Source organism: Lonchura striata, chromosome 2, assembly GCF_050655825.1.
Source record: "Lonchura striata isolate lonStrDom1 chromosome 2, ASM5065582v1, whole genome shotgun sequence".
Taxonomy (NCBI): domain Eukaryota; kingdom Metazoa; phylum Chordata; class Aves; order Passeriformes; family Estrildidae; genus Lonchura; species Lonchura striata.
In genome coordinates, this window is record NC_140704.1 from 31,505,860 (window position 1) to 31,782,161 (window position 276,302).

Here is a 276,302-nt window from a genome sequence, read left to right on the forward strand (position 1 = left end):
AGCAAATTGTCTGAAAGTCCTTAAGGAATTTAAAATAAATGCTTAAATGAATCTTTCACTACTGGCATTCAACAAATGCCCAGATGTATTCATAGTGATGCGCCCAATTAAGTTTAGAAGAATTGCATGAGTTCAGTTTCAGCAGATTCCTATTGATTCTCCTAGTTAATAAACAGTTAAAGGATGAAGTGAGTTTTTAAAAAATATAAGTGCTTTAAAGGTGCTAGAGAGGAAAAGCATAGTACTAAGTGGTCATGTGGCTAGTGCCATTCATCTTGGTAGTGACTATCTGTCAAAAGTGGCAAGAGCCCTGTTAACAGCCATGACCTGTGCTGTAATGAAGGGAGAGTGCACAGCAAAGTGTCCATTATCAGGCAGTTGGGAGCAGTAAATTTGTGCAGTTTGCCTCAATCTTGCAGCAAGTTGAGATGTAAGATAGGTGGGGATCAGCAAGCAGCAATTTTATCCTATGATCATTTTTGTCAGATCGCATCAGAGTAGGAACTTACTCAGATTCATTATTTCAATTAAATAAGTTCCCTCATTAAGTGACCACTGCCATGAACATCATCTGCAGTGCTGTATTTATAATTGCATAAACACACCTGCTAATATTTGGACAGGGAGCAGTGATGGAGAAGCACTAAGGTAAACGACACATTAAGATGATAGTCAGGTACAATCAAACAAATCTTGTACCCTCTCTACAGGGCTAACAGCTTGCAATAAAATAGGCAACCTCTGTTACCTATACACTAACCTAAGGTGCTTACATCCAATTCTAACCATGAAAATTCATTTCAGACTCTTTGCAAAACAGCAAAGCACTCAAGTAAAAATCCACCTTTGTTCAATCCCATGCAAATGAATTGATGCTATTAACACTTTCCTGGGGAATAAGCCCAAAACTCCAGGTGACAACCAATATCTGCTCTCAGATACATGGAGATGAAGAATTCTGAATGAACTCTTAAAATATCAGGCAGACTTAACCCTTAGGGACCCTCCAGGAAACTAAACAAGCAAACAGAAGACAAATGTACTTGTCACCACCACTCATTCACCACTTTGCATCAGCAAAAGCCTTTTAGATCAGCCCATCATTCAGGCACTGGATGTATTCCTTAATCACATGTTGTCCCTATTCCTACCCCATAACCTTAATGAGGAATACTAAAACTTCTGTAGTTCTGTAATTCCTGTAATTCTGTCAACCACTTAATTTCATGTTTCTGTCAAATTCTTTCCCTATTGTGAGAGACTTGTGCTTTCCCTGCCAGCTCCCAGCCACACAGGTAGTTTGGATGGTGGGCAGAGAGGTAAAGCTCATGTCCAAACAGCATTATATTGCAAATGGTCACAGCTTTACTCTGTTCCCCAAAGACCCCACACCAGCACCATCCACATGTGGGCCAGTGTTATAAAACTGAATAGCAAATGTGGGTTTTTTCTTTCCATATCTGTATTAAATCAACAGATGGATACTTTTTTCTTTCTCTTAGTCTATGTCAGCAGTGCAACATCCAACTCTAAAGGAAGGACTCAGCTTCTGTTACATGTTAATAGAGACCCACAGCAAAAAAAAAGCTTTCACAACCTTTAAGAAGTTGCATTTTTATCTTGCCTACCTCAGCAGATTTTTAAATTGGATAAGGGACCAGGGAAAATGTGCCTTGACTCTCCTTTTGTTGACAGTTTTATATTTTTCATTTCAATGCCAGAGGAAGATTTCAGAGATGAAAAGAAGGAGAATATTTTGGCCCTTTGAAGTCCTCACCATCAAGTGAACTGTGAAGACCAGCTTCAAGGATGGGCAAGCTGCAGCCACCTGAGCTGGTAAATGCAGGGATGAGTTTGAGTAATGGCAACAAATAGAGATGATGGCAATAAATTAAAAATGTGCTGCTGAGATAAAGTAGAGGTTGAGGTACATTGTAGAATGTGGATCTCTCCTGTAGCCCTGAAATGTGCTTCCCAGCTCTCCCTTGAACTCAGGGCACAAGTTAAAAAGACTGCTGATAGCCCTAAAACAAATAGGGGATATGTAGTAATCAATTCAGAAGAGGCTTAATAATATTAACAGTTCTCTGGATATTTTGATAGATTTCAGTATACCTGTTAGGAACATGGCCTGTTTATCCATTTTTGACCTTTACCTCAAGTTAAGGAAAAGAATACTAAAAAAAGAACAAAAAACCCTAACAAAACAAGGAGGGTCAGTGACAGTGCTAAACTACTCCAGGGGACAATACAGGTTCAATCAGATAACAATATGAAAAAAATAGACTGAAATGCAGATCTAATCTGTCCAAATGTAGGGTGAAAAATAATTTCCTCTCACATATTAGCACAAGCCTAACTATGCACTGAACTCATGTTGATGCTGGGATCCAAACCTGCAGGCATGCTGAACTTTCTTCTTTATTTTTACCTTTCTGCAAAGCTGTAAGCATTTCTTACACAACTTCCATGTGCTACCCAAGCAATAACCAGGATTTTTATGTTATAAGTATTGGGGTTGTATAAGGCCTGCAGAAGAGGAGTTTTTGCTTGTCAAGTGAGGCTGGTCGTTCTCACAGGTCACAGTGTACTACCAGAAGCTGTACTACGGAGCTGGAGACACAATGGAGAATCACAAGTGATGAGATCACCACTGTTCACATAGCAAGTAAAAATTCATTTTGGAGGGGCTGGAACCATCTGTTACTACCTGTATAATGGCACTTCTTACAACTTGGCAGCAAAAACCAGGCTGTAAAGAGGGAATAGAACTGCAACTTTCTCCCTGTGTTTTTTCAGGGTGGTGGGAAGTGAAGGGAAATAAAATTGTCCACATTAGTTGATACACAGGCAAAACTGTAATTTTGGAGGGAGGGGGATTGTTTACCTTAAAAGCTGTGTAAATCAGCTTGAAACTGAATTAAACAGGTGGCTGACCACCTGTACATAATTATTAACTATGCTTACAAAATAATTTATGTGAAAATACTGTCAAATCCTGATAACATCACATCTGCTACTACTGTACTATTGTGCAGAATGTTTGTATTTATTATTTCTTTGAAAAAAACAGTTAGGTGTTGCTGACCTTTCTTCCCTGTTTTTATTTTTTGAGGTAAAGTATTTGTACCAGAAAGTTTAATATTCTTTCTACTATTATAAATTTTGAAGTATCATATTTGTGCATATTTAGCATTTGAACAAAAATTATGTGAATTTAAGTATTGAAAAGTACCTGAATTAGTCTGATAAATCATTACATTTTTAACACTAAAATTGTTATTGAACATTTTACTACATATAAGGTATTTAAAATTGCTGCTCTGCTTATATTTAGGCATGCTGGAGTTTTCTTTACCTTTGAGAAGATTATTAACAACATGCTTTGGTCTTTATTCAAATTTTAATTTTTGCAAGTAGAATCATATTCTTGCCAGACACTATTTTTTAGCAAGGAGTACCTTCAGTTCTGGTAATTTACACTGTCAGAAGCAAAATCAGAATGTGACTGCATGGCATGTGAAAGTCCAGTGTTAACTCAGCACTGGTGAATTTTGGCTGATGCCATCACCACACCACTCATCCATCCAACCACTCAAGTGAAAGACTATGAAAGAGCTCCAGAGACCATGCACGTCTACAAAGGAGAAGGTGAAATTTGTATCAGTTTATTATATATAGATATATATAGAGAGAGAGAGCTGAAGACAAATGATTTAGGACTTGCTTCATGAGCTTTTCATCCAGTCCTCTTTTGAAAAGACTTCAGTTCCCTCAATGGCCATTCCCAGCTTATTGTCCAGTTGTACCCAACCTCCATCACAATGAGAAAATTCAAGTTTTGTGACTTTCTTACATTGAACATTTCAGTTGCTGCACAATTGGAGGTACCGTAAAATGTTTGGAAATGGCAAATCAGATTCAATGGATTAGAAAAAATACTAACCATACATTTTTTAAAAGCATTTAATATTATTCCATTTATATCACAGCAGCATGTTCAATTCATTGTACCTTTACATGTCTGAAGGAAATCAGTCCAGGAGTTTTCAAATTCTTCATTAGTTATCTTAAATTCAAACCCTGAAGGTACGTACAAAACTTCTTTTTGCTTATTTCATGTCTTCATTTTAATAAGAAAAAAAATCTCCAATTGCAACCACATTTCTTTTCCTAGAAAAGTATAAAAGAGAGTAATAATGTTCTTCCACTATACCAAAAAGAATTATGTATTTTTCCTAAATTATTCCTAGTAACTAATATTAGAATGCCAACAGACAGATTCTCATCTGCCTGTACCCCTAGAAAGACCTTTCAAGGCAATGACAGAAGGAAATTTAAGGCTTCTGAGAATGCTGCTTGTAAACTCTAGGTTATCAGAACAGGCCCAGGATTCCCCTTGACACCAGCATCCACAAAAAGAGGACCCATATGCACCACTTCATCAGGAACTTCTCACAGAGTTGCCCGCTTGCCACTGTGCCTCTCCTGTTATCCACAGCTCCTGTTTCTGTGTCACTGGTTCTCTGCATTCACAGTAGAACAAATAGCATAACTATCAGTTAGGAGAGCTTCAAACACCAATTGCAGTGGCAACATTTCTAGTACGATTAAAATTCTAGCCTAACTCACATTTGATTTGGGGAGTCACTACTTCTTAACAGGATAAATGGAAGAATCCATTGAAAAAATACATAACATGTATTTTCTGTCTCCAGCTGAGTCTATATAGTCAGTTGGCCTCTGGACCCTTGGATTTTATATCTATCCCATCACTTTCCAAGCTATAATTCACTCCTTGTCTTTCAGCACTATGCTAACATGAACAGGCTTTTTTTTACCACACAAAATCCTCTGACAAATACATTTGATGACTCATAATTGTTCTGCTTTGTTTCTTGCAGGGATGCCAAGAGCATTATGTCCGTTGTACAGGAGTTGACTGAATTTATTAACACTTACCATTATTATTAACCATATCCTTCCATAAAAAATAAAAATCACCACCACCATTGTAAAGGATTTCTTTTTTATAAAAATATAGAACAGATGTAAATCTAAAATAAACCACTCAAATATGTGTTCAGAAAAGATTAGAGTGGGAGGTCTATCACCCTTAGTAAAAGCCCGGTTTGAACCCCATGTTTGCCCAAAATCACAGCTCTGCCCCTTCTTTTTTTGGATGCCTCCACATGTTCAAATTTTGGAGGAATATTCCATGAGCATGGACTGCAGGTTAAGTCTCTTCTGAGGTAATTTCTTTCTGTTACACAAAAGGTAGAAAAGGTCCTGCTACCCTAGCACTGTTGTTGTTTCTAATTCATACACATTGCATGAATTTTGCTCTTCCCATATTTGAGGAAGAGGTTAATATCTGCAGCACCCTTATCACACTTATGTCCTGTTCTCCCATTGAGACGCCCCTTTTCTCTTGAAACTAGCATGCCAAATCATTAATGGGCTGCAAGGCAAAAAGTACAGCAAAAAATGGGCTGGTTGTATAGCAGCTCTGCTTGGATTGAAAAGTATTCCTTTCATTTAAATCTCCCCAACTCTAGTACAATGTCTTTTATTAAAAAAAGGCTCTTTTAATTTCCTCTGTTTCTGTGTGGTTATTGCCCCACTTGATGTCAGATGTCATGCCAACAGGGAATATTGGCAATTCTGCTTTTAGGTAATACAGACATGTCTTTATTGATATATAAAGAAGTATTTGTAGTGCTTGTTTTGGCAATGTAACTAATAACAAACACTCAAAAGCTGCAATAATTTGAAGCAGGAGAGAGCCCAGGACACAGAGGTAGGAATCACTTTCTTCCACTTTGCAAAGCTGTCTGTATGTACAACTGTGTGTGCTCTGGGAGGCATTCATCTCACCATTTCTGTCCTGGCCATGATCTGCAGAAACATAAATAAAATCAGAGTTTACTTCAGATTTTGACCAGGATTCCCTTTTTTAAACAGTTTTGTTACCTCTGTTTGTATTTTGATTTTTTAAAAAGAATCTGGGATCATCCCCATCCACATTTTGTGTTTGCCATAAGGGCTGGTGCAGAGAAGACAAACACACTGGTATAGCTGCTTCATGCATGATCCTTTTCCCAGCTGTCTTTGGTTCTGAATCAAAGTACACAGTGATTCAAATACAAATACAAATAATACAATACAAATATGAAGACCTAGGGTTTTTGTTCTGGTTCCTAGTGATTTTTTTCCAGACACCACCAGGTCCCCAAAGTAGTACATTGTGTAGTAACCTCAGCTGGTATTGGGACAAATATTTCTCTCACAAGCTAAGATTCATCTCATCTGACTGTAGATGTCTCAGAGACAGATGCTGAAGTCTACACCAATTGTTCCTGGTTTCCTCTAAAGCTAAAGAGGAGCAGTGTTCACAGAAGGGATTTATTTCACACACATTTTAAATATTTTCATTAAGGTGGAGCAAATCCCCATTGGAATCACTTTTTACTTCTGCTTAACTGTAGAAAGGGCCAAGGGTGACAAGGGCAGACTTAGATACCTGGCTTTGGAGATGCCAAAGAGAGAAAAATAAATCCCCAATCCAGACTCATAGTCCTAAAGATTACAGAGAAATTCTAGGAAACTGCTGAATGATGGAAAGTTGGAGGCAAGACACAAATCAGTCTATCATGCTTCAGTCATCTTCATGAGCCTTGGAGGTCTTATGAAGAATTTATTTGGAAATATATTAAAAGAGAGGTCTAGAATGAAGACTGGTATGAACAGCCAGTAGTATCTGACAGCTAGGGGAATTACTGTGCCTTTCACTGGATACTTTCCGGTAATTGCTCATTTTAAATCGGAGCAATTTCTTGATAACACACATAAAGATTATTTTTCTAAAATGACCTCTTTAGCTAATGACTTAGATGAGACATTTGTTTGCATTTGCTGCACTCATTTTCTTTCATATTCAGTGACTAAGTTCCTGCTGCCAGCATGTGAGTTCCTATGTGCATATCCCTAACAAAGAGATTTGGCAACAGATGCAGTTTTGATCAGATTTTTTCAATTCTGCCTTTAGCATACAGTCACTCAATATTTAAAATTAGGCAATGAATGATGTTAAAATATAACAGCACTTTTTTTCTGGACCTTCATATATAAAAATTTTGGGACCATCTGCCTCACAAGCTTCTTGAATCAAAGACATTCATCTTTACGTTTTTTGTTACTAAGTTCCGGTGAGCACTGGATTTATGAAATCAGTGAGAAACTGAAAATGTTCCAATATATTGGTTAGGACAGACATGAAATCCTTGAATCTGTGACTCTTTATATTTTGATCAAGTTCTGCATTTATAAAAATATTTTTTATTTCATTTTTCTGTATGGAATAGTTCTTGGTGTTGTATGGTGAAGCTGACAGACTGGAGAACAACATTGCCATAACATGGTTTGCTTCTGGTAGTCTTACCAGGGTCACTCAGTTAGTTATTCTACATTTTGTGCCTGTTATTCCTGATTTGGATTCAGCTGCCTAAGGCAACACTGACTAAAAAGGAGATGGTCCTGAGGATCTTTCCCATTACTCTATACTTTATTTACAATAAATGGCTATATGCATGCTGAATATATCCACTTCATACCACCTTCAGTCACCCTAAACAGGAGGTTATTGCCACACACTCCTTTGATGTGAATATTAGACTTCAGCTAATGCCACTTGAATCCACCAGCATTGCCAACAAGACGTAACTTCAAAGAAAGTAGTTGATGCAGACATCATACCTCCCTTTACAAATGCTTCCTTTGCATACTCAAACCAATGTTATTTTCTACATGGTCTTTTAAGCAGAAGTTCTGTCCTTTGTGTGCTAAGTAGGATTGATTCTTGCAACCACATTTGCTCTGAGGAGAGACATCTCATTTGTGCTCTCCTTCTTCCTTTGTAATAAACAGGACAACAAATTAGCACTATGGATTTCTCACCTATATTTTTTAGCATCTTTAACATGGGAATATAAACAAACAGGCAGTGATCACCCATGTATTTTATATGGGAAAGAATACTTGTCCAGCTAAATACTGGCTACAGGGGATATTGTCCTGAAAAAGTTACTCTGTTTTGTGAAAAATCATTGGTTTGTGACAGTGTAGTCACAAATCATTTGACCTTATGCTTTAACTATTTGAAAGACTAATGCTCATTAATGCATTAAATATCTAAGAGTCTGCTTTGTTGTCTCATAATTTCGCATCATAGAAGGTTTTAATTGTATTAGGGATATCAAGGTCCCATATTTTCAGAAGATGAGTTTTTAAAACATTTCTTAGGAGGCTGGCTTCAGCCTTCCCATTTTGAACACCAAGCTCACAGATAGGTCTTTTTCAGGCTTTTGGTTAAAAGATGCATGATTTTAGAGTATGGGGGGAAGGTCTGCCCTATGCAAGTATGTGTGGTGCACAGATCCCCATGAAAGCACTGGCCAGGCTATCTCAAGCCTAGAAGGCTGTTTGTGCAGACCTGTGCTTGGAGTCAGTGAGCTCTGTTGTAGGCAGGTTTTAGTAAATCAAGTGATTGAGCACAGACAAGTCAAGCAGTTAATTGTTACATTGAGAATAACTCTGCTGCCTACTCGACTTATGCCAGAGACAAAAACAAACCAAGTTGGCTGATGCTTCTGAGAAAGACATCAAAGATGTGCTTCATCCTTGCAGCCTCCCTCTCTCCTGCCATGCTTCCTTCCTCCAGAAGCAGCAGCAGCAGCAGTTTCCCATTATTCAGAGCTCTCCTCTTCCCAGGCCAGGAGCAGTCTGGCTCCCAGCCCCTGGCAGCCCCTGTGCTGATGAAATGATCTGAGCCAGCCTTTCCAGAGTGACTATCTCCACACAGCGTTACTCTGAGCCATGTGCATGGCACACATCTGTCTGGAAGAAACTTTACTGTGCAATGTAGAGAAGTGCCCTCAAAGACACAAAGAGTTAACACAGTGTAATTTTCCAAATAAAACTAAAGGCAGTACATCATTTTTTTTTTATAAGCTATGGCAGGCTGTGTGACACTATGTAATTTTTGAGGAATTTTATACTTTGTAAGAAAACAATAGCCTGTGTCTTTTTAAGACTGTTTTTTTTTTTCTGCCAAAAGCACCTGTTTGCTTTGTTCTGATTGCAGTATAAATATTGTGGAGAAGGCATTTAATGATGGCTATAAAGATTCTTTTATTTTACCTTGTGAAGGGACATTTCAGAAGTTTACCAGGCATATTAATCTCACTTGAATGAAAAATATTATGCACACTAGATTGCTGAAGTAGACCCTACAGGAATAAATGCAACAGTAAAACATTAGTGATAATTAAGACATGCAAAGTATCCCAAATCCTTCTATGGCCTGTTTGGTAAATCAGTAACAGTGTGGCAGAGATAGACAAAGGTAGGAACTCTTAATTCTACAAATAAGGGATGGTATGAACAGCTGAAGCTCCGGCTCTCCCTTGCTGGCTGGCTGCATGTGTTGAGAACCACAAGCAACACCACTGAGTCTGATACAGGAGAGACACCTGCCTTACAGACACTCAGGACAGGGTTCCCTCCAAAGAAATCCTGTATCTGCTTGGAAGTACAATCCCCCTTTGACCTCCCAGCTGGAATAATCTGCTTATGCTTCTGCACTTGCACAGTCACAGGTAAAATTTGTCCCAGTATGATTAAAAGACAAACCCAGGACTGAAATGCATGATGATTGGCCAAAACCAGCTTCTCTTCAGATTCTCTCTTGCAAATAGAACATAACTCAGTCCCTGCTGCTTAGGTCAGGAAAGTTAAAACAAATTACCTTTTTAGAAAGTCAGTTTTCCTTATTTGGTTTAAATAAGAAAAATGATCCCAGGTGTAGGGTCCCCTCTAGCAGTGAGAGGACTAGGAATAATGTCCCCCGATCCCAGGGACTAGGGCCTGATCATTGCTTTAGGCTAAACGCTGCAGCTTATTCTCTAACCATGGTTTCTCCACATGCTAGGAATGACTTATCTGCAGATTCACTGTGTGGCCACCTCCCCCTCTGAAGGACCACCACAGCCCTGTTGCTCTGTAGCCCTCAGACAATCTTCCTATGAGGGGACAACATCTTACTCCAGTTTATTTTCAGCTCAGCATCTCATTAATCATTCTAAATTTTTCTATCAAACTTATTTATTTTTTACAATACTGTCTCAAAAGCATACACCTATTTTCTGTCTCTGTGTAACTGATTTAAATGCTTGCTTTTCTGAAGCATCCTACACCAATTTAGTGAAATTCTTGGCTACTGCATCTGCTAGTTATTGTTATTGCTACATTGTACTTAACTAGATTTTTAAACTATTTTCTTATTGATGGCTATTTCAACCCATTCTTTCACATCTATAAAGGAGGCAGTCAATTGTGATAGCAGTAATGTAAGATAAATTTCATCTTTTTGAAGAACAAGATAAGAAAACACATTGCAATATATGCTCAGATTTTGAAATTACAGAATATAAAAATTGAAGTCTCATGAACTTTAATATTACTAACAGAAAGTCTACTTGGTTTTTAATGTCATATTTTTCAAGGTGATATTGAAAGGGCAGTAAGCAGAAGGCATAGCCAGTGCTAGACACTTGGGAGCAATGTGTAAGTGTACACAAAGATGCTTTGAAGGTTAAACAGAGATGTATGTTGCATGTGATTAAAAAAAAAAAAATCTTAAGTAGATTTTGGTGGCACTGAGTCATGTCTATAGATCCCAGCGGGTACCTAATAGCATCTTTAAGCATCTAAAGACATTTATCCAGCTATGATGGAGGAGTCCTGTTAAATGGCAACAGAGAACTTTCAAGCCCCTGCTCACCCTTTTCTGAGAGACACCAAAGGGCTGAACTAATAATGGAGAGTTTGAAATGACATAGAAAAAAAAGTAGGCATACAAAAAAGATGAGGAATTAATGCTTGTGTACATGTATGTATGTATATCAATGCCCAGACACATTTAGACCTAAAGTTGGGGCAGTATTTAAGTTTGCATGAAACCAGAACAGGAATAGGAGGTGTTTTATCTGACTGCATGCTTGACTGCCAGAATTATTATAAATGAACCCTCAGGAGCACACAGCTGACAGGATGATCCATTTGCTACTTGCCATGTTATCTCTGCTAAGAGGTGTAAATGAATATGAAATTCACTTCTACATGACTCCTGAAAATGACAAAGAATTTCTTATCCAACCATGGAATAAGAAAGACGATCCAGAGTTACTAATGGTACTGATGTGCAATCTTGTCTGACATTCCTCCTACAAGTATTTATTAGTAATTTGCTGAAGAGAGGACATATGACTAACGGGGGTCAGTTAGTCATTGAGTTTGGCTGAATTTCGTATTTGGACTCTGTAAAAGGCTGATCTCTATCTTTGAAGCATTTAAATACAAAGTAATCACCAATGGCAACATAGAGGAAGAACCAGCTCTTGTTTATCACATTTATTTCCTTGTGTGCATAAGCACTGCTTCAGCCCAACCCCAAAATGATTAACTTGTTTTCAAAACTTCTTTCAAACTTGTGCTATAGTTTGTTTTTTTGGTGGGTTTTGTTTTTTTTTTTTTTGAGGAGGAGGAGGAGGGGAGGGGGTGGAAGACAGGGGGAATGATGAGTGATGTAGAAGTTTACCATCCATTTCCTTTTCCCCTTTTTTAATTTCATATTAATTATCAGAGAGAGAGAGAAAAAAAAGCACATTTACCTCTTGGTCTCCTAAAAGCACAAAGATTAAATAGATACTAAGCATTTTTCAAAAAAAAATCCTCTGAATAAATAGGATTTAGAACACTACACTATCTCTAAGCTTTCTCATCCACTGAGGTGACAACTATAGTGGTGGGAAAAGTAGAAAGACTACCAACAAGGACTTTAACTCAATTCCTGTTCTGGTTCTTTGCAGCAGCACAAAGAGGAGATGCAAGAAATTATTGTAATATGAATCAACTTAACTCATTCCTTCTTGGAGATAGTGCCTGTGAGCTGTACCCACCATGATGAGTGTGGGAGTAAGAGTGGCTTCTTGGAGTGAAGCAGTTGGTGCAGAAGATGTGAAGATCTCCTTATTCATAATTTAGGGTTTTTCCCACCTCTAACATGCTCTAGTCTGATCCCATGGTCTGTGTGCTCTCTCCGAAGGCATTTGCTGTGGAGAGACTAGGAAGTAAAGGCTCACTTAATGAAGACAACGAGGAAATCTGCTGTAGAAGCACAAACCCCAGCTGAAGTGTTGATGTAACACACCTCAACTGCACAGCCTTGGAAAGTGCTCATGCTTATCACCCTAATTCAGAGACCTTTTATAGTGAGGGGCATTTGAAACACTAGGATATTTTCCTTTGTTGGTCTTGCATCCCTCAGGAGCTGAAACTTAAACATTGGCATTACATGTCTGAAGTCTCTTCTGAAGTGGATGTACAAAACCTTAAATGTTTTTCTGGTGTTGGTGTTGGTTTTATTTTTAGGATTTGGGTTGAGGTTTAAGTTTTTTGTGTTTTTCTAATGAGTTTCAGTGTAAATTAAGGCACGTTCTTCTAGGACAGAGGGCATGTTGAAGATGTTCAATGGGAATTATCATCTTCCATTACTTTTTGCATGGTACTTAAAAGGGTAGTTATTGTGGGCTCATAATGAATGTTGACTCACAGCACCCATCAAAAAATTTCAAGTTCTTTCAGATTATCTGCTTCCCTATTCTCAACTGGTTGCAGGAAGTCAGCAGGATCTATTCAGGTCCCCTCTAGATGGATGGATGAATTTATGCTGAATTTATGTTACACTTTGTGAGGAGAGGAGTTAACAGTGTTGAAGTGTAGAATGCAAGTTTTAGGTAGTCTTAAAGTGTTTAAGCAGCTTTCTAAATAATCTTAGAAGAATCTCCCATTCCTATTGGAAAGAAGTTTTTCTAGAAAAAATGGGGAAAATTTAGGAATTGTGCTAGAATTTAATATACTTTTGTCACAGATGGGATCTCTGAGATACAGAGTAGCTAATGAGTAGCCTGATGTCATAAAGCAGCTGAGGGGATGGTTCTGGAAACCTGCTACCCTTATGCTCAGAATTGCTATTTTGTCTTCCTAAAGAGCCTGCTGGAGCTGCCTCTGCTCTGAGCAGGAGATTGGCACAGATGATCTTCAGAGAGCTCTTCCAACATCAACTACTTCATGATTCTCTCACAGTTCCACCATTTTTCTGTTTCATTCACCAGCTTTAAAGTTTTGAAAGAAAATGTGATAAAAGTCTAACAATACTTTATTTGGTGTTTTTTAAAGTTAAAAATACCATGCAACACTTCTCAGTGATACACTGAGGCTATAGCCTTAGGCTCTTGAAAGTCACACACAAAGAATTCATCTTCCTGTGGGTCCTCATAGAGCCCAGATTCAGAGCCCTATAGGAAATGTGTGTGCTTATGAACACACTTAAATGCTGCAGGGCCAAGACATCCTTCCTGATCTGCCAAGATCTGAGATCTGAGACCTGCCTCAACTGACATGGATGAAGAGACCAGATGTTAAAACAGGCAGGAGAAATAGAGGTTTGGCTTAAATATGTCACCATCCTGTACCCAGACCTCATGTGATAAGGTCAAAAGGAAGTGAGAAAGCTTTATGACTGCTAAAGGATATCCATGAGGCACAGAGTGTAGTGTACATTCAGGTACTAGCTTGGTTTCTTCAAAGATTATATTTATTTTATATAGTATCTCTATTTTGATTCAGAGAGCAATCTATTTAAATTGTGCCTAGAAGGAAAGCATGCAAAAGGAATTTTTTTGGTCTACATTTTATTACTTCATAATCTGATTTAAATCTACTATGACTTATTAATATCTGTTACATCCTATATGTTACTGACAATTAGTACAATCTAATTGATGCAACTTCTCAATGATTTAAGAAACTTATGAGTTACCATTTACATGATGAGGTAGCTCATGTTTTCTAGTCTGCATAATCTTTTTTTTTTTTTTTAGTATTTTAATTATTATTACAATAAAAAAACTATACCTAGTTGGAAGAAAAATGAGTCCCTTCAACTAATAAAGAGAAACTAAATAAATCAGAAATTAAGCAAAAACTTGTGACAATGCTGTATTCATGTTCCTTCCTTTTAATTTGAAAGAATGCCCTTTTTGTGTTGATACTGAGGTTTACAACCAACATAATTAAATGTTTCATTAACATGAGACTAACCCACTATATAAACGCTACCTTAGTAGGAGGTTTTTGCAGGGTTAATCAGTTCTGTGGTATTCCTTCTAACTCTGTTTTTCCTTTTCATATCAGTTATTGCATGCTTTCACATATTTATCCATTACAGATTAAAAAGAGAAAATACAATTTTTGGATTGCATTGTCTAATTGTGTCTCAATTACACACAGGTTTTTTAATTGGCATCAGTACCTCTGCCATGTTTTTCAAAATATGTAGTCTAACTAATTCTTGTTGGAAAATAATTGCATCTTATTTTTCATAAGCAAGGAGCTAAAGGAGAAATACCTAATACCCCTCTACTGCTTTTTGCTATATCACTGCATAACAGTGGAAAACACATTGAGAAGGAGCGTCAGGATCACTGCTGTGTTCTTTGAATCTTTTTGAGACTGAAAAAATACTTCACATTTTTTCATGTAAGAGAACTTTGAGAGAAAGGAAATTAATTTTCTCACCAAAATAATAAGACAACACAAAAAAAAAAAAAAATAGAAATTGCACCTGGAGCATTTGCAAGGCAATGACTAGATGGAACTCCATATGATGGAGCCACAAATGGCCCTTGGGAAGGTCAAACTGAGAGCTGAACTGCATGACTTGTGATCTACCTGTCCTTCCACATAAGAATCACTACAGAAATTCAAGACTAAATGAAATAACTGTACTAGTGTCTCAATCAAATGAGTTTTCAATGCTCTTGATCTTGGAATACTTAAGAGATAATGATCATTAGACATGGTAAAAAATGCCTATTACAACAGCAAGGCACTCAAACTTAATTTTCCTCTTAGGAGTTTGTTGCCTAAATAAATTCAGACAATGTAATCCAGCAAGATTATGAAGAATTGTAGTGTTTCTAGAAAACCAAGATCCCAAACTCTAGAAACAGAAAACACAGAGTGAAAGACACACTTGTTTATGTTAGGGAACTGCATTCAGGGGATGCTTGCACTTAACCTTTCTGAAATTCTCCCTAATGAGCATCTAAACACCTTTGGCTGCACTCTCTGAAGCAAGACATCACCCTACAGTGTGACAGATCTACAGCTCAAAAAGTTTTAAGTCAAATATTGTGGGTTTTTCTAAAATAAGATCCTATTCCCTCAGTCTTCTGGTGTTCAAAAATAAAATGTCTTTCATATTTTTTAATTTAAAAGAAGCAATCTCAAATCTCAGTATTCTCTAAATATCACATATTTGTCTTACTATTAATATAGTACAGAATATTTGGATTCTTCTTTTATTTAGTATATAACATTTTTACAAATAAGAATCATAGTTAACCATTGAAGAATAGTAGACCACTATTCTAGCTCCAGTTTGCAGAGCAGTGAGTTAAAAAATAAAGCACAGCCTCAGTCTTAAATTTCATAGATATGCTGGCTTTGTGGAAGTCAATTAAAATTTTTTCATTGATTTCCAATGGTAAGAGTGTTCCACAATACATGTCTGGACTGTAAAAGTAATCAATACTATTTTGAGACATTTACTGGCTGAATCCTGTTTATTTTTAGTTCCCTTGATTCCTTCATGTAGACCAAGAGAAATTAATTCCAAGGTCTTTGCAGACTGATAGATTAATGAATATGATTAAGCTATCAGTCCACAAACTAGTGGCAACAGCCTAAATCATATGACATTACTTTTAGTTTTCAAACTTCCCTTTTATTATCAAGGTGGGGTTTAACATAGCCAAATGAAAAATTGACACACAAGTCAAAGAATATCAAAAAAAGATAAAACACATAACCCAAATACTTTGTTGATAATGATCTGATTTGGTGTAACCACATAGTGTACAGATATACTTTAGATAAAGCTGCCCTCTCCATCGTCTGAAAATGAGCAAAAGTGAGTAATTTTAAAAGAATTTTCAAGAAATTGTAGCAGAGATAATCAGCTTGCAAGCTGAGCCATTACTTGCCCAGTTTTTGCCTAGAATAATTTTCTCCAACAAAGTTAATCATGCCTGAAAATATTAGTTTAAGGGATGCATTGAAATAATGTAGCTGTATCTGTACTTTACTAAGTTGGTATGAAATGGAGCTTGTATTTTTACTTTACAGTGTTCTTATTTTCTGATTTACAATGTACTTTAAAAAAGCATAGCAATTTTACGCCTAGTTTCAATTAAAGGAGATTATTTAGTTCACAATATCTTTGCAGCAAGAAGGTTGGGTAAATTCACACACGGCATTTGATATGATATGATTGCTTAAGCTGCTGTATGTCAATATGGATATATGGATATATGGGATATAATTTTATAAAATTAAAAGGAAGGCATTTTTAAAATTTGGAGATATTCCTTTTATAGCTTTTCTTTTAAGTTCTTGGAAAGCAGTTTGGGTCTTTTCATATTTTATAGAGTGAAAATGTGTTTATCAGTATTAAATGCAGTGCAATATACTCTACATAGTGACATACAGAATAGGCATGTGTGTATTGCATGTTAGATAATATAGTTTCATAATTCATCTACATGGTGTATACAATTTTCCTCAGAGAGAGAATATACCCGATGTGTTCATGAGATTCATGCACTCCTTCTGAGATGTTAAGGGAGTTACCTCATGAGACAGATCACACGCTCTTGTTTCTGTGCAAAAATTAGGTGGTACCTAATTAATGCTGAATTGCAGCGGAATTCCATGTGAGCACTTAAAACACAAGGCTACAGAATGAGTTAATTATGATCAGTGTTATTACAGTGAATACTAAATAAATTAATAATGCTGGCACACTTAAAATGAAGTGTTAGCCAGGACTGCGGCAGAACGCGTAAGGTTAAACAGTATGTGATGAAAGGCATTACGTGCTCAGCGGGAGGAAGCAAAGTCAGTCTCTGCAGCTCTACACTCCCAAGCACAGTGCCTGCCAGCATCACACACACTTCATATTTGTCCAAGTCAAATGCACACTTTCCTGCAGGGACAAGTGTTCAGCAATACTAGGCAGAGTTAAAATTTCCAGAGGGAAAAAACACATCCGTAGAGAAGAAGCATTTTGTAGCAGCATTCTGAAGGTATCCTTCTCCTATAGACAAAATTTTTCTAGGTATCTATAACATTAAAAGAGTTCACTTAAATGAAACTGAACACAGAAGAATACCTGAATCTCCTAGAGTGTGCTGCTGTCCTGAGTTGTGCTGTCACTTAGCAGACACTTTGTGCTCTATCTGGAATGAAACTGTGAAAAACCATGGCCTTACCATACCTAATAAATTATTGCTTTATAACCTTCTGAAGATAATCTGCCTGGAAGTCATAATGAAATTTTTGTTTAGATATAATATATTGCAACAATTCATATCTACTATACATTTAAAAGGTGTGAAAGCATAAATGGATTTAATCAGATGTAATTATTTTTATGCCTAGTACTCAAAAATATGCAGAAATGAATTTATGGTAATTTGGCAGCCAGTGGGAATTGTGTTTATAAATGTTGAAACAGCTGTTGGCAAATGTAAGTGTTGAAGCAAGGAAAACAGCTTTTAACTTCCAGGCATCAGGTTTGCACGAAAGGAATCCTCTCTCCTTGTGAGAGCTGGGCTCTGATTGACACACACTTCCAGCTGCTTCCCTCAATTCATCCCACACACATAGGCACAGAAAAGAGATAAGAACTTGCCCTCTAAACTCTGACTGGTTCTTCACTGGGTCTCCTACTGTCTGTAATTACAAGCACATGTTACACAGTGATTCTCGGGAGGGGGGTTACTATAGGAGGGATGGATAACATGAGGACCTACTGCACTTCTCTCTGCTTTAACTTTTAGCATCTTCCCTCTAGCTGGAAATGCCTGTACTGCCCCACCTTTACACATATGAGATCACATGCTTGAAGGTTTGTTAAAAAGAAACATGCAACTTCGTAAAGCTGTGTCAGTGCTTAACTCCTGTGCTCTCCCAATTGCTTTCCCAATTTTAGTTCTTGGGTTTTATGCAGAAAGTCTACTTTATAGAAATACATTCATGCTACCTTCATGTGTGATACTTTTGCATGCAGTACTCCTGCCAAGTCCTTATAGCTTGGCTTCTGTATAAAAATCTCAGTTAAAGTAATTTCTGAAGTTTTACATATCAATGACTAATTTTGTTCCGTATCTTTATTGCTTTATTTCTATGCATTCTAGATAGACTGGCTAAAAGTACTTAGTTTGCTCTAACAAAATTGCCCTTCAGGTTCTAATCCTAAATGCAATTATTTTATTTGAAAATAAGTGAACAGAACTAAATGTGGTCAGTAAAGTCAACAGCACAAGGTAGGCTGGTGTCAGGAAAGTAACCTATTTATGAACTGGAAGAAATAACCTGTATGAACAGCAGTGGGGACTGACCTGTCAACACATAGGATATTCAAAGTCATAATTTTTAAACAAACAGCAAGGGTAAAACACATCATTTCTGCATTACTGGGTAAGTACACTTTTGACTCAGTATGTTACAACTTTTCACATAGTTTCCAATTTTGAAGATGTAACTAAGAGGTGGCTGTGTACATCACAGCCTTAATCCTAGTATCTGACTTTATCAAATGATGGGGTTCTTTTTCAGTCCTGTACTCTATGTTATTGTGGAAATCAGTAGCATTTCCAATAAATTATAGATTGACCAGTACTAAAGGCTCTTTGAAAACCACACTGAGTCATCTCCTACTGAACCTTTCTAAGCTTCTATTAGGCTCCTTTGAAAACCATAGAGTGCCCTCTGTTGACCAAAATATATTTCTTTAACATACTAAATATTTCATACAGAAGATGTGACACTTTCATCTTTTCTAAATGTTTCACTTTAAAAAATGCTAATTTTGCAAAAGTGAATGAATCCCCTTAATGACTGCTATTAGAATGCAGAAGTATAAAAACCCCCAAAACTACAATTGACTTCATTACTAAATATTTACACGGTAGTGATGATTGGAAAGATACATACCTGGCAACACTAGCTGAGAGCAATTTCCTTCCCTGTGTATGCACAGGTATGCACGTCTGTTCATTGGTGCCTACTGTCCTGAACATGCACCTTTCTATTAATACAATGAAAAGAAAATAGACTTAGTAGACAAATAAACACAGATGCTGCATGACAGAGCGCACAGTGAGCAACAGAAAATGTGTGGTAAATGGTGATTGCTTAATCACACCATGTTCTCCCAAAAAGCAAAACAGCTGAGTGCAGATTTCAGCTCACATATGACACAGAAAAATTGATGGCTTGGCTTGCTGGTGACTTTGAAATAAGTTCCAGCAAGCCTTGATAAAGCAGTAAATTTTATTGCAATTTCTGAGCAGGAATTCATAGGAGGATGAGAATAGTTCTGGGATTTTTCCCATCATTTTTCCTTTCTCGTCTGTCAGCTGAATGAAATCATTGTTATACTTAGGACAATTTCACATGTTAATTCATCGACGATGTCGACACTGAAAGTGATTGACTTTCATTAAAATATCTTCTAAAATAACATATAAAACAACATCTGATATACTTTATTTAAATGTTAATAAAAGACTCACATTTCATGATGAACATTGAGATAAGTATTAGTTTATATTTAATTTAACCAGTTAATGAAAGAGTTCCATTTATACTGCATCATACAGATAATGACTCATTTTTGAAGTGATTGTTCTGTGATATTTTATAATAAAGGAAGAACAATTTCCATTATTTTGTGTCCATTTGAATGTGTAGGGAAAAGAAATAAATGGTTGTGTAGTTAGATTTCTCTTACAGTATAAGGATTTTTGTTTCAACTGTCGAAGAAATGGATCCTTGCGCTGAATGTCTGTGTATTGAGAAATATGCTGGCAGCTATAAAAACACATGGACAATTCACCTGTTAGATCATGTTAAATCACTAGTAAATAGAGTAAATTAACACTTACTTCCTAATGTAAAACATACAGACTTAAACCAGGTGTCTGGACATTAAAGAGGAAACATACAGAAACACAGTTCTTCACTGATCTTGGCTCTTTCTTGCACTGTATTTTTCTGAAAATTTGTCTTTTTCCCTAATCCTATAAATAAACCATACATTCATTAAATCAAGGTTTTATTAAGTTGAGAATATGGCTATATAATTTTTAAAAGTGCATTCATCATTATAATTTTTTCATAAGATCTACATTTTGCCAGGCCTGGCAAGTTAAATTCAGTTGTGCAATGAAATATAGCCAATACATTTTTGTGGAGAGGAAAAAAAAAAGTAAATGTCAAAAAGAAAAAAGTGTTTGGAAAACACAAGAGTGTTTTGCAAAATTTGCGATATAGTTAACTAATTTATAAAATAAAAATTAGTAGCATGCAGAAATAAGGGAGAGAAAAAAAAAAAAAAAAAAAAAAAGCAAGAGTAACTAGACTAATGCGCCTTGCATTTTTTTAAAGGAAATTCTGACAGCCTTGAGAAATAATATAGCATAGAACTGCCGAAGTGGAAGGCAGTAAAGCACTTTGGATCGTGTGCATTCAAAATGAGTTTTCCTGGACTTATGCGAACAGCTTTTACAAATTCCCTTAAAAATGATGGAATTAGGAAGCGGAAATGCGTTCCCGTGCAGAAGGCCCCAGTTGCAGAACATTCCCATGGGAACCCAAAGGCCGGTCCCGCGCGGGTCCCGCCTGGGCCCGCGCCACACGAGGGCGCTCTGCCGCTGTTCGTAGCGCGCTCCAGCCGCTCCGGGGCTCGGGGTCTGCCCTCGTACAGACACTTCTGTCTTTTTTGGTCTTTTTGTCTTTTGTCTTTATCTGTTTGTCTCTTTTGTCATCCCATTTCAAACATCGTACATTTTACCTCTTTATATAACGAGGTGATGAAATGATGGAGCCAAAAATCCTTGATGTGTCACTACACTTCTACAGCCACTGGCTCAAGTTACGTCTCTGTATTGCCATTGCGCTGCTCCAGCACTCACAAACTGTTTTGTTCTGTTGAGTACATGGGATACACCCAAAGCCACCACTAAAGAGATTTGTTTCATGGACAGATTGAACTCTTGGGCAGCGTTAAAGAGAAGCAGAACTCACCCTTCTGAGTCACAGCAGAAGTGGGTGCAGAGCTCCTGTAGTACCTGAGAAGAGGGACTACACCAAAGGAACATGGTTTGGGTCTAAACACGCCTCCATGAAATCTGTTTTTTCAGCTGTGCATGAATGCAACAAATTATAGAGCCAGCAGATAGTTGTAAGTTGTACTCCTTGTACTCGACCCTGAAATATCTACTTATTTTAAATGTGATACACAGCAGCATGGAGACAGAATTTTTTTCAATATTTCTTTTCTGTTGGAATAAATAATATTTTCTGCTGTGCAGAATAAGTAAGGAACATTAACAAAAGTTTACAGGTATATTTATAAATTAGACACAGAAGACTACCTTGTTATTTTCAGTACCCTAGACCATATATAGCTTTAGACCAAGCAAGACTAATCTTCTAAGTAGATTTCCAAGTAAGCTCTCCAAGAAGAAAGCTGTCCAGGAAAGGCATAGGACAGTCCATTTTGTGCCCATGCATCACTCCTTTTTAGAAGCACAGGGTGCTTTTCCTTGACATCTGCATCACAACGAGGGGAGGGATCTTTTCCAGTTTTTTAGACTCGTGACAGTCCATGTCCATCTGGATGGCTTTTCTCTGCACATCATCATTAACAAACCACAAGCAAGCTTGGTCCCTTTAGATGGGCCTTTTTCAGGCCCATCCTGGGTGTTGGTATACAGTGACACCAGAAGGATGGATAAAATTCATTCTGTAGATGTGGATTGTCTGTGGCATGTTTTGGAAATTAACCACCTTTCCACATTCAATTTTTAGTCCTCTTTCCTTCACCTTTACCACAAAAAACACAACAAGTGGGGGGAAGCTTGATTTCCTTCACTGCAATTTTCATGCCCTGCACTCTTTGAACGAAGAGGAATTTTCCCTGCATTACTGCCACTGCATGTTTTTGTATAATTGCGCATTTTTGATAAAATCATCAGGAAAGGGCACACTCTCAGCAACAGCTACTGCCTTGGTGGCAACTGCTGGAAGTATGCTGAATTAGAGGTGCCAATCTGTTATTCTCACAGATAAATCTTTTCTCCTGTTTGAAACTGGAAAACACACAGCTGAATATTGCTCCTGGCTCTAAGTAATGAAAACACAATATATTCTCTTCATGCTGAATCCATCACAAGGTAAAAGTATATTAAGTCTCAAGTCAAATGACTGCCCAATTAGCCAGCCAGGTTTGTATCCATGAAAAATGCAAATTACAGATGAGTGATGAGATCTTGTATGTGTTACTATTTTGCAGTCTCAGACTTTTTAGCTGGAACGGTAGTAATAAATAATGTTTCTGACTGCTCATGCTGTGAAATTGCTTACAGTTGTGAATACATCTCTTCACTACCTGCAGGTGCAACAGTGAAAGTATACGCATTTTTAATCACCCTCAAAGCAATGAAAAGGAAAAAAGTAAAGATCTTTCCTGATAATGTCTTTCATGTGAATCCAATGAATCTAGATAATATGTTCTCTTCAGGAACTCAGCAGTGCACCTGGTTAGAGGATGGATTTGTCAGATATCCTCTCCTCTGTTCTAATCCCTTCCCTCTCCTCCTGCCTCTTAGAAAGGTCTTTATTTCATACAGGAAAGAGGTCTGACCATTTTTAGAGTGAGCAGGCAAAGATGTTATCACGTAGTCCATGAAGGTCCATGAAAGGACCAGCCCTGCAAGCTCCAGACAGCCCTTCCCTGCAGGCAGATGCTGTTGGTGGCCACTACCTGGCTCAGTAGTAATTCCTTTCCTCAAGGGTGCTGAAATGGGAGCCTTGAAATGTAAGGCAGTTTACTCTCCCCTTCAAGGTGAGGGTATCATGCAGAAGTTAGAGTTAATACAATTTTTGTTGCAGATATTTCTTGTGCAGCACATGAAATATTGTAAATATATCGCGTGTATTACAGAGAAAAGTTTTACATAAAAAATGTCCATCTTTAATTCCTTCTGATGATGATCTGTAGCTGACTCTCCAGTTAATTTTATGCCATTGTCTAAACCATGCCCTCCTACCTTGTTCCTGCTCTTAAGGGTTTCAAGTGGAATGTTGTACTATGTCAGATAAATGGGAGCAAAAACATTTGGCATTTTTGTAAAGGGACAATACAACTTATAAAATGTCTGAGAGTAGCAACCTGAACATTTCCCTCTCTATTTTACAGTTTTTCAAGGAAAACTTGTGTATTCTCTGCACAACTGAGGAAACTGCCTTATAAATACAGAACAGTGGGTAAAATACACAATTAGTTGAAACAGATGTTGGTCCTTCTGGGTTTCATGTGTTCTACTTGGTAGCTTTTTTCATAGTTTCTCTAGCTGTAACACAGGAGTGAAAATATTATGAGCTTAACACATTGGTCTGATGAGTTTTATTTCAGTTAGTCTTGCAAACAGCTTTAAGAACCTAGTTAATGTCAGCAAAAGACAAGAGCAGCTTTTTGTCCCCTATCTTTCACTTTTATTGTACCTGGAAATCATAGTGTTGCAAAAAAAATTATATTCATGTTTTCTTTGAAAATAAAGAAAGAGATGGAGTATTTTGCAATTAAGATCCTTTCCATTTGTGAAATTCACCAGCAATCAATCCTCACACAGAGAAGAAAAATCATGTGATGTATCTATGACAGTTACACAAAGAAAAATAATTTAATTTATCTTGCACATAGTTATTGTTCTCCATTTGAAACACTTCTGTCAGCTGTATGTGATAACATCTCCTGTCTGTGTATATTGTGATAAAACAAAAACCAGACTAGAACATCTACATTTCTATTATCTCAATAAAAAGCTGATTTTTTTCCATTTTTCCATTAAAAAGAATAGGTCTGACTTAGCTGAAGGATTAGGTAGTGCCATCAAAACACTCATTGCTGCAGTAGCAGATGTTCTGCTGTGCACTGCATGCTCTTTCCTTTCCTATTTTTCAAGTAGTACCATGATAGTGCTACCCAGATTATGTACTTGAGGTACATTTTTTTGGTAAAACTGCAGAACTGAAATATTAGCATCACTTCTTGGCATTCATAAACAGCTAGAGAATTCCTAAAATTTTAAAAATGCATTAAGCACTAGAAGTATATGAAAATGGAAGTGGAATAGACAAATATTTGTAAGGAAGCATGAAGCCACTAACAGGTTGCAGTTACCTCCAAAAGCAGAAATGTTAAATCTTACCAAGAAATCATCAAATTCAGTTATTGATAGTTCAGTTTAAAAGAAATACAAGCTCATTGAATTAGGAGATATGAGATTGAAGCACCCAAGTGACCTGGGGTCTGCTCTGCTGTGGCTTTTAGATGAAGACTTAATAGCCTGGAAAATGTTGTCTGCTGCTATTTCTGCCAGATCACATCTATATTGCTATATTAAGACTTTTCGCTTCATGAAAAACAGTCTCATGACCACAGCCACTCTATTTTCAAAGGTGTATTTTCAGAACTGGAGGTATGTGGCCAGTAAAACTAAGTTACTGAGGAAAGCAAAGTTGAAAAGATGTTAAAAGCTATTTTCTTTTAGAGATATTTCTTTGGCTAATTTTAAAAATATCTGAGGAAAGTAAAAGTTGTTGTGCTGTGTTTTCTGTTTGTACTAGTTCTGTTATGGTTTGTCCCTTTGTCCCCATTTTTCCCCAATGGTTTCACCCCAAGTTTTCCCATCTCGTCCCTCAATGTCCATCACCCAAAAGTGCAAAGTTATCCCCCTGTCCCCTCCTCGGTACTTTGTCCATCACTCGGCTCCCCATCCCGCTCCTCCAGAACCTTCTACCCAGGGCATCAAGTGATTGGGCAAGAGACCTCCTCTGGATTCCCCCACTGGACTTTGTGTCTGTCTGTTCCCCCACCTTCCACTCCCCCAAATCCCCTCATGGTTGGTGGGTGATCCCTTCCCATTGTTTACACCCCAGTTTATAAACAGTTGTGAGAGCCCAGAGCTCTCTTTCAGCTCTTGGATTCCCTGGTGTGTGGAGCTCCCAGAGCCCTGCAAGGTAAGAAACCTTGGACTGTTACCCCAGTCCTGAGCCAGCCTCCTCTTCTCCTCCTCGGATGTTGCCTCTCCTCGGTCCCAGGGTTGGTGACAACCCCAGCCGCTCCCTGAACCTCCTGAGGCACAGAGGAGTGTCCCCTGCATCCAACCGTGCCAGAGCTGGTCGGGTCAAGCCAAAGAAGACTTTAGGTGGGCACAGTGGCAGTAAAAGTGATTTATTTTTTGTGATTTATTTCTACAAAAATGTTTCCACACTTACAGAAACCATTTGGGAGCAAGAGGAATAGGACAGGAAATCTGCAAATAATGCCAGAATTCTGTTCTAAGGATGTTAAGAAATGAAAAGGAAATAATGATATCTTCTGTCAAATTATTTTTTTTAATATTATTTGCAAGTTTCACCACCATGAAGAAATTCAGGAGGTTTATCTCATTACCTATGTTTCAAAGATACAAAAGTCTTAGGAGGACATGTAAAAGAGAGGGTTCTGCCAGTTTTATCAGGAAGATGTGGAGGCTGAAAAGATATGTGTTGCAGATGTGACTCCCTTTGATATATAAATCAAAGTCTTTTACTCAGATCTTTCATAATTTCTCTTCTTTGCAAGCAGGCAATGAAATATTGGTGGAAGAGAGAGCAGGGGAAGGAGGAATACAAGTAAAGGCTGGTAATTATCAGCCTAACTCCCTCTTTCCTCATAGGTTGTGTATAGGGTTTATACTACTTCAGATGGCTGCCTTCTGTATCTGCTGAGAAAGTAAGTCTCAGTCAACATTTGAATAAATTTTTTAAAATTATTTTATTTCATCTTGCTTAAGGCCTATCTGCATGGCAGGGTTAAGAAGAAACATGCAAGGTTTGGTTTTTCAACTGGAATATAGCAACTCTCATTTCTCAACTGCTTATAGCAACTCTCATTTGTCTTTGATTTTGTATTTTTCACAGGATTAAAAATATATTTCTCAGAACTAGGTCATGCTGAACTTTGAAATATCTGTGACGCTATATCAAAATTTTATCAAATGCAAGACACAAAATCTCACTGGTCACGCTCTAAACTGACCCAAAATCCAATGGCTGTGGTGAAGTAGTGTCAAATCAAAATGAATACAGCCTGTTGCTCTGCTCCACACAGGGGTACGACTGCAGGATGTTATGTTCAGACTCTGCATGCTCTGAATGAAGTCACACAGTCTCATTATTGAAAAGTTATCTGAAGTTTGTGAGTGGCAGCTGGATTAGATGATCATTAAAGGTCTCTTCCAATTGAAACCTTCTGATTCTCTTCTCTTCTCTTCTCTTCTCTTCTCTTCTCTTCTCTTCTCTTCTCTTCTCTTCTCTTCTTCTCTTCTCTTCTTTCGTCTCAGTGGATTACCCAGAACAAACACTATCTTTAGATCACTCATTCTAAGATAGGGATTTTCTTTAGAATTGTTGACTCTTCAAATGTATAAACCATGACAAACATTACATTTCCAGAAACTGATTATGAAAATTCAGGTGTATAGTAAAACTAACAACTAAATGAACTGCATTTCTTAATAAGGAAATTTAATTTAACTGAAATATCTGTCAACATTTTTTCCATGATTTAAAACATAAGTTCAGTTTGTATGAAAGGCTAAGCATGATGGATTCTTATGTCTTCTAAGTTCCTGCTTTCTGGAGAGAAATAGATTCAAAATATTTGGATATGAGAAATACGCAGGAAACAAAACATGTGAACCAATCATGACAAAACCTGACACAGAGAAAAATTTGCTAACCAGATGCTTAAAAAAAAAAGATACATCCTTTCACATCTCGAAAATTGAAACATTAATTCATTAACCACTTATTGGAAATACAAATAAAGAAGTCTGAGTCTAACTTTCTAGCATCAATCTCTTCAGTTTACTTTTCTCCCTTTAAGTTTAGACCATATATTTCAATAAACTGATTCATACAAAAGCCATTTACACCACCAGTCTGAAACTGGTATGATACTTATACCACCACTGGCATGAGGTGAGTTGTATGAGGTTCAAGAAGGCCAAAGGATGGGTCACAACAACTCTACAGGCTGGGGGCAGAGTGGCTGGAAACCTGCCTGGTGGAAGAGAACCTGGGAGTGCTGGTCAACAGCAGCTGAACATGAGCCAGGAGAAGCCAAGGTGGCCAAGAAGGCCAACGCCTTCCTGGCTTGGATCAAGAATATTGTGGCCAGCAGGACCAGGACAGTGATTGTTCCCCTGCACTCAGTACTGGTGAGTCTGCACCTTGAATCTTGTGTCTGGTTCTGGGCCTGTCACTGCAAGAAAGACATTGAGGCGCTGGAGCGCGTCCAGAGAATGGCAATGGAGCTGGGGAAGGGTCTGAATCACAGGCAGAGCGACTTACGGGGAGTGGCAGAGGGAGCTGGGGCTGCTTAACTGAAGAAAAGGAGGCTCAGGAGGGACCCTCTTGTTCCCTGCCTGAAAGGAGGGTGTAGCCAGGTGGGGGTCAGTCTCTTCTCCCAAGTAACAAGTAACAGTACAAGAGGAAATGGCCTCAAGTTATGCCAGGGAAGGTTTAGACTGGATATTAGGAAGAATTTCTTCACCGAGAGGGTTGCTAAGCACTGGCTGTCCAGAGAAGTGGTGGGGTCATCATCACCAGAAGTATTCAAGAGGCATGTAGATGTGACTCAGGCCCATGTTTTAACAGTGGACTTGTCCGTGTTGGGTCAACAGCTGGACTCCATGGCCTTAGAGGTCTTCTTCAACCCTAACAATTCCATGATCCTATGAAAAGTCAACAAAATTCAAACTTTTTCCCGTTCCATTACAGAATGATTAGACAGTGATATCAGATACTGTATGTACATGGACATTTATTTAAATTATCATATATCTAACATGGTTGTTCTTATTCCCAAGTTTCATATTTTTTCCTCTTTACATAGTAAGAGATTATATAATTTTCATATGGCTTGAACCAACTGTGTTTGAATGAAAATTAGGTTTCATTTTAAAATGACCCAAAAAAGAACCTGAGATTGTTAAGTGAAGGTGTGCATATGCAAGAGGAGAGGAGAAAAAGTTCAGTACAACATATTGTTCTCTGATTTACCAAATGAAGCATCATGTAATTGAGAAATCCTTTTTTCAGTGTGTCCTTCAGGATTTCAATATTAGTATATTCTCTTTTATTAACTATCTGTAGGTAGAAAGAGGACAATGGCATTATTCCTGCTTGCTCTGTCAGATTTTCAGCTTTGCATGAAGTAGAAATTAAATAAATCAATCCAGTACAATATTCCCTCTGTTTCCCTGGGAGAAGCACTGTGGCTGTCCAAAGCCTGTTTGGTGTCTCAGCAGAAGTCCATGTGCTCACCCAAGGCCTCTGAGGGGGGCTGTTGTCATAAAACTCTGGGTCCCTGAATAACCTGAGAGACAAAAAGAGCTGTCACATACATAGTAATGTATGTCACTTACATAGCTACAATTCCCCATTAGCAAAGATTTTCCAGGAGCATAAATGCACAGTATCTGACAGCTACTTCTGCAATACTAGCTGAAAATGATCTTCCAGTAAATCTGAAGGAGATCCCAAAATCAGTTTCAGGACAGGGATTAACAAAATACAAAGAATTCCAGGGGACCCAAATGAGGTTTTACAATTTTAAAATCTCCCACAGCTTTCTTTCTAGAGTCAAAGATTTGTATTGCAATCTGTACAAGACATAAAATACTTAATACATGATCTGTTCATTTTTTAAATTATTTTTTTAAGGCAGCTCATAAATTTATTGCAGTCTTATGGCATACTATTCAGATTGATTTATGGGACACAGCTCAGATTTCTTATAGCTGAATTACCAAGTACAAATCAGGTACACCATCCCATTAAAAATGAATTTACTATGGGAACTGCACATTGAAAGTTAAATAATGGCTTGATTTTCAAGCTGAAACTGAAATATTTGCTTTTCTGCCAGCTAATCCAAAACAGTCTATGAATAATTGCATTACCTTTGCTTTCAAAATGTTGTTTATTTTCACTGAAGGTCATAGTCTTTGGGGAAAAATTTCAGAATAATGAGCATTGTTTTACATACTCTGACCTGTAGTGTCACCACTGTCACACCTGTGCGCTGAAGGGTATGTTTATCTTGGCAAAAAACTTAATTATACTGAAGGGTATTTTTACAGATATTTTATTTTTATTTTAAGGGAAATTTTGTGTACGTATACATACATGTAAACATCATTAATTCATAGGAACTGCAAAATCATGAATGAGTTCCAGATAACAAAATCTAGAGGAAAATATTCTTAATCCCAGAAACCATATCATTATAAGTTAACTCACATTTCTTAGGAAGTAATATTTAAGCTAATGTCCTAAAGTGTGAGGTTCTCCTTATTACATTCTTTCTTCCACCAGTCTGATAATTACAGAATCTATGATGTTAAGATAATGATTCAGTGTAGATATTTCCCAGTGTTTCCATTCTGCATTCTATAAGGGTAAAAGTGAAAATACAGGGTCCCAGCCTGAGCTGCAGACACACTCCTCATTTTCATGTCTAAAATTTTATGAATGTCAACCTTTTGATGTTCTTAGGATTGAAGAGAAGATTCACTTTGAAAAGAATTCCTCTACAGAATCTTTCATCAGATGGTATGGAAACCTTGCCTAACATATCAGAAGTGAAGAAATAAAAACCACCAGATTTTGATGTATAATGGCTCCTAAAATAAATTAAAACTAAAAAGAAAAAAGAAAAAGAAAAAAAAACAAACAAGAAAAAAGAGAAAAAGACAGAAAAGAAAATTTTTAAAAAATAAAAAAAAGAAGAAAGAAAAATAATTTAAAAATTAAAAAGAGAACAAGACAGAGAGTAACAGAGAGTAAATGTTTCTCTCCTTGCCATTTGCAATTTTATTTGCCTGGGGAGCCATTTGGACTTGTAAGCAAGTTATGACAGTAACTAAGCATTTGAACTGTGGTCCATTTCATAATGAAATATCTTGTAAGCTGAAAGGATCTTTTCAGTCTCCACCCAGAACCTCATTTTGTTCATGCTCATGAAGGCTTGGGAGACCAGAGGAAATCATTATGTGGTTATACTTACACACAGGTAGGTCATGTTTAATTTTGGGTTTCCCTGTTAGACTAAGCCATTCATTTATGCACATGTGACCTGCAGTCCCCTCCCACATCCTCCTCCCTACACCAATTTCAAGCACCCAGTGCCCATTGGCAGGGCACAAAGTGGAGCAGGTGCTGACTGAAGGCAAAAAAAGAAGTTGCTTTCCCAGTTGGGCACAATGGAGCTGAACTGAAACACTGCAGAGCCCATAACAAGGAGAGTGACATCTTTACCCTTGCTGTGTGCTGCTGGCCTTTGGAGGAAGTGCTTGTGTGTCACTGAAGTACTTGTTTAATCCCACTTTTTCCCTATCTGGCATATACCCATGGAAGGTTTAAGTTAACTGTTCAAGAATATGCTTTGTGCAGAGAGTAATCAGCACATTATAGGCAGAAAGAGCAATTCATTTATGTGGGATTTGCTTTATTTGTAAGAATCAAAAAAATGCAAAGTCAGCATTGCCTGATCAAGACATGGTTCCTTCATCCAGGTTTTCCTCACTACTGGTGTGGAGTGGTTTAGCTGTCCATTTGGAAAGCATCCCACATTACCCCATGTTTATGACAAATGTTCTGCAGTCCCATTGCCAAGCACTGTATATTGCCAGTAAAAAATTCACTCCAAACTTCCTAATGCAGGGCATGGAATATAATTTATGTTAGGCAACCCACATATTGTATTGAAAGGAGACCATGGGAAAAAGGGCCAAAAGCTGAGAGATTTTTGTGATAAAAGACTAGGACTAAGGCAGCTACTAGAAAATGAACCGCATAAAGAAGCACATCTGTATTTGTCTACAAGTTTTAGAGTGTACAAAAGAACATTCATAAAATGTGCAAGTGTGATGTGCATGCGGGTACTGAGTGCTTCTAACACATTGATTTATTATACCATTTGACAATAGTTTCCCAGGAATGGATCCTAACTGTTAGTGATGATTTTAGAATTCAATTAGAATGAAAACAGGCCTTTGTCTCTTTATTCTCTTTTGAGTTACACACCACATAAGAAGTAATCACCTGTACTGTGGTATTCTGCAACTGGCCAGTGGCATGGCATGTTCTACACAAAGAATGCACAGACCAAAGTTATTCCATACTCTCCAGCTTTCCAACTGGTTCACAATTTTACATTTATGTGTACATATTCTTTTCAGAGGTACTAATGGCTTGATTTTTATTTCCTGAGAAATTAGTGCCAGGAAGTAAACACAAAACAAAAAAGCTTTATTCAGCCCATTTATAATTAATGACAGTTTAGGTAACTTTAAAAGTATTGCCCCACATTTTGTCTAGTTAAAAACTACTTCACACAGACAGAAGTTGCAAATGAGTCTTTCATAATGTTTAACAAAAGGCATCTGAGTCATCTACTCAGTGAATGGGGTGCAGTTCTTAGGAAATCTGGAGCTCTCAGACTCAGGTGTACTGAAGAGAATGTCAGTGAACCTCAAGCAAGTGATGCTGGAAAACCAGAGACAAAGGTCAGGAACCAATCGCTGTGCAAACAGAGGGTTAGTTCTATTTTCTCAATTTCTATTGCCAAGTCTTGCACAAATTCTGAGGAGGAAATCATAGAATCATGGACTTGTTAGTGTTGGAAAAGACCTATAAAATCATAAAGTCCAGTCATTAATCCAGCAGTGCCAAGCCTGACACTAAGTTATACACCTAAGCACCTTATATACACATCTTTTAAATACTTTCAGGGACAGTCACTTCACCTGTTCTCTAGACAGTCAGTTCCACTACTTGGTGCACTTTCAGTGAAGAAATGTTTTCTAATATCCAGTTTAAACCTTCCCTGGTTCAACTCCTCTTATCTGGTCTCTTGTTACATGGTTACACTGACCCCCACCATGCCACAGCCTCCTCCCACGCAGCTGTAGAATGCACAAGGTCTCCCCTAAGTGTCCTTTGTTCCAGGCTAAATCTCCCAGTTCCCTCAGCTGCTCCTCACAGGACTTTTGCTCCAGATCCTTCCCAAGTCTCCGTTGCCCTTCTCTAGACTCATTCCAGCACCTCAATGTCTTTTTTGAAGTGAGGGGCCCAAACTGAACTCGGGATTCAAGTGTGGTCTCACCAGTACAGGAGGTCAATTATTGTCCTGGACCTGCTGGCCATGCTATTGCTGATGCAGGCCAGACTAGCATTGGCCTTCTTGGCTACCTGGGCACACTGGGAACTCATATCCCTCAAAGAACTACTGATGGGAGTGAAGAGAGGATAATGTTTTCAGGAAAACTAGATTTTCTTGTATATATAAAGAAGGTAGTAAGGTCAAAAAGGGTAGAATTCTATATATAAATATTCACCCCAGAACTCAGTTTCACTGTCTACTTTCCATCATCAACATATAAAATTCATACTTTTAAAATATTCCTTACCATGAAAATAAAGATCAACTTAAGCAAAGTTGATGGCAGCAGAGATCAGCAGAAGAGGAGATGGGGCACAGTATACTGGACACAGAATTTTATTCAGAAAATGAGAAAATTTTCTGATTAATTAATTTGGCAATTAAAATGACACACACCAAATTGCAATAGAAAGAGAGCATCTCATCCACTCTCTTTCTTTCCTGGCATCATCTTGGTAGCTATTTTCTTAAATATGTCCAACTCTTTTTTTTTTTTTTTGCAGGCTTTAGCTCATTTTCAGAGTAGAAGGCAATGATTTCTTTCCAACTCAGTTTTACATCCACAGTCACCAGAATGTGAGAAAATGCTCATCTGTCTTGGGATATGCCAGGTATTAGTTCTTCTAGTTACATTACTTTGTTGAATAAAGAAATGTGCTAAAGTGAAAGTCTCCCATATGGTGTGCAGGGGTGAACATTAGTACATTATGCCCAAATCTCTGCTCACTTCCTCAATCAGAAAGAGAGGGTGACCTTCTTTTATTTGTTAAACTGTCCAATTGTAGTTTGAACTCCCATTTCTTACTTTTGCAGAGCAGATCCACTGCTTTGTCTGCTCTCATTTGTTTCAGTTGCTTTAGCTAGTTTTCCTTATGCGTAATTCATATCTCATAAAGCATTTTTTTTGTGGCGAGAGAACCCGTTCCCAAGCGCTAATGTACAGCTGATTAGAAATGAGCCGTATGCTCCCCTCAATCAATAATTCTGCTTACTAATGAGAAAAGCAGAAACAGCGTTGAGGACTCTGGGTGAAATCCTCATACTTTCTGCTATGGTCTATTTAGAAGTCAGAGCAATGGTCTTGTTCCAGGCCCCTGCCCCAGCCAGCCAGCAGCGCGGCCGAGCCGTCTGTCCAGGACCCTGGAGAGTGCCACCCCCATCCCTGCGGGACCGCCCGCTGCTCCCAGGGCTTGGGGGGAAAAGATTTCAACACACGTCTTTTCAGAGGAGGGGAAAAGTCTCTGGGTTTGGCTATCCATCCTGTTAAGCGAGAGACAAGGCAGGTATGTGTGCTGGTGATTTATGGGAGAAATTTCCCTCGGGGAATGTTTTTTTTTGCTCACTGTACATTCCACACTTCCTGTCTGTTCTTTGCCTGTAATGGGAAAATAGTTTGTTTAAGGAGATTTTGTATAGACAGTCCTTATTTTTTAGGTTTTTTTAGAGTTGTTTCCCAAAATAGGATAGCACAGAAATGTCTCTGAGTCCTTCCTTCCACCCTCTGAGGACTGCATAGAGACACTTTACCTGTCACTTACATTTGCCTGCATTATTTACATCCCTCAGCCATGGTCACACAACTATCTCGTGACAACAGCTGCACACACGGGCAGAGTTTTACAGAAAGTACAAGTGTTTTTACCTGGCAGCTGCACTGGAGAACGCTTCTCTCCGAGGATTGTTTGCAACACTTTGCAGATAACAGGGTGAAAACTTTGAAATAGCAGTACAGTTTGAGTATAATTGTCTCTGAAATTGGACTCTACAGCCTATTCTGGTTTTGGAGTTTCTTTCCCCAAATAATTTTCCTGATACGGATTTTACTAAAAATCTCATAATTGAAATGACTTGATAGAATCCTAAAAATAAGTGATTGAGTGGATGTTAGCATACATGTTTGGAAATATGTGCTCAGTTTTAAATTGAAAAGTATAATTCAGATCACTTTTCATCTCACAGTTTCATTGTGATGATCAGCTGGGAGAACTGAAGTGTCTCCTGGTTTTTAATGACTTAGGAGAATAAACTGTGCAGAGAAAAGAATGCACAATGGGATTCCTTTTATTATTTAATCAGAAAACAAACCCACACTATTCCTTACCAGAGGTGTTATTCTTCACCAACACAAAGCGCAGAAATTGCTTTAGGCATTCTCATAAAAGCAATTTCAGTTATAAAGAGAAACACAAGGTAAGGAGGAAATGTTCAAGAGCTGATGTTTTCTCTCATTTAACTGACAGGTTTCTTGAATACTTGGCTGGGTTTTTATTTCGTATCTGTCAGAAAAATTATATTTCAGCAGGTAAGATTTCTGAACAAAATAAACTTTGAGCAGAATATTTGTTTATTAATTAGATACCAAATGGTTGACTACTTATTCTTGCACATGGATAACATGAAAACACACATATTATACATATCAGTAAGCTTGTGGGTGGAAGATGAGATGATCATTTTACATTAGTTCCAACATTCCTTTTTGGTGACTCTGTCTGTGAGAGTGCACACATCCATGCATAAAACTCTCATGTCGATGAAGGATAGGACACGACAGGCATTTAGTTACAGGTTATTAGTGATTTGAAAGAGTAGGTGTAAAATGGGGCTCTAAGAACAGCTGCAGAAAAGATTTTTTATTTTTGTAGAGAAAAAAGAGAATGCTTCATAGTACTAGAAAACAACAGATTTGAAAAAGGTCCAAAAGAATATCTGAAATTCCAGATCCTTTCTAAGACCTTGAGCAAAACCCTCTTTGTGGTTGCTGGCATTAAAGACATGCTATACAGCTTGAGCAAACCTAATGCTTCTATTCAAGACTGTCTCAAAGGAATGAAGCCAACTAAAAGATTAGATGGAATCTGAGTTTTAGACCAGAGATTCATTTGTAACAGGATTCCCTTTAATAGCAAATGCTATTTAATATTATTGATGTGGGCATTACGGTCCCCAGAAGCATGTCATCTCCTTGAAGAGCTCTGTAATTCCTTTGGTAAGATGACTGTACAGAAGTCCCCTTCCCTTTTGATAACTGACCCAGAGGGCATTTACTGAGTTCAAAGAGAAGGCATATTTTTTTTTTTTTTGCCTTGCAAAGGCAATCTATATAGAAGAGAGAGCACAAAGGATTTCACTATTTTCCCAGTCTATAGACACTTTATTTAATATGTATATTCATTAATAATGTTTATTTTTATAAACTGTTGACTCATCTTTTCTTAGGTGCATATTATCATACAGCATTCTGAGCAAGTGATGGCATAACCTTATTGTTACATAGGCTTAGCCCAAATAACATTCTTTTTGAGTCAACTGCCCCAGAGACCAAAAATAATGGCATAATAAAAGATACAGATGACATGGGTGCTGACTTGCAGGTACAAAATAACTGTACAAGTTAATACAACAGTGCATGGACCTCAGTACAGACATGTTTTGTGATTCTATGATTTTAGCCCCAAGAAAAACATAAGACTAAACCCTTGAAATTCGGAATGAATCTATGATTCTTTTTTTCTTTTTTTGATTCCTGAATATTGGTTAAATCTCTGATATGTTCATATGTCTGGCTTTCCACAGGGATATGGCTCATTTTCTTCCTAATAGCTGGTACAGTGCTGTGTTTTGGATTTAGGATGAGAATAGTGTTGATAAAAAATTGATGTTTAGCTCTTTCTCAGCAGTTCTCATACTTCTTCAAGGACTTTTCCGTTTCCAATGCTCTCTCTGAGAGCAGGGACAAAAGAAGCTGGGAGGGAACACAGTCAGGACAGCTGGCCCAAACTGACTGAAGGGATATTCCACACCATGCCTGGGATATAAACTGGGCAGGAGCTGGGCTGGAGGGTCTAATGAATGCTTAGGGCTGGGTTGGGCAGCAGTCAGCTGCAGTGGTGAGCAATTGTATAGTGCATAATTTCTCTTCCCTGAGTTTTATTACTGTGTCTTTTGTTGTTGTCTTCTTTTTTGATTGCAACAATTATTAATATTATATTTTACTTTATTTCAAATATTACACTGTTTAAAAACCTGTATTTAATTCAAATTTTAAAAATAACTTACAATTAATTTAAAGTATATTGTGATTATTTCTTTTTAAAGGGAAATCTAAACTTTATTCCTTGGTTATAATCTCCCCATACCAAAAGTTTTTACAGCAAATCTAACATTGTGTGGCAAGAACTGCAGCATGTGTTAATCCATTTATTTTTTCTTAATGCTGTCCTGTGGCACATTCATCACATATGCAAGCAGAATTTGAATGGAATTAATGAAATTTAAAGCTACAAACTTTCTACTTACAATTCAAGAACAGTACTCAATTTCAGGTAATTAAGCTTATATTTCAGGTTTTCATGTTTAAATTTCCACAGACCTCATTCCAGATTTATGCCAGAGATTAAATGCAAAAAGGCAGCATAAGTAATTTTCAGTTATTATTAATATATTTTGTTTCTTATCCTCTTCATAAATACTATATTAAACATATGTAACCCATGAAAGTATACAGGCTATAAATTTTCCTGTGGCAAAGTGCATTAAAACTCTTCCTGTATATCTTTTTTTGACAGGCAAATTAATAAGACTTTTTACTACTAGACTCAAATAGTGCCACAAAGACTAAAGCCACTTCAGGAAAGAAGACATTATTTCAAAAGGTCATATTTTCCATTTTGCTAAATACTATAGATTTTATGAAGCTTTTATTGCAATTTACCATTCGTCTGCTTTAAGGGTAAAATTCTCAGCTGAGAGGTCTTGACTGCCACTGTGGCTGTGTCAGATTTAATGGAAACAGGTGGTATTCATCACCATCCTGGGGGAAGAGTTGTAGAGAACAAAACACAAATCACTGCATTTCTCTATAAACTCTGTAACCTCACTGGGTTTTGAATCAGATCGCACATAATCTAAGGCAGGAAAACATTTCAATTACCTTTAAAAGGTAGGTTTTAAACAAACAACCAAGCAAAAAGGCCAAAGTAGTCTCAGTTGCTAAAAGGAGTCTGACACCCAGTTCCTGATCTGTGCTTAAGCACCTCCTGAAATAGATCAGTGTGTTCCTAGTACAGAATTTCCTGGAGTAAAATAATCACCTTCTAGAGGTGCTAATTTAGTCTGTACAGGTCTATAGCTGCACCTTCCCTAGTGCATACAGAAACATCAAGTACCAAAGACCAGACAGCTGTACAGTTAACAGCTACTTATCACCTGTCTATCCATAGGTGGAGACATAGATCTTCCAGGGATCTCTACGACTTTGCTGCTGTAACTTGGTTTTTGTAAAACAGAAGTAACACACACCCTCAGTAAAGTTCATCTTCTCCCCTGATGGTCCTTTCCCTGTAGCAATGACAGATCAGGTAAAATGGGTAGCACTGACCAACTTCCCCTTTTCTAGAAAAGGGGAAGATTTTCTAGAAAAGAAAAAGGCAATAGATTTTTATCATATACCTTTCATATCTTCTTCACCTTTGCAAGCCTTTCTGTGGTTTCCCCAGCTTTAATACATGCTCCTACTCCTTTTCTGCTCCCACGCAGTCAGGGGTTCACAGCTCACCTTGACATAAGCAAACTATTTTTTCAGGAAGATTATGATATTTACTTCAATATTGGAGGTAAATGCCTTAATAACACATTAAGCAGTAAGAGTAAAGTTAAAGATGCATGCTGAAGACACGGAAAAATTTAGATGACTAAACTGAAGCTAATGCTTCAGTTAATATGCGTGGTTAATTAGTGATATGCCCTCTCAGACTAGGGGGGAGAGTTGTTGGAAAGAGCTGTCATTCTCTCCTGCTATAGCCTGAAATAAACCAGCTCATTCTTCTGCCTTCAGAGCTTGATAATGACTGATAGGTTGCAGAAAAAGGAAAGAGTTTGGGATTCAATCAGGAAACCAATAGTTTATATTTCCCCAATTTTACAGTCAAATGTAGACTCTTTGATCTAGGCTACTAGAAGACTAACACTTTGAAGAAGACATTAGAAATTTATAAAGTATCTCAGAGATTTGATGTCAAATAACAGGTAGCATTTATGCAGCAATTTTAAAACAAATAATCTTTCATTTCCTTACAAGCTTCCTATAGAAATTAACCCCATTGCTACTAAATTTTAAAGCCCATTTGAGTAGCTTGTGTACCTTCTCGTACATCTATCTTTTCACATGTTAGTCAAATTAAATATTTAGGATAAATGTTTATCATATAGTAAATACTAACAAAAAAAGGCCCAACTAACCTTTCAGTTTTATATATCTTGTTTCTTATCCTCATCATAAATACTATATTCAACCTTTTAGCTTTAAATATACTTGTGCTGTGCTAAGGTTAGCACAGACATGAGGCTTATAAAAACCATCTTTATAATAAATTGAAACCAAGTTTGCTTTGTTAAGATGAAAATAATGATGGTAACTGTTAAAAAGAAAATTTTTCAAAGAAAGATCATTATTTGTCTAGCTTGAATAAATGTAAATTATTTTTGCATTTTGAAGGGTAAAAATTGAGATAAAACCTAGTTAAATTTATGCAGTGGTGTCTGTGGCAGACTGACAGGTGTAACACAGCATGAAAACTGAGATATTTAATAATTCTAATCAATTTAGAATAAAATTCTTGCAATGTTTATGCTGCTAACACACATGAAAAATACAGAAAAATTGCAAGATTGCTTATGCAGAAGGAACAAATTGTTGCAGTAATGTTATGAATCATCTTTCATGTATACATCACCTTTTTGTGACATCTAGTTTTCCAGGTTACACCCATTTTAAAATATATATTTATGAAGACCAAATGATTTGTGTTCTGCCATGAACTCTTTAGCTCCTTTTTCAGCTGAGACAATTTGTTGCAAAATTTGATTGGGAAGGAGTTGTTTTCATCTGTGGCCTCATGGTGCCTGTGACCATGGAAATTCCAAAGTTTCTGATATTCTATGCTACCAAATGGTTAAAGAAGAATAATGTATTGTTTACCTGTTTTCAATATATTTTCCTCATCTGCCTGGAATTTCCTGCAGAAGACATCTGTTTTATTTCTCTGAAATAGATGGGAATGCTAAGGCACATCCTTCCAAGGGGATGCTGTTCTGGTTCTAGGTACTTAAAGAGGTAGGTTTAGGTTTTCTTTCACAGAAACACGGAATCACATAATGGGAAAGGTTGGAAGAGTCATCCTAGAGCACACTGCACAGAATTGCATCCAGACAGTGCTTAAATATCTCCAGTGAGGGAGACTCCACAACACCTCTGGGCAATCTGTTTCAGTGCTTAGTCACTATACAGTAAAGAAGTTCTTCCTTGTGTTCAGGTGAAATTTCCTGTTCAGCAGTTTCTGTTCAGCACCCCCGAGAACAGCCTGGCTCCATCCTCTTGGCTCTCTCCCTTCAGATACTGACAGACATTGGTGAGGTTCCCTCTCAATCATCTCTTCTCGAGGCTGAACAGGCCCAGCTCCCACAGCCTTTCCTCATAACAGAGATGCTCCAGTCCCTTAAAGATCTTTGCAGCCCTCAGCTGGACCTGCTCCAGGAACCCCATGTATCTCTTGTGCCAAGGACCTCAGAACTGAATACATTACCACGGGAGCAGGGTCCCCAAGGCTGAGAAGAAGGGCAGGATCACCTCTCTCAACCTGCTGGAAATCCTGATGCCCCCAGGATTCCTTTGGGTTTCTGGGCCACAAGGGCACCCTGCTGTCCTTACAGTGGCAACAGATGCAGAGCTGTGGCTGAGGAAAGTCTGGACAGATCACCTTGCTGGAGGAAAGCTGGAGAGCCCAAGGGCACACTGTGGTTACTAAGAGTTCTGTGATGCATTTTCATCAATGGCAGTTTTGCAGGGCCACATCACTACGTGCCTCATTATCTCCTGACCACTTCCTCGTCTTTCAGCTTCTGCCACCTCCATCTCCTCACTCAAGACTACAATTACAACAAATGACTATGACTTCTGATGCTCCTTTGCATCCGGCTTGAGCAGTATAGGCAGGTTATTAAAGGAAGCTCCAAAAAAGCTGTACACACCTACTGACTATGAACAGGTTTTACCTATGCAGCAAATCAGAGCCTATTCCAGCATCCAGGCTCTGATCAGAACCAATTTAAGCCTAGGCTGCATTGGAGAGTATGTCTTAGCTTGAATAAAGCAGGGAAGCATGAAAAAATTAAAGAATTATTCTAAGTAAAAGTCTTCATATTTGCCTCATGCAAAGAGTACAATCTGAAACTAAACACAGCTCAAGCTTGTGGTTTTTTAACATGGTTAGCTCAATCTCTCTGTGATTGTTGCTTTTATAGCCCCTGAAGAAGTAACTGAAAGTGTTTTCGATATTCTCTAGAAGCATCTGCCACATAAAATTAAAACATAATGTTTCCAGAAAACATTGGTAAATTGGCTTTGCTATCTGTCATTAGAGAATAATCTATTGTGTTATTTGCAATCTGATATACTTGTAACTTTCTTCTTCATAATAATAATTGTTCTTTTTTCCACCTGAGTAAGCTAACAGAAGGATCTGGGGTTTGAGCTTGTCATTCTCTCTTCATTCACTCTTCCTTTCAACCAGGCACACAGAAAAATAGCTCTTGTTCAACACCAAAGTACTGGATCCTATCTTTTCATTGCTGAAAAGAAAAACCACTGACTTTTTTTCTTTTAAAAAGTCACACTTGTCATTCCTCCTGTTCAAGCCTAATCACAGATATTTAAGGTGTCTGACAGCCACAAGTGACATTGCTTACAGTCTCTTGAAACATGCACTTCTTAGCTTTAATATCTTTTCATATAACTGTTACTTGTTGCTTCCATTTAAAAGAGAAAAGTGCTCATTTTTCAACAGTACTTCATTAATGCAAAACAATCTTTTTGGATTTGGACAAGATATCTGTTTGTAAACCTAGCCCCTTCTTGTGTCTTCTGTGCAATTGGCAGGGAAGCTAGCTGGAAGGGTCAGAGCAGGTCACCTTTCCACAGGCAAGAGCCCAGATGAGACTCAGATGATGCTTTGTTTCATTTATTTTCTACATCAGTTGGAAAGGACCTACAAAGATCATCCAGTTCAACTGCCTGACCACTTCAGGGTTGACCAAAACTTAGAGTATATCATTAATGGCATTGTTCAAATGCCTCATAAATGCTGACAGGAATGGGTGATCCACCATGACCTACCACCTCCCTAGGAGGCAATGAGAAGAGAAGAGAAGAGAAGAGAAGAGAAGAGAAGAGAAGAGAAGAGAAGAGAAGAGAAGAGAAGAGAAGAGAAGAGAAGAGAAGAGAAGATGTTTGTGTTGGAAAGGGACCTAAAGGATCATGTAATTCCAACCACTCTTCCATGGGCAGGGACACCTTTCATCAAACCAGATTGCTCAATGCTCCATCCAACCTGGCCTTAAACATTTCCAAAGATGGGGCCTCCTTAACTACTTCTTAACACGTTCCCATGTCTCATCACCCTCACAGGAAAGATTTTTTTTCTCATCTCTAATCTAAACCTACTCCCTTTCAGTTTGAATCCATTCCCAATTGTCCTGTCACAATATGTTTTTGTAAATGATTCCTCTCCATCTCTCTTGTCTGTTCCCTTCAGGTACTAGGAGGCTGTAATTAGGTCACTGTGAAACCTCTTTTCCAGGCTGAATGAAGCAGAACTTTGGCTCTGCTTTAGCTTGTTTTCATGTCTTTACTGATGTATACTTAACATTTATCACTGCCTGAAGTTACAAACACCTTTTCATTCTGAGCAGTGATGAGAGGCTAGTTTGGGAGGAGATGAAGGAGCTGCTGTTTCTAGCACATGGGTTGGAAGGAACAAAACACATCATTCTACATGGAATGGAAGCTAAAGATACTGAAAAACATCTCTGCTTTCTTGCAATTTCAATTTCCCAGTTGCTCCAAACACCAGCTATGTAATTAGTTCAGTATTATCCAGGGGCTAGGGATACAACCTGGTAGGGGCTCACTGTGGTTCGAACACTACTCTTTGAATAGATGGTGACACTGATAGGAGAAGACTTGCTTATCTTCAAAACTTTGTTAGGCTGCTGTGAAGATGCTGTTAGTTGTGTACATTAACAAAATCTCAGAGAGCTAAAAATCACTTCTGTTAGGAAATGTGGGACAGCCTCATTAAAAAAAAAAAAGAAAAGGCATTGCTTGTTGTAAAAAAACTCATCATTAGAAAATCTCCAGCTAAATAATTTCAGAATAAAGCTGATCAAACAATTTATGATACTTCTTATTGGCTAATTCAGTACTATATTAAATGCCATATCAACACAATGCCTTCATTATTAACAACCATTGCCATGGTCGTTATTCCACTGGGAGTCACACAGAAGCTACAGTCCCTCTAGGGGTTTCCCTATCTGTCTTCACAATAATTGACCTAGCAAAAAAACCCTTTCCTTTTTCACTAAATGAACTAGAAGTTACATTAAACAGGGTGAGCTGATGAAACCACTCCTCACCATGAAAAAGGGAAAAAACACTCCTTGTGTTTCCCCTCCTCTCTGTCCCCTAGCTCCTGCTCCCACCATTGTAGGTAGCACTTGGCTCCTCCTTGTGACCTATTCATCTTAGTAATACAGCACACAAACACATCAAAAGTGAACATTTTCTATGAGCAGTGAGCTTCCTGAGCAGTGAGCTCAATTGGCTTGGGGAGGGGGCTGATGAATATTAGAGCAAGTAGAGAAGGAGAAAGAACTCTGTAGGAGCCAACAGTGCTTGCAACTAGGCCCTGTGAACACAGGAGGAGCAAAACCTCCCCTTCTCGAGGGACAGCAAAATGTTAGAAAAAGGGATTATGGAAATACATCTCAGAAAATTTTACCCTCTGTTTCTTTCTCAAATGTGTGAGTGTTTACTTCTGTGAGTCTTATCAGGAATACTAGTCAAGGAAAGGAAGAAAACTGAAATGCAGTGGAAACAGATTGTTATTTGTAAAATCACTGGAACGGTATTACCCAATAATATGGGTCTTTAACTCTAGCATTTATAACTAGTTTCCAGTCATTCAATCAAATACTCTGAACATACTGAAGAGAATAATTATAACACATATAAATAGCACATTTATACAGACTGTAGAAGAAAATATTGTGAACAGAAAATACCTTACTCATGGAACCAGTAAAATCGCTTGAATACTCATTTTTCAATATACAGTGCATTATATAAAATCAGTTTTATTAATAAAATGTCAAAATAAAAATTGAAAGTTGAATTAAAATATATGAAAATATAAAAATGTGCAAAAATATAAAAAGTTCATTAAGTGAAACTATATTCTAGAAAGTAAGACTAGTCAGACTAGGTCATGCACAGACCTAGTCCAGTTCTGTTACCAGTGATACTTAAAACTCCCAGAATAAGGCAGGTCATTATAAAGTATATTCTGTCTATGCCACCTGTTGAGAATTCACCTTCTTTCCTTCCTTTAGGCTCATCTCCTATATCAAGCACAGGAGATTAGAGGTCTCACCAAGAATTTATTTCACATCAGGGCAAATTCCTTTGGAAAATATTGGTTCCTCATTTTATGCACTTCAATTTAAAATTTGCTTTCTTAGCCATAAAAATTACATGCAGGTCCACTAATAATATCTCAACCAAACTGGCTTCATATAAAGTAGTGCTACACAATTTATAGACATGGTTACACTCATAAATGACTTAAACACTAAGAAGTAATTTACCATCAATACACCAAAACAAGTCTATTACACACATACAGCATCTTATTTCTTCACATTTAAGACATAAGCTAAAAATTGATTATTTTATATTTTTTTCCATGCTATACATTCTAAGTAGGTGCACAGCTGTCAGCACACTGGCTTTCTAAGTAACAAGATCTTGTTCTAGAGCAATGCTAAGTTAATCTATGGAGTACCTCCTTTATTTTTCCAGAGGAATGACTATTCTCTACTGACTTCAATCCTTTAGGGCTTCAGTATAACCCAGTATTCCTTAGTTTAAGCTTGTTTTTCATGTAAGGGATAAAGTTTTTTTCCCAAAACATTAAAACATTACAGCTTTCATTTTCCTTGCCCATAAAAGCCATCATGTGCATCAGCAGTTATTTTATATCCTTTCTGCCCTCCTATGACCTACATTCAAAACTTTCCTTAGAAGAAAATCTTTCTTCCCACTCAACAAGGTACTCTAAACCTAGCTTTAAAGAGCTCTTTAATGCAATCTTAGTGAGACAGTAAAGTCCAGTAGTAAGGAAGATCCTCCTGGATTTGGCAAATGCAAGTTCAATGCTTGCTCCACAAAAGATTTTCTTAGCACTCTAGACAGGTCATCTAGTGGGATCCATGATCTTAAATAACCTTTTTGAGTACAGACTTTAACATCTCTGTGCTTTGATATCCCAGCTGTAGTGGGAGAAATAAAACTCCCTGTTTTTACCTGAGTGCTGTAAACATAAGAATGTAAAAATTAGAGGGCTCTTACACATCCTGGAATAAATATTTAGTGATAAGATCATCTTTATGAGCCTTGCAGGGATCTCATAGATGACAGAATTGAGCAATTTTTCAGAATGTGTGTATACCAGAATGTATTCATTTTTTACAAACAACAGGAAGATCTTGATTAAATTCTGGTGCAAAATGTAAACTACACAAAAAAAAAAAAAAAAAAAAAGCTACACAAAAATACACTCTTGCATTATTAATTAAGAAATAGAAGTAATAATTAAATTAAATAGAAAAATTAATACTACTACAATCAGTGCACTTTGTACTATTAAATTATTAAATGCCATAAATAGTTCAAGATTTCCTTAGTGTTCCAATTAAGTTTCAACTGCATATTACTCCATTATCAGTGAGATACCTGCAGCAAAGGCAGGCTTGAAGAACATTACCTTCCAGTCTTTGCCTTCATTAGTAATTTTAGCAACATTGTTAACCAGAGTTTATAGAACCTTATTAGTTTGTATTTCCACTGTCATTAGTTGCAAGACAGACTGTTCATCTTTGAGGGATGGTTCCACAGCTCTAGGAAGCTGACTCAACACCCCTCCACAGCTGATGTACACTGCTACCTGCCCTTCCCACCCTTCCTTTCTGCCCCAGCACTGACCACTCACTCCTGATGCTTGCACCATGCCAGCTCCACAGCTAATGAGTTCTTTTTGGGAACCACATTCAGTCAGCAGTGGATCGTGTCAATTCACAACAAAGCCTGTTATAACCTGAACGAGGAAGGATGGGTGCTTGAGGAGACAAGAACACAAAGATCAGGAAGGATGGGAGCAAGAGCATAGGGAGCAAGGATTTCTTGGCCACTGAGATAATTTATAGTCACTTCTGACTCTTGCCTTTAATGTGTTCCTTCACTAACAGTAAAATAGGCTGAAAAGTTCAGTAGGCAGGGCAGGTTCATTCATACTAAAGTGATACTTTCAGTGCTTCTTTTCTGGAGTGCATTTGGTGTCTGCTGAAGAGTCACATCCCAGGAACATTCTTCAGATGTTTGGGTCTTCTTCTGCTGAAATTAGAAGATCAGACACTTGGGCTAAAACCAACAGGTTCTTCACAAACTATGGCACAGCACACATCTATTGGTATAAGCACCCTCTCCTCAAAAGCCAAATAGCAGAATTGGCAACAATGGTCATTAACTTGTGACTGGAAGGTACTGGGCTTGTCAAGAAACTTTTTTTTTTTTTGAAAAAAAGTAAAAAAATGCCTGAAATAAAGAATATTTTTTTTTAATGATGATATAATTTAGACTTGAAATTCTTTAAAAATATGAAATGACCAGCCAAGGAGATTCTACAAATTATAGAGTACTGTGAGACTTGTAAACCCAGTGAAATGGTAGTGCCTGATTACTCAGTTCAGCTTTTGGCTTAAGACAAATGTCTAGGAGAAAGGCCAAAGAGGATACTAGTCCAACCTGCCTCACATGCTATAGTAGCTCTCCAGAGAGTGTTAATGTATGGCACCAGTTAAAGCAGTAGTACACCCTCTTTGTAAATATATGCATCAGCAACATGATAGACAGGGGATCAACTTTCACAAATGCTTTGAGAATGGTGACTGTTTCATCCTTTCTGCATATTTTCAGGCTCATTCACATATTCTATGAAACTTTAATTATATGCTTTAAAATCGCTATGAGGCCACCACATGTCCTGATGCTGCTCATATACCATGTCTCATGCTGAGTCCTTGTGAGACATTTCTCATTCTCGGGCTTATTCCTTCACTTATTATAAGTGAAGTCACTTATAACTTAAGCTATCTCCGTACTGTGCATCCCAAGGTCAAACTAATTTCTCATGTTTGCATTTCTGTTGAGGTTTTCCCTCCTAGTACATCAGTCAACTTGTCCCTGTACACAGGTTAAAGTTAAAAACTAGTGTGGATAATTGTAGAATCTGGGCTTGAAACCTGAGCTAAGTAACAGCTATAAGGTGTTCATGTGGATCATGCTGCCAGCAAAGGCAGCTCAGGAGTCCAAACATCATGCCTCTCTTTCCAGCTATGAAACAAGCACAGCCTCACAGCATTGCTGAGCCTCTTACAAAGGAGAGAAAGAAGAAGGGGCCTCATGAAAGCAAAGAGAATAGTTGTAGAGGTGTTTTGCTACCCCACAGTGAAGAAAACGTGTCACAACTCTTGTATCTGACATCCACTGCTGCTGAAAGGGTGCAATTCTAGTTTGTGCCTGGCCACATCTTCTCAGCTTCCCTTGGTGTTGGGGCTGTGCTGCTTCATCACCACAGTCAGCTGAAACAGCTCAGCTGAGAAAATATCTTTTGTGTGACTGTTTTTTTCCAGTTGGGTTAAGTGAATTTCTCTGAGTTTCTGCATGGCCACACTGGTACAACCACAAGGAAATCAATGGTGATGCACATCTGGGCAAGAAAAAGAAGAATCATTCTTTTTGGAAGTGTACCTTCTCAAATTGGCTAAAGACAGTTGTGAAGCCACACAGCTGCATATGAACCCACCACATGTAAGTACCTTGCTGTGAATCAGCACATAAAACTAATTGCCAAACCCAGAAGACTTTAATTAGTTAGTGTAACACTGCACTTGCTAATGGCTAATGCTGCAATGACCAGTGAGATCAGTATAGACCACCATAATTTGAAAGATCATGGCTTTTCTGAGACAAGCACTGTCAAGAACAAGCAAACTGAGAAAAAGCACAGATGTTAAATGTTTCTGAAGTCTTTCTGCAATTAAAAGTAGGAGATTACAAACTCTGTCAAAACAAAAATATTTTTTAAAATAAAAGTCAAAAATAAAGAATCCACAATATGTCCTCTGATACAGAATAGCAGAAGGGATCAAACTGGCATAAGCTCCAGCATTCCAGTTTTTTTGCTTCTAGAGCTGCTATCTGCTTTACTGTGCCAGCTATCTCAGCTTTATACAGAGACTGCAGGAACTTTGCACAAGGTTTCCAAACTTTGCACTGATCGCATGAAATAGAAGGTGTCAGGTTTGACTTTGGTTATCCCAGTTGTTCCCCTTCTCACTCTGAAGCATGAAAAAATAGCTAGTGTCAGCCTTTGGGTGTGGACCAGGGAATTCTACTTAGAATAAAATTTATTGCTAAACTGACAAAATAGTTTAGCTGTTCATAGCCAAATATTTCACCTGCACCACTGTGTAGTTTCAGCAGCCACTGTCTGGCTGTTTTCACTGTCTGGCTGTTTTCTCTCCCTAGTGATTGAATGCATATCTTCCCAAACAGGGAGACTTAATGGTACTCAAAGAGTTTGGCACTTCATTCATTCATTCATTCTCTTTAGTCATCTCAGTTAAGCAACAATGCAGAGCTTACTCAAGAACTGTGAGGTGCCCTTGTGAAGCTTCAGAACAGATGTTACTTCAGTGAGAATATCTTCTGTTTTTTAATATGTAAAATATACAAATTAAACCAGAAATCTCTCTCTTTCTCTCTCTGTTAATTATGTTTTAGTTATTATTTTTCAGGTAAGTAAAGAGAGAAGCAATTTTCATATTATATTTTAATTCGACCTTTAGTCATTTGTTTGGAAAGTTTAGTGTTTCATTGTAGGAAAAAAAAAAAAACAAAACAAAACAAAAAAAAAAAAAAAAACACCCAGACGGTATCTTTCATTATCTAGCAACTGAATTTAGCAGCCCTCATACATTTGTCATTGTCAGTATGTATTTCATCAGGAAACCACATGAGATGAATTCGATTTCCTGTTCAGCTTAGAGAGCAGCAGAAGGCATCTAGCCAGTGCACACTTGTTATCCACTGTTACAAGAGACATAATTCTGACATTACAACTTTTTAGTAACTCTTTATGTGGAGACTAACATGAATGGGCTGCCTGATGTCACACTGGTTCTGTCCACTTCTGTGAGCTGCTTGTTTCAACATACAATAAATTCCCCGCCTAGAAAAGTTGTCTTTCATGCCAGACAACTGTGTCTGTGCTCAAAAATATAAATTTAAATATACAGCTATAAATGAAGGTGTTCTTCTAAGGCAGATGGAGAGCTGTTCATGGCCTCATTCTTCTGATAAGAAAAACTTGAACTCTGCAAATTCTTAGCAACAGCTTCTATGAGCATCACATAATTCCAAAGAGTATCCAAAAGCAGCTCTCTTTTTTTTTTTTTCCTCATTTTATAACTGAAACTTGATGAAAAGAGAAGAATTTTGTTATGATTTAGAATGTGACTTTTAATTCTTTGGAAGTTAATCTTGGCAATCTACATGAAGCTCCTTACAAAAAAAGAAATCACTTCTTCTATTTCTATAATAATTTAACTCAAAACCAAGGTAAACAGAAAGCCACCAAAGAAAACATAAAAGTATGACCAATGTAAAATGGCACTTCTTCACTGTTTTCTGATATTTTCTCCTTATAAGAGAAGAAGGAACAATTTGCAGTAATCACCTCCCACAACTCATAGCATCAAATATATATATTTAAAAGGCCAACAGCAAATCAGTGCTCTCCTCCAGAGAGGTTTAAATTTCACTAACAAAAATCAGTTACAATTGAAAGGTTATAACTATTTGGTGGAAGATGGGTGGTTTTTGTTGGTTTGTCTTATTACTATCTGGAGTGCTATCTGTGGCAGAAGAGCTATTCAGTTGAGTGATAAAGCTCACTTGCACACCCACAAAGATGCTCAGAGAGACAGTGGAAGGATGGGGAACCCAAATCATACCCTGTTAAGCTATCCTCAGACACATCAAAGAAGCCATCAGACCACTGAGGATCAATCTCCGCAAGTCCAGAGGAGTACAGGGAAGGCAGAGTAGCAGGCAGGAAACTAGAATCATACAATCAAAGAATCATTTACATTGGAAAAGACATGTAAAATCATTGAGTCCAATTGTTAATCCAGCACTGACAAGTCCACCACTAAACAATGTCCTTAAGTGTCACATCTACATGCCTTTTAAATGCCTCCACAGATGGTGATCCACCACTTGCTTGGGCAGCTTGTTTAAAGTCTTGGCAACTCTTTCAGAAAAGAATTTTTTCTTCCTATTCAATCTAAACCTTCCCTGGTGCAATTTGAGGCCTTTTCATCATGTCCTATCCCAGATTATCTGGGAAAAGAGGCTGAACTCCACCTGGCTACAGCCTCCCTTCAGGCAGGTGTAAAGAGCAGTAAAGTTCCTCCTGAGGCTCCTTTTTTCCAGGATAAACAACCCCAGCTCCCACACAGGACATGCACTCCAGACCCTTTCCCAGCTCTCTTGCCCTTCCCTGGACACTCTCCAGCACCTCAGTGTCTTTCTTGTAGTGAGGGGCCCAAAACTGAACACTGGGTTCAAGGTGTGGCCTCACCAGTGCAGAGTACAAGGGGACACTCACTGCCCTGGTCCTGCTGACCACAGCACAACCTGAACAACAGACTACCAAGAAACAAATACTTTATTCAGGCCCCTCCCTGAGTCCAGGTGGAAAAGCCATCACTATGAGGTACTGCAAGCAAGCACCTCTCTAGATCCCCTTTCAGACCAAGAAAAGGTGCTGCCTAGGGCTGGGGTACATCATTCAGTGCAGGAGAAAAGCCGTTTCAAGTTGTACAGGATTTACTACATAATGTTTAGGGGAGGATCCAGAGGCAGGAAAAGGGAGATGTTTAGGTGATTTGGGGAGGAGCAAGAGTGGGAAAACTGAAAGGTAAGGGGATAAAAATGGACAGTTGTGTGTAAATATAGTGTATTTCAATATTTATATGTCTCACTATCTCCATTCTTTTTTTGTTCACATTTTAATTCTTTTCCCACTGAATTATTTCAAAGAAGCAATTTGGCAACCAGTAATTTATTATAACGTAGTTTGGATAGAGAAAATTAGTAAGTATCTATCTTCTTCCAATAAGCTTCTGCAATATTTAGAAGGAAAAGTCTATTAAAGCTACAAAGAATACTAATAAAGTAGTTATATAACTTTCCTTCTGAAAAGTTATTTTACTTTATCTTGTCTTGTAAATTTTGTATTTAAAAGTGTTTACTTAATTTTCCCCTTTTGAAGCAACTGTCAAATATTAATATTGAGAACAGAGACAATTTTTATGTTCACACAGTATATAATATTTACCGCAGATATTTTCTGTGAAGTGGTCCTAGAATTAAAACATTTATAACACTGCATTGCCATCACTGTTTTCAAGAATTCTTGAACAACAGGTAGTCTGAACAGGGGAGAATAAAATGCCATCTTCATAAAGGAAAAATCAGCAGTCAACATCATTTCAACATCAAGAACAATAATCTAATAAATTATTAAATTGACACTTTTAAAGCACCTGGAGGGTCAGTGAAAAAGAAACAGGCAGGAAAATTTTTTGAAAAAAAAGTTTGATAAACTGCTGTGTTTTCTTTCTTTAACAGATTATCTGGCTCATAGCAGACAAGGCAGCAGAAGAGATGTGTATTAACTTACAGGAATTACTGGGCACTATCTTACTTGACATTCTCATTAACAGGGTACAGAAACATTTTGTCCTGGGCTAACTTGCTACACACATTATGTGCACAATTGCTTGTAGAAAATACTCCTAGACTTATTTTATTTTGCTTTCAAATAGAAAGGATACATAAGGATATATTCTGTAGAATATATCCTATATTCTATATTCTATATAATTCTGCTAGGGTCTGGCCAAAATCTGACCCAATGCAAAATTTTCACTTATGACTTGGTTGATAGAGTGCAAAGCACACTCAAAAAAAATGCCAAAGAAAAGGGGTGCAAGGGAGCGGAAGGATTAGAATTCAAAATGAATTTGATAAATGGGAGAAGTGGTCTGTAATCAATAATATGAAACTCAATAAATACAAGGACCAAGTACTATACTGAGGCTCGAAGAAAATCAAATGCATAAATACAAAATTGAGAAAATTAACAGCTCTGTAGAAAGAAACCTGGCTGTTACAATAAACCACATATGTAATAGAATCAATGATACCACGCTCATGGAAAACCAGAAAAACTCATCCTGGGACATTGTAATAGATATGTAATATGTAAGGAAGGATTAGTAATTGCTTTTCTTAATTTACCTTTCAGAAGCCTCTGTTTGGGGTATTCTAATACCTTTACTTTAAAAATACTTTTTAAATGGTTTTAAATATGGAAAATTATTGGAAAAGGGAGAGGTAATATTTGCTCTAAAAATAAAGGCTGGTGGCAGGTGTGGAGGTGATATCTCAACCCTCCAATATGTAGAGAATTCTGAAAAGCAGAGATCCCTCTTCATGATTGTGCTTCATGACACTGAAGGCATGCCAGAACCTTGCTAGCTTTAATTGCAGCTGGAAAAGTTTAGGATAAAACAGGGAAAATTCTAAGGATAGCTACAGACAGAAATAGGTCACCAAAAAGCTGAGGTATAATCACCATTCAACTTTCTAAGAAGAGGTTGGAAAAATACTCCTCAGAGTTTCTTCATTCCTTTGAGGAAGAGGCAAACAGTGGATCCTGGTGGATTTTCATTCTTGCTACTTTTGCTACAGTCTCAAAGAAACAGAAAGTTGTACCTTAAATTAGCTATTATTTTTTAGTACTAAATATTTTCATGACAGTTTCTGACAGCCTTCCAGAAATTCATGCCCTAGTGGTCTGCTAGTTTTAAACAGTAACATCTGCAGAGGTTAGGTCTCTTGCTGTCTTCGATCCATTCTCTCAAGACAGCTTAATGTATCTCTTGATGCCTGCAGGTCTTTGATTCCAAATATTTATCTTTTTCGGATTTATTTCTGACCACTTGAATTTTACATTTCCTCACAGAACCTCTCTGACACATTTATCAGCTACAGAATGCAGATGACACTGTTCTTGATGCTTCCCCCAGCATCATAGGGGCTGCTTTTAACTCTTTATAGGCTTATTTATTACTCAAATAAACTAGCTAATGCAGTATGTTTGTTCTTTTAATCATTATACTATAGTGTAGTTAAATATTTACCAGGTTGATTTTAAGGTTTTTATTTTCTAAAATACTTTGCCTTTGATTTCATGGTTTTATGCCTCTGGACACTCATTCTACAGTTAAGATTACTACACTAATCTTCACTATCTTGCAGCTACTGTGACAGAGAGAGTCAGCATAATTACTTCTTAAATCAGATCTCATTTGTTACTTAGGACTAAATCTCTTGTGCACCAGCAAAGCTACCTACTGCTTAAAGCAGTCCTTTGTGATAACAAGAATTTGCTACTCTTACCTATATCCTTCAGTGGTATTTCAGCCATTAATCCTGGGTACTTGAAATTATCTATTACTACAAGTATACTTCTATCTGGACCCTTGTTAGGGCACTTCTTTTACAAGGGTTATTCTTCTACAATAAAATCCACTGAGACTTGGAGCTAGGTAAAAATTCAGTCTATGGCTCAGGTTTTTGGTTCCCTCTCCTCAAAAATGTAATGAAAGTAAAACTGTATCCTATTAAAGAACCAAGGTTAGAAAATATATTTGAGACTGTAGAATGTGCTTGTTTCATCTGTTTTCTTTTCTATTAGAGTTCAAGGAGGAAAAAAATCTCCCTCCCATTCCCTCCTCCATCTACTGTACCTGCAGACTTTAATTTCCAGGTACATTAATTGATTTTCTCAAACAAGAACCAACATTGTAATTGGCATGTCCCTCATGCAGCTTTCATCTACATTTACTAATACAAGACCTGTGCAGAACTGGGTCACCAGTGCCATGTACAAAATTTGGATTACAAATTGTAAATAACACAGAACATAGGGTGTCCTGCTTATGCCTATACATATTACAGGCATGTTAATTAGTATCCTGGTTGAGCTTCATCCCACTTTCCCACCCTGGTACTTTGTAAACTCCCAGCCTGGATTCAATGCAAGTGAGAGAAGACATGAATCCACGAGTTGGACTCTATGATCCTGATGGGTCTCTTCTAACTCAGCATAGACCATGATTCTGTCTATGAACTGTTTAAATTGAACAACTTTAAACAACTAATATAAAATGTCTTGGACCTATCACCACATCTGCCATCACAGTGTCTCCATTTTTGGAAAATGAACTGAGGAAAAAGCATGTATGTGGGCAGAGCAGCAGTGCTTTCGGTGGCAGCACAGATGCAGGCAGACTTCCTGAGCCAGAAGAGTTTCCTGTACACAATGGGCCACATAAAATAAGACTGCAAAGCTGGTTACATCAGACACCACTTTCTGTGTACTCATATATTGCCAATGATGACAAAGACAGGATCCATTAGAGCATCACATCTGGCTTCATGAGAAGAGTTCTGCAAATACAGGTGGGGCAGCTCAGCAGCAAAAAGAGAGTTCTAGAATGAGAAGTACAATGTTAATGATAGTAAGTTCAGCCTTTTTTTTTTGTGAGAAGACTAGTGTGTGAGCATGTTGTTGAGCAAGTAGAGGAAATAACTAGTGATACAGAGACCCAAAACACAGTTCCCCTATCTCAGTGCCCTGGCAGCGTTTTGGGACTGGAAAATCAACAGCAAGCGAGGTTATTTAGGAAATGTAAACAATCATTTTAGTAGGAAGTGGTAGTAGACTTGGATACATACTCAGCTGCACTGATGGGGAAAAAGTTCTCTCCACTATTGTGGCTGCTGCTGAGATAGAGTTATTTTTTTTTCCTAGTAGCTGGTACAGTACTGTAGGGTATGAGAACAATGTTGATAACACACTGATATTTTAGGTGCTACTGAGAAATAATTACTCTAAATCAAGGACTTTCAGGTTTCCCAAGCTTTGCTAGTGAACAGGTACACAAGAAGCAAGAAAGAAGCACAGGCAGGACAGCTGACCAAACTAGACAAGGGGATATTCCATACCACAGGATACCATCCCCAGTACATAAATGGATGGAGTTGACAGGAGGAGACAATTGCTGCCCAGGCTCGGACTGAATGTTGGTTAACAGATGGTGAGCAATTGTATTGTGCTTCATTTGTCTTTCTTGGGTTTAATGTTTATTTCTCTGTCTTTGTTGCCAACCTTTTAATTATTACTATTATTATTAGTATTATATTCTATTTTATGTTTGATGTCTAGTGTTTCAGGTTTTATTTTAATTTTTAAACTGTTCTTATAAACCCAGAAGTTTCTCCCCACCATCCCACCGGGGCCAGCGGGCCATGAGTAAGTAGCTGAGTGTTATTTGCTGGCTGGGTTTAAACCACCACATCCACCAGTTCAGATCCCCAGGCTCTAGATCAAAAGGAAGGAGTCACTGTGTTGCAAGCTTTGGTAACAACCATGGAAGATAACACTAGGGTTAGGTGATACGTGGAGGTACCTTGTATCTAGGGTGTCCCATGGCTCTGTCTTGGACATGCTGACACAAGAAGACAATGGTCCCTCAAGCTCCCAGCACACTGAGATCAACAGACTGACCCATTAGGGCCACTGAGGACCATGCCTACACCCTGGCAGTCAAGGTCATGAGCTCATCCATTGGCAATCTTCACTAAGACCTTTTCAATTAATGATTTAATTATTTTCAAGTGGTCACTATGTATTGTTGTCTACCTCAGAAAAGTCCTTGATTTTCTGTCAGACTTTATTCTACTCATAGCTTTCATACATTTTTTGTTACATATTTAAGGGTATCTATCTCCTCATCAGAAGGTATTGTTTCTCAAGGCATTTCCTTCCCTACTTAATCTAGGACTGATGATGGTAGGATATGTCACACACTTAGCCAACAGGTACTCTCTGGCTTTGGAGAAAGGAGAAGGCAAGATGTCTGCAGAGACTTACACTTGCCGGAAGCTTGGGATAAGAGGAGAAAAGCCAAAAATATTTCATAGCAATGACAAGTAGAATCAAGTAACTCCCTGAGTTCAAACACACTTCAGGCAAGGCTTGATTTCAGTTTTCGAACTTGTGATAGATTGGGCATACAAAAGAATATAGAAGACAATTACCAGTCCCTTAAGGTATGCAGATCATCTCTGTGCTGGATGGCATGAATCTGGGTGTTGGAAAAACACATTTTTGACCTAGTAGGGGAAGCTCCTCAGTGAATGTCCTGAAGACAATTTCCACACTGTGTCTTTGGATATGCTGAAGTCCTGGATTGCAGCTATCACCTGTTACTGTGACAAGAAACAAAGTCTGATGTCTTGAGTAATGTCAGGTGTATTTCACTTTCCCTTCCTAAACTAAAAGCTCACTTTCCCAATGTCTGATACAATGTCATCCAATAGTCAGAGCTGATACAGTAGCAGGGTGCAGAGTGCATGGGCCCTGTCTACAGCCACATGAATCCTGTTCAGAATAAGTGTTTGATTCAGTGCCTGAGACATACCTGCTTTCTCATAGTAACTGCAACACAACAATGACATGAAAAAATGCTAGAAAATCAGGTGAGTGAGAAGCAGGTACAACTGAATGCAGTACAAGGAAGGGGAGCTTTGTGTTTCAGGCCTGGAGAAGTTAGGGCCATGGCAATCAGAACTGAAGCATTCATTTTTACCACTCGTCTTCCTGAAGGCAGGATTATTAATCCTGTGCTGTCTGAGGTCCCCCAGGCTGATACATTTGCAAAGAGAGGATGCTACCAAAAAAAAAAAAAAAAAGAAAAAAAAAAGAAAAAAAAAAAAAAAAAAGAAGAAAAAAAATCATTCCTGAAGTTCCATGGTGTTGTCAATATATATTTTCCACAGAATCCAAATAGATCAAATACCTCTTGCTTGGTTCACTTGGGATCACTTGTTTGGTTCATTTGTGCTTGCTAAGCACACAATTTCCACTGTGGCTCTGGTCTAGTCTCTGTCTGATCAGTAATGCTACACCATCACCAAAGTATAAGAGTGAATATGCACCCAAACCTGCATATATTTATTGTGAAACATTTGAGTTCCATGGCAAAGTAGCACCAAGAGCACAAAGGGAACACGAAAGAGCTTGCAAAGGAGCCTTTGGGCTGGGAAATTGGCTTCATTCAGAAATATGGTTTCCTGATTCTTGATCTTACACAATTCTGGCAGAAAAAAAATCACTCTTTCATATATTTATATAAATATTCTCACCACCACCCCCAGCTTCAGTCAGTGTGGTCTTATAGTAGTTCAGTACCTTGTGTCTAAGGGCTGCAGCATTTTTAATCTAGTACAAGCTATTCTACAACTGAACTTACAGTTTTGTGAAGCCACCATGTCATTACTGTCCCTGCTGTTTGCAGCTGCTGGCCTCTTGTCTCTCTCTGTCCAAACGCAACCTATGTAAGTGCTGGCAGAGAGCACAGAAGGGAACCAATGAAACTGGAGCACGCAGACAGCTGTCTTGCCCTCCCCCTTCACGCCCCCTCTTTTTTTTTTTTTCCCTTTGTAAAGATATTTGATGTTGTTTTGTTCAGCATTACAAGCCCCACCATGCTCTAGAGAGTCATGCCTAAATAGGTGCAAAAATATCAGTCAGTGTGTTAGGTAAAAAAATCAATGAATGCTAAAGAAAGTTAAAGAGAAAGAAGTAATAAAGAAGAGAGTTTTGGAGCTTAAAAAGGGGGAGAAAAAATAATATAAAAAAATATAAATATTATATATTATATATTATAATATATATATTTATAATATATAAAATATAAAGAAAGAATGCAACATACAGATGGGGATTTGGGGTGAAAGAATATTTTTGAGGTGGAGAAATGGGTGGCTATTAGAACAAGGAAAGAAAGTAGCAAAAATAATGGGAAAAGGAAGACCCAGGGAATTCAATTCACACAGGAAAAAGTAAAGAAAATGAAAATATTAGGAAAACAGAAACAAGACACAGAAGAACTGACAAGCAAGAGAGACAGAAAACTGCACATATGGATAGAGAAAAAGGATAATTAAAGTATCAAAAACAAGGAGCTAAGCTCTTTGTAGTTAAAATATATACACGCTGTGAGAGAGACAAAGCAATAGAGACTCAGCATTAAGTGGATTTTCTTAGTTTGGGCTGTTGTGCTAACCAGCCACCCGCATGTGATACTATGCCTGAGCTACATCTTGCCAGGAACCTCGTATTTCAGTGGGTCTCTGCTCACCCACACATTTCCATGTTGTGCTCTTTTCCTGGGTGACAACAGGCTTCTAATGTTCTGAAAAAAAGTGCTAATGAAAGCCTTTTACTTATTTTTTTCCTGTTTCTGATGTTTTACTTTCATAGATTCTCATTAGCAGTTGGAACTCCTGTACCAACAGACATTCATCCTCAGACCTTATCTTTCTTTCATATAACTCAACAGGTGACTGCTGCTGACTTCAATCAAAGCCCACAGAGAACAACCATGTCAGGGTGCAAAGGGAAGGTACTGGTTCATGTGGGAACAATGCTGAAAGGGGCAGACTCAGAAAGCTTAAACTGGCAGAAAGAATTTAAGCAAGAGTGACATTTGGAATTTGGGAAAGAGTAGGTGGTATAGGAGTAACTATGGATGGTAAAAATAAAAAATGAAAATCATGGTGCCCCTACTGAAACCACCTACACCACCACCACCATATTTTATCCATCACTTCAATCACTTGCTGAGTTGAGACAGATTTTACTCTTTGCACCCTAGAGCAAATTTTTCAAAAGCACTGTACCTACAGCCTCAGATGGAAATCCAATAAAAGTTTAAAAGATTATATAGGACTTAAAACCTCAATCTCCCACAAAAAAAAAAAAAAAAAAAAAAAAAAAAAAAAAAAGAGTGATCTTGATAGCACATTTGCCTGTTCTTCATACATCCCCCTCCTTCAGGAGGTGCCCCATACTCTGCTTCCCAGAGCTGAGTGCACAGGAAAGCTCTGATGCTCTGAACAGCCTGACCATACACTCCCACACACTGTCCAGGGGCTGGAGCTCTCATGGAGCTCAGCCCCAGGGCTGAGCCCTGCGAGCTGGAGGTGGCCCTGTCTCTGGCCCTGTGCTGGAGGTGGCCCAGTCTCCTGCTCATCTGATGACCACTGGATCACCAGCAGGTCCTGTCACTACCTCAAACCTGCTGGGATGTGAAGGGTGGTGTCCTGACCAGGAGAGCTTTGCCCTGCCTTGGCGGTGGACTCTCTAAGGAGGAAGCCCTAGTCTTGCTGCTCTCTGGCACTGACTAGGAGGCACTGGGATTTGGCTGAGCTTTAAACTGTGAGCTACCACCACTTGCTTGTCTGAACACAAATAATTCAGCAATTGTCATGATCCCTTTCCAACTGTTGTTGCTGTGAAACAAAAGAAAACAATTGCCACAAAGATGGAGCAGGAATCCAAGCAGTTTTGGGGAATTTACAGATGAAAGAATGAAGCTTTAATTACATTTTTTAAAAGCACAATAGTGGGATGTCCTTAGAATCCCAATTCACAACAACTGGGCTGGACAGTTTGGGGGAGCAAGAAGTGAAGATACACTTACACTGTAGAAAACAAAGAAGAAACAATCTTAACTATGTTATGTGTGATACTTTTTCTTTATACCTTTCTTTGGTATGTTATTAGGAAATGGGCCAATTTCAGGAACGTAGTTTTTAATTTTCACTACTACAGTGGGAAAGCTTTGAAAAAGTATGGAGCAATGCTCTAGGGATAAAACCACACCACAGTGACTGACACAAGAAAATAGCCTCTTTAGAAAATAGAAACCTTTAGAACTACAGAATTGTGACAGAATTCAGAAAATTACTCTGTGTAACCCTGCACTGAGGTGGAATCAAATACTCCCAGAGCAGCCTGGTACATGCACATTCTAACTCCCAAAAACTTCCTGTGAAGGAAGTTCCTTTGGCCCAACAGCTGGTCTGTTTTTGGTGTCTCGCCACTACAATACAACATAACGGAGCAGAGATTCAGAGCATGGCTATGTTATGTTCATAGTAGGGAACAAACATCATTCATTCACTGCTATGACAATGTAACACTTGAGTCGGATTCAATGATCCTTGTGGGTCCCTCCAACCCAGACTATTCTGTCCTGTAATTTTCTACTTGTGCCCCGTGTTTTCTGTCTGTACAATGTCTGAAAACAGCCCGTATCATGCTTATGTCTATCACTTTCTTACTCTACAATGATATTTCTACATTTTCTCTCTTCCAAAGGGTTTATTGGAAGTCTGGAGTAGGGATTGAAGGGAGGGTGGCCTCCTCCCTTTTAAGAATGAAACTGTTGAACAGCTGGTAAAGAACTGCTCTGGCACTTTCGTCTTTGACTTAGCACGAAATCATAGAATGGCCTGCATAGGGAAGGAACTTAAAGATAATCTAGTTCCAACCCTTCTACCGTGCAAGATTCATTCCACTAGGCCAGGTTGTTCAGAACTCCATCCAGCCTAGCCTTGAACACTTTCAGGGATGGAGCATCCACAACTCCTCTGGGCAGCCTGTTCCAGTGTCCCACCCCCTCCACAGTAAAGAATTTTTTCCTAGTATCTAATCTAAACCTACTCTGAGACTGAAGCCATAACCCCATTGTCCTACAAATACTTCTTCTTGCAGATAGTCTCTCTCCATCTTTCTTGTAGGCTCCCTTTGGGTACTGGAAGACTGCAAAAAGGTTAACCCTTAAGCTTTCATTTTTTCCAGGCTGAAAACCCCCAAATCTCTCAGCTTTCCTTTGTAGGAGAGGTCTCTGTGCCACCAATCATTACAGAGGCTGGTAATTTTGCACTTGACAAGTAATTTGGGCATATAGTATAAAAAATTTGAACGGAAAAAATTTGCACAGATCCACCAGTTTTTTTTCCAAATCTGAATAAGGCAAACAGGCTTTGCCATGGAGGTGGTTATTGTAGATCTACCATAGCTGCCACGACCGGCTTCGGCTTGCCCAGCTATCGCTCCGAACCAGTCAGGCAGAGCGGGGCCGAAGCCGCAGGGAACAACGGCACAAGCATCGCGGGAAAACAACAGCAGCAGGGTGATTTATCTGGTTTTAATCCAACAGCAACCAGTTTAGTGCAGCACAGCGTGCCGGGCACCGACTCCGGCTCGGTGAATCTGCAGCGAGGCTGAGCCCCGCCGCCTCACGGCTGGCCCGCCCCGAACCGCGCCGGAGGCACCTGCCGGAACGGCCGCCACGCATGCGCGCTCTTCGCCACGGCCTCCCAGAACTACACATCCCGGCGTGCCGCGCGAGCCCGCCGCTGCGGCCGAGCCAATGGCGAGGGAGGAAGCAGTTCCCGCCTCCACGCAGCAGGTGTGGACGCAACCCCCGAGCCGCCCTTCCCCCGCCCGCGGGCGGAGGGCTGGCGCGGGAGGCTGTCACAAAGGAGCACAGGGGCGGCAGAGCGAACGGGCCCCGGCTGCCGTGCGGAAGCCGCAGGGGCGTCTCCTCCCCGCTCCCTGCGCAGCCGGGGAAGCGGGCGCGGGGGCCGCGCCTCAGGGGAAGCGGCGGCGCGGGGGCTTCCCGCGCGCTGTCAGTTACGAGCGCGCGAGGCGGGCGGGCACCACCGGGTTGGCCGGCGGCCGCGCGCGGCCCCGCCCGCCCCCTCGCCGGATTCGCTGGCGACCGGGGCGCGCGCGCCGTCCATCCTCGGCCCGAGCCGCGGCGGGACCCGGGGCCGAGGGCTCGGCCGGGCCCCGCCCCGCCCCGCCCGAGGCTCCGCCCCACGCCCGCCCCTCCGCCCGGCGCTGTCAAGCGAGCGGCGCGAGCGCGGAACCCGGGCCGCCCGCACGCCCCCGCCCCCGCGGAGCGCGCGCGCCTCGGCGGCCACGCCCCCTCCCGCGCGGCGCGGACGGGCCGAGGACCGGGAGGAGGAGGAGGAGGAGGAGGCCGAGGGCCCCGGGCTGCGGCCCGCCTCCGGCCCGCCCCCTGTGCCTGCGGCGTGGGGAGCCGGGCTGAGGCGGAGCGGGGCGACCGAGGGGCCGGCGGCTGGGCTCGGTTTCCTGCTCAGTGGGCGTCGTTGGGGCCCCGGCGGGCCCCGCCCCCGCGCCGCCCACCCCGGGCCCCAGCTGTCACTCAAGGCGGCGGGCTGAGGCCGGCGGCGGCGGCGGGCGGAGAGAGAGGCAGCTACGCCACAGCCCAGCGGCGGCCATTCGTGGAAAAATAGGCCGTCCCGCTCCTCCCAGCTCCGGCTGCGACCGGCCTTCTCCCCGCTACCCCCACCCCACCCTCCGCCTCCTCCTCCTCCTTCTCCTCCCCCCTAGAGCGGCGCCTCAGCGGGGCATTAATGCGGGATGAGCGGTATGTAACCCCCTCCCTCTCTCCCTCCTGTGCACACCCCTCCCTCCCTCTGCTCCTCCCTCCACCCTTCATCCCCCCTCTATCCCGCCCTCCCGGGTTCCCCCTTTTCTTCCCTCTGTTCTCCCCCTTCTTACCCCGCTCTTCTCTCGCTGCCCCTCCGCCCATCCGTGCTGCTTCCTCTTATGCCCCCTTTCTTCTCCTCCTCTCCTGCCTGCCCCTCCGGCTTGCCTCCTCCGTACCTCCCTCCTCCATTCCCCCTTTCTTCGCTAACCCTCCCTCCTGTGCACATCCTTCCCTCCTTCATTCCTCTTTTCCTCCCTCTTTCCCTCCCATGCACAACCCTCCTCCTGCCCCCTAAAGCATCGGCGGCCACTCAGTGGCCGTCGATGCTTTAGGGGGCAGGAGGAGGAGGAGGGTTGTGGGTGGTTTTTTCCTGCTGTCTCTGGGAGAGGAAACCAAACCTCCCCTTTCTGGGTGTTAACTCTCCAGCCCCCATGGGTTGGGTTTCAAACCACGTTTCTTAGGACTCGTTCTTTTGTAATAATGATTTGTACTGTTGTTTTTATAAAGAGGCAAAAGCGACAAGCTGGGAATCGAAAAGGATATGCTCGCAGGTTTTGTTATTGTATAAATGAAGGTGAATAATTAACCTGTTACACTTGATATTTTTGCAGATCAAAAGAAGGAGGAAACTATGCCCACGGAGGGAGAGAAATCTCCCGAGGCAGAGAATAACAACAATAATAATAAAAAAGGGAAAACTGGAGGCTCACAGGTAAAGAACACACACCCGAATAGGGAAGTGCCCAAACTATTAGCATTTAAAATGAAATGTTCAGCTAACATCATTTCCTGCTCAGGGCATCTTTCTTTGGGTTGGATGAAACACAGTTGGTTGGGTGCAGTGTTTTTACTGCCTGGACATGTTTGTTTGGTTGCATTTTGCAGTGATCAGCTGCTTTCCATGTAATAGAAACATTTTAATTTTTTTTCTTTATTTTGAGGGGAAAAAAAGACTGAATTGATGATGCAGTTGAGGTCTTTGCTGTCACATAATCATTGATAATTAGAGACTTTTGAGAGCACTATGTTTAAAGATTATTTACAGCAATTCATAATTCCTTATTCAGAGCTGTATCATTGGTCTCTAAAGCACCTTTTTTTTTTTTTTGGGCTTCCTGTGCTGACTAATTAATGCTGACTTCTGGTGCTTCATACTTGCACTCTTGTCCTGAATCCTTTTTGTTTTCTCTTTTTATGGATAGGATTCTCAGCCTTCACCTCTTGCTTTGCTAGCAGCCACTTGCAGCAAAATAGGAACTCCTGGTGAGAATCAAGGAACTGGACAGCAGCAGATTATTATAGACCCAAATCAAGGTTTGGTGCAGCTTCAGAATCAGCCACAGCAGTTGGAATTGGTAACAACTCAGCTTGCTGGAAATGCTTGGCAGCTCGTTGCCGCTGCTCCTTCTGCTTCAAAAGAAAATAATGTTGCTCAGCAAGGATCTTCTGTTGCCTCAAGCGCAGCAAGTCCCTCCAGCAGTAACAATGGAAGTACATCTCCTTCAAAAACCAAATCGGGCAATTCTTCTACAACGACCCCTGGACAATTCCAAGTCATTCAAGTACAGAATCCAAGTGGTAGTGTCCAGTACCAAGTGATTCCACAGGTTCAGACAACGGAAGGTCAAATCAATCCATCCAACGCTACTGGTCTACAAGACATACAGGGTCAAATTCAGCTTATTCCTGCAGGGAATAATCAAGCTATCCTCACAACTGCAAACAGGACAGCTTCAGGAAATGTTATTGCTCAAAACCTGGCAAATCAGACAGTTCCAGTCCAAATTAGGCCCGGTGTTTCCATACCACTGCAACTGCAAACTATTCCTGGTACTCAGGCACAAGTTGTAACAACGCTGCCTATAAACATTGGTGGGGTAACCCTGGCTTTGCCTGTGATTAACAACGTTGCCACTGGAGGAAATTCGGGGCAAGTTGGCCAGTCTACTGAGAGTGGAGTTTCCAATGGAAATCAGCTGGCGTCTACACCTGTCACTTCTGCCTCTGGCAGTACCATGCCAGAGTCTCCTTCCTCATCTTCAACTGCTACAACCACTGCCTCAACATCTCTGACTAGCAGTGACACACTGGTAAGCTCTGCAGAAACAGGCCAGTTCACAAGCACAGCAGGCAGCAGTGCAGAGCAGGCGACTGAAGAACCTCAGACAACTGCTACAGACTCCGAAGCCCAGAGCTCCAGTCAGCTTCAGTCCAATGGACTACAGAATGTCCAGGATCAGTCAGGTTCCCTTCAACAGGTCCAGATTGTAGGTCAGCCTATTCTGCAGCAGATACAGATCCAGCAGCCTCAACAGCAGATTATTCAGGCCATTCCTCCACAGTCCTTTCAGCTCCAGTCAGGGCAGACTATACAGACCATCCAGCAACAGCCTTTGCAGAATGTTCAGCTACAGGCAGTGAGCCCAACTCAGGTGCTCATCAGGGCTCCAACTTTAACACCATCAGGACAGATCAGCTGGCAAACTGTGCAGGTTCAGAATCTGCAAAGCCTTTCAAATCTGCAAGTTCAAAACGCTGGGTTACCCCAACAATTAACCATTACTCCTGTGTCTTCAAGTGGTGGCACAACCATTGCCCAGATTGCTCCAGTGGCTGTTGCTGGTACCCCCATCACTCTGAATGCTGCCCAGCTTGCTTCAGTACCTAATCTTCAAACAGTAAGTGTTGCCAACCTGAGTGCTGCAGGTGTTCAAGTTCAAGGAGTTCCTGTTACCATTACCAGCGTTGCGGGTGAGTGGTCTGACAATGTTTTGGGATTTTGCTTGTTTGTATGGTTGCTTTGTTTTGTTTGTGGTGGTTGTTTGTGTCTTTGGTTTGGTTTTTTTTTTTTACTATTATAAGAATACCAGATGATTTTAGATTAGCACTCTTCCTTCAGTTTTCTGTAATGAATGTTAAATCCTTGATTATGAGGAAATATTTACCACTAAATTTATCACTAAAATTCGGATTTTAAAAGAGCTGACATTTTTTGCTAAACATTGAATTAATTTTACCAGTGGTGTCAGTTGAAATGGAACTGTTTGTGTTTGATAAACTATACTTAAATATTTCTGTCCTACGTCTTACTAAAGACTTGTAGGCTCCAGAAGTGAACATGAGACTTTACTGTTAGAGCTTTGATATGTTTAAATCAGCACAAAAAAGCTTTTTCCAACCAGGCAGTATTCCTAATCTTCTTTTGGGGATGTAGAATGAGAAGTGACAATATATGAGCTGGGATACCTTGTGTCCTGGCATGCATTCATATGGAACTACTCATTGCATTCTGCACTAGCTCATAAAGCTGTTCCCTTAAAAGTTTAAGTTCTGCAAACAGATTGAATGGAATAAGGTGCGCTTGCACATAGTTTCTGTGGCTTACTTTAAAATAAAAAAGATAAAACCAACTGGTGACTGTACTTCAGTACTTGCTGTTGAAGTTTTGATATGTACTATGAAATGCCTGTTTGGTTATACTGGTCTAATAGTTGGGAAAGGATCTATTAAAAGGTTCTAGGCTGGATAACTGAGCTTAGTTTTATGGTAAACTGTGCAGTCTCTGCAGTGTCCCACAAGGACACCTCTTTATGTAAAATTTGCTGACTTTTAATGTTACAGATAAAACTTGATTTGGGCAGGAGTTGTCTTTGTCAGCTTGATAACTACTTACCTAAACTTGGGTTTATGTCATAGAAGTAAAAGTTTTCTACTGTAGTAGTTACAATAAGCTCTTCTCCACAACAGCCTGATTATAGGCCCATTTTTTACTATAAAACTTAGGAAAAACACATCATGTTTAACTGCTGTCAAGTCTGCATAAGCAAACATTGGTATCATATTGACTCTTTAAATTGGCATCATATGCTAAAATGACAAATGTTTAACTGGGTACAGAATTATTCTTTTTGCTTGAAATGTTTTTGAGGAGAAATAACTACTAACGTAGTTTAGTAGTAAGAAATTTGGTATTGGGAGAATTTTGACTGCTGTGGTACTTCTTAGCATGGCATGTTGAAATACTAAGAGTTAGATTAACTAAACCTGGCTTGTTTAAGGAGTGTCATACAAGCATTAATTGTATGGGTAATCAGAATTAAAATCTTGACCTTGTGTTTAGCTGTAATGCTTTAGGGAGAAATTTGGTTATTTGTAGCTGAGCAGCTGCAGTCCTGTTTACCTTGGAACACTTTTTTTTCTTGATAGGAAGGTGCTAGTTGATGGTCTTCTTAGGCAGAAGCCTCTACTTTGGTAGGGGACTCCATAGGAAGCCTGCTCTGGGAACAGCCTAGATTTGGAGGTGCTGGAAAAAACTTTCTGCATGTAGGTTTTTTCTCTGGTTGTGTACTACAATTCAGTACACACTAGCAGGTATTAGAGCAAGAGATTCTGAATATCGTCTTTGTTGGTTATACTGACCCTACCTGTGCTTGCATATGATGTCTTTTGGAAAATAATGGGATTGAGATTAGTAATTTGAAGATGAAAAAAGGGCAATGAATCAGAAGTATGGTCCTGGAGAAGCCAAGCCTTAGTCATACAGTGTTCATATGCTAACTAGACTACACTTTGTGACCACTGAATTCCTCTTCATTGTGCCCACTCTCTCCTGCCCCGCTCCCAGTAGGCCTTATGGCTGTTTCCATAATTTCTTGGCAGCAGTGAATCATAGAAACATAGAATAGTTTGGATTAAAAGGGATCTTTAAAGGTCATGTAGTTCAACCCCTCTGCAATGATCAGAGACATCAACTAGATCAGGTTGCTCAGAGCCCCATTCAACCTGGCCTTAAATGTTTCTAGGGATGGGCATCCACCACCTCCCTGGGCAAAAACCCTCTTTCTTATGTCTAATTTACACCTACCTTCTTTCATATTAGGGCCATTCCTCATTGTCCTGTCACTACCTGCCCTTGTAGAAAATTCCTCTTCAAGTCTCCTGTAGCTCCTTTAGGTATTGGAAGGTGCTATAAGGTCTCCTCAGAGCTGCCTTCTCTTCAGAATGAACAACCCCATTTCTGTCAGCCTTACCCCATAGAAGAGGTGCTCCACCCCTATAAATATTCTGTCATTTTTTCCTTTCCTTTGTCAATAAGGTACTCTTTCTCCCCCAGGACTTGATGTTATGGAGAAGGAACAAGCTTTTTGAATGCAAGAGATTAGTTATCATGTCCTTCCCTTACTTATCTTTGCTTCTGTCCTATGAAACTTCCTATTCTACATCCTTGGAATGGGAGACGTGATAGAATGGAAAGGAAAATTAAAAACATTATGTGCAGTCCTTAATGCTGTATTAAGATTTCAAGGAAAGAATGGTTATGAAATAGAAAATTGCAAACATGCTAAGATCTAAATTTTGCTTGCCACCTAAATAGAATAAGCTGACTTGATCAGGGCTGTTATCTTCCTTGGTTTTGCTGGTTTTTATTTGATGATTGTTTTTTTTTTTTGTTATTCCCAGGCATCATTACAGGAAACCTTTTGAAAAACAAACAGCTCAGCTACCTCAATATCTGCAGACTGGTATTTTTTTTCTGCAGTACCTGAGCTTGCCAGTGTGAAGTGTCTTGAAAATAAGCTGAACTTTCCACAAGTAGATCATTTGCCACAAATGAGCAGTAGAAGTAGATGTTAGAAATGAGCTGTGTGGAGGATGTCCAGAAAATTTTAAGGAGAAGGCTGAGTGAAGAACTCATCCCATACATTCATTCAGGTGCTCTAACTTTGTTAGGGAAAAGAAGTTACATTGTCCTTCAATCAAGCCCCTTCAATCAAGCCAGTTGAGTTTCTAGGGGAAAAAAACTTTTAAAATAACAATAAAAAACTGTTTTTGTATTTGTGTCATATTTGTGTTCCATGAGCAGTGGTTTTCCTAGTTATTTCCACAGTGACATATTTAAGCACGTTTTTTCCTTTAGTTTTTCAGTAGTTAATAAAATAGTAAAGCAGGAAAATACTTAATTTAAAATTATAACAGAATTGTTGATTTTTAGAAAATTTTGAGAAATGCGGGGGGAGTTGTGTTTTTTGTTGTTGTTTTGTCAAATCAATTCTAAATTCCAATAGAGAAAAATTTCACATTGGGAAGAAAAACCTTAAGATCTTCTGGTAAATACTGTATTTTGGTCTACCTTTCATAACCTTTGTAACTGAAAGTCTACTGTAAACCTAGCAAGATGTATCAGTGTGTTTTTGGGGTTTCTTGTTGTATTTTTCAGTTAAAAGTTCAAAAACTGATCCTAGTAAGTATCCAGGGTACTTACATATAACCCATAGGGTTATATGTTGCATGTGGTCAAAAAAGCAGGGCAAAGCAGAGAAGTTCTCACAATCTTTCACTTTCTGGCCTGAGGGAAGACTTCAGTGTCGGTGATGAAAATTATTTTTTTACTGTGAGGGCTACTGAGTACTGACACATGTTGTTCATAGAAGTTGCAGACTCTTCGTCTTCAGAGATACTCAGAAACTGCCTGGACAACTTTCTGCAGGTGGCCCTGCCTCAGCTGGGTGATGGAACCAGATGCTCTCCAGTGGTCCCTCAAAGTCTACACCAATCTGTGATTCAATAAAATTTTATTAAGGTGTACAAAGTGTCAGAGGTATAATTAAATGTACAGAAGAAAGTTTTATTCTTGTCCAGTTAAATTTCTTAGCATTAAAACCAGATCTTTAATCAGTTGTTTAGTTAAGGGGAAGACAATCAACAGGCTACATAAAAACCACTGTGGTTGCTTGAACATTCAGGGATTTACTAATACCTGCCTTGCTATGAGATCAGTACCTGTCTTAGCCTTTTACCAAGCTCTGCACTAAGTATTTCTTCTCTGCTCTATCAATTGTTGTTTGCACATGGTTCCCTGTGGAGAGGGATAGCCTGGAATCTTAGAGGTGGCAACTTCTTGAATTTAGCCCCAATGGTCTTGGGGAAAAGTAGATACTGCAGAATACCCTTGCCTTTTTTGAAAGGCTTCTGCTGTGAGAGTTGCAGATGCAAGTTCAAAGGATTCCTGTCCCCAGCTCCTTTTTAAAATAAGGTAGATTTGTCTAGGTGTGTTGACAGTATAAGAGACTATGTGAAAGGAACTGATTTTAGTACTAGTTGATTCTAAGAAAAAGATACCGTTTGTAAAATTGTTTTGTTTTGTTTGGATGGTTCATTTTGCTGTTTTGTTTTTTGGTATTTTTTTTTAATGGGTTTTTTGTGGAGTTTTCTGGTTGGGTTTTTTTGGTGGTTTGTTTGTTTGTTTGTTTGTTTTTTCTTTTTTTTTTGTTTTTGTTTTTGTCCCTGAGAAAAAATTCCCTCTTTCTTTTGAGAAAAAAAAGTAATAGCTCAAACTTATATCTACCTTAATGATACATCTTACAGTTCAAGTCTTTTTCTTGAAAATGAGTGGTGACATGGCCTGAATTATGGGGAATTTGGAGTTCATCCACCCAAAATAACCTGGAGCAATGACTTTTGTTCAGTGGAAAAGTCAGTTGTCTGGCAATAGTAAAGTTGGAGAGTTTTAAATCTTTTGTAGGGGTGTGTGATGGGCTCCAAAATAGTTCTTAATGACAATAAAATCCAATGCCATGTGTTCTTATTGGGATAGTTAAAAAAATATAATGAGCCTTGCCATTCTGTTTCATACTCTGTAGTGATGTGAGCTACTAAGGCATTTCCCTCTTTGGCCTCTTTGTGATACTTTCACATCACTGTGACTAGTAGTTATGCAATTTGTCAGTACCTTGAGGTCTCCTGATTTCTTGTGCATTTTCCCATTTGTCTGCATCCAGCTTCAGCCTATCTTCAAGGCTTTCTCCTCTCTTTCCCTCTTTAAGTCTTCATGTGTGACAGTCACTAGTTTTAGGACTTGCAGTTCAAAGACTCAGTATATTGTTTAGACATGATTGTCATTATAAGTCAAAGCTTGATAAGGACTTTGAAGCATTCTATCCAATTCTTTAAACAGGAAAAAAATGAATTAGATTAACAGTATGCCACTCTGTGACTGGAAAAAGGGAAACATCACACCAGTGTTTAAAAAGGTAGTAAGTAGGCCCTGAGAACTACTAACCAGTCTTATCTCTGTCCTCATCTCTGTCCATCCATGGTATGATCATGGAACACACTTTCTGCCAGCTATGTCCAGGCATATGGGTACAGAGGTGGATAGAGACAGCCAACATGTTGTCCCAAATGTACACCAAACATGGCTTCACAGAGGGAAAATCATGCCTGACTAATCCAGTGGCCTTCTGTGCTGAAGTGACTTTATCAGTAGGTAAAGGAAAAACTGCTGATAATAATCTACTTCATCTGCCATGTCTTTTTGTAAGGGTTTTTGACATAGTCCCTCAGAGTAGCCTTGGAAAGATGCAGATTTTATGGATGATCTGGAAGTTGCTGGATGGCCACATTGAGAGTTGCCATCAATGATTCAATCTCCAAATGTAGATCAGTAATCATTGATGTCCCTCACGGGTCTGTACTGGGACCAGTGCTATCAGTATCTTTACTAATGATATTGTGGGATTCTGTGCATCCTTGGTAAATTCTCAGATGGCACGAAAATGAGCAGTGCAGTTGATGTGCTTGAGGGAAAGGATGCCATGCAGAGGGGTCTTGTCAGGCTTGAGATGTGGGCCAATATGAACGTCATTGCACTTCAGCAAGGCCGAGTGAAAGGTCCCCCACCTGTGATGGTGGAGTAATCTCAGTATAGATTGTGTGATGAAGTAATGGATTGAGAGCAGCTCTGTGGAGAAAGACTTGGGGATATTAGTAGATGAAAAACGGGATATGTGTGGTAATGTACATTTGCAGCCCAGGAAGCCTACTGTATCCTGGGCTACATAAAAACAAACAAGACCAGCTGTTCAAGGGATGTGATTCTCTCTCTCTTTGCCATTATTGTGAGACCCCATCCATAGTAGTGTGCTGTGATCCCCACTAGAAGACAGACATGGATCTGTTACAGCTGGTCTAGAAGAGAGCCATGAAAATTATTAGAGAGCTAAAATACTTATATGAAGATGGGCTGCGACAGTTGGGGTTGTTCAAACTGATGAAGAGAAGGCTCTGGGAGCCTTCCAGATATACAACAGGATGTTGTCAGAAAGAAAGACTTTTTACCAACACCTGTCGGCAGTAACAGCACGAGGGGCAGCAGTTTTAAAATGAAAAAGAGTAGGTTTAGATGGTACATAATGAAGAAATACTTTACTCTGAGGGTGGTGAGATACTGGAATAGGTTTTCCAAAGAAGTTGTAGGTACTCCATCCCTGGAAGTCTTCAAGGTGAGGCTGGGTAGATCTTTGAGCAACATGATCTAGCTGAAGATGTTCCTGCCCATGGCAGGGGGATCAGAACTACATGATCTTTAAAGGTGCCTTGTGACCTAAAACATTCTATGATTCTGTGAATATAAGAATCAAGTTTCTGACCCTGTCTCATACTGACTGCAGGCGATGCATACAAAGAGCAGTGCTCAGATTCTCTTCCCTCATTCCTGCATATTCCTGAGCCAAAGTGGGATTTTTTAAAAACAAGTTTAATAGTTCTTGATTTTTTTTTTCCTCTGAATTTGTCTTTTCTGAGTCTATGCATTCCATATTTGTCTGCAATATATTGTGTTTTAATTATTGCATAAGACATGTTTTATTTAAAGTTCTTAAGTTCATCTATTATGAAAACTTAAAATACCTGATTCATCTTCATACCATTCACAGTCTTCTATTATTCCCTCTAATGTGTGCTAGATTTTGAGGAAGGGGAAGGTGTTTAGTCTGAAGTCCTAGAATATTATATTTACATTGTTGAATGAACAAAAATGCATTTTTGTGACAGTATATCCTGTGGTGCTCCTCTCGTGTAAATGTGATAGTATGTCTAGAAACAGAACTCAGTGAGTGGTATAGCTAAACAAGAAGGGATTCCTGTAGGTGGTAAGAACTTGTAAAGGGTTTAAAATAGCCACATTACATACAGTAAAACTGGCAAATATAGAAACCAAAGGTGGAAATCAAAGGAGCTGAAGGATAGGGGTTGCATGATTTTTTTTTTTAAGTAACACGCAGTGTTTTCCTGTATGTTCATTGACAAGCAAGATGCAGCAAGTATCTTGAAAGAAACAAGCTGCAAGCTGTGGAATCTGTAGTAAAAAGATAAGTGCAAAATATTGAGCTGTCTTAAAACAAATAAGCAAGCAAAAAAGGAGTATGTCTTAGTTTTTTACTTCATAGTATGTGACTTGGCATTCTGAGAGTGTATGGGAGGAGTATAGAAATGTAGCATACTTTTTCCCAAGTTATGAAAGGTCACAACTGTTCTCAGGCTGCCTTGAGCTGAGAATTGTTGCAGAGCCACAGTGTTCTAAATATTATAGTGCTGGCATCCTTTTGAAATATTCCAAAGTAATTACAGGAGAAGCATTTAGTCTTCTAATGACAAAATTGCTTTGGTTATGGGGTTTTCTTAAACTGAAATTCAATACAGTGGCAGAAACAGTTTGACAACAAACAGCAGTTGAAAACAAACATTAGCTTCCATGATGTTAGCGCAAAAATAAAAGTGTCAATATAGTGGTTCTGAACTTGATGCCTAAGGAATGTGCAATCTGCCTGTTCAGATAAATTGCCAATGGAGAATAACCTGGTAAATACGCCTCAGTAAAACTTGCTTTTTCTGCCTGGCCTGTGAGTAGCAAGGCATGACCTTATCATTAATTCTAAAATAAGGTGGGAAGGGGAAGCATTTAAACTACCAACTTTTCTCATAATTGTGAGGTAAAATAGGTTTATAATGAGCTATTTTTATTGCTATAAACTTCAAGAACAAAATGTAAGCCTTAAATGTAAGCTCTGTCTTGAGAATGTTGGGTTTTACTATCTCCTCTCTCAATCCCCGTTGTCAGAATCTGAAGCATATAGAACAGGAAAAGAAGTGGCTAGCTTTCTTGTTCATAAAATGCCAAGCAAGTGAATTGAGTGATACAGCACCTCTTCAACAGTTTGATAGTATTTTTATTTTGTTAAAGCATACTTAGATCTGCACTAAACCAACGTTCTTGTTCTTCCATTGCTACCTGCGAGGAAAAGACAAGAAGCATATTGAAAATTTCCTTTCAACAGCTCCTTCATTGTAACTTAAATTCTGGAGTTCTAAGTCTTGTATGATTTTGGAGCTTGTAGATGAAATAAATAATTTCTTACTGTTTTACTGTATTAAAAAACATTTTAATAGCAGTGATGATTACTGAAAAAAACTAACTGTATATGGAATGGGATGTTGTGTTCTAAGAGGAATATTAATTTTAAGTAAAACAGCGTTATTATTGGGGGTTGCCTTGTGGAGAGCAAGGAGCTGGACTTGATGCTTGTGGGTTCCTTCCAACTTAAGATGTTCTATGATTATTGAAAAACAACTCTATTTTTTTAGTTGTCAATGATTTTAATGGATAATTTAGTTAATAAAAGTAACTTGATGTATATGCTACAGCATGATAGCTTTGGAAGTAGTCAGGACTGCATAATGGAGTATAATTTTTAAAATTAATATTTTATCTGGTTATTACACATACCAAAACAGCCGCTCTGGACATCTGTAGTCTCTTGAGAAAGGTAGCATCAGAACACATACTTAGTTTAATTTGGAGTATGGTTATACAGTTATATTGATTTCTGTATGCATCCGTTCCTAACAGTGGAGTTTCCTCTGGTGTTTAATGCTGCTGAGAGCTGATAACAGTCATGCACCTTGATCAGTTGGTATCACCCCTACATGCATATTTAATCTTCATAGATTGGCAGACTAGTATTATTTTGTTGTAAAGAGAGAATTATCAGTTAATATCTTCCTGCCGAAAAAACCCCTTGGGATACACATTAAGTACAAGCCTGAGTTTCCTTAATTATAGTTTCAAGTGATGATGTGACCGCTTTTCCCTTGAGAAAAATACTGAAGTTTAAGAAAAATGGGCCTTGATTTTCTTGTTTCTTTGATCATCTGGAAGTAACTGGCAAAAATGTGAAGCTTTTCAGTTTGTTCTGATCCAAAAAACAAGACCAGGTAAATAGTTTTGAGGGGTTAACATTGTTACAGAAAATGTCAGAACTTTTATGGGTTTGGATCTTACAGATTTATGTGGCCCTTCTTTTGTAATTCTATAATATGTGATTTTGTTGGTCCTTGCCTGATGAAAGATATAATAAAGTTTCAGTTTTTACATCTTTAATAAATGAGTTAATTTTAATATTGGTCAGCCTATTAATCCATTGGCTGTTAATAAAACCAAAGCTTGTGGCTCATGTTTAGTCTTTCTGTATAAGATCTTTAAGAATGTTTTATGAATCTTGTGTTTTTTCCTGATAATATCCTTAAATTCCTTTTATTCTCTATGCTTTTTTTATATATATTTACTTTTATCTTGATCAACATAATATTTCATACAGCCAAAATACTTCAAGGAAATTCATGAACCTTCTAGTCAAGTGTAAAATATATAAGACAGCTAAAGCATAGACAAAATCCCATAATATCCACCCAGAAAACCTCCCAGCCTACCTCTCAAAATCCAAATAGAGTACTGGAACCTTAGCTTATATTTTTTCGTGTTAGCCTACTTCTGTCCTTTCAAGATACATTTATTATTACTTCATGGCAATACTCATAAATTGAATGGAAATGCAGAAAATGGCACTTTCTGAGTGTGTGTTTTTGTTGCCATATGGCAGAAGTGTGTAAGATATCGTTTGATTTTTGTTTTGTGATTTTTTTTTTTTGTTTTTTTCTGTTTGTCATTTATTGAGCTCCACAGGCAGACTGTGGAGACAGACAGTCTACAGGCTTCTTTCTAGTCTTACCCCTGTTTAAGAGTTAGGGGGAAGAGCTGAAGGAAAGAACTTGGCCACATTCTGTTGTGGCTATAAATTGTAGAATAATCTGAGAATTGGGGCAAAGGGGTGGGGGAGAGGTGGATGTTGCATAAAAGTAAATCTAAGAATCTCAATTTCTTACATCTGCTGCTAATTTCCATGCAGTGTGTCTGGTACTTTGCAGCACAGCTGGTGCTTGGGTTTTCTGCTGTTGCTCTAAGTTTCAGCATGCAGGAAAGTACTTGTGTTCATCTGCAAGAGGTGTTCTTGGACACGCCCTCTAAATATACTTTTTTGGCTATTTATTCAATAATGATGAAAATCAAGGTTTTTTTGGAAGGGTCTCTTTTCATTAGTAAAACAAGTTACTTTTCTGATTCTATCTCTTTCTTTAGAATACTTAATAAATTGACAATATTTTCTTTTAATTTGAAGTCACAGTATCCAAAACAACCAGAGATATTGCCTTGCTTTAACTGAAACTACAAGTTGGTTGTTCAAGACTAAATTTTGTGAAATTGTAGCTCTTGTTCTATGTTTGATTTTTATATTGGTTTTGTATGGGTCTTTCTGTATTTCTGGTAGCTCTTTCCTTTTTTTAATAAAGTAATAAAAAGTACACTTGCTTTCAGTTTAATGAAAGGTCTTACCAGCTGGGAAAACTTATTTTCTGGCTCAAAGTACTGAAGTGCCCTCAGGTTCTCCTAAAGCACTTGCGTAAAGCCTTAACATTTTTCAAAAATTATTAAAATAACTTGGTGAAATTTTTGGGGCATTGCTTTGATTTTGTTTTAGTTACCAGTGTGATTATTGCACTAAAGGAAAAAAAAAAACAAAAACACTTCATATTTTAAAAAATACTTAAGCCCCTTTAACTTTATTGCTTTAAACTTCACTCTAGAAGCGGTACTTTCTACAGAAGTTAAGCATAGTTATTATACGGTTCAGTAATTTTTCAACACACTGAGACTTAAAAACGTCTTGAAAATGAGTATAACAAGTTCTTACAAATCTTGACAAAGTTAGCCATGGACAAAAGATAGAAATTTGCTGCAGTGCCCCTCTAGGAGGTAAAAAAGACTGATGTCTATTTGATGCTGCAGTTTGCACAGGAAACATTCTGCTTGTAGTAGCATCTGGATACAATGCTGTGATTTGTGATGACCCTTGGAGTAGCTGGGTGAATCCAGTTCCTCTCCTTTCTCCAAACTGATCTTCTCTACAGAATGTGTGGGTCCCTTGTATCAGTGCTTGCAGTTTCTGTTCTGGGGAATTCTTCTTTCATCACGTATTGTTTCTTCAAAAATCTTTATTAACCACTGCTTAGAAGACGGAGCAGAATTATTAGCATACTGCATCATCTTCTTTGTAAATATTTAAATTCAGTGTTGTCTTTACATGTATGTCATTTTTAAATGTGATTTGTGCTTCTTTTTTCAGCATGCAACCTCCTTCATAGTAGTTTTTTTTAAAAAAAAATTGAGGATCTCTAGCTCTATTGACTCATATTTTTAAACAATATTTAAAACTTGGCTCTACCTTAATCAAAGCATTATATTCTATCTATAGATATAATAATATTATTATAATATTCTATATATATAGACATGTTATTATAAGTATATTGTACTATAAATAAATATATAAAGTATATAGATATTACCTTAGTGTAAATTGCATATATATCTTTATGGAAAAAGAATATTAAAGGATGTTTTCAAGCTTACAGTACCTGGTGTATGCAGGGCAAGGGAAGAGGAGAAAATTTTTTCCCATTGCTTCCTATCAGTGAGTTGTTAATGGGTGAGTTGCTGCATCAGCTCTGATGCCTGTAGAGCTTTGGAACTCTGCAGGCTGTCTTGTAGTAATATGCATTGAATTATGGATTCTAACTGCAGCATTTTCTTTGCTTTTTAGAATACACAGTTGAACAAATTTTCTTCTTTGCAGCATTAGCCACTGTAGTTCTAGGTACATTTTGCCAAGTGTTTCTCAGATTTTGCAGTAAGGTGCACCCTACTGAGATGACTGTCATTGATGCTCTCATCTTTTGGCTGCTAAACATTGGTTGCACAATAGCAACAGGAAATATAATTTTTTTTTCTGAGGAACTATGTACCAGAATGTAGAAGTATCCTTTTCTTAGTCTTAAATTTCTCTTCTTTCCAGGATCCAATTTTCTAATGCTTTACTCTCATGATTTCTGTAGATCAATAAGTTAAGTCCTTTCCTTTCCCTTCTGCCCTACTTGCCTCAGAGAGTCATCTGAGTTTTGTGCCTGCTACTTCAGATGAACAAGAGTAGGAAAGAAGATGTAGTGTGTGGTAAAAGGAAGATTGGTTTGCTTGTAATGGATGGCCAAGCCTAATAACCAGTGGTCAATCACTCTGTAGAAAAGCTCTTTCTTAGATACCATGCATTAGCTTTCTTAAATCATTCAAGTACTGTTATAGTTTTACAAATTAATTTTTAACAGAAAATGTGATATGTCTGTGTATTATTTGGTTTCATAGTAATTGCTTAAAGTTGTTAAATTTTCTTGCATGAATGTGTTACAAACTCATGTATTGGAAAGTATATGTGAGTTTTTACCTGCTAAGATGCAATTTTACTGCAAAATTGGAAAGCTGAGCAAGTGATGCTGAAGAATAAAGGATGTGCAATCATTTATCTTGATAATCCTGTATCTCATGTTAATAAATAATGCAGTTACTTAATGGCTTAAATGGGAAAGATTAGTGATTAAGATCATGCAGGTTCTTTTATTTGGAAGCTTAAAAAAATTCTATTCAGTCATAATCATATTTGTAATACTGCAATAAGTGAGACTTCTGTTGCACTGGATTTGTAACATAAGTACTATAACAGGTTTCCTTGCTGTATGCATTTTTTCCTATGGTCAAATAAATAGTTACTTTTCAATAGCAAGAGAGAACTTAGGCCTGAGAGCAAATGAAATGCAATTTAGTATCAATGTTATTTAGTATCAATGTTATTTTGTAACATTTGGTTGTAATTTACCTTTCTATCCTGATAGTATGTATAATAAAGCTCAGACATATGCAAGTTCAGCAATAATTTTTTAAGTCAAGATACTTCACAATTTAGGGAATAATTCTGAAAGAAATAATGGGAACTTGAGAAAATTTTCTCTATTCCAAAAGCAGGTGTCAGTGACTGCTTTCACAGCTCATACATGAACTGAAGTGTGACTTTGATCCCTCACAGAGTGATTTGTTTAGGCCTCTTTCTGAAACATGTGCTGAAACATGAGAGCTGTTGTTACTGAAGGGTTTGATTATGAATGGTGAAGTGTAGTGATATCAGGTCTTGTGGTTTGGAATATGTCAGGAAGAAGCAATTTCAAGTGATCTCCTGATTGTAGCAGCATTTCTGGAAGGCTTTAAATAGCATTTAATGCCTCTAGTAAGACATTGAAAGTAATGTTTTTAATAAGCCTTTTTTCCTCCACCTAGAAAGTGTCAAGAGATCATTCTCTTCCTGTATGAATAACATTATCTCAACCACCTGTTTTAGAGTGAGCAGGTTTGTTTGTTGGGTTTGGTTTGGTTTTTTTTTTTCAAATAAGAAGCCAGTTTAGACCTAGATCCCTTCAAATGAAAAATCCTCTCTGTTTTTAACTTCTAGAAGTTGCTCTCATTTAATTTAGTAGGCTGCTGATAAACTCATATCAATGTTAAGTTGTCTCAGTATCTTTTCTTTGGAAGAGGTGATTTAAGATATAATTAAATTCTCTTATCTTCCCTTTATATTCCTTTTGTTTTTCTTTAAGTGCAAGTGATGTACAAGTTAAATCCCCTAGTGCTCCGTAGAATTCTAGTATATAATTTAAAAAAAACATCCCATACAACTCAAGACTATAGCAGACTCACTTTGAGATTTTGGGCATGTTCTGTTAGTTGTTTTGTGAAAATTTTCTGGTTTTTCTTCAGGAGAAAAGATATTTCAGCTGGTCTAAAATACACTCCTATTATTCTCAAAGAACAAAGACTATTACGTTTAACAGCTTTAAAATGGGAATAGATACATTTGTACCCTGTGTATTACTAGTGTGCTAGCTTGTTGGGGTGCTCTCTCAGGAGTTCAAAACAAAAATTAAAGTCCAGTAATTACATTACTGAACTTCCCAGTCTTTTTTCTCATAGCTGTGTAAAGCGCTGATGAAGAATATTTATCTTGTGTGTGTTCTTTCTTCAGTTACTCTTTTACCTATAACTAGATTTGCTTATTGAATGTTGTGGCTTGGTTCTTCAAATAAGGCAATTTGCATGGTATTTTGAGAACTTCAGAATCTTCTGTTCTGAATTTAGTAAGTGGAATTCAAGGGAAGTTTAAAATAATTTAAAAGAGTTTAAAATAGTGACTCCATGAGATTAACTTAAAGAAGAAAAATCGATATGCATACTAGAAAATGTTATAAATAGTTAATCCTAGCTAAAGAGCAGTCATCTTATTACTGTTTAACTGAAGCCATATGGGGAGTGTAATTGTCTGCCTGAGCAACCTTACTTGGCATTGTCCTCTTTGTATTTTTATTGTAATTTTTCTGGTTATTGTGAATAATTTCTACTCAAATGTTTCACTGTATTATGTTTAATAAATAGATTAAGGTTGTAGCTCAGTAGTGTGTATCCTGTATTCCAAGATATGGCCTGTATTTACATGGGAGAAGGAAAGTTCAAAAAGATAAAGTGTGTGCCAGCAGTGGTACTTGATACTCTGAAGAAGTGGCAGAAGACCCTTGTGTAAAGTTGGTTGTCTCAGTACATGGACAGTGAAAGTTGGTTCATATGGAATCAGCAAAATATATTGGATTTTTAGAAATGCTTCTCTATAAATGTTGATTTGTCATATCCTAGAATTACATCTTGAATATTAACCAGCAATCATGGGATGAGAAAAGGAGTCATCCTCCTCAGGGTTCAAATGTCTCAATTCACATCTTATTTGAAAAGCCTTGGTTTGACAGCTGTCCTGGTTTAGGGTGAACTTAGGGTGGAAGCTTTTGAAGGGGTCTCTTTAGAAAGTAGATTCAAGTGGTCTCTCCCCAAGCCGGTTCAGGAGGTAAGTTTTCTTTGAGAGAAGTGGGAAAGGGAAAAACTGTTTCATTTAATGAGCAAAATACAAACATGAAAAAAATGAATAATATTAAACAATAAAACCTCTCTGCTCTGAAGAGATGGTAGATTCAGAGTCTAAAGTTTTTTTTTGTAGGCATAGTTTTTTTTGGGTTAGGAGCTGGCAAGGCAGTGTCCTGGTCGGGGAAGGATGTGGGCCTCTCCATGCTGGGGTTTGCTGGCATGGGTCCTTAGTATTGGTCTTCTAGACCAGAGCAGCAGAGTTGAACAGTTCCTCTGAAGAAGCCACAGTCAAGAGAAAAACTTGTTGTCTCAGCTAATGAACTAGAAGCTAGTTTAAAAGTAAAGAAAGACTCTTGGTGTTCTCTTCCCAGCTACACAGCTGTGAAGTCCAAGAGCTCTCTGAGAGCCTTACCTTTCTCTTGCTGTCTGTGCTAGGCAGCACAGTCTGTGAGAAAAGAAATTTTGCAGGAGTAAAAATGAAGTGTCTGCCAATAAATCATGTGTATCTTCTCCCTCTCTCCTTCGTTGTCTCTGGCCCTAGTTTAGCTACAGGGCCCTTTCTGAGCAAACTGCAGACAATGGGGGTACCAGGATACCACATCATAAAGTCACCTCAGGACAGTAGCCCAGGGAAAAGTTGCATCGGAACTTTAATATTAATTCAAGAAAATCAGAGAGAAAGAGATAATTATCCTCTTCAACTGAGTTCTGACCACAGACTGATTAGGTCTCAGGACTTCTTTGCTCCAATAGGACTTTGTGGCATAAATGGAGTCATCCTTCTAACAGACTGTAATAAAGAAGTATAATTCTTAACAATGTATCAAAAATGTGATTGACAATGAAAATAGAATAGGATGCTGCAATAAGTCACAATATCTGTTATACCTTTAACTTTTGTAGTGACCATTCACAGATGCTTAATTTATGGTGCTGTTTGTGAATTAAAGGAGGTTGCACCTTAGGTATGCTTAACAGATGGGGAGTGGATTGTGCTCTGTGAAAGACTGCACATTGAGCCAATTATTCCTTTTCATTTACTTTTGGCTCACTAAAAAGTGCAACTGGTTTTTATCACAAGCAATCACGTTATCGTATTAGGATAATCATTAGATATAAAAAAAAATGATTAGCCTTTTTTTGACTCTGGCTGTTTATAGCACTCAGTGTTCCCACAGCTTAACAGCCTGACAAGGAGTTGCTCCAGGATCAGCACTTTCTTTGGAAGCTCTAGTATCCTCTTCAGCCACTGTTAGACCAAAGTACTTGATACTACTATTTACATTTATATAATGATGATTTCTTACCCTATCATTTTCTCCCTCAAAGAGCATCGTGAGTGCTTTTCTTTCCTATTAAAGTATGGGAAATAAATATATTTCCAGTATATTGCTATTCTGAAAATAAAGACTTGGTTCTATCCTAAATATATGGGGACTCTGCACTAAGGGTTAAACCTGTAATTTTTTTTCTTTGTTGCTGATACCAGAATCCTTTTAGATTTTTTGTTTTTTTTGTTTTAACTATCTGTCCAATAGCAAGTGGGGTTAAAATGTTATCTCTTATAGACTTGTCCTTGTTCTTTTCAGAGAACTGAAACGCTCAGTGTCTGGCACTATTTGTGTCCTTCTTAAGAAGACAAGGAATTCATGTTTATTCATATCTAGGCAGATCAGATGCAACTTCCACCCATAAACTAAGGGAAATGACTGGGAAAATTTGGTCAGTTCTTGAGGTGAAAATAACCTGGTACTGACCTAGGCAGAAACCAGCTGTAGCCAGCAATGGCCTTTAGATGACAAATCAAGTAACTTTGGGAGGTTCTCTGCATATCATGTTCTTCATGTTCTTCTGTATATCGTGTGCATGTATGTATGTGGTGGTGTTAGGTGGTGTGTGTTAGATTTTGTTTTTGGCTGGTAGCATAGTGTTACACAAGATAGTCTGTGCAAGCATCTGTTCCCCTCAGCAATCATGTGAACGAAGTAGTCATTGTCCCACACAGGGTTTTGTGTCAACTCACTCAGTAGCTGGGCACTTTAGGCTTCAGAGAGAGTGTTCTTCTTATCCCCTTTGGTGGTGTCTGTTATGGGTGCTACACAAGTCATTAAAACCCATTTAGATATCTCAGAATCATGTTATCCGTGAGGAATTTCTAATTTTTAAATTAATGCTTCAATACTGAGGACTTCTGCTTGCCTGTTACACTCTCTAAATAAGGAGATAGTATTCCCTTTAATTTCAGAGTTGTATGAAGGCAGTGGATTTTTGAAAATGGCAGCATCTAATTATATTTTGTCCCATTTCTGTTACTAAGAGGGCTGGCATATTGGCATATTGTGACTGGAAGTCATTTCTGTGTCAGATTTAGTTTATTATATGTATTTTCTAAGTCTGTGTAATACTAACTTTTAAAACAAACATAATATTAGGTTGTTGTTGTTCAAGAATCTACTCTTCTTACCTATATTGGAATAGTTTATTTTGCTTTAATATCAAGCCAGTAATCCACATTTCCGTAGATCAAGAAAGCCAATGAGATAATGGACTTATGCAATGAAGCTGAATTCTTCATTCATCAAATCAGTCTTGATCCCATCCCTGGGGAGGCTGTTCTGGTGATTGACCACCCTCTCAGTGAAGAGCCTTTTCTTAATGTCCCACCTTAATGTTCCCTGGTTCATATTCATGCCGTTCCCTCATGTCCTATCACTAGGCACCAGAAAGAGGAGAGAGGAGTTCAGCATCTCTCCCTCCACTGCCTCGAGGAAAGTGCAGACTTTGTGGATTTCACCCCTCAGCCTTCTCTTCTCCCAGCTGAACAAACCAAGTGACCTCAGGTGCTCCTTCTACATCTTGCCCGTGAGACCTTTCATCATCTTGGTCCCCTCCTCTGGACACACTCTAACAGTTTGTGCTTCTTGCACTAAGGCACCCAAACCAGCACAGAGTGCTCGAGGTGAGGCTGCAGCAGTGCAGAGCAGGACAGTCCCATCCCAGTCACTTCCCTCACTTGGCTCACTGCACTCTGCTGGATGCACCCCAGGGTACAGATGGCCCTTTCGGCTGCCAGGGCACACTGTTGACTCACCTTCAGCTTCCCATCAGCCCAAACACCAGATCTCTTTCCCCAGGGCTGGTCTTGCTCCTTGTCCCCCCATTTATACATCTAACCAGGGTTACCCGATCCTGAGTAATCCTGCAAAACAACAGCCTCAAAAAAGCTTTGGTATGTTAGCTTGTTCAAGTCTAGTTCTAAATTTCTTTTTCATTCAAAAGTTCCTTTCTGGCTCAGTGTTAATTCAAGACAGATTGTAAGATAAGTGACAACTCTGTAAGTACCATAAAACAACTTGTTAATTAGCTAATTGTAGTTTTCTGAATGCAGATATAGTTCAAAGGTTATTAGAGAGATATTAATTGGCAATTGACTGAACTATATTTCTGTGTAAGATTTTGCCTATCTCAGCTTCTAAGAAAAAAAATACATTTTTTAAACTAGTTAATTTTTCTCAGTATCAGCAATTTTCAGTCTTGTGCTGTTTTAATAACAAATTACATTAAACTAGCAGGTAGGTAATACTTCAGGAAAATGGCTGGATATTTTGTTTGTCTTCCCTTAACATTAAGTGGATATTTTTCTTCCTAATGTAAACATGTAATGTTTATTTGTGCATTTCACTTATTGAAATGACTAATAAAAGGTACAAACAATTTTTATTTTACAGGTCAACAGCAAGGACAGGATGGAGTAAAAGTACAGCAAGCCACAATAGCTCCTGTAACGGTAGCAGTAGGTGGCATTGCTAATGCAGCAATTGGTGCTGTTAGTCCTGATCAGATAACACAAGTGCAGCTTCAACAAGCTCAACAAGCTTCTGACCAGGAAGTGCAACCCGGTAAGAGACTGAGAAGAGTTGCCTGCTCATGTCCTAATTGCAGAGAGGGAGAAGGAAGGTAAGTATAACTTTTATCAGTATATATTTAAGCATCTTATCATAGCTTGCCTCATTTGGGAACAAGATTGTCCTGTCTTGCCTAGATTTTGAATGCTTTCTATTAGAAAGTACATTTGTGTGGGCTTTTTTAGACAGGGATTATAATTGCCTCTATTAGCATGAAATGTTTCTCCTAATAGCTGGTAATGTTTTAGAATAGAACTACTTAGCTGTTTAAATACAATCTTTTTAGAGGCAGCAATGAGCCAGGAAAAAAGAAACAGCATATCTGCCATATTGAAGGATGTGGAAAAGTTTATGGCAAGACATCTCATCTTCGTGCACATCTGCGCTGGCATACTGGTGAAAGACCATTTGTCTGCAACTGGATTTTTTGTGGCAAGAGATTCACAAGGAGTGATGAGTTACAAAGGCACAGAAGAACCCACACAGGTTGGTCATCCCTTTCTGTAGCCATAGTACAGCAAGTCTGAATTGTAGTGTCCATAGTTAAACCATGGGATCAAGGTTCTCACTAAGTTAGCTGAAAATTACCCTTACATTTGAATAAAGTAACTTGAAAGAAGGAAGTGGTAGATTCCAGTTTTCATTAATTTAAGATGACTATGAAATCATATAAATAAAAAGGGATCTATTCCAACTGGTTTTTTGTATGTAGGCTAGAAAGAGATGGCCATTTCATCATAGATAGCTGATGTACGTTAGCTGGTGCCTGATCTAAATGTAACAAATTTAGGTCAGGTATGTAGGATTAGCCATGGACCAAGGTTATTGTTTCCTCACTTGGATTAGCATAGTCCTTAAGACATAGTCTATACACTAGATTTAGTCTTCTTGGGAAATTTTCTAGAAGACTTTCAAGTGGGAACTGATAAAGCAGTCTCTTAACAGTTCAGAATGGAAGAGTTGGGCTCTTAAAAGCTGAAAAATTTTATCAGCCTTCATATTTATAGCCCCAGGAGAGTATCTCCTCCTCCCTGTCCCTTCTCCCCAACTTAGAACACCTGATGTCTAAGCACTAATTACATTTGAACAGTAACAGGACCTTTTGGTAAATTGAATTTGTCTCTCTCGGTGTAGATTTCGTCCATCTTCATGGAGCATTGGAATTCATGTTTCCAAATTTGTTTCCCATCACTGTCATCTCAATTTAAAAAGTGTTCTTAAAACATGCTACAAAGTTGTTCTTTGAGTGCTTTTACCTCCCTCGCTCTGGTAGGTTTACGGAAGTTTATGAATATTCTCTGGTGCCCTGAAATTCAAACTTTTTGTCAGATGATCACAGCATAGCAAATACTTGGTGAGAACATTTTAGTAGTAAAGAGTAGGTGGCCAGAAGCCTGTGACTGAACAGAGCACACCTGGAAATGAGACATATGGAAAATGTGTCCTTTTAAAGAGACTTTGAGCGTTGAATAGAAGACAGTGAGATTCAGATGATCAAACAGTGTTCAGTGCTCTATTTCAGTAACATTTTGGTTTTCTTCTTCTTTTTAAAAAGGTGAAAAGAGATTTGAATGCCCAGAATGTTCTAAAAGATTTATGCGAAGTGACCATCTCTCAAAACATGTCAAAACTCATCAAAACAAGAAGGGTGGTGGAACAGCCCTTGCTATAGTTACCTCAGGAGAACTGGACTCTTCAGTTACTGAGGTTCTTGGTTCTCCAAGAATTGTCACAGTTGCTGCCATTTCTCAAGATTCAAACCCAGCAACCCCTAATGTTTCAACAAACATGGAAGAATTCTGAAAGGATCATTTATATGGACACCTAGTGCTGCACTTAAGTTTACATACCTTTCAGGATATGGAAGTGGGCTGGTAAAGTGGATTACAGAGCAGGAAATCTTTTTTTCAGTCATGACTTCTGTAAGTGTTCCAGTTTGGAGGGTCAGCATGGGAAGTGTACACCGGTGCAACAAGACAAAAATTTCAAAAATACAAACAACGCAAATTGATTACTGGATAAGCAGATAGAGGAATAATATTTCCATACTGTACTTTTTTAGTTATATATCTGTATATTCTGTAACAATTTTAAGTGAACTTTACCCCACTATTTTAGCACTGTATGTTAATGTGTTTATAAAATCTGATAGTATCAATGTAAAACTGGGTGGACCTTGACTAGGATTAATACCATTTGATGAAGGCACTTTGTTATTAACATAAATTTGTAATATTTTAATGAGAGCATCCTTTTCCCATAAGGCACAGCAAAACAGAACACAGGATGAACAACAGTGGACATATTTTGGGGTTTTGCTCAGTCCATACAACACATCAGTTAATTTTGGCCATCTTTTCTCAAATTTTGGAATTACTCAAACAGCAGCTGGAGGATACATGCTGCAAAGTGGTTCTGAGGTGGGCCTCAGATTAATTTTGACTACTACATTATAGTAGTGTGTATAAATGACAATCAGTGAGTTCTAATTCCTCTCTTCGTGTGGAGAGCTAGGCTATGTAGAATTAGTGTAAACAGTAGGAAAAATAAAACCATAGAAAGATACTAACATATGATTTACAAAAGTAATGGTATCTTTATGTAGAATGAAAAAAAAAAAATGTGTCAATTTTTGGTAATTAATTTCATTTTATATTCCTCTGCCCATGGTGAAGAGGTTGGAACTAGATGATCTTTAAGGTCCATTCCAACCCAAACCATTCTGTGGTTCTATGATTCTGTATTCTAAAACATCTGTGGCCCATTTCTAACTCATAGATAACCTGAATTTTAAAAACTCAACCTTAGGTGTTTGATTGTTTTAATTTTGTTAGAATTCATGGAAATCAATCAGACAACTGAGTGTTGTCCAGTATGTTCTCTCTGTAAATACTAGTTTATAATGTTGTGGTTAATGTGCCGACTTCTTTGTGCTCTGACTTAATAGCCAAAGAAAAAAATTAATTATCACATTTTCATAAGGAAAGAAGTAAGTAAACATTTTCTCTTTCCCCTTAAATATTACCATCTCTTTTTTCTTCAAGGATAATGTGTAGGCTGGTGATAAATATCTGTTACCTATCAAGTCTTATGTTGACCCTCCAACCACAAAACAAACTGGGAAAAGAGAAATATTATTTTGGGACATGCCTTTTGATTTCAAACGTTCGGTTACAATTTCAGATGTGACAGTGAATATAGAGGAAATGTAAAAAAAAAATAAAATAAAAAAATTGCATTTTCTATGTGAAAATTAGTAGTAGGTACTAGGAGGAAAGATGGCCAAATATTTCATACTCAGGATTTTTAATTACTTCCCCTAGGCATAAATATAACCTTTTACATCTACAGTCACTTGTTAATAAATTCTCATGACCAGTTTTTAAGGATATTTATACACCAAAATATTTTAATGTAACTGAAGGAAGTACAGTGCAAGAAGAATAAGATGTTTTTCTTTCCCCTACAAATTATGAAAGGAAGAATGTGTGTGGTAGCTGTTAGTTTGCAAGATGTAACAGGTACCCTGTGCATTCCCTAAAGAGCATATACTTCTCATCTGAAAAATTTATCAATCTTGTGGTGTTTTCTGTATTTTTGAAGCAAAAGACGTACCATTGTTTACACTGTGTACACTTTAGGCCAGGCCTTTGTAGCAAAATACTAAGCTGAGGGTATTTTATACTTTCAGTTTACATAAAAAGCTTTGAGATTAAAGAAAAACAATTTTACACTGTGGTTATAAATTTCAAGTTTCTTAAAGCTTTTTTAGACTTGTAACAGAGTCTTTAAATTTTAGTTGGGTTTTGTACATTATTTTGTATATTTTATTTAAAGTACTCTTAACTGATGTATCTGGATTTAAAATGTCAGAATCAATTAGGTGTCACATTTAATACAGATGAACATTAGGTAGTACTAACTGTTAATTTTATTATAAAGGAAATGAAACGTCAAAGATATATTTTATCATTATGCTTCACAATCAGTGCTCTACATTACTTTATGCAAAGAACTTTCCTAATGTTAATATCATGTTTCCTAAAAGTTAACAGTTTTGTAAACTGAAGTTACAAGCATTCTGCACAACCATTTCATATGTAATTTTTTCATGCATACTTATGTATGCAGATAGGAAACTGAAGTAATTTTTAATCTGCAATGAATCCCTATTATAGATGTATCCAAATCTAAATCTGGTTGGCATCTCAAGTACATTAACTTGTGTTAGCAGGTGCACATTTTACCACTGGAATTAGAAATATTCTGCCAGTCTGTTCTGCATACCATTCTGAATCCACTTTTCTGTCTTAAAAGGATCGTAAATTTCAATGTCCTTTATTTGACTCAGTGGGATATAGCTGTTGTAAGTAATAGGGCACAGATGTGCAGTAGTATCTTGTTTAATGGCATTTCACTGTTCATTCCCTTTGCCACCATTAAAAATTTTGCTTTATTGTAATTATCAGTGCAAAGTGTATTTACCATGGTAGAACTCCAGTGTTAGAATAGTTTTTTTCTTACAATATACTTTCTTTGGTTAGATTTGTGTATGTGTTGCCGATTACATTAGCAATTGGTGTTAAGTCATTATTTATCACATTCTTTCACGAGAGCAGTAATAAAAGTGTGTAATCTAGGAGAAAAAGTTAATTTGTCAAAGTTAAGTAAGCATGATGTTTAGGTCCTATTTTTCAATTTTATAACTGTTTTATTGCAACAATATTTGTATTTAAGTCTTCATTTTAATGCCTTGTGGTGTTTTTTTATGCATGTCACTGAATTGTCATCCCGCAAGAATTGATGTGCAGCATAGGGTATTAAATCTACATAATGATTTTGAAACAGAAAAATAGTTGATGGTAAAAATGTAAATGTTTTGCAAAAATTCCTTATTAAAAAAAAAGTTTTGTAGTAATATTTCACTTGTAAATTTTTCTAAAAAAAATGGAAAAGGAAAAAAATGAGAGTAATGTTTCCCCACATCTAGAATTTAGAAATTAAATCTGCCAGCAAAGCCGTATGGCATTAATCTGACACTTTTACAATGCTGATTTGTATAATTTTTTGGTGAGTTTGGAACTAAAATCATGTACAAGTTGTTGCCTGCAATAACATTTTGCAAGTAACCTATTAAAATTCCCTTGAGATTAAAAGGTTTCTTCATTTAATTGCTTAAAATATAAAGCAGCAATAAATAATGTTTGTATGATAATCTGTTCATCAAGAAGAACACTAGAAAACAAATGCTTCTCAATGGGGAAAGGTTGGCAGCAGCTTCTGGATTTGTGTAATTAAGACCTGTACTTGCTGGTCAGCGTTTCCCAACTGGCAGACTCCCAGCAGGGAATTAAACCAGCAGATTCTAGCTCAGCATGAATTCTGTGGGGTTTGTTCAGCTCTTACAAATGGAAGCTACTGTTGTTCCTGAACACACCAAAGGAATAACCAAAGGGAAAAATTTCCTAAGGTAAGGAATACGTGCACACACACACACACAGACAGATAAAATACAAGTTTAGAAAATGAAAGAGAATTCAGTTTGATAGAGATAAAATCAAAGTGTCACTGTAGTGTACACAGGGAATGAATAGAACAAATTGATGGAAACCTGAAAGCACTGACTTCAACTCTTAGAAAAGATACTGAGCTTTTCTCAGTGAAATGTTGACCGGCTCCTGCATTGTGTTATACTAAAATAACTTTCATGGTATGCCAAATTGCTAATGATAATGTTATACTATTTTTTTAAATGCTAGAAGTTTTTATGGTAGACTTTACCATACTTTCACTGCAAATAAGTAATGCTGTTTCACAAAGAAAGAAGTGCATAGAGAATCACAAGTTCGTTTAGGTTGGAAAAGACTTTTAACGTTGTCGAGCTTAACTGAAAAGCTAACACTGCTTTAAATCCCACCACCGAAACATGTCCCTAACCACCACATATACACATAAGAAGGCCACTTCCTTCCATTTTCTAAAAGATGAATTTATACTTTGAGACTTCGAACCTTGTACTGCAAAACAGAATAATCTTTCCTGAGATGTAAAATACATTATCTTTATTATATGTTTGATTAAATACTTGTTGAATTCTCAGTGACCTCTATTTGAATGTCAAACTTCTGAAGTCAATCTATGTCATAATTCAAAGTAAATGGACATCTGACCAACTAATATGTCTTAATTGACCACTTTCTTAGTATTGTGGCAGTGGTGCGTTTTGAAGCATATTCTACATTACTGGTGAGAGACTGGTCCTCTGTTTACACAGTTTCAAATATACAATATCAGAAAATAACAAATTCTTACATAAGGATGAATGTGCATGTTACATTTTGCCCTTTTTGTCCTTCAAATGCGATTGTTTTACTCTGGGAATCATGAAGTGTGACACCAAATCGAGTATTTCTGTCTGCAATTGTAAATTCACTTGCATTGCTAAAATTATCTCAAGTTACATTTTATATTTATTCCATTAGCTTTATTTTCTGTCTGGCTAGGTAGCAAATATCAGGATTAATTCACATTTAAATTCCTAACTGAACTTCCATTGAACTACCATGTCCCTTCTTCTCATTCCTTTTCCTTTCCTCAAAGCTACTTGCATCATTTCCTGATATCCTGAGATTTGACAATAAAAAATAGGAGGTGCTGTGGGGGACCTAGAGCTGGCATGTGCTGTCGTTGCTTGCTAGAATACCTTCCATGGAGAGAGGACAGCGAGATACCTTTTCTAGAAGAGCCTCACTAAAATGAGCAGAGCTTATCACAAGCAGATGGACTGCTGCGTTGCCCAACTACTGTTGATATAGTGATGGGTGTTTTTCTGATCAGTTTATTATGGTTGATTGGATGATTTTCATAGCAAGTACCAAAATTTACCTACTTCTAAGTTGTCAGGTCAAGGAACATAGGCATTTCTTTGACTTACATGAGCAGCAGTGTGCAGTGTAAGATTTATAATATACAAATTCAAAGCTATATCTATCATCTCTACTTCTGTGTACAGAAAATGCCTAGCCTTGGGCATTTAATAATTTCTTACAAAAATATTTTAGCACAACCTTTTAAAAAATAAAAAAATGTTTTAACCTTTATTGTTTGTCCTAGGAAGCTTAACTGAAGTGTATTGGAGACAATAAATATTCAGAGATTTCTTTACCAGATATACATTTTACGGCATTTCTGGAATTTTTCACTTTCTCTCTTGCATCTGTTCCCTCATGCATCTGTGCTGTATGCTAGCCTAGGTTGCCATTAAGACCTCTCTCGTTGCATTTTCAAAGGCTATAGCTTTTTATTTGAATAACCTTTTGCTTCTCGCTAAACACATTGCAGAAACACGTAGACCAGACAAAAAAAGTGCTCTCTCTTAAATATTTATATTGGAAAACTCCTTTGGAAAGTATTCCAGTTGAATGAGATCTCTATTCCATCCCCACGTATTATGGAAGCTTAATCCAAGCTACAGTTTAAAATAAAAGTTTGCAGGGCAGGGAGTGTTTATCAAAAAATGTTTGTACTGCTGATCTAAAATTCTGTTAAGCATTTATTTTTATGTTGTTTTTCGTTGAATGCATAGCTTTGTGTCACTTGTATGTATTTTAAAGGAAAGTCTTGGACCAAATTCGAGGAAGAGCCCAATCTCAAAGCTGGCTGACCTTTTGGTGTTGACACATTTGTCAGAGTTATGTAAGATTCTTAAAACTACTGAAAACAAGTAGCAAGAGAAGCATTCTCTGCATAGACCTAGACACATTCAGAATTTTTTCAAAAGTAGGTGAATTAATGAGGTATTGATTTACTTTCACAGCTGAATTTCCTAAATTAAATTGATGCTAATATGTGTGTCTGCTAAGTGGGCATATATACATCTTTCAGGACTTAAAGGTTCTTGAGTTTGTACATCACCAAGTATATAAAACACTATCCTCTTGCTAACTCCTTTTTGTCAGTTCTACTTCAGACTTGCAAATATAGATCCTCTGCTTACAATTTTAAAAATCTAAGGGATTAATATGCAAAATTAAACAGGTGAATGGAAAAAAGCCAAGAAAGTGAAAGCCAAATGAAGTAATTTTTTTCCAGTCACACATTTTAATTTTGTACTGTAGCAATTTTTGCTTAGGCATGCCAGATTTGTCATCATTTTATGTCAATTCCTAACAGGAAACTTCCATAACTAGATGTGGAAGAAGTTTTTATTTAAAGGAGAAAAAAGGTAGCTAGAGCATAAACAGGATTCTGGTTGGTGTACCTTTTCACCCTGAAGTCTTCCGTTTTTATTGACAGCAGTCACTAAAGTTTACTGCTGCTCATAAAAGGAAAAGAAGTCAAGATAATTGAAGCGGACAAGAATTACCTGAGAGTGGGATGAGAACGGTAATAAAATACTTAATTAGGAAAAAAACAATACATTACAAAATAGGAGAGTGAAGAACTAAAAGAAACCTGAATGGAGCCTAAAATTATACTACACGAATAGGAAAAGCAGTAGTTACCATTAGTAATTACCGTGTTGAGCTAGAAGGAGGTGGAGAATAGGTAGAATTTTCCCTTTGCAAATACACATATTTTTATGCTTTTGACACAACACTGGTCTTGCATGTGGTGTTGGCAGCTTCTTTGTATCTTAAGCAGAAGTCAGAGAGTACTCGGACTCACTATTGAAAGGCCTTTGAAAGTGGAAATTCTTGATAGTATTTCTTTTTCTAACTGCTGGACTTGCAGACAGAGTAGAATATCGTTAAAAGTAGATTCCCCTGGGAGCTGTGCATGGACATAGTAAATGTCAATCATCCTGGATGTTACCATCTGTTTACGTTAAGAGAAGCAATCAATTTTTACAGATTGTCATAAACCAGAGAGATTTTTCTACTTACAAAGAAAAAATTCAATTTCCCTCAGCTTTTTTTCTCTTTCTCTTTTATAGCAGCATGAAACTACACAGAAATAAAGTTGGTAGCCTTGGTAGAATAAAAATACTCTGGTTTAAATGGTAAGAGCTTAAGATGTGAAATAATCATACATTTAAGGTCCTGGTCTTAAATATGAGTAGAACTGATTTTAGTAGCATCCAATGTCAATTTATCGAAAACATCCAAGTGGTGTAATTCAGATGTATTGTAGCAAATATGACTTTTGCATTAAACTTCTACACTGGCATCTCTCAGTTTCAGTTTCGTTGAAATAAATGCCTGAAGCCTTTTCTGAAACTAAGATTGAAAACTTTAGGTAGTCTTCTCTTCTTACACTTGCAGATTTCAAAATTAGTTTGGCATTGAGGATCACCTTGAAGCTGCTATGATTGCTACTTATTGTTGCTATTTAGCCAGTAATAATTAGTGATTGCACCTTTGTTCCTCCTTTAGTTGTGACCGTTCAATAGCCTCTATGTTCTGCTTGTTTTAGCACAGTAGTATATTACCACAGTGTTGGAATAAAATTTCTCACTCTTTTAAGAACTCTAGTCTAGATTCTTATCTAATTAATTGGTGGTAGCTGACATGGTAATATGCATGTGAAGAGTAGAGAGCTAGAGAACAATGAAGTATGTAACAAGCCAATACGTAAAGAGGCATTACCTGCAAAAATGCTAAATTTAATCCTGTCTCTATTTGATCTCTCCATTTTTTCAAGTTCTGCTTGTGCCCTGCAGGAAAAAAAAAAAAATTATCATCTGTGGGCTCAAAGAGATACCTAGCAAACACACAGGAACACATGCAGTGAAAAGAAGCTGACTGAGACAAATATTTATTGCATCAAACCCCTACCAGTTGGACAGCAACAATACATGGAGGGAAATCAAAAATGAAAGTTATTGTGGAAGATGATAACAGATTTCAAATGTATCACAGGTTCAGAAAAAGAATTTGGAGATTACCTTTCTGTCATATTGAAGAAATAAAAATACATGTACCACAATAATCTGTATGAATCCCTTCATTTCAATGACTTGACAGAATGTACCATGTGATCCCTCAGCTGAACTAACTGAACAAAGCTTTCCATGAAAATTCTACAAGCAGTTTTTAATAGGGATCAGAAAATTAAGTTTTGAAGGTGCCAGCCTTTTTCATTTCAGAGAACAAAAGCGTCTATTATACTACTTTGCTGAGATCTTAGAGAAAATATATTTTTCACATATGTCTAGTCAACTGTCACCATATATGCCTCAAAATGTATTATTATGATCTCAAATTACTGTTGAATTTGTCTGTTAACAATCTGTTAATTGTCCATCTGACGGTCCAACTAAGAAATTCAAATATCCACTCTATATTGTGTTGAATACATGTGTTCATTGTGCTACAACTGCAGTAGCTAACTAGAAAATTTGCAAAAAGCTTTTACGCATACTCTTGTTGAAGTGCACTCCTAGATTTTCTGCTGAATATTTGAGATAAGATTTTAAAAAGCAAAAGGATTATCAGAAAAGAATAAGGCAAGTGAATCTTGAGGACAAATTATGAGGACAGTCACTGAGGTTGCAGAAGTCAGGAAGAGACTTTGGGTCAACTTTTAGGACTTTTCATCCTTGTTTAATTATAGATCTTTTAAGTTTTCTTTAAAGCATGTTTTATTTTATTTCACCACAGGAAATGGGGAAATTACTTGCCTTCAATACTTAGATAGATAGATAGATAGATAGATAGATAGATAGATAGATAGATAGATAGATAGATAGATAGATAAAATTTTTTCATTGTGCCCATTTAAGTTTGTAGACTCCTCTGTCTGTGACCCAAGAGGAAGGTTCATCTGGGGAAGCCTGAAAAAACCCCTGCACTTACACCAAGACAGGTGTTTTCTCTGCCACTCTGTGATTCCAGAAAAGAGATGTAGCACAAGCTTGGCTGTGAGAAGCTATATTGCACACAAATCGGTATCTCCAAAGAGCAAGACCAGTCAAAAAAAAAAAAAAAAAAAAAAATCAGTTTCCTTGAGAAAGTGAAAAAGTGCTCTAAAAGTTGGTTAAATGTTGACCAAGTGAAGCATGAAAAGCAAACGGATGGCACTGGTGAGAGAGCCAAGCTCCAAGCCCTAGCAACACTGCTGAATTCTGGCTGACCCCTGCAGAGGGGGAAGTAATCGCCTTCTCTTAGAACATAAGAACAAAGGTGCTTACAGAAAAGAAACCAGGGGAAGAAATGTAATGTCCCGTGTGCTGCAAAATAAGGAGAGTAAAATTCATCAAGCAGCACTACAGTTTTTTGCACAAAGGAAGCAAGCCAGCTCCAAAGGTCTGTGGGGCAGCAGCCTGGCACAAGGTGGGTTGCTGGGCACTGCCTCACTATTTGTGCTCAGCTCCTGAGAGAGCTGTGCATGCAGCAGCACAGGCTCTGTGCACTCACAGGTACCCGTCTCTAAGGTACATTCATAGTAGACTCAACTCATAGTTCCATCTTACATGTTTTCTTGAAAACAATGCCATGATCACAGAGGTCTCCAGATGCCCATGCCAAGAGCAGGCACATATTCTTATAAGGGTTTTTTTGCATTAGTCACATGACAGAAATCAACTTTTTCCAGGATGAGTGGCTGTTACAGAGATGCTCTACAGCTCGGCAGACCACCATAAGCTGGTAGAGACATGAGCAGCCTGAAAGTGCCAAACTGAAGAAACCTCAGAGGGAAACCTGTCACAAACCAAGTGAAGCTGGCTTTTCTTGCAGCTGACATAATGGGTGTTTTTCTCAAACATCTGCAGATATTTTGCTTTCACTGGATTGAAAACATGTATTATGAAAATATCTGTGTTTTGTTTGTGCTTAGTCAGATACAGTTAGGCAGCTTTAGCAGCTGTGAAGGCAAACACTAGTCACCTGGGGTTTTTTTTCTAGCAAAAAGCAAGCCGAGGAACAGTTTTAAATCCCTGTAGGAAATGTTTGTTGTGCAGTGAGTGTAACTTCAGAAAGCAGCTGTCCTCCCTCCGCCGTGGAAGAGGCGGTTGCTACTCTCATGGCCTGAAGTTTAACTAAGAGTTGCCCAAATAAAACCGCATTGCTCCTCCGGAGCCCCTTGCCCTTGCGTCCCCGCGGCAGCGGCAGCGGGACCCGGTGGGGCCCGTCCCAGTGGTTATTCTGGAGCTCCGAGTGGGAGCCGGACGTTTGTGGTCTGGTTTGTGTCTAACAGCTCCCACCGGACGCGCTGTTCTGGTATCCCCAGGGCGAGCGGGGAGCAGGTACGGGCAGGCAACAAACAGTTAATTTATGGCACTTCTGTACACATTTGCGGAGAGAGATGCTGAGACGGGGATTCGTATTTCACACGTTCCGGGAGGCGCGGAGGAGGATGCGCCAGGGCTGCTCCACAGGGACTCGGCGCTGTGAGCGGTCACGGATTTCCTCAAGCCCCGCCGCGCTGCCGAGCCCTCCGCCCGCCGCCCCTCCCGCCTGGGCTCCGCCGCCGCCCCGGGGCCGTCCCGGCGGAGAGACCGGGCCGCCTCCGCTCCGGAGGGAGCAGCGGAGGAGCAGCGCCGTGCCCCGGCTGCGGCGGCGGGAAGGGGCCGGGGAAGCCATCCCCGGGGACACGGGAACGCGGTGAGCGGGGGGACGGGACGGGGCGGCGAGGACTGTGTGCGTGGGGCAATAAATGTCTGAGCCGGCGGCAGCGCAGCTGCATCCCGTGCCCCAGCGCGGCTCCCGAGGCGGCAGCGGCAGGTGAGCGGGGCCGGCCCCGAGCCCCTTTCCCGGCCGAGCCCCTTTCCCGGCCGAGCCCCTTTCCCCGCGGAGCCCCCTTTCCCCGGCCGAGCCCCTTTCCCCGGCCGAGCCCCCTTTCCCCGGCCGAGCCCCTTTCCCGGCCGAGCCCCTTTCCCCGGCCGAGCCCCCTTTCCCCGGCCGAGCCCCTTTCCCCGGCGCCGCGGGTGCCTCCTGCCGGCCCGTCGGGGGCTTTCCGCAGAAAATTTCAGAGGGTGTTCTTCCCCCCTCTCCTTGGGTGAGTAGTGAGGGAATGCAGCGAGTTCGTTCGTATTTTCAGTTCTGAAGGGTTTGTTATTTTGAAAACCTGAAGAGCGACCAGCAACCAAGGCAGTGAGAGTGTCGTCTCTCGATGGAATTTAGTGTCAGTCTGAAACAAAAAAAATTAGTTTGGTTGTTTTTTTGAGGGAAGAGGGGTTGGACAAAGCTTCAAACTGATTCCACAGCCTTGGTTTGACCAGCAGAGCAGGTTCAAAAATTAATTCTTGGTGCATCTTTTCTTTGCATTGCCATGAGGCTCCACTTATATCTCTCATCCAGTAAGCTGGATGCATTTTAAGAATAGTTTAAGTCTGATAAAGCCCAAGAGGTAGAAATACTGGTGCTTCACAGTGTCAGTCTTCTTCCTGACCTTTCCTCCCTTGACTGTGTATGGTTTTGAAGAACTTCTGTGCCATTTACTTTGACAAAGGTTATTGATTTTTCTGCTGTAATGGCTCTGTGACATCTGTATTGAGAACTAGAAGTATAAAAACTGTATAAAACTTGGTCCCAGTTAAAATCCTTGTAGTGAGTTGTTTCCGTGACCGTAGTGTCCAACAGAAAAATCTGTGAACACTTCAGTTGTTCAAAGCACAGATCCCCTTCTCCCTCCAGTCCTTCTCCCAATAGAGTCATGCTTATGCTATGGCAGGGATTCCTGCTACTTCTTACCTCCAGTTTCTGACCTATGCCACAAGCAGGCTGACCTTCTCTGACGGGATTACCCCTCTGCTGGGGAGCTGTCTCTGTCCCTCTCAGCCCTCTGTCCTATACCATTTAGTGGTCTACCATCTCATTTTAGGAGTCACTTAATGCTGTATATGCTTATTGGTATCACAAAATCAACCAATTTCTTGTTGGCATCGTCCCAGACAGCACTCACTTTAGCCTGCACTCAGTAATGGCTGTTAACTCTTTCAGGTAAGCTAAAAGCATTTTGCATCTATGAAAATTTCAGTTCTGTATTTCTGAACAAGCAGAGAAGTTCACAGTAACTTGCAGAGCTGCCAAACCATGAAATACAGAGCCCTGGCAAAGAAGATTCTGAATAGTTAGTTTATTTTTGGACATGAAGACACAATTTATGATGAAATTATGCTGTCAGAAATATTTTTCTAGTTCCCATTAACTTAAGGAATCAAGCATATAGAGTTGAACAGAGTTAGGTCTGTGACAGTCTTTTCTCATCTTCTATATGCAACTTGCTGGTATCTGGAAGAGGACCCTGATTCTGTATCTGTTACCTACCAATCAGGCTCTCTGGAAGACAAAACTATGGATTTTTGGCAGTGCAGAGATTACTAAATGCAATTATGTATATTAAAATACAGCACTGATGAAAGGTGTTATGGTATAGCCAGGGATGGTTTTCTGTCACTATTGGACACAAAATGAGTACACAGAAGCTTGGTAAGTTTAAAAGAGAAAAAGACTTAGTTTTATTAAAACATTTGGTATTTATAGAATTTTAAGAGTGACCGTGGATTGGATGATGGAATTACTACCTCTCTAACCACACTGGTCCAAAGATCAATCAATCATTTTTCTCTACTTACAGAGAAATATGTAAATATTTTATTTATACATGAAATTGCGTGGGAACTCTGATTCTTAAATATGTAAACATTATCAGAAGGCTAAAGAAGTTTCATGAGAACTTTAAAACTTTCAAAAAAACGATAAAAATTTTAAAAATCAGGGTAACAGTTTTCAAAAGGTGATGTGTATGATCATATATCCAAGCCCAGAGGCTAGGGAAAGGTCAGTGAATATCCATAGGGAAGCTCAAGTTTAGAAGGAAGAATAAGAAATATGTATGTTTGTGTAGTATAGGTGTTCTAGATAACATTTTCTGGATTTGAAACTTTCCTATTTACATATCAGGTTTTCTTCACTATGTTCAAAAAATAAACATGCTGAGGTTCTGGCTTCTATTATGCATTAGTTGTTGGAGACCTCTGATGGGCAGCTGAATCTCTCCTCAACTTTTGTCTGTCTAAAGAGAAATGCAGCAGTGGCATTGTCAAACCAATAACCTGCGTCTCACTTGATTTGGGTGCCGCATGAGGTGGGGCACAAAGCTGTCTGTGTTACGAAGAGCACCACAGAGTGCCTTGGGATGGAGAACAGCAGAAAAGACCTTCAGTCTGGGGAGCTGGCTCAAAGACTTCTCCAGCACACAGTGGCCTTCATAGAAGTGGCTTTTATATCTGAATTCTTGTGATAAAGTGGGGAAAAAAAATAAAAAGAGAGTGATATTTTAACAGGCACCAGAGACAACTGATACAAAATAGCTCTTATGAAAGGGCCTCTTTTAAAAAAGTAGCTATCCCACTTCTAATATAATAATCAGAAGTGACTTGTTGCTGGAGGCTTAGTTCTGTGTAGCATGTCACTCTTCCTTTCTTTCTGTTGCCTTCTGTATAATGGATGTGACTGCTGTCATCTGAATTGTTTACTGCATGAAAGATATATTCCTCCTTGTGCTCAAGTCTCCAGAGCCATCCCCAGTACAGTGCAAGGTGATGTACTTCTTGTCCAGCGCACATCATCGTGAGAGACGAGGCAGGAGTCACTTCCCTCGTGGGCAGTGGTGACTAGCTGCCCCTCCTGCGTGCAGAGCTGGGCACACAGGGAATCCTCACCTCCAGTCAGCTCTGTGATGACAACACGGTGTAACAGCAGTTTATTAAGTTGCAAGATGAAAGACTTTTACAGCTCATAAAGGAGGAAAGCTCATAAGAAGGTAATAGGAGAAGGAATATTTAGTTTTGCACGAGTCTTCCTAAAATTGTGCTGCTTCTGAAATGTAAATTGTAAGAGGTTTGTATACAAGATTTCACAATGTGTCATGTAAGAGTTATTAGGATTAAACTATAAAAACAATTACTTGTATAAGATTTTCTTAAAGAAAATGCATATAGTGTATATGTCATAAAGCTCTTTAGAAATCTCTTGCTTTATTAACAATATGTAGAAGACATTTAGAATTAGGACTAGGTACAAAATGTTCAGGGTATTTTTTGTGCTGTGAATGTTCTGGAACTAACATGAAGTATTTAGTTTTCAACTTGTCAACTGAATCTATATGAACACTTCGAAGAAAAAGGAGAGAGAGAGACTGCAAACCAGGCCAGACTCCTGCCTTACCTTTGCAATAAAACGTCACTTGAAATTGCTTTGGAAACTGCCTTATAGCAACAGCAGATGTACACTTGGTACAAAAAGACAACATCATGGATTAAAGGTTTTGTACTGTCCTTTCCAGCTCCCAAGTCATGCCTCTGGTCCTGATCTTGACTTTTGTGTCTCTTTTCCAAAATTTTGAGAAGTTTAGACTAAGCAAAATAACATGGTTTTAAATGTAAATACTCCAGTCCTGTGGGAAATTTTCTGATGTACAGATGCAGGTCCAAATTTTGGCTGGAGGGAGAAGAATGTAGTGATTCATGTCCATAGCTCAGACTTGGGGAAACCCAAATTTAAGATGAGAAAAGCAAAGCAGTTATCACAGAACAGTTTTTTAATTATTACTCCTGCCTTTTTATGAAAGAAAATAAAGTTTCAAAGAGGGAATAATGTGTGCCATTTATGCTGCAGTATTACAGATATTTTGAATAAATACCAATGGCAATGGCAGGAAGATGAAAAGTATTCTTTTTGTCTGCTAGTACTTTGTTAGCAGTGTTCAGATTTCAGGCTGGTCATTATCTTTTCAGTTTGATCTTGAGAGGCAGCGGTTATGAATAGGGGCAGGGATGGAATCACCACTCCCCTACCGAGACGGAAATCTCCTCCCGATTGAAGCCCATGACAAAACTCCCATCAACATCAAAGCAGAAAGATTCCAAGCACAGCAACCTGAATGCATCTGAAATCCACTGTTGAGCAGCTTGGAAAGGTCAAGGTTTTTTTCAGATTAGTAGGGAAAGAAAAAGACCCAGAGCAAATCATGACAAGCATAAAGAGAAGAGGAAGTTGGCAAATAAGTTCATAGTTCATTGCTAAATCTCTGTTTATTAAGGAAGATAATTTTCATGAAAACTGATACAGGGATTCAGCTGGCTTAGGTGTTTCTGCTTCAAATGAGAATGGGATTATTTTTTTCCTTGGTTTGATGTTAGGGAGATGAATATATAAGACCTGGCTTTCACAAGTGGTATCTGTAGCACTATTGTGGCTGTTTACTTAATTAGCATATTCTGCAAAAGGAAGACAGAATTTTCCAGATGACCTGATAAAGTTTGTATCTTGTATCTTCAATTTCCATGTGTTTGTGTTATTAAAAAAACCAAACTAAAACCACAAAATATTCATCATTGCAAAGTGCTTAAAAATTTATTTTTAATATTTTACAACATTTTGCAAAGGAGGTACTGAAAGAGAAATAACTGGTTTACATAAATTTACTGCTCATTCAGTATATACAAAAGGAGTTTAATTTATAACTTTGGTATTTAAATCTAGTAGTTACATCTCATAACATGGCTTTAGTGTTCAAAAACAGCAAAATAATCCTTCCCAATTACATATTTTCTCCTTTTTTCCATACTGGAGTAAATCCAAACCCTATCATATTTATTAAGGCCGTGAAGGTTAAGGAGTTTATTATGTTAAGGAAGCATAAATTACTTCATAAAGCCACAAATGAACTCGTTAAATTAATGTCTGCCTTATGAGTCTCCAGGGAGCACACAGGCAGGGTGAGGCATGCCCTACTCATGGATGAGATGGGAGCTGACCAGCATGACAGATGTCAGGAGGCTTTTAGGAGGGGAGGATGGGCTCTGGGAGGTCAGACTTCTGTCCTGGAGCAGCTGCTGGTGCTCAGAGGCAGGCTTGGATGGAGCCTGAGCTTCAAGGTGCTGGAGAAGCTGTATGTTACTCTATCAGGCCCTAATAAATTCGATTATGTGTTGAAGGATGATGGTTAAAACAGACAAATGGAAGTGCTGTGGTTTTCATCCTAGCTTCTCCAGGTTTTTTTGCCTACTTGCTTACCTGTTGCTTTGCCATTTTTACTCACTTATGCTGAGGTTGCTCTTATGCTGTTCATGTCTTCACTACCAAAACAAGATAAACTGCACCATGAGTTTGTAACTACTTATACAAAACCAGACTTGCACTTCTATTTTCCTTTTTGCTTCCTTTTGTATTATTTTCCAGTTTTTTCTTTGTAAGTCACTGGCACATGTGATGTAGCAGCACATCTTTACCTGCACAGGGCCCTAAAACTGAGTTCTTAGCAAGGGTTCCTTGCCCCGATTTCTGTAACTCAAAGGTTACTTATCAATTTTGATGTTTGGCACTGAAAAATGTTTTCAAGCATTTTTTTGTACAAAGTGTAATTGTTTTGTCATATCGAAATATGAATTTTCAAGAATTTATATTTTGGGTTTATTAATTTCAAAGGTAAGATTTAAGCAGTCTGTAGAGTCATCAAAAATTGGAATCAGTTGAAGCTATGCTTCCAGAGTACAAAATAGGGTTATTCTCTTGAATTACCTTTTAAATGTGTTTTCAATAGATTGCATTTCTCTGTTGCCTTGAGCATTTAATGTGAACTAAACTCATAGCAAAAAAGGCATCTTATTGTTTTTGATGAGACTAACACTAATATCAAAGGATGGCATCAAAAAGGAGAGCATCACTAATTATTCAGCTGCACCTCTCTTACCTGTAGAAACAGAAATAATATGAGCTGTGCTCCAGAGAGCTCACAGCTTAAGCAAGCCTAAGTCTTGATTTCAGTTTGGGACTGACTGTGTACAGAGATGATTGATAATCAGTTGTTGGATAAATGAAGATTTATAATCCTGTCAATAACAAATCATCTGAAGGCTTTGGCCAGGATCAGCTCCTTGCTCTGTGTCATGGCAGTGAAGCAAGTGTGCCAGGCAGAGTAGGGTCAGTACTAAAACTCAGCTAAAACTGAGGCAGAACTGATGAACTGGCTTATGTAAAAGGAAAAAAAAAAAAAATAAAGTGTGGAAGAGAATGTGAGCTTTAATGCTCCATAAATATTGTATTAAAATGCTTTGCTGTTATTATTAGTTTCTCTATTTGTAAACACTGGTAAAATGTATGAAATATGGTCTATTTAAATATTTTATATTTATGTTAACTCTCATGTTTCTTCAGAAAAACAAATTATCATGTAATATTAGGAAGTTAAATAGTAAAAAGTAAATAGTAAAATTCTGGAATAACTGCAAGGAACCATTCAAAGGACTTGCAGCCAAAAATTTTTGAGAGTGTGTTTGGGCATGCTGTTGATTAATAAATACAGTGAAATATGATCTGTGTCTTTATGAATAGTCTTTTAGCTCTGTCTTCAGGATTTTTTCATTTTTTAAAATCTTATTCTAATCAGAACTAAATTCTGAATTTCAGTGTTGTTCATTCTAAAAGTGCATATAGGAATAGGGGGTAAAGAGCTCTGTATGATCATGAGGTAGTATTTACTTTGAAATTCAGGGGCTTTTTTTGTATTTTGCAGACAAAGTTCTAATTCCAGGACACTGCTGCATGCAATTGAATCAATGGTGGTCACAGCAGATTCCTGACACTGTGAGATGGGATTCTGCTGTTCTTCTTCTGTGTGGTCTTCAGATGGGCCTCCAAACTGGGCTGAACTTCTGGAAAGCAAGAAAAGACATTTTATTTAAAAATAAACAAGTAAGAGATTTCAGATATTTTTGAATTGCATTTCTCTATGCACTTTGAAAAGTGAGGAACCAAAACAACTTTAGGTTGTTTTGTTTTTGTAAATAGTTTATAAATGTTTCCCAAAGTAATCAGGGTTTGCATAAATTACAGAAGAAAACCTGAGTTAAATATAAGAGGAAGTTAATGTTAAGGGGTTAAATATCTGTAAGAGATTCTGTTCTTGTCCATCTCTTCTAAATTTCTTCCCATGACATTTCTCACACTCTGGAGAAAATGAGTTTGAGAATTAAGTTTATATTCAGGAAATTATTGCCAAATTTGGCCATGAATTAGACAATGTTGATTAATGATAACAATCATAGCTTGTTACAAGCAAAATAGCTCATTTTAATTGAAAAATATAGGCAAGGTTACTTACTTTCCAAATTTTTGGGAGCTGTGTTTAATCTTCTTTTTCCATGCTTTTTATTTACACTGTTGTGATACCATGATGCTAGGTGAGTAAGAATTGTGCAGAATTCAGTTCCTTCTCCACCTTTTTGACCATTCCAAGGATTTCAGCCAGCATTTATACTGATAAATGCTTTATTTGCTAGTAGGCTTGAGACATATTTATTCATTAATTCTCCAAGTGTGCTTGTAAGTTCTATATTGACAGACAACCATGATGTTCAACTGTTTTCTTTCTCTTCTGTAAAATTATAGCTTCAGTGTTTTCTGGATTAAAAAAAAAAAAAATATTTGTTAAGATCTTAAAAACCAAAGAAAGCAGCTGTTACCCAGCTTTTCAGGATGTTTTCAATGAAAAGATAAGGGTAGAGTGAGTGAGATGTATACTTTGTGTTTATGTATGTAAGTATAACAAAGTAATCCATAATTTGTCTTAACGTGAGGCTGTAAGTTATGGTGCTAAGTTACATAAGAGATGCTGGAGTTTTTGTGTGCTGAGGTGGCTCATTGTTTATTTGTTTGTTTGTTTGTTTGTTTTAAACTTTATGTAGATACTTTCCCTGTCATAAAAATTGGTGAGAGAGATAGAAGTAGCAAAATCAATTAGTACGTGCACCTTTTTTAGCATGTTTTTGATACTTTAGATGCAGCAAATCTGTGGATCGATAAATCCTACTGCTAAAAATTTAAGGCAGTCATCAATAAAGAAACAATTAGCTAATATTGGTATATAAAGTTGGTATATAAAGTTAAAATTTAAAGAAATATAATGAAATATCAGCTTTTTCTATAATGTTACTCAGTTTATGAGACACTAGTTCTGCAAAAACCTTGCACTTACAAATATTTTTGTACCTATTTTACTCCTGGTTAAAAATCACTGATAAAGGTTTGTAATAAAACCTGAAATAGTCACATGTTTACAAATGTATTTATTTTTTTAATGCCTGTGTTAATATTTTGGATTGTTGATGGAGGTCATAATTTTGTATCGGTGAATCAAAATATAGTGAAACTGTTTTTGTGTTGACATAAGACTAGAAGAGAGGACTGAAACTGATATATTTCATCAGGTGTCTTTAATTAGCTAATAGTCTACAGTGACAGAATGCAAAAATTTCATGTCTCTTCTAAAGTTTTGAAGCCAGAGATATGTGAAACACCTACAAGGTGATGGAAAGAAAGCATTGCTCACCAGAACCTTGCCACCTGTACAGGCTGGCATTGCTCTACATCTCTCATTTTAATACATTCTTGAGCAGGAAAAGAACAGGGCAATGTTGAACAGAGATCAAAACAAACTGCTTGTGTGAGTCTGAATTTTCCCAGGTCCTCCTATGCCAATAGGAGTCCAGAGCAGGTGTGTCATGCCTTTTGTTGAAGGGCTAAACAACAGAAACTTCTACAGTCTGTGAGAAAAACTTGCCAGTTTGTTAAACTTCCAGCTTGAAGAAAATGTGGAGTCCTTTTCCCCTTTGATGAAAAAGCCCAAGCCATTGAACATAACACCAGAGGTTGGAACACAGCTCTTGTTCAAAATGTCAGGATGCACCAGGTGCCAGTTTGGTCAGGGGGATTAACTGATATGTGATTAGACATCTGCTGACCAGACCTGGCCTGTCCTACACCCTGTTTAAAATGGCTGCAGACTTCAGACTTATTTTTCCTTTCATTCAAGGTAGGATTTTCACATTTCCATGACCTAGGAATCTGTGGGGATTCCTGCTTCTCCTTGGTCTGGTTGGCATCATTGAGAGGAACTACAGACATTCTAGAAAGGTGTGAGCAGTCTTGGCTACCAGAGATGGAATGGAAACCATCGTAGCCACTTGATGAGCCTTCGTGCAATTTCATGAGCAATCTTTAACTGCAACATGCCACTAAAACCTGCATGTCTTTCTATTTTAAGTAAATAATTACTTTGCACTCCTCATTGAGTCTTGGTTAGCTTGGAAATTATACTCTCTTAAGATGAAGTGCTTTTTCCCTTTTATATTTTTACAGCATTAGTAAAAGCCCAAGATATTGATATTTATCTGACACCATTGGAAAAATACATTCAGCTCTTTCAGAAGATGAAATTCCCAGAGATTTGCTATTTAATCCCACCTTTATTTTACACATATCTGCCTGATATGGAGCCACTCTCAGTTTACAGCATGCCTGCATGAGTTGTAGCCACAACCTACTTATTGTTCAGATACCTTCAAATAAGAGTTCTAAACCACATAAGTACCTAATAAATAAATGTTACTTGATACACAGAACACTAATAAAAAAGACATGGACTTAATCTGTCTTTTAACTGCCTAATAAACACCAAAATTACATTACAGATACTTTCAACCAGTTTTAGAGTATTAAAGTTGAAGATGAGATGAATAAATAGTTGTCAGATAGCCATCAGACATATAGGTGCTATGTACTTAAGAACAAAATATGCTTCTTGTCTAGAAACAAATTCTCTAGAAGCCATATAACCTTTCCAGGGTGGGTAGCTGCTCCTTACTCTCCTTTGTTGGTATAAATCTGTGAATTTCAAAATGCTGGTAAGAGCTGGAGAAGCCAAGAAAATATGGGCTTTGCAAACAAGCTCTGAATGACCTGCCTTGAGGTGTTTTTGTGCTCAATAAGCTTTCCCCATGCTCCCACTGAAACCAAGTGGACTGCTGGAGGTGTGAGCACTTTTAAATGCTGGCAAGCAAAGATGTTTTGTAAGGTTCATTGTTCAGAGTATTTTGTTGGTCAGGAAGTAGGAGAATTACACATTACATATGCATGTGTGCTAGGTTTGATTCTGGGGTTGGGGAAGCCCTCTTCTGCAAGTTTACTAAATTATAAAATCTAAGAGAACTGGTATTGCCATTTCTGTATTTCTTGGCACAATATATGCCACAGGAGAATTAGTACCCAAAAGCTATGGCAGTATTATGTCAAACAGGTGAATAAATTTCCAATATCACTTTTACTGAGAGAAAGAAACTACCTTTACTGTGTTATTTTCTGAATGTTCACTGTACAGAAGGTGATACGTAAGAGTCAGTCTAGTTGGGCATGTTGAGGATGCTCTGGGAGCACCTCAAAGCTGTGACTTGAATTATGAGGTAATTGTAAAACTAGAATCATTAGAGATGAAAAATTTAAAATATAATACATGTTAAGGTTTGTGTTTATATATAAATTAAAAAATAACTTTATGACTGATGTCATGACTACATTTTGAAAAGTAAATTTACATTTTTTTCTGTGGTTCATTTATTTACATTCTAGTCTAGATTGTATATTTCACCAAAAATCTTTTCAAAGAAGAAACTGAAGAAGCATTAGAGCATGTGAAAACAGCTAGAACTACCTTAAAAAGCTTTGAGAATTTGTTCTTTAATCACAGAAACATATTGGAGAGTTACTTCGCCTGTGCTAAGGAAGTTAAACCATGGGATTTCACATCTGAGATGTTGTTTTCCAGATTTAATATGTTCCCTAAAAGCTCACTGAAGATTGAGGTATTGCTTATTATCTCTACTGTTGGATAAATGCTGTTGGATAAATGTGTATCTGAGAAATATGGGCTATTCTCAATCATGCAGACAGCAAGGCTCAGGTTTCTAATATCCATAACACAAAATCACAGTGCATAGAGGAGAGTTAAGAGTGTTGAACAGGATGAGAATGTCACATGCTGTGCAAAGAGCAGACTAGTAATAACATTATGAGGAATTGCAAATGTGATTCCTAAATCACATTTAATGTTCATTTCTTAGGGTTTTGGAAGTTGTTTTAGTAAAGTGCTGGCCTCCACATGCAGCCCATGGCTTGAACTTTCTCCTGAGCATGGCATCTGCCTCTAAGAACTAAGGACCCATCTATTTATGGCTATAAAAAATGTAGTGTTTTAGGCTAGTCCTGGATTAGACAGAGCACCCTTCATCTTCCATTTTAAATCTCTGCCTTTAAGCAAGAGAAAATGAAAAATCTGAGGTCAGGAAAGAAATACAGTATATTTGTCTAATATTGTAGTTAGTCAGCTGTGTAGGATGGGAGCAGCCATAACTTTTGGTTCCTGGGGCCTTTTCATTGTTCTTTACAGAAACTGGAAGCAGTTGTAGTAGGAGACAGGACTGGCAGCTGATTAGAATTACAGAATTGTAGAATAGTTTGAGTTTGAAGGGAACTTTGAAGATTAGCTAGTCCAATTCTCCTGTGATGAGCAGGGACATCTTCAACTAGATCAGGTTGCTCAGAGCCCCATGCAACCTGCCCTTGAATGTTTTCAGGGATGGGGCATCCCAAACTTCTTTGGGCAATCTATTCTGGTGTCTCACCACCCTCATACTAAAAAAAAAATTTCTCCTAGTACTCAGTTCAAATCTACCCTCTTTTAGTGTAAAACTATTATCCCTTGTCCTGTGGCAACAAACCCTGCTAAAAGGTTTGTCCCCATCTTTCTTATAAGTCCCCATTAAGTACTGGAAGGCTGTGATAATGTGACCTCAGAGCCTTCTCTTCTCCAGCCTGAACAATCCCAATTCTCACAGCCTCTTATCCGAGGAGAGGTGCTCCATCCCTCTAAGCATCTTTGTGGCCCTTCTCTGGACCCACACCTTTCCAGGAAATGGGATCTGAGCTGGAAAATTATGTACTTTAGCTCTGCAACTATTGAGACTGTGCTGCTCCATCCCAACCCCTTAAAATACTATCTGAGAACAAAAAATCCGATCTCGTAGCGTCGGACAGTGCTCACCAGCACGATCTCTGACAGGGATTAGGGGTGAAGGTGTTGGATATTGGCTGTCTGTCATCAGAAAGACAGGTTGAGGTGTTATTGGTGGGGGGGAGTTGTAGATACTTGGGAAGAGCACCCCGTGCCAGCAGTTTTACAAACGTGGCAGCTTGTGCCCGTCAGAGACGTCGTGCACAGCCACTGCATGTGAAGAGGCTCTCGCTGGCAGTCTGCCCTGCCCTGTGCCAGGGGTGAGGGAAGTCTGCAGGTGACAGTGGTGAGACGAGGGGTCTGCAGTGACGTGGGAGGCTTGGGGAACTCATGACTGGTTTGCTACTAGGGAAAATAGCTGAATACAAGGAAAAAAATATTTTCATCCCTTTGGGGCATAAAACAATTACTTCATTTGAGTGAAATCAGAGACCATAGAAATTAATTTGGCACGTGTAACAAAAGAGGTTAAAGTGTGTTCAAAGTTATTCTTCTGGGAAAGATTTTATTTTTCATAGCAACATTTTCTCTTATTGTAATAAATCATGTGTTTATACATGAAAGTATGTGTTTAGGAGTGCTTGCTCTTTTTCATCTAGGTCTTTTTTAACACAGTCTGCTGAAATTGAAGTGGAGTTAAATGTGTATGCTCTATGGGACAATTCATTTCCATTTATGTTTTAACCCTGGCAGTGAATCGACCAGGATGAAGCCTTGCTGGAAATATCTGTTGCCCCTCCACCTTTTCTTTCATTGTGATTATTTAAGATAGCACAGGCTTAACTGCTCATTCTGCCAAACCAGAAGGGAAAAGGTCAAATGGAAAAACCATATCAAATATAGGTATGTTACTGACTTTTTTGTAGAGGTTAATTAATTTTTATTAATTTGATCAAGGAAATTTCCAGTATTATGTTGCAATTTCAAAAGCTGAAAAAACTGTTTTTTGGTGGACCCAAGGGGCATAGTTAAAGGGAGCTGAATTAATGGTTTCTGGAAAGCTCGTCAGAAAGAGAATACACAATCCTTTAGATTACAGTTAACATTGTAGTAATGTTATAATGTAACATTATTCAAAAGTATCTGTAAACTTGGAGTTGTGACTCTGGGAATGTTGTAGTGCTGAATTGAATTAGAGAGGCATGAGATAGGCTTCCAACACAGATGGGTACAGAGTCTAGCTTCTTTAAAATAGAAATTCAGTTTCTTAAGGTTAGATTTCTGGATGCATTTTCCTGATCAGGTAAATTATTTATAAGTCTCATATGTAGACACCTTCAGATGGCTTTTGCCAATGATTTTTACTAGATAAACTAAATTTAAATGAATAAAATAAATTTGGAAAAGCAAAACAAAATACCCCAGCAACATTGCCCAAAATTAAAAAAAAAAAAAAGAAAAAAATAAGAAAAAAAGGTTAGTTTTTCACATATAATATACAGAACTGTCAGTTTTGTAAGCTCTTTTACCTGAGTGTTAGGATGCAATTTACATGCAGTTCTGGTGCAGATACAAAATCAGTTGATTCTACTCAAAAAGATAGAGATTGTTTTTTAAATATTGGTTTATAGAAGCATCTTGCAATTAAAACTAAAATAATTCCTAACATTATGCTCACCAGAAATCATGGTATGTCTATAAAATAAAACAGAAATTTTATATATTTTTATATATTATATATTACTGTACTTTTTAAGATTTTTCCTTGTAATTTTCAAAATGTTGGTGTTAATTCATTGCTATAAATATCTGTGAACTTCTGAAAATATGTTTTTGGAAGGATTTAATCCCCTTCTAACATGAATCCAAATAAAGAAGTACTCTATCATATTATGTAGTTGGCTTTACTGCCTGCTAGTAAGCAGCTAGACCACTTAGCTGGCAGGAGGGCAGCCAAATTCTGTCTCCATTTTTACCCTGCAGCTTTGTGGAACAGGGAGATATTGATTAAATTCCACTTGAGGAGAGGGGGATAGTGAAGCCCAGGTATGTCCAGCTCCAGGTGCAGATGTAATGGGTGCCCTGGGATGATTCTCTTCTTCACTCTCCCAATCCAGAAAGGGATTCTCCTAGCTATGTCCCTGCCATTTCCCTGTGCTCCTGGCACCTGTGTGCCCACAAGGCTGCTGGGTTTGCCCAGATGCAGACCATTAGATGGTGGGCTGTGAGCTTGCTGGTCTCCAGGAGCTTGGATCTGCTGTATGGCAATTTTGGCAATGTGCTAAGTAGAAAGATTGCTGCATGTGTGAGGAATGGGTTTTTTTGTAAGGTATTATTTAAACAGGCAAATTCTTGAAAACAGACACACATATTAAAGTTGTTAAAATTGTAAATAACAACAATAATTTGATAAAATATATAATAATGATACTTATAAGGAAAGGATTAGCAGAATATAGAGATTTACTTTTCCATTAGATGGGGTAGGAAGTATATTTTCTGTGTGCATACAGACTGATTTTAATCTGATTTTTTATCTTAATCTAGGTAATTAAAAACCCAGAGGAATGGTTATAAATCAGATCTAAACTAAATGAATGGTGCCTGCTAAGTTCATGCAGAAATGTTGTAAAGTTGTTAATGCCTTTGGATTAAATTCCTGATATTTCTTTCAACTTCATGGCAAAGCTTTCCATGTCTCAGGGTCAGGACTCACTCTATGTACTTCTGAATTTCATTGCTCCTGATAAAATCCCTTATGATTCACAGTAAATTCCTGCTGATCCTTGCACACAGCTGCCTCAGAAAGGAGAAGTGAATGGCAGCAGTGACCTACTGCTGCCTTTTTTATTCCCTTCTGAAACACCAGGAAGCTTTGAACCAGCCTTGTCTGTGGCAGATGTGGATTGAAGACACCCCTTCTGAGGTCTGTGTGTAGCTTACCCAGTCTTGCCTTTACCTCTGAGGATTCCCTTCATGCTCAATATATAAACATAAATTTGGTGATATGCTTGAAAAACAGTTTTAAAGTGCTAGGTAGAGTACAGCAATTTGGTCAGATGTAGACTGTAAGAGGGTTTGAATTGATCATTTTTTGAGGTGATGAGTGCTCCCTTAGTGACTTAACTTACTCAGGACAAAAGCAGCCTTTTAGCACAGTTCTGAATGAGCATTCTGCATTGTAAATTTGCTGACTTTCCACCTTACTGCCAGGTGGAGCACAGTCAGTGAGTATTGGTTTTCAAGTCTGAGCCACTCTTCCTCATGCATGCAGTCTTAGTGTTGACAGAAGAGGTACAGGTGAAATACCAAGCACCAATTACTGCACTGGTTTTACTGGCACGACTAAAATATTTATTTTCCAGGTTCATCAGAAACTATTTGCCTTTGGGTTTTACAATCTTAATCAGGATCTTTATCAGACAATAGCTGTCATCTTACAGTTAATTTATTTGTCAGAAGCTTCAAGGTTCATGCTGTTAAGTGTATGATATATGAATAGTGTCCACATATTTCCCAGGAACAAGTCTTACATATTTCTGGAAAGGCAGGAATATAATTGACTAAAAAGTGAATGGAATTGCCTGAAAACCTGAACAGAGCAATGATCTGGTTGTGATGTGACTGGGGGAGGTCTGATCTCAAAGAGGATCAAAGAATGCTTAGGTTTCAGGGCACAAATGTGGTCTTCTCAGACTTACTGTCTCAAATGGATTCTTGGTGAGTTAAATGTGTGTACCCTTAAAAGAGAATATATCCTAATTTAGCCACAGAACTTTATCTAAATTCCTTTATTTGTCTTAGAGAAGTGCAGTAGTTCATCCTGTCATGGGTTTTTTGTATATATAAGTGGGCTTGTACTGTGTATTTAAAAAAACTCAAACAAAATTCATGTTAGTTGAGGGATGGATGGAGTTAGAAAGGAAGAAGATACTTAAATAAACAAGTTAATTTGATATGCCTATTAAAATATGCTGGTTTTTATTTAAATGTCCACCTTGGCTACTGATAGTTTTATTTGTTTGTTCATTTATTTTTCAAGTGGCTTGCAACAGAAGAGATGCAGACAAGCTGCATAGAAAATGAAGTTCTCAGAGGTGATTAATGTTTAACATATTTAGTAAAGTAACAAGTGTACCTTTAAATGTATATGTTGCATGTTGCTATTTATGTTGCTAATGAAAAAAAAAAAAAAGGAGAAGGTGTTGGAGCTCTCCCTTTAGAGCCAATATGAGCTTGTATTAATATGCACCTCTATTTTCTGCTCTGCTATTATTTTTCCAAAAGTCCTCATCTGTGAACATGGTTAATTACCTTGAGTATTAATAGAGTACATCTGTGCTGTAGAAAATGACTGTTCTGTTGCCTGATACATGTGGTAGCCATGGATTAATATAACCTGACTAAATATAACAATAATTCAGTCAAAAGATACTGTTTACTTAGTGAGTTGGTGCCAAGTATTTGAGTAGCTGAAGTCTGATGTTCATGATAACCTTCTTAATGATAATATATAGGCATAATTTGTAAAAACCTATTGAGAAGATTTTTATTTAACAGGAGGGTTAACAGGACAAAAGAGTAGAAAGTAAGGGACAATATAGATGGCTATAGTAAGGGACAATATAGATGGCTATAGTAAGGCTATTCCTCTTACTATGCTTCTTAAACAAAGGTGTCCCTGGTACACCTAGGTGCAGTGGTACACTTGCATTATATCTTAAACTGTTATTCAAAATCAATCTTATTTCTCAGAAAATGATTTGATTGCCAACTCAGTTTCTGTTAAAACAAACTATCACTCTTAATAGTATCAATCATTGCTTGTTGGTTAAAACAGCACTGAAAAATCTCAAAGTGTGTTCAGTGACAGAGGTGAGCTATGTGTTTACCATTACCATATTCTATCCATCAGATTTTTCTGCCATTGAAAAAATATGCATTTTTTATTTTTTCTTTTTTTTAACATTACAGGAGTTTGACAATGATTATCCTGACTTTAAAGCCCAAATACTGGATCTTGACAGATGTGTTGCCTCAGTTTTGTGTGGGATTTTATGACTCTTCTAGCTTAGAATCTGTGTTCAAAGCCAGTACCCATATACATGAAATTGTTTATTTATTATTAGGAAGATAGTTTTGTGCATTGCTTAAATTACAATTTTAATTAAGCTATTTGTGATTTGAATGCCTTGAAATACTGGCATATGTATTGCAGCTGGGAATCAAACTGTGTCCTATGATTCTGTTCTTGTTTTAGTGATGTTCTGACAACAGGTTCCTTCCAGAAATTAACCCATAGCTAAAGCCAGATATAAAATACAGTTCAAAGAAACGGGGAGATTTTCAGCTCACTAGCATGTTGTATTTTGTATTTGTCTGCATTAGGCCCAGAGAATCTATGGATGGCAGGCATGTCCAGGCCCTCCATCTAGTGTAGTACATGGTTAATCTGGGTATTTTCTGCTGGAGCATGTATCATTCTTACACAGGAATAACGAAAACTTAAGATAGGAAAGAACTGATTAGAAACAGTTCTTTAAAATACGATTTAGGCATTGTCATATGTCAAACATGAGTAAATGAAGTCATGTTATTAAGAAAGAGGTAAGTATGCAACTGTTCAAATGAGTGGCTGTCCTGAAAGGCGTAAGGATGTGAAACCTCATGTCAGCCTTGATGAAGCCTCTAGTGGAGTATTGTGCTCAGGCACTACACTTCAGGAAAAAGGATCTGTTGATAGTCATTGAGGCTGAAGAAGAGAGGCATAAATCTTCAAATACAATAGAGATTTCTGTATAGGAAGGAAGGAAATAGTCTATTCTCTACACCCTGAACATAATGAACTTAATTTAAAGTGTATAAGGTTCAAGTCTGATGACTGAGAAAACCACATTATGCCAAGCATAATGAATTGCTAGAACAGATTGCTAGAGGAGTGACAGGCACTTCATTACTGAAAAATCTTCCAGGGAGAGCTAGAAAAACCTCTTCTGCAAATTGCATAGCTATAGCAAACCCCTTCTTGGAGCAGGAACATGGAATAATTATTCTCAAAGTCACTTTTAAATGTACATTTCTATGACACTGTATTACACTATATCTATGGCAGAGTATTGCAAATAATTTGTGGGTATAAAGCAGTAATAATGAATATGTAGCTACTAATTTTGAATAAAAGAATTTTCCTTAGGTAGACACTTTTGGCATTGTTAACGATTGAATGAGTGTCTTGCATTTAATGTCCACCCTCTTTCTTTCCAAACTTGTTTTCTCACTGATTTTAGATAATACACACATTATTACATCTACTCTTTCAAAAGGCTGATAATTTGTCTTAACTTTACATATACCAATGAGAATGGAAGGCAATTTGAAGAAAATATTGATGCTTGCTACTTGTTTGGTAAGCTTTTACAGGAGTAGATGATTTTTTTTCTCTAGAAAACATTAGCTTACAAGTAAGACTTGGAATTTTTATGAGACTCAGGAGGAAAAGCCTAGTGACTTATAAGAGAGAATATATCTGAGGGGAAAAAAGGGGAGAAAATAAACAAGTGAGAAAAATGCAGGATAGAATTTCACTTAGGGGCTGGACTTGTTCCTTGTGTACCTTCCAACTGAGAATATTCTGCAATTTAGAAAGTATCAAGAGTGTGGGGTATATGTCTAGAACTGGAAAGGCTAGTTCCATACATTTCAGGATCTGAGCTAATCTGTAATTCTTTAGCATTCTACAATTCATCTGTCGGGGACAATTTAAGATCATATTTAGAAATATCTGGTTTGTTGGTAAGCACATGACACATACCAACAGTATAGTTTGGTACAGTGCCAATCTCTGCACTTCAGAAATATTTTGGATGAGATTTCATGTTGAGAGTATTACAGGAAGAGATCTCTGCTGCTTTCTCTGTTGCTTGGGTTTTTTCTCTTTTTATTTTATTTTCAAGCTTTCCACCATCTTGGAAACTTTCTAAAAAAAAATCCTGTCCGTGGAGATAATTAGCCCAAATTGCAATATTTAATTGCAATTGTTTAGTGATGAAATAGATAACTGCAAACGAACATGATGAACACATTAAAAAGGTATTGAACAATGTGAAAATAAAAGTGAATTTTTCTGCTGGTTCATAATACCTTAATTTATATTCTAATAAGCGGGGGTATGAGGAGGAGGTTATAATTAAATCATTAGCAAAAATATGCTGGTTACTTTGGGAAAGCTTAAATGTTCTAAAGAACTGAAGGAACAAGTACAGACATTTTGGTCCTACTTTTCATAGGAGTCCATAAATAGTTTTATTGTTCTGTGGGGACAAGATCTTCAAAGATACTTATGGGGGACCTAGACATCCAAGTTATTTGAAGATTTTGCTCTGTTCCTTACTCTTGTTCTGATCCTAAGCAAGCATGCTTTCATGCACAGAGGATGGAAGCTCCTGTGAGAGTTTTAGACGCACAGGATTTAAATTATTGTGTACTACCAAGTCCAGTGTTGAAAACTGACATAGCTAATAGCACTAAAGGAGGGAGAAACTAAAACTTTCCACCGGAATTTGTTCATGAGATGCTAGTAGTAAAAGAAAAAAAAAACAAAACCTGATTAGATGTGGGGTTTTGCCTTGCAGATTCTTAGAAAGTTCAGAAAATAGCTTTATATCTCAGAAATATGTGGGGAAGTTGAAATCTCTTGACTGTTATGAAGATCAGACCTAAAGTAAGTGGAATATTCAGGTGGATTAAATTTGTCAGTTTATTTTAAATCAGACTAATTAGGCGTTCTCAAAACCGGTTCCTGATGGTGGATTTTGATCCTAAGGTGTGTACTTAGAATTATAACTAAATATATAACTGATGTTTGTCTTTGATGTCATGGTCAAAAATGATCATTTGTGGAATGAGAAACTACAGTCTGGTCATCTGTACATATTTAAAAGTGTGTATAGCAGCAGGAGTAGAACTCTCCATTTTACTGTGTGGAAGAGTCCCAACATAATTAAAATGAAGTTTTATATAATGATACATAAAATAACTGAGTTTATTAAGTTCAAATAGTTTATAATTGCCAGTGATCCATAAAATGAATTCTAAAACATTCTAGTAAAACTATGACATAGAGTACAGTTTTAGTTAAATTATTCCTCCACTGTAATTTGTTTTTTATGAGTAGATGCAGGAATATTGTCACTCTTAATATACAGATCTTACTGGTGTATTTCTACCATGTGTGCTTTTTTTTTTTTTGTTTAAAGAAAATGTTACTCTGGTGAATAGGAATTGCGTCAAAGAATAGACCTCTGTCAGTATAGCACAAAGTAATTCCTCTTCAGGCATCTGACATTGCAGTTAATCAGAAGAAAATGCACTTTACCTGACATATGTTGAATTCTGGGATCAGCCCTTTCTGTCTCTGTTTTTCTTAATAATGTCACTACCTGTTCTTCATGGATAAGCAGATGGGATTCAGAGAAAGATTTAAAATGGAAGCTCCCTTTGGTTTGATGTAGAAAATCCATATGTTCATCTCAATAACATGATGAGGATTCTTAGAAAAACATATTTGCTTGTAATATTTCAGTACAAAAGTTAATATTTCAATGTACACATTAAAATATGTGTGAGTTGGAATTTTTGGTTTTCTGCTGGTTTTTGTTTGTTTGAGGTTTTTTTTTGAGGGATTGTTTTGGAAGGTTTTTTGTTTAACTGGTGTTTTGGGGAGTTTTGTTTGTTGGTTTGGAGATACTTTTTTTTCAAGATTCTGGTATAATTCTAGTTTCTTGTTTCTTGGTATAATTCAGGTTTCTTGTTTCTCTTCCAGTGTTGCATATGCTTACCAAAATAAAATTACAATTCAGAATACTTTCTCATGTTCCTTTACACAGCATAATGTACTCTTGAGTAGAATAGCTTGAAGTAAACTAAGTGGCTCTTTTTTAAAATATCATGAGGGGACTTTGTTAACATTTCTATAACTTTAAGAAGAAGTGGTTTAATAAGTTAAAGAATGCAAGAATATAAATTAACTTCTTTCTATGCAGCTTTTCTTTTGTGGTTTCAATACAGAGACATTTGTATGCTTTTGGGTGCTTTCAGAGGCAATGCAAATGCTGCTTTGTAGCCTCTTTGCCATAATTCTCTCATCTTTTCTTATCTTGATTTATATATGCAGGATCTATAGATTTCATTGACAGGTTAAGTGAGTTCAATATACCCTACAACTGTACTTTGAGTGTTTCTTCCCTCTTCCAGAAAATCAAGAGCTTGAGATGCTGGAAAAAGAAATGTTTCTAATGCAGGGCTCTATCTACAGAACTATTTGAAATATCTATTTCAGGCTACAGGCACATGAAACAATGTTGAAAAGAACTGCAGTTGCTCAATAAATTGTGGGATATTTATGTTTATATTAATGTAAGATTTTTCTTAACATTTCTTATAAATGACTTACAAATTTAGACTATATTTGAGTGTTATATTTTTAATTTAATCCTAGAAATGCCATAGTTTTGATTAAAAAATTAAATACTGAAGATTTTACTGTCTCTTTTGTTTTTAAAATAATAGTTGCTATGTTTTAGGATACCCAGAGTAAAAATATCTCGGTTCCCAAGTCAACCAATTTCAAGATAATCCCAGAGTAAAACAAACTTTGTAGTTTCCTTTAGAGCTTTCTTAATGCCCAGAACTTGCTTGATTATTTAAGTAACTGAATAAAAATTCAGAAATCCATAAAATCAAATTTAGAACTCACAACTCTACATTAGAAAGCTCTACATATCCAGAAGCAGGAGTCCAGAAAAGTCAGGGTACAGATCTGTATGGGGAGTCAGTCTTGCAAAATTCTGTTTCCCTCAAGATGCTGTCTTTCATAGGCAAGGTTAAAAATACATGTACTAGATCTTCTTTCTGTAATTTTGCTGGTACACCCCCAGGAGGAGTTGCAGGGCATCTTTCCAAAATCTCCCAGGTGCACTTGTGTGTTACCTGTGGGTACAGGTGAGTGTCTAATGGCACAAGAAAGTTGTGCAGGTATGTTTTTATCAGACACTGCAACATGAGACTGTTAAAGTGCTTGATCTTTGAGTTGAATTTAGAGAAGATGGATTTCATGTGTGCCTGCTAAGTAATGGTGGTGTAGGAAAAAGTTTAGGCCTGTGAACTCTTGCTGTAGGGTGGGCTTTCCTCTGCATCCATTTATCTGTTTTGTAGCAGAAGCTTGTCTTACACCAAATGTAGTTGATGCTTTTATCTGTACTTTCTGTTTCAGAGCAGCATTGATGATTGGACTAAAACCCAGTGGTGAGAGATTAATGTGGAACAGATGGATGAGCAGCTCAAAAGGTTTGCCAAGGCAGGTTCCACAGCCATCTATTTCTGCAATTTATCTGTCTCAGTGCCACCCCTCCCTCACTCTTCCCACCCACTTGGATGTTTTGGTGGGCTTTTTACTCATGTCCAAGCTGGATGTTCTGGAACAAGCTTTGTTTTGAAGGCTTTTTTTTAAAACTTTATTTTTCTGAATGAGTTTGCAGCCCCTGTGGAGTTATAAGTAAAATCATGCTGTCACTTCTCTGAGTTGAGGCAATATGGGAAATAGAAAAAGAGGGTGGGGATTTATGGCAGACCCCTCCAGACAACAATCACTTTTACAGGTGGAATTTGCAGAGGTTCGTCTGCTCTGCTCATGGACATAGCTCCAGAGGGCTGGGAGCTGCAGGGAAGGTACTCATTTTTAAAGGGAGGTCACTTCTTTTGCCTGAAGTATTTCAATGTTTTGTTGACAGAAGAAAATTCCAAGGGGACAAGAGAAGTATGAAGTAAAAGTAACAACAAACACTCTCCCTACTAGTGTCCTGTAGTGCAGGACAATACAGTTGTGCCTCACAGACAGCACAGTGGTTGAATACAAAGTCTTGAATCTAACATATATAAAGCTGCTTCTTTTTTTGTATTTGTTTAATTCAGAAACAAATTATCTTTATTGCATGCCCATTTATTAGTCTTCTAAGAGAAAAATCAGATTTCATCATAGATGTTTTCTCCTAAATTTCTTCAAAATTGTGAACTCCACCTACCCAATTCTGAAACTGGGTTCTGAAACATCAAAAAAATATCCCTGTGGTTTTGGTTCATAGTTGTTGGTTTTCAAAATTTTAATACATTTCTTTTACACCTTTTTGAAAAAAATATTGAAGACCAATTTCCAATTTTTTTTTATTTTTAAAATTAAAAAACTTTGAATCTGAAAGTGTAGCAGAGAGTGCAACAGAATTTTTCTCTTTTTCTTTAATATAACAATGATTAATCACATAGTTTTAATAAAAGCACGTTTAAACTTCTTTTCAATGCAGAAAGCTCCTAGCAGTATTAGCACAAAATTGTGGTATTTTTTCACAAAAAGAAAATGAAAAAATAATTGACTGTCACCTTTTCAAATAATTTATAAAAAATTTAAGGTTTTTTAAATTGAATTTTATTAGTCCTACCAGGTAGCAACAAAATACTGCAAATATCTGCATCACTCCCCAATGTTTCTATTCTGCAGATACTGAGTCTGTATCTTACATCAGCTTCAATGGCAGCTGTGCACATAAATTACCTTTAGTGTTATGAAGTACAGAACACCAGGGTACAAGACAAAACAAAGCAAAAAGAAAAAAAGCCTGTAACAGCATCAAGAAATATTTCTACTAGGCTGATTAAGTCCACACTTTGGTGGCAAACCTGAAAGTGTATCTGGTATCTAGAGTGCGTTTAACTTATTTAATTGTGTTTTTTAGTTAGATTCCATTTGAACACTTTGTTATATGCTTGTGTCAGACTTTTTCATTGACTTAATTTGCTCCCTGCTGTCTCTTTTCTTTACAGGCAGCTTTTAGTTGCAGAAGACCTTCTCAGACCTTCTAGGAGTCCAGTTTCATAAAGGTAGAAAATGAAGTCTAAAGCATACTTGCCAATGCTGTGCAAGAGTTGAGTAGTGAAAAGGTGAGAGAGGTACCTTTTTTTTCCTTCTGTTTTTGCAGAAGAGTATGTAGCAAACTATTTGTTTGTTTAGGTCTTGTTTCAAGAAATTAATGGTAAAATTGAATCTTTTCATGTGACTTACCTAGGTATCAAAATTCACAGCCTAGCAAAATGAACCTTTTGTCTTTGGTGTAGTTTACCATCACTGTGAATTACATATAATTTATTAAATTCCTCAATTCCAAATATGAAATGTGATATATATAGACAGATGTTGTTATTTTTGCTCTTATTGTTCCCAAACTTTGGAAGAAATCAGCCAAACATGGACTGCCATGGAATTTTCTTACCAAGAGCATAAAAGAAGAGAAATTCCTTTATTAAAGTCCAGTGAACAGCTGCTTGAAAGTTTAAGTAACAATCAAATAAAAAATTAATTATTAGAAATATTATTATTGTATCAATAATATTCACTCCCTTGATATACTTGGCAAGTTAAAAAGTTTTCTTCCTGAATCTTTATTGCAGATTTATATTTTCTCCAGATTTTAGTGCTGGGAATTTACATTTATGCTATGTAACTATACATATTCTAAAAACATTCCTGTCTCCATGTAGTAGTTAAAAAAAAATAACTTTGTGAGCTTGTCACTCCTTCAATTTTTAAAAGATCCTTTATTAATGCTGTCCATTTTCAGTGTTTAAAGATGTTTTCTCTTGTGATATCCAATGATAACAATTAAAGGAAATTTGTTAAGCTCTTGTTAGCTTTAGTTCCTCTGAAAAATAATTTTTTATTAGTGCTGTTTTTTGTTTCTTTAGTGGCTTTTTTGTTTTGTTTGTTTTTCTAGTTTCATATGCAATTGATTCTGAAAACTAAATATGTGGTATATTTCATTGAACATGTGAAAGGCTGGCAAAGTAAATTTAACATGCAGATTCTGTCATTTCCATTTGGATGGAATTTCAATGCATGTGGTATCTTCATCAAAGTAATTATCTGCCTTGTTTTCCTTTTACACTGACTGGCAGCTGCTGGTGTCACAATTTGAGACAAAGATCTGTCTTTAATATCTTCTTTTACTTACTCTTTGTTAGCTTTTTATCCTCCTGGAGGCACATAGAGATACAATACTGCTGAGGTGCAGACATCTTTTCTACAAACTCCATGTCATTTAGGTAATTGATGCTTGAAACACAAGTTGAAGGTCTGTTATTTTTTAATGGCTAAAGGTAACTACAACAATCACATAAGCACTTGAACTGATACAAAGCAATATGCCTTAATTGTTCATTCTGACAAAAAAGAGTCACTGACCCCTTGCATAGTAAAGATGATAATTTTATGTTGCCAATATACCTGTAATTCAATCCACAGATGCTAGGGAAAGTCCTCATCATGTGCATTTCTGAAAATCTAGTAAAGGATAATGTTCTGTAGGGAGATTCTGTGCTTGAAATTTCAAATATATTTCTAATTGTTTTAATCTGCAATTTAGAAACATTGACAGTAGCATGTTTCACTATATGCTAAAATAGTATATTTTTCGTACAAGTTGAGAATCCTGTTAAGAGCAATGAAATGATTGGTGGTGTTTAAATGAAGTTTCTGAAGATACTGAAGTTTTTCATGGTGCATATGGAAAAAGGCATTGAGCTTGCATGAGCAGAAATACTCTAAGTTAATAATTCTGCTAAAATTTTTATCTAGTGGAAGAGTTTTAATGGTATCATCAGTGATATTTGCAATTCGCTCTGTTCATTTTACTTCTCCTTCATATTCAGTCTAAACACTATCAAAATAGGTGTTTGTGGCTTTAATTATTTTTCTTTTCCATCTAAGAAACAGAAATTAAAACAAGTCTATTAGGTGTATTCTTCCAGCTCTTTTTTCCTTTTTTTCTTGTCTCAGTTTAGTAAAACATATGAAGTAGAAAAAATAAATTTGAGAGTTGAAATAACTCCCTTTCTTTCTGTACAGCAGTTGGTGACTGACATAACAGATAAAGAAAATGTGATGGAAGCTACAAGAAAGCCAAAAGTGTACGAAAGTTTTGAAGCTCTGCAGCAGAGGTAAAATTTCCAGTATGACCACAAGCTGTTCTGAAGTGTAGCTCTGCAACAAGCAGGAAATGAGTGCTGTCAGATTGTTTCCTTTCTGTGCAGGTGTGAGATGTTCTGATGAATTTTTTTGTCATTTGTTCCTATTTGACATACTAGATGTCTACTGCTTTTTACATGGCCAGTTCAACTTGACGCATAGACTCGTTATTTAGGGATGGCATGATGTCAAAATTGTCAAAGGTCTTAAAAGTGTGTTCTGTTTGGGTCAAATTCACTTTCTCCCTGTCCATACTCTGGGAGTCCTTCTTTCACAACAGGATGTGGTGGATTCATGCAGCCAAAGTCCTCCTTCCATGCACTTGAAGGAATGCCTTGAACTTCTCACCTGCATTCACTCTTCCTGGCTTTAGAGGCAGCCATGTTTTGAGGCACAGTCTGTTTCTTCTTGCAGGAAAATGTTGCCAGAGGAAGTTAAAAAAAAAACCCAACACAAACCTGTTTCATAAGATGTTACTTTTTTTGTTCTGAGAGATACCAAGCTAATATCTGGAACGCATCAGTCAGACAGAAATAAATATGCCTTCTTTTTCTTTCCAGATAAGCATATAATTGAATATTTTGATTCTTAGTACTTTTTGTGTCAATACAAATGTGTTTTCATGCTTTTAACTCTTTTTACATCAAAAATAATATGTGTATCTTTTAAAAAGTGGTTTCTTTGCTCCACCACTCAAGTGATTCTTACCTACTTTTTCATTTGTTGCTTTGGTGGTTTTCTTTTTAAATTTATCTGCTCATAACTGCCCTCTGTTGAGTTAGAATTTTTTTTTTCTCATTGTTTACTTGCTAAGGCTGGACTCTTTGGGAGGTTGAGGAGTTTCCCCTGCCCAGACTTACCTTTTGGGGAGGCTTTTCTGGCACAATTCCATTCCTCTGGTTTCTTTGGTCTGAATGAAATTACGTTCCCTTTCATTTCCTGGAAAGGAAACATGAAAGGCTTGCCACCTTCTCTGTGCCTTACAGCTGTGTTCATAATTATTATTTTAAAACAGTGGATTACATTGTTCTGTTCTAATGTTTGGTCTGATTTTTACCTTAACTGGGACGGAATTCCTGGCTTTAGGATGATTGTTAAAAGCTCTGTCTCTTTCAGACTCTCTTTTAGTGAAAAAGCTTTGGCTGTATACTTAGAAAGCAAGCACATACTTTTTCTTTTCTTCTATTTTGGTTTTTCAGCAGACTTGCTAGACATCCTTTAAAGAGGAACACAGACAAAACAGCTGAGCCTCTTTGTGTATGAATGTACTTCATTTTTTCTACAGAAAGGCAAATTTTCCAGCTAACCTTGTGAGCTGATAATATCATTGAACTGCACCTTTTTTTTCTGAGCAAATTTCTAATTTATTTTGAAAATAGGAACATTTTGCCTAAGGAAGGTAGTAAACTTTTTTTTTCTCCCAGCTAAGATAAGGTGTTCAGCAAGAAGAGATGAGAGACAAATTACAAATCCTGATCTGTCTTTGCTGGAAATTTAGCCACATGGAAGTTGCATATTTGCATTTATTTGGATTTTTGGGTTGTAGGTTTGCAGGAATTAGAGATGGAAAAAGGTCAATGAGATCATCAAATCTATTCTTCTAGCATGGGTTGATCAAATTTCAGGCAAGCCATGCATAGTGATGATAAGTAAGACTGGAAGATGGATGGTGTTAGGTAGGCTGTTACTGACTGAGCTGCTGCCCCTTGCACGAGGAATGTTTTGTAGCTATTCTTCTGTGTTCCTGCCTTGAACAATGATCTTCTAGGTTTTGTGACACCAATCTATATAAAAGCACAGTCACTTTGATGTATTTCAGAAGCTTCATACTATGTTATCTACATGCCAGATGATACTCCTGGCCTCAGTTACCCTCCAGCCACAGCCATCAATTTTCTGAGTGCTAGTTTTTTGTGTGCCTCAGGCAAAACCTTTTTTTTGAAGGGCTCTGAGTTGTAACTCAGAAGAACTGATACTTCCAGAGGTGATGTAGGCTTGAACATGGAGCCTTTTCAAACATGATGGTAGGCCCTCATAGATTCTTTGCATAACTAAATCTCAGTGATTTGTTTCACCCACACATAAGGCAAGCAAACAAGTCTTCCATTTTAGGTGTCAGGCATAGAGTGTATTGGTGTGTAGACAGTGATTTTCAAATTCCATGGTCTTTGGAGAGATGTGTAGCTACAAAAGTAATTTAGACCTTAATAAGGCAATTTGTAGAATAATCATTAGCCAAAAATAATAACAATTTCAAGATTTCTCAGTTTTATATTGAGCATTGTCCTTCAGACTCTTCTGACAACTGACAGAATTGTAATTAACTCTATTCATTGATTTATCTTTTTGGCCCAGCTTTTCCCTATAAAAACCTTGTGTATAGTAATCATGTAACAGTCAGAGAATCATCCACTTTAACAGAGGCATTCATTAGTGGGATTGACACAAATATGATGTAAATGGCTTCCTTATACATCTTATAGTTTTGGATGCAAATAGCCCATCATCTTACCAAACTTTCTGAAAATGTTGCTGAACTTAAATTTCAAGAGAATACAGAGGAATATATAAATGTTGCCCTTGGGAAATAATAGCACAGAAAAGGAGCATGACAAATGTAGATCTAAGGATCAAATATGTTGAGTTATGTGAAATCTCCTTTATTAATTTTGCCCTCTTTGGGATGTAGATTAAATAGACACTTTCCACTTTCAATTGCATCAAATATTACTTTTAGTTATATAAATTTGGAAGAATTAATAAATAATAATAAACTCAGAACATTTTGTAACCCAATACTGTGTAATTTACTATAATTTAATAAATTTTCTATCTTTTTTATCTATAATTTAATAAATTTTCTTTCAGCACTCTCACACATCTCCTATCAGCTGCACCTTTCAGCTGGTTCTGAGCCTCATATTTGCCAAGTGGCCAGCCAGCATGTGTGCTAACTGGGTAGTGGAAGGTCAGGGAGAGCAGATCAGCAACTTCTGAGACAATAACTTATTGTTCTCAGAACAGTGCTGAATGCATAAGCATTCATGTTGCATAAAATCAATGTTGCCTGTAGTTCTAATGATTGATTGTCACAGCAGGGAGGCCCCAGACTAAATGGACAAGTATATGCAGCTTGCTTCTTGGAGATAGTTTCTCCAAGATACAGCTGTGTTTGAGCACAAGGAGACAGAAAACACTGTATTATCTGTGCCTACTCTGGGGCTGTGGACACAAAAACTCCAGACTTTCTTATTTGGAGCTTTAAGATGGTATGTCTGTGTTCAAATCAAATGGATATGTAAAAAAAACCCAGTATCTGGTGTCTCATCTAAATCTTACTGAATATACAGTGACAGAGAAAATGGAGGGAAAATCCACTCTCATTTCAAGTTTGTAAAAAGTAGTGATGTAAGGAAAATCCTTTGTAAAGATTGAGATGAACTTCCTTAATTTTTAGTACAAAATATACCATTTATGTTACATGCATAAATTTATGCATGCTTGGGGTATTTTTGCTTCAAAAGGTGTAGCAAAAGTTGCTACACCTTGAGGAAACAGTATACAATACAGTACATCTCTGCTCCATGGAGAGCACATTGGCCTATGAAGAGAGGCAGAGATAACTGAGTTTTTGACCATCCCAGCCCAGGCTGAACTTTGTGCCTCATAACCCTGATGGGTTTTGGATGTAGAAATGGCATCTGGTAGGCTGAAAGAGAGCTTGGCAACAGCCCTGAAGGATTGCCACAAGAAGCAGTTTTGGACATTGCCTTTTTGTTTAATTCACAGAAAGTAAATACAGTGTGAAAATAGTCATATTAGTATAGTTTACATATTAAATGTTAAACATATTAGCATATTACTATAACATATTAAACAACACAGCACCTATTGAGAAAAGCAACATGGATTTTTCTTCAATTTCTGCTACCTCATAGGCATTTTTATCACATCTTAATTACCAGGGTTTTGTAGGACTATTCTGAACTGAGACAAAAGCTAAAAGTGAACATATTACTACAATGGTGTGCTAAGAACAAAGTACACATTCAGTATTTATACATACAATTCAATACATATATATCCATTGGCTAGAAGGAAGCCAAAACTATTGGGTTTGTTTATGTCAAACCAAGCAGTTTACGTCTATGTTTAGTTTTAGTCCCATTTCAGAGGGATACCTTGTGCCATTTGATTTTTGGCTTTACCCTTTCTTACCTCAAACTTCTGAATGTTTTTCTCCTGGTGTGAGTACTCTTTCTCTTTGTGAAAACTTTCAGTAGTTTTGGGTTTTTTTTTTCCAACATAGAATATCTGCTGAAGGGAATTACAAAATAGGAAAGAGATTTTAGAGAGGTCATGAATATCTGACAGAACTGTCTAAATTTTCCCTGTAGTAAAAAATGCATTATATCTTTCTATAGATATTTCCATGTATTTTTATATTTGCCTCCTTAAAATTACACGCAGTAGTTGACATTGGGGGTTTCCCCCCTGTTAATATGAAATCTGAATAATTCCATAGTTACTTTGTGTTACATAACTCTGTGTAGTCATTTATACCATATTTTGTAATCATCCCCTTATTGCTTTGTCTTTTTAAAAATGTCTCTGATCTTTCCTAAGGAGTATTTTTAGTTTGCCAATAAATGTTCTTGTACAATTAGTACAGTTTCATAAAGTCTGGTATAATCGCTATGGAGATTATAACCACAGAATTTTCAATTCCATTTCATGTACAACTTCTTATCTATCCATCCCTCCTACCCTGCCTAGCTGACCATCTGCAGCATTTGTTCTCACCTGGATTGTTGTTGGTTTGGAGAAGGATCAAATTTCTGTTTATACCAGGATTTCTTCTGGCATCTCATGCTGACTATCAGGAAATTTGTACGTACAAGCCAGTTTTTATGGTGAATTAGTTCATGATGTAAGCAGAATTCATTTCTAGTAATAATAATGGTAGATGGTACTGGAAGCCGTCTGATTTTAGAGGGTTACCTAAATCTTTTCAGGTCACTGAGCTAAATGCTCTTTATTGCCATGCTGCTTGGAGAACTTTCCTCGGGTGATCATGAAAAAATCCTGACCATTTGTACCAAAGATGTTCATGGCAGAGAGGTATCAGCCAGCCTTCAAGCCCAGAGGGTGCATGTTTGAATCAGCTATATTTTGCATTCACAGTTTGTTCTGCCTTCAGTAATTCACAGTGTGTTTTCTCTCCTTTCAGATGCATGTGCATCTCCAGAGCATCTCCTCTTCCTGTGGTGGCTTTTTATAGGTGCAGACAACTGAAATTTTGAATGTTAATTTAAACCCAAGTGTTCACTCTATGTATAACTTTAGTTCAGGTAAAATTAATGCTGTTGGTTTGAATGAACAAAATGTTTCACTGGATTGGAATTGAAATAGGATAAACTTCTTATTTTCCCCCTGAGCCTCAGAAATAAAATAGGCTTTTAAGGTGGCATTTAGATAAGAGGAAACAAGGCTTAAGTAGCAAAATGAAACTCATTGTGGTCAAAGTAATGTCAGCTCCCTTGCAAAGACTGCCTTGTTTGTATGGAGAGGCCTCAAGTTCTGCTGCAATAGCTCTATTAAAATTATCTTCTATTACACTTTCATCTGTATAAAAGCACAAATGCCTCGAGGTACATCTAATCCTTTATAATAGATTTTAGTAGTTATTAGTCATAAGTTGCTAGGAATGGGGTGAGACCTGCTGATGACAGCTGCAGCTTTGTGATGGGTGGATTTGTGCCACTTGAATAGCTCCTACTTGGCATCATGACTCTTTGGTCCCTCTTAGGTCTCCAGTTCCAGAGCTTTTGCTTGCTGTCACAGGTATGCCATAGATGGGATGATGTCCAGAAACAGTTCTGCCAACGTTTATGATGCTCAGTTTCAGTACTTTAATGAATACTTGGGAAATACCCTTTGGCAAGTTATTGCAGCTTTGACTGACAGGTAATGACTGCTATAAATAACAGTGCCTGCTATATCTGTTTCAGGAATGAAAAGTTAAAAGTTTCTTAGAAGTTCAGAGTTCTTTCCTACCTCATAGGTATATTTATGAGGTTATCAAGACACAATATATTTCAGAATCTATGTGTATGTAGGTGCACATGCTTAAGAAATGGTATGATTTTAATGGCCGCTACATTTATAAAAACGGAAATAATTTTTGCATGAGTTAAGCTAGCTAATCATTGTCTAGTCTGAAAAGGGATATGACCAGATCTTTGCCAAGGTTAATCAGGAGTTTTCAGAAAAGTTTTTTTTTTTTCATTTGTGAAAGTCCAAACCACTATTTTTTTTATTCATACTACATACAGTTAAACTTTTTCTTCTGGGCATGTTTTTGCTCCAATATGGCATTTCTTGTTAAAATAAGTGATCAAAAAAGATACACTCAGGCATCTTGGCTAGCTTAATGCTTACAACCCTCAGCTAGGAGGCCAAATTCTGGGGTTCAAGTCTTTGAAATAAGCAAAGCAGCAACTACAGCCTCCTGTTTCCTGTCCTATGTGAGCACTGACAGGATCCTCCTTCTTGATAAAAAATATTGATGTAGTTAGTTTTCTTTTATAAAATAAGCACCTTCCAAGTAGTACCACACCATGATTTTACATGAATATGGAAGAGATACATTTGTGGTTTAGGACATTAAATTATAATGAGAATGTGGACTTGGAATAAATCATCCATGAAACATAAGAGTTATAAAAAAGCTCCTGATATTGTAGAAGTTCATTGCAATGCAAAAAATCCCTTTTCATATGTTAAGGTGTTCTGTTACTGTCCAACAAAGGCTCTCCACCTAGCAGTAAGTGGTGCTTCTGCAGGACCAGCTGGAACAGAGACCATGGAAGATTTAGGCTGTGCTCTTGGTATGATAGTGAAAATTTTCAACTATTCAGAACACATGGATGATGGGGTGAGATGTTCTGTTAAGCATTATGGAGATTGTTGTTTAACTTCTTTTTCATATGAATTACATTGGAAACTGATGCTTTCAAGAAAAAGATGTTAAGTCTTTTAATTTTAGTCTGTAGGGAACATCTATAAAGTTTTGGTACAGACAGGATCTTTGAGGTTGCTTTGGAGAATTCAGTCATCTCTTGATAGAAGTCTAGTCAGTCGTGGCATTACAAATAAAGCCTATCCATGATAAAATTAGGAAGAAAAATAAATGAATGCGCTAGGAGTGCTTCTTTGTGCTTTGCTGGCTATAAATACTGAACCAGTAATATCTTCCTCCAAAGTTCCTCTGAAACTATTTGTAAATTAAAGACGAAATGGTAACACAAAATCATCTGTGTAATGTACTACACAAAAATAAATATCTCTTCAAACTGCAGGAGTAGATGTGAATAAATCTTGGTCCTACCAGATTATAATTGAAGTTTTGCTATTGAAACCAGTTCAAGTGCTACCATGTGGATCAAGGTATCCTATGGGTGAGAAGTTTGGAGGGATTCAACTTTGCAAGAAGTCTCAGTGGTTCCAGGACTTTCCAGTGCTTTTGAGGCATGACTGGTTTTTCCACTGTTCTATGTTCACCCTTCTCCATTTTGGTGTTTTGGGTTTTTTTACTTAATATTGTCTCCTGGCCTTTTCAAACCCTCTGCATCTCTACTAGTCTCCTTTATTCTGTGTTTCAAAATATGATTCTTCCTATAGACATGCTTCAGCCACATGCACTCTCTGTGGCTCTAGTAGTCCAGTGTTTTCCTTCTGAATTCAATGCCAGACAGCTTACTAAAAGCTGATGCTTACCAGTGAAATACCTCTGCTTGCTGAGGTCTAGTAAGTTTTGGGTTTTTTTGTAAGTAATGTCTTTCTTTTAACATTTCTTTGTGTCATCTTTCTTTTAACAGATTTGTATTGTATTTGTTGAAAACATAACACTGAAATCCAGAGTTGGAATATTTATTACTATGATCCCTGGATGTGCTGGTCAGACAGAACTACACGAGAACCTCAGCTTCCCCATTAATACTTAAATATGACAAAATTAAAACTGGTCATTTAGTTCAGCAGTATATTTCTGGATGGGGAAGAAGAAGAAATATTTGGGGTTTTTTGGTAGTAAAAAAGAGCTCTGAGGGACAAATTTGCTGGTTTGTAGCTGGCTTCAACCCAAAATTCAAGATCTCGTTTTTGCTAGTGTGTAATTTAACTAACAATTTTTAATGAGGAAATTGTGAAATTGTTTAGAAATATCATTATTACTTTGTGTTCCTTTAAAAATGAGATTTAATTACATTTTTTTCATTTATGTCATTAAATTTTCTGGTTTTTTGTTTTGAAAGTTTGAGCAGTTATATTTAGAAAAGAAAACCTCTAAAGGTAACCAAGCCTTCATATAAAGCACTAAAGCTCTCCAAAAAAATCAAAGAACTTTAAAAAACGATGACATTTTTAGCAATGGTTGTGTTTCACTTGGCTTCCAGACCCTGTACAGCTGCTGGCTGTGCCCCCAGTGGTCAGTGGCAAGTGACACTGCTGCAGCCTGTGCCTGCTCTGAGTTTGGGCAGTACCTGTCTGTGTTTCTCAGATGCCTCTTTTGTGCAGCAGTGTTATGGAATATTAACAATCACCAGTGCCTAATTAGCTCATTTTGCTTTGAGCTAGAGTCCTTGTCAGCTTTGATTGACACTCTTAATTGTGACTCTCTTGAGGTCTGTTTTTAAAAATGTTTGCACACATCAGACATTTGATTTAGCTGACTTATTCTTACCATGTTTAGATACTAATCTGTGCATTTGGATTATGGGGTTTTTTCCTTCCCTAGAACCTGTGCCATGGCTGTCCCTGACATTGAACTGGTCTCTGTAATAATGTTGGCTGCTGAAGGGTTTATTGATGCCTCTCTGTTCGCCAGGAAGTTCATAATCTTCCAGCCTCTCTGCAGGGAGCTGCTCCCTGAGCAGCCAAGGGGTCTTTGAGTTTCTGGATTTAATACATATCCATTAGCATTCCATACCAGTACAGCTGAATATTGCATAATAGGAGGGATTTATGCATATTGTCTTATCTTGTATTTTAAAGACACTCTAAATCACATGTCCATCCTCAATAAATTGTCAGACATGAATTTGGAAAAAAGTATCTTTTCTTCTTACCTTTGGATGTTTGTAACATGTTATATTTGCATTAAATAATTGTGTATCACCACTTCATACCAGGGATGACTGGTTACATTGTGCTATTGTGTGGCACCCATGTAAATAACTATCTTTTGGAGAAAATAATAACAAAGTATAAATTATTTTGAAAAATACATAGCATATTGTAATTGAATGAACATGTCTTTAAACTTTCCACAGTAAAAGCAGCAACAACTTTTGAAAAAAACAGGGAGAAAAAGCATTTCTAAATAATTTAATTATTATACTAGAAAGAACCCATATTCAGAAATATTATCTTAAAAATGCAAACCCTAGGAACTGTATGATCTCTTCCCTGTATGTATCCTGTTTTAATAATCTCCATCTGTATAATTTTTGTAAGATGTTCCTAATATTAATTTTTATCAATGGAATTAGAACTCAAAGAACCCTTCAGTTTTAAGCCATAAACTCGCATAGCAGGCAGGGCCTTTATGAAATAAAAAACTTTTATTTCCATGCCTGCATAATTTTGAAATTATGTCTAAATATCCTGAAGTTTTCCTGACACATTCTTGCAGTTTTCTAGAGATAATGAAATTAAAGTGTGCATATCTAAAGATAATTAATATTGTTTGCTTCACTAGAACTAGGAATCCTTGAGTCTAATGATTACTTTGTCCTGGAGGCATGTTCTGAATTGAAAGAAGTTATTTATGCCATTGTTTGCGACTTCAGTATTAATCATAGTTGCAATAATAGTATTAACATTACTGTTTGAAGCAAAATCTAGAATGTTCTTCTTTGTTTACTTCTTAACTCTCATTTGGTTTACTTTTAATGGAAATGGGATAAATCAAATACCTCTGAGAAAAAATTTTGGGCTTCTGCATAAAATATATAGCTGTTCAAAGAGTTCTGAGAGTGTTGCTCCAGTGTTGGGAATTTTATAACTTTAAATGTACCTTTGGGGCACTAGGATCCTAGCCTATGGAAAGGATCCTCAGCCTGCTGCAGAGCAGGGTTATCAGTCAGGGCAGATGTTATGAAGGGACTTCTGGATGTGTCATACCATGGCAAAGGAAGTCCTTGTACACTGGACTAGCCACACACCAGGCTGCTTTTAAGATGCATATCTTAACACCCTTTCAACAGCTTTCACTCTTTCACACACTTTCAGACAGCTAACAACAACAACAACAAAAAAAAAAAAAAAAAAAAAAAGGAAAAAAAAAAACCAAACACAAGAAAGAAAAAAAACCCAGAAAACAAAACACACACACACAAAAAAACTTGCCTAAATCTAACCAAAATCTTATTAAGCTCAGTATATTCCTAAATTCCCTGGTTTCATTATCAACTCTGTTTAACTTCTTTGCCCAGATGTACCATTTCTAAAATGTGCAAACTCCTTTTCAGTGCAGTATAGATATTAAGAATCTTTATTACCTCATAATTTTTTTTCTTACTGATCATGAACTGTCCTGAATTTGGAAATTACTTTTTTTTTTTTAATTATTCCTTGTGCTGTATTTAGTGCATTTAATTCACACTTACAGAGTTACCACTGTCATGGAAGAGGAGAGAGGCATGGCATCTGTCAACTTAAACTGGTATATTTTTAAGTTGTGTAGGGGGGAAGGGTTGTTTATTTTTTCCCTTTTTTTGTGTTGGGGGAATTGATAATACTAATAGGCTTTATTTATATTGGATTCCTAGGTGTGGCTGCAGAATATATTTTCAAACTTTGCCCAGCTGATAGGCAGTTAAGAATAGGGAACTAAATGCTGGAATACTGAAAAATAATTAGATATACAGATATCTAATTTAGCCTTTTATTTATTTTAGTCAACCTTTAATACTGACCAAAAGCCACTGAAAGTCTACAAGTGAATAAAAATGTCTTGTTTTACTCTGTGTGTAAAATTATTATTTTCTTCATAAACATTGCCTCTTAGTTTTATTTCATGTGCTAGCATGACTAGTAAAACTGTTTTTGTAGGGCTGTTATGACAGGGAACTGAAGTCAGTTTTAGTAATTGCTGTGTCCCTGAAACAAGGAGACAAGAACAGACCTGAGGATTGGGTAAAATATATTTCTGGTGTTTTGCCTTTGAATAAAAACAGACTCCTAAAAAAAATTATTTAATGTTCTTGTGATACATTGTTTACCCTCCTTTTCCATGTGTTTTTTTGAGTCTTAAGAGACTTCAATTTGCATAAAATAGTGACAGATGATATCCCAATTTTCACAGGCGTGATCAGTGACCTGTTTCCATCTCTGGATGTTCTGAGGATGAGGAACCTACACTTTGAGCAGATGGTTAAACAATCTACCCTGGAGCTGTACTTGCAGCCAGAAGAGAACTTTATTCTCAAAGTAAATGAATTCATTGTCTTTAATTACTTAAGATTTTTGATCAAGGTATTTATTTTGATCAGTGTATGTATTTTGATCAATGGGTTGGTTGTATTAGACACAAAGATTATTTTTGAGTATGTTAAAGCATTGATAAAGTGTCTCTCAATGACTCAGTATTTCAAAGGCATTTCATCTCAGCAGTAATGTTCTTCAGTATGATAAATATGTTCATAGAGAAATGTGTGTCCTGTTTGGAAAAGCTGTGTACAGTAACAATCTAGAGTGACAAAAATGTTTGTTTGTGCACAGTAAGAAGAATTTGTATTTGGTAGCAAATTCATTGTTGGTCAGATATTTATAGTGAGGTAAGAAGAATAAGGTAACAAAAATAATAAATAAGAAGATAATAATAATAAGGTGTGGATTTGGAATGTGTATAGCTACGTGTGACTTTTGTGTGCTCTGGCTTTTGTGTGTGGTATAGTGCACATTGTGCTATACACATTAAATGCATGCAGGTTCATGTATGCATGCATGTATATTCACAAGAATTAGTTGCCCATAAGCTAAATTTAAACACTAATTTATTTTAATTACAGACAGGGTGAAAATGTAAAATATAGAGAAACTGGTTAGTATACAGACCAAATAAAAAGTGCATTTATTCCCACCTTTCTTCAAGGAACATACACATCTGCTATATGTGGCAGCACATCCTTATTGGGATATATTGGAAATAACCAAGTTGGTTGAATGTGACTGACCAGAAGATTTATAAAGAATTTTGTGCTCTTCTCTCTTGTTCCATTATTCTGACAGAAGGGTGACAAAAATTAAGGTATGTCTCAGGGTATTATGAACTTTACAATCAGCCTTCTACAGAGTATTTTTTTTCCTGCTAACTGGGTAAATCAGAAGACAAGCACTGAGGATCATTAACTTTTTCCTGTTAGGCTTAAGATAATCAAAGTGAATACTCTTCACTAACACAGAAATCTACAAGCAGCCAAGCTATTTCTATTCTCTGACTCATACAACTATTTCTTTGGAAGAAATGTATTACTTTAGGAGACTGACTGTATTTTTCTGAATTACAACTGTACAACTGATTGTAGAATCCACTCTACTAATGCAGTGGCAAAATTGTGATAACTGTTCTGTATCCTTGGATTTTCACAATCCTGCTGGACTGTGTGGTCGTCTGGCAGAGCAGGATTTGTTCTCACTTGCTGAGGTAACTGCTTTAATTCCTTTGCACTAACTCTCTTAACATTTTCTGAGAGACCGTGCTGTTTGATGCAACATTAGCTTTGCTGAGGCAAATCTGCCAAGAAATTCCAAGCTTATTTTTTCTTATTAAAAGGAATAAAAATGAGGAGGGAGAAAAAATCTTGTAAATAATTGTGTCTCTGTGATAAGAACTACAACAGGAGAGGAGAGGTGCTCACTGTGTGTCATGTCTGTGTGGTAGGATGCTCAGCTGGAGGACCAGCCAGCAGTGTGTCACTCTGTGTTTGTTGGTGGAATTGCAGGGAATGGAGAGGGTAAGGTATCTTCCTTGCAATGCAGCATGTTTTCCATCTCACCTTGTAAAGAAACTGCCACAGCTCTTGCATAAAAAGTTCTTCATGCTGCCTTTGCCTGAGGCTGCAGGGTAATAACACACTGCTGAGGCCACTCGGTCAGCCACATGATGAGCAATATAAAGCTCAAATGTTGCAAGCAAATTCTACATTTTATGTGTTTTTTCCATGTCCCAAAGGACAGTTAATCATGACATGGAGTAATGAACATTCAATTTGACAGATAGACTAAGTAAAACTTTGTTCTGGAAGGAGAAGCAGGATGTTTTAATTAGACTTCTAGACAGACATAATGAAATTTCCTGACAACACACTAGACAAATAATTCTGATACATAATGCTTGCCTATTTATGCTACTAAATGTTGGCAGCCACATAGATTTTCTTCTCCATTTAACACTTTCTATTAGAACTGAGTGCAGAATATGGCTATTTCAGACTGGGAATCTCCTTTCCTATCCTTAGGCTTAATTAAAATTTGGGACTAAACTAGCACAGAGAGAAGAGTAAATTAATGTAAACTCTTGGCTGAGTGCAGGGATTCGGTCAAAGATCCAGTTCAGAAAGAAGTCAAAAATTCCTACTATATGAAAATGGTGTCACTAACATTCACCCTACTCCTTCCCTTCAGGTTCTGAAAGTTCTCCATCACATGTATGTGAACACAAAAGAAATGCCCATTAATTAACTTAATGCAGAAGTTCTGACAGGTGATGAACTGTGTGGTTTTATACACCAGAAATCTGAGAGCGGAAAGATGGCAAGAAACACGTGTTTTTGCTAGGATGTCATTCTCCATCCAAAATAGACTATACCAGAATTCAGAGAAGATGTATGAGATAGAATTATTCCATTTTTTCTGAGGTTTTGATGCAATGAGACATGGGTGCACAGCACTGGAGGTTCTGGAAAGGCTGGAGGGCAGGGCAGGATGCTGGTAGACAGAAAGTATTAGCCTGCACAATTCTGATCCTGTTGTCTTGAAGAGCCTGTTATTTTCTTCCCAGACCCACAGTACCTCCCTTATATCTCCTATATCATGCAGACTAATGGCCAACTCTCCTGTAATCAAAACAGAAATAAGTCATTGTTGCATAAAATGCAGTCATTTTGCTGTATTGAATGTTCACTGAATTTTTTGTTATTTAAATAACCACCTAATAAACATGCAAAGGAGGAAAACATGGGTTTGATGTTACAAAAGCTTCTTGTTTCAGTGATGTGTCATCTTCTGAAGTTTTAATTGCAGTACAATGTTGTTGTTTAAGCATTTAAGTGATAAGATTATATTGAAATATGATTTGCAGATCTCCCGTTGTCTCCTCTAAGAAGACAAGCCAATGTTACTCATGAGGGGCCAAAAAGGTTTGTTTTAAATAGGGATATAGATCCTATGTAGACTGAGTCCCTAACACTGTTATGGATGCTAACAAGGTGAGCCATTGAGACACGGTTACAATGGCTTTCCCTTTAGCTGTTCTCCCATTTTCTTCTTCCTCTATTTTTCTGGAGACAGCTTTGCAGAGTTGCATTCCTTTTTCTTTTATTCTTATAATTTCTTTGGTTTTCACTATTGCTAAGTAATATTTAAAACCTAATTAACACTTTGTCTTGCCTATTTGGCACAGAAAAGAGCCTTAAATTAGCCTATGAATACTGGAATGCTGATTGTGCCTCCTAGATGTGAGCTGATGTAACTTGAGGTATCAATGATGAGATTATTGGAACTGGTATTTGGAAAGTCTCTCAGTAAAATAGACTTAAAATTCCATTATTGAAGTCCTTGCATCACTGTACTTTAGTGATGCCTTAAGTTTTAGCTATAAGTTAGTTATATTTAGTTATATTTTTCAGATTCTGCTATGCTTTTGTCTGTGGTTCTGAGTTTCACATTAAGGGATGGTAAGCTCTCTTCATAGAGTAGCTAGACAAAATAATTCAATTCCTAGCTTGGGACCAAGGACAATCAATTTTGGGCCCAAGAGCATAAACAACAGTGGAATGAAGAGATAAAAGCAAGAAGGATGGGACTTCATAACCTAAAGTTATAACTGGACAGTGAATTCCAATATGCTAATGGACCAGAACTTATAGAAGCGTGACACTTTGTGACTAGTCACCATTTTGTGACCATTTTGGGTCCATCTTGGGTGTAGCCCTGTCTGGGCTCTTGAACTGCCCAAGGTGTGTCCATTGAGGCCTTTTAATAAATACCTACTTTATTCTTTGACTCTGTCTAGCCTCTGTTCTAGGTCAGCCTTCACAAGGCATTGATGGAAGGTTAGTGTATGAAATCTAAATCAGTCAGTCTAAGCAGAGTAGGACTTCTTTCCTTCTTATTAATTATACAGCTAAGCAAATTTTGTGGCTCTCTGAAATACTGTAATGTAATGTAATCCAAATCTAAGATCTGAATGTAATCATTAGAAAGTGATTGGAGTTTTATGCTTTCCTGTCTTAGAAACTTCAACCGTAGTAATCCTCTGGTTACTCAGCAAGGTGCCTGGTGGGGTGAGCCATATAATCTAACTTTATCTGAGAAACAGGAAGTGGCTTTTTCAAGAAACATTTTGGAGCACCTAAATTTAGACTCCTGCTCTGAATCATCTTCTGATTATTTCCATTGACCTTGAGAGAGATTTTCCCCTCCTCTGCTTTTGTCTGCTTTCAGGAGAACTCACATCAGCAAAGCACGCTAGCTATCTTTTACATTAGTTAAACTCTAACAAATTCATACTAGATCGAGTAAAACCTTTTGAATTTGTCTCCCTCTGTGATTCTGGTAAAAAATCTCTAAAGCATGTTCAAACAGAGTTTGTTTATTTTGTTTAAGGAATAGTGTATGCATTGTGTTGCAGATAATCCTCTGTAGGGCTGTAATAAACAAGATTGCCTTGATCACGTTCCTGTTAAACAGCATATCTTGACTTTCTTTTGCTGAGAAGTTTACTGATGATTCCTAGGTTGTGACCCTGACAGAGTCTTAGGCACATATTCTTTGCTTGTAAATGTGGCTGCTATTTGAGGTACACCTTTAAGAGCTGCTGCCCCAGCTACAATATCCAGAGGTAGTATTCATCACCCAAAACCCCAGGACCTGGAGTAGAACCTGTAAGTATCTGATGATATTAGTTGGCATTTTTAACATCCAGTTTGAAAATTAATTGGAACAAACTTCATTATTTATACTAAGTCTTCCTTTTAATTTTTATTCTGTTAATTTATTATTTATTTAGTGGCCACATATATCCTCAAATAGAATTTCAGAGAATTTTGTCATGAGTTGAGTTTTTCTTCTCTTATGTGTATTGCTTAATCAGAGCAGTAGTGTGGAGGGCTGACCCTGGTTGAATGTCAGGTGCCCACCAAGCCACTGCTACTCCCCCTCATCAGCTGGACAGTGGAGAGAAAAATATGATGAAAAGACTCTTGGGTCAAGATAAAGACAGGGGAATCAAATACTCAGCACACTGTCATAGGCATAACAGACTCAACTTGGGGAAATTAGTTTTATTTATTGCCAATCAAATCAGATTAGGGTAGTGTAAAAAACCCCAAAAATCTTAAAAATACCTTCCTTCTACTCCTCCCTCCTTCCCAATTCAACTTCACTCACAATTTTCTCTCCCTCTTCACCCCTTTAGCACAGAGGGATGGGAAATGGGGCTGCAGTCAGCTCATGCTTTCTCTGCTCCTCCTTCCCTCTCAGGGGAAGTACTCCTCACACTCTTCCCCTGCTCCATCACAGGGTCCCTCCCATGGCAGACAGGCCTCTATGAACTTCTCCAGCCTGAGTCCTTCCCTCGGGCTGTAGTTCTTCATAAACTGCTCCAGCATGGGCTCCTCTCTATTCAGGTTCACAGGCCCTCCCAGAAACCTGCCCTAGCACAGGCTTCCAGCATAGGAATCTAACCTTTCTGGAGCATCTACTAACTTCTGTGTGGGGTGCCTTTTATCCATAGTAAGAGAAATTCAGGCTCCAAGTTAATTTAAATCATTGAAAATAATGCTCACAGCAGCTATGCACCATAAATTGAAGACTTAATATTTTCCTATGGCCACACTTATGCACAGATAATTTTTTTGCCAGCTAAATTAGTTTCACACAATGTGTGAAATGAGATCTAGAGGAAGCAAACCACTTCATCACCCTTCTACGAGGCTATTGAACAATTTATAAAGTTAGAGTTGCATTTGTGGAAGACAAATTGTAGAAGGTGTGATAGTATGATATATACTTGTCAGTGGAGGATAGAAAGCTTGAGCTGTTAATTGTAATGACCTCAGTTAGAAGGTATGGTTATTTTTGCACTTTTTTTCAGTATATTCTGCATAGGATATTCTCAAGTGATTAATGGTGTTTTGATTGCATTAACTTGTATTGTACAACTTTTTAATGCTTAGGTGAGTAGGAATTTTCCTGGGGAGATTAGAAGTCTATGGATGTAGAAACATGGATCTGATGTTCTAGTCCATTATCAACTCTGCTGTTGTCTTTGAGGGTTAATATTTGATAGGAAAATACAGAGCTTGGAAAAGAAATATTTATCAGGCAATTGAAGAGCTTGAAAAAGATTTATCAGACAAGCAAGTTTTAGGTGCTCACAGTAAGTAAAGCTGTTTATTGCCAACTCTTTGTCCAAATGGTTTTAGGTAAGTTGAAAGCCAGGCCAAAAATTAAATTGAAATAATTGAGAAATTAATCCTCCATCTTTCACCAGAAAGATGTACACCTACATCTTTCACCAGTCTTTGCTTCTCTAATGATTATAGGGAGTCTGGTGTTCTGTAAAACCTGAGGTGGAGCAAATGCACTTCAGCTACAACAAGATTTCAAAAGCTTCCTATTAGAAGAAGTTAATAAAAATTTTCAAGTAGAAATGCTGTGTAAAAGGTAAAGCAATTTATTTTATCAATTCTTTGAGAATAAAAGAATGATGTATCCTACTTCATCACTTTTTAGAATTTAGTCCTAGCCTAGAGAGAGAGACAGAAATTACAGTTTGCTTTTAAAAGTAAACAGTGATGTGCAAGTGTTTGATGAGCTTTTTTTTCCTTTTCAATTTTAGTCAATCTTTGTTGTACACATTTTACACTGTACATCTCTAGTACTTCATTGATTTACTTGTAATAAAAGGCAAAGCATTCTTACTTGTTGGAAGTGCTGGAGTAGGAAAAGCAGTGTTTATCGGTAATGGGTTTGGCACTGTCACTGAAGACAACTCCAGACCAACAATTCATTGAAATACCATGCAACATCAGCCGTGCTCCAGAGTACATTCCATACAGATGTGAGAAACTTATCTTCCCTCAACAGCAGTGGTAAAATATATTTCAGTTATTACAGTGTTATCACAACTATTGGCTACTGCTCTTGTCAGGGCCTTGGCAAAGTTCATTGCTTTGCAAACTGGAAAACTTTAAAAGTTGTGGCAGGCAAGGGGAAAGGAGAAGGATGAAACTGCTTGGTGCAAACTGGAACTGACACTGTGCTCCCACAAGTTGCTGTCTGATTGCAGATGAGAAATTTGGCTTTACCTCAGTTCACAAGAAGCCTTTAGCCAGCTTTGGCCTAGCCTGGGTGTCTCAGCACAGTGCCTGTAGGTGTACCAAAATGGACAATCAAAAGTTGAGTGTACTTTGCCAGGTACTATAAAACATCCAAGGAGGGTCAATCCCTGTCTGGTGGAGTTCAGAATCTGTAGATGAGATGGATGCAGATCAAATGAAATGTTAATATAACACACAAATGAGAGGGCTGTATGTTGGCCAAAACTGTTCTACTGGTGGTAGATTTTGGAACAAGAGGAGTCTGACAGTCAAAGCAAAATAGGCTCATAAAAGCTGTCTGTTTTGGTCTTTGTGAAGAGCATGATCAAGGGAGAGCCCAGCTGTTAGTGGATATGCCCTCTTTGCCATCCCTTTTTTTTTTATCCTTCCTGTAACTTGAACAGGAAAAAACTATACAGAAAAAACTATGTGCCCTCTTTGCTGTACAACTTTTTATGCCATGAAAAGCACTAGTGAAGTAAGTTAATAAACTGGCTTGTCCTTTTAAATGTCTGGGAGAAGATACGAAAAAAGATTTTTCAGTTTTAAAACCCTTCTATGATTTTAGAAGGGTTCAGATAAAATCTTTAGAAGCATTTAAATGTGTTTGGTGTGTAATTTAACTGCTTTTGCAATCAGTTGCATAATTTTCCAGCCAATCTGCATTGCTGCTAATGGATTACATTTTCACCAGGTTTAAAAAAAGTGTGTATAAATCCACAAATCTTAATTGAATAAGCTTTTACCCTGTTTTCTCTTTCATGTCTTGTGTTAGTTTCTTCTGTATTCACTTCAGATAAGCAAAGACCATTTTGTCTTCTTTACACATTAGTTCATTCTTTGAAGTGTTTCCAAATTCATGTTAACATAGAATCCTGCATTAACAGAACTTAAACACCTTTTTGCCCATCAAAATGAATGGAAAGATTAGGAGAAAAGAAATTTGCTGTGCGTCAGAGTGAGATCATGAGTTGTTGTAAACTGTCATAGTTCCTTTAATGGGGAATCAGCCTTAAAAGGCTTTCAGAAATTGCTCTGATCAGGGAGGGATTTTTCAGCTAATGACTGCCATTCCAGCAGCAACCATGGCCATGGCTCTAGAGTGCAAAAGCATAACACTTTCCATTCCAAAGAGGAGTTGACAAAAGGAACTCCTGGGCATCAAAGGCTGAGTATTCTTCTTGCAGGAAACTTCTTAAATAAACCAAAGATGTGAAGTCAGCATCACAGGGGCTTGTTCTCCAAGTGTGTTACGCCCACCAACAGTCTCGTGGCATAAAATTTGAGATTTATGAAGGGTTTGCTGTGAAATTTTAGAGTATTCCTTCATATTTTAAGTCCGTGTTCTAAATCATCCACTGCTTCTTCTAAGAAAAATTAAGCCGTGTTCAAGGTGGTGAACTCATCTCATTGTCTGCAGCTCTTCCTTCTGTCCACTGCTCTTGAGCCAAGTTCCTCTTGTTAAATGCTCTTCTACCAAGTCCCTTGACTAAGCACAGCAGGTGAACTGCACGACAATCCAGAAACAAGTAAATTGTGTTCCCTTTCCATTGCATTTACAGCATTGTCTCAGTGAGCTCTGATGGAATGATTTTGTACTGTCACGTGTAGATCAAAATGACGGCCTCTTACATTATTTTTTTGTTTGTGTGTACCAATATTTCTTCCTGGTAAATGCATTCAAGTGATACACTGAAGTGCCTTCATGTGTCTTAAGCCATCACTCCAAGCAATTATTTGGAACAGTCAAATTGTGGATGGTTTCCATAATGGAAAGCAAATTGTACAAATGAGCACTATAAATTAAGTGTTAGTTCATAAAAAGGAGCTTAAGAGATGAACATGTTGAAGTACAGTGATTCACTACTGTTCATTCCTATGTTCTTTCCATAGTTCAGAGGTTAAAAGATTTTTCTTACAGATCATATCACTTTTAATCTGCAGCATTTTCTGTCAGTTCTCATCTTATCTGTAGCCACATAACATTTTTTGAGGTATCTGCTAGAGTGGGTGAGATTAGCATGTAGTGTAGGGTTTTATTTAGCATTCCCCAAGGCATATGACTCACCCGCTCTGCCTCTAGAACAGCAGCAAATTTGAAAATGTTGCTTGATGGAGGCATGTTCTGATGCAAACTAACATTGGTACATTAATTCTGGGGTCCTCAATAATACTCAAGTCTGAAACACTGCCACAGAGAACAAAAATGTGCAAGTGTTTATAAATGTGGACATTATTTAAAATTTAGATCAAGAGAGATGATTCCTAGTTTGAGGTTTAAAATTATGCATACACATTGAGCTAAAAGAACAAAATTGTCTTTTATATATTTAAGATACGTAAAGCCTTTTATATGCACATCATTTCTGCAAGAAGTTTTTTCCCTTCTAGGGTAGGAAAGTAGGATAAGTGCAGCCACAGCTTTTGCTCTCAGAATTTATGATCATCCAATTGCAAATATGTTGAGGTTCTCCATTTCTGTCCTGTCTTCCAGCACACCTTCACTCTTTAACTTTTTGTTTTACTTCTCCAGTCAATAACCATACTTTTAGCTGACTGTGACTAGACAGAAATGGCCTTGGATGCTTTTATTACCTTCATTGAGTTCACCAATCAAAAAAATTGTTGAGGTTTGCAGATGGTTCATTTCACTGAAAAATCTGTGACAATACTGCCATAGTCCTACTGGAAACTGCTTACAGTGATGTATTTGCTTATTCTGCTTTGCCCAAGGCACTAAGTTGTCTGCTGCCAGTCAGGAGAGTGGCAGTGCTGGGATGTCCAGCCTTCAGTTGTCCCTGTACAAGTCCAGTTTCCATTTCCTACAACCTCTCATGAACATGTTTCCTTTTTTAAATAAGCAAGACAAGTTCAAAACCTTATACTTAACGTTTCACTCTTATTTTGCCCAACCCAAAGTATTTGAACACACTGTGCAATAGAAAAAAATTTAAATCTGTAGTCGACACTTTTTTCTCTTCTGCTTATTATACATGGAACTGATAATTATTTTTTTTTCGTTTTTTAATACATATAGGCATTTCTTATTGACAAATATTAAAGTATTATTAAATTCTGGCTTTCGTCATCTCAAAACCAATATCAGTTGTATCCCAAATTCATTACATTATTGACTGGACAAAAAAAATCTGGGTTAGATGTACAAAACTTTTGAGAAATCTTTTTCCTCTTGCCAAACAGTATTGAGTTCTCATTTAATGCTCTGCTGTGCTGTAAGGATTTTAACCACTGTATTTCCTAAATGTTCCATAACCCTCTTTGGTTCAAATCCCAGCTCTGAGACAGAGAATTTAGGCTGCTTGTTGAAGATCAGAGCCTCAGTCACTGTGACAATACTGAAGTCTTCCTTGAAGTCCACCTATTACTGTGGTTTATTTTTTGCAGAATACTTTCTGTGATGATTTGAACAACAAAAATATGTGACCTGGGAAGGAATATTGTTAGTTTTCCAGTCCTGCTTTGATAAATTCCTGGTGATTTCTGCAGGGTTTTTTTTCCATGCACAAAATTAAAGGAGTGCAATTAGAAATCAAACTAATGTGGATGATGAATCCTGTCATATGTATCTGTGGAATACTTCACAAAGTGGCAAAATTGGGGATCACATCATTCCAGAGTTCTGCATTCTAATAATGCTTAATAAAAGTTGTTTTTATTTTATATGCTTTCAACAGGCTTAGCAATTTTCTGTAGCTATTTTTTCCTCTTACACATCTAAGGGAAGCAGTGCAGTTGGCTAAAAATTGTATAAACTCAAATTTTATGTCTCAATATTTTGCAGTTTTGATGAATACACAAGGGTCTTTGAGTTAGTTTTTTCACAGCTGTAGTAAATTTGTAACCTGATGGTCTGCATTGACCATCGTGTAAGCACCTCATTTTCGGGAATAAGCTGAAATTCCTTTGTCTGGGAGATGTTATTGCATTCAATTCCTGAATAATGTCCTGATTAAATGATATCTATCCTTCATATTTTTACACTTTACGTATTTTGGTAAAGACCTTATTTAGTCCTTCCCAGGAGAAGGAGAAAATAATCAACTCACTGATTAATTTTGTGAGTGTCAGGATACATGGGGATTTCACATTCAAAGCATTTCAGTTTCAAAGGATGTAGATGGATATGCTGTGAAACTTTCAAAAGCTGTGAAGTAGTCAATCAACTAAATCAGCAAGACTTTTCTGGAATTCAGAATCACAGGGTGATATGTTCTCAAAGATTATCTGTGAGTTTCAATGATTGCTACGGACTTCAATACTTAAAAAAAAAAACAATCTTGTACATGGTGAAATGTTCCATAAATTTCAGCCAGCATGATTTTGAATTCTTGATTTTGTTTAATTTCAGTTTTGTTTCATATGGTAATAATTTTTATGCCTTTGTTTATATTTCAGGGATGTTTGGAAAAAAACTGAAGAACATGGTCATATATATGTTCTAGTAAAAGAATGATAAACTTTTCTATTTTATTAGTGATTTGAATATGCCTGAAGTGGATAGATATGAAATTGTTAAGTCTCATGATTTGACAGCATATTGATTATGGACACTGGTGAGCATTTGCTTCTTAATGTTATGGTATAACTTTTGTGCTGTGGTCCATGATGGCAACCATAAACCACAGAGAAAACAGAAAGCTTCAAAATTAGTTGATTAAAGAGAAAAGCATATGTTTCTGAGAGGTTATAAACTGTTTTAGAAAAGAAAAGCAGAAAGTGAAGGGGCTTTGGAGTCTTGGAAGGAAAGTGTCCTTCAGCTGCTTTTGATGGAGTTGCTGGATATTGGCCCCACTGATTGACTACAGAGAGCAGGGATGGCTGAGATACGGAAACTGATTCCCTAAATAGCAGGTGTTTAACCTCTAGCCCTCTATGTTTTCTTCACCTGTAAGGACAACAATTTCTTCACTTGTAAAGACAGGTGAACAGTCTTTTTCTGCCATGAGAATAAAAGCATAGAAGATGAATACTGAAAGTAATTCAGTTGCTTTGGGAAATTCATCTGAATCAGAGAATCTCAGAACTGTTGGGTCTAGAAGGAACCTCTGGAGATCATCTAGTCCAAGACATCAAGGCAGTGCCACCTAGAGTAGGTGACAACCTTCTTACTTTCCAAATGATAATTTAATTTTTTTGGCAATTAAAATATATTGTATTCCTTCACCAGAACCCGTGTAAATATAAAGTTTCCAGTCCAAAATCAACTGATTAGTGTTTTAGTTCATTTTGTTACAGGAAGACCAGTATTTTGTGTAAATACTTCACTGTTATCATAAATACGTATCAGATTCTTGTTCAGATGTCATGTCTTCATGTCATCTTATATAACATGAAGAAAATACATGACTTACAAAGAAAACATTTTCAATGATCTGCAGTGTTCTTGCATCTTTTAATGCAGGTGAATTGTATAAATTTTTTCACTTGGTCATACTTCATCCCATGAAGGAGTGACACCAAGTATCAGCTTAATATCTTGTTAAGGAACAAGATGTAAAGAGGGAAAAAAAGGAAGTGAATACTCAAACCTGAAATATCTCTGGCTTGGAGAAATCAGTCAGTTCTAACTTGGTGACATGAAAAGATAACATCACAGTACTCTCCTGTTTTCTTCCCAAAACTATATTCTTTTTGAGACAAGTAACCTTTTATTCTTTCACAAAGATTTCAGAGTTAGGATCTTAAAATCCCTAGCGCTTAAGAGGGTTTCTTTCTTTTGAATGGTTTTGAATTCTTTTAAACCAAAACCTAGTAAAAAATTTAATATATTTAAAAGAGATCTACAAAACAGCTCAAATCAGGAAAAATGCTGACCATGAAATTCAGGAATTTAATATAACTACTTAAGAATTCTAAAATGGAGTAAAACTCATTGCAAACACGTAAAAAGAAAGAGAATGCATTATTTTATGAAGTTCTGAGAAGGAAGGATTTGTTGAATTGAGCAGGGAATAACTACATAATTCATGAATTTTCCTTCTTCAGAATTTCTTTTAAAGACCTGCTTGTCATAGTGGATGTGTGCACTAACATCTAAAGAAATAAGATTTTCTTCCTATTTGGACAAAAAGAATACAAATTTTTAGCAACTCAGAGCCCTGTTAGAATTTATTTTATTTTATTTTATTTTAATCTCTATCCACTTTTTAGGTGGCCTCCTTTTAATTCACCAGGAGCTATGTCATCTGAAGAACCAGAACAAGTGTTGGATAATGCAGCAAAGAGAGGAGCATGCCCCCTCATACTCCATGTTGATCTTTGCTGGTTTTTTCTTATTGAGATCAGCTAATTTTGCTCTAATCTGTGAGGAATGATGATTGTGTGCATTCTGAAACTGATTTGTACTTCTTTTGACCATGCTTTACTTTCCGAGTGTGTTTGCAGCCAGTTTTATTACAAAGAAACCCTTTATCATCAGAAGCTTTGTAAAAATGTGGTACCTTAATTGCAACAGAAATTTTGAACAAAATTATTATGTGCTATAAAATGCGTGATTATTCTTAATTTTAAAATGTCAATCCCAATTCGATACTTCCATGGATATTTGTATTCCAGATTTCCTGTAGAACAGAACTGTTGAATCTTCAACTGAGGTTAAGCCTCAGAAATGTACAGTGCTTCAGTTTTGTCACTAATATTAATCAAGTTACATTTTCTTTCTCAGTTACAATAGGCAGAAGCTAACTATTAAAGAAATTCATAATTTTCACTATGTTTCCTTTATGCTGGCAGTAAGCTGGCAGCTTCATTATCAAACCTAAGCTCCAGCTAGGGTTTGAAGTGTCCTGTTATAGTGATCCTGTATTTAATATATTAAATAATTACTATTTAGCTTTCCACTACAATAGCTAGCAGATGAAAGGGAATAGGAGAAAATATAGTGTTTGATATTTAGTACAGGTTGAAAATCTTGCTGTTCTTATAGCTAAATGGGAAGCGACACACTAAATTTATTATGACATTGAGAATTCCCTGAATTGAAGACTCATGTGGTCATCCACCTGTCAGCTGTGCCCTTGGGGCTCATAACCAGACATGCAACTGCTGTGGAACTGCATCAAGGATGAGGCTAGAAATGAAGTATTTTCTGTGACACACAAGTAGCTGTATGGTCACCAGGCTGTCTAGTCATTTAACACTTGGTTGACTTTTATCTGCTGTCTGATGCTAGAGAATCTTCATCTCCTTTTCCCTTCTTATTTTCAGGGACATTCTGCAGTATTTGCCTCCAAGTTCCTTTCTTCAGATTCCCTGATTACCATCTACAGAAAGATAGTTTGTTTCCAGTTCCAGCAACAAGCTTTTTTTCCACCAATAATCAAAAATATTTGAGCCATAGTACAAGCAGAAATATATCTTTACCAGGCAAGGATTCAAAACTTTGCAGCAACTGATATGAGGTTCCACTGCATCCATAATATGAGAGACCTCTCCAATGGCTTTCAGGTCTGTATCATGGGCGCACATACCTGACAACACTCTGTTATTGCTGATCTTTACAATCTAACGATGGACATTGGATGGTAGAGTGGTGCAGAACAGGAGTTTTTTGTACAAAGTAGAAGATAGTCCCTGCCCTAAAGTGACCATGGTCAGGTAGATCAGATGGGTAGAAACCTGAGACAGAAAATATATTTAGTGGAGATAGAGCAATGGTTTGCAAAGTTTGCTGTGCTTAATTTTTTGGTTGGTTTCAGAGGTTGAAGGAGCTCTGAAACAATAATAATAAAATCACAAAGTCATTTAGGTTGCAGAAGACCTCTAAGATGAATGACACCAGCTATTAGTCTAGCACTGCCATGTCCACCCTTAAACCACGTAATTAAGTGCCACGTCCACACATCTTTTAAATACCTCCAGGGATGTTGACTCAACCACATCCCTGGGTATCCTGCTACAGGGCTGGACAACCCTTTCCATGGAGTAGTTTTCAAAGGGTAGCTGAACACCAGAGCCAAGATTCAAGACAGAGGGAAGGATTTAACAGGGTCAGCAAATCCTTCCCTCACTTGTAAAAACATGTGAGTCTGATCCTGGTTTGTTTTTATCTGTTTTCCTGTTCCTTAGAGTGCAGATCTGTTCTTTCACAAAATATTTTTTTGTCTGCTTACCCCATAGACCACTGTGAAGGGAAGGAGGCAAGGACTTGTCAGGTCCTCTTGTACACCACACAACTTGTTTTGGTGGGATTGTACAGACCCATCATGCATGTTTGCATCTCTCCTGGCATGGAAGTTGTGAAAGAAGGAGGTTTGAGGAAATTTTGTCGTGATGACCTCTGTCCTGTTTTCTTGAGCAATATTGAAAACAGGACTAGTGACCACAGAAGGTCCTGGCAGTGCTGATGTTTCTGTGTGTCCTGTACTGCCCTGGAGCCTCAAGCCATAATGGCCCACCTAAATGTGCCAGTGAGTGGAGAGCAGACATTTGTTTTAACTATATTTTGCATATTCAACTGGCTGGAGAACTTGCTAATTCTAGAGACATCCTGGTTCATGTTCAAGAATATATATATTCAAGCACAATGTCTGCTGGATATCTACTAAGGATAACTAATGTCTTTGCAGAATATATCAGTTAGTCCTCCTTAAGACATCCTATTTTGATGCCAGATGACATCATTACAATTTTTTTTTTCTTTAGGGCATTTTGTTTGCTACACCCAAGTGCTTACAGCAACCAAATTATATTTATTATCTTTGGTCTTGAGTCAGCACATGCCTACGGGGATAAACTAGTGGAAAGCAGACTCTAATGTCTGTTATAAAATGATGATGGACACTACAGACAAGTATTTTGAGGCATGTTGGTAGCTGGAAAGTGTTCTACCTTGTGCCAGCAAGTTAAAAACTGAGTGGTGACAGGTCTTATTTATTGGAACTCTTATGTAGCAGTGGGGAGCTACTTGAGGAGTTTCTAGGGAGCTACAATGGCAGGCCTTCTGTGATCCCAGCCTTGTCTGAGGGTGCCTTGCAGTGGGTGTAACTGGAATATGTCCGAAGGGAACACGTAATCCATCATGATGCTTTTCTTGCATGAAGTCATTGCTTTTTGCTGTTCAGGGCTTGTTGCAGTGCAAACTTGTAACACTCTTAATGAAAGGTTTATACAGGGCACCATGGACCACCAGAGCTGATAAATGGATTTCATTGGTGCCCTTATGGAAGAGCAGATTGTGGCTCAGTGTTAAAAGTAACCTCCACTTTGTTTCTTTGAACAGAGATTCACCAGGGTTTTTTTCTACTCCACAGGAATTAACACCACTTATTTTCTGAGGCTGGAGAGATAATCTATAATGCTGTAGATATTTTGCCTTATCTTTTAATTAGTTAATGATGTAGCAGGCCTTTATAAGAAAAACAATATTTGTCTTTCATTCCCAAGAAAGGAAAGTGCTTTTAAAATTAGTTTAGTTTGAAGCAAAGACAATACCTTAAGCATACAGTAAATAATGTCACTGCAGGGCAGACCTAGAATTGCTTTGCTGCCCAGCCTTGTACATTTTAAATCTAAACAAGCCAACACTTCTAAGCATCATCATAGATTTATTTTATTTACCCATACCTTTTTTTTTCATATGTATGCTTACCTTACCTCAGTTTAATGTAATTTGTTTTTTTTGTGTAAGGCAATCATGGTTCCAAATCTCAGCTTCTGTTTCTAAAACCTGATTTACTACATTTGCTATTCTTTCCTGCCCAGAAGAAAACCAGCCAGTTTTTTGAAGATGAAGATTTTGCTGACTAAGGGAGGCACAGACTTCATTGTTGTTCCTTGTCATTATTTGTAATCTTTCTTTAACAGGTGCCATCACTCTGGTCATGTGTAATATCAGTGATTTCCAGAAAGAGACAGAGGCCCCTGCTGGCAGAGATTAGCTTTGTTGAAGCAGTTTGTATTATTTGCAGTGTCAAATGGTTTAACACACAAACTTCTATTCTCAGCGAGTTCTACTAGGATTTCAGTGTCAATGGTTTTCACTTTGCCCATAATCAGACAAGTGCTATATAAGCGAAGGCACCCTTGACAAAGCAATCTATTGTAGGAGTTTCACTCCAAGAGGATTAAAGATATGCTTAAATTTCAAAGATAATCATGGGCACCTTTCATAGGGACCATAGATTTTTTTCTTTTTTTAGGCTGATTTAAAGGTTGATGTGATAATCATCAGACCTGCAGACAGATGCCTTCTCAGGTATCACTAGTTTTGCTTGAAAATGTTGGTAAGCTATTATTTTCTCTCCAAAGTCTAGTGACTGAATGGTATCTCAGTTTGGCAAACAAAGTGGCAGGGTGTCTTAGGCTTACAGTTTGGCAGTCCTGGAAAAGTGGTTGTGAAATTAAATCCTGTAAGTTTTTTCTGCATCTCTTATGTTGTTTTTTTTTTTTTTTTTTTATGGATCCATTGTGAAATCATGAATAAGGCTGACAAAGTTCTACAGTGAAGTCAAAGAGTATTAGCTTCCGGTAATGTTTTGGTTGTACAGGTTTTTAGCTCTTTATTAGATGCAGCCAGATTAGACACATTATACCTTTATTTAAGAAGGTTCTCATAATTTTTTTTTCAAGGCTCTTTTCAATAATTTTTTCAGTGGTATGAGACATAAAGAGAATGAAGGGACATCTCATTAATACATGTAGGAAAAATTAAGCAAAAGGTCCAACCTGTTGTCTCCAATCTCTGTTCTTTCAGCCCTTAGAATCTGCATCTAATTTTAAAAAAATGAAATTTTGAAAATAATTTTAAATGCTTATATAAATTATTAGAATATAAACTACAAGTGATTTCTTTCAATGGCTGAAACATAGTTTTCTGTGGGAGGAATTACCTCAATACACACATTTCAAAATTTTAGCAATTAGCTGTCATCTAATTTTGGGGCAAGTCCTCATCTGTCCTCATTCCTCCTATGGTGCTCTATGATCAGCAAATAACAGCATGCTTTAATTAGTCTGGGACAGATATTCCAAGAGTTAGTTAAAGTTTTATGCAGATTTGTCATTCAGTGATTCATTGTCCTTTGGCCTTTCTGATGCAAACTGCCAGATACGAAATTCTCATGTGCTCCTACGGCCCAGTGAACCTCCCTTCAAGTTCACTGGGTCTCTGTTCTGAGTTCACTCAGAGCCCATCAGATTCCTGGTGAGATGCTTTGGAGCAACTCAGTGTAAAGAATGTGTAACCAGACAACTTTTGCAGACCTTCAATATTTGATAAAGGAAAAGAACGTTTCTTTCCACTTGCTGGAATATTGCAAGCAATAGCAAATGCTGAGGTGAAGATAATGTACCTTTAGGTGTCAGGAGAACATTATCTCAAAAACAGACAAAAAAGAAAAAAGAAAAGAGGGGAGGGGTAGAACGTTTGGTGCAATTAAAAGGAATTGAGGAACTTCACTGAGAAGGTTGTTGAAATTACGTTACTGTTACTTTATTGATGTTTTGTCATCAGGTGCTGAATCAGTCCTTTCCTATAAGCTTCTAGGGGTTATGAACTTCTGATTGGAGTAGGTAGTAAAGAGCTTGTCTGGGCTGGCAGGATACATCTGCTCCCTGGAGGTTTTCCAAATTACACAGAAGAAACCAGGGCCTCAGGGTAAACTAATAGATATTATTTTAGTCTGTTGAGTTCACAGCTTCAAGAATGTGTTTTGTTGTTGCACAAGCTTGATAAAATCACAGGCAAAACAGTGGAATTTACACTAAAAACTCCTATGGTTCCTGTGGTTTCTGGCTGTACCTCTTTTCTGTATTTTTTTAAAACTGGGTGGTAAAAATATATTTTAATGTCTGTCTCCTTATATACTTCACAGAATTTTAGTCGTTTCTCCACTTTTTCCAAGGCAGCTGTTTCACATGTTACAGGGATGTGGTTGGAGTTCTGGTGCTTATAGTTAGTGATTTAGTATAAATTTTTGTGTGTCATTGAACGTGTGTGACATGTGTCATTGGAAAAAATTTTGTTCTTGTTGTATGTGAGTCCTTTAGTCGCCTAAACTGTCCATATACAAAGATTAGGAATGTAATTGAGTGAAATGCTCTTTTCAGGTGTACAGACCTTGCAAGACTGAGCCCTGTGTGAGTAAACAGCAAAGGAGGGAACATTTACAGTTTCACTCTGTGTGGACAACCAATATTTCTGAATCTCAAATGTGGCTGAATAAGGATCTGATTGTGGCCAAATTTGGTGGATGCCAGTCCCCAAAAAGCCCTTCTGTTACCTTGGTCCAGAGCCAAGCTACCATGGCGTGTGTAGCTCAAGACTTTCTCAGTCTCTGGTTTTCAGGGGAAGGTAGATGCTGTTCTGCTTTGAAAATGGCAGTGTGCTCTTTAGTGTGTTCATGGTGTCTAACTTCTTGTGCCCTCCTTCCCTGGTCAAATGCGGTGCAGTGTAAGATGTGGACTTAAGTTGTCATTTCCTCCCAGCTGTTTTCCAAGCAGGAAATTTTCTAAGCCTCTGTTAACAAGCCTGAAGATTTGCTTTGTTAGGTTTTGTGACAGCTTGGTCATAACAGCCAGCATTGACCTTATTCTGTATTTCAAATTTAGTCACACTCAAATGCAACTGATGTGAGTTGCTTTCTTTCTGGAAACCCAAGCCAAAAAACATTCCATGTTTATACCACATGGTCCCACACAATGTCTCCCTCAGGGAAACTGCACACCTCACTTTTGTTGGGGTTTTTTGCAGATAAGAAAGCTTTTCTAAATAAATTCACTAGCAAAAAAAAAAAAGGTCTTTCAAAAAAACTAGAATTTAAAATGGATCTGATTCTTCAATCTGATTCTTCCCACACATTTTTTGGTATGGCAATGGCTGTTCTTGATGGGAGCTTTCATGGCTGCAATATCCCTTTTTAGTACATTCATGGGGAGATTTCTTCAATCTTTACCACTAGATGATGTCAAAACTTCAGTGTCTCATAGAAGGGAAAAAATGGCAAACTGCATTTCACTTTGGATGTTATACAGCAAATTAATGATATGTAAATAAACTGAAAAAAAGTACGGAGAAGTCAGCAATGTGTTGCCACCACAAAAACAGCAATGTGTTGCCACACTTTTTCTGTATCAACATTTTAACAGAATATGAGTGATTGCCTCCTTTCCTTACAGGTAGATCTTGCCAGTTTCTACATCAAGACGGGTGCCAAGAACATGCCCACGGTGTTTTTGCTGACAGATGCCCAAGTTCCAGATGAATGCTTTCTTGTGCTGATTAATGACTTGTTGGCATCAGGTGATTAAACCAACAAATTTCTTGAAAGATCTTTTCCAATGACAAATGATCTGTGTTTTCATTGAACTTTAAAGTGATTATTTCTCTTTTGGGTATTTGTAGGAAGAGATTTTAGAGAGGCCGTGTCAAGCCATTCAACCTGAGCATTGAGTCAAACTTGGTTAAGAAAGCATGGTCTGTTTAGGAGACAAATTGCTAAGGCTTATAATGCAAAAGTGCATTGATTTGGGGGAAATAAGAATGTCCCTCTGAATAAATGTTCTTTTTGCTTTGGTGTGATTTCACTAATTTCAAGCAATGTCACCATGACTGCACAAGTGTAGCATGTAGCAATGAAGATTCACCCATGTTTTGAAGATTAGAAAATCTGAACTCTGAATGTGGGGGTGGATAAGATAAGAAGGAGGATAAGATGGAAGAAAAAAATGCACCTCTGGACAGTTGGAGTACATCTTGAATGATTTTTTGTAAAGTTATATTTACTTTTGCAACCAGACTAGTAAAAAGTTTGAACAGCCTGTGAAAAAAAGAGCTACCATTCTGAGGAGAACATAATTTAGAAGTGAACATCCTATCAGGGAAAATTCAAAATAAAGTTGTTTCCTACCCATAAAAAATAAAAAAGAAAAAAAGAATAATCCTTCTAAGCTAAAAGACACAGGGAGAAGGATGAGACTGTTTTGTTACTAGATATATGTAGCATCATACTGTAGCTCTGGTTATGTGCTTAAACCTCATTGGCCTAAATACCATGTAGAAGATTATTTGTCAAGTGCTACCTCCCCCTTTGTCTTTTCACAGGAGAGGTTCCAGATCTGTTCAGTGATGAAGACATGAAGGTCATAACTTCAGGGTTTAGAAAAGAAGTCTGAGCCCTGGGCTTGATGGACATCAGTGAACGCTCCTGGAGGTGATTCCTGAGGCTGTGGCTGCAGTAGAATGTAAGGCATATTTCAGGGGCAAGAAACAGTGATGAGCTGATCAAAATAGCAACATATTTCAGTTATCTCATAACCCAGCATATGTTGGCATACTTTTCTTGAAAGCTTACTTGCTGACGTGTGGCACCGCATTTGCCTCTCCTGCGTTGCCCCTGTAATAACCTGCCTGTGTGGAGGTTGGTGTACACCAAGTTCTGCTCCTAGATCTGGCTGTTGACTTCCTGTCTCTCCACGGGAAAGTCACACAGCTGCTCTGTGCCTTAGCTTCATGTCCTGGACATAATGAGGCACTTCAGAGAGAAGGTGCTCATGAGGAGCCTGGGCTGCTGTTAATGCAATTGTAAATACTCTTCCTGCTTATACACGTAGTAATTCCATATGTGTACCCAACTCTTAAATTTTGCACAAATGATTTCACAGAAAATGTTAATTCTTTCTACTTTTCCTATGCCATATAAAACTAGAAAAATAAAGTATACATGTAGGTGTTTTCAGATTTAAAACTGTTTAGCAATACACAGAACATGATACCATAATTGCAACAAGTATCTCTCCAAAACTCTGTTTTAGAGACACTGCTTTGGAGGGAAACTGTAGTTCTCTCCCAAGAACTGGAAATCAGTAGCTGGGAAAACTGGTTTTGCAGTGGCATCTTTAGGAACTTTCAAGTTAGGTAGGCTTTGATTCACTCATCATCTGAAACATCTAGGTAGCTGATAAGAAAATGAGAAGCCTGAAAACCATTAACCCTTAAGAATGAGAATGCTTTGAAAAGGATATATGCCTCATATTTACTGTATTAAAATAATCTGCTTGATTGGGGATTGGAAGAGCCTTCCTATAGCAGATTATTCTATGGTGATCTCCTCTGCAGGCTTTGTTTCTCAATTTTCTGAGGCTTTTAACCACCACTGTTCTAAAGAGCATTCAGATTTGACTATGAGTTTTTAGCAAGTTCTTATATTTTATAACATACCACTTTCTCTTTTTCCCCCCTCTCTTCTCTCTTTTTCCAACCCTGTTTTAGTTTTGCTGAAGTTCCCTCCTAAGTTTTTTGCCATTACTTCTTCATTACAAAAATTAATTTTGCAGTTTAAAAGCCAATTGAGACTTTTATACAATCTAGTGTGACATATTCTGTATAATTTTGTGGTTTACAGACTTCAGTGCCATGGTCAATAGTGGTGCTTACCTTCTGCATTTTTCTTTCCAACTGTGCTATTTGTCTCTGTTTCATTATTATTGCATTTGTATATTTTTTAAGAAAGAATGGAGAAAAATTATTTCTAATATCTCTCTTCATTTTCTCTTTTCACATTTTTACTCTTTATGTTTTCCTTATTCGCAAAGTAATTTCTTCTTTTCTTTTCTTACTTTTCCTTTTTTTTCTTCTTCTTTTTTTTTTTTTTTAAGGGCTTTCTGAAAGCCAGCTTTGAAACTCCTTTTACTTTGCAACAATTTATCAGTCCCCTACTGTGCAAATTAGCACTTCTGGAGGCAAGAACGGGAGATACCTATTCATGTTGCAGGGAAGCAAAGTAGTGACATTATAATACTGAAGGAGACATAAATTTCATGAGTTAACACACTGCTAGATATCTATATAAAATTTTAGTTAGTGCAGGGTGACCTATCACCTCTTCATTTCCCTAGATTTGAAGAATAAAAGACTAATATAATGTGAAAGAGAACAAAAGGGTAAATTCAGACAGTTTAATAATGTTAAAGTTCAATGAAGTGATACAGTCTCATTTTTCCATTTCATTTCAAAAAAATCAACATCCTACATTAAGCCACATTTTCCCTTGAGCTCCCTTATAATCTTACATCCTTCAGTTCTGTTTATGCTGAGGAATCAGTAGCTCAGGAACCAAAACTACACAGTGCTATTCTTTGAATCTCTTTGGTTTTGTGTTGGTTTTGTTTTGCTTGTTTTCAATCTGGACATTGTAATCAATTCTGCTGTCAATGTACTGAGAACACACCATGTAGGTGCAAATTTGAGTTGAAAGTATGCCAGGTGAAGACAATGGGTTGCACCATTATAAAATATGGATCCACAACTGAAGGGTTGTGACAGGCACCTGAGAATTTCAAAAACTTTAATAGCAAATTATGAAATAAATTATAGGGGAAGAATGATGCTCAAGCAAACAAAGCTGATGAACACTGTAGATGTTAATGTGCTGATGGGTCTAAGTCACACAAAAGATGAGGCATTTCTGAAGCTCAGTGATTTACTTGAGTTCCAGAATTTTTTCAATATCCCAAATCTCTGTGCAGTAATCACTCTTAAATACTCTGCACATCACCAAAATTTCTTGGAAAAGTAAAGGCCAAAAGAAGCTATTATTTTTCAAAAGCATAAATATGATGACATCAGTCAGTCTTGCTGTCTCTGGAGCTCCATTTGCTCTACCTTACTTTACTCTACTTTATTTTATTGGTCATGGTAACCCTTCAGCTTTTCCCCAAAGATGTGAACACCATGCCTAAATGCCTTGCAGCCCTCATGCCCTGCACAAGCATACCTTCAAATGGACTATTTGCAGTAAGTATACTCTGCAGCATTTCATCTTTGAATGTTTTCCAGGTCTCCTCAGTGCTGGTAAACATTGCTATATAAAGTCAGACATGTTAAATGATTTTTCTTTTGAACTGAATCTCTGTTATTCAGTCCATGTGCAGCCAGTTTTCTTCATGAGCTGCTGATGGGTATTTCAAATACTTGCTCTTCCATCCTTGAGCAAGTTTCTTCACAGTGTGTTTTCCTCATGTAAAGTTTACTGTCCCTCAGTGGTTTTTATGAAGTCCCAGCATTAAGAACTAAATTTTCTAGTTTTAGAGGAATGCCATTTCTTCAATTTTCTTCAAACTTGGCATGACTACTTCGGTCATCACATCCTTAGAATGGTCTCCTCTTCTATAGTCCTATCAGGACTTAGCTGGCTCCCATTTTCTATGGAATTTAGGAGTACAGTAAGTTCATGCTTCAACCAGAATTGAAGTCAAACATAGGCAGAGTAGGTGTCCTGCATTGCCACAGGCAATCTTGTATATATTTTTATGATTAATTTTCAATTATTGTCTTTCATTTCCAAATCCTATTTCATTAAGAAACATTAGCCTTTTCCTTGTGGTTTGTCTTGCTACTGACAGAACATCTATTTTTATCTGTGAATCTGAGAGGAACTTGTGAAGCCCCATCAGAGCTCAGTTTTGGCCAGCTGTCATAGTTTCTCCTTTGAGGGCATAAATACCGCTTGAGTGCTTAAATCCCAGCCAACAAGAACTATGTTTTTAGGGTTTATGGTTCTATGTTAAACTAATACTGACCCCAGATTTGCTTTGGATTTTGTTTTGGGTTTATTTTTTTGTTGTTTGTTTTGTTTGATTCAGTGGGGAGTAGCTCTTGAGGATTTCTAAGTTCTGTAGCACAGAAAACATCTGTTTCTTCTGTTGGCAGGCTCTTACATAGTTCCTGTTTCTGTATGAATAGCTCCAGGCTTTTCTGATTTGGATGTCAGCCATCTCTTCTTGAGCACTCAGAGAGCTGACTTTTAAGGATACATCTGTATTAATAAAATTATGAAGGGCATTTTGTGGTCCTGAGGACTAGTAGTATGAAAAGGCTAGTATCCATATGGCTTAGCTTTTCCCATGCTCTGCTCACAAAATGGTGGTGGTGGCATAGAGCTGGTCAGAACTAATTCCTGGTCTGTGCAGCTCTTGATTGCTGCCACAGCACTGCTTAGTTTCATATGGGAAAACCATGAGAGTGCACTAACAGTTAGATAGGATGGGCCCCATCAGACCAGTGGCCAAGTATGTGCCAAGGTGCTGTTTACTTTTCTGTCTTGCTCTGTTCAAAGCACTTAGTGAACCTAGAGGGCCTGCATATTTGAGATGAGCAGGAGGAGGCTGAGCCAAAAAAATACAGTGCAAGATGCACATCTGTAGTGAGAGTGACATGTGTGAGGCTCAGATGGACACCTGAGAAAACAGCGGGGTTGTGTTCTTGGGAGTGGTGAATACTACACAGAAGTTGACACTGATTTCACAAGATAATGGTGCTTTTTTCCACAATGATAGTCTTCATTACTCCATTATGTGTTTAAATCTCAAAAATCCTCAAAGAAAGGGATGTGTCTATCTTCAAGAACTTACTACATTTTTCTAGATGAAATGCCTTCATTGAGATATTGATATCCTGGTTGTCTTGCAAGACATTCTCAATTTTTTACATGGAGAGTTTCTTATTCTTTGGGTTTTTTCCTTCTGTCAAATTAAACTGTGATGTATGGCTTAGACAAAAGATAAATGTTTTCAAAATAAGAACTTCTTGCTTATGCAAAGATTGTGCAAAATGTAGTCAGCAATAATTACTCAATTTTCTTCACAGCTCTCTTGCTGGCAGATCACATGGCATCTTCATTATTCTGTGTGCAAAGCAAGCAGTGCACAAGGTCCTTTGTAGTATAGGGAATTCACTGGGGAGAATGCAAATGAACACTGAAAACATGCCATATCAAATCTGTGCCTGGTGTTAATTCACCAAACTTCACTAAAGCTAAAGGAGAAAGGTTCATGCTGTGGTCAGGATCTGGTTACTTTCTTTTTGTGATTACCTTTTCAAGTATATGCTGTATCCTATATTTTTGTTCACAAAATGCCATTAACAAATATATAGTTATCTAATCAGGGTATTATATTATATCCAGGGCTGTGCTGGAATTTCCTGCCTAACAATACAGCACAGTAAAAATCTCTTAGCTATGTGTTTTAAGAAAAAATAATGGAAATTTTGAATAGTATGTCACAGTTTGAGCTCTAGGGCCAGATATTCCAAGACGTAATTTAGTAAATGATTAAGAAATTGTTCTTCTACACTTCATCCTGTCACAATAAACTATTAAGTTTTTGTGTAAGTAATTAATTTTACCTGTTAATTCATTTTTATTGGATTTGATAATTTCTCTTTATTCTCTGTAAGGTTTCTAGAATCCAGTTTTGCAGAATTCATCTACTTTCTCTCTCCTTAGCCTTTGTAAGAGTTTAATTCAATTGTTACCTACTACTTTGTAAACCTGTACTTGTAAAATTGTATTTACCCATTTGAATCTGCCAAGGGTCAGGAGAGAACAGAGGAGTTCTGGGTATCACTTAGTAAATCTAGAATTTAGATGCTAGAGTAAGGTTTAAAGTAAACAATCTTAAAAGCCCACTATTGTCTTCTCAGGGGTCTGCAGTTCATATAAACTAATGCAGCTCCTTATATATATAAGTAATTCTAAATCACTCCTAACAAATTACATGGGAGAGGGAAAGCATCCTTTCCCCTAAAGTTCAGTGTAATATTGATAGAAACAGTAATCATTCAGTACAAACAATTTTTCAATATTTAAGGAGATTAAAATATTACTTAGGATATAAGACTAAAGAAAACACTAAATTCTGATTTTTTTTTTTTTTTTTTTTTTTTTTTTTTTTTTTTTTTTTGCAGACAGCCCAAGACTTTGATCTGAACTCTTCTTGCAGTCCAGTACTTAGAGAGTTAAGTCCAAATATGAGCAGTGTGAGGAGCATAGGAGGGTGTAGCAGATGAAACTTCAAGCAAGTCTGTGTATGGTTTGCAGCTTTGGAGCTGTGATAGATCCAGTTTGGCACTACTGCTACAGCAAGAGCACTTGGAGCAGCACATCAAAGCAGGGACAGATCTCTCCAGCCTCTCCATTGCTGCTGCTGCCATAGCAGGGATGGTGTGCAGGTCTGAGAAGGTGGCCACCAGAGGAATAAAGAAGAGAAAATTCGATTCCCTGAGTTTCAACGCTGCTCACCGTGAGTCTTGGTATTACAACTGAGTGTAGAATTTTTTCAGAAAATGAGGTGACATGGGAGAGAAACATCTAACTGAAGGATACATAATATAACCAAGAACCAAATTCAGAAAACTCAATGTTCAAGAGTCGTGAAACGACCTAGCGGATTCTTCCCCTACATTTTCTCTTCTTCTCTGATTCAGAGTTTTGTGGTAGAGACCATTTATTCTTGTATCTTTTTGATTGTTTCTTCTGTGTGTGCTGATCTTTATCATCAGCAGTAAATTCCAAGATCTTTCTGTGTCTTTGTACAGTTTCAGTAAAATTTTCACCACTTGGCTGTAATTCTACATGAGCATTTCTGCCATTTGCCTCTTCAAACAGTCAAAGTAGATGATTTCTTCTGTACCTTAAGCCCAACATTCCTGGGCAGCCTGGGTATTCTTTGTTTGACTTGGTTCTACTATCTAGGTTATTTGCATAAATTCCTGTCTTGTGTTTTCTAGTGCAGATATGTATTTGTATTTTTAGAAACTATGAGATAGTGGCTATTCTTTTCCATCTTCCATTTTATCTTCTTTCCAGATACCATTGAACCATTTCTTATTGTTACTATCTCCTCATCACTTTATCTCTTCTGACTGCTTTAAAACTCAGTGAAGTATTGAGCTAGGTCAGCCTCTTCCTTTCATTGCTTCTTTTTTTTACTTATTTTCTTTCAATTTTCTGCTCTTCTTCCTTATCCGGTTTTCTCTTCTAGGAATGTCAATTCCCAATTAGCTTAAAGGAAGAATAAACGTGTCACTTCCCTGGAATGCCTGACTGGGCTCTCCTGGCCCTTGTGGCTGTTGGGCAAGTTATAAACCCTTCTGAAACCTTTTGGATGTTTTCTGTTGGAATTAACATCAGTGACATATGGTTTGAGAGGCCCTGTACAATAAAAAGTGCTCTTTAAAGCATATACAATGGCCAAAGCATGTGCTAACTGCAGTAAGTAGGTTCACAGAATCATCTGAGGACTAGAAAAACCCTTCCTTCTCAAATGTGAGCTGCTTTGTGTAGACCTGGTGATATTAAGATCCAGTCACACTTTTATTTTCCCTTGAATATTTTGGCCTACCCTTTTGTACATCTCTTTCTACTTTTATTAAGAATGATCCCTTAAAACTCCCATGCAAGCTAAGATCCAAATCTCCTTTTCTTCCTGCTCTTTTATAGGGCTCGCCTTGCACATAAAGAGGCTTGAATAGATTTAGAAACTCAATTACTCAATTACAGGGTTTCTGTCACCATGACCAGCTGAAGGTGCACCTTCTGGCTCTCTGCATGCCAGCCAGCCCCTGTGCCTGCCTTATCTTTATAGCTGTCAAACTGAGAAACTAATATCAATATGGAGAGAGCAGAAAGAAGCTGCAAAAATGTCATGTTTGTACAAGAGAAAAGAAGCAAAACCTATTTGTCCAAGGTTGCTGACAGAGTTTATTGGCTGCCAATTTTGGCTTGGAGTCTCAGCTGTGTACTGGCTGGTGCTGGACCATGGTTCATTGCACGCCTCTCTTTGATGGCCCCAACTTGCCCTGTGATTCTTTTCTCTCCTTGTTCCCTCCCTCCTCTCTGCAGATTGTCCTGTGTTCCTGTGCCGTCAGTGCCATGCTGTGAGCATGAGCTGGGAACTTCCCAGCCATAGTTAACTGCCCTGCTATTGACTGGCTTCCTGAGTGGCCATGGGAAGCCCTTCCCTTCAGCAGCAGGAGGTTCATTGAGGAAGCTGAGGGGGTTGAGGTACAGTTTCAAGCTCATCAGTTTCCTGAGAAAGCAATGGAGATCACTAAAAGATCAATAACTGAATAAGCTGGGAAAAAACAATGCTCTTTTTACTTCTTGCTGCATACTTAGTGCTTTTGGTGTTGATCAAGTTCACCCCTGGTAAAAGTTGAATTTTAATGGTATGTCACTGCCTGATTCCTTCAGGGGACTTCAAGGAGCTGTCTAGCACAGGCAGAGAAGTGAGGGGAAGAGAAGCACATAATTCATAACACTGCCTTTGCAGAATCCTTCCATTCAAGACTTTTTAGGATCTTGTGGATACAGAGTTTGTTTAACCATTTCCAACGCAGTTAAATATATCCACTATAGCTGTAGCAAGTAAGGCTGAAATATTGCTGTGCCCAGTCCAGTGGACTAAAGACTTCTTCATCTATTCAGAAATTAGACAGGTAGAAGTTTCCTCTGGAAAGACAATCCACGGCATCACATGGCAAATGAATTTAGCATTTTAATATCTGGGCAATTATTCTGTTCTATTGATGCAGATTGTGACATGTTTATTTAAAAAAAAAAAAAAAGGCGAAACAAACCACATGCATTGGTGAGTTTCTCTTCAGGGGAAAGGAAAATATTCAGATTCTTCTAAGAGTTTTAGCAAGCTGCCTCTGATATCCTTCCCAGCACGGGGCAACATACAACAACTTCCATGCTGGCAATGAGACTGCTGGAGTTATTCACGTAGACCTGGAAAATGCTTACTCTCCTTCAGAGATTGCCATTGTAGAACTTTCATTCTGGGAGTGCTGTTATATTAGAGACCATTTATTTGCATTGGGGGGTTTTAATCAGGTAAGACTGAGGAGTTCAGGAATTCCCAAGGAAGTGCCGTCGGGTTTTAGTTGAGCGCTGCTCCAGGCAACTCTGCATTTGCGGTGTTTGCCCTCCATTCAGACGCGTACAAAACACAGCAGTAGTCGTGACATGAAGGTGAAGGGGAGGGCAAGGGATGTGTGGTGCTGCTCCCAGGGAGCCGGCGGGCGCTCCCCGTGCCCGGGCCCGTGCGGGGAGCGGGGCTGCGGGACCCGCGCTCCGGGCTCCCGGCTGCCGCGCCGGCGGCGCTCCGGCGGCGCACGGATGCCTCCTGTAGGACTGCGGGGGAGCAGAGATGCTTGCAAATAAACCTGGCATTTGTATGTGCCGTCAGCTGCTCCTGCTTTATCTTAACGGACTTCTAGTATCATCAGGATAGTTATTTGTAGTCTGGTGAGCTGGGGAGGGATATCCAATTGCATTAATTTTAATGTGATGCTAACTCCTTCTTTGAAAGAAACAGATATGATTGCATACAGAAAAGAGATTCTTTTTAAATTTAAGCCTTATGTTCCTCAATGATTCTTTTCTTGTTAGATAATTAATAAAAATTTCTCTGTTGTTAGCAACTGTTAATGAGTTTCTTATTTCACATTGGTGTTAACTGTTCCTGGTAAGTATCTCTCCTGTTTGCTTCCCAGCAAGAGAAATAAATGTGAACTAACAGAATAACATGACACTTTATTGACAGGGAATTAAGGGGTTTGTGTCATCAATGTACATAAAGCAGTACTGGGTGCATGAGTCATGTGCAGCCGATAGAAAGACCAGAAAACAAAGAGCAGAATGAAAAAAAAAAAAAAAAAATAGGATGAGGCTATTTAAAACAAAGGTTTTTAAGTGATGAGGAAAGGGTACTGAGAACAGAGGCATTGAGATAACAGAGGAGCTATGTCAGTGTTATGGGTGGGGAAAGAAGGGGAGACAGGAAGAAAAAGCAAAACTGAGTCAGTACGGTAGGAGAGGTGCAAAACAAAGGGTCTGAGGAGGAGCAAAAGGAAAGTCAAGGGAGAACAACCAAGTTAGTAAAGGGAGGGGCAATAGAACAATTGTAAAGATGTATTAGGATATCAAAAGAATGAGAGGGGCTGAGTGGAAAAAGACCACCCTGAAGAAGAGGGAATCTCAGAGTCTGCCATTCCATCTGCATTGAAAATTTATAGGGGGTGATGTCCCTTCCTTCTCTCTAGTGCTGGTGTGCTAATGTGTCATTTTGCTTGCTCCATTTTAGATACTTCAGCAAAGTCCTTTGTTCTTAGCACAGAAATCTTGCTAGCTAGTGCTCACCTGTGTCTGGCTCGTGTTGTTCTTTATCATTGGTCAGGAATGTGAGGTCTGCTACTGAGTGATTATTTTGGCATAATTGACACTTAGCTCCTACTTGTCTTTTTCACACTTTCAAAAAAAATGGGCAATAGTAGTTGATAATTTTTTTTGTTTAATGCTGTATAACAATATTGCAGAGTAATTTTAGTTATGGTATCTTGAAGTTAAGCTGATGGATTTTTTTCTCTTAAAAGTTCAATACAAATATGGCATCATATTTATATTGCTTTAATAAAAAATTGACAATTTCTGAGTTTAAATGGTGAAGGAAAACCATAAAAAGCTCCCAGTGATTATGGAGACTTAGAAGGAAGTTTCAGGAGATTTAGTTTGGCATTTTTTTAACCTTTATCTCTTTGTTTTCAAAAAACAATTACTCTTCTGGAAGATACAGGGAAAGAAGTGGTTTAGATTGAGCTCAGCGGGGAGATGGTGAGTTGCACGGTCAGTATGATCTATGAAGAACATGCTTGAGCATGCTGCTGTGAACATGCTTTTTACCCTGTGTGGAAGTGTCTGAACAGAGAGAACAGTGATCCCTCCTAATCGTGGTGCCTGTTGAAAGCAGGCATTACAAGACCCTTCTCACCTGGAAGGACATGGGCCAATGTGTGTGTTAAGGACAAGAAACAGTGAGTTCAGAGATAATTGAAGGGAAATGGAAAGTACCAGAAATTTAATCAATTGCGATGTCTTTGATTTCTTGTGGGAGAGGAGAGGAGAGGAAAAGAGCCCTCTTCTGTTTCAATACTGAAATTGCTGAGTTTCATTTTAAAAGAGCACAAGAAAAGAACAGGATGTAGCAGTTCTGAAATCCATGTACTGAGCTTCATGAACTTACAAAGGTGCTTTTATACCTCAATTGATATAAGACACAATATACAGTATTTCAAGGATAATAATCTGTGTCCAAATTCAGCATGACAGACACCTCGCCTTTCTTGCTTTCATCTGGTGTCATATATCACTCAGTACAGAATAAAAGGATCAGGATTCTTTAATTCACATCTTTGAAAATAACAACTGTGTACATCTATATGATCTTTGAGTATTTTATTGTTGCTGTCTTTTATGCTGCTTAGCACCAAACAGCACTCATTGTTAAGCATGCCAAGGATAAATTCATTATGCTCTTAGTTCATCATACTCTAAAGTACTTTACAACGTTCAGTGTGGCAAAGAAGCCACCTGGATTAATATTTTGCTTTCCCTCCTTGCCTGTAAAACTCCCCCTGTCCACCTACTCACACTTCCCAGTTACCTTTTCCTTCTAGCAAACATTGACTTGGCTTTTTTCTTCTCAGTTTTGATAATTGCCTGCAACATGTGTTAATTTTCAGTGATATTGGCCTTTTTTGTTCTTTACTTGGCATGTTTCAGCTAGCTCAACGTAACCGCAAAGAGTTAAGATTTATATATTTGATAGTAATGACTATTTTATATCCTGAGAAAATGTAGAGGAAGGATGTAGGCAAAGTTCCTGTAAAAACTACTTGTAACTTGCCTTGGGGTCCTTTTTTTATGTTTAAAGTCAATCAGCCAAGGCCTAGAGTAGAGAGATTCTATAAGAATGAATCTACTTCACCCTTGTATTTTCTTTTAAAATGTATATAGGTTTAATGCTTGGTCTTCAGCACTGATGAATGATTTTGATTTGTACCAGCCTAGTCTTCATTTTTGGCTTCAAGCTACTTTAAGTTTTCTAGTGAACTGATGTTAAATCAGATTTTGTTACTGTATCAACTCTTTTTTGTTTGCTTTTTTTTCCCCCATAAAGAAGGCTAAATTAGCAGTAATAATTTCCTTTGCCTACAACCCTGAATGAGCATATATTGAAAAGTACAATGTAGTATTAAAAAAAAAAAAAATCCTGGAGATAAATGAATGGCAGAATAAATAATTTATGCTAATGAAATTACTGCAATTAGTAGTTCCACAATGACCCTTTTAAAAGCCACAGCTGTTAATGTCAGGAAGTGCTGTCACCGCTGACCTTATCATAAGAGAAAGTGACAAATTGAAAATGCAGGGAAGACCAATCCTCAAAGAGGTCTGTTCGGGAACGATTAGTGTTTTCTGAAAACCAGTGTGAATTACAACCAGCTGCTCTCTGGCTCGGCGTGTCTCCCATGCTGTGCCATTTTGTTAAGCTCGATAACAATAGTTATTTTGCCCCATTGAGACAAGTTGTCTAGGGCCACTTCCAGCTCTACCGGAACCCGCTCCGTCCCTCGCTGATTTACAAATGAAACTGTTGTTAGAGGGTTTTTCAGGGCTGCTGAGTAGAGACCTCTCATAAGGATCATGTGTAAGGAGGTTGTCTTTCACTGGGAAGAGCTCTACTGCACGGTGCGTATGTGTCGCAAACAATGAAAAAAGGAGAAAAGGGTGAAAACACTTTTCAGTTGAAAGCTAAATGCTGCTCAAATCTGCACAAAATGTCTATTCCTGCTGACTAGCCTTGCTTTTACAAATGATTTTTTAAAAGATGAATTTGTGCTACTTTGCTTCCGCTAATGATGTTCTGATTTTTCCTTTTTGTAAAGCAATTTGCCTCTGCTTTCCCTAAATGCAAATCATTCTTTATTTAGTTCTTGCTTTAATTTCTGTTTTTCTGCTTATAGGTTAAATAAGTATTCTTCTAAACTAGCTCTGCAAAAGCACAAGAAAATAATGAGTTTTCTTACTGAGAAAAATAGCAAGCCTTTCTGCATCAACCTGATTGTAATATTAATGATGTAGGCTTAAAACATTTGACTGCATCAACAGCCACTCATGAGCAATTTTCCCTAAGTTCCCTAAGCATTATTGACAATGCTTTGGTAAATTATGTGTGACTTTCCTAAGAGTTGGTGTAGCTCATTTAATACATATTAATTGATTTTTAGGCTTCCCTTGATTAATTGAACTGGGTTCATCTGGTAGAGAATGCAATAAATAATCATTAAAATGAGGGAGATGTGACTCCACAAATGATAAAGTTTAAGCGTGCTAGAAGTCATAGAGGACAAAATGAAAGTTAGTTACAGTGATGGAGTTAAATGGGTTTTCTTAGTATTTCCCTTTTAATTTTGTATACAGTACTCTTGCTTAGACATGTATATGAATTTATTCTGTTAGTATATGTGGATAGGGTAGCTTGAAACAAAAATTAATTCTGGAGATTTCCTATTTCTTGTTTATTCTGGGAAAGTATACTCTAATTCAAAGAACTGGAGTGATATCTTGCATTTGCTAGTTCAGTTTTCAACAAATTTAGAAAATGGACCTTTGAACTTTGACCCTGAGCCCCTCTTCTTGCTGTCAGAGATGAATAAAGACAGGCATTTTATCTCTTCATTTTCCTCAGAAACACATGACTTAATGACCATCTGGAGCTGTTTTAAATGTGCCTGGCCTGTTTTGATTTTTATGTAGTATGTGAAGAGAAATTTCCGGCCTCCAGCTGGATTTTGGTCTCAGTGATCAGAGAGAAACCCCACGTGGTGCTGTGTGGGACTCACCACAGGGCCACAATAGTGCTCTGGGGTCCCTTCTGCAGTGTGCTGAGATTTGCCTGCAGCTGGAGTTATAGCTGGTGGTTGGATGCTTGGCTGGTACATAGGGAAGAGCCTCCACTGTCACAACTGGGAGTGAATGTGAATTCCATAAAGTCATGCTACTTTTCTGCTTAATACCCCTTCAAGCTGATAAAAGGTAATTTTAGCACAGAAATATTGCTGATTTTCTGACATCTTATGGTATCTAGAGGCTCAGCTTTAGGGAGAGAACTCCACAGTGGTCTGAATCCTGCCCTTATTACAATTTGTTAGTCTATCTTTCGGAAGCACAGATAAGCAGGGGTGGTACAACTTTGGAAATATAAATTTTGGTGTCCAGTTCTGTTCAAACTGAAGTTGATGGAAAAAATGCACTTCACTCCAAACAGGAATTTGATGATATATGAAGTGTGTGAGCACCACTGTGATTAACCACTCTACTGTATTTCTTTAACCTACAGAGGACTTCTCTTCGACAAGAGTTCCAGAGGTGAAGTAGAAAATCCATAATATATGAACTCTGCATGTAGCAGTATGGTGAACTGGTTTAATTTCTGTTCCTAGTTTTTAGGAATGTTTATTAAAAAATAATAAAGTATGTTGAAATACTGAGCTTCTGTGGTGATGAAGACTTGATGAATGCCAGTGCAAAATTAATTAATTGATATGCAAAACAGTTGGGGAAGGCTCATTTTGCTTTTTTACATGCTGACAGCATTATATTTAGTGTAGATTGAAGAAGAGTTTTGTGAATGAACCATCCTTAGAAACATACATGGACACACTTAACTTATATAGCTATACTAAATTTTGGAAGTATTTCTTTGTTCCTGTTTCCATTTGTTCTTTTTCCTTTAGTATGTACAGCCACTCATCCAGAACTCCATGGTTTATGGGGATTTTATGGCTTCTGCCCACACCAGTGTGAGTGTCCTGAGTGCCAAGTACAATCATAACAAGAGGCAGTACAATTACACCACTCCAAATAGTTTCCTGGAGCAAATAATGCTTTATAATTTCCTCCTAGACAAAAAAAAAAAAAAAAAAAAAAAAAAAAAAAAAAAAGGCTGTCACAACACTTGGTAAATGGCACGCAGAAGCTTTTTTCAGAAAGAAGGAAGGCAGCAGTTTTCCAGGTAAACTGTGAAAGCCGCAACCTTTTTTTCCATTCTTTATAAATAATCTTTGTTTTATTGCAAATCTTGCAAATCATAATCACCTCTTCATTAGACTGATTAGTTGTGGAGTGGCATTTTTGTTTCATTGGCACCACTTGATTTTTTAAACTGTAGTATATATATATTTATTTTTTAATAGAAGCTCTTTGAGCTCTATAGCCACCTCTGGAAAGAGGGGACAATCCATTTAAGCAAGGACAAAGTCTGGAGGCAGGAGGAATGTAGTGGGGCTACTGTGAAATGGTGGGAGGGAAGCAAGTGCCAAAGTAAAAGCTGGACTCAGGGAGAGAGAAGAGGCAGCTCCATACTTGTGGATTTTGTGAGTGACCAGTGACCAGCTGAGGGGTAATGAGAGCAGGAGGAACATGTGTGAAGCCTTTAGATGAGCTGTTGTCACCTGCTTGTGAGGCTAGTGCCACTTAGCCCCACTCAGTGCTTCTGCTTACAGTTCATTGGTGGCTGACCAGCCCACAAAGACAGAAAGAAGGGGAAATTGCTTGGAAACTTTTACCCCATCCCACCCACACACATGTTCCCTAATCCCCTTTGCAAATTCTGAAGACAAATCATAATCCAGTGATTCCTTTATTAAAAACTAAAATTCTGTGTGCTTTTATGCAAATGAAATGCTCAGCTGCAGGCTTTGCATAACATTGCATCGTGATGCTGCTGCATGAGGTTAATAATGGGAGCTGGCTGGCTTATTCCCATTTTGTCAGCTGAAGACCTTCCAAAAAATGGTCAACAGAAAAGCGTGGCCAAGTTTTTAAACTCTGTTTTTAATAAAGTAGCCTCTGCTAGTAAATTATTAAAATGCTCTTGTTTCTCTGATTTCTAATTTGATGAGGACCAAATGGTGATTGGACAATTTCATATGCTGCATGCTGTGCTGGCTGACAGACCCACAGCTCCAGGCACTATCTAGCCAGGCACTTGAACATTAAGCCATTTTTGCCCTGCACTCTGGAGCTTTACAGAAGAATATCAAATAAAGCACTGTTTAGTATTTTGCTTAAAGAAAAAGACATAAAGTCAGCTCAAAAAAATTGAAAAATAAAATGAGTGGAGAGATTTGGGATCTCTACAGTCATCTGTTAAAACTCAATGTTACAACTTTGTCAAATCAAATGGTCAAATTTTGAAAAGGTAAGTTCGGTCCATTTTGTAACATTTCAGGACCCCACCAAATCGGGAGAGCTGTCAAGACCTCCCATGTGATTAAAGTTTAAAACATTTAATATTTGTCTTCCACTTTGTCTTATCAGCCCTATCCAGATCAGATTACCAAGAACTCTCTGGTTGAAATATATCTTGACTAGCTCTCAGACAAAATTATTGGTAGCTTAGCAGAAAAACAAAAAAAAAAACCCAAACCATGTCAAACTCACAGTCATTTGAAAAAAACTTCTTTATATGTGAAAATATATTGCTACTGGATATTTTTTTATGAGTTTCTCAACTGGCAAGCAATGAGTTTTTATTTCAGCACAAAACCAGATAGTTTTTGTTCAGCAGTCTCTGAGTGTGCCTCAACCTTTCAGCAAAGCTCTGCTGGAATTATCTGCTCAGAGTGAATACCAAGCATTTTTCATGGCATCCTTCTGCCTTTACATGAGCACCTTTGCCGCGTGCTGCAGCTGCACCTCTTTTGCACCACTGAGACCCCTGACTGCAGCCCCAGCCTCAGCAGCAGGACAGACATCTGAGCATCTCAGGTGAGCTCTGGGATCTGTGATGGATGCACTTAGGCTGCCATTATTAAATTGTTTATGTCCACAAAACTCTGTCAGGTACAAGCAGGAAAAACAAGATTAAAAAATTGAAGACAGTGCTGCTTGTTAGAGACCCACAAAACATGAATTTTGTTTTCAGTTCAGCTTTTGGATCTCAGAACCATGCAGAATGCTCTGAATAATGCATTACCTTTTGCCCTGTAGGTAGAAGATCTAAAATCCAAACTTGCTACTCAAGAGACAGAACTGCAACTGAAAAATCACGATACTGAAGCTTTGATTGCTAAGATAGGGTTTCAGACTGGGAAACTGAGCCAAGAAAAGGCTGTTGTAGATGCAGAGGAGCTAAAGGTCAGTCTAATTCTCCTATTTACTGATGTTGAGCTATATTTAGCACAAAATAAACCTTTTTAGGTGAACAGTTTTGAACAACTTCCTCTCCAGGGAGCATAAAGTCTAAAGAATTATTATACTTACACATGTAACAGCATTTCACACCATGATTACCACTTGACCTTTCTTTGCATTATGCCTTTTCCTAACCTTTTAGCTGTTCTAATGAGATGAAAGAACAATAAATACTGAACTCATTCAAGCATTTAATGGATGTGGATCTCGAGAATCAGATCTATTTGTAATACAGTAAAGGTCAGAGGGTCGTATCTTAACACTTCAGACTTCTAAAGGCTTTGAGGCTCCAGGTAAATTGAACAACTCAATTGATACAGTTCATTCCACCATTTTACAAGGTATAAACCTTGAATCTTAAGATTACAGTAGAATTTCTGACAATATATGTCTTCAGTGTTGACTCTGCTTTTTGGTCTCAGTTCAGCCTGTTAGCTGAACATATTGGAAACACAGAGGAAGCATGGAAACATGTTTTACTGTTCAACACAGAATGAATAGAAATGCATAATTGTGGTAGTCTGTTATTTTACAATTTGCTCTTCTGTAGTAGGTTTTAATATTCCTTGTTAAAAATTTGTAATGGTTCAGTCTATGTACCTTATTTGGCTTCCCTAATGGTTCAGTCCTGAGCTGTTTACCACAGTTTTCCCTGCCAAAATGTCAATCCACATGTCAATCCACCTGTATACTTCCCTCGTTCCCTTGTCTCACCCCGTCTGTCAAAGGTAGCACACTGCTTTGGTTCTGGAGAGTTCCCTGTCTCTCATCCCTTCCTTGGAGCAGAAGTGGGTTGTAAGGTTTGCTCCCTCCCCGTGTTGGTTTCTCTTGGGGAGCTCTTACCCTGCACCCCTCCCCTGATGCCTCCTGTTGGTCACAGGCTGTGTCCTCCCCGTGTTCCCTCTACTCTTTAAAAGTATCCTCCTCAGGTTCGGATTTGTCACTTGCCGTGGCCCCCTGGGGATTAAATCCTGGGAGACTCAGCCAAGTGTCCTTCCCCGTTGCTGTGCCTCGGTTTCCCGTGCTCTGTGCCCGCTGCGCTCCCCACGGCAGCGATCCGCGCCCCACTCCGGGCTGGGCTCAGCCTCGGGGCGGCCGCTCGGGGTCTGCGCTGGGCCGAGCGGGACAGCCAGGGAGCCTCCGGCCCGGGGACAAGGAGAGACAGGCGCACGTAATTTCAGCAGGAGTCTAAAATTTCCATCTACAGTTGCAAGCATGGCTTTTGAAATAAAGCACCAGCAGTATGGAGTGCTGTAAAGTGAAGTCGCTCTGCCTTTAGAGTCTGGAAGGCTCATTCAAGTCTGGCATTTTGCTACAAACTCTCATGTATGCTGTGTCATTGACCAATAGTGCAGAAAGGAGTTCTTGATTGACTTGTAATAGTTGTTAATGACTGATTTTGTGATATGGAGACTTCAATTTTCCAAGGATTTTGTAGTTTCCAGATACTGAACATCAGGGAAACTGTCCTGTCTAAACATTCAAAATGTCCTCTCATTTTCTTCTATTTTGTTTCTTAAATACTTACCACCAGATGATATTTAATACCAAAAACCTTGTGTCTAATCCTAATTTTACTGAGAGAAAAATAATTTTTGATATAGAGATAAATGAAGATCAGTACCTTTATATTTCTCTGTATTATGTTAACTTCAGACTTCAGCCTTTTTTTGATCCTTATCTCACATAGGACTTTAAAATGGCCATGAAGTTTCAAGTCCACATCATGCAATTAATTAAACTTGTACAAATGGGATTCAACAGCTCAACATCCTACCAAACACTTTTCATGTGATGCTTTTCCTTTATTGGTTCCATATGCTTCTGATAAATTTGGATGTTCAAAATACACCCTTAACACAATTTTAATTACTTCATTAAGCAGCTAGGTGAAACACATAGAGTGATTATTGTGAGATAATCACATCTTTGGGCCACTTTGTTTCAGGGATGAAGTTCAGCGCCTGACACTAATGATTACTGTACTCCACTGTTCATTGCTTTATTGCACTTCTGAAATGTTTTCATTGGAAATGAAAGTGTCATTTTGTGCTACATTAATCTAAAACTGTTTCATAAGGCTAACAATAGTTTCTAAACACTAATCTTCTCTCATTTTTTGTCACCAAAAAAAGCCCAGCAAATGAGAATACATCTTCAGCTAAGTAATTTGTGAAGACTCTTCTTAATTGATTAAAATATGTCACCCTATAAAGAATTATTTTTGCTTTCCTGGTCTATAGATTTTAGATTGGAGTTTAGAAGAGCTTTTTGAGGTTTACAACCTCAAGCAAGTAAATACCTTGGAGGTATTGACTTGGAGTGAAGTATTACTTAAGAAAGAATAGGTGAAGAATGGAAATCACTTTAGATCTGACTTATTAGGAAAAGTGAGTTCAGTCTGCATTCTACGGAACTGTGGCAGGGCTGCACACCTGTATAGTAATAAACAAGGGTTTTACCATGAACATGACACTGGAAAGGTTTATAAATAGTAGGCAGTAACACTGCTGTCATTTTGCTGGCCATTATTGTGCTCTGGATGTTGTCAGCCCGAGCAGCTTACACGTGAAGGTGCATATGCCATTGCCTTTTACAACAGGACCTTCCCCTTTAAAGACAGAAAATGTACAGATCATGGTGTCGGTATATGTGTGACAGTGACAGAAGCTGAGGATTAGGAACAAATCATAAAAGCTGCATCACAGGAGATGAGGGACATAATTAACTTGATTAGTAACTTGTCATTTATAATGTAATCCACATTGATTTTTAATATTTGTTATTTCCACAAATAGTGGCTGTGTGTGTCCTATCTAATAAATGTGTACATGGAAAATGTCCCCAGCAATTGTAGAAACAGGTTTTATAAGGGTATTAAATTCTTACAGAGACTTGTTACTGTCAATGCAGAGTGCTTGAGCCAAGTATTAACATCTTGATCACCGTAATATCTTCTTTATCTGTAATTAAACTAGGTTTAAGCAAGACCTGACAGGAAATGAGTATGTGAGATGAGCATGAGGTACAAGAATAAGAATGAACCAAGTATAACTGACTTCAGCCTCAGGCAATGTATCTTTAAAAGCGTGTATGGTAATCTTCCAAATACACAATTGCTGATGATACAGAATGCCCCCAGGTTTACTCTCCCACATAAATTTGCACCAATGAAATCATAATCCGTTTTTAAACAGATAATTAAATTGTTGCAGAAAGTTGTGGAAGCACTCAGATTTCATGTAAGACTGCTGCTAACTGATGTAAAGTCACTGATCTAAGCCACTATTAAGCCAAAATAAGTGTCTTGACAATGCTGCTTCACCTGATGATTATTCCATTTCCAAACCTGAAATTAAGTACAATGTTTCTCCCTTGTTGTGACCTATTGTTTCAGACATGAGGAATAAAAAGAAGGCAAATCTGGCTAAAGATGGAGGCTGCTTTGACAAATTTTACATGTTTTCCTATACCTCAAGACTGGAGTGAATATTTTGCTATTTAGGGAAAGCTCCAGTGAAGCACTGAACCTGTCATTGCCTTCTTGGTATTTCCTCTAATTATCTATAAGAAAACCCTTTGAAGGGGAAGAAGGGGCAGTGAGGGGAAAAAGTTCATGGGTCTCGAAATCTTAGCAAGAAGTCTTCACTCTCTTGTTTAGCTCCAGCTTTTGCATTTGAACCTAGATCATTAAAGGTTTGCAACTTACTACTGCAATGGCACAGGCTACTGAGTTCCCCCCTGTGTTCAGTAACTCCTCAGGATTACTGAACACAGTAATATGCCTAATATTACTGTGCCCTAATATGCCCAAACTTTTTTGTACAGATACCTTACCTGATCTCCTGCCCTGCATTCCTAGGTAACGCCCCATCCCTCAGGCATGGCAGTCACACCACTCTGGTATCATTGCAAATTTGCTGAAGGTGAACTTGATCCCACTGTCTGTGTCATTGATTAAGATATGAAACTCTCCTGTGTCTCCTCCCAGCCTCTCATGCATCCCCAGTCCCCACACCAGCATGGCAGTACAGAAAGCAGAAAAAAACTTGGCTCTGTGTAAGCTCTGCTCAGCAGCAATAAAACATCTCTGTATTATCAACCCTGTGTTCAGCACACATCCAAAACACAGCTCCAAACCAGCCACTCTGAAGAAAATTAACTCTACCCCAGCCAAAACCAGCATCCTGTCACATTAAGGGAAAGGGCCTAAGGACACAAAACTCTTTATAGGAAAGTTAAATATCAAATGGACATCAGATATGAAAGTAAATAATAGTTCAAAAAGAGAGTCAGAGAAAAAGAAAATAAATCACACCTTCATTTTCTTGCAGCTTGAATTTAGGGGGAGAAGATATGACCTTGCATTGCTCTTTTCTGTGTACATTTGGTGACAAACTCAAACCAGCTTGAGAACCATTGGGATTTATTGAATGCAAAACCAGGAGAAAATGAAAGGGAGAACATTTCATTATATTTATCTGATTTCCCCCTAATTTCTCAAGCAAGACATAAATCACAGACTGTATTTGTGACAGTGAATACTTTTGTGTTTTGGGGGAAATATTTTTGCCTTGTACTGAACACCATTTCTAAATCAATTAGCTAGTGCAGGATTCTAGGATTCTACCTTTGAGATGAAAGATTATTTTAAAGCTTCTGCTTTAAAATAATTGAATGTTATATGCACTGGAACTTCTCACAGGTTGATGACTCTTTGCAAGATTTAATCAACTATGATAAGGAGCATATTTTTCAGCATTATCTGAAGGTTGCCAAGGAACATTACTTGAAGGATCCAGATTTCAACTCAAATATGTTCATACAAAATCCTTTGCAGCAGCTGGTCCCTGTGCCTGGGTCATCAATATAGCAAAATTCAGTGAGATATGTATATATCAGCTCTTGAACTAGCCCTGATGGGAGAATTTCGGTTAATGAATTTTTTATTATTTTAATAATTTATTTCAGCTTAGTGTTCTGGGGAGCATGTAACGACCACCAGAGATCAAGTGGGAAGTGTTCAGTACTTGGCAGTATGTATGTGTGTATTTTCTTTTAGTAGGAAGTAGTAAAAAAGATGTAGCTGTCCAGGATTTTTCAACCGTCATTACAATGCAACAGTTGGGAAATATTCTCCAGATGTACATGTTTCACTTGAAACATCCATCCTGGGTCTGGCTGGCATATGAGACAGAGTTTATCATTTGTGATTCCCTGGAGCACCTGGCAGCAGGATTTCTCCATTCATCCTAGCATTATAGCATGCTCATTTAATTACTGAGCAGTAAAAAACTTATCAATTGTAGATGAAATTTACTCAAATGTAATGCCTGTCTGATTACCACCTGTATTCTAAAATCATGAAAGTGATACTTATAAATTAATTCTTCTTGGAGAGTAGACCCACTGAGGTTGCATTCAGTTCTGCTTAAAATGTCCTTCTATAGATTATCATAAAATCTGTTGTAGTCAGTAAGGAAAGAAATCTTTGCCTGACTCCCTGTTATGGAGAAAAATGGGTCTAAAGCAAAGGTATGTAATGAAAGACTACTGGGAATATCTTAAAGTCTTTCATCAGAAGTAGTTTGTACTTTTGTAATGAAGTGAGACCAATTTCTTCTCTAATGTACCAATGTGTCATGTCTTTTTCAAGGTGTATTGTGAGAGAGAACCAAAATATTACGCACTGGCTCAGGCTAACACTGAATTATCAGCAGCTACAGGAAAACTAGAAGTCATCAGGAAAAATCTTCTTGTAAGTATGTCTTGATTAATAAACTTCATTCTCTAACACCTTGAGCCCCCTTCATTTCAATAACATGTATTTAGTTACTTTAATGTGTTTCATTTTTATTGATTTTATTACTACCTAGTTCAACTATTAAAGGCATGTTCACATTAGGGCTTATCACTATTTTCCCCACAAATGTACTGAAGAACAATCTTCATTTTGGGTGGCAGCACATGAAGCTGTTAACACAAAATGACTGAATTTCCTCGAAGCCATCTAGGCACATCACAACCAATAGACTAATAATTTGAATGGTTAATTGGACTAATAATTGGAATGGTGGTTGACAGAAGTAACTGACTGTGAGTTTTACAGGGAATATGTGCCAAGTTTTTATACCAGTAATGACCTGCTGCAGTATAGCAATAATGCCCAGAAAGGGCTATAGAAGCTCACGCTCATTTGTGTTAACTTTTCTCATTAAACATATGATAAAAACAGCATCAAATCTCCTCTGATTCTTTGAAAGATCCACAAACACGGGTACATGTGTGTGCTCACGTGCACACAGAAGAGGAAACTTTGGTTAGTCTTTTGCTGACAAGTGTCGTGTGAGTTAATGATGTAATTGAAGACCACACGTGTCATCGAGTATCTATTGAACTTTTAAGAGGGATTATTTGTTGTGTAAGTATGCATTTAATGGCACAAAGCACTCTTGATACAAAGACATCTTATGGTATCTTGGGAGATGGTGGGTGGAAGGAGTTTTTGCTGCAAACTAATCAACCTTACTAAGCAAAGAAATCTTCAAATGCTTTCTTTGCAAGCTGTGACATTAATTAGTTTTAAAAGACTTTGACTTTGCCTCAGACCTTTTTGCTGGTAATATTTAGATCTGTAACCTCACAATTTAAGATATCAAGCAATAAACAAAGGCTGAGTAAATCTCTAATGTGGCGTTTATTCTCATTGCTTTCTCTTGAATTAGCATTTTAAAAGAATGACAAACATTCACTTTTATGGAAACTCTCGCAAGCCTGTGACTTATGGTATTTTAGAATTTAATTCTTTATTTCGGGAATTTCCTGGTTTTCTTCCTGCTATTTTAGTAACCTTTTTTTTATCTTGTTCTGAAGGAGATACTGTTTAATGGCTAAACAAATATAGATTGTACCATCTGACTTTATCTTCTGATCTTCCTGACCCCCACCCCAAAAATCCCATCAGCTGTTACAGAAAGTATTTTTCTTCCATGTGAAACAGCCTTAGCCTTATGACCTTGGAGTTGCCCATTTAGATCAAAATCTACTCTTATGAAGCTTGTATCTACACTAGAAGACAGCTTTATGGAAGCACCATGTTTTTTATTTCACACATCTATATTGATATATGTCTTATAAGTACAAACACTTTTGGACAAAAATAGCCTTCTGGTGTTGTTTTGGGGATATTTTATATTTTTCTTCTTTTTAATACACATCACTCACCCTGAAACTCATGGAACCTTTTATTGTTTTAATGTGTTCCTCTGAAAAAAACACAAATACATCTCTGACAGTATCTCAAATAACCTTTTCCTGGTTTAGGTGACCTCAAATTCAATCAGCCTCCAAATCCAAATAATTTTTTTGCATTTGCTTACTTCCCATTTTTTAAAAATTTGTTTACCTTTTTTTACATTTATTTACTTTCCCTTTTCTTACCTCATGCATTTTCTGAGGGTTGTCAGCAGCAGTATTTCTCTCAGTTGTGCTTAGATCCTAAGAGGAAGAATTCTGCATTACAGGTGAAGTTGAAATTCCTTTGTATTTCTCTATTTCCTGTGTTAGGTCAACAACTGTGATACTGACATTTACTATGAATATTTTTACTAACCACTTTTTAAGATTCATACTGCATATTCAACGAGGATTCCCTTTACATGGTGGGAGGATCCCATTAAAGCTATTATTTTTCTAACTAAATCATACCCTTGCTGATGCACCCAATGAACTTTTCTAAGGAATTATGGCTTTAATTTTTAATTCTCTAGTAGATATTACTCATAATAATAATAAGCTCCAGAGCTCATGGGGTTGTTGAATAGATAACTCTACAGTTGAACAAATTCATTGTTGACAAATGCAAAATAACATATTTGAACTTTTTATGAGTACTTCTTGATTGCTGTTCATTGATTCATGGCTTAGAAAAGAAGAATTCAATGAATTCATTAAGAATTCAAAGGCAAACTTTGAAGTTATTCCTGTATTGATTTGAGAGTAGGAGTGGATGACACCCAAAGATCCTTCTAAACAATATCATTTTACGATTCCAAAAATAAAATTGAAATTTAGTTCATCCAGTAATATTTTTTAACATTAACAACTTCAGCAGAAGAATGAATAGGAAATACTTGTCTAGGCAGTGTGTCTAGTATACATGCTAAGATCTATTTCTAACATTTAAGTAAATGTTATAAAGTAAATACTCCTGCACACATCACTCAGGAAAACTTGGTTTTGACTTGTTTCTCATAACTGACTTGTGATTAGTCCATAAATTTGAAGATACCAAGAAGAGATTCAGTTTTATGAAAAACCTTAAAAAATGTACCCTTAGATAATTAATGTCTTAACCTACCATTTCTGTACTGTGGATGATTGGCTTTTTTTTTTTTTTCTTAAGGCAAATTATTCTTCTTGGGTATTTCTGTATTTGCTTTTTGTGGTCCACATGTTGCATTCATCTCTCGAGAAGAATGTCCAGTCACTGTTTTTAGGTGCTCTACTATTCAGCCTCCAATCACAAGCTTCAGTTACAATGCAATCCTTTGCACAGGCCAGTGCAAAATATTGTGCGTTCTAATGTCTTGCAAATTCCAGATAGGAATGGGATTCTCATCTAATGCATCCTCTTTTTTTCCATTTGTGAGGTGATTGAAGTTACTGAATTCTACAAACTGCTTAACTGTATATATGCTATAGCCCAACAGCTTCCATACACTTGGCACTAGCAATGATTTCTCTACCTATTGTACTCAAACCATATAATTTCTTGTTGATGGAGAGGAAATGTTAAAATGCTATTTAAAGAAAATATTTGAAAGTGATTGAAGTAACCTAATTTTAATTACATGTCTAATTTTATCTAATAGCTGTGTGGCAGACTGGAAGTTATCACAATGTCTGTAAGTAGTGCATAACATTAAGACACATATAAATGACATTGATAGCTTTCCGAGGACTGGCAACTAAAAGGAAAAAAGAAAAATTGCAAGTTATCATGTACCAGAACTTCAAACAATCTATGAAGCTTAGGAATTTTTTTCCAGAATTATAACAAGTTGGGATCGTGACACCCACTTTACAAAATGATAATTCAAAAAGTTTTGCCTATAGGAAATTATATGGCTACGAAATGCATTTTCTCTGATGGCTTTCTACCTGTGAAATGTTAGAGGATGATGAGAGACTGAGTTCATTAGAAAAGTTCAGCAGATGGAATGAATTCTGCAGACTGGTGAGTGCAGGATCCCTTCCTGTCTTTGCACTTTGCTCTCTGGGCTCATCTCATCGTTTTTCTCCATGTAAACATGTACAACATGGTCAACAGTGAATAAATTTCTCTGCAGATTTTCATCCCTATTCAATGATCCTGAACTGCACTGTTAAATGTTACATTTCAAAGCAGCTCGGCTTCCTCAGCTGGAAATTTACATTATTCCATATGCTAAAGGACATGGTGTGCAGCATGCAGTTCATGCTGTTATGTACAGCAGTAGCATTAACTAGAATTAGCTGATGAAAAGATGCAAATTCAGCATGAAACACTGACATTTTATTGTCATCCATCTTTATAATTAGAATAAAATGCTGCAGATATATTAGACAGTTTTCTTTGTCCTTTCTAGAGAATTTAACATCTAGCAAAGTTTCAACAGTTCCATTTTCCAACCATGGTACTTCTTGATCTGCTTGATTTCATTCTTCATTCAGTATTTTGTAGTGTGGACCTGTGACCTATGCAACCTGTTCCATCTGGTTCATGTCAGACTTTTTAAAGGTAAGATTCACTGCGTAAGGAAATCTGTGAAATTAGTATAAAGGGAAGACAATCTTGTATTTTTCTCTGGGAAAACAAAAATGTACCATGCAGGCACTTCTTAGCAACAAGCACTTAGATTTTATTTACCTTAACAGCTGATAAACTTGTGTAGCCCATCAGTCTGTAGGAAGCTCTTAGTGCTTAACTGAGTTGTTTGAGTAAACAACTCAGAGCTGTGTCCATAAACACATGAATTCTTCTGATGTTAAAGGAAGGTCACTCTCCATATATGGACATTTTTCTGTGTCTGTCTCTCTGGGCTATCAGTCAGCTGTATCCAGTCAGCAGGATTGCCCCCTATTCTTCAGTTTATTTCTTGCCCTTTTCCCTGTCAGCCTGTCTCTTTTCCATCTTCCTCTATCAATTTTCTGAAGAATAAAGTTGAAGGCAGAGCATCAGATGCTAGTGATCTCTGCTTCTGCACTCATGGATATTCTGTGCTCCCTGACTCATAATTCACGTTCTTTCTGTTGGCAAAGAGAGAGAGGCAAGGAAGGATAGTTGTACATATTTTTCATATGGAAGTTTTTGTGGCCAGCAATTCTCAGCAATGATAACCAGTGCAGCTGTTAGTAATCAATAACACACCTTCAGTTTAGGCAGCACAGTTACTGACCTCCTTTCACTTTTCATGGGCTCCAGAATACATCTTTAAATGAGAAATGATGAGGGACCAGCTGCCCACACAGTCAGTTTGCATACAACACCCAGCTGGGCAGGAGTGTTGATCTGCTGGAGGGTAGGGAGGCTCTGCAGAGTGAACTGGACAGGCTCCCCTCCCGGGCAACAAGGACAAGGGAAAATGACCTCAGGTTGTGTCACAGAATGATTAGATTTCATATTAGGAAAAATTTCTTCACCAAAAGGGTTGCTCAGTAGAGTCACCATCGCTGAAGGTATTTCAAAGATTTGTAGATGTGCCATTTGGTGACATGGTTTAGTGGTGGGCTTGGCAGTGCTGGGTTAACAGTTGGACTCAATGATCTTAAAAGTAATTGCTGACTTAAATTATTTTATGGTCTATAGGCAACATTGTAATAAATATTGTTACAGTAATCTTTATTGATGGTAAATATATACAGGCTGGTATAAATAATAGAAATACACTGTGTAATTCAAACATTTTAAATGTTCTGAAGATGATTAAAAACACTCTGTGGAGGATGATGACTATGAATCCTTTCTTGTATGTTAAATTTTTAATATCCCATCAAGTCCAACAATTGCTATATAGTAAATTGATTACAGTAAATGGAATGAAAAGGTAGTTAGGAAATATCAATAAGCATTGTCTCTTCACAAGCAAAATTATAAGTATTTTGAGTGGAAATAAATCAGATTTCCATCCTTCATGGGACTAGTTATCTGCTAAAAATATTTGTGAAAATTATGATTTTTACATTCATATATATTTCACAATCAGTATGTCTATACTATGCAAGACAAAAAAAGAAAAGTAAAGTTTAGTGGTGCTAAGGCAAAAAACTTGGGCCAAGCTGATTTTTTTTGCACAAGTGGTGCAATTTTTATTATTTATCATTACAATCATTGCTATTAATATATGAGAGAACTTAAAATATACTCTGTGCCTGACAAGGATTATACAGGGGCACAGTCCAGCAGGCTTGCTATGGAGAGTAATGGCTCTCTGCTGTGATTTGTGGAACAGAGTTTCCTGGCATGAGCTTCCTTGAAAACAAATGTATTTGAAGTGCATGGTTTATCCCATAGGATGTTGGATTTAGAGTGCTGAAGTATAAAATTCAATATGTATTTCTGCTGTTGCTAGGCTTTATTTATGTTGCATGCTATGAAAAGATGACAAAAGGGAATGGTGTGTTTTGTAGTGACAACTTTCCTATTCAGAAATCATAGGATAAGAACTGCTGTGATAAAGGAGACTATTAGGTATTAAAAAAAAATCCCACAGGTATTGAGGCATTGCTTACTGTTTGTCTCACTCTCTCATCTTTACTACCTGAGCCTTTGATGGATGAGTGTACTTGAATGATAGTCAGCTCTGTGTTATCATGCAGGCAAACTTGAGGTGTCTAGAAATAAAGAAGAATAGAGAACTGTTACTGTGCTCCTTCTTATTCCTTGAATTCTAGAATGATGGAGTTTACTTAGAGCCCATCTCTGTTAGATGCACTTATTGAGGGCAAGTCCTCATACTTTTTGAGTATAAGTCCTCATTATTCTCTCAATTTAAGATTCATCACCATAAAAAGTGTATTGGCTGACTCATTATCCCTAAAGAAATCTAATAGATTTTATTAATCTATAAGATGTATCTTTCCCCCTTTACCAATAAATTTCTTATTTTAAATTTATAAATAATTTCTAAATTTTCTGGTTGCACACCACCAATTCAAGCATCAAACCTGACAGAAGAAAGCAAAATCTCTGATCCTGCAAAAATGGTAAAAACAGCTTTTGTGGAGGTAAGCACAACTTGCTCCTGCTACTGTTCTTTCATTAAACCCCACAAAGGAAAATTTTGCCTTCAAGTGGAACTCGCTATTGTTAGCTCTGTATGTTACTCTAGAGAAACAAATTGGTTTGAGGTAACTTAATTGAGGCACATACAGTATGAAACCCCTGAAAGCAAATCAGGGATGTTGCTGCCTTCTGAGCAGAATGCAGAGAAGTGTGGTTGAAGGTGCAGATCAGTGTGAAGTTCTGCCCATGAGCAGATTACTGAATATTTTTGTGTCTCCAGGTTCATATGCAAAATGAAAATAATAATTCTGTCTTGAATTTTTTTTAATTGTTGTTAGTTAATATGATAGTCCAGAAGCTGCACGAAAAAGACCAGAGTTTAGCAAAACATTTCCTCTGAAGTTTGTGTCCCTCAAAGTTAAATCTACTGCCTAAAATTATTGTGATTAAAATATATTATTTGAAATAAAAATAACAATACTTATAAAAAGCAAATAAAACCCCCAAACAACAAACCTTAGCTACACTATTTAACCATCTCTTTTCTGCATAAGCTCACATCTTCACTTGAGAAAGCAGTTGAAGAAAGAGATGATTAAACAGAATAAACAAAATTACTGGGCCAGCCAACAGGTTGGTTAAGTGACCTGAGGGAAGAAGATTTTGCCTGAATATTCATCTTAGTGAGAGTTTTTAAATAGTTTAAATTTTTTGTTGAACGGGAGGCTAAGCCTTAATTTTTCAAAATTGTGTGGGAAAATAGGTAAAGGAAGTACAGGAGGGCAGAAAGGTGACAAGATGACCTTTATTAGGAAACCATTAAATTAAAAAAAAGACCCAGCCAAACAACCCCAAACGACAGCTAAACTCTCAATAAAATTGTATGAAGTAAAATGTGCTGCACCAGAATTTTATTTCCTAAAAATCAAGTAGTGCTGAGAAACTGATATTGGCATGATTGCTAGAGAGAAATCTCAATAACGAAGTCACCACATTTATACACAACTGTGAACACATTGTGACAGCCTGGGCAGCCTCTGGTTAATGAGCAGAAAGACTGAATAATCCTCTAGGTCAGGATGGAGCTGCCCTGCATCTGCCCTTGTTGCACTTTAGATTGCAAATAAGTGGAAGGCACCCATCAGATATTTGCTATTTGCTTTTGTTTTTTTTACAGAAACTAATAATTTTTAAATAAGAATGAAATGTATTTATGGTAAAATTATATATATTTCACTGTGATTATTAGCTTTATTTGCAGACAAACATTATTAAAGCTGCCACATGCCTATTTAACAGAACCACTGGAGTCAGCCACAGCATTGCTGAGCAATCTCTCCTCAGTCTTACAGAAATTGTTCTGTTTCAATTCATCATCTAGAATTTTAACAATTCCTTTTTTTGAAAAATACATGTATATGACAGGAAATAGAAGGTACAAGGAATATTTACACTATGACATGGGTTCCCAAGGTAATTTGAATAAATATTTTAAGTTGGCTTTCCTAAAATCCCTGTGATCTTGCTTTAAAAGATCAGAATGGATACTTTTGTTTCTGAAAATATCTCAGCAGAGGCTAACAATCATTATTAAATCAGTTTGGAAAAAAAATATTGTAAGAGCATAAAACTAATCAAAAAACACAGCAATTAAACAGATTTTTTTTTAATATTATTATGAAGTTACTATGCTAGAAATGTGAAATATGTAAATAATCTTTCCTTTGGTAGAAAAACAGTGAAGTTGATGCTATTAAGTGCATATGAAAACTTCTGTTTGTCCCAAGACACCTGAGATGGTCCCTATTGGCCTGGCCTTGCAGCCCTCCAAAGCCTTTGGAAGGTCTGTGCAAGTCAATGGCCTTAGCCCATGGTTAGGCTCCAGGTCTTGAAGATTTACACATAGTTAAAAGAAGTTTATCTCCAAAAGTTGAGGTTTTATTGGTGATCTTATTGTGTAAGTTAACGTGGAAAATATTGGAAAGGATTAATTGAGAATGTCAAACATTTTCCTCTGAGAATAAATTCTTTTTGACTAGAACAGGAGACAGTTAACTTCTGAAAAGCATCAAGACTGATGATTTTGTCTATATAGCATTGACCTGGAAGCTCAGCCATTCAGACTAATAAATCAGGCAATTTATATTTAATCATTAACTAACTCCCGAGCTGAACAGCTGTTCAAAATTAGAAATGGGTCACCCCGGCCAGGATGACATTACAGGCAATCTATAATGCATTAGAATAAAATTATAGTGATTTTTAACTGTCTGGAAATTTATTACACTGCATGTTCCAACTCTTAAACCCTTGTTAGCCAATGTCACTAGTGATTTATGGTGCTTGGCTGGCATGGTAAAATTACTGAAGATTTAAATAGACAATCATTCTATGTTTAGCAAATTTTCAAATTTCAAAGCTATTTTGGAGAATGAGTTGGGTACTCTTTATTGTTTATGACTTACCCATCAGTGCCAACAAGAAAAGAGAATGGATAAATCAAAAAGCCCTCTTGTAAATTAATGGATTTATTGTCTTGTTGCCCTCAGTTAATGATTTAAAGAAAAATCCAATGACTTCTGTAGGCAAAAATGGATGTCTAAAATACTTCAAAGCAAAACTGCTATATTGCAGAGATTGCTGTTAGAACCTTTATCAGGGATAGTCCTTTACTTGTCACCCATTGTGCCTCTCTTATGGATGGAACTGGGGTTTAGGAGGCCTTGACACTCCAAATTCCTGTGTTTATATTGTGAAATACATACATGCTAGCTCTTTTAAGCAGCATATTTGATTAAAGATATTTCTATATTCTTAGTGGACTTTCTATATTCCTCTTTTATAACAAAAGGCTTTGAGACTTCTGTTATCATTGAATTCTGTCTGCCTTCCCAAGACTGAATGTTTAACCACTTCAGCATTTCTGATTTTTGTAGAAAACGTAAGTGAAAAATATTTCATTAATATAAAATTTAACGATTATTTTATTACTTTGGTTTTGTTCACATAGAAAAATTGTGTTTTAGATGAGAATTAGCTGTTACTTGAGATTGATTCTATAATCTGTACAGCTTTCAGAAATGAGCACATGTAAAATTTTCTTTTAAGCCCTGAAGCAGACGACACCAGAAAATAACAAGCATTTAGTATCAAATTACATGAAGTATAGGGGATACTTTCCATTCAGATATTTTAATTAACTTAGATTACATCATGTAAAGGACTGGAAAAATATTATTTGATTACTACTTTTGCTCTGAAAAACAAATGTCCATACAGGCAGAACGCAAATGGCTGTCCTTATAAAGTACTTCTGGGGTGCTTTCCTTCTTTCATGTTGGCCCCTTCTCTGCTTCAGTCACTGGAGAATGATTTCCTGAGGTTTCCCTAATGCAAACAGACTATGAGACAACTTTATTTTATCTGCAGTATTTCAAACAGTACAAACAAAGAAGAAAAGTAATGACAGTTCTTATTTTACATCAAGAATTTTATCCATTTGAAGATTACTCTAATGGGTGGTCAATTTTTACCTTCCTCTCCATGCTGAAATTGTTTAAGCATGCATTCATGCATAGGTTCCTTCCTTTGCTGGGAACTGTACACACAGAACAATCAAAGCATAATGTGCCAAAACTGCTAGTTTGGGGTTTATGTCATGTCGCAAATCCTGACTGAAAAAGAGAGTATCCATCTGAAATTCTTTAGTAACCAGCTTAAATTTCAAATAGATGGTGAGCTGTCTTTATCACATAACTGTAATAAAATAACAGCTTTTCACATAGCTGCTTATAATAAATCATCAAGATCTCGGACCACTCCTGACTATTCACCCTAAATATCCCAGGGTTAGTGTGGTTAAAATGAATTCTGCAAAAGAACATGGGAAACACGGGCTCTTTGTAGGAAATATATATATATATTTTAAAAAATATTCTAGAGTTAAACTTTGAAAGAATCATTGCAGCTGGAGGGAACCTTCTGAGGTATTCTAATCCATCCTCATTGATCAAACAGGGTTGGTTAGACCAGATTGTCCAGTACCATGGAAATTCCACAACATCTCTGGGCAGCCTGTGTGTTTGGCCACCCTCATCTTTTCTCCTGTCAAAATTCCATCATTGCAGCTTTAGCTGAGTAAGATTTCTGTAGTTAGTGGGTAAATGAAGAAAGATAAATAAGAGCAAAAAACCCTGCAGGTCTTCACAGAATCATAGAACATTTTGGGTTTAAAAGGACCTTAAATACCATCTAAGTTCTAAACCCCCTGCTATGGGCAGGGATACCTACTCTGCTGTCTTTCTCCTCACCTTGGGAAAAAAAAAGAAAAAAAGTAGAAGCAACATATTTTTTGAGGTTGAGACAGTTTTTTCTTCCTCTTTCTTGTCTTCTAATATTCTTGTTTCCTTGCCTTTTCTGAATGTTGCTGGAAATGGCTGCCCTAGCATCAGGACGCCAGATGCTGCCAATATTGAAGCATGTCCACCATGCTTTATCTGATCTAGAAAAAAGCACCAATTACTGAAAAAAAACAGTGGAGAGAATATTTGACAAAGAGTTCTATCCCATTGTTTTCAGCCTCAAAGCTTTCAAGTCACCACCAGAAATTCTGGATTGTTTCCAGCCTTTGCAGTCTTTGGAAGTGTATCTCTTGCTGATGGAGTACTTCTCCTGTTGTAATTTTGTGTGCTTTTGGTTAAGAACACAGAGATTAAACATTCTGTCACTTCCAAGGTGCTCAGGAGATAACATTTTCTAATCTTGCTTTGCAATCCATAAACGTGTTGGAGTCAGTCCATTGAAAACCTCAAAGCACAGAAGAAAACTTTTGTGTGGTGACATCTTACTGACAGCAGCACTTGTGTCTTCCTTTGGACCCTTCATAAAACAATATCATCAGGAACCAAAGGGACATTTCTGGATCCCTTCTCTAAAGTTACAAAAAGTAAAATTTGAAGTACAGATCTGTATATACAAGTGCCTCATTGAAGGTATTTTTCTCCCAGAATATGTTCATACATATATATATATGTATGTATGCATACGTATGAGGACTTACATAGATATAGATAGATATAGACATAGACATAGATATAGATAGATATAGATATAGATATAGATGATATAGATATAGATATAGATATAGATATAGATATAGATATAGATATAGATATAGATATAGATAGATATATTATATAGATTATATAGATATATATAGATATATTGTGTGTGTGTGCACACAGGCATACTTTCCTCAGATTACAGGTATCTTTTGAGGGAAATGAAAGAGATAGGTTCTGTGGCAGAAGAATGTCCCTTCCCTTTTCAATTCTCAATGCCAAAGTCTGTTCTTTGTGACACCTTTGTAACAGCAAATGCTGTAAAATTGATAGAGCTGTACAGAGACCTATTCTGCTTAGCTTCTCAGTTCCAGGAAGAGCATATAGTTATGATAATCCCCATTTTTCTGCACATGAAGGAAACCAAGATAGTACTCAGTAAATGCAGAGTAGTTCAAATCCTTGCAGTTGTCTCTGCAAAGTTTTCTCCCTCATTACTTTTGAAGATTTGGGCCATTCTTTTCTTCCTCAGTGCAAATGCTCCTCACCACTTCCTACTTGTTTCCTATTTCTTACATGCATTATATCATAATTAATGTCATTTATTCTCAGAAATATGCAAAATGAGCAGCACTTACCTCATTTTCAATCACAAACCTATGACACAGCAGGTTAGCTGAATTATGAGGACCGTCTGGAAATAGAGTTAAATCCAAATCCAAGTTTCCAAGGTCAGTACTCAGAACTATGGGAACATCTCTTTGTAGATGTTTGCATTGTGCTAGAGTTTAATAGTTCCTAATTTATCTAGAGCTTTACCTGAACCTCTCCCTGTCCTTCTCCACCAAAAATTTGGTTGCAGATAAAATCCTTTCTCAGAAGCCTTCTACCTTGCAGCCTAGGTAGAAAAAAATTGCCCCATATATTTTCAATAGTAGGACTCTGGAAATAAATGTCATTCTTAACTCTTTTAAGACTCTAGTGAAATGGATTGAACATTTTTATGAATAAAAATAAACTATACTGTAATGTTTGAAGATGCTTTCACTGAACAGCAGTGAGACAAAATACCTTGTTTCACTTTTGATTGTTTTCCTGCAAGTGAGGAAGAGTGGAAAATAAGAGACAAATACACTTGAAAAGTTATGTTAAAATAGATGTTATTAATAGTTCTCTACAGAAGGAACAGCAAGTAGTTCTATGTTGTTAAGTATCAGCTTTGTGCAGATATGGTGACACTAGGTGTACCTATATACTCAGATATTTTTTGTGCATTGGGTGAAATATTAATATCTTAATATTAGGAACCCTGATAATACCCCAGTGCTATTCTTTTTCACAAGGAAGTATTTCAGCTTGTAGAAATTATTGTATTGGTTGTCTTACAGTCCAGAGATGAAACAAATCATGTATTCAGTCTTTTGATATATTTAGATGAATGTGTTACACATGGGAGACAGATATATTGCATGCTTGCAAAGGGGAGTGTATGCCTGCTGGGGCCTCTTGGGTTTTCAGCACATCCATCACAAGTTAGGTTTATTTTGGGCTCAGAGATTGGAAGCAAGCATTAGACAATTTAACGTGGTATGTGTTCTGTAATACTATGGTAAATATGACACTGTGCCATGGAAGCTGCACTAGAGATATAGTGCCACTCTTATTACTAATAATAGTGCAAATTTGGCTCAAGTTAAATATGTAATTTTAGTCATTACAAATAACTGTCAGATATACATGGGGGTTGTTTTTGTTTCAGTGTACACTTTTAAAAGAAGCTTCAGTCTAAAAGCCAGCAGTGAGGACTAGACATGTCCAGGGAGAAGGAAAATTTTGATGGAAGACTTTTTAAGATACTCCTGAATGGGGAGAGAAGATAGTTCAGCTTTGATACCAATGATGCAGTGCTTTCCTTTATTTATGGCTTTTGAATTCAATCCAAAAATCACTAACACGGAAGCCTGGAAAAACACCATGAAGGAATTGGTGGGGGGTTGCCCTTTGCTTCCATAAGGCAAAAAAATAATTCCAGGCATCTGGTATAGCTCTTCTATTATGCTTCCACCAGCCCCTCTTGTTTGTTCCAAATTATTTATTCACTCTCTCTTATTCTGTTGTGCTGCATTAGGTATTTCTCTTCCCACCCATACCTGTTTGGTAAGCAGTGATTTCAGGCATTCCATTTATATTTTCTCTCATCTGCTTGCAAGTGCCTGTGAGGGGTTGGCACCCAGCAGGCGTGGCTGTGAGGTGGCTGCTCTGTGACAGCCCCTCCTTAGTGAAGGGGCACTCACACGAGAGCTTTGCTGCAGCTGCTGCCCCACAGGGAGATCCGTGGCTGCCTCTGCCTCTGGAGATGGCCCCATCCTCTGGCTTTAAAGCTGAACTATATTAATTAGACACCATGGGAATCCTGCTTTAATTTTTTTTTTTTTTTTTTTTTTTTTTGTGGATAAATAGTGATTTATGTTCCAGAAATAGGTGCTCAGAGCATACAGAAGCACTGAATTTGCACTATCAGAATACACTGACTTTTATAATATATGATGAATTTTTAACTTCATTGAACTATAAATATTTTTATGAAGTAAATGTCTTAAGAGAAAACACTTTCTAAAAATCTGTTATAAATATGATAAACTGCTTCTCATCACTTTCCTTTCATCTGAAACTCCACAGGGATCCTTCTTTTCTGCCTTACTTTAATTTATATCTCCCCAGTTATCTTGTGCATTGCACTGAGTCATGTCTTGCTACTTGGTAGCCTTGCTGGATGATTACATTTCATCCAAGGCTCTTTTTCCTGTGACAGAAGGCCCAGATCCAATTGCCACGTTAAGGGATGATGCCGTGGCATGGAGCAACGAGGGTGATAGGATGTCAACAGAAAATGCCACTGTTCTAACAAACCGTGAGTGCTGACCTCTGATGATAGATCCCCAGCAACAGGGAATTAAATGGGTAAAGAATAAATGTGGGGCTGACCTTAAAGTCACATGTCTGACACAGAAAGGATATGTGCATACTGAAGAATTGGCTTTTGTGCCTTCAAGTTCCCCTAATTTTCATAAGGGGTTTTGTTGAAATGCACTTACCTAAAGAATTGAAATATTACAACAGTTCTGCTCATTTATTCATAGCATCGTTTTCCTTTTAAAAGGGTGCTTGAAATGACACCCTTCTATTGCTGTTTTCAGGTGATGAGGATGAAATGAAGTGGAGGTACACTTCTTGTGAGGGTCAAACCATTTTTTCAACAGGTAAGGTGCAAAGCCTCATGGTAAGACCTCACTTATACTCTACAGTTTGGTCAGCAGACTACAGAATGTGCACCTCACATGCATGTGCAGAATTCAAGGCAAAAGCCAATATTGGGTCATTTCCTGGTAAACAAACATATTTTTCATTCTTATACTTAAGACTGAATTATGTGTTAGCTGATAGCACTGGCGTGTAACTGATCTCTTCATATATTTTCTTATCTTTACTTAGATTTAGGGAGAGAATGCTCCATTTCAAAGGGTGTTCAGATTTTCTCTACTAAATTCCAGATATAGCACACAATTACACAAAGCACTAAATGGTCATAGTACTGCCTGATTTTTAAAATGTCTTAATCATCTAGCTTCTGTTCTTTTGAATCAGCTCTTTTCCCTTATCTGTCCTGGTTTGTTTTTCATTCTTTTTCCAGCCGTCACAAATAATCATGATTTTTCATTCACACTCACCCTACTCTGTGAAGCTACATTGTCTGATTACTTCTCTTTTCATTATTATTTACTCCTTTTTCCATGGCCATTGAAACAGATTTCTCCCAAGTCATTCAGATTCCAATTGTTCTTGAAGTCCTTCAAGGAAATGTTTATAATTTAAATGAGGATATACCAAAAGCTGTAACACAAGAATATATATAGATAGCTATAGATACAAACATAAATATAGACAGATATAGATATGTGCTTCCCCAACATTTCCATGTCAATTCCAGTATCTTCCATGTGGGGTGTACCCTCATATTTGCTTATAAGGAAAGCCACAGTAATATACATATTTTTTTAATATGAGGAATAGCAAGAGCATAGGTAGAAAGATGTCATACTCAAAACTATCAAAGTCTTAAACACTGGGCAATTCTTTGAGAACAGTTTTCCCTGGTTTAACCTCGTGCTTTTAGAAAAACTTGGCTATTTATATTATTTAAAGGAAATCTTTCTATAACCAGTATTTATCTAATACTGGGGGGGAATTATGTTTTGCAGGTAAAGTTTTCTTAAGACCATTGAAAATATGATTGCTTTTGATGAGACTGTAATCATTGAAAACATATGTGACTCTATTGATCCCATGCTTGGAAGACATACAGTTAAAAAGGGAAGGTGCACATGCTTGAGTAATCAGAATTTTTCCATGACAACTGGATCTATATTGCTTTGATTACTGCATTTTGCTTGGTGCTTCAATTCTTCATGTAACAAATTATTTCTTTTTAAAATGCAATGGCTAAAATCTGTAGATGAGTGGATATTAAAATGTTAGTATCTGTATCTGATTAGATAGCAAAATTGCATTCTTAGTTTCCAAACTGGACTCAAAATACTATATAGATGTGTGTTTCTCAAACTTGAGTGGAATTCTTTATTTTATTACTTCAAAAAATAAAGGGAGTAAAACAAGGAGTAGCATATAATTCAGCTCAAAAGAAAGTATTTCCTTTCCATGGAAAACAAGGAGGAAGGTGTTAAAAATGACAGGCTAGATCTGGATTTAACAATAGATTTGGTTTTCCAGCTGCAATATCAGTTTAAGAAAACTGTGCCTTCACTATGCCATAATTGGTTTTTCAACTACCTCAGGAAATAATGAAGCAGTTTAAAAAGGAAAAAAACTGCAAAAACAAACAAACAAAAACCCTGGAAAGTAAGACAAATGAGGAAAAACAGATATGGTAGGACACAGGGCAGAAAGAAGTAAGCCAGAGGTGGGGACTGTTTATGTTGTTATTGCTGCCAGCCTCCCGTGCATCAAAGCAGTGCAGCTGATGGTGGTAACGAATGCATCGGGGCAGATGTCACAGAGGTGTTCATGCCTGCCAAGTTTTCCCCCTAAACCTGGTCTGCTGGCACCAAAACTCACACACCCCATTTTTCAATACTCAAATTCAGAGCCTGTTCTCCCCAGGAAAGGTCTGCAGTTTGGCATTCCAGTAGGAGACTCAAACTGGGTTCCCCTAGGCTGAGTTAATGAGTTTCCTCCCTTCTGACACAGCAGCAGCAGGAGTGGTAGGTGGTACAAGGGAACGTAACCCTATGTTCTGACCTTTTTGGGGTGATATCTGTGAATCTCATTTTTCATTTCTACGCTCCCTTTCTCCTCTATGTTTTGAAAAATTGTCAAACTTAAAAAATACTATTAAAAATATTTCTTAAGATCTTATTTAGATACCTTTTAGATACACATTATCAGGGTGATAATAGGGAAAATAAAGCAGTTTGTACTAGTTGCAAGAAAATTTCAGTCTGTAATGTCTTCCATAACTTTTCACAAAAACTTCAGATGAAATTGTTAAGTCCTCAATGCAAATGTCAGCCTAAATAAAAATGTTGATTTGTGGTTGCTTGAGAGTAAGCTTATTAAATCTCATTAAATATTTCATCTGATGAAGTGAAATGCCATGCTTCTCCTCAAATGTTTATTTAATTTTAAGTCTGAAAGTGTTCCTCTCTTCTATTCTTATTTGCAAGCAACACATCAACAAGCTAGATTTTTCACATTGGAGAATGTGGCGTGTATTCTGATATAAAGCCTGACATACTCCTGGGGCATTTCTGGATGGATCTCACATGTTAGTCAACAAGTGGTTAGAGTGCTTCATGTTGTTGAAAGTGAAAATATGAAAAAAAATTATAAATAAAGAAGTTATCTTATTTTGTATGGATTACCCAAGATTTTTCTCCCTCCTTCCCATCCTATATTTCAGGCATTGGTGCCTGCACAGTAAATCTAAGCAGTAAAAAACAGCTCAGATCTCCTTGCATGCATGAAGCTCCTGGAAGATGCACTCTTGCCCTACACTGTGAGACCTTGAAATGATCCCCCTTTGTTGCATTTTTCTATAGCTGTATTTGAAGAACTTCAGAGTAAGAGCATACAGCTTGCTTTTCAGAATCCATAGTGAAGAAACTTTACTGTAAATTAGTATTACACTAGTCTAAAAGAGAGATCAGAATTTTCACAAGGTAACAGACTTTTAAGGAATGGGAGGATGTGAAGGGATGTGAAAGAGAAAGAAGTTGGATTGAAAAGGAGAAGGGCCACAGCAATATAGCTTTGCATTGATTTAGCAAAGGCTTCCACATAGCACAATGAAGCTGTGTATGTGGACACAAAAGCAGATAAATTAAGCTATTCAAAAATAGTTTCTTCTGTCCAAATTTACATGACCTGGCATTCTGTGCCCGACTGAAGATGCACAAGTCACCTTTGAGGGGCACAAGTGCCTGTGTGTGTATAATTATAGATACATATACATATGTATATACACATCACAATATATATATATACCCACATGTACCCCATTTATTTCCAAATAAGCAGAGTTTGCCTCATTCTTGATTAATTTCTGTTAGTTTTTTATTTTAGTAGTTCTGTCAGGTACTTTGAATTTTTTTCTTCCTAATAAAGAAAGACTAGAAAGGTATTTGTGATAGATATGGTGCAGTCCAGCAGTTGAAGTTCATTAATAATTGGAATGTTGCAGAGTATGAAGTAATGAATACTAATTACTCCTTTCATGTCTGACAGCACCCCATGGACCAATATATCAGCCCAGACTTTAATTTGGTTCTGGTAATGGTTTCATCAATAGTACATTAATTCTGTGTTTGAAAAGATGTACAGTTGAACCTGACCCACACAGTAGATACCACTGTCATAAAATGGCCACATACTGACAACAACTGGATAATTACAAATAATTAAATCCACTGAGCTTCAGACAATCCTAATTTTAAGTAAAATATATCTTATCATATCAATCGAAAGAAAACATAGCAAGGGAGATTTATCAACTTGTACTCCTTGCAAAGCAAATTTACTAGCCTGTTTATTAGAGAACTTGCTGATCTCTGAACCACATCATAGAAGTACCTCTCCCCTTCCTTTTTTTCAAGATGGTTCTTATGTTGCACTCTGGATATTCTGCAACACCCGCTCTTGGTTTCTGAATGAAGCCTGCAGAAGAAATTCTCAGCCTTGGAGAACTTCAAATGAATAAATGTATATTTTCCTCAAAACCAGCTCACAACAGGGTGAACCAAAGGTATTTGTTATCTCTGAAAAGCAGACTTCATGCTTAAGTGCCTTAGTACATATTTAGGAGCCTAACAAATTTTGGGTGATCATATTTGGATACATTTTTATTTTTAATTTTGGAACAGCAAAACTGCTCAGTTGTTTCCAGTGCACTTTAGACTGTGGCCATGTGTTCAAAATGGATTTAAAATGCTAAGATTTTTGTTAAAAATAGTTCAAGATATTTGCTTTGAGAAGGAGGAGAAAATTAAAAAAAATAATAATTTCAAGAAACTATGAGCTGTAGTACATAGCTTTATGTAAGCATGGCAGCCACAAGACAAAAAAAAAGTAAAATTTGGGTGCAAAATATTAGCAATATATGCAAAAATTATAAAGATGCAAATATTTAGATTTTTTTGGAGCAGATAAACTAAGGCATAAAAGTAAACAGGTACCATCTCTATATGGTGTTGGGTTTTCACCTTCACCTGCTATAAAAGAAACTGTGCCATTGAATAGGTTTGGTATGGATGGTCCTTAATATTTGAATTTTTACCTGTGCATGTCCTGTTCTATTTCCCCAGCACCTCTCGTTTGGAAATCACTGGCTAGGAGCATTAACTATAACAGATTAATGTTATTTTGGCTTATGAGAGAGAAGATAGAGGAATAAATTAATTGTTCATACGGCTCCTATTTGCATTTACACAAGGTGTTACACTTGCTGAACCCCTTTGCACAGTCACAAAGAGGTAGTCAAGTCTCTTCAGCTGCAAGATTAAATTATGAAGAGGTTTTTTAAAATGTCTTGAAATTTGATTTATGTGCAAATGTGGCTTGTATGAACAAGTTTCCATTCTTACAAGGCATGACTATTATTCATGAAACAGCAAGAAAATTTGCTCAGTTTCTCCACAGAGAGAAGCTTTCCTTGCCTTGAACATCTTGTCAGCTGTGCAGCTTCAAGGCAGTGCTTTTCCCACTGAACTCGTTTGACCAACTTGCACAGTTTGTCTACTGAGATTGCCTAGTAACAGCTCCACTCTGCACTTGTTTTCACCTGATTTATTCTGCTTCATTCTCTACATTACTTGTTGAGGTTTGCAAGTCAGTTCCAGAAGCTTAATTTTAAGCAGCAGGGACTGAATGAAAGCTCCTCTGGAAAATGTGTTTACCCCTCTTTCTTCCCACTGAAAAATATTGTTTCCCTGTACTTTCCTGTCTAAAAATTTATCACTTATTCATTCTTGCTGAGCTGATCCAAAACACCTCGCTACAGGAAGCTATTCTACCGTTCTACCATTTAGAGTTATGGTCTGGTTTGGAGAACATCTGCCCTGAAAGATATGCTTTAATTTTGTGTTGCATGAAAGTGTCCCATAACAAAAGATGTTGCATTAGATCCTCAGCCATTTTATTATATGAAGTCTTGTTCTTATATTCAAAATTTCTCACCTTCATGAGTTCCTCTTTGAAAGGCCTCGGCATTGCTACCTTAGGCAGAACATACACAAGGGAATAGCAGGTCTTTGTGTCAATCAATCAAGTTTGACAGATCAGACAAGATGTTACACATGTCCCAGTCTTCTCATAGCTGAGCGCTCATGTTACCTCCTGGAATTTATTTGGTTTTATATTTGCTTTTGCTAAAAATAATTTATACTCCAGGCATATACAGGTTTTTTAAAGCATTTTAAATTATTTTTGAATCCCTTAATCCACTTTATTTCAAAATCTATGAGAATTTCAATAGGAAAAAAAAACTAGTGGGGAAAAAATCTCTTTTTAATTTACTTTGTTTGTTCTTAAATACCAGGGAGCTGGGACTCACACAAAAGGTGTTATGTCTATTCTTGGGTAGAGTGGTGCTTTAGTTCCATCCATCCTATCTGCATCAGCTGAGGGAATAGCACATTATGAAGAAAACATTGCCAAAACTAGAACCCGTCTTTAGAAATTTCTTTGGAGACTATTTTTTGCTATTCCTTCTATCATGGACTTCTATTATCCATGCCTATTTTGCTGCATTTCTTCATAATCCAGAATTAACCTCTAAACAGATATATTTTACTGAAAAAAAAAATGAAGTCATCCTACTGAGTTCCCCACCTCTCTGTTTATCATTGCTGCTTATACTCTTGAACAGTGCAAGAGCAATAACAAAACATTACTTTTTCCCAAATCTGTAATTAACAGAAAACCTACAACAGCTGCAGTAATAAAACCCACCAAGTCATTATGTAGGTTTTGCCTTTCATAGGTGATAATCACAGAAATTGGTTATTTATTGCTTCTGTGAATTGAGAACTCCTAAAGGAAATATTTTCATCCAGAACTCTAAAACTTGTTATATTGCCTCAAAGATGTTCTGAAACATAGCCTGACTCCCTTAGCAAAGGTTCTTCTTCTGACAAAGCAAACTGAAGAACATTTCTTTTGTCAGATCTCTTGTTTCATCAGTGTGTGTGTCTTCAAAGCAAAGCACAATTTTGTTCTCCATGTCAAGTTCTACGGTTTTGTTCCCTCCAGCTGCAGTCAGTTTTGAAGGCTGGAGAGAGACCATGTTCAGAACTGGACAGTGAATTCATGTCCACCTGAGATAGGCTGTATAATCTGAAGGACATGACCATATAGCTAAATTATTGCAGTATTATACAAGCAAAAGCCTGGAAAACCCATCTCCAGTAGTTTGCATGGCAGCATTATAAAATATACATGTCTGATGTTGGGTTTTGTAGAATCATGGGTTTCCCAGCACTAGACATAGTAGGTTTCCTTAAGGAATTCACTTAAAGGATGTCATAAGCATCACTCTTTTCTTCCTTCTCCCCAGTGAAATGCAGAAGGATCTCACCACGCCATTTCATTTAGCCTATGTGTTACAGGCATGTCAGAAGCAGGCAAGGGTCTTAAGAGCTGAAACCTCTGCTGCTGGCTCTGGCAGTGCCCTGTGATAGCCTAGAAAGAAAGCAATGTTAACATTACTACAGAAAGTACCAGTTTTATCCATGTTCTGATGTGGCTTTCATAAATTGCATTTTAAGTGTTTAGTATCTATGCTAACACAAATACTTTGAAAATTTTAGTTAACAAATGCCAATTTGAATTTTATGAAGAGTTCATGTTATAAACGCTCCATGTTATAAATGTTCTATTAGCCCTTTTTTAAACAGAGTTTTATTACTAATATTTAAATCTCCCTTCTTGGCAGAGAACATTCAAAACCATTGCTGTACAGAAAATACTGGTTTTGGGCTCGTGTGTGGCAAGTGAATCCTGAAATCTGACACACTGTTCACTGGGCAAGTCGATGACAAAAGTTGTGCCACTGGGTCACACCAGACCAGACACATGGCACACGCTGTAGTCTACAGGTAATCTTTCAACTTTTTTTGGTGCTATGCCACAGAAGTAGGATGGTGAACTTCATGTTGCCTCCCTGCTGGGCCTCAAAATGGCACAGAGTGGCTGTTCTAGGACAGGCTTCACCCCTCACTGAAGATAAGGGATCAGGAAATTACAGCTCTTCAGTAAGGGATTTCAGTAACTAAAAGGTGAACCTAGGCTACCTCATTCTTTCATCCAACAAATAATTAATTTGGAATGAAACATTTAGAAAATTAAATTTAAACACATTATTTTTGTTGTTTCAGTTGCCAGCCATTCCCTCTCCTCTAGTGTATCCATCTGTTATAAATACATGTCCCTGTTTAGTTTTTTAGGCTATATATTTAAGGATATTATAATAAAAACTATCTCACTGGCATTTGTTTGAAAAGTTTCCGAAGTTTCTGGTAAATTATGATGATAGACATTTATCCCTAAGCCAATGACTCTTCAGTACAGCAGTGAATAATCTCCCTGTGTCTTCTGTATATACAAATTAAACTACAACAATTAAAAATTATTCTTACACTTTTGGTGTGCTCAATCATCCTCATTTTGTTTCTTAAGTTTCAGGCACCTAAAGCTTGGCTTGCATGCATTTGTTATGCTGCTAAGATCATACAGTACCCATTGTTTGCAATCTGAGATACTTACAAGGTTTTAATTTAGTGAGATCCCCATTCTTGTGCATTATATTCATTCCCAGATGCACCACGATTGAAGACAAAAAATGTGAATTCAACAAGAATTTTCATCTCATCCTTCACACTAAACTGGCTAACCCTCACTTACAAGCCAGAACTGCAGGCTCAGACTACCTTCATTAATTTCACTGTCAGCAGGGACAGGCTGGAAGACCAGCTGTTGGACAAGGCTGTTAATGCAAGACTCACAAAAAAAGTAAGGTAAGGACTGTATTTTGATTTGTCTGTTGCCTGCTCTGCAATTTTAAGTCTAGAATTAATATGCCTGTTTGAGTCTACTGCACTGTAATTGTTAGTAGCCCATATTAGAAAGATTTTAAGAGTCTGGAAAGTGTAGAAAGTTCTTTTACTTATTTGTTCAAATCTATTCTCCCAAAGGGCTTGTCTTGACCTAAAGCTCTGCTAGAAATTAAATATATTGTGATATTATTCCCACACTCCTCTCTACCGCTTGGTTTCTCTGTGCATTGCATTTAATTTGCAGAGCAGGATTAAAGCCCCCTGCAGTGCTTCAGTGACCCTGAGCCAATAAGTGTAAATAAAATTCCATGCCAGTCTGTACAAGCATATAATGGCACTATTAGGAATTAGGGCATTTGGTTAATAAATCACAATTGATTCCTGCAAGGATGCAGTTCAGTGGCTGCTGCAGTCATGCCAATATATAGGATGGGGATAAATGCTTTTATAAGTGGTTATAGGAAGGACTTTGTGCAGACTGTAATCTGTGAGATAAAACATGAAAAGGCATGTGAAATTAATAACAAGAATACCTCCTGTTTCTCTAGTGTGTGTTTCCAGTTATCTCATGTAATTAACTAACTTAATCCACAAAGATTTGTTCCACCTGTTTGAGGTGGAGCTTCATACAAGGGCAAACTGGGTCAGGGAGTTTAATTGCCCCTTGAAGAATGAAAGCCATATACTGGGGAATGAGATCTGAAAACAGCTGTCCATTTACACTGCACACAGTTCCACCTGGGACTGCGTGCTTACAAGGTCTGTATCATCCAGGGGTTTGGTGTGAGTCAAAAGCTGACTGAGAGCTCCCCATAAGAAGTCAAACTCTTGCACTGTTAGAAGGTCAGTTCAGCAGAACAGAATATGACAATGTTTTCCCACTCTGTTTGCTGCCAGTGAGGCTCCTCAGCCTTGTGCTATTCTCTGGTTTTCTCAGCTGCCACATAGATTACAAGTTGCCATCCCTGACAAGATCAGAGTCCTTTTGTGTAGTCTCAGGAGGAAGGGCACTAGGAGAGAGATAAAGTTCTAGTCCATGACGACCTAAACCTTTTCACTCAGAGTGTCCAGAACCTCAGATCTAGTATACTGGGACAGAAAAGAAACTGGCCTTTCAGAAATTAAATATAATTAACTGATGTAATTAAACAGAAAATATTGCTCAAAATTGCTATAAAACATTATTTCTTGCTGTGGTTGTTTAAACACAGTGTTTTTCTTCCCTCTGCTAGTCAGTCCTCACCAAGAAGCCAGAGCAGCTTCATGACTGAGCTCAGGCAGCTGGAGGATGACAGGATGCTCAGCCTGTCAGCTGCCCAGGGCAGTCTCCTAGACCACAGTGAACTTGTAAAAAAAAATCAAATCAGCAAAGTCAATGGCAGCAGAAGTACAACACAAGGCAGTAACAATTGAATTGTTTCTAACAACTTCAAGTTGCCTGTAAAATCTCTATTCTTATTATTCTATTACTATTATTATTTTAAGTGTAACATTTCTATGAGCTAGAATAGGAATAGTGAAATTACTGCCTTTCCAGAAAGGGCTCCTCATATTCACATTTTCTTATCTATAATATGTAGTTGCCACATGTTTGATTTTTTTTTTAGGTGCTTGAAATAGTACTCATAAAATTAATAAATACCAACATGAAATTGGAACAAATATATTAATATATGATTGCCATGTTTTCCCAGGTAAACAGGTGATTCTGCAGAGGACAGTTATTCCCTGAGAGTTGTCTAAGAAGCTTGCTTACTTCAAATGTTTGCTGCTTCCTGAAATAAAGTCAGTTTTTCTAGCGTACATCCATATTATTTTCTGTATGGATGGGAATATTTTGGTAATGGTGCGAGATAATCATGGCACATTAAAAAATAAACAGGACAACTGTTGTCATTCAGGTAGCTGAAGTCAAAGAAAATGAAGCTCAGGATGACAGGACAAGAGAGCATTACAGCCCGGCAGCTGGAAGAGCATCCCTTCCTTACTCTGGGAGTATCAGCCTGGGCAGTGTCAACCCCATCTACCAGCTTTCACTGAAGGTAAAAATGTCTCTTGCCAACTTTTTTTTTCCAAAGTGCAAGAATTCTGCCTCCAGCAGTGATGCCTGATACATCAGTTACTGCTTGTACCAGATGTTTACGTTGGCAGGGCTGCGTGTGAGAGGAAAGAGAACACAGTGTGATCTCCTGCTGGTCTGTACCACAGTATATCCCCGCGGGTCTTTGTTGGCTGCCTCCATTCTGACAGTGCTTTCTGACTGTGCTTGCAAAAATTTATCTTCCTTCTGTTAAGCCATCCCACAGGGCCAAGAAGGAAGACTTTGGAGGAATTTTGTGTAAACAATTCCCCATTGTAGACCTACCAAATGATCTAATGCAGTGACTAAGGGAGATCACCCATTCTAAAATTACGAGCTTGTTCAAGTGAGAGAGTCTGCATGCTGAGTAAATAAGGAAGTAGAAGATGATTGCTGTTTGTAGCCCTCAGCCCTGGTTTGCTGAAAATTTCCTTTAAAAGCCTCTTTTCAGCCTCTTGCATTTTTCATTGCTTGGGTCAGCTCTTTATGGGAGCCTACAGTAGGAAACCAATTATCTTATGAGTAGTAAAGCAAAAAAAAGCAAAATTCAAATAAATAAAAAGAAATGTACTAACTCTAAGGCCTTCAATACATCTTCCACAAAGCAATTAAACAGGCTGAACAATCAGGAGATATTCAGTGTTGTATCTCTAACCTAAAAGAAGATGTCACATATTCGACCTTTCTTTTCACATGCCAAGGATTTTTGAAAATTATAAGCTCATTTTCCTGGCCCAAATGGCTTTTCAGGTGAGGAAAAATTTTCATATGCATGATGACGACATTTACTGGATTTACTGTTTCTCCTCTGGAAGCTCATACCTGTGCCCAAACCCTGTGGTTGTGTAGTTTGTCACACAGGGTGACAGGGTGACTGCTACTTCAGTATCAACAGTAATTGCAGAAATTCCAGAGATGTTATCATGTAATTATTTTCATTTAAAATGCTCCAATGTCTTTATAAAACTAGTTTCAGGATAAACAGCATGACTTAGCTGCTTGCACTTGGATAATTAGGGTTGAAATTGATCTGCTATATAAGTAAGAAGTAAATAATACATATCCAAATAACATTCAGGCCATTACTTTTAATTTTAGTAGCTGTATGTCCTGGAAAATGTCAGGGCTCAGGTGCACAGGAAGTCAGAGGTGTCTCTGAAGCAACTCTGATGACCTTTTTCAATTTTGTGTGCTGCCATAGCTCTTCTAAGTACTAAAGAGATAGGACTCCTTGAATTGGATTTCCTTTTTCAGTTCAGAGTTGAACACAAGAGAATCCTGTTGACATTTTAACTATACAACCATGGAGTATCATTAGAGTAGTTTGGGAAAATTGCTTTTCAGTTCTATACCTTTTTTGTTATTATTTCTGGACATGTGCCTCACCTAGACACTTTCAGATAAAGTCATGCATTCTACCATTTTTTTAGTAGAAGTAGTGATATTTTCAAAGTGGAGATTTCTTCACTCTTTGAGTGCCTTTTTCCTTAAACATCACATACTGTATCTTGTGAGGAAATTCTGTTCTACCATAATTTGTCCGCTCCCCTAAAAGTAGAATTTTAACTCCCTGCCACTCACTTTAGTTAATGTCCCATAGAGGGTTCCCAGTTTGTCATATCTAGATGTTTAACAGTAAGCAGATAATGGCAATACCAACCAAAGTAAATTCTCACCAATAATACTGTTTTTATGTATGCATGCTTGAGTGTATATATTTAGTATTTTATTTATTTAATGGTGTATTATTTATGTAATTTTGTATTTTAAGGCAAGTCTTGAGTCCCCTAGTTACACTAGGGGTTTTTACATACCTCAAAAATTATCAGTGCCATCCTGTTTCAGTCATCATGCAAAAGCTACATCTGCATTTGGCATGCTTCCAGGCTATGGCAGTGACAGTGGTGTCCAGAGGTTAGATAAAGATATTTAAAGATCCACCAAGAAATGGTAGAAATGGGTGGACTCAACATATCCAGAAAAGGAGAAAAAAAGCTCTTTTCAGAAACTAGCAATACTGTCCATGACAGAATATCGTATGCTCTGAGGTAGGAAATCGGAGCGTTCATTTTTCAGGGCAAATGTGTGTGAGGGTAGTGCCTTGCATGACAAATTCAGATCTTAAGAAGCAAGCAAATAACTCCTAGAACTGGATGGCCAACCAGAATTTGAGATCAATTACTGTGGTCCTTCACAGTCTGTTCTCCTGATGAAAAGTTTATGAAAAGGTAGTGTGGTAAAGCATGAGTCACGTGAGCATATTTGGAAAGCTGTGATTGTGGTTTCTTTTAGATTGAATATAGGTACCTGAGGAGAACAGTCATTGATAAATAGGCATACAGTAAGGTATCCTCTTAATAACTATAAATGTATTTTTCAGTGGTATTTCTCATTATGGTAGGTAACCCCACAGGATGACAGTTTTTCAGGTCTCCCTTTTGAAAGTTCTATGATACCAAGAAAGATCCTGTATGTCTTCAGCTGTGGATACTGACACATTTGTTTTCCATCTGTGCAGTTTTTGTCTTTCGGTCCCAAGTAATGGCTATAGACCTGTTGCTCCACATCCCACAGTCACCATTTTTGTGTGACTTCTGAGAATGCAAGCTTGGTCCTAGGTATTTATTTTGCCCAACTGCCCCAGCTTTATGTGATAGTACTGCCTGCACATATAATGAGATAATGAGGTCCTTTTTATTCAGAAGTTGCTCTTTTCTGTCATATGGCCACTGTCCTGCAGGGAAATAGGAAAGATCATCTTCTCTCTTTCTTCCCCACCTGCTTACCTTCCTGCCTTCAGTTCACTCTCCTGATGATTTCTCTGATGAAATGACCATCGGTGTCAGACATTCAAGTCTGAGAATGGCACAGACCTGGAGTAGTTATCAAGGCACATCTTTTGTGTTTAGCAGATGTTTTGTCATGTATAGAAATTGTGTGGAGAAAAATCTTGGCTCAAGGTACTCGAAAAGCACAACAATGGGTTTAGCAAAATGCTAAGAAGAGAGCAGTCCAGCCACTCCTGTGTTTTTCATCCTGTCTTCAGGACTAGACCCACTTGAATATCATGAGACCATACATAAGCCTCTTACTTGCTTCTGGTTCAAGGACCACTTAACTGTCTCCCATTAAAGAAAGAACAATTGAGCTTGAAAGTGAAATGGGGCATATGGGGCTACAAATGTGGATAAACTGATGTATGCTTATATGCTTGTGTGTATGTGCTTCTAGAAGTGTATGTGTAGTTATATTTTCTTCTCTGAACAAAGCAAAGCCTTCTGGATTAAGCTGTCACTGGGATGGAATATGCATTCCTGTGGGGAAATTGGGCACAGTTTATTTTTGGCAGAAGATTCAAGTGCCAAAATTTCTTCCACCCCCACCATATTCATGGCAATGGAGTGGATGAAAAGTATATGTCCATAAGCACTACAGTATGAAGACATTTTCAGAGCATTCCTCTGCTTGGCATAATGCAGGTTTCTTTTGTACTGTTTTCTACCTTTTTGACTAGATGAGGGCCAGAGGGCAATTTTCTCCATGCTCATGTAATCTTGTGCCCCCTGTGACTAAATAATGGTCATTATACAAACTGTATTCAGTTGTATAGGGTTCTGTGGCTTTATATGTAGGATTACTATTCCCCACAGACAATAGTGAGAATACCAGGTTAATACAGCTGTGACCTCACTGTGCTCAATTTAAGCTCAGGCCCCACAAGGTGAGAGGCTTGTGCATTTACCCACTGAACCAATCAGTTAAAAAACTGATGTGATATCTACCACATGTTGCTCTCTTTTTCATGAGGGAATTGCTCTGTACCCCCCATAAGAGTTTCTAAAGCTCAGTAACAATGCTGAGCATCTATCAAAATGTCAAAAGGTTCATTATCTTAAAACCAAGGGAACAGATTTCTGCAGGCTTTTTCTAATACCAGCAATAAGGCCACTGTTGAGAGCTTGCAATTTTGCTTGTTGAAATTGTAAGGGTTTAGTGAAGTGCTTCAGAGGAAGTAATATGCACTGCACAAGTGATAGTAAAATTAATGGGGGCTTTATCATTCTTTTTCCTTCCTGCTCTGCTAATTTTCCCATCTCCTCCCCCTCCATCACTTACCCTTCCCCAATTATTTCTATTGCAGGCAAAAAGATTGGGTTCACTATAGATTCAGGAAGATTTCATAACATCACTCCAGGACAAAAGCAGGAGATGGTTGCAAAGGAGGCACTCAAGAAAGCTGCCCCACATGGCCATTGGGTTCTTTTCCAAGTGAGTGTCAAACTGCCTTTCTGATGGGGAATACCTCCTCAGCTGGAGGGATGTTTCCAGAACACAAAATATGCAGTGGATTACATCTAAGCAATAAGAGTTCTAAGCTAATAATCTTGTTCCATTTGCTTTTGGTTGTAACAGGATAAACATCGTATTAATAGGGTTTATGTCACTTTTTGCTGAACAGTGCACTCTCCCAGGAGGAACAGGAGAGATAAAACAGAAAGCCCCTGGTGGGTGGGCAGGACTGCCCTCAGGCACAGCCTTCCCCCGCCTAATTAAGAGCTCCTATTCCATTCAGCAGGCCATAATGGAGACTTTAATGAAATGGGTCTGACTGTCCCTGGGGAAGCTGTATGATTAGTCCTGGAGTGCTGCTTTTCTGAGATAGCAGCCACTGCTTTGGCCAGCTTTGTATGGACCAGGAGCCCTCTCTGCAGTGGACAAAGAGATCCGTGGGATGCCCTGGCAAGCCGTGGTTTCCCAGCACAGTAACAGAGTGAACAGGAGCACAGCAACCGTAAATGCCACTGAAAAAAAGATGCTCCCTCCCCAATGTTTCATGCTCAATAGCCAATGTGACAACCTGTCAGCCCTGAAGCCAAACGAAAGTGCATGTTCCAGGCCTTGACATTAAGGTGGTTATGGGAATGGGATGGTTCTCTCCTCTCCTGGTTTTAACCTCATCAGCCTGCTTTGTCTGCCAACCAGTTGCCTGCAACAAATGAAGAGATTGGTTAGAGTCAGTGTTTTCTGCCAGAGGAAACAAAACCACCATGGGATTAATGAGGGGCCCTGATGTGCTGGGCACTGTGGGAACATGCACAAACTGCCCCCCTCGTCAGCAATGAAACTGGAAATGTGCTTGACCATATTTCATTGTGAGTGAGCTAACCATGCCAGTCTGAAAACAATCCTGCCTAGAAATGTTGTGTAAGGAAGAGTCAAGTTGGTTTTCAGGGGAATTTCAGGGTTCTCAGCTGCTCGGGGGGCAGAATGAAAAAATGGGAGATGGCAGAGGATGGATGGGGAACATCTGAGAAGCTGTGTTACAGACCTGTTCCATTTTCCAGCCTGTTATGCCTGGCTCTTGAGGGAGGAGAAAGGCAACAATTGTGCTGTAAAGGTTTTTGATAGTGAAGGATTGTGGGAAGTCTAAAGGGAAACTTCATGAAGATGTTGGACCAAATCCCAAAAGGTGTTAAGCTGACTAGAACTATTGGGATTTGGATGCATTTAGTGCTTCTCAAGCTTTAGTCTTCTGCATTTGGGGCCCAAAACCCTGTAAGTTTATATTTCAAAAAATTTTGGAGAAAAAAGATGAGGTATTTTACTATGGATTTTATTGGAGACTAGAGAGTATAAAATTAAATATTTAAAAGAAAAAACCAAGCTAACCTAAATGTGCTAGTCTGACTGACCTGAGAAATACTTTAAAAATTACTTTGGCTTCAGATCTTGCAAAAGCAGTTGGCACAGTGGTTGGCAAACTGGCAGATGAAATTATGACTTCAATTTTTTGGTGTCAAGTTACACTCTTCTGTCATTCATTATTAATATCTCAAATTCAGATATCTGATATATTGAATTTTTATTTTGTTATTATATTAAGGCTTTAATCACTTCCACTTTGCATCTGATGGATGCAGCCTATATGAAAATTCAGGTGCTGCCAAGCTGCAGTCATATCATGTGATATGAAGTCTCCCTCTCTTTCTATTCCTCTATTCCTTTTTCCACATGGCGAGGGACAGTTAGGGAATATCCCTCCAGCAAACCTCATAATAAAGTGATGCAGCAACCAGGGCATAAGTGACATGTTGTATTCTTTGGCTGTAATTCCTCCTGCATGGAAATTGCCAGTGCAGTCAGGAGGTTCTGGCACATCAGTGAAGGACCAAATAAAAGCTTGTGGATAAGCTGCAATTCAAGTTGAAATGTTGGCTGGGCTAAAGATGTTTGAACGACACCATTAGCCCACACTCCACATTTTAAACTTTTCTTGATAGTCCTGTTTTTCACCAGGAGGTGCTTTGGAGGCAGATACTTTTCCATTATAACACTCTTCTCTGATCTATCAGGGTCTTTCCACTGCCTTCAAGTATTTTGAACTTTAAAGACAGTTACACTCCGAAGTAGTCTGAGACATATTTCCTAAGCAGCAGGATAGCTGGAACCATTTTTCTGTCTAGCACTTCCATCTTCTTCCTGGTATGTCTTGGTCATGTTTTATTCCCAGTTCTACAGAAAGTTAGAGTCCAGGCATCTTCTGAGCTATGCTTGTCTTTGCATGTGATAACAGCCACAACCACAGATCACTTAACCCTGAGTTTATAATATTTTCATTAGCTTCAGAGTCAAGGCCTTAAATTTTAGAAGCTAATAGTGAAACCTCAATAAATACCAAGAAATGACAATGACTTAACTGTTACCCCATTAAAAAGTCACAATGGCAATGCCTTAACGACAACAAATTTATTTGGCTTTGCACAATAACCATGTTGGCTATTTTTCAATGGAATGTTCATCTAAGTAGCTGAGTGGTTCAGAACCTTGGACAAACTCCTTCAGCAATATGTTATCCTGATTTCTGTGTCTTCATCAGTGCTTTGCCAGCTCCAACCACAGAAGAGGACATCATTCTCCAAGGAATACTAGAAAATTCAATTAAAATTACTGGTGAACCTCCTGCAAGGATGCTGGCTAATTTCCATGTGGTTTTGACCAGATAAAAGTAAGCTTTTTTTTCGCTTTTGTTTGCTTTAATTACTCTGTCCCCTGTGGAGACAACTGGTAACATTGATGACCATTCTGTGGGAGACCAGGGCTGGGGACCGTTGTGGTTCCAAATTAACCTGACAGCTGCAGGGTGCCAGCCCTCTGTGCCCTGCATCACCTCTGTGTTTCCCATCAGTGCCAGGCAGGAGAAAAGGTGTGGCAATAACACAAACATTTGTACTATTCAATACAGACATGCACAGATATGCATACAAAGACAGAAAGATCATTTATTGCACCAGCTGTAGCCAGTGGTGCACTTATGATAAAAACCTGTACATGCTCTAAAGCCAGAGCTCTTTCATTCAATGGTACTCACATATTTTGCTCTGCTCTAAATTTACCAAAATGCATGGTCATGAGCATTCTCCCACAGAGTGGATTTGCATACCTGGGTGTTCAGGCAATGGCTCAGTACCCTGTGTATGGGTTCCTGCAGTCAGGCATAAAGAAAGGAATTAAAGAGTAAGGGTTATGTGCTGTTTGTTTTGTCTTTTGCTCTTTCCCTGTGCAAGGTTCTGCTTGGTGGGTGGAAAGAAGAAGGAGGAGAAAGAAGACATGAGAATGTGGAGAACAAGCTCATCACAGATTGTGCGTAACCTCCTTCCCTGCAGATGCCTGGTTATCCCTGTCTGCTACTCCAGGAACTTGTAGAAAGATCTTCAGTTCCAGTGTGAGTCAGCTTCCCTGCAGCAGTGGCTGGAGCAGCCAGCTTGCTGTCACCAGCAAACAGACCACGATGGAGGCAGCTGGAACTGCACACTTTGGCCTCCCAGCAAGGTATTCACGTGCAGCTGCTTGAGCACAGCACACATGGGGGCAGAGCTGGGATGTGAAAAGGGTAAGAGCTCCTTTAGAAAGTAATACTAGCCAATGCCGGGGGGAAAATAAAATTTAAAAAAAAAAAAAGGAAAGAAAAAAAATTTAAAAGCTATGTCAGAGCTACAAATGGATTGATTTTGATGATATGGGATGATTTGGAAAGATATTTGTGAGAAAGGAAGAATATCTGAAGTTTTTTAGCTGAGCAGTTAACTATTAGTACAGCATTTTGTTCTATTTTCAATTTTTTTATAACTTACTATTAAAATACTTTCAATGGAAATCTGAAAAATTTAGACAGTTTTTAAGAAAGGTGGTTCATATACATTGTTTTCCTGGTTCAGTCTGTGTTTAATGAAAGAATATATATGTATATATTTGAATTAAGCAATTTCTAAGCTTCACACTTTAGAGATCTCTCTTTTCTCACCCACTATTCTGAGCCATGGGTGTTTGTGGCTTACCACAAACTCCTGTGCAGATACTGTCTTTAATATATTTCTGGTTAAGGTTTTTTTTTTTCTTTAGTTGCAATAAGAAAATCAAAGTATGCCTAATCTAGATGGAATACATTTCATGGGTTTGTGGTTTTATTCAGGATAGAAACTTGTGTTGTATTTTTTCATGGTTGAACTCAGCATTCTGATTTAAGGAGGTTTTTTTGTCAGACATAAAATCCTTCACCTTTGCCCAGATTCTGCTACATGTTGTTCAGCTCAGGATGATCTATTTCCTTTTGAAAGACAAGAGTTGATCCCTCTGATGTTCCCTATAAAAATCATTCTTTTCAAGGGTAACAAATTAATTTTTTATATTTATTACTTCTTAAACTAAAGGATAAAATACAGAAAAATATCAGAGACATAAGGATTAATTTCTGCAAATTTTACAGGCAAAATGCCAAATAATTTAAAAAACAGCTGAATGTCATTTTGCTGGAATTCCCTATTAACCCTATAAATAATGGAGGCAAAAAGAAAAATATTAAACTTCAGTTTCAAACATGACTCTTCAGGAAATGGTGTAAAATTTCAAGGAATTTGAAGGTTCTTAATAAATGTTAAAACTAGTAAATTTTCTACTTGGCATAAAGTCTATGGATGATTTAGTGGTTATCTGAGTAATATTTATAGATTTCTAGGTAAAGACACTGTTTTTGTTAGTTTCCGTAGCACAACAGTTTGTTCCTACGGGACGTTTGGGAATTAAAATGTCACTATCAACAATTTTGCATCTGGGAATTACTGGAAAAAATACTGCCCAATAGCCTCTGATTGTTTAGAAACCTGTTTCTCACTCTCCTTCCAGCTCCAGCCAAAGGGAGAACTCCAGGGTGAGTTCTCCCTTTGGCAGCTGAGGCTGGCACAGCTCTCAGCAACACTCCCTGTTGCCAGTGTGTAAGTTACTCCTTTTTTCTTTGACAGGGGACCCTTGAACTGCACGCCAGAGAAGGGGAATTTAAAAGCATCCTTTTCCCTCTGTGCCATTTTCACAGTTGCATTCCTGGGAGACTGAAGTTTGGCCCTTGGGGCTGGAATGGAAGGTACCAAATCCACACCTGAGATCTCCGTCTGCATCGCTGTCCTCAGCAACTGCTCAGAGGCCCACCAGAAGGTAGGAAGTGGTCAGGTAACCACACATCAAGGTCATTTCCACTCAATCACATATTTATACTGAATAAGGGGGACACAGTTCTTTCCCTGAAGCTGTTATTTAAGTAGCTGGCATTATGTGATGCTGTTGGTGAGTATGAAAATAAACCAGATCAAAGGGAGTGGGGGGTTGTGGCTGTTTTCTGGCAGTGGATGCTTGAACTTTGAAATATAGGCAAAACCGGTTCCACATCAGTAGCTAAGGGGAAAAAAAATGCCCTTCATTATGTTAACAAAAACAGGGGTTTACATGTGCATATATGCCAAATTCATTAGGCAGGTAATGAAGCATTTGCACAAATGTAATTACAAACAGCAATTCTGACAGTTCATAACACTGCATTAATAATCACTACAATTAGTTCTGATGATGGAAGCAATTTACAGCACGTCACATGTATAAATAATGGTGCATTTCCTGAATGTGTCATTATTATGTATTAAGGATGCCACCTTGTTGTGACTTTCTCAGTAATGTTCCCCTTGAGTCAAAGTTAAGGATAGGAGAGTGATTTTTTTCTGAGCTACAGAATATTTCATACTTGTATAATTTTAATACCGAGTTGAGGTCATCTGTGTAAGTTCTGCATGTGAAAATGTGAAATGTCTAAATAAAAGGCAGTAATTATTTATTACTGAATGATATAGGATATGATTGAATAGATTCTCCCATTTTAATAATTTAAATAAATTTCAGAGATATTTATAAAGAAATAAAAGAGACAGAAGTGTCACCCCTTGATGATATGGTTTTGTCCATATCTCCCAGCTTGTATTTGCTCTGAGAAATTAATTTTTTGTCTTCACAGCCCTGCTAGCCTTTATTTAGTTAGTAGGACATCAAGCTGTTTTCCCTTTTTGTGGTACTTGGTGTCATAGTGAAATAATTCCTTAATTTTATTATGATGATTTAATAATGCTTCCCATTTAGAAAACAAGTCTATGAAATCAGCTTATTCCAACCCTTAATTTTCTTTGCTAATAAATCTTGCTGCTTTAAGCTGTTCTTTTCAAACCACAATTCATAAGCTGGATAATTCATTTTGCTAATTAATGAGAGGGAGTATTCTGATGGCAGGGAGTACCAGGAAGGTCTGTAAGAGCAAGAATTATTTCTTCTCTCCTCTTGGTAATATTGCTTATTGGCCTTTCTCATTGTACTGCTTAGTGATTCATTACCCTGTGGTTTCATAAAGATTTTTTTAAATGTAGATATTGGAGAGAGAAATAAGAAAACTGGGGTTTTTTTTAATGTCAGTTCCTATGTATATATGCATGTCTATGACCTTGTGCATGTATAAAAATATCATATGTATATTATTTATTGTCCTTTGGGAAGAACTTCCTGAAGACAATTAAGCATTGACCAGAAAGCATAAACTGGGCAACTTGAGCTAGCTCATCAGCTAGTGGAAATTGCCATTACTTTGTTATAACTTCCACTAATTTATAGTGTTTTCCCAAGAATATTTAATCTTGTATGTCTGTTTTTCCTGCTGCTAAGACAAAATCCAGCACACCAATCTGCAATAGTTGAGGTGTCTTCATGTGAAGTACAGTGGTCCTTCCTCATTGTCCCACTCTTGCCTTGCACCTTCTGATCCCCACACATCTGTTCAAGGAGTTGTCACCAGATTGTTGTGGGGGGAAGTAGATTCTGTCCTCTCCATTATCCACCCACCCAGCAACAGCTCTGTGGGTTTTTTAGGTAGAACAGACCAGTTTTGTATAGAGTACAATGGCAATTATGTGAACCTGACAGCCCAAAATATTTCTAATGCAAACTCCGCAGCTTTCTCACACTCACAAAAATGTCCCTTTTATATCACCAGCTTTGATTATCCCAGTATAATCAATGTCCCAGAAGTGTGCAGCTGAATGAGCTTGTACTGCATTAGAATATTGATATACTCTTCCAAAAGACAAAGGAAAAAGCAATTCCTTGAGATAAATATATATGAAATAAGAAAAACATTAAATGAGATTTTGTTGCCGAGAAAGAGAAAAGCAGGTTTATTCTGACTGCAAGAACATTCCATTCTATATCCAAGTTGCTGGCATTTTTCACAGGGATTCTCTGTTCAGGCCTCTCCTCACAAGCATGCAGTCCTGCATATTATAGTCCAGTGGCTTTTTTTAAATTGGGTTGTTTTTTTTTTTTTCATTTTCTTTGAACCAGTTTAAAATAAAGATGGATTAGTATTTCACATAATCAAATTGCTGCATACAAGTGTATGTAGCAAGCAGGCTGGAATAGCTGCAGCTATTTTACTTGTTCAGTTCTGTCACATCATGTAATATTTAAAGCCTATAATTAAGTTTTTACTTGAATTGTTGGGAGGCAAATACTGCCCCCAAGGGCGTAAAGGTTCCTGTCTGCAAAGGTTTCATCACAAACTGGCATATTTTGCAAACCAAAGGGGAGCAAAAAGAAGTTTCAAATGCTGTGAAGCCAATTAAAAGAGAAAGACAGTGGTTCCTTGAATAAAATGTTTTGCCACTCTTAACCACATGCTTTCTCTGTGGCATTATGACTAGAATTCTACAATAAACTTAATGCTTATATGATGGGGCAGTAATGGGATTAATATTAATTCAATTTTTACCAAAGTTCTTGAATACTTCCCTATTTCAAATAATGTAGAATTTCAGTAAGTAAACGTTCCCTAGTGAGGAGATATAAAAGACTGCAATCAGATACAAGTTTTTTGTTTCCTCTCCAAGAAAGGCACAGTAGGTTACCTTCCTGTTACTCATGAGGGTTATGTTTTTAAAGATCTTGTTCACAAAGTTACGTTCTCATGTGGTGTTTTGAAAATTTGGTTTTCTCTAAAGTTTTTTTATAAGGGCTAAGGTATGAAATATAAAGCTTGGATAATGCATTTTACACCATTGCTGAATTCTAGTCACAGATTTGCTATTTTTGCTCATATACCTCTCACTGGATTGAAATAAAAGAAATCTGATTTTAATGTTATTTGCTGAAAAAATCCAAACCCAGCAGTGCAAATGTATAATCATGAAGCTTTCTGAGAGGAAGTAGTTGAATTTCTTTTTTGTCTCTTAACAATGTTTATTCAGAACAGCTTTGGTTTTTCCTTTAAGCAGCTGTCTTGTTTTATTCAATGATGCATTCTGTTCCTCAGGTGATTCCACAGGAGGAACCTCCTTGGTAAGATCATGTAAGGTGGCCACATCATGGGTGCCTGGTACTGCAGGCTCTGCTGAATCTGTCTGCAAGATTTCCTCAGCCCAGCCCTGGTGAGAACTTTCCTATGTGCCTAAAGCTCTGGAACACAGTATGTTTAACCTAAGGGAAAGAGAAGACCACACACTTTCTCATCCATCCTGTAGCAAGGTCTTGTCTGGCTGTGGGGGGAAAAAAATTGCTGATAATTTATCATGAGCAGATTTTGGCTGAAAGGGTTTCGGAGTTGGCATACTGCTTGTTTACTTTTGCAAGTACCATTAATTGGTAACTTGAATTCTGTACTTTGTAACACTGCTTGTATAGTGAGCTTAATGGTATCAGATACACTTAGGTCTCCATTTTCCTAGGAAAACTATTTTAAGGTGCTTCCATTTAGAAAGTTTTAGGTAGGCATGGGAAGGTATCTTTTATGGAACTGCTCTTTAACCAATGTAACTGATAGACTCACCAGTTTCAGCAGTCCAGAATGGCACCATCCTCAGAACTTACACTTACTCTTTGCACATTTTCTTCTTCAGAAAATAGTGGAAATGTTATACACTTCCTTGCACCTCATTCTTTTTAAAATAGAGAAAATAGCTTGTAAGACTGTTTTCAATTTTCCACTACCTTCTCACACATCGGTTTCTGTAGCTTTGTCAGGTTATCACCAGCTGACATATACTGAATTATTCAAATTTCATTGTTGAGTTTTCATCCTGGACAGCAGTGTATGTGGAACATCCATGACTCCAAAGGGCCAGATTGCCAAAGTGGCTTCTAATCAGCAGCAAATGCTAAAATTTTTGAGGCTACAAAAAGAAAATGTTGCTTTAACTTTAGTTCCAAGAAATTCTGCATGGGAACTGCAAACTCTCATATAACAAATGTGGATGTTTATACAGGGGCATGTGTATGTATTTACACACATATATAATATAGGTATATATGATATGTATCATATATATGTATTTTTTAATATGTATATAAATATTAAAAAACTGTGTCTGCTTCTCCTTAGCTGCTGAAGAAGCCACTTTAGAGAACTGACTCTATACAATTTGCTAAAAACAACCAAGAGATTTTTCAAGTGTCCTTTCCAAAATTGTTATTTTTCATTGTCCAAAGGTAAAAATGCTCATTTATGAGGAAAAAAATTAAAATTGCCGTGTTAGGTGTGAGCAGGCCATTTGTGGAGCCGGGCTAAGCTGGGAAAAGTGCCCCCTTCACCCCTGGCAGTGGGTGGAATCTTGCCTTTCGGCTGTGAACCAGAGGAGCGGCTGGTGTCTCCTTGGTCCCGAAGAAGCAGGATTTCATATGTCAAAGAGCCACACTCAGATGAAGGCAATTGGAAGTAACTGCTCAGAAGAAGATGCCCAAGAGTAAGTTGCCATGGAGATGGAAAGGCTAAACACCACTGTACTCCTGACCTCGAAAGAGGCTGATTTCTCCACATGACAGCTGAGGTCGTGGGGGCATGGTGGGAAGCTCACCCTGCTGGATCCAGCTCTGCCTCTAGCCTATGGATAAGTAAAGAATTACTTCTTTACTACTTTAGGTAGTCCATTAACCTTCACAAGGCTGAACTTTAATTCAAATAATTGCAAAATAAGTATAGGTGGTGAAACCTGAACAGAATCACTGCTATTTCTATGGCCTTTGGAAAGTTTAGGGACCCAACCCTTAGCGTGGATCCACTGGTATTTTAAACAGTGAGGTATCTTTCTTAGCTTCTTGCTGTAATTAAAAAAAGTTAAAGCCCAGAATTACCAGCAAAACCAGAAAATCATTCAGTGACTGGCAGCCAATGAATGGATGGTCCTTCATTGGTGGTGGGGCTTTGTGTTCCCTGGGGAGGTTACCTTCTCTTTTTAACTTCTTGCTTTATGATGAGTTCTTTTAGCTATAAATTCATTCCACAGGGTCCATTAGAATTACCCACCATGTGTCAGCTTTGATAGACCTCACCCAGGAACAATCATAAAGAGAGAAGTGTGGCAAGCTCCTGCTTCATATCCCAGTAACCCACAGCCTGCCTCTGTGCACATGACTCCCACAGACACAGTAAAACCTGATTTAAGTGCCAGCAGAGAGAGACTGGTAAGTACAGATTGTCTGACAGAATTGATCTTCCACTCGAGGTAAATAACAGGGCTTTTTTCAAAACCTCAGCACTACTTCAAAGTGGCTATATCTTAAGATACAGCTTATTGTGGGTGAGGTTAGTGGTGCAAGTTCAGGCACAGGTAAATGGCTGGTTGCAGAACCAAAATTACTTCAGAAATAAGTGCTTACTGGTGTTATTTTGAGCAGTAGCTTGTTGTAGACTGTTCTAAATGCCAGAAGCTGTTAAATGTTATTGTGATTTTGTGAAGTGGACCCTGCATTAGGAAGAAATAGCTTTTGTGAAAAGTACCACTTAGAGCTAGAAATATTTTTCAGCAAAAACAACTTCAAGCCTTTTTTAAATTGCAGACAGCTCTATGACAATAAGTTCAGAGAAATTATTTGAATTCAGTGAAGTTCTTACAGCACAGGAGATGGGGAAGTCTAGAAAAATAAATGTGATTGCTACAGCTTTCATTCTTATTTTATTTATTACTTTTTATTTTATTTAGGAGGTCAGCCCACTGTGAGTACATCTCATCAAAGTCCTGTCTACATAAATCTTGATCTGTTCCAAAGTCCCAAGTCTTATCTTAAATATCCTGACAGAGTTAGGGTCTTCCTGCTCTATAGGAACAGTGCAGTTAATAGTACTTGGCTCAATACTGAGCTGATTGAGACCTTAATTTTTAATCCTATTAAAATTATCAGCACAGTGTCTATCTCACTGAGGCCAAAGCAGCAGTAAAAAAAAAAACCCATACAATACTCCTGTACTTGGAGAGATGCAATGGAGTAGCAAAATGGCATAAGACTCCTTGCTTGGCTTCTGAGGTGATGCAGACTTGCAGTACTTAAAATACACTTGCCTCAGTAGTGACATTCCTTAAAATAAATGCAAAGCTTCCTCATGAAGTAAGAATCAACCCCACAGAAAATGGAAGTGTCTGGAAATTATGCAAATAGTAACTATGCTGGGAATACTTTGATAACCTTGCTCCATTGTATCAGAACATGCAGCTGTCATGTCTACAGATATCAAATTTCTGAAACTTTGTAGCTACAGGAGAATGTTTCCTGGTGTCAGCATTGCCAATAATATTTTTTTTTTTTTCCGACAGCTTGAAGCGGAACTTGGCACCATGTTTCTTGGCCTCTCCAAATCTGGATTACAATAGATACCATAAATACATAGATTAAATGCTTTCATCTGAAAGCCCTGATAAATGCACTGCACCATATGCTGAGATGGGATTCTTGACAACATCAGATAATCTCTTCAAAACTCCTTTGGAAAAGCAACCCATATATATATGGGAGAGGGACCAGGCTAGTCTGCAGTGAAAGAGGTGAAGTTCTTCATCCAGTGTGTTGTCAGTTCTTTTAACAACAGGTGGAATACACATCTTACTGTGTTATTTCAGCAATAGGCTGGGGGTGGGGAAAGGCATCAAATTAGAAAAGATCAGATGAGTGCTAATTATTATGATAATGCACCAGCCTGGCCCAGAGGTAATGCACTCGGAAGACATTTAGACAAATTTCTTTTTCACATTGAATTTATTGTGGGGTAGGAAACAAGGTATGGATCTATCTCACTTTTTTGTTGTTGTTGGTTGTTTTTTGTATTATTTTTATAAACAAGTACAGCAAAAAATACCTTACTGGAAAAAAGGTGTGGTTGGTTAAATTGGTCAGTCTAGTCTTGACCTCTGTCTTTTGTTCCCATCTCCTGCAAGATAAAACTCCTTAAGGTAGCTTTTTTCTGTTGCATTCACAGCACAGCCTGGCAGTGGTGTGCAGGTTTTCCATGCCAGGAAAAGCAGCCCAAGCACAGGCTCTCCCACTGCTTCCCTTCCTGGGAACTTGATCTGAGCAGGAGCCTTGTGGCTGCTCCAAGATTTCCTTTGCAAGCAGTAAAGGAAGAGGAGGTTTTTCAGGGACTTATAGTTTTTGGGTGGTCTGAAGAGGTGAACCCTGGCCAAGGAGGATGTCTGACCATTAGGATGCCTCAGCACCTCACCACAGAATCTGGAGTCTAGCAGAACAATAATATCTGATAAACTATCAGATGCTGAGTTAAATGGACCAACTCTAATACCAGGATAAGCACTGTCACTTAATATGGACTTGACTGGGATATTGAAGTTCTGTTCATAGCCAAGATATGTCAGACACACAGATACATTAGTATAGCCAAACTCCTCCCAGAACAATTTAAAAGGATGGTTTTTAAGCATGGAACATCACAGGTGCTTAAGAGATTAAATTAATAAAGGAGCAGGGAAGGCAAATATAATCACAAATCTCAGCTAGTTCTGTTTTCAGATTTTACCATCTTTTGCATCTTCCTTTCCAAGTGTAGATCTGAGAAACTATGTCCAGATGCCCCAAAGCCTGGTATATGATGAGACTGAGCCTTATCTGGTTCCTTATCCTTACCAAAGTTAATTAAAGTCCCTTGTGACTGTCACTCTAGTTCTGCATTTCTCCATCCCTTTTTTTCCTCTTATCACTATCAGATCATGGAGGTTTTGCAGGACGAAATGTGACAGCTCTGCATGCAAGTAGCCAAACACTGCTTCATCTCCTGGGGGGAGCTTGTGCTTTTCATGCTCAGTCCCCATCCACTTTGGGGAGTCTGGACTATAACATATGGCATTCATCATTAAGTCTGCCAAAGCTAGGGCTGAAACAGAGGCTGAGCTGCATTAATGCTGTAATTTCAATTCCTGCTCATTAGCACTGTTATGAATTGTTCTTCATTTATGTTCTGTCTCAGTTCCAGAGCAAGCCTGCAGGGAGAGAGGCTCTTTTTGGGGGTGAGGCATGTCTGTGCCTGTGCTATGTTTTGCCTAATGCCTGAGACAGCAAGGACTGTGGGTGGTGGAGGGGGTGATGGATAGTAAATCACTAGGTACTAGAGAAATACAAACTACTGATCACACTTAACTGAAAATCAAGACAATTCCAGGGTGTATCCTAGTAACAGCAGTCATCCCAAGTCCAGGACAATGCATTAGTAGGCTTCAAGGGTCAATGTTACCTGAAAATGTAAAGCTGAATAGAAGCTTCTAAGTGTTAATTGGCTTGCAGTCATTCCTCTCAATACTGTTGCCAAGAAGACAGTAAAGGTGATGGAGAGAGCATCTCTGCTTTTATCTAAGAAAATGAGATATTTGTGCTCTTCTGAAGAAATCAGACTTGAAAGTAGACGACTCAGAAAGATTTGATTTGCTGGGATTTCTATTGCTCTGTTGTATTGTCCTGAACAGGTTAAGAATGTCCTGAGTGATATTCTGGAAATGCTTCCTGAGAAGCTTAACATAGCAGAAATAATGCAGGAAGACTTTTGCCTGGAGACCCTATTCTCTTGGTTGCCTCAAAGTGTAAGGTGATGGACCTTTTCCTTTCAGAGATCTATAGGTCTTTAAAACAGCTAGACTGTAAAGCAAATTACTTATTTCATGGCTTTTTGTGGCTTTTTGGAAATGAAAGAATAGTTATTATGTACGCTTTTTATTTTTCTCCGAAGGGGGAGCTGATACTTTCTTCTCACGTGGAAGTGCTGCTATATACACTCTTCTGTGATGCTGTGCCAGACACATGGACTAAGCCAGCATATCCATCCACAGCTTTGTCCACTGGTAAGTACCCCACAGTGGCAGGGTTTAGCTACTATGCAGAGCTAGTCCAGTGATTTAAGCCCAGCAGCTTTGTTCCATTCATATTTCTTCCAAATTCTGTCCTAATGAAAGTCAGTTTTTCCCTTGAAGTGGGTTTTGTAGAAACATCAAGCACTTTGCTAAAGTGAAGGCTTTGTCCCAAGTACCAGGCGTGTTTAGCATCTTGTGGGATTCCATTCTGTTAGCCTGCCACCAGCAGTGGTTAGACAGGGATGAAACAGGCATTGTTTCTGGAAATTCTTCGGATACATTATGGCAATGTATGCTGCATTATGCCATTATTCAGAGCCTCTGTCAGAATCCTTCATGTTCCTGATTTGCACTTTGCTCTGGCTTATTGGAAGTTTAACTATGAAATTTAAATACCAATGAAGATGGTATCAGACAATTTGCATCCTTAAGAAGCCATTAGCTGTTAGCAAATTCTGGCAGCTTCTCACTGTGATGCTCATTTCTCCCCAAAACAGAAGATTTAACAGGACTGAGCATACTCACATTCTCTGCTGCCAGCAACCCATCCATCCCATGCTGCTCACCTTCTACAACTGATTTCAGACATACTTACATGAGGGAAACAAATTCCACTGAAACAATCACCTTAGATTTATGTAAGCTTATACTTTCTGGTGACTTCAGCAATATACTTTCTCTGTAGACAAAACTACTCTTTACAATTGAAATCTGTAGTTTATTTTGTCTAAAAAAGCAGTTCACATACAGTCAAGGCAGGAGCTAGCGATGCTTCTCTTTCAGGGCTACTGATTTTCTCATGAGGTGCTGAGAACTTGACATCTGGACACACTACGTTGTGCTGCCAGCAGTGGTGAGGCTTTCTGGCGTGTTCCATCCTCAGTGCTTTCTGACAGGTCAGCAGTGATGGATGTAGGCTACCAAGCATATGGTTTCAATGTCAGACTTTTCTCTTTAACTACTGGTGTTAGCTATGTTTGTGATGCTGTTTGGAGAGTTAATCACAGCTAAAATAAAAATATTAAAATCAGTGGAACATTAGAATAATCCTTTCCTGAATGCAGACGGAACAATCCAAACCTGTCTTCAGGCTACTCAGTAGTGTGAAGACAAAGTAGCTAAGGAAACAAGAGCTTGAATTTTATAGTTTAAGAAAGGTTTAAGAGGGCAAGTTTTTCTGCCATTGTTATTTAAATAATTCAGTGCATATATCACAGTACCATTCTGTTTTCTTCTCTAAAAGTTATGAGGCTAAGGAGAAAAATAAATCAAGTCTCCCAATCCTCTTTGTGTAGTTGTTGCCACAGTAGGGGATGGAAAACTTTCAGCAGTGTAGTGAGTAACTAGTACATCTCATTTCTTGTCACAATCACAGCACATTAGCTGTTGATTAGAGCATGGTGCTAGTAACACCAAGGCTTGTGAGTTCAATCTCCGTATGGATCACTCAATTAGGAGTTGGACTCAATGATTCTTGCTGGTCCCTTCCCTCAGAATATTCTGTGAATCTGTGAATGTGTGTTTGTATTTATTCTGAATAACACAGGAGTCCGTGGTAACAACATAGCTCAAATTCTGCATGGGTCACTAATGGCATTGAGCTAAATGCTTCACTTGGCTAGCAGAAAGGTCACCAGGAGCTCCTCACAGGACACTGGCTGGGCTGCCATCATTCTCTGGAGAAGGGCAGACCCCACAGTCTGAGGCTTGAGCATGATGGCCCAAGAGGATGGCAGTTCTGACATCAAAATTACTGTTGGATATAGAATTATTGAAAGCAGTTTTGTTTTGTTTTTTTTTTTTTTTTAAGACGTAATGTAGAACAGGAACTGGCCTTTGGATAAGGTGTGCTTGACTGCAGGCGTTACCAAAAATATCAAGGAGTATGACCACCCAGCAAGGGAAGGAGTCTGTATCTGTATGCCTTCCATGCAAGGTAAGAATAAACTTAAATTGCTTGATCTCCTAGTTCAGGGACTCTATTAGGCAGTGAAGCTGCATCAAGAGTTGGACTAAAGCGTTGTGACCCTAAGAACAGCACCAAGAAGCTTAGGCATGGTGCTAGATTGTTGACATTTGTCACTGTGGCTTTAAATTTCATACCAGCTTGGTGTTCTAATCATTAAACATACTTCCTGCATTTAAATAACTGTTAAGTATGTCTGAACAAGGTCTGCATTCTAGTAAAGCAGCAGCTGTAATTCAACTGAGGTTCAGAAGCTTAAGGACTATTCCAGAAACTATAGATTTCACGAAAATGAGCTTCTAGAAATTTTTTGCAGCTCTCAAGAGGTGCAGAGTAGGATTAGCAGTTAGCACATGTTGGCAACCTGGATCAAGTAATCTACACAACTCTAATTAAAAAAAAAATACAACCTCACCCCCACAAGAAACAACCAACCTACCCAACAAAACCCCTAAACCCACAAACAAACATAAAACCCCACAAAAATTGTCTGTGTCTTGTTCTTTTTCTCCTATTTTGACTGAAAGTTCTAAATAAACAGATATAGAGAATTATGAATGTTTTATTTGCTGGGTCATAATGCTTACAAAGCTTTTGGGGAGACATACCAAGAATAAAGGGAAGTACTTGAGAACATCTGTATTGTGGGCCCCTTCCAACTCAGAATACTCAGTGATTCTGTGATTAGCATGAGGTATAATTAGGTGGGCAAAGTGTAAGAATTAAAAGAGATTTTTTCATCTGGACTTTTAAGCAGTTATTGCAGTAGCTGTAATAGGGTTGCAGGCTGTCCCTGAATGCAAGCCATCTTCACCTTTTGAGATGCAACTCTTCTTTTAACGACCTTCACATGATAAACATCCTATTTTGTTCTTTTGAATCTGTATCTTCCTGAAACTGAAGCATCTAGTTCAGGAACAATTCAGGCCTGCTGGTAACATGAGATTTTAGTTTTAACTGAGAAAAGCTGTCAACAAAGCTACAGCTCATTAGAGAAAGGTGAGTGACTCCCAGTGGCAACTAGAGAAAGACCACTGTTATTCATATTCTTCACCGGACCCAAATTTAATAAAAAGAAAGCCACTCTTTTGGAAAGGAGGTGCTACTACAGCAAGTAACCCCCAAGAGGAAAGTTAGGGTGGGGGAATGGAGCAATGGCAAGAATGTCATTTGAATGTTGCTTTTTGAATTGGGGCATCAACATCTGTAAGTCCAAGGGCAGTACACTTCATTCCTCCTCTGGAGATGAGGAAAGTATCAAGAACCTTGTGTGTGCAGTTTGGGGTTGTGTTGGTGTTTATATAAATAAAATTTCCTATCACTGCAGTCTCTGCTTTTAGTAAAAGCACATGTTAATGAATCCACAAGTGCAGTCCAGACGGATGCTACAGACTCATCTCTGCATTCTAACAAAGAGATCATGCACAGGCCAACAGAATCTATATCTAAATCAACCAAATCTAAAGTCTACACTACATCTGTATGTTCATATATAGCCTTAACTATTTAGCAACTTTTTAAACACAAATTATTCTGGTCTTGCACTACAGAACATCATGTAAAGCAGGTGCTACTATTACTGCAGGCACCACACAGGACATCCAGTGGAGCAGAGAACAGAAGCATGGTTCAGGAACTGACTTCAGGAATGCCAGACATTTTTTAAAAAGGCTAATCCAGTGGATCAAAGGGAAACCAAGAATGTTTATGAATGTCCAGCTTATAAAAGCAAAAGGACAACCTGTGTTTTGACTTTCAAGCTAAAAATCAAGTCAGGTAAATGGGTTTTGGCAGGAATAGCTTCACTCTTGGCAGTTTCATACTAAGCTTTCAATAAAACATGCTGCTTTCTCAATCTACATGACTGTAAAAGCAGAGGTATTTTTCACAGTCAGCTGGAGCAGGATTTGTCTCACAAAAACACAATCCTTAATGTAACACTTATGTGGTCTATGTTGTTATTTCCTCATCCATCAATGTTGTGTTCATGTGTTTCTCCACATAATGATTATTGATCTCCAAGCACCATTACACCTGCTATAGGAAAGTAAATGGGAAACAACAGCATCAAGGTGTGTAGTTCGAATCACAAAATATTCTTCTTTAGATCAGTCTTTATTCTCTCTACATAAAATGAAATGTGTATATTACAGGATTTTAACAAACTTTAACATGCAATACAAATATCTTTCATTTAAACGAAGTAGTTTGAAAGCTTGATTGTACAAATGAAAAACTATCTAAGTATGAACTGCAAGTAAAAAAATTTAATCCTGAACTATAGACCAGTTATAACATCTGGGTAGATGCTTTAGGCAGCAGGTGCACTACACAAAAACTGCTGGTGAGAAGTTTTGTTGGATTTTTTTTTACTGGGTTATTTTTAAATTATTTTTAAACACTCTTCTACTTTCATGTCTTGGTGAATAATTGCACTTTGGAACAAAATTTTCAAAAACTATCCTCCCACTGGTCAATTGCATCACCTTTGGCTAGAATATAATGGCATTCAGATGAATGTTCTTTGCAAGAACAAGTTCTATAAGCTACAGGTGGTGAAACAGGTTCAGAAAGCAGAGCTGGAAAAATGGATCTTTATGGTCAAGCTGGTAGACAATGGTGTTTTGTTTCCTTGAAGATGGGATGCTTTGAAGGTAGTTGTTAAACACTCTTTCTGCAAACTTGCATAATTATATAAATAAAAGTATTTCTCATTTTGACCAAGCTCTCCATCATGTGGTTGTGTAGCTCTATTAAAAACTAACTACTCAAGTTTATATAGGTCTGTGCATGTAGATTTCTCTACCAAAACATTTTCCTGAGTGATCTTTTGCATAAGACTATGGATGTTCTCAGTTCAGTCAGAGAAAAGGAGATTCTGCCAGGCTGAGACTGGGAAAGAGTCCGAAAGGAATGTAAACAATTATTATCTCTCTCTCTTTTCATATTGTTTATAGATATGTTCTGCTACACTGACCTAAATCCAAGTGTACCAATGGTGTGAAAGGTTTTCACTTGAAGACCAATCCTCTTTCACTTTAGCGATCCTGGGTATAAAACAGGAACACTACTTGTTAGTAAAGTTCAGTTCTATTCTTGCCTTCTGACTTGGAGTCTTCATTATTCCCACCTCGACAGCAACATAAGACCATATCAATTAAAAAGTTCCCAATAGAAATGAATATGTTATACACTACAATTCTACTTTATGTAAAACATAGTAATAAACTTCTGAAGTCAAACTGTTAACATATGAACCAGTTTCAGGCACAGCTGGAATTCAGTGCTCTCAATTGTCATCCGCCAGTTGCTTTTGTAAACTAGAAGATATGAGAAAACAGTGTTAGTGATTTTTAGGAAACTCAGCTTCCCCACAAATTTCCATTGCTGAAGGTGATAACTTCCAAAACAGCACTTCTATACACTTCAGCCAACCAACCAATTTCAAAATAGGCAGAAGTCTTTCAATTTTTTAATCAAATTAATTGTTTACACACACAATATATCTCACTTCAAATAAGCTGATTTCAGTCAAGGAAAAAATCTGAAATCCAAGCAACTTCTTTTGCATAGATGCAGGATTTGCCCCAGGGCACAAGAAGTCAAATGTTATTTGAAGGGTTGTAACAGTTTAAAAAGGAATGACCAGAGGGCAGAGCTGTCACCTTTCCAGGTACTCCTTGACATTGTTGTAGCCGTAGAACTTGGCCAGGTGGATGAGCATGCCGGTGGCACAGCGCCCGTCCCGCCGGCGGCAGTAGCTGCAGTTGCACACCCCGCGACAAGGAGGACAGATCCAGGCCTGCAGGGGCGTGAACGTGGGAGGAGGGGAAAAGCAAGTTATGAAAAATGTTATACTGGCCTTCCTGTTGCTCAGAATATGGCTTCCCCACCACGTGATTGTTCAGGGCAAGGTTTTACAAGCCTCTATCAGCCAGCCAGCCAGCCAACCTTCTTAACACTTTCCAAATTCTGCAGGATTAGAGAAATTATTAAGTGCTTGAATACTTCTTACTCTGAAGCCTCAGGTTCTCTAATGTGCTGAGTATTGATTTTCAAATAGACTGAAGTCATCTGTAATGCCTAACATTCATTCCATGTTAGGCTGACTGTGGTCAACTCCCTAGAGAGATAGGTACCCACTACTACAAGTTCTTTTGATTCTCTCTGCCTGCTGGTACAGGACAGTTCCTGGGACTGAATTAACCAGCTGGTATATGAAGTCAGGCACCTCCACGCTACCCAGCAACTGCACATAAAAGCACAGGTGCTAATAGAGCAGCCACTGCCACACTGGGTTGCACATCAGAGCCATCAGTTAGTACTACAGATCTGCTCTTGGCAAAAAAAGTTTTAACACCGTTACTATGAGCATGCTCTTAACATGACAGATTAATAATTAAACTATTCCTTACACTTTCATTCCAGGTTCAAGAATGGTACTTACTGGATCAAGCAGAGCTGACTTCACATCTTCACCATACCGATTTCGAAGACATGGTCCACAGAACTGCCCCCTTACTCCTCCACAGCCCTGTTTGCGACAGATTGTCTTTGTATCGGTCGTCTTCTGTCGACACTGGTGGCAAGTACTACCCTAAGGTAAAATGGAAGAGAAGAACATTTATATGAAGGGCATCTTAAATGCCCATTGATGAGCTTTTCCAATAATAATAAGCACAAACTTCAAACCAAAGTCAAATTAAACAATGAAGAGCAAGTTCTGTTACTGTGATAAATCATATAACAATGCTAGGAATTTTACAGAGACAGTGCTAAGTTTCAGTTGCAATGGAATTCTTAAATTACATGAACCTTATAATTACAGCTCTTGTCCTTTCTTCTCGCTAGGAAAAACCTAAAACTATTGAGAAAATTATCTTGTGACTTATCCCTGCCATACCATGAAGCATGACATCATCGTAAGATGATCTTTATGATAATCAATAATACCCAAATCCAGTGAAAGCAAGGAAGGAGGAGTTCCATTAAGGACACTGGACACTACACAACCTGTACAGAAATCATTTCCAGAGGTACAAAGAACAGCAGGGATTACTATTATTTAGGGGTACAACACATTTTTATTAGTGAGAGAGACAAAAAGGATGCCAACACTTACCAGTGGCAAGTAACAGCTATAGCAAACTTGACTTAATAGCTCTGTGGCACAAAAACACTTTTCAGGGGCAAAAAGCCAGTGGAGAGTATCAACCACCACAGCCAAGCACAGAGAAGTCTGGCAAAGCTTTCAAAGCTGTACTTGTGTGACATAATAACGAGCTAAATTCCCCAGAGCCTCAGGAAAGGACACCTTTTAGCAAACACCAGTGAAATAGTGAGAGACTTTTCATTTCAAGCACACAGACACACTGAAGAATATGGCAACCACTTACAAGAACTTTGTCATAGACTTTGTCTCTAACAGTGATTGCAATGTTGTCCAAGTCCTCCTCAGTTATGTCTTCTACCGGGCGATGAGTCGAGTACTTTGATGATCTCCTTCTTTTGCGTACTCCACAATCCCCCTGCTAAATAAACTCATCTCAGTACCTTTTGTCTGATGTCATGAAGCCTCTGTCACCACACTTGGTGACAAATTCCTTCATTTACAATGAGTATGCAGTCCACAGCTGGCAAACTGGAAGAACAGGGAATAGTTTCCAAATCACCCCTTCCTTTCTTTCCCTCTCCTCCATAATCTTTTCCCTACTATGCTTTTTATTATTTAATTCCTTTTCATCATTACTACTTCTGTGTGCACAAATCCTTGACATGTTTTACTGCTAACTTTTCTTTACATTTCCCATCCTCTTCCACTGTAACTCTTCATACTCCATTTCTTCCCTCTCAAAATCAGGAACTGTGATCATCTGCCTTCCCTTGCTTTCCTCCTTCAATCTCCTTGTATGTTCTCTAGTTGCTTTCTCCAATGACAATCTCTAATGTCCTGCAAAAAAAAACTCTACTGAAGTTTCAGGTTAGTCCTGTCTTACCCAGCCCTTTCTTATTAACCTGTTATTTGGAAGAGAGTCATCCACTCACTATTAAGTGATTTTTTTTTCCTTCTAAGTCATCATTCTCTTTGACCCCTATTCATGAACAAATCTCATCACATTCTTAGCTTTCCCATACCTGTCTCTGAAGACCTCATTTGTCCTTCACTCTAGATCAGTTCTGTTCTGTCCAAAACATAATTTACCAGCCCAGGTTCTCATTTGGTGCTACTCCTCTTCTAATAGCCAAGTTCCCTCTATAATGCTTTAACTATGTCCAGCACTTGTTCCTACAAGCAGAACTGGGATCCAGCATGTAAGGATTCAAAATTAAAGGGTCTTCCTCATAAGGGCTAAGAAAATGTAAGCAAGACAAATGACCACCATAAGCTAGAGAAGGAAAAACTCCTATTTTTAAAAATAGGAAAAAGTAAAATCTGCAACTTTTCCACTACTAGCCTTACATTAGCAGTTTGCTGATGCAGATTCCCTTAATTCATTCTCAGTTCAGCCACATAACTCAAATCTTCCATCTGCTATTTCCAGGGAAGGATTTTTCCCTTTTTTATCCTGAGTCTGGTAACAGAGAAGATCTGCTTTGCCACCTTCAGCACCCCACTGCCTTGCCACTCCAAGGATTTATACATTAAGAGCTCTAGTAATTTTCAAATGAAGAATTAATAAAAGACCAGAAGTTAACTGCCTTGTTATGACTGAGTAACACCGGTCACAAACAGAGCCCATTTAACAGGTGAAATATGAGACAGAAAGGCCTGGAGATAACTTCTTCTGTAGCTAATCCCAACCAAAGACTTTCAATAACTTTGCGCAGGACATGGTGTCTGGTCTAAGTGCTGGCCAACAATTTAAACGTTTCTTAGCTCCTGACTACTGGGGATATCAAAATCTGGCAAATACCACACTGAGTCTCTTCAAGAGGTTTTGTTGTCTGTAGCTACGGATGTGTTCTGCAAATTTGACAGCTGACACAGTAAATTTTTCCAAGGCAAATTTTTCTGGTGGACGAGCAGTCCTGGTTGGGTTCATCCGGCGTGTTATCTGGCCTTCAGAGAATGTCCTCCTTGGGGTTTTCTTCGGTTTCTACAAAGAGAAGAAAATCCAAGTAACTGTCTTTTCAGTTATGTTTGTAGTGTTAAACACTAGAAACAACCTGAAAATATCTGCACCACACTTGTACTATCATGAATTGATCTACTGTTCTCCTACTCCTTATTTGTTCAGCCAAAATCCATCACCAAATATATTCCCTACACACTATACCTTTCTGCTACTTTAAAAATCACACCTTCTCATCAAATTCCTTTCCAATTAACATCACAGAACTATACCAAAATTTAACATGTGGCATATTAAGGTGGAAGCTAGTTATCACTGCTCTTTGGTAGCTAAATATTCAGATTTTTCCACAATCTGAATATACGATTGAGGAAAATTGAGGAATACAGTTTGAGGAACAAGCTGAATTCTCATTAATTTTCTTTTAAACTTTTTAAACTGAAAGGGTATTAAGAAGCTGCTTCATTTAGTTGAAGATTCCTAATTTTGGAGTCTTGGGATGTATTTCTTTATAAATTATCTTACAAAATTCCATTTCCTCACATAATCTCTGGCACTTCCCGACCAATAGTGAATCTATACAAATAAAGTAACCAAACCCAAAGAAAACCAGAACAAAGTTGCTGAAGTTTCTGATAAATTCATTAATCCGAAGTCTAACAAAAATTACTATCATCACCAACCAGTATTGGGAACTTACTGAAGGAGTTGAGGAGGGTGTTTTCACCGGGAACAGGTCCGGTATGGAATTCAGTTCTGCCAGCAGCTGGGCAAGCTGGAATCAAGTGATGTCAAATTGAAAACTCACTGAAACTTGCAAAAAAAGCAACACCACCTACCATCCATTCTTCACATGCACTTCAAATTACAGCTAAACATGTGCAGGGAATCTTTATGGAAGCACTTAAATAAAGCGGGGCTCATAAAAGGGGTTTATTTATTATGCCATAAGCAAAAACTCTGCCAACAATACTAACTTCATAGCTCCCACTAATTCTTACTGGGAGTTAGAACTAGACAGAGTTACATAGCATCTTGTCAAAACAGCACCAAAGGAGTGCATTACAACATGGTAATGATTGGTAACGAGAAATTAAGTTCATATGACAGGAGAGAGAAAAGACAGGGTACCAGAAGACAGTAAGATATTCCCAGTGAGCTTTTCCTCACTGCAGATACATCTGTGCTCTTTGCCAGAGCTCAGCATCCCCTCTATTAAAAATTCTTAGTTCTACTCTGTTTTTAAACTTGACCAGGCTAATCCCTACTTGAGGTTTTTTAGGGGTAAATGTCTGAGTGCTGAGGGTCCTCTAGGGTTTTCCCAGGTAGAAAAAAAACACCATAGAATGTTCCCAAAGTTCCAGCACAGCACTAGCAGGGACCCTAAAATTCAAGTATGCTAACTAAAGCTAAGTAACTGGATGTAAATGTCAGAGAACAAAACACTGCTCTTAAGTCTTACCATGGCTTTATTTTCTTTAATATTTATGGCTCTCTTAAGCAGTGCACTGGAACTTTCCTCCTGTGTTTCTTTGATGTCTTCTTCAGACTCTGAAGCAGAGCCTTCTACTTTGTCTGAGTGCTTGAGGCTTATTTCTTTTGAAAGAGGTGCAAGGGATTCACTGTCCTTTAGAGGTAAATCAGACAAAGCCTGATCAGGCACTTTTTTCTCAGATGACTTCCTGGTGGGAAATTGTAAAGCAACACGAAGGCCAAAGCTTCTTCTCCTGGGGGAAACCTTCTTCTTCATCTCCTCCTCTTCTTCTTTCTCATTACCCAACAAATTATCGCGTTCTCCATCACTCAAGTCTGATTCCACCATCTAGAGGCAGAAAAAAATCCCATGTTACATTATTGGCTCTGACACAAGAGAGGTAATTTTAAAATCACTAGTTCTAGACAGCAGTCTTTCCACCCAAAGGCATCACCATAAATTCACCTAAATTGAACCTATTTTTACCAGTTCACAGTATGCAACTTCTGCCCGTGCAGAGATCAACAAAACATATTAGTATTGTCTGGCATACAGATATGGCTGTCTCCAGAGGAACAATCTTGCCCAATACAATCTACAAGCAGTGAAAGTAGTTCTCATTTGTCATATGTGATGCTACAATAAAGCATTCTTTCTCTCTTTTAAGACAACACTTTTTAATTCACTATGAAAAAAGGCCATCACAGTATATCAGAAAAATTCCTACAAGAACATGAAATTTACACAGAAGAGACAGAAAAAAAAAAGAAGTCAACATATACATTCACATGTAGGTGTGACTGCCTTTACCAGAACTTCTTTCTTGCTCACATGCACCTCGTTTGAAGCAAAGCCCTCAAACACTTCTGTTTCAGAGTCAGTGTCCTCAGTGAAAATCCTCTGCAGCTCTTCAGTGAGGTATCTGGACTGAAACCGGAGCCCCTGCAGAAATACCATTCAGTAGCTGTGAGAGAAGTCAGATATAGGATATTCACACAGCCACAATAAACAGGCTTTGAGGGTTAAGACATGCCAACTAAATAGCACACTGTGAAAGCACTTTGCAGGCAAAGCCTGTCAGAAGAAACAAACAACAAGAAGACAATATTCAGTTTCAATATTGAGTTGTTTTAACTTTGCAAGATTTGGTTTTTTTAATTTTGAGGACAGGGCCTTAACAGAGGTACTTCTTGTGGGGGAAACCTTCTCCTTCACCTCTACCCTTCTTCATTACTACTCAATAAAAATATTTTCTTGTATGTAAATTATCATGTTGTTTTATGTATTTTCTTCTTGATGAAAACAACAGGCCTTGAATAAAGAAAATACAAATGAGAGATGGGGTCTGCTCCTCATGCTGTTACACCATCACTGAACTGACTGACACCAACACAAATTATGAGAGCTTTGAACAGCTTGATTAATATCCCTCCACCTTCTCAACTTGCTGTTTTTTTGGTGCAGTTTATTATTTACATGTGTTCTAGGGTAGACCGTGCCTCAATTTCAGCCTATAGACCAGGAAGTAAAAAGATCTCATTAAAACACTCTTCATTATATGTATATTACATTCCAATTAAACACAAGGCTTTTATTAAATAGAAATATATTTCCATACTTCCAACAAGAACTAGTAGAAAGCCATTTAGTCAACGTGTTCCTGCTAATCTCTTGAGAAACTTGTTCCTGGTAGGAACATAATCCATGCTTACATCACACCTGCCTCTTGAAAGTCAGCAACATCTGTTTCCCCAGTTTTCCTCTGTTACTTCTTCCTCCCACACAAGAAACAAAATTACATTTAATACAATGCATTTGCTAAATATCTTTATTCTTCCTTTCAATTCCCTCCCTTCCCTGACTTTAATTACACATTTCTTTATTTTAAGATATTATCTGGTGAAAAAAAGATACAATAGATGAGTGGAAAAACTTAGAGGGGAATGGGAGGGGGAAGCCATTGCATATGCTGTTTCTTTACACTTAAATATCTACAAATTATTATGGGTAATTGTAATGAGGTTTCTCTGAGGAAAATTACTTTATTCTTTTTTGATAGCTGCAGTGCAGCTGCTCGAGGACAGAACAAACACAATAGGGAAGTCACTTTAAAGTTAAATTGCATTTCTTGGAGGAAACTGAAATTTTTATGTATTCTGTGTTTTTATGAAATTCCACAATGAAGGCTGATGGGGGAAATATGCTATTTGTTAGCTAAAGTAACTAAAAATAACACACCTACAGCTATGCTGTTCCTTTATGAAGAACAGTCAACACCAGGTAAAATACACATCAGGGATACCTATTCTGAGAGAAATTGTGGGAACTTGGCAGAAGCGCAGAGATTATCAGAGCAGGACTGCAGAAAGCCCTGAGGAAAAGCACGCACACAGAGGTCACTGCTTGTTAACTCATTTGCCCCTCAGCATCCAAGGGAAAACCTGATGCACTAACAGCCCATTTGCCACCCCAGCAGGGCAGCTACCTTGCCTCCTTTCTCAAGAACTGCTGAATTTTTCTGAACTTCCCATCATGTTGCCCTTTGCACCAAAACTCTTTTGTTTCCTGCACAAGTACCAATGGCCTTTTGCAGCAATAGTGGTGTTTGGCATCATGAACACTAGATGATGCTCATCCTGATGCAGGGCCCTGATGTGCAAGGACTGCAGATTATGCTGCAGTTGGATGGAACTCAGGGTATTTTTATTGTACCATTTAGTGGTAAGGAAATTAAATTCAATACTGATCAAGATTTTAAATAATTCTCATCCCAAGGGAAATACAGGAATAGTAAGGAAGGTTGCAGTGCCAGCTGTAAATCTGGAACAAGTCTCACTGGGATTCTCAGGAATGCATGTTAAACTAACTGTATCTATCTCTTCCACAGCATTTTTCCTCAGAGGATTTTAAAATGCTTTGCAGAAGAGATCATTATCATAAACTCTATTTCACAAGTTGGGAAATCAAGGGAGAGAAAAGTAGTCAGGTGTCTGCAGCTCCCAAGTATGCAGAAGTAGAAGCTTCCACAAAAGGCTTCCCCTCCACCCACCACCACTACTTCTCCCCACTGACCCTTTTTGATGGTCCTCTCAAAAACACAAATGCAACAGCAAGCTACCTCCTGGTTTTCTGAAATTGCCAGTACCGCTGTCTAGCAACAAAATTACAAACCAATTTAAAGCCCAGTACACTTCATTACATTTTAGACACTATCTTTCTCCACAGCACAGACTGTGGCTCTACTCCAAAAAGGTTTCTGCACTCTCCTCGGGTCACTTTGCCTATAAAGGCTCAGAAACGGTACATACTTGTACTGTTTGGCTAACACTAACCATCTTCCTTGTCAGAAGCACCTCTTAACAAGGTGCTGACCTGATGGACTAGAAAAATAAAAGTAAAGAAATTCAATTATCTCATTAATGAAATAGAGGGACCTTTGCAAGATCACAGATGACAAAAGTGTCTTATAAGACATTAGCCCATGGCTATCAAGCATGTAATTATAAGTTTCTAAAAGACTAAACACTCAATGCTTTGCCACTTAAGACAGCACACCAGTTCTATTCCCTTCTTGTGAATTCAGCTGGTAACTCCAACTACCAAATCAGAAAAAAAAAATCAAATCATTGTGGTGATCCAAACCACTTCACCATCAAGAGAGCAAAGAACCAGCAGATTGCACTACTGCAGCAGGAGCTCCAGTTTCTCTGGATTACCACTATTAAAGCACAATTTTAGTGCAGAGACAGCACAGAAATATTTCTGGAAGAAATACTTTGAAGTCTACATACTCACAATTGCCCACCTAATATATACTTACCTATCTCATTTAAACTCATCTTCAAACGAAACACATTTACTTCTTTATATAATGAAGGAGTTTTCAAAAGCAACCACTAAACCCTAAATACTAAGTTTGTTTACATTTATGTTTAATATGGGCACTGCAAATTACAGGTTAAGGTGTGAGTTTTTACACAGTTTTTTTTTTTTTTACAGTTTTTACACAGGCTTAGAGTATTACTGCATCCCAAGAGCATAACTCGACTATGGCAACCTGTTCCTACCTCTTTTCCAGACTCCAGGGAATCAAAACTAGCAGACTTGTTCTCTGACAAGAAGCTCTGTTTGGAAACATCGTCCTGGAATCCTGGAAAGTCTTCACTGTCACTGGGGACATTAAAAATGCTGGCCACATCCTTGGGTACCTGTTTCTGATTCAAAACCAGACAGAAAATACGAGTCACACACACCAATTTAACAAGAAAATTCAAACTGGCAACAGTACAACTTGTTTTTATATTCCTATGCAAGCACAAGTCTGTAGCACAAAATATGCTATGTGTAAACTGTACCTTATTTAGCTAAACTGCAGGAAAATTCTGTATAGACTGTTTTAATCCCTGAATACAGACTCCGGATCTGGGATTAGGGAGGGGATGCAATACATAGGGTGTTCAACTCCATAGGAAAGTTCTTCAGAGACATAAAAATACATGAGTGCCTCATCTTTGTGAGAGCTCAGGGTACCTTTACCCATGGGGAAACCCACCACCCCTCCTGCTCCTTCAGAGAACTGTTGGCTCAGAGCTGAAGAACACAACTTCAAACATAACACAATGCTAAAGTACAAAGAAACCTGACCTTTAGATCCCACAGTACTATGATGGATTTTAGAAGACACTTAGCTAACTCCAAAAATAAAACCAATGCAACTCATTCTCCTTGGTCAGTACTGTCACAGTGCTTCTCCTGTGATACTTGATAAAAGAGTGAAAATGTGCTAACCAAGAACACTTCTGCTTTGCTAGAAACCCATTATGTGGCCCACCAGGAGAGGGGGGAGAGCACAGCCGTAGCCTTTCTGAGGTGACCATGGTCACAGCTTCAGAGTTCAAGAAGTCCAGTCCCAGCCTAGGAGACCCATAACACCACAACCATTCAAGTGGGCTTTATACTTGACAGCAAACACTTTGGAAAAGGCTCTGCACGCGCCAGGATAGCAAAGAAGCCTTCAGACAGCTCACGTGTGGGCTGCTTTAGGATCTGGTGTGTGTAAGAATGGGATTAACAGATTAAGCTTTAAAAACCAAGGAAGAAGGCATTTTGCCAAGTTTCAGAACACATTTTTACACATCCAAGTATCACCCGCAAAACCATTCTGCTAGTCACATAAATGCTCTGGGAGAAAAGTGTCTGCATTCCTCACCAGCATCCAGACACTCATCCCCTACATTCCCTGGACCACATATACACCTCACATAAACCACTCCAACTTGAAACAAGCCTCTCTGCTGTTTGCTAAAGTCACACTCTCATTAACTCTCAGGAACATGAGATCAGTGACTGCCTGGTCAGAGGCCAATCCTCATCTGAAAGTGCTGTTTTCCAGCCCTGAATATTCACCCATACATGTCAGAGATGAGGTTCAGAACTGAGAGCACACTGCCCTTTTACAATGTCACAGAAAACCAACGTTGATGTAGACTGATGCAAAACAAACTTAGTGTTGCTGGAGCAAGAGACCTCTGAACAACTGACCCTCTCAGGCCTATAATGGCATGATCCAAAGTACAGTTGCTAAAGTCATGCTGTCCATATCCAAACCTCTTTGGATATTCTCTCACTCCCACCTCCTACAGTGAACATCCAGAATCCACTTCCATTGCTGTGACAGAATTCACTCAGTACAAAGCAGTCTTAAAAATGAAGGATTGTGTATTTTAATGGAAAAACATGCAAGGAGCTGAGAGTCTCGCTGCTATGAATAAATTGCTTTCAGGAGCCACTGCATTAGTTCGTGTGTTAATGTACAGCTGAGTTAGCCACTGCTATAATTACTGTATGCCTGATTCCTTCTTCTTCATCTATTGCTTCTGCATCTGCACCAGAGGAGCCATTATGAGGCTGTAATTACTGATTTTGAACAACAAAAAAATTCTTTCCCAGTAGACTTAATTTTTTTGCATTCCCAAATTCTATGGTACTGGTGCTGATTTAAGTAACTTACTCCAGAGCTCCAAGGACTTTTAGTTTGTGACTTGCTTCCCATAGCCTTACTAGAAAGAATCTCAGTTTAGTCACTGATGAATCCCCATTTTACCAGAAGGGATTAATGTTAGTAACAGACAACAACTGACATGTACAAGGTAGACATACTCCAGAAGTTTAGAAAGGGAAGCCTCATGGTGAATCTTGATTAGCAACACTATTTCTGAATTTTACCTGAAACTGTAAGCCAAATTTATTTCCAAGAAAAGTTCTCTGACATAAAAGACAAGCTTGCAGCAAACATCTCTGTTATGATGGGTTCATTCACTGTCATTTATTGTGCATTTATTGTCCTGGAAGCCACAGATATTTCCATCTTCAACTTTCAATTAAAATACATTCTCAAACTGATTTACAATCAGCATCAGAGCCTAAGATTTCCACTCTTGTCAACAAATTATTATACACTAAGACAGAAAATATACATTTGTCTAAACAGAAATGTCAAAATGTTGATCTATTCAAAACACCTGTACAACACAAACACTTCAGGAGAGGATCTTTCTGCCACTGAACCCCTAAAAAAAGTCATGAAGACAGAGATGTGATGTACATTGCAAACTTGCTCAGGGAAAATATTTCAACATGAATAGACCACAATGGACTGCTGAAATGCTGCAGGTGTGAGAAATGCCATATTTTAAATATACCTGTTACAAAGGCTAAATACCAAAACTCTAGTAAAAGCTGGAAATAATTCACAGCTGCTGAAAAAGTCAGTCTTATTTCTGGTATGAAGTTTTATACCTACTGAACTCATTTATTTTTGCACATAAAACACACTTAGTTGTGTAAAACCCCTACAAGGTACTATTCAAAAGCATCAGCAAACCTTCCCTGCTACAGATGGCACACAATCCAACAACTGCCAGAATAACAAATCCTATCTTTCTGCAGAAGTAGTCCAAAGCTCAGACACCCACAGCACTCACAAGAACATTTTTCCAAGCACTACCCTCGTGAATTCCATCTTGTTAGGCAAGGAAAAAAAGATAAGCCGGAGGTGAGCTGTTTTGCTATCCACATCAACAGGAAGAATTTTCATGTTTCAATTGAAAAAGCAACTTTCCTGACACCAAAGCCAAAAAAGATGCAACCTGCTCAGTAGGCTCTTATAGAGAACACCTGCCTCCATGCAAACCAATGTATTTAGTAGGAAGCATGTTATTTCTACAGCTATTTCTAAACATGACTACCATGTTTAATTTTTTTAAGTCTTATTTGCACACATCACTTTCCCTGCCAATTTTCACACTAGCACATTCTTCTCCAACAGCAATGTATCAGGAGAACCTACAGCATGAGAAAGCAGGGCTAGATATAGTTCCCTATTTTTGCTCCTACCATGGGGAAAAAAGTCAATTGGGCTGTGTTCCCTTAATTCAATTTAAAACAATGTATGGGCATTCCTACTCAAAGCAGAGGACAGAAAAGTTCAGTCATGTTCAAACTCAGTCAGACTGAAATAACCAAAGATTAATCCCAAGCAGATACTCACACAAACCAAACCTGTGCAAAGCCACACCTTCACTACGTGCTGGAAAGCCTCTTGACTTTTTTTGTTGTTGTCCCAGGTTCAGTCCAGAAGCCAGCCTAAGGCACACCACCCAAGGGCACTGCATTTGGCTCATACCTCAAAGGAACAACCGAACAGGGAAGCACTCCAAGGCTGACAATTGTGGGCAGCACTACAAGAATAGAGGGGCCCAGACAGAACGTCAATAGTTGCCAGACCAATAAACCAGAACTACTCAGAAGTCAAGATCCTGATTTTTCCATTGGAGTCACAAAAGCAAACAGCATTCTAAAAGCTTAAAATTAAGCAACATACAAACATGTGAAAGACATGGAAAGCACAGAGATACAAAGCCCCATACTACAGTACAAAAGAATTACACAGATTGGATGCATGGTTGAAAAGACTGTCAACCACACAATCAGCCGGAGACTCATGGGCATCAACAAGATCTAGGAAGGCAAGGAAGATCGCAGATGACCTCCAAAATTTCTCAACATCATTAAAGCAAAAGAAGCTGAAACCCCCTGGACAGTGAATTGTATTCCTGGCATAAGTGGTAGGAGATGGAAAGGCAAGTGAGTGTTCTGAAAGAAGAAGGAACAACAGATAGAACAAGCAGTCATCACCTACTTTTATGATCTCTGCAGGAATAATTCCATTCTAAAGTAAAGATGGATTATGCCTGAGCCCTTAATCTGTCACAGCAACAACTCCTGGGACTTTGAGGGTACCCCCTCAAAAGATTCTGGTAATTTTCCAATTTTCACACCAGTAAACCTAGTGCTCCATGAAATTTTGGTAAATTCAGCTATTTTCAGAACAGCCAGCTGAATACAGTTTCTATATTGCCTTATTTAGACTGATAATAAGCTAATGTCCATAAAGCTGCTTTGTCCTAAAATAAGGAATTCCTAATTATCATAATCACATGGCAAGTAATTTAAAATGTCACCTTCCATAGGCAGTACCTTCCTGGAAACTATTTCCTACTCTTCAAAAATGCTGGTAGCACTGTATCAGCATGCCAGCATATGAACACAATCCGAACACTATCAACTGCTACTATTTCTTCCTTTGCACCATCTAATCTCTCACCAATCCTAACAGTTGTAACAACTATTTCTGAATTAATTCTGCATAATTCAAGAGTATCCCATGGTGATGCCTAATTACTGTCCCAGCCCCGGTGTTTCAAGGAAAACACTTTTGTACAATACCACAATGTACCCTCGCTTTGTGCCTGGACTGTTCAAATCTAGGACTTGAGTTCAGGCCTTGTGGGTGCAAACACAAAGTCACAGCCAGCACCCCTTTAACAAGCTCTGAGTATTGAAATTGCTGTGCCAGAACCTGGTAAATCAGACCCCGGGACAGGAAGTGGAACTGCAGGTCTTGCAATTCAAAACAGTTTTGTACTGCTGACATCTTCGGCAATTGTTTTTGAATGGGGGCATGTACTCACAAGCCAATCTGCCCGTCAGCAGTGACGGTCCGTGACTTCGGAGGCAAAGAAACCTTCGTACCACATCCTTCTGGCCCAGCCAGGATTGAACTCACTGCCCACTAATGTATCACAAAGACAAAGCGAAGCCAGCAGAAGGCTGTGCTCAGTCAAAAATAAACTCCCATGAGAAATAGGAAAGTACCAAGAACAGACCCTGTCCTTCTGCCCTTTGCTGAGCCTTTAAAGAAAGATGATGTGCAGCCTTTAGCTGTGTACCAGAAAGGGAACTAGTAGACAGTAAGAGTCTCGTGTTACAGCACGAGAGGTGAGAATCGAGTGCCATTTGTGTCTGTAGTCAAACAGGGTTATCCCAAACTGTTTTATAGTGGCCTTATCTTCACACTGCCAATGAAGGGGCTGAGGTCATACAGAGGTGGAAGGTCTCTGCAAGGACAGAGGTTCTGATAAATATTCCAGTGGCTCTATTACACTCCAGTTCCACAGAAACCCTTGTAAAACTCTAAATTTCCATTGGCAAGAGCTGAATGAGATGCTCAGCTTCTCCTCACTCCTTCACATCACCCGGGAAGTTCACCACGACTTAAACCGTCAATTTAGACTACGTATAAGAATGGTAAAACACTGGAACAAGCTGTCTGAAGAGTTGATAAGATGCTGCACCCCTGAAAACATTTAAGTCAGGTTGGATGGGGCTCTGAGCAACATGATCTAGTTTTAAGATGACAATGGTCATTCACGGAGGTTGACTAGATAAAGTCCCTTCCAATCCAAAGTATTCTACGATTCTACAGCCATACCACCTCCCAAGATCTGAACCACACAATCAGCCTGATGCACCCAAGCATGTGCTACCAGGCTTGGACCAGACCACAGCCGATGGAAGCATGCCCCTCAGGCGACTCAAGTATCTGCCAGCATTGGCATCGCGGCATTTCAAAAGAAAAAAAGGAAAAAAAGAAAAATAGGCTAGAATTAAATAAATGTATTAGCCGTTTCTAAAGTGGTATCCCCAGGCTCACAACTAATTAATTCTCAGTGATCCACTCCAGCCGTTATTAGAGCCGCTACAAGTCCCAGCACAGCTGCAGCTGCCCCACGCCGCTGCGGAGTGCCTGAGGGCCGCCCCGAGGGCGGCTCCCACCCCGTTCCCGGCCTTTTACAAGCGCGGAGTCGCCGCGCCACGTGGATGGCTCCCGGCGGGAGCGCGGGCCGCCCGGTGTCCCGGCCAGCGCGCTGCGGCGGCGGCGCTGCGGGCGCGCCGGGGAGCCGCCCCGCCGCTGGCGGTCACTCGCCGGCGCTGCCGGGCAGCTCCTCCGACCCCTCACGCCGCGGGCAGCGGACAAAGGCCGCCGCTGCCCCGGGCAGGCGGGAAGCTGCGGGCCGGCTCGCTGTCCCCGCCGCCCGGCCCCGCTCCGCCAGCCCGCGGGCCCCTCACCTTGCCGCGGGTCCCCGCCGCCGCTGCCCCCCGCCGCCGCCGCCGGCCGCGCCGCGCCATGGCCGCCCCGCCGCCGCGGGCCGAGGAGGAGGAGGAGGAAGGAGCAGGGAGGAGGGGCGCGGGGCGGTGGCGGGGTGGAGCCGCCCGGCAGCGGCGGGAAAGCGGGTGGAGGGACGGGGCACTCCGCGTGGCCTGCCTCGGGATGGGCAGTGCTGTTCGGATGCTGCTGCGGGTCCCGTGGGCACTCCGCATCGTCCGTTCTTTCCTGCACGCTTTTCGCTGGGCGGCAGCTGTTCGTCTGAAAGAGGCAGGCTTTGGAAGGAAATAGGCTTTCATCCTCCAAATAACTGAAAATGTTTATTTACGCAATACAGGCGGGAAGTGTAAGCCTCTTGAAATCCTCTGGGAAAAAAAATGGAGGGGAGGGCGCAGAGGGGGAATGATGTCACTTTCGAATCAAAATAGTAAAGTCCAATCATTAGTTCAGCACTGCACATTCACCACTAAGCCATGTCCCCAAGAGCCACATCCAAATGATTTCTAAACACTTTGAGGGATAATGATTACACCACTTCTAGGGGAAGCCTGTTCCAATGCCTGACCACTCTTTAAGTGAAGAAACCTTCCCTGGCAGAATCTCAGGCCATTTCTTCTTGTCCTATTACTTGAGACCATCCCCTATCTCCTTACACCTTCCTTTCAGGCATTTGTAGAGAATAATAAGGTGTCCTCCTGAGCCATCTTTTCTCTGGAATAAACAACACCAACTTCCTCAGCTGCTCCTGATCAGACTTGTGCACCAGATCTTTTACCAGACCCTTCTCCAGCTCAACTGCCCTTCTCTGGACACTCTCCATGCCTTTCTTGTAATGAGGAGCCCAAAACTGAAAACAGGCTTAGAGGTGTGACCTCACCAGTGCCAAGTACAGGTGGACTTTCAATGCATTCCCCAGGTTCCCAATTCAACAGCCTTTAACTTTACTGTGAAAGTGAAATCTGAAGTTGAAAGGAATGGCTAGCAGAACTGGTTCCTTGAAACAGCAAATCAACAGTTCAAATTTCAAAATATCACAAATCCTGGAAAATAAATCTAATCAGAAAAATGTAATTGGGAAAAAAAACCCTAATATATCAAATTTTAAAGCACTTTTCCTCCACACAAGTTCCTATATCATTATTTTTTCCACTGTGCAGCTAGCAGAAAGATGAATACAAAACCAGGCAAACTATTTTTTCTAGTTTCTTCTGAATAACCTCTATTCCTCAATTAAGAGGTTTAATTTTTATTAAAAACTTAACAATGTTTTATGTGTCCCTTTTTAATCAAGGGGATTGTTACTAGATTAGGTACTTTGTATTATGATTACCCAATAATTCAGTGAGAAAATCTACCCTTTGAGGAGAGAGTTGCTCCCAAAGTTGTCTGGTTGGGTGGGGTGGAGATCTGTACTCGGCTTCCCCCTGTCCCACTGGCACTGTGAATATTCCCTTGCCCAATGGAATGTGAAGCAGGTCCAGCAGAAAACTGTTGAGACAGTGTTTTCCTGATGCAACTTTGATAATAGAAGGATACACTTTCCACTACAGTTGCAAGTCCCCTCATCAGGACACATTTTATGAAGTTCTCTTCCCTTTTCGCACCCTTGCAGCTGCGTATTTCTCCCTTGAAGGGACATTCTCTATCTTGTCAGCATGGCACCCTCACCATGTTCTCTGATGGGGCTATTGCCAGCTGTTCATCATCCATCTCAAAAGGATGGACTCTGTAGGTGGCTCAGAGGGAAAGAGCTCTCTTGGGATCAGCAGTGAAGTATCTCAGTGTTTGCAGTACTATAAAAGGAAAGTGTGTGTGCCATTCTCCTTATGGGATTTGAGAAAACAGGGGAAGAATTGATGACTATGTCTGAACTGGAGGAATCTCAGTATCAGGTCTCAGGGTATGTTTCACACCCAGGTTTCTGTCTGGTGTCTTCCACAAGCCCTCTAGTCTGGATAGTGGAATAGAACAGCAAGAAATTCACTTGCCCATGCAATCTGGCTGAAATAAACCCATAAAAACTACCTTTATAGTTTTTGAATTGGTAAAAGCAAATCAGAGGAACCAAGTGTGTTATTCTGTAGCTTACCTTCAAACACAACTGTGAGTTGCCATGCTAAAAATAAATTTAGATTGTTTCAACTATTTCAGTACCTTCTGGATGACAGAGACTTAAAAGCATTATGTCTTCTTTAATTTAGGGGAGCACTTCAAAATGCACAGTGCAGTCTGCCTACTCTGATGAGTTCCCCAATCTGACTAGGTATTTTAAACACTCCACTGTAAATATTGACTTAAAATAAAAGTTAGAGGAAAGTAACATTTTTCTGGAAAGTGAAGGATGGATGAGCTCTTCCCAGAGCCTCTCCATGTACCATTGCATATGATCCTCAGTGTAACACATGGTGGGCTACCCATTTAAGTATTTCCAAACCTTTATATTCCAGCCATATGGAAGGTATTTGTTAAGAATGTGAAGGAAGTTGTTACAAGCAAACAAAGAAGCATTTAGCCAAAGCAGGCCATTTAAACACTGGTTTGCATTGCAATATCCACTACTGAAGCACCTGCTGCTACCACTCAGGGCGCAGAAATAAGAAGGTTTGGGCATGAGGTGGGGAGAAGGGAATTCAGTAGAAGACAAAATGTGGGAATTATGTATAATATCAGTAAAATTGAAATGCAGACTTCTTAAAAGACAAAATAATAAAGATCTCTTGTGCAATACATTCCTGAAAAGCTTGTATATTATGTCCTCCACTGCTGATCCTGGGCTTGGTTCTTTCCCTAGTCCCCAGCAGTCTACATTATGAAGCACTTTGTTTGTTAAAAGCTGTCAACATGCTGTCTTGGATTGCGAACAACAGATTTGAAATGGCTGTATTGACTGTCCTGTACTAAATTAGAGTGAATAAAATTGAATTCTCTTACAATAGAGATGTACAGCTATTATGCTGTTACAAATACATTATGAACTGTCTGATATTTTCAGCTGTTTTATGCAATTTGTTGTTTTGGCTTTGTTTCTCTTTTTCTCCCCTAACTTTCCATTTCATTTTGTACTTTCACATTCATTCTCCTTCTCAGCATTTCAAGTCCTTCTTGTCAGTTATTGTTCTTTATGCTGCCTTATTAGAAGTGTGGGGGGGTTTAAAATTTTGTTAGTTTAATTTTTCTGTGGCTGTAGCTCAAATACTTCTCAGTGTGAATTTTCCATCACTGAATTCCTGTCCATTTTCTTTGCCTCTTGTCATATTATTTCCAAGTTCTTTTTTCTAACCCACAACAGTTTTTGTGTTATTGCCTTGTCAGTAGGATCTCATCATCTGCTCAGATGAGGTTTAGCTGAATTCCTGATACTTTTCAACTTCAGCTTTATATATTAAGCCTGAATTATTTTGCAATGACTGGACCCAGAATAGTGAGAGCATTGCTGATAATGTCTCAGTCCAACTCTTCGTGCTCAAAACTATACAATGAAACTCATAACAATGAGCTCTGTCTTGGGCTCAGTATGACTATTATAATCAGACTGAAATTTCCAAAGAGAACAAATGTGTACTGAAGGAATTATGAGCTAGTCAAAATATGCATCAGGTATAGCAGATCCATTAATTTATGGGATACTCAGTAACAACATGATGCACTGCAAAATTACACGACAGCACCAACACCTCTCTAAAGTGGCCATGTAAACAGAAAATTTGTTTCCTGTGAGTTTCAAATTAACAATACCACTCTAGTTTATCATTTTGGACTTTACTGCCATGAATTTACCAAGCTGGTTGAACATCAAAATCAATCCTTGCTGCTGAACTCTGCTTTCACTGCTCGCTCTAACAGTCTACAATTTGGGGGCCATTGTAATCACAACTGGGAGCTTTACTCCTATCTTCCTGCCACCACACTTCTCTAAGACCTGTCAAGCATTTTAAATAGCATGCACTTTCCCACACTTCTCAATGAATGCTGACATACCTAACTTAAAAGGATTACTTTCTGCTGAGAGGAATTGTAATCTTCTTTTCCTGCTCTGCAAATCCTCTAGTAAGTGAAAAAGAAAGGCCAAGATCTGTTCTGCTGTGCAGGGCAAATCACCATCGCAGAAGGCATAGAATAAAACAACAACTCTAAGATTTACTTGTGGTCACGCTTGTCCAGGAGCTGTGTCCCTGACTATTAACTCATTGGCATCTTCCATCACTATTTCTGGTGCTTTGATATTTTCTGGGTTAGTTTCTAACAGCTGTATGAATACACACACAATTGCTACCATGAATGGTGTTCATGACAAAACACTCTTCTCAAAGATGTCTACAAAAAGGTAGAGACACAGAATTGCCTTAACTTGAACCCAATTTTTAATATTATGTATTCCATTACCAAAACCCAGAAACATACTTTACCTTATATACAAAAAACTACTGTTCTTTCAACCTGGCTAAGGTAAATTTTCAGAGTATTTTCAAAAGCTGGCATGGAGGACTATGTTGGTGGTGAAGGTTTGTGCTCCAACAGTGGGTTGTGGGTGGTATTTGACAGAACAACAAAAGCACAAATGTTCCTGCTACCTTGATTTCCACCCACTCATCTCAAAACCTTTCCTTACACATGGTGATTGTTGCAACAAATTGGCTTGTGGGTGAGGTTGAGGGCTTGGGTGATCTTACACTGCCAACTGAAAATGAAGCCACAGGTTATTCTTTTGCAGTAGTCACCTGAATGCTGTCTAAGACAGCTTTCCCCATGCTCTCCCATCATTCCCTTAAAATTCCTGCAAAAAGGGGGGGGGGGGGCAGTGTGCCAATAAAGCTTGTATTGCTGAAAATTCATTTTTGACGTTTTATATTGAAAACAGTATTTTGTTGCTAGTCAGTCACAAAGGAGATGAGCCAGGATTAGAGTCCACTTCCCTTTTCCATTCTCTAATTTGGCAGCCAGCTATACTCACAAGGTAGATGAACATCAGCTTCAGGCTTCCTCCCATGCATTTTCCTTTCCATCACTATACTGCTGCAGCAAAAAATTCAGACTCTAAATTTATGAGATCTTCAACATACTTTTCTTGATCTAATCCTGAAAATCATTGGTCCACGTGAACAGACATGTCCTTTGCTAATTCATCCTAAAATTCTTCGTTGATATTTGGAGAAGTCTGTCATGTGTTTTTATTAAATCTTAGTTATATTTCAGCCCACTCTGATGGATGGCTGCTTCCAAACTGCCAGTGAGGGTGCTGTGTCAGTTGTAGCTTATTTCTCCTTGGGTAAATTCTGCAGCGTCAGCAGGGCTGGAACATTTCAGTTGGACATGGGAAATGCCCTGCTCTCCCCTACATTCCCAGCCATTTACATGGGACAAATTAGTCTTATTGTTTCAGAGAAATGAGCTTTAGATTTTTCCTTCAGAGGAAATGGGGTTTTTTGTATCCTGTGAGCTAGGATTATCTGACCTTTCTCCTCTTGCTTTTTATGCTTTAAAAAAAGGCTAGGAACATATGACAAAGCCCCATTTAATCCACATTCTCTAGTTATTAGCTTCCCAATTTTTTCTCCCTGGTCATCCTTTTAATTTCTTTCTGATGCTTATTTGTCAGTTCCATAACCCTGTTGAAGATCACCATCATTAAGAAATTCCAGTCTCACTGAAGTTTGCCTAGCATAAAATTCCTCAAAAAATTATCCAAATGCCAATTCATTCTGATATCACAGGCTGGGAGAGCAATCTACTCTGACTTCTCACACCCAACAAAGTCTTTGCATCAAAGCTATTCTTTTGCATGAAAGGCCATTCTTTATTGCTTTATTGCTGCTATTTTCATTGCCTCTGCAAAGTTCAGTTTCAATTTCAAATATATTAGTCAGTATTTTAGTACTGACTCAATATATTGAGTCAGTATTAATATTGAATTTTGCAAGTATTGCTATCACCTTATGTGTTGCCCTGATTCTTAAGATTTTCTAAAGCCTTCTGAGTTTACATTCTTGTAGAGAGCTTTCTCACACAGCTTTCTGTAAACAATCTATTGTTTTGCATTCCTCCACTGAGGTGGAGAAACTTGATGTACTAGTAGTTTGTCCAATGTCATTGGAGAGATGGCACATTCACCCTCCAATCCACAGTCACCTTTGGAAATGTATAAATGCTAGAGTCAGAAAATAAACTTCCTCTTTTTCACCTTTGCACTAGCAGCAGCTCGCGTCGTGCCTTCATGTGTCCTATAGCGACACTTACGTAAGAATTTCTTCAAATTAGGTACATCCTGACTCAATGGGTTTTTCTCCTGGACTTCTGGATCTCCCTTAGAAGTCACCTGCATGGTTCAAAATGTGAGTTGAAAGCACATAAAAATACAGCTTGGATAATTTAGAAGCATAAAATGCAAATAGTGGGCTATGCATTTCTTTGGTTCAGTCCAGTTTACTCACAATGCACTTAAACACCCTTTTCTGCAATAAAACAGGAAAAAGAGAAACCAGACTATTTGATTCTGTGTGGTTGCTCTTCATACACTCCATCTATTTCTTTATCAGAGTTCACTTTCTTTTAGCTTGCATTCAGGCCATGTGTCCTCACTGCCTCCTGCCTATGAAACCACTCAAGTCCTATGTTTGTGTTCAAATTCCTGGGAAAGCCTTCCCTTTTTTCCTCTAAGATAATTTTTGCACTGGTGTTTCATATGGCAAACACTTTGGCAGGTGGCCTCTATTGTGTTAGCTCATTTAATCCATAAAAGGCTTAATCAATTATTTTGCATAGCATGCCCAGAATCTTGCTAGTGCACCCAGCAGCTTCAACCTGTATTAGACACACTTCTTAGCAGCAAACAGTGTGTTTCAGCATCACATATGGTGTCACTTGCCATGTGACTATGAATACCCCATCTCTACTCTAGTACTGAAAATATAGTGAAAGGAGAAAGGAAGAATTTATTTGCTGTCTATGTAGTTTCAATTTCAGGTGAAGGGAGAGGTGTCTCCATTCTGTAATCTACCCCTTTCTTTCGCTTGAGAGCTCACAGGAAAAATATATAAAGTTTGGAAGGAGTAATGTACTATTATTAATGGCACTGCACATTAAATAACATCATGAACAGGTGTATCATTCATGTGTGGAGCCATAACAGTAGAGGATGTGAAATAAAGCATAATGAGGTAAAAGTATCAGGATTTGCCTTTCTGTGACCCAGAGTGTTGTGTCACCTGGGCTCCCCCCATCAAATTCTGTGTCTTCTTTCCACAGCTATTAAACTGAAAGTGGAATTAACTTATGACCAGGACTTGCTAAAAGTACAAAATCTTTACAATGGAATGAGAAGGAGCCAAGACATGCCAGAATGGACTGGATAAAATGCAAACAGAAGCCAGCAACTGAACCAAAGCAAAATGGATCTGAAGGTGGGGAGACCAGGAAGACAAAAACACAGAATCAGAGAAAAAGCTCCTTCTGCTTTTGCCTGTTTTCCTCTCTGGTAGCCAAAACAAAACATCTCTTGGGATAGCTAAATAGGATTCAAGCCTAGTCCTGACCATGCTACCACCATTCTGCCTTGCCTTGCAGAAACTCACATTAGAGGCTGCGCTACCCTGTCCCAGAAAGAGGTTCCCAGGACCCACAGCTCCCCTGCCAGTGGGAGAAAAGTGACCCTACTGACAGCCTGCAAAATGCAGGCTCTACTGTCACAGGTCTCTAATGCACACTCTACTGTCTCAGGTCTCAGATGATTTAGGTTTTGCATTTGCTCTTGCCCATTTCCCTGTGCTTTATTTTCTGGTAGCTGGGCTATGCCTCGACAAATGCCTCTGTGTGTGTCTCTTAGAGAAATTGTTTTATTTCTGGCTCACATTCAATTCTAGTATCTGAGAATAAGATGGCTATCCTTAGTATTAAGGACTTCTGTCCCTCACCCCACTTTTCTAAAAGCTCCTGAATTAATTTACACAGAACACAAAGTGGTACTTATGCTGAAGCACCTTCTCCTCGCAGCTCAGTCTTGTGGTAACAGCCTCGTTTCTCCAGTTCTTTTGGACACAGTCTAATATCTTGAGGTGCACTCACAGCCTGCTGGCATTGGTCTAGAAGAAAGTAATATCACTAACACTTTCCCCTTTTTGCCTTATAGATTGGACAGAATTGCCAAATGATAATCTGCCATCACCCTACAACTGCTGAGGGCCTCATAAAACCTTCAGCCATATGTGGCTTCACTTCCAAACTGAATAGCCAAGGACCTGTAGCAATCAGTCTAGGCATCTTTTATTTCTGTCCCTTTCCAGCTGAGTCTGTTAGAACTGTGTGTGCCAGAACAACCTCCTCACACAGCTCCAGCAGTCCCACATATTTATGCAAAATGCCTAAGGTCATTGCCAGGCATCCTGTGTCTAGCTAAGGGTGCAGGTTTGTGACTATGGTGTGATGGGTTTTCCCATCAATAAGGAGTGTTCCAGTGTTCCCAATGTCTCCAGCTCAGCAAGAAACTGTACACCCTTCCTCAGAAGAGCTATCTGGAGCCACACCCCTGAAAAAGTATTTGCCACCATCTCTTGTGTTTTATCACTGGACAGAATAAGACTTGTGCCACTGTTCAGTGGCTGGTAGACAGGACTGCCTGTGTTGGATCTGTCTATGTTTTGTCACCTGTTGGAGCACAGATTGCAAATACAGACATTGCCCCAGTGGAGTTAGGTTATTTGAATTAATTTTTTCTCCTGGGCTAAAGATCTGTCCTTCATCTTCTAAAGGAGCAGATAACCCTTCTCACAATGGATGGGAGAAGTTATCAAGAAATAGTGTATTTCATTAGAAATGCAGTGTTTGGGAAGTAGGTGTTCTGTTCCCTGTTTTATAGTCAACTGTGTCATACTCCTTCTTGTATTATGCTGAATGAACTCTACCATAAAAGGATTTTCAACATTGTCTTCCCAGAATAGTTTTAAAATCTCATAGCTTTCTTGAGAAGGACTGTCTGCCTCCCAGAAGCATGCTAGAGAATTTTATCCTTTGCACAAGTTAAGTTGTGCAGAAGTTGCACAAATTAAGAGAATTTATATTCTACTACAAAAAACATGGAAAATATTGTCTATTTTGCAAATTAATTTAAATGCAGCTTAAATGCAGTTCACAGGACTGCTGATGGTTCCAGTGATCACTTCAAATCTATTTAAAGTGAAATCAAAAAGTTCTTTTAAAAACACATCAAAGTTTTTGTGATTCTAACAATGTTTCAGGATTAAGTTTTAAAAGGTACTAACAGCACTGAGTGCAGTAAGCTCAAACCCTTGCAAAAACCCACCTGGTGCTGGATTCCAGGGGAATATGTATATGCAATACGCACTAAGTGGGAAACCTAGAAAGAGTCACAGTTTCAAGAGATGTCCTGATTGCATCTGTGCTCCCAAACCACCATGATTTCCTTTTTGGGGCAAGGAGAGGATATGTGACACAAAGGGAATAATTTGACTAGTCCATCATGCTGCATCTGACTTTCAGTCTTGAGCCCTAGGTACCTAACCTGAGACACAGCTGCTGTTCATGCTATTTACTGTCAGCCAGAAACACTGAAAAATTTGTGCATGCATTCTTTGACCAAATCAACAGAGCACAGTAGAACTCTCCACCTGATCTCACAAAGCACAAAACTGAACCCACTGTAATTAGTTCTGTTGTAAAAACATTTTCCTAGTCAGTTGTGTTGCACTGTGGCTCGAGGAAGTCAAGAATGTAAAACTAGAGTCTAGTGTAGGAATAGTCCCTCTTCTTTCCTTCTATTTTTTGGTATTGATAACTAGAGCTATCCTCTTCATTGTATCAGTACAAAGACTCTCCAGAGCAGACCCTACCTTTAATAAAGGTAATCTATTACGCCAAAGACTTATGGGCATTTCCATAAGAGAGAGTTAGGTTTATGCTACCATACAATTAGGAAAGTACTCTATATTTAAGGTCCTTCTGTCAATTGTTAAGATAGATCTCCTTTTTTTCTGTTGCTGTTGTTGTTGCAAGAGTGAACTCATTACAAATAAAGCTTGCTTGATGCTTCCAAGGAGGGCAGGGTAGTAATTAAGTAGATTGCACACACCTCTGCCTGCCCTTACCAAAAGTAGAGCTCTAAAGAATTGGTAAGGGAAAGACCATATTTCCCACAAACATACAGAAGCTTCTGCATACTCCTGAGGAACAAAATCTCAGTGCTAGGATTCCCTTTGCATGTTCTAGCCTCCTTCCTTGTAGCTCCTGCTAAGTAGCTGTCACTCAGTTTTCAAAAAGAACACATTCCCTTCTCCAGAACTGATGCAGTAAGAGCTGCAATCTGCAAGATTTGCAGGTTCATGACAGGTCATGACCTCTGTTACACTCCTAAAGTTGCCCCCCATAGGAACAAAGGCTGGTTGGTCAGAACAGGAAAAGCCTTTTGATCCTGCCTATCCTTTTGCAACATTAATAATGCTCAGCTGTCCCCAGTAATCACTCTCCTGTATGCACACACTTTAAACTGACTGTATTTCTGAGCAAATCATAAGGCAGCAGGTACTGGTGGAATCTGGTATAGAGAGGAAGGACTGGAAGTTCAAATGGTCAGTTTGAGAGAGGTTAAAACACAAGAAAAAACCTGAAGAGAACAGTTATGTACCCTTGGTGGATGGTATGTTCTACCATTACATATTTCAGATTAGTTACAGAGCTTTGCCTGATGGTGACAAAACCTCCTACATGTTTAAACAGAGATTCACAAAACAAGGCCTCAGGGCAACTGGCAACACTGTTAAAAGCCATATATCCAGGTTAAATGACAGAACGTGGAGAGATGGATCACTGTGCTTGGATTTCTTTCGGGAAGCTCCTGTTACGAAGTGGCAAGTCAGTCACCAAATCCACTAAATCCCTCAAGACGGCAGAGGAGCCCTTTGTTCACATGCCACAGCAAACAGCAAGGAGAGCCTGAAATTTTTCCATGGGGAAACATGCCACAGAAAAGGTGGTAATGCCTAGCTTGGCTGATCTCCAGGACAGGCTCTGTACCTACTCTGCTCCAAGAAAGCAAGGACCCAGACTGAGGAATAAACTCTTAACTGCCTCTGCGGTACTCAAACTCTTGGCTGATATTAAATATTTATTCTCAAATACTACTTCCCTTGGAAACAGGCAGGAACATAAAGAAAGACAATTTCCCTGTAGCCACATAGAGAATGCAATTATAGGGACAGGTCTGCATGGGCACTAGCTCTTTGCCTTCCCCTTCTTTCCTTAGTTTTGGTCTGATTCCAGATTGGCTTGCTTTCTTTGCACAGCTGGCAGGACACTAACTCTCCCTTGGTAGAATGTGAAGGAAGTGGTGGCTGGCTGTTTTTACCTTCCTCTCTTCACTGATCACCTTCTTTCCTGCAGTAACTCATCAGCCCAGTGCCCCTTTCCCTCCTCCCATGGGTTCTTGGCAGCAATTCTCCTTCCATCATCTGAAATGTAACAGCTGGACTGGAAGGTAGGACTTTGTGAGATGTGTTCTCACATCCCAGCAAAGACAAGGTGGTGACAGCCATAGCAGAAGTCCTATATCTCCTCAAAATGCATTGGCATCAGCAAAACTGTGATTTGAGGTTGTCAGTGCTCACAGGAGAGCCAGTCAGAAAGGAAGATTTCTTCAAGATAACTCAGGTGCTGGAGCAACATCACTACTGCATACATTTCCCCTCTGGCCTTTGCAGAGCTAAGGTTTACTGCTACTAAACCTGCTAATTTTTTACAGCAAAACTTGTTGAGCAGTGAGGGCACAAGGTGGTCTAAAATGGCAAAGAATATAATGGCTGTCTAAGATGTCTGGCACAGTCCAAAGTAGCATGGGTTCCAGCTCTGCCAGAGCAGAGAAACTGGGCTGTGTCGTGCACCTGGCAAATGAAGAGAAGCAAAATATTATTTGTAGCAGGATGTTGAACAGACTAGGAGGAATTAAGATTTGAATTGGCCTAAACAAACCTGTGTTGCCAAAAGTGAAGTTTCACATGTATTTTGACAGAGACCCTTCAAAAGGCTGACTCACTGTCTCTTGAGTTTCTACATTCTAGCCACTATCTTCCTCCTCCTGCACATTTCTCACTAAGTTTCACTAGTTTGTTGAAGAGTACAACTTCATTCCAGGAATCATGATTTTTTATATGGTTCTGAGACCCAGAAGCAGGGATGGTGCATTGCAGTCACAGCCACCAGTTGTTTTTTGTCTCAAGAGTTAAACATTTTGTAAGCTGCTTCCCTGACTGGAGGCTAGGTAGGAAGAATACCTTCAGGGCACTTATTAGCATGCTGTATCTCCAGCACTATTAACCACACAAATGTTGTACTGTGAAAAAAACAGACCAGTCCTGTACCTGCACCTTAATGCCTGTACTTTGTACGGAAACAGGCCTTATAGAGAAATATGAATAAAATGTATTTGCTTGTTCAGTCTAGCAGGCAACCTTCAGCCAAGCCAATAAACTACGTTTTTTAAAAAAGCCTTTTGCTTCCTGTAGAATGCTGCTTTGTTTGCCATCATTGTTTGGCAAATAGGAAAGGGCTTATCGCTTCTTCCCAGAAACTAGTGTGGCTATAGAAGAGCTCCAGAAACTTGTCAGTTTTACTACGAAAAAAAAATTGGTTTAACAGCCCTTGTCAGGAAATTATCTGAACCTGTGGAAAGAGAGAAGGTGTAAAAATTAGCTCACTGGGCTATGCCATTCTTTTTTGATTATTAGTTCAATTCCAATTCAAGGCTCTTATCAGGTATAGTTTCAAAGGCAAAGTACAGTAACCTTTAACATTACAGCCTTCCAATATTAGATATTTCATGGTTAGCTGCAAAATTAGCATTTAACCCTCCACTGCAAAATGTACCATATTTTTGTTTTATTAATTTGTAATTAAAATTTAAGCAACCATGCCTGGTTTCTAGGAGATGGAGGCAAAGGCATAGCTTTGACCCTAGTTACAGTTTTGTTTAACCCCCTCCAGAGAAACATAGTTACTGTGCATTAATATACAGCCTTTCACCACCAGACCTGTTAGTGTACATTATGGACTAATAATAATAATTATATTGTCAAACAATTCAAACTGTGTAACAATACAAGCTCCTCTGAAATGTGAAGCGCTATAGGTAACGAAACCTACTTTTCTTTATACAGTCAGCTCAAACCTCTTTTTGAGCAATCTGGTGTTAAATAAATAATGGGCCTCGTTGCCCCCTCCTCCAGGAGGAACCATAGGAGGGAGCAGAGTGGGAGGAAATCTCCAGGAGATTTTGCCTTGTGCATAAGCTTTTGTTGAGGATGGAGTTGCTCATGCCCTCTCCTCCCACGCATTTGAATGGGGGTTTAAAAAGATAACTTCACCTGGAGGAGATTTTGGTGAGCATCTCAGGCTGGCCTGGACCTCACCTCTTTTTGGCATGCCAAGTTTGTGGTTCACTGGGTGTCCAAAAAGGACAGTCCTGTAGCAGAGCATCAGTACCACAGCAATATCTGTTCCTCTTTAGGGGGGCTATGGAGATTGATGGCTGTACAGTACATTCTTTTGAGCCATGGCCAAAGCTCTGCGGTAGGACAAGGACCTATTTTGACTTCACTGTTATTAACTGCCCATTCCTAGAGCATAGTTTTGCAGTTCTGTATGCCACTGATTGACTAAGTGCATCTAGGTGACTTTTCCTGACGAGCACCTTTTGTTTTGTAAACTAGAGCTGTGAGAGCATTTAAAGCTCAAAGTCTCCTGCAATTCCAGTGTGGTAGAAACGGAAGGAATCTGGCAGACGTTTTCCTAAATCCAACCACATGCTTGTGCAGAGGTAGTGCTAGGAGCAGAAGCCACACGGTGCAGTGCAGCACTGGCATGCAGGTGGGTGCTTTGAGAGGCTTTGTTGGTGGCTCCTCATGTCCCACCTTTGGCCCAGAAGTTGTCTCCCCACAGAGACGCTGCAGTAAGTACAGCTCCTTACAGCTGCTGTGAGTCACCAGAGCCGATGGGACGGGCCTGCCCTGGCCCTGGGCAGAATCACTCAGGCTCTGTGGCAGTGGCAGAGGGATGACAACCCCAGCAGCGAAGCCGCTCCACGCAGGCAGGGACAGCTCAGCAGCAGCTGCTGCCTCGGCCACCACCACGGGATTCAGGATGCTGCGGAAAGTTGGCACCGGCAGCAGATAGAGCTGGGGAGTATCTGGAAGATATAACAGAGCTGCAGATAATCCTCCTCACACCTTTTCAAGTGGCCTATATCAGAGGCAAACCCGCTCTTTCATTTGTGCCACGTGGCACAAATCTCAACTATTTTTTCTTATAAACTCTCCTCTCCGGTACACCCAAATAGTGTCCTCACCCATTTCTTGGCTCCTGCCGCTGGTTTATGCTTCACCGCTTGTGTCCTCAGCCTCACCTGGACAAAGCGTCCCGGGAGCAGAGACGAGCCCAGGCGGCTCCGGCCCTCAGCCGCGGCGGCCGGGCCGGGCCGGGCCGGGGCAATGGCGCCACCTGATGGAGGCGGCGCGCCGCAGGAGCGCCATGGCCGCGCCCGGCCTGCCGCACCGGCCCGCCAGGGGCCCGGCCGCGGCCCCGCCCGGGGCACGGGGCGAGCGTCGGCCGCGGCGGATCCTCGGGGTGGGAACCCAGCCCGGATCGTCACTGGGATTTCCACGGGGCAGTCCGAGGTGCCCAGGTGAAAGGCACACGGACCGGGACGCCCGTGCAGCGTGCTGGTGCAGCTCCCTGCGCTCTGCTGGAGCGGGTGTGTGAGGCCGAGGGCACAGCGAGCCGCTGGAGCCCGGCTCGTCACCTGGAAACCTGGCCGAACCACCCCGTGGGACCGAGCGCTGGGGCTCCCGGCAGGAGAGGCCCTTGTACCTGGGCTCCGGCCTCTGAACCGCTTCTCCCCCGTCTCCGAGTTACCTGCTGCCATAGCAATGCTGCTCGGAAGGGATGGGAAACCTTCCCGGGGTGCTCAAACTAGGCAAACTTTCACTCTGCTCTTCCTTGCGCTAACCAGATGGAACAATGATTAATGCCAAGGCAAGAAAATAACCGCGATCGAAAACATTCCTCAAGAAAAAAAAAAAAAAAAAAAAAAAAAACAAACAAAAAAAACAACCTGAAGAGGCCAATTAGTTCATTCTTTTTGCCCCCCAGCAGTCAGAAAAACAACAGTGAAAAACAATTTGTCCTGTAGCACACTGCACTGTACTGTGTGCATCCAGATTCTCCTCCTACTTAGACTGACATAAAACAAGAAGCCGGTGGAGTTACACAGGTATAAAAGTGGCATTATCAGTTCCTGGGTCTCTTTAAATATTACCGAACCCTACTGCTGAGTCTTTTTTGTTTCTCTGTTAGAAATGATTGTTTAAAAGGCACATGCATTTATCCATAGCGCACTGTATCATGCAAAGGGGTTCTTTTATTGGTTCTGATCTTTCTTTTTACTTTTATTATTTCTTTGAAGAAAAGGTGGGATTATTACCTCAATCTAGGCAGCTGGCCTGCTGAGGCTCCCTTTGCTACATCAGGGGTTTCTCATTTTACTAATCCTCTCTTTATGGATAATCTTTCTCTACCTTCTAATGACTCTCAGCTAAGGAATGTATTTTGTTATTACTACCTGTTGTTTAGAAATTCCTTTTATTTGGTGTGGGTGTTGATAATTGTTTGCTAATGAAAACCTTACTGCAATCAATATGGTCAGGATTGTGCTAGTCTTCATGTCAATTAACCCTTTCTTCCTATCTGTTCTGATTTAGATTTTCCTCATGCACTTTTCAGATTTTAAATATCAAGATTGATTTTATTTTTTGAGGTCCAAGTGCACAGCTCTGTGCACTGATAGGTAGCACAGGATACTTTTATTTCCCATGAGAGATTTTTAAAAGCCAGATGTCACTTTGTAATTTGCGAAAAGTTTGTACATGCAAATGCAGGGATGTCTAAGGTGAATGCGGGAAAAAAATGTGTAGTACAGTTCAAGACAAGGAATGGAGATCATCCTGTTTTACATAAATGTGGATAATGTCAAGACTGTACACTCTTAAAGACTCTTCATGTTCCTCTATCATACATGCTATTTAGATATGATATGTATCCCTTTTGCACACAGAGAATGACAAGAAATTCTGCCTATTAAAGAATCTACCATTTAAAAAGATCAACAGCATTAGGAAGACAAAGAGAACAGCTATGTAACACAACAAAAATATAAAGCTTGTTGGTTACCATTCCCTGCTTTCCTTTCATTTTATTCTGTCAGCCTGATCTTTCTTTTATCTCACTACATGCCTTACAGCCATCTTATCAAGAGGAATAATGGATTCAGGGAGGTAATGTCCCATCCAATACACTGCCAAAACCATAAGGTCTCTGAATCTAAGGTGTATATCAAGACTGGGGCCTTTAGGAAGAAAGTGCAGTGCAGGATTTATCTCCTTGGGCAGAGGTGCCAGAGAAGTTCACACCCACACACACACCCATACACGCTTGGGGAAAAAGATTAAATTTGAGTGGCATAAAGTTAAACCCACCAGTGTCACCATCCTTCTCTTCCCTAGGAAGGGAGAAGTGAGGTAACCAACAGCTAACATGGGTTCAGATGCAAAGCAGTGTCCTGTTTGGGGAAAACAGCAGCTGAAGTTCCAACTCTTCAGCCTGGAAAATCCAGGGGACTCTTTCTGATGAGAGATTCATAAATCTGACTCTTGACTCTGCTGAGGGTAGTTGCAGCTCATCTGAGACTACACATCATTCCACTCCAACAAGCCTTGGAGTGGCTTTTTGAATTAATTTTACCTAAAATGAGAATTTAAAAAAAAAAAAAATTCAGAATGCTCTGAATGCCTCCAGTTAGAATACCATGGCTCAGAACAGTCCTTAGCTTTGTGCTTTGTGTGTCATATACTGCATTAGATATTGGAATGTGATGAATAATTCAGCACTGTAAGTGACCAAAGGAAAACCATGAACACTACTCCATTGCTGCAGGTAGCATCTGGGACAAGAAAGAAATATTGAAAAAGGAGAGGGAGAGAAAGAGCCATATCATAAAGGTATAGACAGTTTCTGTTTCCTTGCTTCAGTATATGTGCTTTAATTATTTTTCATCAGAGTCTAGACCTTTCTGAGTTTCTCTGACAGTCAAGGCATTGTGTTATATCACCAGGATGTTATTAAGCTGATCTTTCCTTAATAAAAATATAAATGTCTTTATTATTTTTTCCAGTCACCATTGCCAGTTCTGCAGGGTGCCAGAGAATCATGCTGCTGTGTGTGACTAATGGCACCCAGCCAGTCTTAAGTAATTATATTATACATTTGTTCATTAATGCTCAAAGCAAAAACAGGTTGGCACTAACTTTTCAAACCTGGCTTCAGCAAAGACTCAGTTGTTTGAGCAACCAATGAGCAGAAGGACGAAAAAGAATAGTAGAGGGACTGGGGCTAATCAGGAATCAGTCTAAGCATCCCAGAGAGCAGCATGTCAGCTTGCTTGGGTATAGATACTGCTGCCTCTTTGGAAAAGTGTGGCAGCTTGGGTGATGCCATCCTTTCCTATACAGCTCATGCTTTTTGACTCAGGTAGAGGTACAGCATGAGCTCTCCAGGACCTGCTGAGGTGCATACCTCTGCACTGACCCCAGGCTTAAGGCCCTTCTCAGAAGCAGGACTGAAGAGTGGTGACAAACATGGGGCTTCAGCCCAACTGGTGTTGAGGTTGCATTGAGCTGCCCTGCCAGGCTCAGGCACTGCCAAAGCTTCTTACTGTGGGCTTGATGCCACACAGCTGCAGGTGACTACTGGCTTCAGCAGTAGCACCGTGGCATTTGCACAGCAGTTTCAGACATAAGATGATGGGTCTGTTTGGATCTAGGCTGGATTTCCCTAAAGTTATCATAAGCATTTCTGCACCCATGAGTAAGCTATTGTCAACTAAAAGGAATAAAAAGTGTAGATCAGGCCTGCACTAGTTAGCTTGAATAAAAATAATTTGGAGTCAGAAGGGCTTTTCAAGTCAGGGTAGAACTTTTCTTTCATCCTTCTCTCCTCAGCATGGAAAGCATATCTCTCACTTCTCTGCCATTTAGCTCTTCATTACTGGGGACAGTCTTCTACTGCCTTTGGCTCAGCATATCAGCACAGTTTTAGGGTATACTTTGAAAACCAGACAGCAATCAGTACTCCTGGCATGCTCTGAGACCAGACATCCTGTTTCAGTTGAACTGATTCTAAGAGCAGAGGGCTTCAAAGGACTCCTGGGGTTTTTTTTTTCGTAAGCTTGGGCCTCTTTACTCTGCTCAGCTGCAGCAGAGCATGTCTGACAGACACCTGGAGCTACGAAAACTCAGTGAAGGGTAATCAGCTCATCTTTCTGATGCATAGTGGTGTTGTGGTACAAGGGAAAGGCAGCTCAGGGTAATGGCAGGAGAAAACAGTAGTGTAGAGAGCCAGAGGCAAAAGGCCAGCTAAAGGTTTGGGGTTTGGCTTTGTCCAGCAAAATCATTAGTTCAGTTAGTTCAGGATTGGCTTGCACATACTCATGTATTACCAAAACTGCTCGGATGGGAATTCTGGCATGTAAAACTTTTCTCCTTACACCAGAAAAGCTGTGGACATTTATGGTTACCTCACCTCACCAGCTATAGTTATGTGCATACATCAGTGTTCTTGCGTTAGAAATGAGTCGTTAATTTTTACCAAGGCAGGATATTTCTGGCAAAATTTACCTAGTTTATAGGTATGGTATATTCTCCTCAAATCACATTATATTATATATATTACCACAAATTGCATAACTTCTCAAACACAGACTCCTCAGATCACATCACATTACCACAAATTTTCTTTTAGCTTAAGACAGTTCTGCTTTAGCAGAAGATGGTTTGATATCCTTCTAGCTCAGAGAATATGACCAAAGTATTTTCTTTGGATGCTCTCACAGCGCAGTCGCCTGGATTTAACTTACATTCTTTTTCTTGACTGATGGTGCAGAGCAGATTGTACCATACTGAACCTTATTTTACCAGGCCTGAATTCTCATCTGAAGTTTCTACAAGTCAACAAATGACCAGAAAGTATAATCCATTTCTCTAAGTATGAATTACATGAGACATGTGATCAGTGAACTTCATGATGCTTTAACCAATGCAAGAGCCCAAAGTCTGTGCTTTGCAGGATACATTTACCCCTTACTCAAGGACATTTCTATGAAGTTTGAAAATTCAGTGAGACAAATGACTGTTATATGCCTTTACTTGTTATTTTTAAACTTCACTCAACAACTTTACAGTCCAACATTTTGTATTGGTCCTTAGGAGGTCTATACATGGTTTTACACCTGTGACTGAGAAAGATTTATCACACTCACTATTCTGCAAACCTCACCCTTATAGAAAAACTGTCATTTGGCTCTCAAGAGTTGCCAAGGAGAGCCCTGAACTTTGGAGTGACATCAGAGATCCAGCCTTAGAAGTAGGAGGTGTGGTTTAAGCTCCAGTTTTACCTAATGGAAATCAGTCCTGATATTGAAAACAGGGACCATGTTACTACCCCCCTGCCTTGTCTATTAAACCTGAAAACACTATAGGGCAAGTCCTGCTGTACTGGGCATCTCTGTGTCCCAAGGCTAGCTGGAACAGCAAGCACCGTTGTGGAAGTAATAGTCAGCCTAAGCAACCATTTCAGTAAACCTGTTAGAAGATTGATACACACAGCATTAAGCTTTTATATGCATCCACAACAAAAAGGTGACATTAGCTACAGATCTCAGTGTATTTTTCAAGCAGTAACGGAATGAAGGTGGAAATACATCCATAAAATGGGATTTCTAGCAACTTTGGCTACATATATGGAGACAAAAAAGCTGACATTGGAGGTGCAGAAGATAACATGTATCTAATTTAAAATATCTTTTTAATAGCATTGCTGGCTCTCATACATTAACACAAGGGCATCTGAATGAGAAAATTGTGTTTCCCATAATAGTATTTTTTCTGTCATAAAATGCTGGTTTTATCCTTCTCCACTCCTGGAATAAATGAGTGATGTGGAGACACATGACTGGCTGGTTGAAATCAGCCACTTAGCAATACTAGGACCAGATGCCCATGCAATAGAGTGCCAAAGCAGAGTGCTGGCGTCCTTCACAGCTTGGACAAATGTCCAGGTGTAATAACTCCATGGCAGCCCTGTCTGCAGAGAGTTCAGAGGCACAGTCATAGTAGACAGAGAGTAGACAGAGAGCTGCACCCAGCAGTAAAGTCTCGGGTGGCAAATTTGTGTGGCTGGTCTATATCATGCAACCATTTTTCTGGTAAAAGTGTTGGAAACTTTGCAAGCATCCTGGCAAAAAGCAGAATTTGGGTGTGCTTAACCCTTTCATTAATGGTGAAAATTACCCTGCAAAAGGAAAAAAAATCTAAAGTAGCCGTATGCCTGCAGTTGTAGTGGTGACAGCAAAGAAGTTATAATATGTGACTTGTGCATGTTCCATTAATTTGTATGTTGTCTTTGGGGCATTTCAGTGTTAACTCCATAACAGAAAACTGCTTCATATGGTATCGCAATAGCTTGATGTTACTGCACTGCAAAACACTTATTCAAACAAAAAAGTAAACCTTCTGCCTTACTTTCTGTGTAGAAAAGATTGAAGCTGTAAATTAAACACACCTTTTTCAATAAGAAAGAAAATACAAAAGCTCAAAAGATACTTTGTTTCTAAATCCATGGCTTTTAAGACAAGTACATTATGTTTGGTAGCTGAGAAGTATTTTTTGAAAATTTGATGACAAAACTTGTATTCTGAGTCAAGAAGAGACAAAGTTTAAAATATGTGTTGATAAGAGGAAAACTGCCAGCAAACCCTCAGCTCTGGACATGAGGAGAGCTGACTTCAGATTGCTCAGGGAATTAGTAAGTTCCCCTGGAGGTGCTGGGGTCCATCAGTGCTGGTCATTTTATAAACATTACCTCCTAAAGGTACAAAAGCAGGCAATTCCAAATGTCAGAAGTCAACCAGGTGAGACAAAGGGCTGGCTGGGCTGAACAGGAATCTTCTCTTGGAAGAAGGTAAGAAAGGAAGGTGTATGCCCAGTGGAAGCAAGGTCAGGTGACATGAAAAGAATAGAGAAATGCTGCTTGCCATTGTATGTAGAAAATTCATACGGCCAAAGTTCAACTGGAGTTGAAGTTGGACAGAATTGTGTGGGACAATAAAATTTATTTTCAAATATATTAATGGCAATAGGCAGTATAAATATAGCAGGACAGGATGAGGATGGTTACCTCACAAACAGGGACAAGGCAGAGATGCTTAACGCATTCTGTGCCTCTGTCTTCAACATTCTTGGTTTCTCAACTCTATGAGAAGATATACCTGGGTGGCTAAACTGTGGAGGACCATAGCGGCTAAGGAAAACAAGGACTCGGTTGCAGCAGGCAGAAAAAAACAGGGAAAGATGTGAAAGCAGCAACTCCATCTTTCTAATGTATTGAAAAGACCTGTATGCTGAAGGTCAGGACTCAGACAGGTAGGAAAGGCTATGAAGATGAACATTGTTGGAAGGCCTCTTTGGCACAAACACTTGTCGGTCACCTATACATCGTGAGAAGAAAGCTAAATTGCAGCTCATATCAGTTACAATGACTGATTATAATACAGAGCAAACTATTTCTAGCAACAAAAGCCCTAGGCATATTAATTCATTCAGCTCATTGCATTGTGTGTAATTCTTGCTTATACTTGCTGTCATGAAATAGAGTTAAAATTTACAATCTTATTGATGTGAGAAGATGTTTTTATATATGCTATTTTGTTAGCCATTTTACTTCCTAATAATTAATCAACTCCCCAAAGAAGTATGATGTTGGGGAGTGTGGATTTATTTGTGTTATTAAGCTATTCTAGCCGAGTATTTCTGTGTGGTAGCAGCTCTGTTATAATATGGCCCACTTGTTTTATGACAAGTTACAATTTTCTTGTAATGTTAGCTGCAATTCATCTCAATAATTATGCCAAATTAAGTACTCATGCACATATAGAAATAAACATTAAATACATTAAAATAAAGTGAGAAACATAATTAAATCTCTCTCAAGTTAGAGTGGGGATTGATTAGCAGTTCTTAACTCAGCCATCTAGACTTGGCTGAAGAGTCCCAGGGCTTTTAGCATTCTGGGATGGGATATGGGAGGGGGTACATTCTGAGGGTCACTGACTTGGTGGTCACTGATTTCTGCCACCTTCTAGCAAACCTGCAGCCCTTCTGGCTTTTGGTGGGTTCAAGCTCTGCCCTTATCCAGGCCTGGCTGTGCAGCACCACAGCCCCTCCAGGGGCAGCCCTGGAGCATCACTGCTCACATGGCTGAAGGTCTCCTTGATCTTCAAATCCAGAAGTCAGGAGGTGTTATGATCGTGCTTCTGCCTGGGGATGCTGCCTCTCCATTGCTGATGAGGCAGGTCTGGGAAGAGCCTTGTGCTGAAGCCCAGGATTTGCTACAATTCCTGTCCTGCTGAGCTGAGCACTTGAACTAGAACTTGTGAAAAATAGTCAGAAAAGTAGTGGCATTGCTAGGGACTGACCTCGGATTCTTTGTGGACTCCACTTTCTCGGCCACAAGTCCATCCTCATCTACTGTTTACTGTAGCAAAAGCTCCTAAGGAAGGCTGCTGGTAGCATGTGGACAGGAGGAAATGTTACAGGGAAATGTTACATTTATTTGCCCCACATATAAGCTACATCACTGCTACAAAAAAATGATTGCAGAGGGAAGACAATGCTCTGCTTACTTAGAGCCAGCAGAGTTTTGGACAGTTTGCCTTCCCTTGATGACAGTGATGCACATGAAAGCTATTTGACTGGGGAAAAGGGTGGTGATTAACCTGGGAAGGAAGCAGGAGGGAAAAATGTTGTCCTATTGCTTTGAAAAGTTGCTCTCCCTTCCAAATAAGAACTAATAAAAAAGTCTGGAGTTAGTCATTGAATCTACTGTCAAAAGCTTTGTAAATGGGGTGCATATGCTATCTGGTTTTCTCACTATTTCATAACTGCTGAAAAGAACTGCATTTAAAAAAAACTTTCAGAGAGAATTATGTTCATGATGGCATCTCTTTAAACATCCATCACAAAGCTTGACTCTGCTGAGGGTTAGATCCTCAAACCATGCATAGTCTTTGGAAAGACTTCCTCTTACCCCCAGGTGGAGGAAGCTGGTAAGGGAAATGCACAGGAGACCCTCACCTTCTGCAGGTATACTGTGAACCTTTCTAATGAGCTGCATGTTTTTCTTCTCTCCTTTGAACAGACATTTCCCTAGAAACCATTTTTCTAGTCATTAAAGTCACTGATCATAGGTAGATTTACCTAGTACTGCTGAAAATGCTTTAATGGCCTCAAAACATAATGACAGGTTGTGTGCCTCTGACTGTTACTGGAACTCTGTTCTGTTACTGGAACGAAAACTGTGACAGAAAGGAAATAAGATAAAGACCACTGGAAAAGCAAACTACTTGGAGATAGAGATTTTCAAAGATGTCTTGCTTTATGCAGGCCTCCATTGTAAGAATTATCTAGCTGGCCAGTGCTGCTACTGTCCCCAGCATTAGCTGGAGTCACAAAGCCAAGTGTACACATGGTCACCAGTCACAGCAAAGCTGCACTGTTCCATAGGTATGACTGGGACCACACCATTGTCTCAAAAACTGCAGAGCAGAGTGCATGGCACAATGCTCTTTCTATGATACAACAGTTTCTTTCACCTGTAACTGCAAACTATCATTCCAAATAAAGTAGGGACTTCAGGATAAAAAGTAATATTTTATAGTCACTCACTTTTCCAGAAAAAAAAAAATCTAGCCAAGTGTTTTTCTGCAGTATCTTTTTGTCATTGCCCACCCAGTTAAACAAGTGTTGGCTTCCTCTATTTCCTTGCTTGGAAACCAAACCACCTGCTCAGATACAAAGTAGCCTATACTGCACCATTAATTATATAAAAATATTTGCTTGCTCATGTACTAGGTATTTTCTTTTTTTTTTTTTTTCCCTGTTGTGGAAGAGCTGAGGCTATAAAACACCTATCCTCTTTTTCTTTTTAAGCAATCATATAATTTGGATATATTTTATCATTTAAGAACACAAACACCATTCAAGATAAAGCCTTGGTTGACTTTAGTGCCATGAACGAGTGTGGCATTTGAGATTGCTCTGGTTTGTCAGTCCAAATCTCTACTTGATTTACTTGATTTGCTTTACTTGATTTATTCATTTTCACCTACCAGGAAGAGATCAGCAGGTATGTTCAATGTCTGTGAATTCTTCTTCACTGCCTGATTTTTTTTCTGTAAATCCATTTTCTGTATGATCTGAAAAATGAGTAGTAGCATCTTTAAGAAATAGCCAATTGCTTGGAGTGACACTTGGTCATAAGACATGGAGAGGTCCATGCACTCACACCTTTGCCTACCCATGCTCTGTTGTCATGACCATTAGTTTAATTAAGCTGAGAGTCAGACTGATTCAACACTATAGCCAGAGGAAACTCCTACTAAATTCAATTATCTATCACTGCCATTCAAAAGTTTTAGATGCACAGGGGAGTTTGACTGATACTAATTGAAGCAATGGCTTCATGTACTTCATTACTTATTTATTCCACCCACCCTTCTCAACTTTTTTGGCTGTTTACTCAGATAAAGGCATAATCTTAATTAAGACTGAATTAGGAGCAGAATTAATTCCTGCGGGCTATTACACAGTGTGTGATATAAAGCAGCAAATAAACAAGCTTTTTGCACACCATGTCTGTAATTACTGTGCTCAGCTGTACAGTGTAGGTGAATTGGCGCTGACTTCCCCATGTCTGTTCTTTGCAGCATCCTGACTTCCTCTGCTGCCCTGTAGGATCTGGAAATCCTTCCTGAGATGAGTGACTCATTTCAGGGGACTTTGGTGAACATCACTTCAGCTGAAAGATCTTTCTCCCTCATGACTACAGGGTGAGAGCTGGGCAATGTGTTGGAGCCAACCACCAGCCAGCTGGGAGGACAGCCTGGCCTGGCCAGCAGGGACAGCAGTTGACAGGAGAACTGTGGCACTGGTACATCTCTGAACCCCGTATCAGTGCTCAGGGTGTCTCTTAGGAGCGCAGGTTCACCTGCAGAGGCTACTGGTGTAACTGGTTTTGTTCCTGACAGATGGCAACTGCTTCACTTCTGTAGTTTGTGCATTCATCCAGAAATGCTGTGAGACCAATAACACCCTCCTGGGAGAGAATATTTTTCCATTTCACATTACTGTAGGAAGCAATGCAATTGCTCATTTGGTTTTGACCTGTATTCGGTGCAGCACGTGCAGCACACATTTCAGTTGTAGAAGTTTCTTGTGTCAAATTTCATATACTGCATAGGTGAAAGGAACTTGGGGATGTGTTGCTATACAAATACTGAAATACGTAATTATAGCACCTTGTTGTCTTTGAGCAAGTAGTCAAGTAGTTTAGGGCCCTGAATTCTATTTTCAAGATTAACCCTATTAACTGCTGTATCTCCAAATTTAAGAATTCCTAACCAAGTTCTCAGATCCCTCATTTTTATTACTGAATTTGATAATTTTGTTTGCCAAACTGAATTTGACTTAAAATTGAACATATCTATATCTTGTAGGTGTTCAGTAGAAAGGAGCTCCAAAATGTTTTTAATTAATTGTATTTAGATTTGCAAAAAGATAGATTATTCGCTTTCAAAAATAATTAAATATATTGCAAAAGCTGAGTTAAAGAATCTACTATAGTTTGAATTTTTTCTTTAATGATAGCACTGTCCTGAAATATTCTGTGCTTCTTAAATGCAGTTGGGTATTGGAAAGTACATCTGTACCCAGAAATTCATCGTTCCTCAAGAAATTCAGAATGTGCTTCAAATGCAAACCAAATTAAACAAAACCATTAGGTCACAAGCCTTTGCCATGAGTCAGTTGTGAATTATTCTGGTTGTTGAAGGCCATGTGCAAACTCTCCTTCTCCAAACAATAGATAACAAATCAAGCTGCCCACCAGTAGCTAAAGAGCTATATATTGTTACGCTTCACCAATCAGAATAAATTGATTATTTCCAACATATTTGGAAATTGTGATTGCTCAGTGCTCATGAGATATTGAAGTTTACTGGTTTTGTTGCAATTTTATAATTTTTTCAAGCTTTGCTCAATTATTTCCATGCTTGGTGCCCATCATATTAAAATATCAAAAAATGGGTGTACAAATGCTTTTGCAAATACTGTAATTAACCCTACATTCACATCAAATACAGTTGGCGAGCCATCTGTTACAAGACATAGAGGGTTTGATGTAACAATATCAATTTCAAATTATCACTTGCACTATTATTTCACAGGCATTTTCTTCCTTTGCTGTCCTCAGAAGTTTTAGCAGCTTTACTAATCCTTCTTTCAGTTCAGTACAATTTTCAGGTGTTCCCATCTAGTCAAATGGAAGACAACTCACTTTTTTCAGGGATTTAATTCATCAGTCACGTCTCATTCTTTATGTTTCTGCTGTATTTGTTTTTGAAACCAAAGTCTCTGGGTAAGGACTCTGCACATTATTTCTTTCATGTAATTATTGTCAGATTTGTTTTTCCATAGTAAGCCACACAGGCTGCCTGTTGACAGCAAGCTGAAACAGCACTGATTTTTGCAGAGCTCCACCAGGTAGTATAGTGGTAGGTATATAAGTACAGTATAGATAGATAGATGATAGACAGATAGATAGATAGATAGATAGATAGATAGATAGATAGATAGATAGATAGACAGACAGACTCACCAACAGATAAAATAATATGGTTATAAGGGATAGATATGTAATTATAACTAAACAAGGAGGTAATTTGTTTTTTTTTTTCCACTTTGGCATCTGATGTGAAAGTCAAAAACAGAGAAAATCAGAATTTACACTGAATTTCTCACTAACAAAATTTACATTATCCACCTAATTTCAAATATTTTAGCACCACCTGCATAATATGCTTTCTGAATCAATATCAGTATTGACATTGCACAAGCCAGCTACATGACAGCAGAATAAAAGTTTTTTCTCTGATATTTGGTGACTTTAAAATGATCTTGGTGAGGAAGAGGGAGAAACATTTTCTTTCAATAAAGTCTTAAAGGTGAGAATTTAGACAGCTACAGAAAAAAGTCTTGTTAAATCAAAATAGTTCTGAATTATGAGTGAGAGTTAAGGAGTTTAATGACTGCTTGCCTCCTTGCAAGGCTTGCTTTCCTGCTAGGCTGACTCACAACAGCAATCCACCAGGAAGACTGCTGCCTTGGGGATGACTACAATGAAACCATGGGACTCCTACAAACAATTTACTCGGTTGGAAAATCCCCTCTTGGAACTACTATTCTTTCCTGGAGACTCGCTTGACTTTTCATTGCCACAGCAGGAGCAACCCTTTTCCTCTCAATTCCTTCCCTGAAAATCTGCCTGTGAAAATGGAGAGGCTGGCTGCAGAAGAGGCTGTGGATGCTCTCACTCCCTAGCACAGAGAGGATTGCCATCCTTACTTTCCTGCCACTATGCCAGTTTAGTTTGCACCATGGTGGATATATAGAGGAATTCCTGGAGACATTGTAGAGAGAAGAAAGGGAAACTAATTCAGCTGAAAAAATGCAGGATTTGTACTGTGAAAATAGATTACGTTTGCTTGGATCAAACATTTTATTTTCCTCTCATTTAAATAAACTAAAAATTCGCCTGACTGTAAACATTCTTTTTAGCTCTTAACAAAATTCCTTGTGTGCTCCTAAAAGAAAAGAAAGACTGGATTCACAAAAGAAATGAGTGAGTGACCTCTACACTGATGTGATCAAAGGAAAAACATCAATGATGAGTGTTTTATCAGACTCAGAGAGCTTCCTTCAAGTATCTGAAGGAGTATTCCAGTGTCCCAGACAAATCTGGCATTTCTTCCTGTTTTGGTTCCAGCCATATGGAACCATAGCTTCCTGAGATAGTAAGAGACACAATTAATGGCCACTATGGCCTTGTTGACCACCTCAGTCCCCTGGATAGTACCGGATGGACATCTGGGCTCCAAGAGCAGGGTCACTCTGTTGCCTCCCAGCATCTTGATCACAAACAGTTTGTGCCGTGCAAATTCTCTAGTGATCTGCTGACTGCACCATTCTACAGAATCATAGAATTGTTTGGGTTGGGAGAGATCTTAAGGATCATTTGTCCCAATCCCTTGCCCCCTTCCACTAGACCAGGTTGCTCAGAGCCCCATCCAGCCTGGCCTGGTACTCTGCCAGGAATGGGGCCCCCTAAACTTCTCTGGGCAATCTTATGGAATTGTGGAGGGAATAGCTTTGGTGATGCTAACATTCATCCAGTGTCTGGTGGACTCCCCAAGTTACCCACAATAGGACATATCCATGTAGCTATAAAATTGTGCTAGGTATAGAAATAATGTCTGTAATGATTTTATATTGTATAGTACTTTCAATGGTCAAGAGGTTTATTAAAATACATTATTTTTTTCAAAATATTTGAATTACAAGAGTACAGAATATGGAATAGCAGCAAAGTACTCTAATGATTTTAGCTGAAGGCAAAAGTGGCTTATAAAAAATCAAAATGTGGCAGGAAGCACTGACAGCCTTGCAATTTGAGCATTATATAGGAATGCCAGCAGCAGCATAATTGCTTTTTTTCTAGTTTTTTTTGGTCCCCATGCTGGCTCATAGTGTTAATCTCCATATGACTTTTCTGTTTCTGAAATCAAGTAAACAAAAGAAAAACAAGGTTCTGAAGGTACATACTGGTTTTACTTGTATAAATGCAAGAGGGGATGGATTATGGAGTGATATGTAATATACTTAAATTTGGTCTGAAGCTATTTTGCTTCTATTTGGTGTTACGGGGAAGTAATGTCATTCATAGTTCCTTGGTTAGAAAAATAAGTTAAACAGAAATATTTTGAAATTTGTCGAGAATTTAATACCATTAGACTTGAAAGATGGGGATGGGGCACTGACTTATTTTGAATTAAATTCAGATTTTTTTGTGAATAAAGTTTATAAAAATAGTTTTCTTTGAACTTTTTTTTTCTCCATGCCTTCTTTCTCCCCCACTTTTTTTTTTCCCCTAAAGGGTGATTTGCAGGTATATTTGGTTGATTCCTATATGAATTTTGGTGACCAGAAAAAGGGATGGAGCAAGCCAGACAGATCTCTCATGAGGATTTAAATGATTCTCTGTAAATTCTCTAATGTTTCTTTTGCTTTACTTTTTAAAATAAACTTTTCTTTTTAAAGGAACTCTGATACTAAAGATATTCTCATTTCAATGAGTAAATAAATCAACTATGAACACATTTCTTAAATATGAGTCATTATACACAGGCAGCTGTCAATGTGAGGCTGTTGCCATCAATTAGGATGCAGAGACTACGCTTCACCATCTGAATGCATGGAACTCACAAACTCAATATGAGCCAGCATCTATCAAATATTTTATAACTTCCACAATTTTAACATTTGGGTTAAACAACTGTTCAGTTACCCAGACTTTATTATAGAGTTCACCTTGCAGTACATATGAATGACTGTCTCACAGATAGCCTTTCAGCACTATTGTAAATTCTTCATTAAAATTGGATAGCTGAACTTTTCTTGTCTCAGTGCTGTTCTGGTGAGATGCTGCTCCACTGCCATTTGGAGACCAAACCAATCATGAGCACATGTGAAAGGTTATACAGAAATTCTTAAAGCAACAAGCTGAAATTGTCCAGGCCTCAATTACCCACATCCTTAATGTTCTCCAAATCCAAATGCACAGATGAGAACAAAAGAATCTCCTTTTTCACTAATATTCATGTTTTGAATTCCACAGCAACTACTGCAGAGGAATTCCATGTGCCAGGTGAAAACGTACTCTTACCTTTTATTTGTTTCAAAAGTGCTGTCTGACATTGCTCCTGTATGGTGAGAAATTTAGAGTGATTGGAGTTTATGCTCATATATGACTTTCTTGTTTTCCACCCTGGTGTTGCTTTTCCATTTGGAAATCCTAGTCTCTGGTATTTCTACTGCCCTTCTTTACACCTCCTGTTGCCCAGTTTATAGTGTACCAATTAGAAAGGAAAAGGGTGCCCAAGGTATGATCACATCTAAAGTTTAAAGAGGAGCAAAATGATGGTTTCTGTCTTGTTTATATCTCCTTTCCTAATTGCCAACTTTCTGTTTACCTTCTGAGTGCTCAGCTGTTGAGAGATACGTGATCTCTTTTCAGCTTCAGCAAGTCTTTTGATATTGTCTCTCACAGGATCCTTCTGGACAGAATGTCCAGCACACAGCTGGATAAACACATCAGGAGATGGGTGAGCAACTGTCTCATGGGTAAGGCAGAAAGGACTGGGGTGACATCAGACAGGGGACCTGTCACTAGTGGGGTTCCACAGGGCTCCACCCTCAGCTCTCAGCTTTTCAACATCTTCATAAGTGACTTGGACACAGAACTGGAAGGTGTACTCAGCAAGCTCACAGCTGATACAAAAAATAGAGGAGCTGTTCACTCCCTTGAAGGCAGCGAGGCCCTGCAGAGAGACCTCAACAAATGAGAGGCCTGGGCAGTCACCAACCACATTAAGTTCAACAAGGGAAGTTCCAGATTCTGCACCTGGGATGAGGCAACCCTGGATGTATGTATAGACTGGAGAATGATAGGCTGGAGAGCAGTGTCATGGAGAGGGACCTGGGAGACTTAGGCAATGGCAAGGGGAACATGACTCAGCAGTGCCCTGGCAGCCAGGAGGGCCAGCCCCGTCCTGGGGAGAGTCAGAATCCTCTCTCTTGCCACCAGCCAGGCAAGGGAGGGGATTGTCCTGCTCTGCTCTGAATTGTGGTTGCCTCACCTCAAGTTCTGTCTGCAGTTTTGAGTACCACAATATAAAAAAGACATGACGCTGTTAGAGAGCATCCAAAGGAGGATCCACAAGGATAGTGAAGGGTCTGGAGGCTTTTGTGAGGTGTAGCTGAGGGCACTTGGTCTGTTCAGTCTGGAGCAGACTGAGAGGAGACCTCACTGCAGTTAAAACTTTCTTGTTGGGTGAAGCAGAGGGGCAAGTACTGATATCTGCACTTTGTGACCAGTGAAGGACTGAAGGAAATTATATGAAGCTGAGTCAGAAGAGGTTTAGGTTGGATATCAGGAAAAGGAGGGAGGGAGGGCAATAGAACAGACTCCACAGGGAAGTGGTCACAGCACCAAGCTCGACAGAGTTCAAGAAGTGTTTGGACAACACTCTCAGGTACATACTGCGACTCTTGGGGATGTTGCTGTGCAGAGCCAGGAGTTGATCTTGATGATCCTTGTGGGTCCTTTCCAACTCAGCTAATTCCATGATTCTGTGTTTCTGCGAACTAGTGACTGTAGCCATCTTTCACATGAGGTCACTTGGCTTCAGGCTGCAGCACCTTCCCACTGAAGATCAGACTGGTGGATTGCCAGAAAACAGAGCAATTCAGAGCATATAGGCCTAGTGAATTTGAACTGACTAGAACAGAGAAATACTTTAAGTCTTCAAACAGGGGTTATACAATACCCAGTGAAAATTTTTCACTCGGAGTTGATAATGCCATTATCAATTGCTGTGAAATTAACTGTCTTAGATATAAAGGTTTTCACTTTAGGGTGAACAGAGTCCTACTAGAAAAACAGTTCAGCCTCATCTCCTTCCATGTAAGTACAACATAGCAAATCCTGCAGCTCTGGTACTCTGGCGTTAGTGAACTTGGACCATTTCTACCCCAACATCATAAAGAATTCTTCATTTCTGAGAAACCAGAGGATATGCTTAATGAAGTAGAGGACACAAACTGACAAGAATGTTGGAAATGGGTGGAGAGGAATCAGCAGATCGCAAGCAGAGTTGGCAGGCAAGGTGGCTGGCCAATAGCCAGAGGGAAATAGAGTGGAGCTGAATGTTGACTGTGGCCAGCTGGTAAAAACAAAAATGGAGCACAAGGAAGTACTAAAATCACAAGCTCAGGCAAGACAGAATTTGATGTAGAAACTCAAGTTACTCTTGAAGCAATAAACCTTAAAAAAATAATCAACCCTGCCAGCACCATACGTTATGGTAAGTGGGTGAGACATAGAAAATCCCTTGGCCTCTGAGATCTGTAAGCAGCTCCAGAGAAGTGAAAGGTTTTCCAGGAACAAAGACCTGCCATAAAATAGGTCAGGAAAAACAAAATGCTTTTACAGAAGGACTCAGGGCCTGAATTTTCCCTGGTTTGCCTTTCATCATCAATTAGAAAAAGTAAATTTTAAGTTCTTCTCAACAAATAGCACTGTACATTGGTATAAACAGCCATGCATTTAAGAAATTATTGCATTTTCTTTTTTAATTCCAAGTTCCAGTCCCTCCCACCCTACAATGTTTTCTCTCAGTAGCCTACTACCAAAATCACTAAAAATGGCATACATAAAAATTTGAGATTTTTCCAGTATTTTTGTGCAATGTGAAGCTCTGCTAATCCTGGCAGAAGCCTTGCCTAGCTAAGAATGAGAATATTTCAGATCCATGAATACTTCCGTAGTTTTCCTTTGGAGATCTTATTCTCCTGACTAGTAGAAATCCATTATTTAACTTTATAAAAACTCGCCTCTTGTTGATTCCTGATATTTCCACATGCTCCAATCATGCTTTTTTACTGGTTTGCAGAAAGGGGACGGCAGGGTGTGTGTATGTGTCTGTGTGTGCATGTGTATATGCATGAAACAAAATGGATTATGAATTTTAAAATTGCCAATTATGTTGCATCACACAGCTCAGAGCACTGGCACAATGATGAACCCAAATCCAGATTTTTCAGCTTAAATGGCTTTACATTCAAGCAAGCAAATTAAGCATAAAATAAAGGGGGGGTTTTACAAAATATCCCAAGAAAGAATAAACTGCAGATAATAAGCACCAATCTGGTGTTGAATGCTGCCCAAGATACCAATTGTTTTAAGTCACGACAAAGACAGCTGAATGCTCATCTTGTGGGTATAGAGCATGGATGATTGCTTGCCATGAGTATCTTCTCTCACAAATAACAGTTTTTTCGCTCTTAATTTTCTGCTAAATTGGAAGCTAACTGCTTCCCACATTGTCGTCAGAGCACCTGCAGCTGTGCTGGATTTCTGCACACCATTTCTTTTAGGTAAAACAGCACTCCACTTCCTTGAGCTCATCATTATGTTTATGTCTTCCTTTCATTGCACTGCCGCACTAATGATTCAGGCAGGCTGGTCAGTCATTAAGTGACAAGCAAATGATACCATATGCAACGTGTGACTAATCGGTCTGAACAAATGAAATCACAGACTTGCTTTTCCCATCATTCATTTCACAAACAGTAGCAATGTGGTGCACAGCAGGTAGTTCTGTTAAAACCAGCCT

At 38.4% G+C, this 276,302-nt stretch overlaps 4 protein-coding genes across 13 annotated transcripts; 2 read left to right on the forward strand and 2 right to left on the reverse strand.

Annotated features, from left to right (window-relative positions):
- Nucleotides 1-43,700: 43,700 nt before the first annotated feature.
- LOC144247250 (uncharacterized) lies at nucleotides 43,701-62,832 on the reverse strand. Of its 3 annotated transcripts, XM_085567905.1 has the most exons (5): nucleotides 62,287-62,832; nucleotides 57,155-57,246; nucleotides 56,492-56,572; nucleotides 55,941-56,111; nucleotides 43,701-54,329 (listed from the first exon to the last, which is right to left on the reverse strand). In XM_085567905.1, the coding sequence occupies exons 1-4, from the start codon at nucleotides 62,454-62,456 to the stop codon at nucleotides 55,948-55,950; spliced, it is 507 nt and encodes a 168-aa protein (XP_085424031.1). In that variant the 5' UTR covers nucleotides 62,457-62,832; the 3' UTR covers nucleotides 43,701-54,329; nucleotides 55,941-55,947. The 3 variants fall into 3 exon arrangements, 2 of the variants coding, with proteins under 2 accessions (XP_085424031.1, XP_085424030.1); XM_085567904.1 differs by having other exon boundaries at nucleotides 43,701-56,111; XR_014951671.1 differs by lacking the exons at nucleotides 56,492-56,572; nucleotides 62,287-62,832 and having other exon boundaries at nucleotides 43,701-56,111; nucleotides 57,155-58,687.
- SP4 (Sp4 transcription factor) lies at nucleotides 61,884-88,997 on the forward strand. 2 transcript variants are annotated; one of them, XM_021538262.3, is made up of 6 exons: nucleotides 61,892-62,152; nucleotides 62,827-62,927; nucleotides 63,418-64,966; nucleotides 83,903-84,131; nucleotides 84,366-84,565; nucleotides 85,635-88,997. In XM_021538262.3, the coding sequence occupies exons 1-6, from the start codon at nucleotides 62,146-62,148 to the stop codon at nucleotides 85,880-85,882; spliced, it is 2,334 nt and encodes a 777-aa protein (XP_021393937.1). In that variant the 5' UTR covers nucleotides 61,892-62,145; the 3' UTR covers nucleotides 85,883-88,997. The 2 variants fall into 2 exon arrangements, with proteins under 2 accessions (XP_085423975.1, XP_021393937.1); XM_085567849.1 differs by lacking the exons at nucleotides 83,903-84,131; nucleotides 84,366-84,565; nucleotides 85,635-88,997 and adding an exon at nucleotides 82,891-83,875 and having other exon boundaries at nucleotides 61,884-62,152.
- A 7,618-nt stretch (nucleotides 88,998-96,615) lies between these two features.
- DNAH11 (dynein axonemal heavy chain 11) lies at nucleotides 96,616-233,917 on the forward strand. Of its 5 annotated transcripts, XM_085567897.1 has the most exons (24): nucleotides 96,616-96,744; nucleotides 103,541-103,719; nucleotides 119,082-119,169; nucleotides 120,687-120,799; nucleotides 121,877-121,957; nucleotides 122,760-122,851; nucleotides 134,248-135,192; nucleotides 145,904-148,954; nucleotides 154,625-154,748; nucleotides 155,550-155,689; nucleotides 161,193-172,272; nucleotides 177,986-192,565; nucleotides 192,852-192,914; nucleotides 201,041-201,239; nucleotides 203,161-203,320; nucleotides 207,500-207,627; nucleotides 210,236-211,249; nucleotides 212,655-212,844; nucleotides 216,029-218,172; nucleotides 219,300-221,825; nucleotides 222,618-222,730; nucleotides 223,645-223,770; nucleotides 228,229-228,402; nucleotides 228,652-233,917. In XM_085567897.1, the coding sequence occupies exons 12-16, from the start codon at nucleotides 192,400-192,402 to the stop codon at nucleotides 207,521-207,523; spliced, it is 612 nt and encodes a 203-aa protein (XP_085424023.1). In that variant the 5' UTR covers nucleotides 96,616-96,744; nucleotides 103,541-103,719; nucleotides 119,082-119,169; nucleotides 120,687-120,799; nucleotides 121,877-121,957; nucleotides 122,760-122,851; nucleotides 134,248-135,192; nucleotides 145,904-148,954; nucleotides 154,625-154,748; nucleotides 155,550-155,689; nucleotides 161,193-172,272; nucleotides 177,986-192,399; the 3' UTR covers nucleotides 207,524-207,627; nucleotides 210,236-211,249; nucleotides 212,655-212,844; nucleotides 216,029-218,172; nucleotides 219,300-221,825; nucleotides 222,618-222,730; nucleotides 223,645-223,770; nucleotides 228,229-228,402; nucleotides 228,652-233,917. The 5 variants fall into 5 exon arrangements, with proteins under 5 accessions (XP_085424023.1, XP_085423994.1, XP_085424013.1 ...); XM_085567868.1 differs by having other exon boundaries at nucleotides 203,161-207,627; XM_085567887.1 differs by lacking the exon at nucleotides 207,500-207,627.
- Nucleotides 224,345-242,957, reverse strand: CDCA7L (cell division cycle associated 7 like). Of its 3 annotated transcripts, none has more exons than XM_085567859.1 (10): nucleotides 242,818-242,957; nucleotides 236,415-236,561; nucleotides 233,185-233,289; nucleotides 232,336-232,695; nucleotides 231,574-231,648; nucleotides 230,715-230,897; nucleotides 229,197-229,331; nucleotides 228,248-228,397; nucleotides 227,466-227,602; nucleotides 224,345-227,120 (listed from the first exon to the last, which is right to left on the reverse strand). In XM_085567859.1, exons 1-10 carry the CDS (start codon nucleotides 242,875-242,877, stop codon nucleotides 227,090-227,092), a joined length of 1,383 nt encoding a protein of 460 aa, XP_085423985.1. In that variant the 5' UTR covers nucleotides 242,878-242,957; the 3' UTR covers nucleotides 224,345-227,089. The 3 variants fall into 3 exon arrangements, with proteins under 3 accessions (XP_085423985.1, XP_021393936.3, XP_077643657.2); XM_021538261.3 differs by having other exon boundaries at nucleotides 229,197-229,328; nucleotides 233,158-233,289; XM_077787531.2 differs by having other exon boundaries at nucleotides 233,158-233,289; nucleotides 242,818-242,956.
- Nucleotides 242,958-276,302: the final 33,345 nt, after the last annotated feature.

Excerpts from the sequence above, each read along its gene's own strand:
- SP4 (XM_021538262.3), top strand. Across the intron at positions 62,928-63,417 it reads GGAAAACTGGAGGCTCACAG|GATTCTCAGCCTTCACCTCT; the intron begins GTAAAGAACACA and ends TTTTATGGATAG. Across the intron at positions 84,566-85,634 it reads GCACAGAAGAACCCACACAG|GTGAAAAGAGATTTGAATGC; the intron begins GTTGGTCATCCC and ends CTTTTTAAAAAG.
- LOC144247250 (XM_085567905.1), bottom strand. The coding sequence starts at position 62,456 with ATGAAGGAGGGAAGGATGTGCACAGGAGGGAGGGTTAGCGAAGAAAGG. Across the intron at positions 57,247-62,286 it reads GGCAGCGAGAGAAGAGCGGG|CACTTACATAGGTTGCGTTT; the intron begins GTAAGAAGGGGG and ends GCTCTCTGCCAG. Across the intron at positions 56,573-57,154 it reads CATGGTGGCTTCACAAAACT|CATCCTCTCTTTGCAAATGT; the intron begins GTAAGTTCAGTT and ends TTTTTTTGGTAG.
- DNAH11 (XM_085567868.1), top strand. The coding sequence starts at position 192,400 with ATGTCTTGCTACTTGGTAGCCTTGCTGGATGATTACATTTCATCCAAG. Across the intron at positions 192,566-192,851 it reads TGCCACTGTTCTAACAAACC|GTGATGAGGATGAAATGAAG; the intron begins GTGAGTGCTGAC and ends TGCTGTTTTCAG. Across the intron at positions 192,915-201,040 it reads TCAAACCATTTTTTCAACAG|ATGCACCACGATTGAAGACA; the intron begins GTAAGGTGCAAA and ends ATTCATTCCCAG.
- CDCA7L (XM_077787531.2), bottom strand. The coding sequence starts at position 242,877 with ATGGCGCGGCGCGGCCGGCGGCGGCGGCGGGGGGCAGCGGCGGCGGGG. Across the intron at positions 231,649-232,335 it reads TTAAAGAAAATAAAGCCATG|CTTGCCCAGCTGCTGGCAGA; the intron begins GTAAGACTTAAG and ends ACTTGATTCCAG. Across the intron at positions 227,603-228,247 it reads AGTCAGCTCTGCTTGATCCA|GCCTGGATCTGTCCTCCTTG; the intron begins GTAAGTACCATT and ends ACGCCCCTGCAG.